The sequence below is a fragment of the Neopsephotus bourkii genome, unplaced genomic scaffold, assembly GCF_033783945.1.
Source record: "Neopsephotus bourkii isolate Nb327-2 ecotype Australia unplaced genomic scaffold, CSIRO-AGI_Nbou_v1 NB_1624, whole genome shotgun sequence".
In the NCBI taxonomy this organism is placed as follows: domain Eukaryota; kingdom Metazoa; phylum Chordata; class Aves; order Psittaciformes; family Psittacidae; genus Neopsephotus; species Neopsephotus bourkii.
Genome location: NW_026902099.1, coordinates 10,018,550 through 10,306,907, shown reverse-complemented (window position 1 = coordinate 10,306,907; position 288,358 = coordinate 10,018,550). Strand labels below are relative to the sequence as shown.

Below are 288,358 nucleotides of genomic sequence, written 5' to 3'. Positions count from 1 at the left end.
TATAGTTTAAAAGCATATCTCACTAAATATCATTGCTCTAAACATAACCATTCTGAGCAGTTCCCAGGCACTCCATGCCTCTTGAGTGACAGGAAATGGTCCATGGATTGAAGTCATGATGGTGAGTAGTCAGTGAAAATACGCACAGAACACACTTCTGTCCCCGAAAGAAAAGAATTTCATACCTGTCTACATTTAACGTGTGAATCTTAGAGCAAAGGTCTTTGACATTTTTTCTGATAAGTGTTTCCTTCTCTGTTCACACAAATTCACCCTTATTAAAAATAAGTTACCCATGCTGGTATGGTGAAACCAGGCACAGCTCTCACAGAAGGAAAAAGAAGGATGGAACCATGCAATCTTGGTCTCATCAAACATTGCAAAGGGGAGCTGACTTCGTAATCCCCATTCAGGCTGAGAAGCTGTGGAAGATGTCACCCATTCCTTCTTCCTCAATAGTAATGAAGAAGGGGAAAATGTCACTCCTGGTGATGAATGGAGAAGGGCTAGTCTACTACTTACAGATGCAGTAGCGAGGTACCTGGCAGTGAGTGTGTCATATCACAGAGACTGTCCTGTACTTGCATAGGGGAGGCGTAGGGCTCTTCTTTTTCTTCTGTCCCTGAATAACCAGGGCTTGTGTTAAGTTCTCCAACTGTCACCAACACAGCAGGAGGAATCTGAATGTGGAGTGGACAGGGCCCTGTCCATTCTGTATGCTCCCTTCCCCTCTAGGGGGTGGCGCATTGATTCAAGCATCTTCCACACCAGCTGGTAGGTGCTGCTGTGGCACTGCTTGCACTGCTGAAGTTGGCACAAATCCATGCAGGTTCATGTTTATCTTCCTTTTGGAAATGTAAAGTAGAGAAAAGCATTTAAATCACACAGCTGAATTCACCCCAGATAAAGTATTCATTGAGTGCCCACACTGATGTAAGGGCTTTCACATAAGCAGGAAAGCGACACAGCAATCTGTGTCTGTGAAAAGTAATGTGAAAGTGACAGAGAGAACATGGGTAGCAGAGAGCACAGTTTTTGGACAGTCACTACTGTACCAACAGCACCCCAAGCAAAGAAAGAACTTGATCCTGTGGGACTCTGCAAAGACCCTGCTTTGCCAAATGTTGGCTACAGCCGTTTGTGTGACGCTGAAGCTCACTAGCTGCTGTTACAGAGAAATAACATGACACTTTTGTCGTATCCTGCTTCAGGTTAGCTTGCTTGTAGACTTTCTTTTTGGTTTGGGTTTGTTTTTTTTTTCTCCTGTGAAAACATCAGTTTGTGATAAAACCTCCTATGAAGAGGTCCGCTGGAACACAGCCAGCAGTCTCCTGGTGGGATCACAGTTCACGTTGCATGTGCTTCCACCCCCATGGCCAGGGAATTCAGTGAGCACAAAAGGACAATTTTCCTCCCTTTCTGATTCAACCCTAAAACTGTCCACAAAATCATAATTTTTCAAGTGTAAAGAGTATGTACAGGCTGGAAAATGGTTTTCTAAATAGAACCTTACATTGAATAATGACTTTGGAGCACTGAACTGAGAGAGGACAGGTAGAATTTTTTGAGAAAGTCATTTGTTTTTGACACTGAAGTTATCTCAAAGTTACAAGCAAGATATTTCTCAGGAGATGTTCTCTCTTTCTTTCCTTTTTTTACTGTATCATCCCTGTGGAGAGCTTTGTGAAATCATACAGTACAAAATTAGTCAAAGTGTCTGTTATATAACCTCTCAGTTCTCTAAAAATAATGGGAGCATCACTTTCACCTGAGCTTCTCCCTTCTCAAAATTTATGTACAGAACACACAAAGTGGGGTCAGGAAACAGTGGAGATCATATAATGAAATATAAAGATCCTTTTAGAGCCATGCATTGAAATTTGCATAATTATTATCTCATTCTGACTTTTTAACTTTAGAGAATCTATGTGGGTCAGTTTTCCCTGTTTTAATTAGCAAAATCAAAATAACAAAAAATGGCAATTTCCTTCTTTCAAGCTCAAGTGGACTACTCAGCCTGTAGCAATAATTATATTTTTCAAATGTGAGGTGCCTAATTTAAAATATGAGATTCCCAGTAGTTGCAGAAGTTTTAAGGACAAGTGAAGCAAGTGAGCCTTTTGTTCTTATTGCTTCCCAGCCAAAAGTCCTCTCAGCATCTAAACTTCATAGGAGTTGTGTCACCCATGCAAATAGATTTCTGTGTCAATATTATTTATTGTAAAATATTTTGCCCACTGGGGTAAATGAAAAGCAAGGGTTTACTAATCAGATTACTAGCACGCTTATTCTAATTTATACCTTCCACGGTTAGCCTTTAAGCCACAGTTGACCTCTTATTTTTTATATTAACTGGAAACAATTCATCAAGTGAGTTACCCCTCTCCTTTCAAATCCACTTGTATTACTAAAAGGTTGAGTAAAGACCTCTGGGGAACAAGGGCAATTTTTGACATGGATCTCAACAGATTAAACTATGCAGGGACAATATAGAATACATTGGAGCAATAACATTATCACATCATAGCTTGATTGAGAGGCATTTCCTTGCATTTTTGTCCTTTTACCATAAGCCAATAGTAGCCACAGGCATTTGACTGGAGAGCCCGGAGGATTGACAGGCCTGGCAGTCATTACACGCTGGATTGAATACTAGATTACTCCAAAGTGGCTCAGGGTCAAGGATCAGTGTGTTCCCTTTTGGCACTAAATGACTTTAATATCCTTACTGTATTAGTCAATTACTTTAAAGCTGCTGTTCTCTGAGCTCTCTCTGCCCCCCTGCAGTTTACTATGGACATTTGAATTGCTCCCATACTTAACCCACACATCTGCTTTTAGCTGTCAAAAGAATAGTGCTACCACTGGAGCTATTGACAATGCAAAATGAACAGAGATACTTGCTGTCAATGTCAAGTGGCACTTTCTTTCCACTGTTTGTTTTAAACAACTCCTAAATAACTCCACAGTGAAACTCCACAGTGAAACTGCTCCTAATTCAAGAATTGTCCAATGGAGTTTTGCAGCCTACCTTTAATCTGATCTCAACCTGATCAAAATAAGCAGCAATAAGATATCCTGTCCTCACACTTAATTGTTGTGGGGAAAAAAATAAATATTCGAAGTACTGAAGTACTGTGTTAAGACACAAAAAGAAGGGTTGCTTTAAACTGTTTCTTAAATTGCACCACAGTCACTGTGACTATAGCAAATTACACTGCACTCCTGAATTTATTGGTGCAACACGGTGAGGAATTTTATATCATGGCCACTGAACATTAAAAGGTCTGGCTTGGCTTGGTGTTAAACCAACATGTCTAGATTAAATATGAGCAGAACTGATCTGAATTTTAAAACTGCTTGAAAGTCATGCCTTTAGTGTTTTAGTGAAAGTGATATCACTGCACATGAAAGCACATCTGTGCTGTGGGGCCCAACTTGTGTGTGTGGTGATGTCATTGGGCTAAAAAAGCAGCTCAGGACTTCACAGCTAGATACATGCAGAAATAATTTTCTCTTACGAATATACCTGTTTTCATCTGCATGAGGACAAATGGGCACTGCATTTTACTGAAGAGCTGTCAAATTTGTAGTTGGGTGAGACCATGTGTATATCACATGCATGTAAGCAGTGATATATGAGAAGGAAAACCTTTTTATTCTTTTTCTATTAACCTGTAGTGCGGGTGTAAAGAACTGGTTGTTTTGCTATTCTTCTAAAAAATACAACAGTGTTCTGCAAGGAATAGCACCATGAATTTTGCTGCTTGCATTAAATTGATCTTTGTGGACAATCCAGTAAGGATCTGTCATGTCAATGTTACCTTCCTTAGTCTTCAGAGAACTGTTAAATATCTTAATGAGCAAGGACTTAAGACTCTTCATTTACTGCATGAAGAAAAGCAAATTTTGACATACATGGTAGATGTAGCACAGGTCATTATTAATGGGAGTTTAAAAAGTTCTGATATCTAGGCTGCCCAATACATTTAGCAGATAAGTGTCCACTCAGACGTGTTTCCTGATGACAGGGTCAAAGGAAAAAAAAATCCACTGTGCATCGTAAGCTTCTGGGAGGCTTAGGCAGTACTAGACACATTCTGATTCCTGGCTTCAGCAGTCTTTTTATTTCACTTGAAATTAAAAATGCTGTGTTAAGGAGTAGTTTAATCAACATTTTCAATAAAATAGTCAGTCTTTAAGTGCGTATCTATATTATTCAGGGTCTTTGAGGATAATAAATACATTTTACGTAACAGAGGGCTAATAAAAACACAGTAATATCATCAGTGCTACAATACATGCACATTTATATGCCTTTCAATGCACAAAAACATTTTATATGATGAGCTCTGAGCTTTCCCATTTCAAGTAGATATTACATGTGTTCTTACTCCAGGAATGCAGACAGACGTGTGGACAGTAATATATATTTCGTTTGCAGTGTGCCTCAGCTCAGCGGCTAAGCATAATGAATGGAGCCTTGGGGAATGCTCTGAATAATTGTGCTAATTTAAAATTTAGTCAGCAAAGGACCTTAAAAAACTTGATACCTCTTGGTAATGATGCATCATTAGCACTTTTCATTCATTTATATTTTGTTGTGTTTAGGGATTTGGGTATTCAGGAGAAGAAAGGTAGCCTGACAAGAGAGTGATTGAATCAGCCCCCTTGATACCTGGGAGTGACAGAAGGTGAAGTACTATAGCTGCAGTTGACAACTACTTTAATATGAGCCACTTATAAATATTTACAATTCATAAGTCAATGATGAGCTTGTGTATAGCACATAAATAATACCATAAGTATCTGGCATATTTATTTGGAGCCTGATCATTAGTTTGGAGAGAGCTTAGTGTTAAAGAGTTATAGAAACATTTTCAATTAAAAGAGCTTAATTTGGAGACTGCAGCACATAGCTTCATATAAAACAATATACATGAAACAGGTGAGTTCACACTTCTAGGAAACTGGCACTCTGAAGCACCATTCTCACCTTAATCATGGGAGTAAAACATCCAACTTCAGCACGATAACATACTTGAGTAAGATTAATGGGAACTGGCTCTCAATGATTTATTTGGCACAGATACCACAGCACTTAACATATGGCCTTTTTGCAGTACAACAGTAAGCATATCAGAATCTAGTCATAAAACAGTGAGTCCTATTTACTGCATAGGACATAATTTTGTTGGGGACATAATTCCTCTTGTTAAGGAATCCTACTAATAAGTTGATTTTGTAGGTTAAATGAGACACCTCAGGTGCATGATTTTGATCTGACTGCAGTAAAAGATCAAGCTCTCACCAGGCTGACAGGTTGAAAATGAAGCACCTACTGACTGACAGATTTCAATATTTTTTGTTCAAGGAGACAATTATTTGCAAACATTTTTCTGTTTCTCATATTAAATGCTGTACACTGTTCATGGGGAAGGGCAAGGAGGGAAAGAAATAAAACCAAAACCACAACAGGCACAAGCTCTATAAAAAGAAATACCAAATATACTGAAAAAGCTTACAGAGAATGCATTCTTTTTTTTTGGAAAGCTAAAATATCTGTACTTCCTGAACTACTTTAGGCACAGTAATTACCTGTAGCTTCTGCCTTTTAAATATGAGAGCAAGGTGCAATGATGAGTGCTAAATACATTAATCAGGACTGAAAACTAAATAGGAACGTTCTGGAGCCCATACATGAATACATAAAAAGATAAGCTAATCCTTTACAGGTAAAACATGTAACGTTTGTGTATCTCATTTTAATGTTTTCTGGATTTTGTCTTCACTACTATTTTTAATACAACAATGAGGTTTTAAATGACCACTGGGGATGGATACTCCTTTCTTTCCACCCTGGTGGGTAATGAGAGAGACAACACCTCCAGCCATTATCCCTTTGAGTGCTGAGTGGGAGTGTAGTTAACTTTGATGGCATAGAAGTAAGTACATTTTTTATTGCATGGAAAAAAAAATGTCGAGAATAACCTATTCAGTTTAACATTTTCACAGAGTAATTACACATAAAATTAGCTAACCATCAAACTTTTTAGCTACTTTTCCCCATCAGATTAACTGAATACATACACATTTCATCTTTAAGCGGAGAAAAATTATTTTAGCCTGGCAATATCCACAGAAACAATATAGCGGGTGTTTTTTTTCTGTCATTTTTCACTTGTTGATAATTTTAGGTTTACCTCTCAAACTATAATTAATTTTCCAGATACTAGTGTAGGAAATCAATCTGCAATGTCTTTCTCATGTTTGTACACTGCAATCATTCATTAATGCAGTTTCAAATATCAAAAAGTGTCTGTAATTTGTATGCTCTTTTGTAATAGGATTGTCAGAGAGTTCTTGTCATGGATCATCCTCCAGTACGTAAACAACATACGAACTTAACTTTGAATGATAGACAATCTCATAATTTTCTCTCATAAAATGACATATACAAATTAAGGAGCTAAAGCATGGAAAGTAACATATTTTGGTCTTGTGACTAATGGTAACCTAGTGCTATTGAATTACTGAACTGTGTCTGAGAACTAATGAGAAAAATTTCCCAGGGGAATCTTTATCCAATGCACTTGGAGAGCACCTTGGGGACTCATTCCGTGTCTGTCACCTTTCCCGTCTCATTGACACTCAGCTTCTTTACCACCATTACACTGTGCAACCATTTCACTTTACACCTCACGATTAGAATATTAAAAGGAGAGAATACTACACTACTTGCTCCAGATAGCAGAGTTGTTTTTTGACACTTAAAATAGAAATTGTCACTGAAATATCACAAGGACATGACTGTCTCCAGCTCCAGAGCTCCAGCAGAACATTTTAAAGCTTAGAGCTGTATTGTTTTTGCAGCTAATTATATCTTTTATCATATTCTTTTAATGGCTTGTTTCTTAATTTCTTACTTAACAATGAAACACTTAAAGATATGTCATGTCATATAGACTACCCAAATTATTTCTCTCAAAATTTGAGGTAAAATTTGCTCCTGTCATAGTAGCAAGGACTGAGTCACTGGTATTGATTATATAGTGATGAGTTCTTAAATAAAGGAATAGAAATGTAATTAGCAAAAATGTAGCATTGCATATGTGATAAATATTTGGTGAAGACTTGTGAAATCTAAAAAAAAAAGGAGGAAAAATATTCATTGTCTGTAAATGGCTTTAGCTTCCTTGACTTAAGAACACTGTCCATTTCCCTCAGTGAGGATTCGTCTCACGTATCTTATGTGCATATTTAGAAGAGGCTTGGTACATCCCGTTAGGGTCAAAGATTGCCTTCCTCTGAAAAGCTTCCTCACTGAAGTGTACAGAACTACTCTCGTGAGTAACAGCAGAGGGCATTTGGCCTCAGGGAATAAAGCTCAACTAAAATAAATTAAAAAAAAAAAAAGAAAAAATTTTAAGAGATCCACCTATATATTTTTAAACTTAAAATGTGCTCTAATTTCACCTGGTAGGTGATTCCAGAAAGAAGTTAATTGAAGGCTATGGAGAATTTAAAAAATGAAGAAAAATCCCAAACAAATTAGGCCAGCAGGCGGAAAATAAGTTTTGTAATTATATATAATGAGGATATCTTCTGCATAGTGTAGCAAATGTTCACCTTTGCTGTAATATTGAGAGTATGATGATTTCTGCCATGTGGCCCGGGGTGCTACGCATACAGCTACACATCCATTGCACAAGTATTTGATTTTATTAAATATAATAAAATTATATTTTATTTAACCAAATGTCTGTGGAGGTCACGCAATTGTGTTTTCTAGAGACTGAGAACTACTGAATGTATTCAGCTGTTTATTATATTACCAACACTTATTGCCTTCATTGGCTGGTTTTGTCTCTTTTTTTTCCTTGACAGATCCTTAAGCTTACGTGTGGAAAATGTGGAAAGGGGAGATTGCTTTGGCAGGTTTTAGGAAGAAGTAAGGCTACCTGATGATTATGGTTTCATCTTCTACCAAAGATCTTTCCAGGGAATTGGAAAACATATGCTCTCATCTCATCCTTCTTCTAAAGACAGTGGAATTTCTGCTACAGACTCCCTGAGGACAAGGTGAATGTAGTGCTTTTATTCAGTAGGCAGTGGCAGCCTTCTGGTAAGTTAGGGTACTACTATTTCTTGAAAATATTTGAATGCACACGTTCCAGCCTTGTGCTACCAACAGTTCAGTCTTTCATTGTTGACTCAGAAAATATACTTTGCTTTAAAGAAAATAAAGATGCACTCCTGGAGCTGCAGATTTTCTAGAGGATTCTGTTCCATCCCCATGAATCCTGAGTTTCAGAGAAGAAGTAAGGGACAATTGGAAGACTAACTTAAAGTATCACAATGTTACGGATAGTGTTTAGGGAAACAAAAAGACCTGAAAAACAAACTGACAGGAATTATCAGTCCTCTGATGTTTGATGTAAGCCATTGATGCTATGAGAAATACAGTGAAGATGATGAATAGAGAAATAAGGTTTTGATGTTCTCTTCTACATTTTGAACCTACTGAAATCACAAATGTTTCAAGTCTCATTTGTTTTACAGGACTGAGTTTAATTAATTAGAATTAGGAATAGTCATGCATGTCTGTGCAAAGTGAGGATGAAGCATTTCAGCTCAGATGATCTCCTTTATCTCCACTCTGCATCCATTGTGCACAGGGAGAAATAAATGAATAAAAAGCAAGGTTGTGAGGATAAGATCTATATTACCAGCTATAGCCTGTTCACTTTTACCTTTCTTGTTTGAATTTCAAGTCACTATACTTTATCCCAGGTTCAGACCAAAATTCCTTTATCTATGCTGTTGCTTTAGCTGGTCTGAGATCCACCATGCATGAATAGAATGTCAAAAAGGAAGCTAGTTTATGATTACTTTAGAAAAGTTTTGGATTTTCCTTTCAGCACACATATTACAAAATAAAAGTCTGTGGATTGGTCTATTTAAGCTTCCTCTATTTTTTCAATGTGTTGTTTTTAGTAAAGAGCTAAGGTGATTTAAAAAAACCCCAACATTAATATATAGTATACACATTTCTGTCTCCTGTTTTCAGCGATAAAATAAAATTCTTTTGAAAATGTATAAGGGAAACAATACTGACAATATCAGGAGATAGGTTGTGGATGGTATTTCTTTGTCTTTCTCAGAAAGATTATTATGAATGTGACAGAGAAAGAAATCCTTAGACTTGGTTTTCCAGGAGCTGCATGGAGCAGGTACTTGATTCAGTATCATGCTATTGCTGCTACAAGCAGCAAGCCATTTTAGTAGAAGTTGGGATTTTAATATATATGTTAAAACTTCTTTTCTGTGAACTTCCCCCTACCCATTAAATTTCTAACAGCTTGCTCTTATCAGCTTCTCAGGGACAGTTTTTGATTGGGAATAGATGAGGCTAAATTAAATCTTCCTGATGCTTTGGATACCCAAATCCATGGCTTTCTTATGTAGCAGAACATGATAACTAAAACCTGAGAGCAAATAACATGTATGTAAACACCACAAATTTAACGAATCTTTACTAGTACAATAACATAGGCTTGCAGAGACAATAAGTGAAATTAGACAAATTTAATCATTTATCATTTTACTTTCTTACCTTAGACTTATGCAAGCATCAACTCTATATAATTTCTATGCAATTGTATAAATGCAATAGTGAAAGGTGCTCTTCAGAATGGGTCTCTTAAGCCCAAGAAAGGCCAAATGTAATCCTCCCACTGCCACAGATCTGTAGAGGTGCATAAATAGAAGCAGCAGAGCATCTGACCCATCACTCATATTTAGGGTGGTTTCTCTGTTTCATATGTTTTTTGCTGAAGCTACTCAGCTTTGAGCAAATCACATTTTCTTTTGAGAAACCGTGAAGGTGTAAACATATGAAGACCTGCATTATATGAATGTCCATAGGGAAAGGAAAAAAAATTCATGCAGAGCCACTTTCAACATCTCGATGTCCACCTTGAAAACTATTGTTATGGTGGACAGCTGAGACAAGAATACATGCTGTGTATTGATGTGACAAAAAAGCTCACCCTAAACTTTTGCAGACTTATGAAAGAAAAAAATACTTTATTTATAAACAGCTTTTCTTGGGAGGAGTAATTCTGTGGTGGGGGTGTCATGTATCTGCTTTTACCTCAACTATGTGGAGTATTATGAAGGAAGTAAATCACGTATATCTAATCCAAACTCGTGTCTCTCAAAATCTTCTTCTGGGGACCCCCAGGTAATATCTGAACATCTGCTTATTCCTTAATATACAATTGAGAATGTGCAGTGAAACACTAATGTAACTGCTTTATAGAGCCCTGAGAGGGCAGGTCAAGAAATGCCAGCCAACAGGGTAAATAAAATTAATATGGTATTGTTCATATGATTAGCACTATTCATCTGTCACTTCCTTTCAGTTTTGGAGCTTTCATTGCACTGAGATTGGAGCTTGACATTTAGTGTTTGGATTATTCATCCTGGCCTAGTGTGTCACAAACATCTGAAAGTTCTGCTCCAAATGACTTTGATGGTGTCAGCTCCGTCAGTGCCAAAGCAAACGCGGATATATGTTTGCAGTCTCCTTTTTATATATGTCTGGGGCAGAACAGCTATTGAAGCGAATTACTTCTCACCCACAAAGAGGGTATTCCTTCAATGTCACAGTGGAGGTCATTGACAGGGCAACACAGAAAAGACAGCTTCCAAAGAGCGTGGTTAAGTTTTCCATAATGACTATCCAACTTTTCTCAAACACTCTTAAGAAAAAGATATTTAACCCTTCTATAATTAAGAAATGCAAATGCAGAAATATGTCTTTAAAACTTCTAGTATCTGTGACATACGAAGTTTGCAGGAATAACCGTTGCATGACATAGCAGTTCCACAGTTACGTTAACAGCCAGAACCATACATGATTTTTGAGTTTTAACAATAAATGTTTGTGACTGCTAATCTATTCAGCAAAGCTATATAATTTCTTGTTGATGTTGCTATACTGACCTCTGCAGGCTTTGGAAGTTTGGAACATTGTTTACCACGGTGACTGCTGTGACCCACGTGCAGATAAAGGAGCCTGTCACACCAAAACACTGGAAGGCAAACATGCTTATCTGAGAGCTTTATTTCTTTTTAGGTCTAAATAACAAAATCTAAAAGAATTTAAAGCAATGATTTGAAAGTAAGCGTCCATGATGTTAAAAAATTTTATTTTAAGTAAAGGTAAATAAAGTGAAAAATCAGTGTTTAAACGAGTATTTTACAGATTTTTGGGTTTATGATGTGACCTGGTTATTAAGAAATACATCCATTTTAGATGAAAAATATTATTCCTGTTAATGACTGTGCAAAGCTTGTCTGTTAAAAAAAAGATTATTCCATATCTTTGATCCAATTTAATGCAGTCTGCTATTCTGCTCCTAGATCTCGTTAAATTAAAAGTTGCATATGTTCAGTGTAAGTTTTATAACTATAAGCCTTCTCAGCTAGGGCATACACACCATTAGGAATAGTGATACCTAAATGATGCAAACTTCCCCAGCTTCTGCGTTTCAATAAATTGAATAATTTCACAGATACAGTATAATGTATGCATTAATTTAGTCTGAGTTATTTTCTGTGAAATACTTACCGCCCTTCTAGAGCTAAGTGTGTTCCTTATATTTATCCACGTCCAAATACAATTTTTCAATTAGGGTTTGACACTTCTTTTATACATATATATCATTTTTGTAACTTACAGTCATGTTTGGCTGACATACAGAGCTATGCCCTATACCTTGTTTATGTTAGAAACAAAGACTCTCTGAACTGCAGCTCTGTTTATAACTATTTGTGGTTTAACAAATGACAAAATACAGAAGACTTAAAAATCTTGGTCTGGAAAAAATATCTCAGTCTGGTTTATGTTTTCATCTACTTTCCCCACATTTATTGATTTTGTTAACTGTTTCACCTATTCACTGTACACTTCTCTGGCCACATCGTATTTATGTTGTATGCAGGTAACTGACATCTGAAGAAAAACAAAACATACAGGATGAAGTCCTGGTTTCTCTGAAAGCTCCCATTGACTTGAGGAGAGCCAAGAATTTTCCTGCTGCATTTTTTGTCTCTCTTGATTCATCTTCAGAATTAAATGTTTTCCTGGACAAATTCAAACTTTATCTAATTAATCTTATGCTTTAATAGACTGATTGGTTATATTCTGGGACATTCAGACATATGGATATTCCCATCTTCATTATTTTTTGGAAAAAAAAAGGGCATTTTTGGAATGGATTATCTCTCATATTGGATTAAATTTTCCATAATCCAATACTGGTAACTGAGAGTTTCCAAAAGCTGGCTAAATCTTCTTTGGAGAAGAAAATACACATGGGAAGGTGCAAGATCCTTCTTTAAATATTTGATTTAGCATTCACTGCCTCTGTTTTATTTTTTCCCAGGTTCTAGTGCTGTCAAAACAAATGGTCTGAGATAGCTGGAGATTGTGTCTAGAGAAGAAATATTTTGAGATTATTTTTCCATTTATCTGCTGTCATTTGGATTACCAAAGTCTCTGATTCATAATCTTCTGACTAGTCGAAGTGCTAGTCACCCTTTTGTGCTGATCCTGATGTTCCCCATGGTGCTCAAGAGTCATGGCTGAAAGGATAATGTTTTCTGCATTTATAGACTGCCTAACCCAGTGGTTTATACAAAATTCTGGGTACCTCACCGTTCATATGAGCTACTTCAAAAAATATATAGGTTTACATGGCACCCTGAAATACATCTAAGAGCACACCCAATGTCATCCAGCCATAAAAGAGCAGTCAATTCATGTGACCAAATTAGGGCTAATCTGAAGCAAAAAAAGACACAGGTGTATAATAAAGAATTTAGGTCTTAAGAATCAGTTATTTTAGTCTAGAGATCTGCTCCTTTTTCTTCACACAATTTTCTAATATTAGCATAGCCACATTGTCTTCCTTAGTCACATAGAAAATATTGACCAAGTTTAAGACAAAATCCCCCCATGTCTTAACCATCAGGGGTTAGCCAGTGAGAATGAGCAAAGGGAGACTCATTTCTGGTTATCAGCGAGTTTTTATAGGCTGGCAAAATAGGGAAGGGCACTTGCAATGTCATTCCCCCCTTGCCCTTCCCAAAAGGAAGCACTAGGTAATTGCAGGCAGAGGTGAGATATTAGCAATGATGGTAATTGTCAGTCCATTCCCAGACCCAACCACACTGTCTACACTGTAAACTGTGCTGAGGAACTTGAAATACCTTTATGGACTTGTTTATGTTGTCATATAGTGTAGTGCAGAGAGGAAAGCTCTAGGCTTTGATTTAGGAAGTTGTGTTCTGGCTCTAGCACCTTATGCTTGCATAATACTTTCGCATCAATTCAGGGCATGTGCCTGGCCCAGGCATACTGTGCATGTGCAGGAATAAAAATGCTGGAGGGCCTTGCAAGGCTTCCTCTGTGGTTTCACCAAGAGGGAAACTGTTCAGAGTCTACCAGCAGCATCTCTAGTGCGTACTGCAAATCTCCAGGTATAAGAACAAAGCAAACCAGAACCAGGAAAACTCTCCACAGGGCACTAAATTAAAAACCTGGATGTGCCCTAAGCAGAGGTGATAGAACAGTTTAGCTATAGCAGCATCAATAACCAGAAGAGTTATGGTGTGGCTTTTATTCAGGGACATTTCAGGACTGTTAAGACATTCAGTATAGAACTGACAATTTAACTTGGAATAGAGGCTGGAGGACCCCTGAAAGTGAAGACATAAAGGTAGCTTTTTTTTAAACTGTCAGTTACATCTAGATCACATAGTAAATTTCAAAGCTGCATAGAAACACAGCTGATATTATCTGAAGTACAGCTCCTTGTGTCCTGATCCCAGATTAGAGTACCCGGACAAATGATCTGAGCAGCCAGTGAACCCTTCTCCTGACCATCAGTCTGGATTGCTTAGTGTTCATTTCAGTCCTATACTGTAATGTGAATAATCATTCAGCGTTACATTACCACACATATCTGTTTTGATGGAAATTTGGGGCAGGATCATGGCCTGATTCTGTCAGTGTAAAGACCATAGTTTTGCTTTTGTCCTAGAAGTTTCTAGCTTGTGTTCGTGTCTCTATTGGATCTCTGTGAAAGCAGTTAAGCAGGATGTCATCTCCTTTTTATTTTTCTAAGTGCAAACCTTGTTATGTTTTTCTTAATCTTCCATCCGTATGGTGACATGTAAAACTGAAGCTTGACCATTTAAGAGTTCAGGAATACCCAGCCTCCCAGCAGGCCCCCCCAGGGCACCATGTCAGATGGTATTAGCAGAAGAACCAAAGCTAGTGTCCCTGCTGCACTGCTTGGACATGTGTAACTGGAGCACTCTGGAATCACAGAGCACTGCGTGTACAACAAGCTATAAGCTAACTGTAGACATTATAGCTTTCCACACATGCCCGTAGAACTAAACTGTACTACAGCAGTGCCAAGGAGTAGCAGTAAAGCAGGAAAACAGCATCTTTACTTATTTTCCCTATTAAATTATATTTTCTGATGGGGGTCTAAAGCTGTTAGTGTAGTGCCAGATACACATTGTGTACTACTACTCCTACACAGAGGTGCTTTAAGTTTCTTTATGCTGTTGAGGTGGTGGCACAAAGTGGATGCAATAAGGACTGTGCTGTGCCCCTTTTTGAAGCATATGTGGTGCTATTTATGCAATAGACTATATCCGGCACCTCACTACTGACATAAGCAGAAGCATCACCCATCAATTGTGAAGAGATTTTCCACTGCATACCTCAAAGGCTGAACTTGATCCAGTACTTTTGAGACATTTGGCATAAAGTGTTTTTCCATTGATGTTCTTTGATTTGCAAAAAAAACCTACTATAGGATGTGTAGTGTGCAAATAGACTTTGCACTCTACTGTAACTATCAGTAATGGTATGCAGGCTACAATTTAAGGAGAACTATTAGCTTTCTGGGATGTTAAATTACTGCAGAGCATGCAATAATAATAATATGGGAAAAGACAGCACCCTAGTGGGTTGAAACAAAGAACACTGTGCAGCCCGATCGTATGCAGCCTTGGTAACAACACTTCTTTTTTCACAGACAAAAGTTTCTTCCTGGGGAGCATGGTTGTTATACACTGACACTGTATTCTTCTTACATGATGTCCTTGATTTGGTGAAGTACCTTATTCACACATGACTCTCCAAGAAATTGAGTAGTCACCTGAGTTAATACCACTGTTCACAAGCTCAGTTAGGCCCATCCTTAAGACTTTAACTGAGTACAGCCCTACAATTTAGTTGACTTTCACATATTCTGACACAAGGAGTTGGATCTACTTCAATTTAATTTATCAGTTTTGACTTGGGTTTTTTTATTATTTTTTGTTTTACTTTTTAACTGGTCTTGCTTACGTTTTACATCTTCAAAGTAAAGCATTTTATGCTTTTTTTTTTTTTTTTTTTTTTTAAGCTTAGTGCTATCAGTGCCAGGACTTTTATTTTTTTTTTAGCACAGCTTACAACCAAGCTGACCGTTAAGCATTCCATTGTTTGACAAGTGGCTGAAAGGTAGAGTAACAAGAAACCTACATTATGTGAATTTTCTGCTGTGTTTATTTAGACCAGGCAAAAACATTGAGCCCATATTAAAACCAAGTTCAAAATTTAACATTTTAACCACAAAAGGAGAGACAAATGACATAACTTGGAAATATACTTCCAGGGTGGCAGGATGGTTTGACCCATTGGTACATAATGACTTGAAGTCTTGGCCATGTAAAACTTCTTCATTTGAATACTTCTGGGGTGCTGACATATTTCCTTGAATTCCTTGTACGATACTAACATAAAAGGAGTGAATGCAAAAAAAAAAAAAAAAAGAAAAAAAAAAAAAGAAAAAGAAGGATCTTTAGGAATCGGCCAAGCAACTTGATTTTCTTTTTGTGCCTTAAGAACCATTTATGGACAAAATAAACCCAACAAATCCCACATATTTATGAAATATATTTTGCAGATTAGAAGTGAGAACTTCAGGTGTCGCCCGCTGCAGTAAAAGTCTTTGTCCACAAGGTTAGAGAGACAGATAATTTCTTCTGGCTCCTGGATGAAAAGTAAATTGAAGGCCTACTGCCATTAAGGAAAAGATTATCCGTGTGTTTTTATCCCTGTAGGGCAACAGAGATACTTTTATAATGTCAACCGTAACAATATGGAACAAGTTGTGTCTTTCAAATGAATGGTGTTCAATTTGTTTACAATTTTCATCTTGTTTGCACAGAAATAAATAGTGTCCAGCTTTATATTGCAATACATAGACAACAACAGTGTGGCTTTCAGGGGAGTGTATTATAGCACTGGTTTTGCTTATTTCTGTTCTCTTTCTTCTATATCCTGAAAAAACAGTTTGTTAACTGCACTCTCAAATATTGGTGAATTCTCAACTGATGTTGCCAAGTGGTCAGTGCTTTTGGTTTTGTTATAAAATCATTGCTCCTAGTCTGCACAAAGTAGTTGAAAGAAAATTCTGGATTTTTATTCTCTGATCTTTCTTACAATAGAGTTACATTTTATTAGTCAGGACATAGTATTGCAACCTTCACAGACATTTGTAATTAACCTTACCTCAAATCATACCAAAGTTTGAGTAAACATCTACAGATATCAATACATTTGTACTGTCATCTCTTATGTAGATCAATACTGAATTAGTACTAACTGCTAAAAGTTCTCTTCAGTGATATAAATCTTTCTTGGGTTTTGGCTATTCATTTGCTTTTCTTGATTTTATTTTTTCAGCAAACTGAATATTCTTTGTCTGCCTGTTTTGTTTCGGAGCTGATATAAATTTTGCCAAGGGACCTTGACCTTTACCATAGGAGGTGAATATTGTGTAGATGAGAATACCTGGAGAATATGGGGTTTGTAAAGTTGTGTGATTAGATGCATAATATGAGCATCACAACTGCCAATATATTGTACAGAGAAATAGCAGACTTCCATGATTTAACAAGAATTGTGTAAATATGCAGCCTTTAATACCATTTATGAATTAACCAATTGCACAAGCACCTCTTATGAGGGCTTCATAACTAGTAAGAAACTTGCCTAGGGATATAATACTGAAAGACCCCTACAAAACTCGTTAATAGAAAATACATCTCCAATTTTTAATTTAAATATATAATAGGAAAAGAAACAAGCTGTATCAACTTACCACTGTACTTGAATTAGAGATAATATAATGCAAGAATTACAAAAATTTAAAAAATGCTGAATGAATACATATTTTATATTTAGGTAGCACCATTACACCAAGACATCTGAAAAAGCAATTTTGACACTGATGCAAATATCATTTTGCCAGGCACTTATTTTGGGTACAAAAGGCTTCATTTTGTTGTCATTACTGACACATACTTTTCTCAGGAAGCACAATATGCTCCAATAAAACTGAGGGAATGGTTAAGTAGGACAGGTCCGTTGTGACTCAGCTGCCTGCACATCCAGTTCTCAGACAAGCAGGAAGGGGGGGGCTGAAAAAAGTTTAGCTTAACCTTTGAAACTGGAGCAAAATTAGGTAAAGTTTTGTGAAGTCACTATATTTTTACCTGGCTATTATGGAAGTACTTTTAAATGCTACCAGGCAGTTCAGATAATATAAAAAATCCAATACTGCCTTCGACTTGAGTCAAGGGTACACTTAAAGAGTTATTAGCACCCAGCAAAGTGTGTTAAGTCTGACATTCATGATGTCTCAGTTATTAAATAGATACTAGTACACGTACTGATTTTCTTATAAAACTTAATAATGATAATGACCTTTCCATTTAGAATCAGGCTTTCAATGCTGAAAACACCAGCAGATTTATAGAATTTAATGTTAGACGCAAATTACAGATCATTGTCAGTTTTTCACATATACAGAACTCGAAATGTATTTTTCACTTTTCATCTTGAACATTCATGTGTCATAATGACCATCAAATGTATATATTTCTATGCATAGCTAACATAATCGATGTTACACTCAATTTATCATTTGATTTAGTGCTCCTCTGCACCAGTGCATTATTCCACTGAGATGATCTGCACACTGTAGTGCCTCTTAATGTTAAAAAAGATTAATAAAAATTGTACCAGGGACTCTGCTGCTGTTACAAAACAACAGAGGAGATGTTTTGTAAGGCAAAACATCATCCTCAAACAGACTACTATATACATCGTTTTGGGCAAAAAGTGAAAGCAGACACTGAGGCTGTTGTTTTGCCACTCACTGTTATAACACTACTGCAGGGATTTTTCTTTCTAGGCATGCTGAATGGTGATAAGATGGACTCATAAAGAAAATGCCAGACATTGCTAAATACTGAAAATAATTTGGCCTGGAGCACTCAGCTTAGTCAAAATTACTGCATTTCAAGGACCAGGTTTTCATCTACTAAAAATCAACACATTTCCACTGACTTCAATATGGCTACGCCAGCTTATGTGAGCCCAGGATCTAGCCCACTTCAATAATGAATGAGAATAACTCCAATGGGGATTACAGCAGCTGAGAATTTGACCCCTGACACTCTGCTATACAGAAAAGAAAAGGAATAATTTTTAGAATACTTAATACATGTTCTTATGCACAAACCAGGGGTTATTTCTAAAACAAACAAGCGAGATTCTGCACATGGCAGAGTTGATTATAAGAAACAATGAATATGATAGACCAAAGGTTTGTTTTTTTCTTTTTCCCAACAAGGCCTTTTTCCAAAACCTCCGTGCTATGTTTCATATACATTAATAACTCCTGTGCTTCTGACCATATCCATGTCAGATATTGTCTCAGTCATCTGAGGGGGCCAAGTTATATAAGGAACTATTTTTGCATACTGGTACTGTTAAAGGGTGCGGTTATGGAACTTCAAATTTATTTAAATGAAAAATAGAAATTCTGTCAAAGTTTGCTTCTCTGTTAACTTCAGAAGTTCCTACTTAATGCTTGTGATTTTAGGGCAGACAATATAACTTGTTAGAAATTATCCACCTAAGTCAGGTGGGATCTGAATTAATCTGAACTCATCACAGGGGGTGATGGGAGGGTAGAATTGAGTTCACTTACTTGAGACCTCTACAAAAGGATGACATTAATTGCACCCCATAAGTGTGAGTTTCTCTCCACTGACCATAAAAGAAGCCAAACTGAATTTGCACAGATGCAGATGTCAATATTTGTCAAATTCCAACCTAATATCTGCCACTGACAATAAGAAATTTCCATCATATCCCCAGGGATGACCCTGTCTTAATGGACTGAATCCTACAGGATACTCTGTGATATTCTTTTTAACAGCATTTATTCTCAATTGCTTTAGGATCAAGAGTCAAAGATGAAAAATGCTTGCTATAGATTGGGCAAGACTTCTGAGAAAAGGGGTAAAGAGATGAAAAGAAGGGGTGAAAAATGTTGTCTCAGGAACTGGAGAATACCACGCCAGCTATTTCCTCTTGTGGAGAAGACAGAGATTGTCATTTGGTTCCCATAGGGAGTTCACAAAGCAAATTTTACTTGTTCTGCCCACAAATTTTCTGAACAATGAGTACCTACTCCAGGAATTAAAGCTTATACCTCATTCACATAATGCAATGTTAACAGGTGAAGAAAGAAAGGTTCCAAGAAAGTGATTCTGAAAGATCTGAGCTTTTTCTTCACAGACACAGGACCTCAGATGACTATTAAATCACCTAAGATCCGGCAGCGAAATAAATGGCATCCTTCCCCTTTTTGAAAACAACATGCTGGTGTGCTATGTTTAGCTATCATTATCCGATCCCGAAAATTAAACTCTTTAAATCATCCTAGTCTCAAAGCAACCAGTTCAGCTAAAAGCTTACAAAATTGCATTTCTTGAGAATGTTTATATAATAAAACCTTAACACACTAACACAGCGAATGTAAGAAGAGAAGCACAGTTAATACTTTGATTTAAAGTAACTGGAGAGTGTAAAAATACTGAATTTGTTATCTTTGAGAAGCCAATTTTTCTTTGGCTTTACAAAGAAATATGTGAGTTCTCTTTTTACAGACACTGGAAACTGCAGGAGTGGTTTACACAGTGATTGATATTAGCCAATTTTATAAAAATATGAGGGTATTACTTGTGCTGTATTCCTCTAATTATTTTTATTATTTTACCATGACTGTGGTGAAACTCAGACCCAAAATTCCAGATCTGGATTAACTGTTCCATGAAATTTATAAGGGAAACAATTTATAGTGGGCTTTTGGTTAGTTAAAACCAGAAATGTATTTAGAACAAAATCCTAGTTTTGAACACTGCTGGACAGGTGTGAAATTTGACTGTGGATGCCAGCTTATGGCCAGGATTTTTAATACATCATAATACAATACTGTGTGAAAGAACACTTCAGTGACTTTATTGTCACTTTTTTTGTGGAACATATTAATTTTGAAAACACTACACTTAAATACTAACCGTCTCTGAGGAAATGTTTATAATCAATGGCTTTGTATAACTAAAGCAGTCTTTAATATTAAAGAAGCTGGCCTAAACTTAGAAATTCAAAGTTAAAGATGATATTCTGCATTCAATTCATCCTATGGTGCCTTGTTATCGAAGAACATATAATGCTAACATCACACACAGATCTGAGGCTTCACCATTACCTAAGCACAACAGGGTAAGCTAACGACAGTGTGTCAGCCTTTTGTTGGTCCGTGTCACAACCTTAACATTACTTTGTGAGGAGAACTGCTGTCAGGGCATTTCAAGTTGCTTTTGAAATAGTGCCAAGAATGAGGAGACCCCACTGTCCAATTGCCTTTCCAGTATTAACAAACTATATAGGGGAAAAAATGAAGAAATTTCTCAGTTTGCATCTCAGTGCATGAAAAATCCTCAAGTGTTGCAGGGACAATTGATTATCCAGAGGCCACCACACCATCTCTGACTGAAAAAGGCCCTTTCTGGCATCCTACTGGTTATCTATATGAACATTTCTTTTGTATTTTTCTTTCAACAACTGAGAAAAGAAGAAGGGTAGAAAAAGAGGTTATGGGAAAAAAAGCAGGAGAAAACAGTGTTTGTAAGATTATTAAGGGTTTTAGACCCTCGTCTAGGAATAACAATTTTGTCTCCTCACCAATACTCATCATATTACCTACACCAAATATTTGAATATTTCTTCATTTGTTCTTTAAGGACCTTGTTGCAGTAGACCATACTTCCTATAATAAAAGTGTATCACCTGAATGAGAGCAAAACGGCCTTAAACGTAGCAGAGATGTTTTTTGCCAGGTGTTAATTATCCAGCAAAAGTTCCACCCTCTCTATTGTGATTCACAAGTCTTTGTCACAATGAAACTTTAGCATTTTCAGAATAGTTTGTTTCCATGATGGGACTATTCACATGATTCAAGAGCAGTTCATTCTTATGTGATGTGTTCATCTGAATATTTCAATATACCAGTATTTATGCAGATGATATAGACCTTAGCACTTAATGATTCAAAATTATCAGTGATTTCTAAACTGTAAAAAGACTGAAGTAGTCTTTTTTATTGCACAGGACAAGCAATTTAAATATGGGTAGAGGTTTCTTTACCTTGATAACTCATAGCATATATTTAAATAAAGAAAATAATAGAAATCAGCCAGTCAAACCACATGAAGATTATTCTTTAGAGCATGGAATGTACAGAATTATATCTATAGAATTACATATTATGGAATTCCATGATATATAATACATGAATATCCCCATTGCCCAGCCTCTTTTCAGAAGTGTTCAAGCCATGACTTGACCAGGCAAGGTAGTCTCCTGTCTCTTAACACAGGTTAGAGTTGTGGAAGAAGAATCTGGGATACTGGGGAATTAAAATGGTCTTTAAAACTCTGGAAACTTTATTTTATAATTTGCTTAATAAAAACTGTATTAGAGAGTATAACCTAAAAGTTAAAATTTCAGTTCCCAGTGTATGAAGAAATTGGTGTCTATGGAACTGTCCATATATCTAAAACAAGAGCAATTTTAAGTACAAGCAGCATTTAGCTTATATTTTTGCAATTAGCAGTGTGCTCATATGGACATTTGGAAGTGCCTCATTCTGGGTGTTAGCACTTCACTCTAAATTATTCTGTATCACAACGAAGACAATAACAAATATGTTTTATACTTCCTATTTCCTAGATGAGTAAACAGTCAAGAGTATATTCCTTTATATAGGTATGCATATGTAAACATAAATATACACATAGATGTACATACATGCATGAGAGGAAGGCAAAAGTATGGAGGAGACAGCACTATATCTTATTTTCCATGGTTTCTGAGGATAAGAGGATGTGTAATTCAAAACAGTGCCACAAATCCTAGAATTCAATTCCTAAATAACCCCCTTACCCTCAAAAATGCATAAAACAGATTGTCCCTATTGGATAGAATAAAAGATTGATTGTCATGTGTGACTAATCTGGAAATTTGAAAAAGTTTCATATGATAATCCTACAGTTTAGTTTGAATTAAGGTTAGATCATTCTAAAATCATCACAAAGTATATTCAGTTTTCAGGGCCCAAATATGGCAGTGAGTTGCAAGTCAGTTTAATTCTGTGCTGCAGAACAAAGGGCAATTTCTGCTGAACACTTCTCAATGGATATGTAGATGAGAGATGAGATGCAATGTTGCTGAAATATTCAGAAGCTGATACCCATGCCAAGAGAAATTCTGTAATGTAAAACATATCACTGCCTTATTTTATTTTTTTTTAATTTCTTGCTCTGGGGTTTCTCCCTCAATAAATTGCATCCTTGACTGCCAGCTTGTGGAAAATCTTTGGGTCTGCCTGGCTTCCCAGCTGCATAGACTATTCCCAGTCTCTTAGCCATAAATAGAAAGAGTTGCCTGTAGCTCTACCTAGGCTGATTGGCACATATGGCAATTGATTAACTACAAGTGATGTTGGGGGACTGCCATTGAATACGGCCTTTTTTCCAAGTTCCTAATGAAACGGTGGACTCTCCCCTTCAGGGCAGAAACATCCATTAAGCCCATGTGGTCTGAGCTGAAGGCTGCATAGGTTCCCACATAGCAATGTAATAACCTTAAGGTTCTTACAAAGCAGTGACAGAGACTTCTCTGTGAGAAGAATGATTTAAAGAAATGACCTGCTTTGTCTTACTTAGAATTGCAATTTGGAAGTGGTTGTGTTGGCATCTGTCTACCTCCTTTCTGATACCTCTGTTCTTCCCCTCAGATTTCCCAGTGAACTATTGTTCTACCCACCAAAACTGATATTGCCAAGAGATCGCTTTCATTTCTGTAGTATCTTCTCTCAGAATAACTTCATGAGATGCTTTACAAAATGTGGTGAATTTAGCATTGCATGTGCTTGTACGCTCCTCTATGAGAGCAGCAGGGACAAAGAGAAGTTCAGTGACTGGCTGTGCAGGCAGGAAACCTGCATATGGCCTGGTAATTGCAAGATACTGACTTAAATATTTCAAAAGTGACTGCTGGAAATTTCCACATATCTGCTGGGATCTAATTGTTATTTCCCTAAGCACTCCTAGTCTCTTGCAATGTGGATAAAATAGGTTATGCTAAACCTGGGGGTCAATGCCAAACACAGTCAATAGATACATGACAAAAACTTTAAGGTATGGATGAAAGTAAGGTTCAGGAGGCTTCATACACCAGTACATGGACTGAGAACTTCTGCTGGTGTGCATCCTGTGAGAATGACAACCATCTTCCTTGTAAACAACAGAGTAATTTCTCAAAAACATTCAGGAAGCCACATATGGTAAAGCAGCCCGGTAATAATGTCAGCTGATGCTGTGTTTATTTGGGGGGACTTTTATTCTGAAGACCCAGAAAAAGCTTTGTGTATTTGAAACTTCTCAGGTTTTTTCCAGCAATAAGTGTGATAAAATTTCTGTTTGCTAAGTTTGGTTGTTTAAAAATAAGCACGTGGCTGTGGGCTGTTGAAATAGTCTGCTCTTTTCCCCATATGTGCTACCTGGGTGACCAGTGTATTGAGACCATGTTTCATCTCTATACAGGGATTTCTCAAGCTTGATGAAGTTGATGGACAAAATAGTTAGAGGTTGTCCAAGTTTCAGGTTTTTCATCAGCATCACTACAAGTACTGATGGCAGGATGGATTTGCCTCCCACATCTCTGCATAAGTTTCTGTAAAGAGCAAAAGGAGTAAGATAAATGATTGTTACCATCTCCATTATGGGAGGCCTGTAGAATTGTGATTATACTCTTGCCTGTAGAATCGTGATTATACTCTTTTTGTGGTAACAACAGATCTTCTAAACTGGGTCTGAGAATAGGTGAAAATATTTGTTGGGCAATGATACTTCACTCTTGAGAATGCAGGTCACTATTCTCTGAGTTATTGAGAACTTCTAATGTTTTGCAGAGTATGTCTAACAAAGAACAGGTGAATTAATTTTTCCTGGCTCTACCTGAGCCTGCTTTCTATAACCTATGTTTTCCTAAAAAAAAACACACAAAAACAACCCAAAATGTCATTTGAGTACCAGAAGTACATTTGCATTAGATAATTCTAAATGTAGTAAAGGCAGTTATCCTTCCACATTCTATCTTGGGATTCTACTGTTTCTGTCAACATAACAGCTTCTTCAATCCACTCATCACCCTTTTTTTCTTGTTTGAAGACAACCTCAAATGAAATTTATCTGAAATAACCCTGGCTGTATAAAAGTTAGGCATGTAGCCTAAGCCATTCAACACTGACATAAATGTCTTGTGTGCTTTGATTCTTAGTCAGACATTTAACTTCCAGCCTGATTTTAGTCACTTATGCATAATCAAGGGCTTCTGTCATCATTAAATCCTTAAAAATGTATCGTTTCCTTGACCCACTTATTCTTAAATGCCAGAGGTCAAGGCCCATGAAACCAGTCCTGTCCCTCAGCACATATACATGTGCACAAATTGGATCAAGTCTTTACCCTCTAATAGTCCAAGTTCACCTTCAAGTTCAAGCTGAGCATAGAAAAAAGCCAAGGCTTTGCTTCAAAATCCAGATGCTGGATATTGTCCTGTTCATTGACTGCATGGAGGAAGATGCAAGGAGGAGTCTGACTTGGTCCTGCCCTCTTCACTTCTCATCCTAGGTTTCCCACTGACAAGAATGGGAAATATACCCCTAGAGCATTCATATGATTTTGTTAGGCTGTCCCTAGATGGATGCTGGGTGTATAACTCAGTGCCTGTTTGAATAGCAGCTTGTAAGCACATTCTGAACTTTCCTGTTTGCTGTGCAATTAAGACAAAATCTCCTCAATGACTGGGTGGGATAAGATGAAAATAGAAAAAGTCTTGGAGGACATTTCACAGAAGAGAGCTGCTTTGCTGGAAATTAGAAAGCTGGGGCAGAAGGCCATGCTGAAGGAAACAAAAATATCAGTGGGAAAATTTCCATTTCAGTGGAGTCAAGATTTTCAAGTAAACACATATTGCAAAAGCCAGACTTAGAGAGATTATCACTAGTCTGGATACATTAATTTTCCTCCTAACAAGGACACACATCTCTTTCAAGAATCCTAATTGTTCCCACTCAGAAGCCATCAAAAATTATATATTGTATTACACCGAGAGTTCATCTAATTTAAAAGCTAAAATTTTGTAAACATCAGTATTATATTATGTTCCATTCATTCGATTCTCTAGTACATTACAGGAAGAAAATATACATGCATTGCATTTTGAAGATTTTATTTTAAGGATTGCTTTAATGAATTCTTAATTACATTATTCAAAAGATCCATTATTCAGCATTCATCTCACTTCTAAATGAAAGTCTTTACCTGACATGTGAATGAAATGAGTCTAAATGCTTTCCATGCCACCTAGGGATTCGTAATAGACTTCTTGCTGAATTGCAGCAGCAGGTTTTCTTTCTGTTTCAAATTTTTGTGGATTGTTTGTAGAGATAGATGGGTATGAAATACTCAGCTGTCCTAGGCATCAGTGAACCCTCTAGGTGAACTCAGTCCCACCTGATGTAAGGCAGCCACAGTGCTTGAGTCAGGTGAAAAAGATAAAAGCTAAAGAGAAAGACATTAACAATATTTAAAAAGGTTTTCACGTGTATTGTATGTCACCCAACAATTTTTTGGTTTTGGGGAGGGAATTTTTGTTATTTTGGGAGGAAAAAGTGTATAACCCCTTGTTAAAGATTTTTTTTTTATGGTTCACCATGTAACATTATAAAAGGAATTGAGATATGTTTCTTGAAAAGGATAACAATAATTTTTCTCATTCCACATTCATTTCACAGAATCACAGTATCATAGCACCAGAGAATCAGCTAAGTTGGAAAAGATCTTTAAGATCAAGTCTAGCCATTACCGCAGGGCTGCCAAGACCACCACTAAACCACATCACTGAGGGCCTCTACACAGTGTCTGAACACTTCCAGGGATGGCGATTCAACCACTTCCCTGGGCAGCCTGTTCCAATGCTTGAGCACCCTCTCTGTGAAGAAATTTTTCTAATATTTAATCTAAACCTCCCCTGGTGCAGCTTGAGGCTTTTACCTCTTGTCCTATTGCTTGTTACCTGGGAGAAGAGGCCAACACCCACCACACTACAACTTTCTTTCAACTAAGTGTAGAAAGTGATAAGGTCCTGCCTGAGCCTCCTCTTCTCTGGGATAAACAATCCCAGTTCCCTCAACTGCCCCTTATAGGAATTGTGCTCCAGACCCTCACCAGCTCTGTTGCCCTTCTCTGGACCCACTCCAGCAGCTCAATGTCTTTCTTGTAGTGAGTGGCCCAGAACTGGACGCAGGATTCAAGGTGCGGCTTCACCAGTGCTGAGTACTTCCATGTCCCTGCTGGCTACGCTGCTTCTGATACGGGCCAGGATGCCACTGGTCTTCTTGGCTGCCTGGACACAAGCTGCTCATGTTCAACTCTGTCAATCAGCTGTCCCAGGTCCTTTTCTCCTGCACCACCTTCCAGCCACTCTGCCCAAAGCCTGTAGCATTGCATGGGGTTGTAGTGGCCCAATTACATGTCCCGGCATTGAGCCTTGTTGAACCTCTTAGCATTGGCCACAGTCCATCACAGAATCATTAGGGCTGGAAGCGACCTCTGGAGATCATTTAGTCCAACCCCTCTGCCAAGGCAGGGTCACCTAGAACAGGTTACACAGGAAGGTTTTTTAATGTCTCCAGAGAGGGAGACTCCATGTCTGGTATTAAATCTGTAATAGCCCAAAATACTATACTGAATTTCAGCAGTGTAGTCAGCAACTTGGAATGAGTACATATTTGGCTGATCATTACATAAATTGGGACAAATTCCCCCATGACTCTGTCCATTTCTGATCTTGGTCAGCAACTGGATTGTATGTAAGGGGTACTTGCTCCAGATTGAGTTCATATAACAGAACACTACTCATCTCCCAGAAGGCCTGAAGTGATTTTTATCACTATGATTTTAGGTGATATAAAGTTACATAGTTATATTTAAAATCCTGGTATATCTTTCCTAAAAACACATTTATTGTTTTCACTGAGAGTTTTACCTACAAAAGGACTTTAGAGTTACCATCACAGAAATTACCTGAAAATATCTTAATTACCAAAAAAAATCCTACTACTGTTTTGTCAGTAAATTATAAACATAACATTAATAACAGGGAAGTGTGCATACCGCATGTCTGTAATTGATTATTTGCCCACCTGTTCATTCTAAATAGAAAAGTATTTTTAATGGAAAGAACATTATTTAGAGCATTGAAGTTATCACTGATTATATACCACAGTATAATCTCAATTCCTTGTGAAAGGATTGACATTCATCTCCAATAGATTAAAATTCTTTGTTTCGTTTGCTTTAAAAAGATTAAAAACTTTCTCGTTTCAGATTAACATGACATAGATAAATTATTATATGTATTCTGCTCTTATCTATCTATGTTTTATAGAACCAGCTTTGCAAAAGAATGCATATTAAAAGACTTTTGAGTGCTTTTACAGTCCTTAGATTAATTTTTTAAAGTACATTTCTTAAACTACATTTTGTTGCTTTTCATACATATAGATGAAGCTTTGCGACTGTCAAGGCATTGGTGGATATATCATGACCTTTGCCCCTACCTGATTATGAAGACAACTGTGAAATTTAATATGCTGCTTTAATTCCAGACCATTATTTAGGACTCGGCGCTGGAAGGTGCTGAGCACGTCTCGTGAAGTTCCCAGCATTACCAATTCCCACTGGTTGTCTTGCTTAGCACCATGCAAGACTGCGTTAATAATACAAAACCCACACCACTTGTGTGATGTAGTCAGGCATTTGTTAACGAAGCAGCCGCAATGCCAAGCAGGCTCAACCACCTACTGATAAGAAAGCAATACTTTGGAATGACTAAGAAACCTCAGATGAAAAATCACATTATCCACTCCTCTGATGGGCAAAATTTATTAGTTTTGCTCACAGGGACTCCCATTCACCCAGCCTAAAACTCCCCTCTCTAGGAGTGATTGAAGTGCACCCTTGAGGAGCCACATCCCATTGTGCATCCTTCACAGAGATCCTTCAGCATGGACCAACAACTGACCAAGGCGTTGTAGCTGAATTCTCAATACATGAAGTGCTCTCTTTGTTGTGGTGAAACTGAAAAACACATAAATAATGATGCGTAAATTAATGATGAAATTAATCAAATATAGCCAGTGGCACTTATGACGCATTAAGCTATGTATATTAAGTCACCACTTCCTGATTTGTCCACCCAGACAGTTTTATTTGTCTTTTATGTTGTTTTCCCCATACACCCCATTTTCCCAGCTATCAACTCAGTCTATGTTTGTGCACATTATTAAGAAAAAATGAAACCTCAGATTCCCTTTAGAGGTTCTAGAAAGAGACACTTCTAATTATCAAAAAATGTAAAATATTAGTAACTTCTCCAGGGTAAAACATAGCTCTCAAAAAGCAGGCCCCAAGGAGCATACTCTACACTTCAATGCAAACAAGTACACTTCAAAATGAAAAGGTGTCAGTCCAGCAAAGTGTCAGACCAGGCAAAAGTCTGCCTAATCTCACTGAACTGTATCCTCTGTTAGTTCTATGGATATCATCCAGGGCTGCTGTTTGCCCATAGTACTTAGGCTGCAAATCATTGTGTCTAACAGCCTTCAGTGTATTTGTTTCAGTAAACTACAGAAAACTTGGGAGCAATGAAAGACTAAAAGCAAAAATCCACAAAGGCACCTTAAGCATCGAGATATTAAGAAGACACTAAAGTAAAAAATACAAGATTCATAGAGTGAGGGAACAAATAAAACAGAGCATGACTTTGCAAGTCTAACTGCAAGAAGATATTTAATATAAATATTGGAAACATCTTTTATGCAATTCTGTCAAAGCTGTTTCAGATATGTATCTCTAATCACATTTTTGGAGCCATAGCACAGTACAAAACTACTTTTTCTAAGCAGGAACATGAAAACTTTCTTTCTCCTTCTGAGTATGCAATTTTTGTAGCAGTTAAAGGGTAGCTATGGGTGTTTAAAAGAAAGAAAAGCTGCATTTCTAATGAAATTATCATTTAAAGTTTTATTTGAATTATTATATGGTCATAGTTCTCAGTCAAATATCTATTAGCTTTTCACTAACACACGTCAATAAGACAGTCAGTGCCCCGACAGCTTATATGTACAAAGCAAACAAAAAAACCAACATGGTTCCATTCTTTTTTGATGGCTAAGGAAAGCTGGTGATATATTCCATATTCCATCAGATATTTTTAATATTCAGATTTTTAAAAGCATAGCTCCCATTTTTCAGAAATGTTTTTCACTATTTCTTGCATATAAGATTATAAAGAAAGTTTCTGATACTGACAAAAGCAGGATGGAGTGGTGTCTAAGACATTCCAAGAGAATTTTTTCCTGTGTTCAGTAATTTCTCAAAGTCGCCATAGCAGAATTGACTCATTTCCCACCCCTTTAAATTAAGTCCATTTTTATTATATCCTGCTGGGTAGACAGAAGATATGGGTGGTCCTTCTATCAATCAAAATTGTAATTACCTTTCCCAATTTTATCTTATATTTTATTTAGGCAAAAAGTATTATGAATCCTAGGCATTGCATTAATATGATTATGGTTGCTTTTATATTTAATAATAATACTAATGGGATTTTTCATTTGGTGTATGAAGTTCTATATGGTCTTTTCTTCACCTCTTCATTCCTTTCTAGGGAACAAAATTTTAGGGGTAGTTTGGTAGGCTAATGTTAATATAGGCAATATAAAACTCACAATAAATTGTCAGCCATTCTTTGGGAATTCACAGCACATGTGTTACCCTGACTCCTTTGCAGAAGATTTGAGGTACAACCAGATAATGCAGAAGTAATTCTTTATTAACCAGGCTCTCTGACTGCACTAATAATGGCAAATGTGAACAAAAAGAACTTAAGAAGAACCACTTGATATGATAAAGGATAGTTCTTTTACTATTATGATGTATAATTTCCTGTCTTCCCCTGTAAAAAGAAGAAATTTATAGCCATTTCCTGCATGTACCTTTTTCATTTTAGTTTGACAATCCTCAGCTTTTTTACTTCAGCAGTACCTTTGTCACTGGGACTGAGCATTTGAAACTTCTTTCTAATTTGATAAAATATACATATGGCATTAGCATGCTAGAGGTAAAAGGTACTAACATCAAAGTCTGCACAGCTCACATTAGAATGAGTTTAAATGGGCATTATATATTTATTTAGCAAGGAAAGAAAGAAGTCTCTTAGAAGCAGTTTAAAGGATCTTAATTTTACTGACTGTTTCAGTAAAGCATTTTAATTAATCTTCTTAACAATAACTTCCCTTCAGTAAAGCAATTTAAAAACAGTTGTCACTTATTTAGCAGTTTGGGTGTGGTTACAAAACAGGTGCACTATTGTGCAGCAACCCATCAGGAGTTAAAGGATGTACATGCATACGATATCTTTAAACTTTCAACTTAGAATTATTGATGGATGTAAAGCTACTCACTCAAAATCATCTAACCTTCTTAACTGGTTAAAAAAGTATAATCCTCTCAGTTATTAGGAGACCTTTGAAGTGAAACAGTGAAACTCACTCCTTCTGACTGTTTCGAAAATTCTCATTGACTGTAGACTAAATCACAGGGAAGTTTGGGCTGCAGCACTTTGTCTGCAGAGTGAGCTGTGGATTACTTAGTTGAACTTTGCTCCAGTCAAGACTTTGTAGTGCTTATAAATCTTGAATCCATCTAAGTTCACCTTAAATTAGCCTTGCAAAAACAATCTCTAAACTTCAGCTGTCTGCTTGGTGGCTTCTGGCTTGGTGCCATGCAGAAGCTGAGATGCTGATTAATTGTCTTCATTTCTTAAAAATACCTCAAATTTATTAAAAATAAAACATTATGGAATACATACTCTTGCTTTTCACTTCATAAAACAACAGTGCTGCCTGGTTCTGTGCAGATCATTGGCAGATACATTGCATTTTAGAAATTAAATGGAAGAGAAACTTGAAAGCTTTACAAGTCCTGAAAGCCTTATTGCACAATAATGCTACTACTGCATGAACAGCCTGGGACAGTGCCAAACAAGCATGCCAAGATACAACAGATTTTTCAATTTTCCAGCAAATAGAAACAAATTCTGGTTTCAGAAGGTGTACTTGACAAACACTTCTCAATGTGTTTCTGATTTGTGGTAAGAATGTTTTTACTGCTATTGCCCTGTACTTTTGAGACATTTATTTCCTAAAAGAAAGATTCCTTTCTATAAACCTCAACTGTCTGTTTTTCAAAGCAATTTAAAATCAAACACACAAATAAATTTTTAAACATATGGAAACCTTCATATAGAGACTTACGTATTCCAAGTTAAAATTGTTTTATAAACCGTAATGCTTTGCAGATGAAAACACCGAGAAGATGACTGTTTTTAGCAGTAATGTTTTTTGACAGCGTTAAACCTTGTTTTAGTAATTGACATCAAAATGTTTGGTGGCTTTAAAATGGACCATTAATAAAAATGGCATGTTTTAAGTTTTTAAAATTTTACTTAATACTGTGAAGTTGTATAGAATTACAAATATGATATAGTGCTTTTAAAAAGAAAATAATCCTTTATGTCTCTATGTTAAAAACAGTGCAGATGCATCTTTAAAGTATTATGTTGGCTCTTTGTTCTAATAAGTATCCTAGGGATTGAAGTCTGAGTTTGAGTTTTTTCTATCTGTATCACATATATGTTTTTTATCTTTTTCAAATCATTACTTATCTTCTCCACTGGCTGACATTTCTAATCAGCTTTTACCTTCTTTGTTTCATATGAGGCTTAATCTGAAGATTGCTGTATATAAAGTAGAAAAAATTGTTGTTTAAGCGTAAGCAGTCTATTAGCTTGCACACTGAGTATTTTTAAGATATGTACATTCACAGCTCCAAAGTATTTCTAGAATAGTAAACATAGATGTAGAAGAACTTTGCAATCTTTAAAAATGCCCTTAAAGATATATTTTTAACTTTTTCTGGTTAAAGAGGCTGTATAGTATTTAATTCCCACACTTTAAAAATAGACAGTATTTCTGCAGGAAATTTGGTTCCTAATCTACTGTAGTTCATTAAGTTTGAGGCAAGTTTTGGTATCACATTTTGTATAGGCAAGATCTGAAAGAACTAAAATTTTGATGCACTAGTGCTGAATAAACAATGGGCATTAGTGCTTTTTAACAATATCCTGTTTACAAAGGAATGAAGTGGATGCTTACTTTCAAGCACGTTTAAAACTCATCGACTTCTGCTCTAAAAGTCCTGTATATCTTTCCAAATGCTCCACTGCAATGTCATAAATTAATTTGCATCTTCTTACGGACTCATTATGTTGGTATGGACAATTAGTCCCTTTTAGAAGCCAAAGGAAATAATGAAAATGAACTGATGACACAATGATCTTGTTTACATGGAAGATAGAAGCTGATTTCATCCCTGTGCTGACATCTTACAATGTGGAGTTCCCATGCAACAGCTACCTTAAACACCAACTGTACAAAAAAAAAAAAAAAGATGGCAAAGAATAACAACAGCAAACCCCCAACATATGCCAAATAGAGAGCATTAACTGGCTCTTTTTTGGAGGAATTCCAATGACAGTTTTTTATTGCTGCCAGAGTAATGGTACTGCTCAGGCACTGACCATGAGAAAAAACAGAAGCAGAAATGCAGGAAGCAAACACAGGTGCCAAGTGACTGATCTGCCTCAGTAGGTAAACAGGCAAAAGGAAAGTTTCAAAAGGAAATCATTTAGAGCAGAGGCATGATCAGAGAGCTGCTGAGGCTGTGCTTACACATGCAGCGGCAGGGGTGTTTAAGCCTGCTTAGACTTGGTTCCTGCTGTCCACCATTCATTCACTCCCTCCTCCCCTTCTCCATGCTGGCACCACTGTTTGTACAGCTGCATGGTGAACAGAGCCAGGGACCTGGACCAAGTGAAAAATGACCCACCAGAAATGGATCGGTTCCCTTTCTCATTTACTTCAGAGCCTCACGACTGGTTGTGCTGACATAGCAGAGGGTATCACGTGGGAATGAGACTGCAGCTGAGGGGAGAAGCTGCTGAAGGATACCCTGTCAGCGACAAAGGGAAGGCCGCACCCCAGAGCTCAGAAGGATGTGCCTGGCTATACCTCCAGCACACCGCCCTCTCCACCTGATAGTATGTCTTTGCTACTGGGAGTCTTACTCTTTTTGAGATGAGGACACCTAAATCAGCATTCAGTGCTTACAGCATAGAAGGTAGGTTTCCATGTTGCCATCATAATCAACAGAAATGTAGTTTCAGTTGCATAAATACAGACCTTAGTGCCATCTGAAAGTGCTTGAAGTAACATGCATCTCTGTTTATGCAAGTTAATTAAGCTCCCAAGATGGCACCAAAATACCTAAACAAAGCTATTTAATGTAGGCATCTGGAGGTGGAAACTCCCATGAGTTAATAGCACCATTCGGTTGCCTAAATATAGGGATCAGCCGCTTTTTGAGGTGCCTTGAAACATTTTTATGGCAAAATTCTCCACAGGACTTACAGAATACATGTGCCATTTTGAACACTGGAGGTCAGGCAGAAAGTCCTAAGACATCTCATCTGGCGTGAGGCCAAGTCAGCTGGACTCCACCCTGACTCTGTTTAAGATTTTATTGCTAGTAGGTTAGGATCAGTTTCATTTACTCCTCCTCCAAACACTGTCAGGTCTTATCAACATCTCACTATTTATTTATGGTTACTGCAGATGATCAACCTTACAGCAGGCATTGCATGGGCTGGCTCATGGGATTTGACTAGATGGCTTCCTCCTGTTCCAACAGTGCACGAGTTTTAATAACCTTCCTCAGTATTTTATGCATTTCATTGAAAGAGCAGTGAAAAATTCCTCTCGGACTTGCTGCACTTTAAAGCATGAGGAAGAAAATGGGTATAATCAGTTTCACCAAGTTTTTTACCATTAAATTAAGAGGATTGTCACTTCTTTGTAATCTGAAAAAGCACTTAGAGAAGAAAGCAGCATACCTTGAGGAGCAGATTTGTCTGCTAGTAAAAACAAAGAAGTCTGCTAGTAAAAACAAAAAGCACAGATGTTAAGTCACCTGTATGACTATGTTTAGTCACCTAACCTTTGCATATTTAACAAAGAGTTTCAGAAATCTATGGATTATGACCTCCTTGTAATGAGAACTCTGCTACCTAAAATAGCTGCAAAAAAAGGGTAACCACTGATGTGCCTTCCTGAGGACCCACTGTATGGATTGTAAGAAAACCATCTGTACTGATCCTCTTGAAAAGACATTAGATACCTAAGGGTATTTAATTTAGGTGTCTCAGACATGTTTAACTAGAGACTATAAAGGGAGCCAGCATTTTCATTCATTGGATAATGTCTATTTTGACTCATTTTTTGTTTTCCTGAATTTATAGATCACATCATCTCAAAACCTAAATTAAATATCCATAGTATGCAACCTAAGCATTAATCCTATCATACTGAGCTTTCATCCCACCTAGTTTTCACTCCTCACCCCTTCCAATAAACTTTTTATTGAGGAATCCAAATTTTACCTTTTTATCTCAAGAGCTGATTCTTCCACTGCTTTAAAAGTACACACAGACAAAACAATATATAGCAGAAAAATAAGAAAATGGATATAAAGTAAGATGAAGACTATCAGCTTTGGGGAATCATGGCAAAAGATGTTTTCTGCTACAATTTAAGCAGTTTTTAATGAGGGTCTTCTGAAACAGCTCATTCAAAGATCAGCATGGGCAAGGCTACTGCAGCTTTCAGCTACTTGCAGGGTGTTCAGGGGCACATTGTCTCTTTTCAACCTTTAGTAACAAAATTCAAGTGATCTAAAAGAGATTAGTTTAATTCTGCATTTAAATGTAATTGTAATTTTATTTTATTTGTTTTTACCTTTTCAAAAGCACTCTAAGAGGTCCTAAAGAAAGGTGTTACACAATTGCAAGTGCTGGAGTGATTGACAGAGTATTTTACAACTGGCACTTATTATTCCTTTTATTAAGAATAAAATGGCTTTTAGACTAAAAACAATAGGGTGAAAAGGGGTCTTTTATGCACTCATTATAAGTAGAAAATTGGAAGGAAAAAGTTGTAATAAAAGCTAAATGATTTTGGCACGATGTATGTTTCTTGCATTATATGTTAAGTGGTATCTACGTCGAAATCACTGGACATACAATAGGCCACTAGATATGGAAGAAAAAATGGAAAGCGTAGATTAAAATTACTAAAGTAATACATGTAATAGCCATCTTATTTTTGTTATGAGTAGAAAGAATAACATTTTTATATTTTACCTTTTAATTTAAATTCGAGGGAAGTGACAGAGGTCTTGAAGCAGATTGTCTATTATACGCCCTGTTCTAAGATGACAGGTGATTGTTTCACAAGTTGCTGTAAGGTTTTAATTTCTGTTTTATTCAGAACAATCATCTTTTCCCTAAAAGATCTGTGTGTGCTAAATGCCTATGTGTCTTCAGTCATTTTTGTAAATAGGATGCAGTTTCACAGAGACAATTGCAAAATTTCAGAGCATCACAGGCTAAGACAGCAGGACCCAGAATGTCCTGGATGAAACCTGTATTGCATAGCAGTGCCTCAATTCTGGATCACACTATATACTAGTAAAAGCAACAGAATTTTTGTTAAGCTCCTGAACACAGTAACAAAGTCACAATCCCTAGTTTGCAACTGGCTTATTTATAGCCCTCTGTTTTTTCCATAAGAGTTGCCTCTTGTGCTTTGTGGCTCTGTGTCAGGTGCAGAACCTCTCTTTAGCTCTTTCTAAAGCCACTGTACCTACAAAACTGGAAGGCTCTTCTCACTCCAAGTCAGAGTCCTACAGTCACTTATTCTGCAGCAATTTGACCAATTCAAGCACTGTAAGGTTCTTTCAAATCAAAAGAACCAAGCCTGGATAAACATCCTGGTAAGAACATGAGCGCTTCTAAGACATGCTGAGGTATGCATCTGTCACTGAAATCAGTGGACATCTCAGTGTTTTGTGTATGTGAAATGAGCATACATATCAAGCAAAGGTGAAAAAGGAGCTTTGGTGCCAAATAAGGAGTCCCTGAGCATCAACCAGCTTAAAATAATTTCCCATTTTATCTCATAAATATTATTTGTCATGCAAAATAAGCATATTAATCAGCCAGATCTCAAGCAGTTTCAACACCAAAGTTGTTCAGACCCAGAGAGCTAAATTTGCTAACAATTCCTTGGTGTTGTGCTGTGTTTAAGATACAGCACAGGAGATCAGGTGCAGAGCTTCTTATGGTGGGCCTGGATTCTGCTTTCTCAGCAGCTGGTTGGTTTCACCCTCTGACAAAATATAGGGAGTAATGAGGGAAAGGCTACTAACGTATTAAGCAAAACCAACAGCAGATACCAGAGATCAGTGCATATCATGATTTATTCTGCTTGTCCTGAGGAAATTGTTGAACGTGTCCAAGGACCCTGTTTTTAGTGAAATAAGGATGATGATTCTTCCATCTCTTAAACTCTGTCTTTTTGTTTTTAGAGTATAACATGATAATAGACCTTATGAAATATGTACACAATGAGTAAGAAAACACCCATCATTACTGTAATACTGATAGCATATCATGTGAGAACATATTTCTCAAATCAAGATTCAGCTCTTTTAACTCATTAACTAAATTTAATATAATAATGCATATTTTCTGAAAATTCAAATGTGCAATTTTTGTACTTAAAGAGGGCAGGCTTCTCTCCCATGTCACACTTCTATTTAGTCACACTGGAGACAGAACTGACAAGTTGCTTTATTAAAAAAGTATTCCTATATACTTAAAATCCATACTATCCCTCAGAGATAGACCTCATGGGAAGATACGAAATCACATAATAGATAGTTATTGTGCAGTGCTACATGACACAGAAGACCTAGGAGGAAGGAATAACCCAAGTGGACGTTTAAAAGCCTATGATGGTTCTGATATATTAGTTAAAAGCATTGGGTAATATTTTCAAAAGCATCTAAATAATGAGAAGTGCAAGTGCTGTTTCTATAATTTTGGAAATTTTTGTATGGTCTATTGAAATATTTAGACACTTGTATACCTTTAAATACATGGCCTCTCAAAAAAAATCATAGACTCATAGTATTGTTTAAGTTGGAAAAGACCTTTAAGATAATTGAGTCCAACTGTTAACCTAGCACTGCCAAGACCATCACTAAACCATGTTCCTGAGTGCCACATCTACACATCTTTTAAATGCTTCCAAGGATGGTGACTCAACCACTTCTCTGGGCAACCTGTTCCAAGGCTTGACAACCCTATCTGTGAAGAAATTTTTTCCTAATGTCTGATGTAAACCTCCCCTGGTGCAGCTTGAGGCTGTTTCCTCTCATCTTGTCACTTGTTACTTGAGAGTAAAGACTGACCCCCACCTCACTACAGCGTCCCGTCAGGTTGTTGTAGGGAGCGATAAGGTCTGCCCTGAGACTTCTCTTCTCAGGCTAAACCATCTCAGTTCACTCAGCTGCTCCTCATAGGATTTGTGTTGTAGGTCCTTCACCAGCTCAATTACCCTTCTTCAGACACACTCCAGCACCTCAATGTCTGTTTTGTAGTGAGGTTGTGAGCTGAACACAGTATTCAAGTTTATCTTACACCTTAACATAAATGGCATCTTACCACGCAGTTCACTCTAGTTTTTCGTGCCAGCAGGAAGGCTCAGCAAATGAAAAGTGAGCAATTAGGTGAAGAAGCAAAGTATTTATAATATTTAACTTGTATCTTTTGCAATATCTCTTCCAAGAACAGTGGAATGGTCTGAAGGGAGAAAAAATACAGGGGGAGAGGGAAGGGAGGGAAGTAAATTCTGTGTCTTAAAACACAGTGAAAAAGTCCTTTTCCCAAACTTTCTTTGAAATAGTCTGTTGTTTGGGGGAGGTTCTATATCTTGAATTGAAACTACAAGAAGAACACCATTAAACCTCAAATATAGTCTCTGTGAAGAAGAGCAGGGAAAGGAGAAAGAAAGTAAAAGAAAGAGCCAAAGAAAAGGAGAATGAAAAAAAAGGGGAGGAAAGTGAAGAAGACTGAAAGGATAAAAGAACGAAAGAACAACGTATGAGAAGGAAGAAAGCAAAACAAAGGATCAACAGAAGTTTAAAAGTCAAGCCAATCTATCCATTCATCTATCTATCTATCTATCTATCTATCTACTTATCTATCTCTACCTACCTGCCTACCTACCTACCTATCTACCTACCTACTTTTCAGGAGCATCAGGAACCCTAATTCATAAGAAAAAGAAATGAATGATTACTGTGTATATAAGTCCTCTCAGCTTGAAAAGATAGCATTTGTTTTTTTCTCTTCCAGGAATCTTAATGACTTGAACTTAAACACTCTAAAATTTTTCTTGCCTGTGTGAATCTGAGAATTTTTTTCATCCTCTGATGACAGATCAACAGGCACAGAATGTTCATTAAAATGAATAACAGAAAACCAGCCCTTATAACTAACTATTTTGTTTAAACAGTCAAGGGCATTTTTGTTGGACAAGTTGCATAGGGAAGAGATTACTCTAAAAATAAATACTACAGAAAGCAAATTATTTTCCACAGGGGTTTGTTCTTCTTATTCTTCATATCTACAACTTCCTTGTTATAGAGTGTCTTTAGGAATATGAACTTCCCTTCTTTAAATGTGATGTCATGTCTTAGCAGCATACACAAGATAACCTTTGAAAAATTCAAAGGCTGCAGATAGCCCAGTAACATCTGCTCTATTAGTCTCTTCTATGAGTATATCACATTTATTTCCTAAGTGTTGGCAGACCAAGAGGTTGACACTGTCATTGGCTGAGTTTTCATATCACTTCTCACTATCCTTTCAGTTACTTTTGACAATGTTTCACGATTTACTCCTAGGCAGTGAGAAATGTGTTGAGGGGATAAAGGTCATTCCCTCAATGTAATACGCCACAATAATAAAAATAATTAATAGAAATCATATTAAAAGAATCTCTCTATAAGGCAGCTCAGTTTTCCTGCAGCATAATGAAATCATCTAAATTGTAATAAAAACATTGCAAATTCTAAACACTCTCTTAAAATTTGAACAAGTAAAGCAAATTGACATTTGATTCTCAAAAGCTTTTGGATAAAGTACCTCATAAGAGTCAGTTAAGAAACTTGATAACCACAGGTTTAGAAATATAGTACTGCCATGTATTAAAAACTGCTTTCAAAATGGGAAGGCAAAAGTAGGAATAAATGTTCTCAGTGAAATGAGGCTATTCATTAGTGGTACTTCAGAGTTCAGAACTAGAACCAGCATTTTTCAGTGCAGTTGTGAATAATCTGGAGGGCAAAATGAATACCGAGACAAATTTTTGCCCATTCTTGTTATCATCCTTTTTAACACCGCAAAACTTTGGACTCTTTTTGAAGTGAAAGCACTGCTTGTTCTCTTTTCTCCTCTGCTAAGACCACCTTTGGCAGGCAGGGGCTATCAGCATCAGTTGTGCATCACAACTGGATTAATTCTTATTGTGCACAACTCCAAATTGCAGCATTAATGAGAAATATTAGAAGGACAGACTACAGTACTTGGGAGGAGTAATTCTTCTGATTTTTTGATGAAAATATGATAGAACAAACTAATAAAAAACATAGAGTAGAAAAATATAAAGATACAATACACAAATTAGTGGTAAAACATGTCTGACTTATAAAATTAGTCTCAGTACTATCAGGTCTAATGGAAATGACAGTAACCAGCCAGATGGAGAATTTCTTAGGTCAGAGTAGACCCAACTATGTTAAAGTTTCTGTGGTCCAACCAACAGGGAACATTAGAACAACACCTTTGGAAACAGTAACAGAAAAGCTGATTTTGTATTCTGGACCAATATGGACAGAACCCAGAAGGTAACGGTTTTAAACTAGGAGAGATTCAGGATATATATGAAAAAAAAATAATACAAACACCTGAATAAAAAACAATGAAGGTGGTAAACACTGGCACAGGCTATCCAGAGAAGTGGTGGATGCTCCATCCTTAGAGGCACTCAAGGCCAGGCTGGATGTGGTTCTGAGCAACCTGATCTAGTTGAAGATGTCCCTGATTATTGCAGAGGGGCTGGACTAGATGACCTTTGAAGGTCCCTTTCAACCCACACTATTCTGTGATTCTGTGATTCTATGATAATTCCTCTTATTAACACATGTATCTTAATGATACATCTTCACACACTGTTATGATATCATGACGTCTTCAAGGAAAGTAAGGAGAAAAACCTCTAATAGATAAAGCTTATCAATGTATCTCATCTTGTCATATATATAACAAAAGCTATTCCTAGAAGTGATGATTAAGGTCAGCACAGGAGTCTAGGATAAAAAAATGTTCAACTTTGGACATTCCAAAATTCAGATCCATCAAATAATATAAAATATTCACAAATTTATAATTGAATTTTCTCCTGTTAAACCTGATAATGATTTCCATCAGTTTCATCTCAACAGGGTTTCATAGGAATGTAGTTGGTTTTGAGTCTATGGAAAAGCTCTGTCTATATTTGGGTGCTAAAGTAGGCATTCTTAAACTGGGCTATGCACCCAGTAACGAGCTTCACATGCAGATGGGCAGTGTTGTGCCAGTCACTCCAAGTTATTTTTCACCACCAGATTCTTATGGTTTTATTTTGTTTGCATGATTTCTATAAAATTGTTGTATCATGCTAACAAAATATGTCCATCAGTTTATCATTGTGTCTGCTTTTGTATGAAAACCGGAGTGTTCTGAAATGTGTATAGTACTGCCACCAGCAGCTGGAGGTGTGGTTTGCTTTCACCTGTGAACAAGAGACAAAGAGGACTGCGTATGTGATTGATGTTTAACAATTAAGTTGAATGCGAAGAAGCTGGAAAGAGAAGCTCAGGTTCTCAAGAGGGTAAATGATTGTAAGAGATATATCAATGAAACATCGTTAATCCTAAATGGAGAAAATGAGAAGTGGCAAGGAGGTCAGTGAGAGAAAGCTGAGAATGGCCTTTAGAGAGGAAGAAGAGGAAGAGGAAAAAGAGATAATTGAGATATGTAAAGAGAAAGAGTTTAAGTGAATTGCGAGCAAAAGGAAATGTGCAGCATGAACAGGACTTTGCAGAGCCTGTGGTAAACCTTGGCTAACAGAGCACATCAAATCACAGAATGGTCAGTGGACATCAGTGATGGCAGTGAGGACAAACAGACCAGCAAATGGAGACTCATTAGAAAACATTTTTTTAGATGTGCTTTTCTTACCCTGACTTTTCTGCCAGGAATAAAGTTAACTGTGACAGAACAGACGCATATATGTAGAATGCGCTGTAAAAAAAGTATCATCGCTGTTGGTAGATGTCAGTGGCATAAAAAAGGAAAGACTCTTGGTTTGCACAATAACAAATTGCTGGGGCATTTATAATAGCAAGTATAGGATGACAAACTAATCATGATTTTGGGGGAAGGGATGAGAAAATTCATCAGTGTAGCTAGGTGTGCGTGTGTAACCTGTGGGCAACAAATAACTTGCAACTAATAAAAAGCTCTAGATTACTTGTAGTAAAATAGAAGATGGGACTTCATATAAGAAAGCATTGAATAAGTGTGTGGTTGGTACAGAAATAGTAACAACATCATGCTACCATAAAGATTTCAGTTTCCTGAAAACAGTTTTATTTTAATGAATTTCTCATATTTTTAAGTCAAACAATTCATTTGGGAAATGTTTAGGACTACACAGGGAATTGTTTTGCAATGCTTTTCACTATTCTTTAGGGAATTCTTTCTTTACATATCCTTTTATCTCTCTGGGATGATCACTACAATGCTTTCTTCGCAGGATGGTATAAAGAAGCCTACAGATCCTGGCTTGGATTCTACTACAGGGCAGACCACCCATCCCTCTGACATGAGTTGTTTTTGTACAGATATATCTAGACAAGATAGGATTTATTTAGTTGCAAATATTCTTAGTAGTTTTATATGACAAATACCTTTCTGTGTTCTTGGAGATAAGCCTATTTACTGTAGCATAAAAATTGGTCCATTAGATAGTAGGAATACAAGAACACAACACTGAAGCTAATAAAAAGCATCCCATATTAGGGAGTCACACAAAACATCAATGCCAATACTATTGCTTATTCAGGCCATTATCTACAACAGTATCTCAAAGAGACAGTTGAACCAGTAGAACAACAATATACACAGTAGTACACTGTTAACTGGTCAACGGCTTACTGAATTTGTACTGAAACATTTTCTAGGGATCTGAGGAAGACATTTAAAGAACAGTTTTGTTCATCTCCCATAAATATGAAAACAATAAAGAGTTTATGAATATATATAATGTTCGAGTTCAGTCCTCCAAGGCCACCCAACCTTTTCAGTTTTCTAAAGAAATGTGGGTCAATGAAGGGTTTTGAAAAATAATCATTTTACTTTATATTTTAGAAAATGGTGATTAGCATAAGTGTTTTTAAAATCTTTAAAAAAAATTTAACTTAGGAAAAAATTGTGAATAAACATTTTTAAATGTGCTTTCTACTTTGGGACAGAATTATAGCATGTGTGGTTATTTAAAGTGAAATTCTTATATTTATATTTGACAAATAAGAAACATGTAAGTGTGTCACTGTGCTAAGAGATTCAGTCCCTGTCACTGGTGACGTACTCAATGCAGTAAAATAAGGATGGCTGTGAGCAAGTCTAAGCCTCACAGATAGAAAGAGAGAAAAAAAGGAAAAAAAACAAAATGTGCTTATTGGAAAAGGTACTGGTTTTGCTTACTGAGAGAGAAGAATTTGAGTCATTGCAGTGACTAAAGCCAGGTTTGAACACAACCATTTGTCTCTATAGCTAAGGTGAAATGCACTGGACTACCAGGATGGGGTACAGACAGTGCCAAGCTCTAGAACTGCACTAATTCTGTGGTTTTGTAATTTGGACACTTTCTTTTTTTCTGTGACCCACTGAAGGGTTGGGAAGGGCAGATAAACCCTTAGTATCATGTGCAATTGGGTCATAACTTTTTTCTTCTCTAATTTGTCCTTCCTTTCCCTTGCTATATCATCTTTCTAGCAACAAAGTGTTTCTCCCCCCTCATTTTACCTATTATGCTGAAGAAATAATTTTTAATCATTTTTCATCCCATTATGTAGGTGAAATTAAAAATATAGCAAATTGAACTGGAATTTGAATAGGGATGGAAGAGGAATTTCCATTTAAATCAAAAGAATTTGAATTATTCCTATTTAAGAATAATTTTTACTTTTCAGACCCTCACCTTGAGTATTTTATACAGTGCTGGCCAATATATCTTTGTAAAGGTTTAATTGCTCTTCAGGGGAGCAGTGTAGAGCAATTATACAAATGATACCAGATATCAACGATTTAAGTTATGAGGAAAGACTGAGAAAGTTGAGCATATTCTCAGTGGAAAAGAAGAGACTTCATGTAACCCAATTGAAGTTCTAAAAATTATGAAGAGGACTGATAAAATTGATCCAAGCAAGCTCTTTACACTTGCAAGACCATAGAAGTTAGACGACATGATCTAAAAATTAGAAAGTTGGGAACAAGAAAAGAAATGCTACAGCAAAACTATTTTACACAGAAGAATTAGAAGTGTATGGAATAAATTACTATAAAGGGCCCCTGAAGCTAGAAGCATCGTTGAATTCAAGAGGGAATGAGATGAATTTCTGAACAAAAAGAAGAGATAGAGGGAGAAAGAAGAAGAGGGGGGCAGAGAAAATAGTCATATGGAAATAAGGGAAACAATAAGGAACAAGCAAGAAGAGCATGAGAGCTTCTTCCTCTTGTATCTTTGGTTCTTGTTAGTACCGTTCTTTGAATGTTGATTTACAAATACCTAAAGAAATGCAGCAGCCCCATAGCGCAGGTCAGTCAGTTTTTAATTCAGAGATGATTTAGAGCATTTTTAATAGCAAGTTTATGTAATTAAGTAGTTCCTGGATTTTGGCCCAAGTTCATCTTTGGCAAAATCTTGAAAATGAACCTGTTACTGATCCTAGCCTAGTTGTTCATATGGGACAACTATGTGTCTAGGAATTCCCCTTTGTACATCATGGTATGAAGTGATCAGGTCTTCTCTCTCTCACAACTCCAGCTACTGCTGGCAAGTACAAGCTGTTAGAACACCCTGAGAATCCTGCTTTGGGGATATCTCTCTGCTTAGGAGATGGAGTTTTCAGAGCTTGCTTTTACTAATAGACCCAAAGGATGTAGTTACAGGAAGATTATCTCTAGTGAGAAAACCAATTTATGAAGTTCCAGCTTCCAACCACAGCTACTCATTCCAGTCCCCACACCATAATTTACTGTATTCCCAAGAAGGGGCACAAGAAATCTGAGGTGATTTTTACAGAATCTGACTATATATGTTGTTTTAATTTTCCTGTGGCTGTACAAACCAATAAGAAACAGCAAGGGCTCTGAAGCTGTGCATACTCAGGAATCCAAGATTTCACTGATTTTTATTTTTTTTTCCAGACATGTGTATTCAGAATGACAGCTTTAATTACATAGGAATGAATGGCTGAAAAGCTCACGTGCACCTGAGAAAGCTCCTTGGGTTTCATTGTTGACTGCTACCAATGTCCATTTATTTAAAACTTCATTATTTTGCAATAATATTAAATATTTAAAACCTAATTATTGCTCACTTTCTGCATTCTCTTCTAGTCCCCCCACCTGTTGTAGTTTTAACGTATTAGGCACATGTTTTGTCAAAAAGCAGCATATGGTCAATATATATCAAAATCACAGTCCTTCCTAATTAATTGCCTTATAGCTTTCAAAAATGCACCAAAATTAATAAAAAGCTTGGTGTATATGGTAAATAGTAATAATATCATCTGTTTTGTTTTCTTGGGAAGTGGGGGACATTTGAAAGGATTATGCAGTGTCTTTCAACTTAAAGCTTGATTTTTTTTTCTTGAAGAAAATGTACGATTTTTTTTTTTCTCTGCATTTTAAACATTAATTTCCAAGGTATCAACGGCTAATTATTCAGCAGTTACTTTAATGTTTCAGATAGGGAATACGTAGCCTTGGGGAGAACAGATCATGCTTTTAAAGTAAGTCTAGCTACAGTAAAGGATTATTACTGGAAGACATCCACTGCATATAGTCACCACTATTTCTTTCTCCGTTCAAAGATGGAAACAGTGTGGTAAAATTTCATCTCATCTGAAAAAACCTCACAAATCTAGATGCTGCTTAATAGCCCTATGTCCATAACCGGGGCTCTGAAAGATGAGCTCTGGAGTACAGAAGGATTTACTGCCATTTGCTGTCGGCTCCATCTTATGCTGGACACAGTGGAAAGGGAAATTAATTTGTCCTTTCCTATCTATTTCACACTTCAGTCTTTCTGTGACCCCTTCTTGGTCTTTGGAGAAACCCTGGTCTATGAAATGGACAACTGAAAGTAGCATAGTTTAGCCTCTTTAGGGAAAGCCCTCAAAGATCATCAGTCACAACCCCAATACCAGAGCTACTCAGCCTTGTCTGCTGCAAGTTCTCCAGGGCCAGGAGTATCAGAGTGGATTGAAAGTAAAGAAGATAATTGAAATAATATCTCAAAGGAAAATTAACACTTTCATGTGCTTATATCTTTGGTGACATCCTTTGGGAACTCCCTCCCACAACGGTAATCCAGCCAGGTGGTCCTGAACCTAACATGTGCCTGTTGCAAAACTGTTAAATGAGAAGTAACTCGCACTTCAACACTGTCCAACAACCCTATCTGTTTGTTTCCATATGAGAAAGGATATGTCAAGTGACGGGGACAGCAATCCTCACGAGGAACTGGAGTAATTTTTCACAGCCTTTGTAACGGATAGATCATATCCTGTCCTCTCCATGTCTCAGTCAGAAAGAGAAAACAGCATGGATGAGGGCCTGGCCACAGGTCTTTGCATCAAACGGTGCCCACTGACTCCACTTCCAATACATAGCTTCTAGGTCTCCCCCAGGGTTACTGAATGTCACAGCCATATGACATGGTGGTTATTTGGAGAGTGTTTTCCTCACTTAAAGTTCATTAAATAATGCAAGTTTTTCTCTGTAGCTTGTCTGACTGGTGGGTTGTTAGCCCCAAATTGATGATTTCTCTGCACAGCTTAATGTGCTGGATTAGAACATGAAGCAGTTTGAAGAGTACAAAGTTCATGAGTGGTCTCTGACCTATGCTCTTGCCTAGGTAGTATCTGGAGATATCTGGGAAAGTGCTAGGTGGTATAAAGTGCCAAAAGCATACTCAGTGCTGTGAGTGATAACAAGACACAACTTAAACCCGTGACCTGAACCTAATATAGCAGTTACTGCCATAAAACCAAGTTTACTTAACTCTTTTCCTGGAATATTTCTACATATTCCACTTTGATATATGGTTTCCAGCTTACCTCAGTATATAGTATTGGACTATCACAAATTTGCTTGAGATATTTTGATTAAATATCTGTGAAATGAAGCAAGCATTGCAAGTTTTACCAATGAAATATTTTATAGTAAATGTGTTCCTTACATTTACCTACCAGCCTCTGAGTTTGGGATGGGAGTCTCAACTGAGCCAAAATCTCTGTTCAGTGCTCTGGTTATTCTGACCAGAAATTTGTCCAAATTTGCCCAGGAAACGTTAGGTCAAGGCCAGAGTCTGCTTTTACCTCCTGCTAGACTTTATGACATGTTGATCATAGAATTGTTTAAGTTAGAAAAAATCTTTAAGCTCATGAAGTCTAACAGTTAACCTAGCACTGCCAAATCGATTACTAGACCGTGGTCCTAAATGCCACACTTACAGATCTTTTAAATGCTTCCAGGGATGGTGACTCAACCACTTCTCTGGGCAGTCTGTTCCAAGGCTTGACAACCCTATCTGTGAAGGAATTTTTCCTAATATCCATCTAAACCTCTGTCGTGGTTTAACCCCAACCAAGACAGCTTGTGCACTTACTCCCAGTGAGTGGTGCCAGGCTGGAAGCAATCAAGGCCCACGTTAGTCCGTCCCCCCCCTTTCCCAGGGGCTGCCCCCCCCCCCCCTTTCCCCGCTCCCAGAGGGATGGGGAGGAGAATCGAAGGAATGCAATTCCCAAGGGCTGAGATAAGATCAGTCTAGCAACTAATGTACAATACGAATCACCACCGCTACCACCACCAACAACATTGATAAGAGAAAATAGCAAAGGAAAGGAGTACAATACCACGCACCGAACCACCAGTCCGACCCGGCCGACCCCCTGTCCTTCCGGGTACCTCCCAGTTCCCCCCTGGGCATGACGTGCTGTGGTATGGAATACCTCTTTGGTCAGTTTGGGTCAGGTGTCCTGTCTCTGCTTCCTCCCGGCTTCCCCTCCTCCCTGGCAGAGCATGAGAGTAACAAAGTCCTTGGCCAAACCAAAACATCATTTTTATCAGCTTTGTTCCCAGCCCGAAAGTCAAAACACAGCACTGCACCAGCTACCAAGAAGGAGAAAAAATGACTGCTGCTGCTAAACCCAGGACAACCTCCCCTGGTGCAACTTGAGGCTGTTTCCTCTCATCCTATAACTTGTTACTTGGGAGAAGAGACCAGCTGTCTCCTCTCTCCATCCTCCTTTCAGGTAGTTGCAGAGAGCAACAAGGTCCCCCTGAGCCTTCTCTTCTCCAGGCTAAACAACCCCAGTTCCCTCAGCCACTCCTTACAGGACTTGTGCTCAAGGACCATTAACCTTCATTGCTCTCTGGACCTGCTCCAGCACCTCAATGTCTCTCATGTAGTGAGGGGTCCAGAACTGAGTGCAGGATTCAAGGTGTGGCCTCACCAGTGCCCAGTACAGGGGTATGATCACTGTCCTGGCCCTGCTGTCACACGATTGCTGGTAAAGTCCAGGATGCCATTGGCCTTCTTGGATGCCTGGGCACAAGCTGGCTCATATTCAGCAGCCATCAACCAGCAGCACCCAAAGGTCCTTTACCACCAGGCAGCTTTCAGACCACTCTTCCCAAAGCCTGTAGCATTGCATGGGGTGGCTGTGATGCAACAGTGATCCAGCACTGATCATTGCTGAACTTCTTACAACTGGCCCTAGCCAGATCTCTCTGTTGAGCCTTTCTTCCCTCAGGCAGATCAACACTCCTGTCCAACTTAGTATTGTCTGAAGGTGCACTTGATGCCCTCATCCAGACTACTGATAAAGTTATTAAAGAGAACTGGCCCCAACACTGAGCCCTGGGGAACACCACTTGTGATCAGCCAAGCCACCAACTGGATTTAGCTTTACTGATCAGAACTCTTCGGGCATTTTAATAGATAGGTGTTTTTAGCTCATCTTTGATATCTAAAGGATTACAGAAAGTGGGGCTGTTGAAGTCTCTTTTCATTGGAACAGGTTTTGCAGAGGAAACAGGAGGGTAGCAAGATCTCTGTAACCCTTCTGTGAACCACAGGCAGCAGAAGCAGCTTGCATTGGGTCACTGAAGTAAGCATAGGTAAGAGCAGCAACAAGAGTCTTACACCTGACATCAGGAAACAGGCTAAGACTGCTTCTCTAGTTCTCCCTCAGCTCAATCTGCCCACAGTTGGGTAGATTCATAGATCTTGCCCTAAAATTTTAATAGAAACTATGGGCTTTTTTAGGTTTCTTTTTCCTGTTTTCACATGCATTCCTTCTTCCCTTATAACCACTTATTATACTGTAGATCTGTTCAGATAACAATAATTTAATCAGCAGAGTAGCATTTTAGTATGAGAGTTAACATACTGATACACGTTAGTTTATTTCTCTTTAATTACCTGAGAAAGAGGAAAAAAAAGATACTATAAATATAGAAGATGTTGAATTTTTGGGAGTACCAGTTCTCCAACCTATTGTTAAGCAGCACATACAAATGTTTTGTGTATGCTGAGATTAATTTTCAATACGCAGTTTCCCTTGGGATATTTATATTCTTCCAATCAGCATAGAACTGTCCATCACAAGTAACTTTATAAATATATATATACCCACACACCACACACACAGAGTCACTGCCACAAACTTTCGGCTGTTGCTTCTTTAAAGAGCTGTAAATGTGAGTAACATTTTCTCTGCACAATGACCTGTTCAGGTAGGTGGGTGCTCATTTTAACAGACAATTGGAACAGAAGAACTTGGTTTATTTCTTTTTTTTTTTTTCTTCCCTCCCTTCCACTTCTACAAACAATTAAGTTAAAAATTCTCTTGTCTGAGAGGTAGAAATTATTAGTGCAAAAGGGGAAATATAATTTCATACGAGATGCTTTGGAGTCCAGCCTATTTTGGTTTTCTTACTCAAATCATTTACTTCTAATTAGATAAGAGAACAAAAACAAAACAAAACCAAAAAAGCAAAAAAAAAAAATCCAAAGGGGAAAATACATTTTTTTCCACAAATTGCTTCCATCATTTCTGAACTCTGTTAAGCATTTTTAATAGATATGTGCCCTTAGCTCATCTTCTGCATGCTAACAATTTAATCTGAATACCAATATAGACACAAAATAAACGATTGTTTCCTGCCAGAGGTATCTGCAGAAGAAATCTTGGAGTAAAACATTGTCTTTGCAGCTCATTGTGTCTCTAATTAGACTGGAAGGAGGCAGAAGCTTGCTGGTGTCAGTCTGTGTTTAGCATGCCCTGGAGCTTCAAGCTCCTGTGGGTATCAAAGTGCACTAATTAAATGAGGGGTCCACAATACTGCACTAAACATCAGAGTGAGAGAAAGAGTCCAGTGTCCTCAGTGCCTTTGAGAATCCATGGCCCACGCTAATTACCCATTGTTGAATTGACTTCCCATTCTACAAGGAATGAATGGTGTCTCTCTCCCCCACTTCCCCCAGCCTCCTCCCCCTCCTTAGATTTTACCATCTTTGCTTTGGCCGCCTAATTAATCTTATGGAAATCTCCCGAAGCCAGATTCCAGCAAGGTTGCCCCGATGTTTATAATTTGATTTGTGATGATAAAAGTGAAGACACCCGGTGATGGAACAGTGTCATTTTCAACACTCTTGAGAATCGAAGAGGCTATCAATCTTTCCCACGTGCATGGCAAACTGATATCCTAGAAAATTAACTTCAATTAATAACAGAAATCCCCAGACGCTCAGGGAAGTAGAGATGCTTTGAAAGAGAACCTTCAAAGATGTCTCTGGATTGTCTTTTATATGCAGACTCTTCTTTTATATAGAAGAGATTCTCAATAAGGGAATGTGTGGCAATGGGGGGAGTTCCTCCTTTCCCCTTTTAATCTGAGCAAGATGAGGTAACATTTTATATTTAGTTTAGGAAGAAGTTAACCAAAGGTCTGTAGGTTAAATCTGTTTTTATTTCTTCTCTGTAGGTAGTACTATTTAAAGGACCATGCTACACCTTGCACTGAGGAAAAGAAATTTAAGATAAAACCATTTTTCACCATAACGCTCCCCTCCCCAAAATGCAGGAAAATTAAGGGTTGTGGTGCTTGTCGTTGTCAGCCTTGGCAAGATTTGTGTTCTAAAGCTGGATGCTCTATCAGGAAAAAAGACTTGTTAAGATTTTACATGTTCTAATAACTGCGGTGACACAGATACTAAAGACTCCTATAAAAGCAAGTCACATTCCTGTGAAACCTTGCAACACATGAATTTTACTCTGCAAAAAATCTGCCATGTCTAAGTTTATAAATGGCATTGTTGCTATTGTATAGGGTAGCTAGTTAAACAACACAACTCGCAGTTACTACTATCAAAACAGAAACAGATATAACATTTCTCCACTTGTGATATCAAGAAATCCCTTGATGAACAAAAAAGCAACATGTAAAAGATCACTCTAGTAGCAATGTCTGGTTTGGGTTACTGTCACACTTTAACCCCAGCTGGCAAGTATGTACCACTCATCCAGGACAGTTGGGTTGGGTTATTTTTTAACATAATATATGATAGATAACAAATTCAAAATTAACAATTAATTTGAGTTGGTGTATAAACAAAACTTACTATCCAGTATCTTGATGTTAACTTCCATGTAGTTTTTGAGGTAGCTTGAAACAAACCTAAGTAACGGTTTTAGCTTGGCAACAAGAATGGGTTAAGTTTATTGCATTTCAGGTTCTTGTTATAATCACTGTCACGTGAATGAATTCATGTTGTGCCATTTCTTTCTCTCATTACAACCTTTGTTACGAGAATGAGGTATTAGGATTTTAATGCCTCATATATTCTGTGAATTATGTTAGTGTGCTGTACTACTTTGACCTTTTAAGCATTCTGTAATTTGATTGGCTGGTAATTCTAGTACTTTTCTTGTTGACAGCCTCAATAACCTTTCAGACAAAGGTGGAATGGCAATCCAATCAAAATACAGAATATTTAAGAGTTCAAAATATGTAGCGTAAAGGATGACTGTAATTCATTGGGTTAAAGCAAAATTTTAGTTCTTCAAGTGCTTAAAAATTGAGAACATATATAAAAAAAAAAAAAGGGGGGAAGAAAGAATACATTCCAAAGATAAAGCTTAAGATAACAAATGAAAGTTTGAATGAAAATAGGGATTTATTTTTTTTTTGCTTTACTTTGTTATAACTTGTGATATTCTTTTGGCTAACTCTACTTGACACATATAAGAACATATTTTTTTACCATCTTTTTTAATATTGTCATATCATATGAAATTTTATTAAATTATATTTTTATTTTATACCTTGGGTACCTAGACCTATTTTTTTAAATTTTATAAATTCTTGAATAGAATAAATATGTATACATTAAGAGGTAGCATGTGAACATCTTTGTGAGGGTTATTAGCAGCAAAAGTAATCCATATAGCATATTCTGGGTGTAAAAGTATCAGAAAAGTAGTTGACTATTATTATTTGGTACTTTCATATGCACATTCACATGTAATAATTAGACAAGGATGCTTATTTATCAGAAGCTGACATTTGGGTTGTTTTTTTGAATAATACAGTTTGTTTAAAAGTAACTTTCAGTGACAAAAGATACGAATTATAACGAATGCAATCTTACTATAATTTCACTGTATATAGAATACAAAGCAAACAGATTTTACAGAAGCTAGTAAACTTTAAACTAATTTGATTCTTCACATGAATTCTTACTCTGAGATATCTGCTTATTAAAAAATAATGGGATTTTTAAAGTTTTCTGTAATAATATTTCTATTTTTTTTTAATATTTCACACAAATAGTAGAAAATCTTCAGGAAGATTTCTGATCAAATATCATTAGAAATCTCTGGATGCTGAGCCAAACCCAGCTTGATATAATTTGGGGCTGAATTGCTGTAACTGAACCTATAGGTAGGTGTAGTTTACCCTTTTTTGTTTTGTTATTTCAAGTACAGGGTTTTTTTTAATTAGAGACTCTAGCTGGCCTATAGTTTTGTCCATGGACTCCATATGAGGATTGAAGTAAATCGGTGCAATTCCAGGCACAACTACAGGTTGGGCAGAGAAGAGATTCAGAGCAGCCCTGCGGAGAAGGACTTGGGGGTGTTTGTCAATGAGAAAATTAACATGAGCCAAGACTGAGTGCTAGCAGCCCAGAAAGCCAACAGTATCCTGAGCTGCATCAAAAGGAGCTTGACCAGCAGGTTGGAGGAGGTGATCCTGCCCCTCTACTCTGCTGTCAAAGGACTTCACTTGGAGTAATGTGTGCAGTTAGCATCATAGAATCATAGAACAGTTAGGGTTGGAAAAGACCTTAAGATCACCTAGTTCCAAACCCACTGCCATGGGCAGGGACACCTCACACTAAATCATCTCACCCAAGGCTCTGTCCAACCTGGCCTTGAACACTTCCTGGGATGGAGCATTCACAAATTCCTTGGGCAACCCATTCCAGTGCCTCACCACCCTAACAGGAAAGAACTTCCTCCTTATACCCAGTCTAAACTTCCCCTGTGTAAGATTTAACCCGTTACAACTTGTCCTGTCACTACAGTCCCTAATGAAGAGTTCCTTCCCACCATCCATATAGGCCCCCTTCAGATACTCCATGCACCCTTCTCTTCTCCAGGCTCAACAGCCCCAACTTTCTCAGCCTGTCTTTATACGGGAGGTGCTCCAGTCCCCTGATCATCCTCATGGCCCTCCTCTGGACTTGTTCCAACAGTTCCATGTCCTTTTTATGTTGAGGACACCAGAATTGCACACAATACTCCAAGTGAGGTCTCACGAGAGCAGAGGAGCAGGATCACCTGCTTGGACCTGCTGGTCACACTCCTTTTGATGGCGCCTAGGGTACGGTTGGCTTTCTGGGCTGCGAGCACACACTGCTGGCTTATGTTCATTTTCTCATCAACCAACACTCCCTAAGTCCTTCTCTGTGTAGCTGTGCCTGGAATTGCACCGACCCAGGTGTAGGACCTTACACTTGGCATGGTTAAACTTCATGAGGTTGGCATCAGCCCACCTCACAAGTGTGGCAAGGTCCCTCTGGATGGCATTCCTTCCCTTCAGTGTATCAGCCGAACCACACAGCTTGGTGTCATCGGCAAACTTGCTGAGGGCGCACTCAATCCCACTGTTGTCACCGACAAAGATGTTGAGCAAGACCTGTCTCAACACCAGTCCCTGAGGGACACCACTCATTACTGGTCTTCAGCTGGACATTGAGTCACTGACCAGAACTCTTTGTGTGCAGCCACCCAGCCAGTTCTTTATCCACTAAGTGGTCCACCTATCAAACTGATGTCTCTTCAATTTAGAAACAAGGATGTTGTGTGGGACAGTGTCAAACGCTTTGCACAAGTCCAGGTACATGACATCAGCTGCTCTACCATAACCCCATCATAAAAGGCCACCAGATTGGTCAGACAGGATTTCCCTTTAGTGAAGCCACGCTGGCTGTCACCAAGCACCTTGTTGTTTTTCATGTTCCTTAGCATGCCTTCCAGGAGAATCTGCTCCAAGATTTTGCCAGGCACAGTGGTGAGACTGACTGATCTGTAATTCCCTGGGTCATCCATTTTCCCCTTCTTGAAAATGGGGGTTATATTTCCCTTTTTCCAGTCGTTGGGAACTTCACCTGACTGCCATGATTTTTCAAGAATGATGGACAGTAGCTTAGCAATTTCATTTGCCAGCTCCTTCAGGACGCATGGATGGATTTCATCAGGTTCCATGGACTTGTGCACATTCAGGTTCTTAATATGATCTCAAACCAGATCCTCTCCTACAGTGGGCCTTGGGTCATCATTCTCACAGTCCCTGTGTCTGCTTTCCAAGACTTGGGTGGTGTGGCCAGAACGTTTGCCAGTGAAGACCGAGGCAAAGAAGTCATTCAGAACCTCAGGCTTCTCCAAATCTGGGGTAGCCAGTTCACCTGATAGCTTCCAGAGAGGGCCCACATTGTCCCTAGTCTGTCTTTTATATGCAATGTAACTATAGAATCCCTTCCTGTTATCTTTCACATCCCTAGCCAAGTTTAATTCTAACTGGGCATCATCTTTCCTAACCTGGTCCCTAGCTTCCTGGACAACATCCCTGTATTCTTCCCAGGCCACCTGTCCTTGCTTCTACCTTTTATAAGCCTTTTTTTTCCCTGGAAGTTTCCTCAGGAGCTCCTTATCCATCCAAGGAGGTCTCCTGGCCCTCCTGCTGCACTTCCTTCTAGTTGGGATGCAACACTCCTGAGCTTCTAGCAGGTGATCCTTGAATATAAACCAACAGTCTTGGGCCCCCCCGCCCTCTAGGACTATATCCCATGGTACCTTACTAAGCAGGTTCCTGAAGAAGACAAAGTCTTCTTTCCTGAAGTCCAGGGCAGTGAGCTTACTGCACGCTCTTCTCACTGTCCTGAGGATCTCGAACTCGACCATCTCGTGATAGCTGCATCCAAGGCTGCCCTGAAGTGTCACACTTCTGACCAGTCCTTCCCTGTTGGTGAGCATGAGGTCATGCATGGCACCGCTCCTTGTCGGTTCCTCTATTACTTGCAGAAGGAAGTTGTCTTACACACTATCAAGGAACCTCTTGGATTGCTTGTGCCCTGCCATACCTTCTCTCCAACAGATATCACGTGATTGAAGTCCCCCATGAGAACAAGGGCCTGTGAGCGTGAGGCTGTTTCGATCTGTCTATAGAGTGCTTCATCCACAGAGTGCTCTTGATCAGGTGGTCTGTAACAGATCCGCACAGTAATGTCTTCCATCACTGTTGTCCCTTTAACCCTGACCCACAAACTCTCTGTTAACTGCTCATCTGTCCCCAGACAGAGTTCCATACTCTCCAGCTTATCCCTAACATAAATAGCAACTCCTCCTCCCCGCCTGCCGGGCCTGGTTTTTTTAAAGAGCCTGTAACCTTCATTCCAACACTCCAGTCATAGGAGCCATCCCACCATGTTTCTGCGATGCCTATTATATCATACCCCTGTAGACGTGACACACCTCCAATTCCTCTTGTTTGTTCCCCATGCTACAGGCATTTGCATAGAGGAGTCCGAGCCGAGCTCCAAATGAAGCCAGCTCATTGGTTGGAGAGGCTGGAATATCTCTATATTGCTCCTAGCATTTATTATAGGTGCTGGCAACTGACCGGGTGTGTTGGGAGGGAATGATGCTCCCCTCCCCAACACATCTAGTTTAAAGCATCCTCCTCAACATAAAAAGGACATGGAACTGTTGGAACAAGTCCAGAGGAGGGTAACGAGGATGATCAGGGGACTGGCGCCCCCCGTATAAAGACAGGCTGAGAAAGTTGTGGCAGTTGAGCCTGAAGAAGAGAAGGTGTTGTTGGAAAACCTCTTTATCATGAGCAGAAATGTCAGTAATAGAAAGAAGATTACAGTAACATACAATATCCTAAGTCTGTAAATGATAATTTCTAAGAGCCACTGGAACCTGGTCAATATTTTTATGGCATGCTGGTGTCCTTGAGAGGTAGCAGAAATCATATTCTTCTATTGCCAGATGATGCAAACACCTGTCCCAAGGTATACCTGGGTCTATAGAGGGCCTGGAAACTGTCTGTAAATGACCAAGTGAAAAGATCTTGTGTTTATCAGTTGAAGCTGCAATTACAAGAGTGTAATGGATTCCTGTGTAAGTCTATACATCTTTCTCACTGATGTAGGTGTCTCTTTGGTAAGACTTATCATAGTTGCCACCATACATGTGTCTATGTTGTTTGAAATGCCCAGGGTTACCTGAGACATTCAAAGCTAGTAAAAGTCACACTAGAGCTATTCTTCTCTAGATCGCAAAAGTATCAGATATGATTTTATGAAAATACCAACGTCTTCAATTAATGTGTTTTTTAGTATTGATGGAAGTGGTTCTTTCTTCTAATCTAAACGCTTAATTTTCATGTCCAAAACCAGTGATTTCACTATTTTGCCCTGAGTAGGTCACCTCCACTGGAATTAAGGCTGTTTAACACACTGAAAATTAAATAAAAAGGAAGAATATGTTGTAGTAAAAGGCTTTATATTCATTAAGGTAATCACTGTAGTTCATGTGCTCCTTCTTAAAGTGCTTGCTCCTCTCCTTTGGAGGTGACCTGCAAGTAAGCTAGCAATATGACTTTCAGCTTCATGCATTGATCACTTACTAAAACATTTAATTTACTTATTTTTCTGTTCTGGTATGTAATAGAGCAAATCAATTCCATGAAAGTTGAGGGACCTTGGCAAGCAAATCTGGATAGATCTTTCTTCTCAAAGCCATGACAGTTGAAAGAAGGACTTAGAATAAAGCCAAGCAGCTTAGAAGTCAGTGAAGGCAAGGTCTTCAGAACAGAGAAAATGGCTAACAAGCTGGGTAATTCCAATCTATTTCTTCTAGCAGAACTCTTAACTTCATTCCTTTCTCATTTAAATTAGGAACCACTCTGCTAGAGTCATCAAAGTTATACTAAGAAAACAAAACAAAAAATCAAAATCAGATTTGACCTTTTAATTGGTCTCAAATTGGGCCCCAAATGAGGTCCAGGGAAATGATCACTGGTCTTTGCACTGACCCATCTGAAAAATAAGTAATACCTCATTACAGTCCCCATGAGGAAAGAAAAAAACTGCAAAACCATTCTACATTTAATGGGCACTGGGACTGCAGTTCTGCTCTTAGTTTTAGATAATAATATGGAGCTCAGAGGAGTGCCTTTAAATTAAAATAGTTGAAATGAAAAATTAAATTCCTAGATATACAAACAAGTTACCAAAGGGTAACAAATTCCTATGTGTCCACTAACCTATGGTAACTACAAAAGTTCATGCCACTGGCCCATTCATGCACCATTACTTCCTTCAATTCCTTTTTTGAAGGTCTGATTTGCTAACATGCATCATTCACAGCTGTGCTGTGGAGCAAAAACAGGATCCAAAATATGGGAATGCTCCATCCCTGGCAGTGTTCAAGGCCAGGTTGGACAAAGCCTTGGGTGGCATGGTCTAGTTGTGGGGTGTCTCTGCTCATGGCAGGTGGGTTGGAACTAGATGATCTTTAGGTCCTTTCCGACCCTAACTATTCTATGATTCCATGAACAGTCAGGAATACCTGGTTCAGTGAGCCTCTGTGCTTTCTCAAGGCATTTTCCTTTATGTAAAGAAAGCACTTTTATATTTTAAAAGGGGATATATCCAGAAAAGATACACAACATCTCCATACATAACACATGCTTCCCTGCCTTTCAGCAGTTAGTGAAAAACCTGGGGCTATGGTATTGAGAGCACTTGCCCCAACCTTTTCCACTGCTGTCATCTGAAGACTATCCCTGCATGCAGGAACTGCTCCAATGGGAACAGCTGTGTTTTACTTTGCTGTAGGACTATGAACAAATCAAAGCCAATTGGTGAGATTTCTCAGTTGTCCCTGCATTCACAATGCAAAAAGTGTCTCATCAAAAGTTAACAGCTAAAACTCAGTAAAGGTAGTTAAACTTCTCTCCCGCCTACCTGCTCACAGAAGCACACAAGTGCCACAATGTCAGAAGTCACACACCATTTTAAAAATAATGGAGTACATGAGTCATGACAGCTGTGACAGGCAGTTGCACTGATGAGGAATTAAAAGGCTGAAAATATGCTTTTGTGAGTGTTTAATTAAAAGCCTTCCCCCCCCCCCCCCAGTGCTTTTCAGACTATTTAAGACTTAGGAAAAGCATTGCTCCCAGAGTACACAGCACCTATGGATGCCTCAAAAATAACTGCGTTCTTGACAGGATCCATAAAGAAATTCTCAGAAGTAATGTCTGTGGAAGGAGAAATAAACAGAAATTTGTCAAAGAAACAATCAGTCATTTTGATTAGAAGTTCTGATGTCAGTTCTTGAAGTATCACTTCTGAGGAAAATATTCCAAAATCAAAGATCACAGCACCTACAAGTTCAAGTGCTTCTCATGGACTCCAGGCATATTCATTCCTGCTCTTATCTCAGTATCTATGACCCTAAGCTCCAGTGCATGCAGACAAATACAATTGTTTTCAGAATCAGATAATTCAGTGACCTCATTTTGATCATTACTTTCATAGACTCCTTTATATGAAACAGCTTGACATTTTTTATTGCTGACCCGATTTCTACTTCTCCATTGTGGGCCCAAATAGATCATATTGAAGGGAAGTATTCACTTCTTCTTGTGTCAGGAAAATATCTCATGTGTCTGCAGCTGTAAATTAGATCAGGTCTGGCAAAACTAAACCAGTTGACAAGACCATTTTCCCTGTTAAGATTCAAATTAAAATAATAAATTCTAATTAACAAATCCGTACTATAAGGTCATCTCTAAGATTTGTTAGATAATATACAGAGACTACAGAAGGATCATGCAGGGCTGGCTGTATATTGTTCCTTATATTCAAAGCACCAAAATAATAAGGTTAAAACAATCTGCTTTATGCTGATTCAGACTGGACTTTAGAAAGTGATAAACTAGCACTTTTTTTTCGTTAGACTTTTATTGCATAAGCAAACAAAGCAGTTAAAAACTCTCAGAAGACCAATATATGTACATACTCTCAGGAAGAACAATGATACATGTTTTATTCCTTCCCTTACGTAGAATACCAAAAAGTTCCTCTTTAGTGAAAAATCTTAGGTTTTAATTGGGATAGAACAAAACACTCAATAAGAGGCAGTGACTTTGCACACACAACAGGGCAAATAAGGGTTTTCTTTTATCAAAAAAGTTTCACTGTAAAATGTTTTGGATACTTTTTACCATCGTGCCACATTGTGAGTTCAACCAGTTTGCTGTACTACCTCACAGTAGGTCCTTGTGATCCAGCAGCATTTCAAGTATTACCCTCCTGGTGAATAACTCTGTTTCATATTATCTTCATCTCGCAATAGCTATTTTGTGTTTTTCTGCATTGATTCTCACCTATGTGAACTTATTTTCGCTGCATATTTCCGACCTCCACAGACCCCATATTATTTTTCTGCCCTCATAGTCACTTGCAACACCTCTTAATTTTGTATATTTTCCAAATATGAACCGTTTTTAATGCCTTTTAGAAGAAAAGAATTAGACAGAATTAAATAGCCTGTGTCTATAAAATAAAGATCCAGGTTGCTCAAATGACTCCATAGTTATGATAATGAGATTGAAGAGCAGAACAAAACCTCCTGAGTCCCAAATCAGACATATAGATGATGACAGGTTCAGAACAAGCAAAGCAAATTCAGAACCAGCCGCACTGTACCTTGAGCAATGAACTTTTAATATCCACCACTACTACCTCTTCACTACCTCTTGGTGAAACAGTCATTTAATTGCCCAAGCACCAACCTGTAAAGACTTTTACCTTCAGCCCAGCCAAGCTGAAAAAGTAGTGAGGTATCCAAAGTGGGCAGCTTCAGACAGCTGGTTTCACAGACACAGCACTCAGCTATCATCCATGTTCCAAACAAAGCAGCCCACAACTGAAGAAAGAGCTAAACATGTGACTCATTTTGAGCTTAGTTACATTAATAGTACATTGTCACACTAGTAATTTTCAGCATTTGCTTTTCAGAAAACAATGTTATTACAAATGGTTTTGCAAAGAATTTAAAAGAGGAAAAAAGGATATTTCACTCTGAGACTGTAAATTGATTGCAAAATATTCAGGCAATAGTCAGTCTTTACATGCTGTGGTTGTTTTACTTAACATACTGTGATAATAAATATCTTTAGCTCAACTTTATACAAATATGTCTTTCCCTTTGGAAACCAAAAAAAATGAAGCAAGTGAAAACTATCCCACAGAAGCACAGTAGTGTTTGAACATCAAATTGACAGGTACTATAATTTCCCTATTAAGGAGCTCGGAATATCATACAGGAGTATATTCCTGGAACACTATAAGAATTCTTCACAGAAGTCATCTGAAAAAGCAAAGTTTTAGTACAAGTCAGAGAAGATATTGGAAGATGGACTTAGGCTGATTAATTTCACTGATGCTCCAAACCCATGACATTGTCTTATTTCCATTTAATGCACATTTATTTTTACTAAACCACTAACAACTAGAACTTAAATCAGGATGAGACAATAAAGTTAATTCTGTAACAGATTTACTCTAAGCAGTGCTGTGTCATCCACGTACATTTGTATGCAAGCGACAAGAATTGAAGCATGTTCAGTTCTAATCTATGCCTTCCTTACTATTTTATGTCTAGGGAAAAGATTACAGAGGAGTGTGCTACAGTCTTTCCAGGGCCCCCTGTAATAGAAGCCATGAATGCAAAAGATGACACACTTTTTATTAATCTTCTTTCAGCACCTTCTTTTATAATGTATTCACAGCTCTGCTTTTCCATATTTAAATAGGAAAAAATGATTTGGACAGTGAAGAAGGGTGTGTATGTGTGGAAACAGCTTTTAGTTCTTTACACAAAGATTTTTTTTCTTGTACCTGAAAATGTTACCAAGAGAGAAACTCACAGAAAGACACAAGCATTTGCTTCTTCTGTAGCATATCTCACTACCGGAGGAATATGCTTTTGAGTTAATCTTCATCCTCAGAATACTCACCACTGGTGACTTAACATTTTTGTAGTATTATATATACATACATGTATGCCATTTATTATTACCAGAAATTTGAACTCCACGTTAAACCTAGAGTTTGAACCTGCCATAGAACGGGACACACAGTAACTCCATAGGCTTTGCTATTCTAACACTTAAGAGCCAGGCAGAAAATGGCAGGGTTTCTCCATAAATGGTCTCTTACTAAAGAAGACAGCAGCCCATCTTTTAGTCAAGGCAGTTCCCTGTGAAGACAACTGGTGATCCACTCTACATACTGGCACTCCCTATCCTAAGACAAAATAAGTCCCCATCCTGACAGTCACAGACTCCTCCAGAAATCTGGCAATAGATTTCTGAGTGATTATGCTTCTCCTTTGGAAGAGAGGTTATAAGCACTGGAAACTGAGCTCTTAAGTTAACATGAAAGACCCTGTGATCACAGGATTCACAGTAATCATGGAAACAGATATTAGTTTTAGAAGAAATTGCACATACTTTTCCAGTTCAACTGTCCTTGATGAACCCATTATTTTACACAACTATACATCCATAGCTGAATAATGCGCACAGACACACAAACTCATCAACCACTTCAGGATTGGGAAAAAAAGGACAAAAGAAACTGGGTCTTTTTATTTCTTTTTAGATAGCTAAAAGGGATGCTCAGAGACATATGAGCCATAAGTGCCTAAATCGATCAACAGAAGTTTTACAGAATCTAGGAGGTAGACTCACCTAGTTAGATAATAAACCTGGTGCTTTCTCTTCCTCTTACAAGAATGGGACAAAAGCACCATTTAAAATGATACCAAACTTAAGTGAAACGTAGAATATGATGGTAGTTGCAGCTGATCATGCTTCTACTTGCTTTTAAAAATATAGGTCCTGGAAAGAAAAAGGAAATGTTGGCTCTGATGAGAAATAACAGTTTAGGGGGTTCCCCTGTAAATTGTCTTTCTGAAACTGGATAAATGTTGCTGAGGACTGAAAGTTTTTAAAAATTCAGTTTTTTTGCATGGCTGTGGGAATGAGTTACCATTCACAATCACGTTTCTTTATGAAGTAGGCACTTGGTAAAATTAATATGATGCAAATGAAATCTGGCAATGTTTAGATTACATTTTAAGGGAAACAAAAAGTGAATTAGCATGGAAATCAGATTCTAGTGTCCCAATCCGTTGCAAATTAAGACTGAAAAATGCATTTGGAAGATTATCTGAAAAGTGTGCTCTTCTGCATGAACTTCACCTAACTTTAAGAGTCTCTGTCAAGCACCTTTCAAAGTCCCTAACCATAGACATGAAGGGGAATATCCCTTTAAGCCACTGGAATACTGTTCAGATTGTTTTTGTTTGTGTCATTTATAATAATATGGATTTTTAGACTAACAATCACAGAAGAGAATCTGCAGAATCTATTCAATCTTTTCCCAGTAGTTCAAAGAGCAGAAGTATTGTGAAATGACTTCCTTCCCTCCCTCCCTCCCTCCCCCCCTTTTCCTTCCTTTTCCTTTCCCTTTCCTTTCCTTTTCCTTCCTTTTCCTTTCCCTTTCCTTTCCTTTCCTTTCCTTTCCTTTCCTTTCCTTTCCTTTCCTTTCCTTTCCTTTCCTTTCCTTTCCTTTCCTTTCCTTTCCTTTCCTTTCCTTTCCTTTCCTTTCCTTTCCTTTCCTTTCCTTTCCTTTCCTTTCCTTTCCTTTCCTTTCCTTTCCTTTCCTTTCCTTTCCTTTCCTTTCCTTTCCTTCTTTCTTCAATTTGAATGTACAGAAAGATGTTTTAGCCTTGAGATGAAAGATTGACGTTCAAATGAGAATCCTGGCTCCACTTTGACAGGCACGTTTACATCAGTCTGGAACACCTTGCTCTAGCACAACTTGGATTCCTGAATAAGAGAATTGATGACTCTGAGATATGGTTTAAAAATATTCCATTTTCAAGCATCAGGAAGGACCAGAATACAAAGCTGATCACACATCATAGAATCATAGCATAATAGAATCATAGAATCATAGCATAATAGAATGGCTTGGGTTGGAAAGAACATGTTGCCCAAGGCTCTGTTCAGCGTGGCCTTGAACACTGACAGGGGTGGAGCATTAATCACTTCCTTGGGCAACCTGTTCCAGTGCCTCATCACCCTTACAGTAAAGAACTTTCTTCCTCATATTCAGCCTGAACTTCCCCTAAGTTTGAACCCATTACTTCTTGTCTTTTCACTACAATCCCTGATGAAGAGTCCCTCTCCAGCATCCTTGAAGGCCCCCTTCAGATATTGGAAGGCTGCTATGTCCGCTAGATAGATGCAATATATATTTACACTCTTTTTTATTTTTTTCTTACTGTGCTTTTATTTTAGGACATAGAAGTCAGAGAAGAAATTCCTTTTCCCTGGGGCATTCAGATGTCAGGACAGCTTCTGAGCACACTGTCACTCAACCACGAGTTTCCTGATAGAAACACCATGCCAAGCTCCTTGCAGACAGTTTCTAGGTTCTTTAACTGATTAGGGAGAAAAACTAGGCTTTCGAGTTTAGGTTTGTGAGACTTTTCCTAAAGTAATAATTTCCCTGGAATTAGGATAAGCCATTACACAGACATATCCCAATAGATACACAGAAAATTTATGCCACAAATAATTAGACTTGTATCATAGAATCACAGAATCACAGAAGAGTTAGGATTGGAAAGGATCTTAAGATCATCAAGTTCCAACCCCCCTGCCACGGGCAGGGACACCTCACTCTAAACCATCTCACCCAAGGCCTTGTCCAACCTGGCCTTGAACACTGCCAGGGATGGGGCATTCACAACTTCCTTGGGCAAGCCCTTCCAGTGCCTCACCACCCTAACAGGAAAGATTTTCCTCCTCATATCCAATCTAAACTTCCCCTGTTTAAGTTTTAACCCACTACCCCTTGTCCTATCACTACAGTCCCTAATGAAGAGTCCCTCCCCAGCATCCCTATAGGCCCCCTTCAGATACTGGAAGGCTGCTATGAGGTCTCCACGCAGCCTTCTCTTCATGCACCTAATAACTCACTGTTTAGAAGCAGTACAGAGCAAGACTAATTACCTTATAATACTTAAGAGTTGATATAAATACTGTTGCACTACATCAAAGGTGAATTCATACAGCAGTTAAGTACACAAATGACTTCTAATAAAGTTGTAATTTTTCTGTACTGTATGAATGTAATCATATTAAACTCAAATCAGTGAAACGCTAATTCACTTTTTAATGAGCTCCTTGCTAATTTCTGATTTTTTAAGCAATTTTCAACTGGGTTGGTTAAATATAGTTAATAAGATTAAAAGAGTGTTTTTTAATTAACTCAAACAAAATATTCCATTGTATATATGTGAGTTTTAAGGCACTATGAGAGAAGATGAGAATTCGGGTCTACACTACTTCATCTCCTTTTGAGCTCTGAACTTTGAACACAGATACCTAGGGTGTGGAGGAGAGATATTATATCCTCCTTTATGAACCTTGTGTTTCTGAGGAAAGTTCTTAGTTTTCCTTTTGGATATGACTGCAGTATTATTGACCAGGAGATGTTCTTTTTGATCCATGAGAAAACAGAATTATTGCAATCCTTAAACCTGGTTATCCTATAAAATCTAAATGGGTCATTATGGGTTTCTGCATTGCCTCTGACATTGTGCAATTGGACAGAAAATTATTTTTGAGGCCCCTTTAAGGCCTGTGTCCTAATTCAGAGACACTCTGAATAAAATTGATTTCCCAAAGCTTAGGAAAAGTAACTTTTACTCTACTCATCTCTGCCTGTTTGCTGTCTGCAAACCTGCCTGAAAGCTGGCCAGAATCATTGAAAATCTTGAAGATGATTTCAGTGGAATATGCAATCAGGTCCTTGAAAATGTGACTATATGACCATTATCAATCTAGCAATGAAAAAACCATACTTGTTAATTCCTGTTCAACAGACACAAAAATGCCTTTTCCTATATGCTGTTCAGATCAGGCCTCAGAAGAATATTTACTCTTGACTTGTTCTGGTATAATTGAGCTCTTGACCTGGTCCACTATAGAAATTGCATTGTGCAAGGGAGCTGTAGCTCACTCTTTGTTGTTGTAAGGTTACTGCTGTTGCCAAACATCTGAGGGTTCATTAGAGAATAAAATCAGCGTATCAGAGAGACCTGACAGTGTGCTATCTTTTATCCAGTACAACTCAGATGAAGAAATATTAAAAATAAAATGTAATACATTAGAGAAACAACTTATTTTTCCACATACCCGATTTTCTCATGCCCTTTTTGTATTAAGATTTATAATCATTGATTCAATTAAGCTATAGCTTTTATTCATATTTTGCAGCTGTTGGACCTCAATCTGAAGCCCTCCCTGGTCACCAGTTAGAGAACTTTAATGATTGGAAATTTGAATGAAGGCCATTATATCATATCCCATGTTACATTCAGGTAATAAAATTCTTTTCCTGCTTTGATTTTAATTGAATACAATCTTTCAAGTGAAACATGATATCAGAAAGACTTGCTTTGTCTACATAGTAAAGTAAATGTGACCTATTATTTGTTAATTTTACTGTCATTAAATGCTTTGTTACAGAAACTCAACATTGTTTCATTTTCATGCTCTCCAGAAACAGGTCAAAATATTTTGGAAACTCTTCAAAACTTGAAACAGTTTGCCTGCAAGATGAGAGTCAGGATTCATGGTTTCTTTATACAGCAACTTAACTTTGCAAGCCAGGAAACTTCAGTATTTTCACTGAGTCTCAGCTTCCCTCCCGCCTTCAATCTTCATAAAACACTTTGGCTTAAAAACTACCTTTCAGTCCAAAATGTTAGTATTCATTTGTTTCAGATTCTTGCCTAATTCTGAGCAGAGGGATATTTCATGACACTGGCAGTGTACTGATACCACTATCTGTAGAAAGACCAACAACTGTGATAAGAAGCTCTTCAGAGACGACTCTTCAAAGTAGCTCTTTCTGCTCCCACAGCCAGTTCACCCTTAGCATCTGTTCCCCAGAAGCACCCTGGCTGAGTGTTTGGGTGGCACTCTTGAGCAGGGAAGCAGGTGGGATAACATGCTCCCCAAGCATCTGTAAAGTATTTGTCAATCAGATCTTTTGTTACCTAATACTTTTAGCTAAACCTCAAGGATTGACAGCTCTGAACCTAAGCCTACGACTTCGGTAATTCCACATCTACTTGATCAATAATGATGCAGAGGTACTTGTTTATTTGCTTATTCTGAAATCAGATCTTGCTTATTCTGTGCCCCTTTCTAGTCCTGATATATAACTAATCGTTGGCAGATGTGGCAAGTATCTAGGGCCAAGATATATTTGTTTGCACAGTCTGATTTTCAAGTCTTAACCAGTATCAGGCAATTGCAGCTGGTTTTTATCAAGACTCTGTACACTGCAGACAGTCCACCTGGCAAAACAAGATTTGCCCATGTGACCTTCACATAAAAGCTTTAAATACAGGAGTTCTACCGAAACAATATTGAAAATTTCTGAAAATACCTAATTAAATTAACAAATTGAAGTGAAATGCTAATCAGTGTTTATAAATGTAAAAATTGCCCTGTGGTTCATATACAATAGCATGACAGTCTTATTTGTTAACTCTTATTTAAAATCTGAACCATATAATAAGGGTGCTAATTCTCAGAGACAATCTTTCCTTTCTGCAAGCTAGGCAGCATCTATATTTAATCATTTTTCTTGAAACAAAGCAGAAAGCTAACATGTGTCTCATGTTTGGAAGCAAAGGAAAAACAGCGGCAGGATAAGCAGAAAAAAGCATGAATCCAGCTTAGCTGGCTAATATCACCACTTCTCTCTTTTCTGATGAGGATCTCACACTTTCTATACACCCAGATTCTAAATTCTTCTGAGTTATGACTTTCTTCAATTTTAAAAAACAAATAAAGGATTAACATTGGAACTAAATGTTTACTTTAAGCTGTAAGTTCTCTGAGCCACAGTAGTACTTGTGTTTTCAACTTCTTGTGCTCTTCAAGAGTGGATGAATGTAGCTGAATTGTTTCATCCATCCAAAAATATTTTAGGGAAGTGTCACTGTGGAAGATTGTTTATTTGAAGTGGTAGTGAATAGTCTGCAAACTCTGGGACTACATGGTACTCTTCCTTAATAAAGTAGAAAACCCGTATTCATTTGTTTTCTGTATTTAGTCTGTCACTGTCAAAAGCAAATCTGAGAAGGAATACAAGTTGTTTAAGATTACATCAGTTCACATAGTGTAAATCCTTCAAGCTAACCTGACTCAAAATATGAAATTTCTCCTGATTTTAATAAAACACATATACGGAATTCAGAAAGTATTTTCTTTTTTTGTCTTGTACCTTTGGCTTAGAGAACAGTCAATATTTCTAATTTCACTCTGGAAAAATTCCCTTCCCTTCCATTCTCTTCCCTTCCTTTCCTCTCCCTTTCTTTCCCTTTCCTTCCATTCCTCTTTCCCTTCCCCTTTCTCCTCCCCTTTCCCTTTCCTTTCCCCTTCCCTTTCTCTATTTGGAGTGGGAAAAAAAAATGGAATACGTTGAAATCAGAAAACACATCTTTGCCAGTATATCCCATACTTTTCATAACATCACAGTGTGAAAATAGTGTTATGGAGATTTCACAGGGTGGAGATCAGGTAGAAAATCAATTAAAACCAGGCTAACAATTTAGACTTTTTCAGTTCACCACTCTTTTTCACTGATTACACCTGCCTTATTTTTTCTCAACATTAAAGCACCACATAAAAGTTGTATTACTTTAGACTTGAGTAACTTCCTACACATCCTACTAGGTAGGCCTAGAGTGCATTAGGGAATTGTGATTTTGGGGATGAGCTAAATCCCTGTAGACTAGTACTCAGTGCCAGAAAAGGAGGAGTCTTGTAGCATGTCCTAACACACGGGTGTTTCCCATCTGCACACTGGAAAGTACAACCAAGACAGTCAAAAGTCCACAGTCCCAAAACATTACAGAATTTGCCTTTGGGATGTTTCCATGAGATCATTCCCCAGGTAAACGAGGTATCTCCTCTCTCCTCTACAGGGAGAGCAGTGGGCTTTCCCAGTGACTGCCCAGAGCCAGCTGGCAGCATGAACCTTTCTGCAAAAACAGGATACTCCATCATTGCTGCAGGACACCTGCAGCAACTCTGCTTGACAAACTTGTTTCCTCTGCCTCTGTATTGCTCTGCACTTCAGCAGAGCAGCTCTGTGCAACGTGCTCTTTGTCCCTTATGTCTCTTTCCCTTGTAGAACATCCCGTCCTCCCTGAAACTGCAATAAGCAATGCTGAGCTGTGGACTGAATCTTTCTTCTGTTGCACACTTAATGGCAAGAAGTCTGATCTGGCATGATCTGCCATGATCTGCTTGGTGGCAAGCCCAGTGTAAGGGAAGAAATATTCTGAAATATGTGCTTCTAAGGGAGCATGTTTGTGAATACGATTCCAATATGACATACAAGAAACTCCTGGACAAACTCAAGCTCAGAAAAGAAGCTCACAGAAGGTGGAAGCAAGGACTGGTAGCCTGGAAGGAATGCAGAGAAATTGCCCAAGCAGACAGGGATCAGTTTAGGAAAGCTAAAGCCCTGATAGAATTTAATCTGACCAGGGACATCAAGGCCAACAAGGAAAGCTTCTATAGGTACATCAGTGATAAAAGAAAGAGTAGGGAAAATGTGGGCCCTCTTTGGAAAGAAACTGGAGATGTAGTTACCCAGGGTATGGAGAAGTCTGAGTTACTCAATAAATATTTTGCCTTATTCTTCACCAATAAGTGGTCCAGCCACACTGCTCAAGTTGCAAAGGCAAAGGCAGGGACTGGGAGAATAAATAACCACTTGCTGTAGGAGAAGATGAGGTTCAAGACCATTTAGATTAGATGTTAGGAACAAATTCTTTACTGTGAGGGTGGCTGGGGACTGGGACAGGTTGCCCCGAGAAACTGTGGATGCCCCATCACTGAAAGTGTTCAAGGCCAGTTTGGACAGGGCTTTGAACAACCTGGTCTATTTAAAGGTGTCCCTGTCCATGGCAGAGTGTTGGAACTAGTGGTCATTCAGATCCTTACCAATTATTCTATGATTCTATTGTATACTTTGCTCCTAATTTGATATATCCGAGGAAAGGGGGAGAAGTGAGCTTCTCCTGGAGGCCTGAACACATCTGGGATATTTATGTGCACATAACTCAGTTTACTCCTGAGTGGATTAGCATGTCTGCCCAGGAGTACTTGTTACTAGACCATAACACTAGTCTCTGTTGCTAAACCATTGAGTATGATTGTAATACCAAAGCATGTGTCTTCACTTTTAATGTATATGTCCCATATATTTCAGCATGGTTTAGAAAATTTCCTTCTTCTTTGTGAATGAAAAATAATTTTGGTTCACTCTTTTGCTGGAAAAAAATAATACAAGACCTCAGTAATTAGGTGTCTGACCTAGTGAATTCCTTTTTCTTTTGTGTTTTGTCCACAGTCCATGAAAAATTGATGCTCTCTCAGGTAACATGCTCCTTTTTATCTACATGCAACACATTGATCCCCTTCTAATTTTGAGTTAGCTTGTTCATTCCACTATCATTCCCGAGATAACAAATGATATTTTCATAAGCATGGTCAGTAATCAATATACACAAGCTACTGCCATTGATCTGAGTAAGACCCTTGATCTAGAAAATCACCAATTACAGCTATTTAAAACAGATTCAGCTGGATCAGCTGTAACACAGAGAAAGAATGTCTGGGCATTTTGCATAATGGTGTTAAAACTAAGGTGAGATAATATAATTAGATGGCATTAACAGAGTGAACTTTAGGTTTTTACTATCTTTAAAAAAAAGCTCTCTGAAGAGTATGACATATGTCTCAAAATTTTACTTCTGTAATTGTGCTTACTATTGTAGCCAGGTACAGAAACCTAAATAGAATGAGGCCTAAACTTGCTATGAACATTTTTTATTTTTACTTACTACAAATAATTTAATTTAAACATTGATATAATTTGATATTGCAACCTCATATACCAAGAAGTGTGAGCTTTTCTGTCAGGATTGAGCCCTCTACATCATGCTACGTTCTGTGTATTCCAGCTGCAGCTATGCTGCAAACACACAAGTTCCTTAGACCCTCACAGCTCAGGAAAGTAGGACTAGACAACATATATTTCCATAACCTTATACAGCAACACAAGTTATGATAAATCAGCTGCAAGTATTTAACCATATAATTCACACTCACTTTAAAGACCCTTTGCCCTGCCAAAGATGTTTAAAGTGGCTTTAATATAGCAGTGAATCAAGCCCGGTGACCAGCTGTTGCTTGGTATTTCCAAGCTTTTATCAGTTTTCACCACAACTTTCATGTTATTTTTAGAAGCTGGCTGGAATCACAACTCAAGCCTGAAGTAGTCTGGGTTTGCAGTGACTGATTTTGGCTCCATTTTCATCATGGTTGCAACTAAATAAATGCCTCCGATTCTGCTCAGGCATCAATCCTGTCTTTCTCATATCCAGTGTGCTGCACACATTCTGCGCCTATGGACTTTGTTCCAGGAGGGTTAATACTCTCCATTTCATTCACCATTTACAGAATCCACTTTCTCTTGTTTAGACAATAAAGTCTACAAGTTTGGCTGACACCTCCAGCTGTATAGAGTTACACAGCTGGAACATCCAGACACAGTATCTCTTATCTGTATTTCAGTACAAAAGAAAGATGCTTTTGGATTTCAGGGATATAAAGGGACCACATAAAACCCACAGCATCTTGTAAGACAAAGAAGGACCTTTCTGCAAAGAAGGAGAAGGGAGTTGCAGGGGAACAGGCCAGTAGTTTTGCAGACTTAACCACAGGAAAGAAAATGGTTTAATTTCTCAGCATTGAAACAAAAATTCCTGCACAAAATCCAGCAACAGGGCCTTTTTGTAAATAGGGAAATTTACATATTCTCTCCCTTGAGCATTGTACTAATTCATTACTAGGGAGTGACCACTGCTGACCATGAGAGTCTGGCTGTGAAGCATGACCGGGGAACAAGGAGGGTGTAAGAGTCTGGAACTACTGTTCCCATGAGTCACTTAAATATAAAACAGATTGATATTGCCCAAAACAAACTTTGTTTCCAGCTGACAAACTAGAAACAGTATTTCAGATCAAAAATGTCAAAATACTTCAGTCAAAAAGCTGCTAATTTAGTCAAATTTTTTTTTCTGCTGATTTTTTTTATAAATCCATGAGTTTTTTTCCAGAAAACAGAAAGCAATTAAAACCAGCAGAAATTATTCTACACCATCTTTCAACTGTCTTAGAGTCTTTGATAACAGATGCTGCCTCTCCGGTTTTATCTGCCTCTCTTATACTATTAAGCTATTAGAGATACAACTGAGAGAAAGTCAAACTCAACTTCTTGACTTAGGCACAGGCACAAAATTTAAACTGGGCTGAACAAGGCCTACAGGTTTCCATCCCGAAGCATGCTAAGGGGCTGAGAGAAAAACAAAAGGTATGCTTAGACTGCTTATGGAAACAACATGCACATCATGGGGACAATGCTCAATGTTCACGCAGGGCAAAAAGTTTTTTCTAGGTAAATCTGCTTGAACATTATCCCAAGTATTTTTACTAATTTAGTCTTACCATATCTGAATGAATTATATGCAACCACCAATTAATTCAAAATTCATGAGTTAACCTACCTCTAGAGATTTTCTGCAGCATGTCAGACTTAATTGTTTAGGGACATTGCTACCCAAACAGCCCCGTCTACAAGATGTTGAATTTCACTTTCTTTATTTCAAAGCTGTTGATAGGTACATTTGTTCTACTAAAAGTCACCATCATGTGTTTGACCTGACTATGCTACTAGTGAGTTTATTAACATGTCTTGTTGTTTCATTGCCACCAATACACTTCCATTAGCAACAGGCAAGAAGTGTGAGAGGGGCAGATCAGCATCCCTTTCTATCAGGACTTGATCATGCTGAGGATATAGCAATAAGTTGAAGCACACTGATGCTCACAATTGCTAGTTAGCTTGCTTGAGGTTTCACTGCTATGAGTGGGTAATTAAAAGAAATTTTAGAAGGCAATTTTAGCAAAAATGCCAGTGTACAAAAGGCCTTGGCCTCTGGCTCTGAAGGAGGGTATTAGCATTACCAATCAAGATCTCCAAAGTTTTACTACATTGCAGTCTGCTTAGGCAGAAGATCTAATCTCTGAGTTTCCTTGACCTTTACCTCAAGTGAAAGTCTGTGTTCCATTTTAGAAATGTAAACATTATTAGTGCATATATGAAAGACCACCTCTGCTCTACAATGGAAGATAAATAAATATAGAAGAAAAGACCAAGGCCTAGGCTAAAACAGCTGCATGTGGTGTGAGCAATCAGGTTACCAGAAAAAAAGTTGTCTCTATTGGATTATATGAATACAAAGGAAGGAGAAAGTTAAACTTAGAACCTTGAATAGCTCAAGAATACTTTATAAAATGTAACCTAGGTACCAGTTTCAAAAAACTCAACTGCAGACTTCACATATTATGTGGAATAATATATATAAGTATATGTTTGAAACTACATATATATATATGTTTGGCACTATATATATATGTTTGGCCTGTCCTACATTAATAAGTTTATTGATATATCTTACTGCTTCGCTGACACTAATACAGGTGAGCAGTACATATATGTGTATGCGCATCTATTTAGCCATCTAGCTGTCCATTTACTGTAATACAAATCTAATGACTGTTCTATGTTTCTAATGTTTTTTATTTCTTTACTCCTAAATGCATAACAACATACACGTTCTGCTCATCCCCCCACAAATGAAAATGAAAAAATCCCAAATGAAAAAAAAATTCTTAAATGAGAAATGAGAATATCTGGTCTCCCAAGCAAGGAGAAACCACAGTCTGTCAGAGAAGATGCATTGTCAGGGAACAAGGTCCTCAGAAATCCCATTCACAGAGAACACCTCCCCCCCGCCAGCATCCTACACCTAGAAGATGTTTAAAGAGAAAAACAAAGGTGTCCCTCTCTCTTCACATCCATGCTGGCATCACGGTTCCATCTGTGCAGCGCAGACATGTCAGCACTGCATTGCTGCTTTCCACTCATCCTCATGTAATTCCCATCCTTAGAAATCTAAAGTAGTTGACATGAGATGGTGAAACAGACCCTTGGCCAGAGAACTTCCTATGCTGGCTATGCCCCCTTTGATCATGGTGAGGAGCCCTCAGTATGCACATCACTGCAGCTCTTGGGCTGGTAGTGACTAAGTCATCACTCAGCTCAGCTCAGCTTTGCCAGTCAGATAAGTAGCCTAGACTTAGGCCAGAGAGAAAACAGTGATGGATATACCCATGATTCTTCACATGTAACAACTTTTCCTATGGACTTTTTAATCCTCATTTTGCTGATACTGATTTCCAGTTGCATTGCACTTACAATGCTCATTGGCTTTTGAGTAGTGTTGTAATGACTCCTAGCCATTAAATTAAAAAATGCCTGTATTTTTATACCATGCTTATCATTGTAACTACATGGTGATGGTATCCCAAATCATAGCCTATTGCACCAGTCTGGCCAAACATCTCAGCCTGGATTTGTGGAACCAGTTTGAAATGGTTTACAGGGTCCTTTTTTCAGTTATGTTGGGAAACACTGGGAAACATGTAAAATACTGTAAATACTAAGGACACACTAAGCATCTTAGGTGACTGACCCACTCCAGATAGTATTTATAATGTACACACCTTGCTCCTTGCCACTTAATACATTCCTGAATGTATCATCCTGATGTTATCACAATTTCTGAAAGAATTGTTTAGGTTGAAGTAGCGTTTGTATATTTAATTATGTCACATATCCTTGGTGTTTTTAGATTCAAAACTAATTAGGCAACATATTTCACCAGGGTACCTTTCCTCTACCATACAAATCTCTGCTAATAAAAGGCATCAGCTTGGGAACCTGAGAATGGAAAAATTGTTTTGGATTGAGTTTCTAACTTTTTTCACTTGAGAAATGTTAGGAAATTGCCAGCTGAAGTATGGCTTTAAAGAGCAGGAAAACTAACACAGTGGCCATTCTAACTTATTTACTACCTCCAGCACTTTTGTGGAAGAGAGAAAAATAACAGTGTCACACTCTAAATGCAAAAGACTGCCAGCCAGGTAAATCCACAGCATTCCTGTTAAAGGGTTGATTTCACAAAATGTTTTACTCTTTCAAGCACTTTTTGGTCACTGGCAAGAACCAGAAATGTTGCATCTCTTGCATTTCATGTTAATGAAGCCTAATTCTTTGTGTGTAGAGCAGTATGTGCTTTGAAATAGTTTGTAAGCTTAGCCCTGATACCCTGTGGTGCCAATTGAAACTTGGGGGGAGGAAAGGCAGGCTGCCTTCCAATTTTAAGACCTGGAAATGTTTTCCTGAAGTAATGTGTGGAATAAACTACTTACAATAAATGAGTGCAATACTGCAGGAGTTTTCACTGAAAGAGGAATGTGTGTAAGACACGCTGGCATAAAAAATAAATCAGCTTTGGCTTCAATTATTAAGTGCTAAAAGTAACATTCTCAGAGAGAAAAGGGTGGGCTTCCTGCTTTTTAATGATAAATATGTATGAAAAAGGGAAGTGTCACCATGGAAACCAAAGTCTTGCCATAGTTTTTCATACAGACAAATGTTATAATGGAAACTTGTGTTCATTGCAAAAACAAACAGCTCAGTTCTGAGTCAAAGGTAGTACCACATCATTGTCATCTTCGTCAGCTTGAGCCCCTTTGCAGTTCATTTTCTTTTACCCAAGTCTTCCTGTGTTTCCCATCTGGATTACACCGTCATACTTCAACCTGCTGTCTAAGGTGAAAAGTTTAATATTTTTCCAGTTCAATAAAAGAAAAGCTTTAATAAAGATGAAAGGAAGATAAGTATCCAAAAATGCTTCTCTTCACCTGTATTTAATCATAATGACAAAAACTACTTAAATCAATTTTAAATATTAAGCAAACAAAAAAAAAAAGGACATGTAATTAAAGCACTAATCCTACAGGCAGAGCTCTTCATGAAAATCTCATTAATAACTACTGGTGTGACTAGTCCCTTTATGATCAAAATGTTTGTGTGAGTTTGCATCAGCAAGATCAGGACTTGAATGCACAGAGAAGCTCACTGATGTCATTAAATAACATAATATACCAAGGTTAAAATACAAAAAATGCATCTCAAAATGCTGGCAAGGAACATGACCTCTTTTTTGATATATTTGTCCTACTGAAGACAGTCTTTTTGGTAAACAGAGATGATAAAGCATGTGCTGCTTTGGAAGTGGTGTACTGGAGTGGATGCCTTTCGGCATGTCCCATTTGCCAAGACTATATGCCAGTTTGCCAAAACACTTTACCACAGCTGGGCAGCACAGTGTTGCTACATCTCATTTGCTTGGAGTCAAATCAAGACTTGGAGTCAAATCAAGATCCATTACCCACAGGCAAGAAATGCTGTTCTCCTGAGGAGTCCCTTTGGTTTTAATAGGACTCATTGTGTGAATGAATAACCACAGAGGAATGTGAGCAAGGGGCTCAAAATCTGGCTGCTGAATCACCTCTCTGCAAGCCAAGTGGATAGCCTGGGTAAGTAAGGACCACTGTTGTCCATGGCATCATTCCCTACCCTATGAACCCCCATGCTACAGGGCCCTCCAAATATCTTTATGATAACCTGGTTGACTTGCTAGTATCAACTATTCTATTTCTTCCATACAGCATAGGAGTTCTTTGAATTATTATGGGCTATTATTTAAATGCATATTTAAATTCCTGTAGACAGGATATTTTTAACCCCAACAGACTACAACTGCTCCATTAAATCTGTTTCAGCATTTCATGTCTATTTGGCTGCTGCACATACAGAACAATCTGTGAGCAGTTATGAAATTTATTATTTTTAAAATTAGGTTGTGGATGTATGTGTGTATGAATGACCGGTTAGAAAAAATATTAGTTATCTGGCATTTTCAAAATAGCCCTCAACACTTTTCTGCTTTTTAAAGACTAATGACCTGCAAAATTTAATTTAAAAATATTTTTTTAGTTTCATATGATAAAAAGGCATCTAATATCACACCAGTCCTATATCTTTCATTTATGTGACATAATAACAGCTGAAACAATTTGCTTTCTTTTTTTTTTTTCCTTAAGATCAGCTGCAGTTGGACTAAAATCCCACCATTTCATCCACAGAAAACTTCAGCCTTGAACCTACACAGTATGCCCAGCCCTAATTCTATGCACTGAGTTGTTCCATTGCAGCTAGCAGGGTTACTGAAACAGAGAAAGTCACAGTACTGCATGTGCAGCCACACTTAATTTCACTACCAGTACTACTCTCATCAGTCAAGCATATATATATATGTGTATATATATACATGTGTGTGTATATATATATATATGTGTGTGTGTGTGTGTGTTTTTCCAGGACATGGGTATAGGATTGTTTTACAGGACTGGACTCCCAATAGTTTTGTCATAAAAATATGAATCAAGAAGTTGTAAAGTAAAAATATGACACAAATGTACCGGTAGTGGCACAAATGGCATCGTCAGAGTAATCATACTAGAGACTTTCAGGGAGCAAAACAATCTAAAATAATTCAAATCTTTCTACAGAGGAAAGAAAAAAAAAGAGTTAATTGAATAAAGTCCTTGAGAGGATTGTAGCTGACTTATGTTTTCATTTAAATGCACATTAAGATTTTTCTTAAAAGGCCAAAACCAGTTTTTGTAACACCACATATGGATGTCAGCAGCGTATGTAAAATGGAGAGAGAACAGTTCATTCTCGTTAGATTTAGTGCCATGTTTTTCTAGGTAAGATCAGCTGTAATTGTGGTATTTCATTATGATTTTGAACCATTAATTTGCTCAATAAAAAGTGCTGGACTTTTAATAAATGGAAAGCTCAGAATACATGCATGTTCATGGTCAAGTGCCAAGCATGATTTAAAGAAGGCTATTGTAAGTCTACTTTTATTGTTCTTCGTAGACCACCAGGATCATATAGTGTGTGGCCTGCAAAGCAATTAGACATTGACAAAGGATTCTCTGCTTGAACAGCATGCTCAGAAACAAAAGAAAATCTGATTTGTAAACAGCAAATACTCAAAGCAGGAATCTGTACTACAATTCTATGCTCTTAATAGTCCATAAAGATTTATCATATGAAAATGAGAGTGGTTATTTCAATTTTCTTCAGGTCACATAGGAATGGAAATTGTGTGCTTCAGTATATTATTTTGTTTAGTGATGAATTCCTGGTCTTTGTGCCAGCTGATGACAGCAGGAAAGTTTTCATCTCCCTCACTTGCACTTCTCTGCAAGCTCCAACACCAAGAAGATGAACCTGAAGCCCAAATGCTCCTTTCTTCTGGTTGACCTGGGTGGCTGTAAAGAGGAACATATGCTGCTCTTCCAAAGGCTGAACTACTGCATACCATTCATCCTGTCACTCCTGGATTTGATGGTCTTGGCACTCCCTGTTCAGCAGTTGTTGCTTGGCCAGAGCAGGCATTGTGGACATCTCTTGCCCATTTTCCCTGCGTAGCTTTACAAGTGGCTGGGCTGCAGCCTCACTGTGCCTCTCAAGAGAACAGCCCCTTCCTGAACCAAAGGCCTTATTCTTCTGATGATACAGGCAGCAAATAAGGCATTTAATGTAGACCCTGAAAGGTCATCAAAACCTAATGCAGACACACTTTGCCTCAGGCATTGCTGATAGTACCACCCTTATTCATTACCACTGTCCTCACTCATGATAGAGACACAATCTTGTCCTGCTGGAGTAATTTCACTATAAAATATTCCCATCAACAGCAATGCAAGGGGCATCCAGGTAAATTCATGTACTACTTATGCCTTGTCAGGGACAGTCTTTAAGGTAAGGGATGTACAGAGAGAAACAAGCCTTCATGAAAACTTGGGGAGCCTGTGATTCCCGTTACTCTCAGTTAAATAAAGAAATTTACTGTTTCTTGTAAGCAGAGACTTGGAAATACAAACTGAAGAAACAGTAATTCAAATCAAACATCCAGTCCACCCAGTTGAGAATATGCTCCAGCATACTTAAAGTCTATAACCACATGCAGGCTGAAAGGACTGTTAGGGTCAGAATAAATATTCTTAAGGTGCCATAGTACGATAAATGGAATCAAGCTAAAATATACATATGGCTTTAAATTATTTGTTTATATTCCTCTGAATTTAACAGAAAGTAAAAATTTAACAGGGAAAATTATAGCTGGAATAAATCTGAACAGTTTCAATGGCTGTTCTGATTTATATCAACTGGGGATCTGACCCACACTACTGTATCGTCAAGAAAAACGTGTTTGTTTGATTACTATACCCAACATACAACTCATTATTTAATAACATTTTTTTTCCTCTCCTCTCCTCTCCTCTCCTCTCCTCTCCTCTCCTCTCCTCTCCTCTCCTCTCCTCTCCTCTCCTCTCCTCTCCTCTCCTCTCCTCTCCTCTCCTCTCCTCTCCTCTCCTCTCCTCTCCTCTCCTCTCCTCTCTCCTCAAATCTTTGTTGAAAATTTCCAGAAACACAAAATGCAACTTGTAAATAATTTTTGGCTTGGCAAGATGTCATGTGCACTAACGGTTTACATATTGTTCTGATTAGGCAAGCTAAACGTGGTACTAAATATGCAGACGTGTTTCAACTCATGATGACAGCTTGTGTATGATTTACAGCACTGGCTGCTAAAGGCAATTGTTCTGGTTCAATATTCCTATTTATTTATGCCAGCATTTTGCTGTAAACAAAGCCATTTATGTATCAGATGGCTACTGACAAAGAGGTTTTAGAATGCTCAGTCCCAACAAATGCACAGACGTACAACCACATTTTGAATAAGTGTGCTGGCATTCTTTATATTTTTTGAGGTTGAAATCAGACCAAAAAGAGATGTTTCTATAGCAATTCAGAGGTTGTTTTTGTCTGATTCTCTTTCCTCATAAACTGAAATTTAAGGTCAACCCAACAGACTGGTAATATCCCAAACATGAAAACAATGCAAATGTGATGGCTAAGGAGTCTCCGTAGTACACTTCATACTGGGAAAGTAGCCATTTCCAAATATTTCCTTTAAGACAGAATTACTATTATCATGAGAATTTTGTTGCTTTAAACTCACAGTGAAACTCAGTTGTAGTACTATCCTGAGCTACCTGTGCTGACCTATACATAAACTGATAGATAGTTGGTATGTCCTGGCCAAGTAGGGTTACAGACAAAGTTCAAAAGCCTTATAAACTACTGCAATATCTGTAACTGTGACCAGAAGGCAATACTCCAGTTTGCATAGGCAGAAGGGGTAGCTTCCATTAATGAATGACAATGGAAAATCTACCTTAGTGAAAAAAATTGTGATACTTTCAGCAAATGGGATGACAATAGACACTCTCTCAAGTTCTCAAGCTTTCCGTGGGCATTGGATCCTGGACCTGTGGTGGTTACACGGACCTATTTCAACTATTATTTCCCAGGCAGAGGAGTCGCTATATACATAGCCTTTCTCTTTTTGAGGCTGGCAAATGTAAAGCTTAACCCATATCTCAATAAGCCATTGACAGATAACTGATCTGACCCTGCCAAATCAGTGCAAGACCAGCAACTCTATCAGTCTGTGCAGCAGTGAGTAGGCTACCAGCTTGGATCAGAAAGCACCAAGCTTTCCCCAGAAATCTCCAGCAAAGCCATTGTGAGGTCCTACATGCAGAGAAACATCTCCCTAAAGAAGTCACATAGGATAACAATTTGTCTAGCACTGCTGCTAAAGAACATCACCTGTAAACTTCCCACACTCACCATGTATTTTTTGTCCTACATGGATGTAAAAATAAAAAAAGCCCCAACCAATTCCCTCCCCCCCAAAAATCACAGGAGTAGTCTAACTGAAATCTGTAGCTACTACTACACCAGGTGAGGGGTCTGCAGAACAAGGACACTTGCAGATGTAATGCAGTCCTTTCTCATTTTCCTAATTTATAGCAATAGCCAAGCCAGAGTCCAGGAAAAGATGAACTAAAAATATTGGGGTCATGGGTCTATTTAATGCAGCAGTTAGCAGCAATGGATTTACGGGAGAAACTAAGGAGCATGTACTCTGGGTCACGAGCTGAAGAAAATGCTGCTCTGTATCACCATTACAACTGTATCCAGCTCTGGCTAAGGATGCAGCAGCCCTTCCCCATCGTTTACTAGTCTGGGATGCTTTCCCAGACAGGCAAGGCAAGGGCTTTCAGCTTTAGCTGTCACTTTGCAGTCCCTACTCCAAAGCAGTACTGGGGCTGCCCTGCCCCAGGAGATGGGTAGGAGCTACAAAGCTTATTGGGCAGACACGTGTACTTAATGCATTTCTTACCTCTGGCACATGCCAAAGGCAGCATAGCCCAGTGTACACACTGCAAATCGGGAAAACTGGGTACTGCATGTGACCACTCTGTCTCTCTGGACTCATTCCCTCTCCCTTCAGTGCAAATGAATAATGAAGCTGGTCTTTCTTTCCCCTTCTGTAAGCCCTAGCAGTAATGACAGCCCTCAGGCTACAACAATCTGTGTGGAACTGCTGTAAAGGATGGAAAAATTAACTGTATTGAACGTCTACCAGGATTTTGAAATAAAAATGGCCTCCTCATGCAGAAGGAGAGGATGAAGAAACCTTATTACCCCATGTTCCTCCTACATAATGGAAAGACATTTGCAGCTACTGAGCTTAGAGGACTTCTTGGTCTCCCAGGATTTACACTAGTTACGGAAGGAGGGACTTACCTCTTCACTCTGAGTCAAGAAGATGCTTATTGCTTGCCAGAAAGCTCTTTGATTGGGGATTTCACTATCCTGTGAGCTACTGGTTTTACCCTCAGCATTGTCCTCTCTGCCTTCAAAAAGCTACATCTTTCTTTCTTTGAACAGCAGAATTTGAACACACAAGTTGGCAACAGCACAATTGCCATTCCTCTCTGCAGAGGTTAAACAACGGTGTCTCAGCAGGTTCCAGCAGCTTCCTTGAAGTAGGCCAGTAGATGCACAATACGTACCAGTCTATCTGACGTAGTCAGGGTGTCGGGCTCTCTGTAAGCCAAGTAGTAGGAGTATCATGGTTCAAGGTTTGGCCTATTAAACTTTTAAATAACATAATTATACTAAGAAATATGACTGTGTGATTTTCTACTACCTAGCACCTTCATAGCTTTATGTGTTTAGGCAAACTGAGTGACAAGATGCAAAATTATACTTACTCTGGAATGGTGGGAAGAGTCAGGGAGCTGGAAATGGAAAATCAGGCCCTGTAAAATCTTTAGGAGAAAAATTTTTCCTTACTGAACAAGTAATTTGGAATCATAAAAGGAATACCGAGAACATCTTTGCTTTTTAAGATACTGAGTGTTATCTCACAGGACTGTGAAGAAGTGGTAACTCCACTGAGATTTCCAGCTGCACTACCATGAAAGTAGTGTAAGTGAAATCAGAACCTAGACCTACAGTAGCATTTTAACAATCCCAGTAAGATATTGTGGGGAGTATGTATTCATGCTGTAACTCCAGAGTTTGTTAGTAGGAAATAGGCTTCAGCTTGAATTCTTTCAGGCTTCAGCTTGAATTCTTTCAGGCTTCAGCTTGAATTCTTCCAGCACAAGCTGTTTGATACGATTATGGCCCCATACATTTCCTTACAGTGCTTTCTTGCTCAATTGACAATGATTTTTGCTATGGTATCTTTTTCCATAACTTTCTGTCTTTTTTTTTCATCTTCTAATTTTGGACAGGTTGTATCACCCTCCTAATACGAATCCAAATCCCTTTGTTTTGCCTTAGTGTTGCACAGTGCCTACTTCTCTGTTTAACAGGGGGATCTCCTCCTTTATTCTGACTTCCTTCAGCATGATATCGGCATTGATTTGCAGCAGTATGTTTTTCTTTACCTCTTACATGCAGCTCCCTGGGCTAGGAAGATGCTCTCCACCTGTTTTCCTGAACCGTCCTTGGAAACTGGAAGACTCTTTCTACCTCACAGATATTCAGATTGACATCTAGCTGATATCAGTGTTCTTTGCTGTACTTTATTCAGACATGTTTGCCTTGTTTATGGGGATGGCATTCTGTTTGCATTTTGTTCAATTTTCTTCACATCCTTTGCTTTTATTAATTAGAAGAACATAACTTGACATAAGTTGGATGATGTGTTTCATCTGTGTAGCAAGTATAAGAGAAGCAACATCCTAAAGGAGTTGAAAACAGTAAGATTATGGTAAACAAAGAAGTTTGATGTGTTTGGTTTTGGTTTTTTTTTTTAATAACAACATTATATAAAAAGATGACTACCACAGTTAATATTGCATTTTTAATTAAAAGAAAATTGCATGACAAAGTGAAGGTAGTTATATACTACAACTTTGCTGTCAAGTCAGGTAGGAAAATATGCCTTTTCTTCTTTTTTTCTTTTTTTTTTATTCTAAAAAGAAATAGAAATGAATATAAAAGTGTTCACATTTGCAATTACGGGATCTAAGTATACACGAGATCCTAGGTGTCCTCAGGAGAGTTTGAAGTATCGTGCTGTCTGTCTCTCGACAGCAAGGCACTTTTTATGATAGCATATTGTTTTATCTGGTCAAATTTTCAACCTTTGGGAAGCCAAGGTGAAAGCTCAAACTTCTTTGCTAAAGTATATCCATTGTGTATTAAAATATCCAGGATGATTCATTCAGTCAACCCAACATCTACTCATCAGCAGGAGAACAACCTAAGGAGGCATTATATCTTTCTCTAGCACACCACTTAAAGTGAGGCATTCCAATCTAAAAGGCAGAATTGTTCCTTTGAGTAAAATAATTAACGAGCCCAGGAGCGGAAACCTGTAACGAGAGAGACCTCTAGTGGCCGGAACACCGGACCCTGCCCTGGAGCGGCGTTATTGTCCTCGCCCAGCGCCTCCCGTCGCTGCTGCTCGCTCCCAGCTCCCCGCCGAGGAGGGCTCCGGGCGCGGCGGGACCGGGGCCGCAGCGAGGAGGGCTGCACTTCGCTGCCCTGATCACCGGCGCCTTGCTCCTGCCAGGGGACGGTGCGGATAAACGGGCAGAGCCGCCTCTCTCTCGATTTCAGGCTTTAATTTACTGCGCTGTGCAGCAGCGCGCTGGGGGACACGGTGTTACAAATTAAATTGTTGCGCTAAATCCCAGGAGACTTCGTCGTTGTTGTTGTTTTTCCTTAATAAATATAAAATATTTCAAGGTACATAATATCGGTTTTGTTTAACTGCACCTTTTGGTTGAGCTGGCGTATTAGACTTTACTTAGGTGAGTTACTGGGAAAAAACACAGGATTCAGTGACATTATTTATGTTGTTACTAAGAAAAGTCTACCCTTTGCTGTCACACCTTAATAATTCGGTATATGAACATCCCCTTACTTCCTTATGGGAAGTATCTTGTTTATTTTTTCTATTTCTATTTCATCTTAGCAGCCCAAACGGCAACTATTTGTCTCGAGTCATTTGCAGCTACAATCACTATTCAAAGCCTCATCTCACAAAGTCTTCTTTCTTCCTGGATGTAATGTTACTGCAAGTGGTCCCGTTGGTATCATGGTTGTTAGCACAGAGTCATGGCTATGGGACAGCTCAACCATCGTGACCAGTGCTAAGAGTTTTCACAATTAGGCCCAAAGTGCATAAAATCTACCAAAAAAAAAAAAAAATCAGAGTTATGTTTTTGTCTTAATAAGCAGATTCAAAATATGCAGGGGCAGAAAGAGGGGAGACATGCAGTGTGTATTAAGTGCAGGTTATCAAAAAGAAACTGTCTCTGGATTATGTACAGTTTCACTTGACTGAAGCTTCATGGAAGATTATGGTCCTTTTGTTCTCTGTGCTGTTTCACATAGATCAGTTGATGATGTGCAGAATAATTTTAACCACATATTAAACAGTGGTTAATCTAAGATAAGGAGATGAGCAAATATGAATAGCAAATAGTGTTTTTAGTGTTAATGCTAATTACAGATGGAGCAAGCAGTTCATCAGAAATTTAAACTCTTTGTGCAGGGTTCTCAAAAATATATGTAGAAAGGGAAGTCCTGTTTACTATCACTGTGTTTACCAGCAGCCTTCTGTATGGTACACATAATTTATAAAGGAATCAATCATTCCCTTCTGATTTATGGAGAATAATAGCACTAAGAGGTTTGACTTTCGGAACTGCTGCAGACATGGAAAATAAAATAGGCAGAAAGTCTTAAAATCCAGGACACTGTGTCAAAGAGTTGTGAGTATTAACCTACTTGGGTAGCATTTTTAACAGGAGAGGGAGGTGCAGTTGTGGTGTTCTGCAGCATATAAAAATAACACATTGTATTCTCCTTAAATTATGGCATTTCCAAAATATTACACTGCAGACTTTTGCTAGCCACACAGGAGACCTTTTCAGTGCCTTTTTTGCTTGTAAAGATTTAATTGATCTCTTTTGAGGATAGGACAGACCTAACATTTTGCAGATCTATTTTTATTTTCAGCTTTTGCCTTAATCCCCTTCATACACCTTTAATTTCTTCATTTGAATTAATTAAGCTCTTCTCAGATATATGAAGATGATGATATTTCTTGACCCCATTCATCATGCAAGTTATTCACAATTCTGTCAGGAATTTTACCAACGGTTCTCAGCAATTTGTTGAGGAAAGCTGTTTGTTACTTGTGTGTTAGTATTTCAGCATGCCCATGAATTGGACAACTGGAATTTTGCTGGGATAAATGCTGGGAGAGCATTTACCTTTTTCGATAGACTCTAATAGCATAAAATTTGTTCATGTAGCTTTGTTTTCTAGGTGACAATATTACATCACTAGCGAAAGAAGTACAAAGTAGTTTAAGTTAGCAATGACATTGGAAAGGGAGAAAAAGCTTAATTCCTTCTTTCTGAATTCACCTTTCTTCTTTGTTTGTTTTTTCTTTAATTGCTTCTTTTTGGAAGACAAAAACCAAGTTAATGGTACAGTTTAAATGTTTTATCTCTCTCTGGTGTTGTGCTCCAATCACATTTACTTATGCACAGTGCATCTCCCTTTATCTTTCCTCATCCTTTAGACTTTCATTGCATGAAAACAAGCCTTATCAATCAGTTCCTTGAATATATTGCTCATGGCAGAAGAACTGTGGAGGCTACTTTAGTGAATAACTTCATCTTTGCCTCATCATCTCTGATCAGATAGGTGTCTGAGCTCCTTTTCCCCTGTAGGTGGACTCCTCTCTAAATATTATTTCGACTATTGCTGGAGGTGGTCTGCTGCAGAAATGTGTTTGGCACTGTGATCTTTGTGCATAAAAATATGTTCTGATCTTTTAAACATGAAAAGATTCATTGCCAGTCCTGCAAAGAGGTAAGAAATTTGAAGAAGAGCACCATATTAGAAATGATAGGAAGAAAATGGTTAACTGAATGTAATTTACCAATCATTCCTATGAAGAGAGACACATGGTTTCAATTTTCTCATTGAAATTGAATTATTGGTTTAGGAAAGGTTGGTGGAGTAAAACCATTTGATATGTAGCCATCCAATACTCCCTCCCTTTCTTTTTATCTCCAGATATATCTGGCAAGTCAAAAGATTGATTTCTAGAGTCAAGGGATCCCAAACTACAGGATGCTCTCACTATGATATTTTTTCTCACTTTTTATTTTTCATTTTCTGATAATACAAACAGATAGGACTTTGTGAATTCAAGATATCAGAGAAGCCTTTTCCCTACTTTCTGAGTATACTTTTCTTAAACATCTGTAGAGGCAGAGAAACTGTTCCTATATCCTCCACAGGAGAGGAATATGTTTGGGAGTATACTTTATGTTGGGAATTAGTTTAACCATCATCATTACTTGAATTGTCAGGGAAAGCACCTAGGAAACATTTTGATCCCTTTTGCCACAATTACAAACCACCAGACACAAATATTCCAGTGTAAATGTGAAAGAGTATCTCAGCAACAATTGAATATATGTTGGTGTTGCTGGGCACATAAATTCCTCTCCAAATATCTTGGAAGCATTTCATGGCGTTCACAAACCTCTGCTCATCTATCTCCCACTTACATGCTTCACCTACTTGCAACATAGTAGTGAGATATTTGCTTGCAAGGTATCTGTAGCTGCTATTTCTGAGGCTCTTGCTGTTCACCTTCACTACAGCCTCTTCAGCACTTGACTCAAATGAACCTGTTTTTCTAGCATTGGAGTCCACTATCAGAGGGAGCTGCTATGAAACCCAAAGGGTGACAACAAACAACTAAGTCATAAATGCATCTCACATTCCTATAGCTACTTTGTAAAAAAGACTACACCTACACACACATTTTCATGAACATATAACTACCAAAGTCGTGGTGGTCCTTAGACATTCAGAGCATCAGACCCTGTCAAAACCATTCCTCTCTCCACTTAGCCCACCAGTGCCAATTTAGCATGTATCTTTTAGTGAACATCTAAGTTAGCCAGGTGAGCTTGACAAGAAGACTGTACACAGTAATTCAAAGAGCAGTGCTCTGGGGGTTCTTCTGGGATGTCTGAAACCCTCGTGGCAGTTGATCTGAAAGAGAAGCCTGATCTAGGGTCTTTTGCTGTCAAAGAAGCTAGGCTGCTCTTACCACTAGGCTATTATCCAGTGTTGAATTTCTTAAATAATATCTCCTGACTGATACATTTTCATGTTCTATTAGAAACAAAACCTATTTTTTATAAAAAAAACAAACCCACAAAAAACAAACAAACCAAACCAAAACAAAACAAACCTAAACCAAAACAAAAAACCCAAACAAACCAAAACCCCACACAACTAACCAAAAAAAAAAAAAAACAACCCCAAACAAACCCCAAAACAACAAAACAGTCATCAATTGGGAAAAGATAGATGCGTTATTTAAAGGGTCCATCAGTGGCACAGATTGAAAAAGTGCTAAGCCTGACATTAAACAAGGGAAATCAAGTATCGCAAAGCTAGGTCTTTTCCCTTGATTGACTGAGCCACTCTTCCTGGGGAAGGCTTGGTGGTTAAATCTTGTTTTGTATTTTCATCTAAATGTCACTAATGTCTTATGCCAAGGAAAAACTAATCGCTGCAAGAAGAACAAAATAAAGTGCAGTGCTCATGCACACACAGAAATGTAGAAGTTCTGCCCTTTTTCTGCCGGGTTTCTCCACTGTTGATCGGTTGGTTCTCGGTTCCCTACCCTGAGGTGCTTAATTCCCCTATGTCTTGTTACAGTGATTTTGAGCTAGAGTCCTGTGCACCCTGTTGCAAAGCCCTGTGCTGGGTGCCAAGCACAGAGGTGCCCCAGGTGCTGGGAGGGAGAGACTGACAGCTGCAGGGCACCTCATGATAAGGGAATGTGGGGCTGTAGAGAGAAAAATTTGCTTCAATTGATAACTATGTCTTGCAATAAATTATGTGTGGAAGTAAGCTGAAAGGTCCCAGAGGAAAAGGAGGAAAAGCATTCAGTGAGAATGAACAAATAGTGAAGCTGATAAAGACTTCCCAATTTGGGTCAACCTATCCCATAAAAGGAAAAGATGTGGCAAATTTATTACTGCGCAGGGGTGCAGTGAACACCATGGCTTTATTCCCTGACTTTCTTGACTTATTGTGGCAAATGACATTACAGAGCTGGTGGTTGAGCTCCAGAATACAAAAAAAAAAAAAGACTTTCTTACGAAAATTAAAAAAAAAAAAAAAAAAAGGTAAGAGGAAAAGAGCGTGGCTCACAAACATTAGATCAAGAACTGAAGAGCTCTTTTTTTACAGGGATTTCTTTAGCAATGCCATTCCTTAATATCCACATGAACAGCTTTTTGTTCATAAACTAGGGAGTGACTGATGAGTAACTTTCACTAATTCAGGCTGTGAGCAGAAACAACATCCTTATATCTTGGTAAACAACCATTGCCAGGAAAGAAATTCTGTACAGGTGAGGCAAAACGTATGTGAACAGACAATTGGTTGAAATATGTTTTCATAATCAATATAAAGCTTGGGAATTACAAATGCCTTTGGAGAAACCAGGACTGTGAAATAATTCCCAAATGAACAAAAACTGGGAACACATTTGTGACCAATTAAGCTATGCGGTTGGTTCTAATATATATTATCATTTTCCCAGGTAGCTTTAAAAATATGAAAAGATGAACAAAATGACCATTTCGTAATAACACACTTTCTTAGCATGATGGATAGCATTTGTTTTTTATTTCATCAAATACTTTATTAACTCAATGAATGCTTCCAAGTTCCAAAAATAACATTTCTCAGGGTAAAAATCTTTTAGACAAACGGTCTGAGAACAAAAGTGAAAGCAAGCACATTGAAAGTAGGTACAGAAAATTAAAGAAGAGGGGGGCGGTGAACACATGCAGGATGCTCTCCCACAGCAGGTCCTGCCAGTTCTATGAGCTGTTCCCATCACCCTAATGCTTTCCCAACCAGAGAGTCCCTGCAGGGGTTTCTGAGTGCAGATATGCCTTGAGGTGTGGTCCTTTTTATTTTTAGTATTAGAAAACACTTTTTGCCTTAGCTAGAAGAATGTATTTCTACGCAACCCTATAAAAATCTGTCATTTCTCTTGATTTCTGTGGGCTTTTGGAAACCTTGAATATTTCGTAGACAGCTTATACAGGTATGTTAAAAAAAAATGTATATTTTCCTGAATTATAAAGTAGAGTAGCAGAAACCAAAATTATTTGTGAATGCAAGTTACAGTGCCTATTTTCAGTGAAACCTAGAAACATCATATATACTTGCAAAATCTTGAAAAGGATATTTTCAATAAATATCAAAAAAGTATTTCTTATTTTAACCAAATGTATTTTTGGTAGCATTTTCTAAATTGAAATACACTTTATAATCCATTTGAACTGTGACTAGTGTAAGTCTAAGTAGAATTTGATCTCATAAACAATTGTTTGATTCATAAACTATCTTGCTCATGGGCAGGACGATACAGACAAATAAAATGCTGTATCAAAGCATGAAAAATTAAAAATCTGCCTTCCAGACTGACCCACAGAAACAAAGTTCTGCTCTGAGGCCTTTAAAGGGAAAGTGGCTGCTTGTCATATAACAATCATGAGTATTTCTTATTTTCCATCTGTTACTGAACATGTTTAAGATACTCATGAGCTGTTTTGGCAGATACTTATTGATGCATTTTAAGTCTTTTGTTAGCTATACTCTTTAGTCATTTTAGAACATTGAGAACTAATCTCCAAGTCTGTCAGTCCCATTTTGCATTACAAATCATTTGTAGTTTTATAACTGTCATTTCCAAGGACATCTGGAAAAGATGGATTTATGAAAGGTTATCGTGCATTCTAAGGAGGCCAGGAATTAGCATGACTTTGTAAAGGTTCTTGTAAATTGAGCAGCAGCCATCACTGGCAATAAGCTGTTTTCTGCTCTAGTCAAGTATCTTTATTTAAATATTAAGGAAGAGGTGTGACCTTTGGCCTCAAAGATGACTATGATACAGCAATAGCACAATCTATTAGCTGTCAATGAAGTATTATGGCCCCGGCTCTCTCAAGACACCTATTTGTGGACAGTGTTATAATAACCCTTCCATTAGGCATCCCCAAGGCAAATAACCTTGGCTTTAACAGAGTCAGTTTAAAATTCCTTGGAGTAACATTAAGAGAATATCTGGTTTGTGTCAGTTTAGGATCAACTACCAGCATTAGTCCCATTCTGTAAATTGTAAGTAGCTGTGGATTTATTAGAATTCTTTTATACATGCCCATAGGTAAATATTAAATACAAAGGATGTGAAAACTTATATTGTTTTCTACTTCCTACATGAAGTATATGTAGATTAATGGATACCTGACAGGTCTGAGTGTTTTAAAACAGGATCAATTTTCTACTGTATACATCTCATTTCTTTTGTTGATGGAAATTACACAGTGACACTAGAATTAAATTGCATGCACAAAAAAAAACCCAAAACATTAAAGAAATAAAACAATAAACATGATAAAAAAAAGTAGTATAGATAACATTCCTATGAGTTGGTATGCTGTTCTATATAAATAGTTAGGTTCAACTATAAGATTAGAGGACTATCTAAAAAGCTGAGAAATCTTCACACGCTATTTCCTGCTCTTCAGATATCAGTAGATTTAATACTCCGAGTTAAGTCCAAGACCAAGTGCTTACAAACTTGTGGGATGTTCAGAACAAGCCTTTTCTTCAGGTCTCCTCTGAGCTGCTTTGAAAACTGCAAGTTTCCCTACACATATAATCCCAGCAAAGTTAGTTTTTGCACTTTTTGCAAGAGAACATCTCTAACCCCACCTTTCATCAGAGGTAACAATCAAGGTCAAACTCTATTTAAATAACTTTGAAAAAAAAATCAGAGGTACCCACAAGTATTAAAAATAACCTACTAAAAATTCCTATTAACATTTGAAATGTTTTGGCCAGTGTACTAATTATATTGTTTCTTCTGAATCCAGCTTTGATGTCTAATACAAATGGCTCTTGTTGCTGAAACACAGCAACCAACTGAATGTGCTTGCTCTTGTGAAATCAGAAGTTTGGCTGTTTCTGCAAGTACAACTTCATTTCTGTTTCTTTTTAGCAGTAATAGGCAGGAATAAAAATATTTCTGTGACAGGAAACTACATGAGCTGTCCCTCAGCGAGGTTCAGTGCCTCCACACCGACTCCCTGTCCCCAGAAGGGCTTTGATGGAGCCAAGGCAGTGATGGATCCCCTCCAGCCACTGCCCCCAGGAGTCCTCTGCTCAAGGAAGGTTTTCACATTGCAGAGGAAGAAAGCACCTGAATTAAAATAACTCAGTGCTAAATTGGCCAGTTCTCTCTGCTTAGTTTTGAAGAGTTCCTGTTCCTCCCCCTCACTACCTGCAGTTCTTGTCCTCCTTAGAGGGTTTTATAGGAGGAAGACAAATAAAGGGAGAAAAAGCTGTGGCAATAGTCTACCATGCTGTCATTCACTTCCTAATGGGTGTATTGGGATTAATCCTTTTGCCTAACAAAGGGCAGAAGAGACAACTCCTATCTGGCTCAGGACTGGAAATACTCAAAACTGCTGGTGCAAACTCACTCTACAGCCAAGAGTATTTGGCTCCTGTACAAATGCCATCACTACCCCAGTCAATGAGAGCTTCAGGACCAATCTTTTCATCCAGGGAGCTCTGCTCTGTCATGGCAGCAAAAGGAAGGAGCTCCTGAGTCAGATTAGACAACACCAAAATTTTGCAGCAGTTATTTTGAGCCCTGATGTTCTCACAGTTAGAAGCTGTGGGTCCAAAAAGTACAGCATACTGAAAGGTGGCCTCACCTTTCTTGTGACTCTGACAAGCTTATTTCAAATCAGAGCTAGGAAACTCCACGTCGTTTCAAAGCAAACAATTAAGTTGAGGATTACAGTAATTGTTTTCAAGTGTTCAGTTCCACATACTGCACACTGTAAAGACACTATTCACTCTCAACAAAGGGCACTTGACTTTTGGTTCATTCTCCCTTTAGTACTCCTCTTACAGTGATATTGGATACAAAGCCATTTTCTTTCATAAGGCAATACATGGCAGAATCTAGGATGTAATTTAAGGGGCTCTATTCATATCATAAATTACAAGAAGTCTGCTGAAGCAGTTTATGAATGGCAGTAAAAACCTGAAACTGAATTACATCATTAGAATCATGAACCACATACATGTATTATTATTTATAATACAGACCGAAGTATCCCTGTATTTTATAGACAAGAAAGATACCCTAGGACCTTGTGCTAAATAAGAACAGAACTTCCACAGCCTTCTGCTAGCAGATATGCTCCAATAATGGAATAGAAAACTGATGTTTATGAAGTTATTTTAGAAAGGGAAAAAAAACCAAACCAGGTCCCTAAGCTTTGGAAAGCACAGTACAACTGCAGTGCTTTCTACAAGGTCAGTTCCTCATGCCACTCTCTGAGTAACACCTTAGTTCCACATACCAGCAGAATGAATTTGAGGAGGACACTGAGGATCTCAATTATTTCGGTACATAGAATGTGAGTCCATATTTCAGAGTATATACATAAATCTGATTTGGGCAATAGCTGTCAATTAGATCACTATCCCTCTGCTTTTAAATTCTCTGGCTAGTACCAGCAACTAGCACAAGCACTTTAACAATACAGTTAAGAAAAGACAGAAAGAATAAGAAAGTTATAGTCTCACAGAAACTGTCTGTGAATGGTCCCAAATCACTTGCTCTCCATTCACTTAAGGATTTAATTTCCCAAAACAAAGTAAAGCATGCCCTTTATTGAGACTCTAGACATCTGCTTCAGGAAATGGGCTTTGAAAAGGCCAATTAGGTGCATTTTTGCAAATATTTTTGTGTGAAATCTACTCATTTTGCCTTTCTACACTGCGAAAATAGGACATAAGGCTGATAGGTGCAGTAATAACCATATATTTATTGGCCTATGAAAAGGATAATTTTGGAAGCTCAAGCATAAGCTTCCTTGTTTAGAAGAAAGTCCTCAGGAAAGCAAACTTGGTCCCACAAGTAAGATTATCAGGAGCAAGCCATATGCAACCTCCTGGTAACACTGAAAGTGCTTGGAGACAACAGCTATCTAGTTGTTGGGAGGCCTAAGGGAACCAAACATCTATTTCTTACTGTATTTCAGTACCCTGAGCATCAAAACTAAGTTAGTTCTTCTGAAACTGTAAGTCTTAAAGGGCAAATAAGTTTATTTTATTCCCACATTAACTAAGTAATAGAGTCAAGATATGTAGAAAATTATTTCTGGCCTTTTAAATAATCACATACTTACTTGTCATCAGTAATGCACTGGCATTGCCAGTGGCATAACCAGCCTGTTGAGCCACCGACTGGTCTGCTAGGTTCAGCTGAGGCTGCATCTGATTTCTGATAAGCAGGAGGAGGTGATGCTCCTCACACATGCACCAGCCTCTGGAAGAGGGAGAGCAGGAAGGAAGGAAGGGAAGAATATCTGTGGTTTATACTCCAGAATTTGGCATACTTTAAAAAGGAAGACAATTACATGAGGGAGGTGGGTGAGGGGAGGTAGTCATGACTTACTGCATTGGAAGCTGAAAATATCTTGAAATTAGCTCCTTTTCCTGCAGGAAGGGACAGAGTCTGCCAGAGCCCAGTCTAGTACCCACTACTTTTGCCCTTGAGCAGAGTTTTTCCTTTAGATGTGTGTCCTGGGTTTAGCAGCAGCAGTGACACTATCTGTGACATTTTGAGACAAAAATGTATGTTCTTTTGCTGTCCATGCTCCTTAAACTCAGTTCTCAGACTTTGCTTTCTCTTGCCCAATGGATGCTCTACCCAGTGCAAAATAGCAAGTCAAATTTAGTATAATTTAGAGTGTAAATTCCCAAGTGAAGGCAATGCCTCTTGAGTGTTCATTGCAGAAGTCACTTCTGCAGTCCACAGTTATGGTTGACCATGCTTACTTTTCAGGAAGGCTAAATTGCTTTGTGTCAGTTTGTTTTTATAGCAAGCTGGCTGTTTATGTTAGCTGTGCTGCAGTAGAAACAGTTTTCCAGTAGAAATGATGGAATGCTATTTCTGCAGTGACTTTTGGTATTCACTTTACTTTCTAAATGGCCCTGTAGCATGCAGAACTTTTTCTTGGTGAGGTTCTTCCCCTAATAATGAGGAAAGGTATCCATGCCACAGATCAACTAATTAATAAAAGACATTATATTAAGAATTTTTAATGATACCTTATTAAAAAAAATAAACACCAAACAAACAAAACCCCATCATATTTCCTTTAACTCAGCCTGCTCCTGGAGAGTATGTAAAGCACTTAGCTAGCAAATTTTTTTTCCAAAATCTGTGTATTAAACAGTTGGAATCATTTGGTAACTGAAAGCAAGTCCATTACAAGTAAATACAATGTACAAATGCACGTATGTGTAAAATGCTTTTAAAAAAAACCAAACAAACCTTTTGTTAATCATCATTTACTAAATTAATGTACTAACAGGGTTTGAAGTAGAGATTGCTTGGCCTGAACTGAGCTTTGGCTGCACTCTTCTTTAAATACCCTCAGGATCAGTGGGAGGACGCCTGGGAGGTCTGCAGAGGAGCTCAAGCACATTGCCAAACCCTTGCTCGCTATAGCAGGCAACTGGGTTGTGTAATGTCAGTTTTGTACTTGAAGATTTTGAACCTGGTAGGAGTTACAAAGGGAGCACGTTCTGAATTTGAGGCAGGAAGAGTAGGAGACCTTCCATCCATCCATGGAAGAAATCCATGTGGAAAGTGTGACTGGGGATAGGTGGAGAGTCTTTGTTATTTGACTCCACTGGTGGTGGGACTGGGTGCAGAAAAGGGCGATTGCCATCACTGTCATATGTGTTGCACTGGCACGTGGTCTTGGGACATCCCTGGGGTACCATCGGGGGTGACATAGGACACATAAATATAACATGCTTGAATTCCAGAGGCCTAAAAGGGAAGGTAGATTTCTAATTCAGGGAGTAATTATTTTTTTTTTAAATGTAAAACCACTTTGGGGGAGCCATTTTTTTTTTATATTTCCTCTTTTGAAAACACACCTGTCTAGGAATGTTTGTATTTTGAATGTGTTAGCCGTGATCTTAACACTTGAGTACGTATACTTAGGTACAGGGATCTTATCTGGGGGGAAAATGCAGTTTGAAAAGTAACCAATATGACATATCTCAAAGACATTTGAAAAAAATGTCATTTCTTCTGATTTGGGGCATTTCCCCTCCTTATACAAATTGTTGCCTATCAAACTCATAAGCATATGAATTTCTTTGACTACACTATTGTTCAATCTGCCTGTTCATAACTCAGCTTCTTATTCCATTACAATGCTTGAATGATTCACACAGAGTGTTTCCAATCCACTTTTCCTATCTTGTGAAACTTTTTAACGAAATGTTAGCATTTGCAGGCACCAGATGTTTTGACATAAGGAGAAGCAATATGTAAATTTTAATCCATGCTAGGAACAATAGCCTGGAGGCACCTTTTTCTTATTACATGAATCATATACTTAACCACAATGTGGTGGATTATATCAAAATCATCACCACCCTGTATATAGAACACTTGTCTTGTGGTTGCCAATTAATGAAACTGATATATATTTATCTTGATGGGTACCAGTGATTTAACCAATAAGCCTTAGCATACTTCTCTGCTGCAGCCTCCTTTATAATTAGACTTTTGGTCTGATTATTAGCACAATTTCATACATTTTCCTCTAATCTCCCATTGGTTGACAGTACAAATGATGCTGACATTAAATCTGTCTGCCGATTGCAAATATCACTACTTTTAATCAAGCAGTGTATCACATAGTGCTTATTTAAATCCCTGAAATAACTTTTGATTTTATTTTCTGATGCTGTTTATTTAATCATTAAGTGTCTGAGTCTGCAACAGGCTTAGCATTGCCTTTCTTCAAAGTGAACTGAGGGCCCTTAGTCCCTCACAAAGAAGCTGAGTACCTTTTATGATCAAATCCTAAGTGCATAATAAATATGTAAAAAAGCAAAGCTTCTTTCCATAGTTAATCACTGAACTTTAAATAATATTTATAATAAAATTCTGTTTTGATACTGATAGGGGTGTCTTAATGATTTCATGAAATAAAGAGCCGGGAGAACATCTTTGTTACAAATAGAATGTTTATCTGATATACACAAACAATGAGCAGTACTTTACATGAAAAAATGAACTATTACAAAACTATAGCTGAAAAATATATATTACTACTCAACTACTTTTGAATTATTTCATGCACAGAAAGCACCAAATGTCTTCTAAAGAAAGCAGCACTTTTTATATTAGGAATTAAAAATTTAATCCAAATCCTTACTTATTTCATTAAGTAAGAGTATCTTTTAGTGCCAAGTGCCACCTAATTATCAGCTTTAGAAAATGTTTTACATCTTAAAATACAATATTCTGTTTATCCTAGATTGTCTGGGGAACATCTAGTACATTAAAAGGTTTTTGTACAGCATCTTAGTGATTTAACTGATATCATCATGCCTGCTAGCAATTTTGCAACATTCTGAAAACACTTTCTATAAATCAAAGCATTAGCAGCAGGAATAAGCAGATGGCAGGAGACCATATTAAAGAATGTATCAATTATTTTTATTAATGGGAGACTACTGGATCATGATGTATCATAATGGACTAAATGTTTAGCAGTTGTGAAGTGTTTTGCCTGTTAGGTATCTCAGATGTTCTTAGTGGATGTTATTATATTGTCTTGTGATGGCATTCTTTGAGGAATCAGATAGTGAAGTATCACAAGGGACAGATAAAGAGATGTTTTAATTTCAGTCCTTTAATTGTATTCATATAATAGATATAAAATACTAGTATGTAGAAAATGCAATTTTAAAAAGATTGCATATACAGTACATAATAAAGTACATTCTGTCTGCATACAATGACTTAGAAAACAAGATACTATATGGTTAACAATGAAAAATAGCAATTATTATAAAAATATTCTACAGTCTCATAATAGCAATGTAAATGCTTTTACTTATCTAAGAGACTTAACATAATTTTAAATTACAATAATTTTACATCCTCCATTCATATATACAGCCTTATTAAAGTCAAAAGGTATTATAATAACAATGTTCTTATTAAGATTAAGTGACTGAATTATAGTTATTTTACTATATAAAGCAACTGTGTTCCTGTTTGTTAAAACTGTTTGCATTTACTGTAGCTTTTCACGCTATTCACGCCATGCACAATGAAATAATTTAGTTTTCTGTTCTTAGTATAACATCTATATCCATTTCATGAATTAAACAGAATATTAAAACTTCAGCTCCCTTTCCTTTTGTATAAGTATCAGTCCACTGGTTTGTGTATTCTGTAAGAGTATGTCCACCAGCTTTGAAACAGCTTTTACTGAAAACAAGCAAGAACTCCTCATTTAATACATCTTGACAAAAATAGCCTGTTCCCCTCACCCTGTGCCCTTCTTGAGGTCAGACTCTGTTAAGTCTTTAAATTCTTGTCCAGGCCCAGAGCTACAGACATATTATGCATCTCTTTCATGAGATTTCATTAAATGGATTTCTGTAGGAAACAGCTAAAAAGTATGTTTTGCTTGCACCACATTTCAATAAAGCCCTCATGGACAGCAAAGAAATTCTGCATGAGGAAGGATGTCAGGATTTGGCCCTGTAGCCATGAAACCACTTTCCTCTGTGCAAACTGACAGGACTGGGCTTTGCTCTGCTCTGCCCTAACAGTCCTCTCACCTTAACAGCAGCCTTACCAAACCTGGGATGGGAAAGTGCTTACTCCAAGAAGTCCAGGATACGGTTACCAGCACACATATCTAAATACCTTTAATACTACCTATTCACACCTTGAATGTTCTAGATTACTGTTTCTTACACCCTGTACCACCATTTAATTTCAAGGGTGATGCTGTAATACAGGTTATGGTTAAAATACTAATTTATGATGGCTTCCTACTAGAAAAATCATAATGGTAGTGAAACAACATTGCCATAATACACACCCACAGGTATGAATAAATTTAGTATTTTGGGCAAGGGGGTGGGAAGCTTTGTATAAATGAAGACAGCTTGAATATGTTTAGTTGCAATACATGTTAATACAACATATTGCAAAAGGAGCATTCACTGTCTTCTGTTAAGTTTCTCATGCAGGAAAAGAAAAGTCTGGTGCTTCAGACTGAAGCAATTGTCAGAAGAATGAAAATCAACTTTAAAAAATTTAATGGATGTACTATAATGTTTTTTTAGAACAGTGCTTATAAAAGTGATGAAATTCAGGATGTTATTTAAAGTCAATATAGTTCAGAAGTATGGTCTAACTCCCATGTAAAAGTTCAATGGGAAAATCATGTAATACATTCATATTTAATTTCTTTTTCTCCATTATGAGCAATCCACACTGGTGTATTTAAAACTAATGTAGTAGAAACTGCAGTACGAGGACAAATGGCATTTGATATCAACCAAGTATCCCTTCTTTTCATCAGCTGAAATGGACAACACATATCCTACACTAGACATAATGTGAGCATAAATGTTACTTTTAACTCATCATATCTTATATTCAAATGTCAATATTAAATAGTCATTGGTAAAACTAAGTGGTTCCTCTTTTAATGACTCTAATTTACAGAAGCAGCCAATTAAAATGCTGATCAATCTTATGTTCAGTTACCTTTGGTTAATACCCATTAGTTTTTCCACCCATTTCCTCCATGCTACTAAAGAAGATAAAATTACAAGAACCCTGTTTGTTGTTATTATTTTTAACCATGCAATGGAACCATATCATAGCCTGTTCTGAGGGTCAGGTGCTGGCCTGTCTGTGAAGCAACATAATCATAAACAACAAGAAGATTGGTACTGGTCTGTCTGAGGTGTAAAGGGTAGGGCCAGTTCTGTGCAAGCTGCGCCTCACCTAAAAAATCCACTGCGCAGGCTGGAAGGGCTTACTCTCACTTGTCTGTAATGGACAGGTGAGGGTTGAAACAGTAGGTGACAAGGTGCATGGGAAGCTGCAGATCCAACCTTGCATGCAGGCGGACCAGCGCACGGGTAGCTCGAGATCACTCAGGAGATGACAGTCCTGGTCGGACATTTCCTGATTGCCTTAGCACCCTTTTTTTCAGCCAGATTTGCATATCCCACATGCCCTTGGTCATCCTGCTTGTAGTAAGCGTGGTTAAAGCCCTTCCCAAATCTTTGCTCATGAAGCCAAGCCATCAATCAAACACCTGAGTAACATGCACAGGCTTATAGAAATCCTTGATTTTCGTAAAAAACATATATTCTTGTGAAATTGCATACTCCATCATCTTTCATAGCCATCCAGATGTAATTTATTATCCCACTGTTAAATTGCCAATTAAGAAACTATCATGACACTAGCATGGTTGGTCAAGAATGGGCTATGGCCCTGGCGTAACACAAACCTCACAAGGACTGTGAGGAGGAGGTACCAATAACAGAAGAGGCAAAAGGAAGAAACAATTGTTGTGCTCTTGGATAATATGTTTAAATACATTTAAAATGTTCATGAAAACAACAGTCCACTTTAATCTCTTCTTACTATTTCCAATCCCATGACACTTCAGAGGTGTGAGGCAAGCTCAGTGTCAGCAAAATTAATGCACATTTTTTAAATATATTTTGAATTGTTAAAGAACTCCCTAATGTGATCTTTTGGCTTTGGTTGAGGAAGAGCTATGAAGAACCCGTGCCAGCTTATTTTCCCATGTCTTAATATTACAATTAGAATGAATGCACTTAGTGTCCTCCAGGAACATGTATCACTGTCCAGAATTTCACTATGCATAGAAATGATATGCCTTCTATCTGCCTTCTAACTGCCAAGCCTTTACTGAGTCATCAAAACACATTTTCTGAACGCCCCCTCCCAGCAAGCTAGTTATGAGAAGCAGTGCATCACATCAGCACTTCTGAATATCTCCTTCAGTTTGAAAAGTCAAATCTGAAATTACATTCTCTTTGTTTCAAGTGTATGCGATGGGAATCTTGTAATTCCTGTCCATTTTCATACGGATAAAAGGCATATGTATAGATAAAATAGAGTCCCTTTGGATAAACCTTACTGTACTACCAAAGGACACTGAGAGCATTGCCTAGAAGCACAGTGCTGTGACTCTGAATTCTGATCTCTTCCACACAAAAAGGGACACAGTTTTAATATTCTTGGAATAAGCAGCTGACATAGCACTGTGACCAGCAGTGCTTGTTTTAAATTGTGTTAATTGTAACCCAGAGTATCTTTGTGGAGTCTTGTGCATCCACGCAGTCTTTCTGCTGAAATGTCATGTCCTTTGCTGTCTTAGTTCGTTTTAGTCTCTGTCATTATGTTACTTTCCTTTTTTCTTCTGTATTATTAATATATATATTACAAGTCTGTTTTTTTTTTTACAAATGAAATTTAAAAAAAATGGAATACCATGGAAAGCTTAATAGATTTTCTGATTTTAAAGAGAAGCCTACACAGTTTAAATTTCATGCTCACTTCACTTGTGTGAAAGCATTACCATCTGTTTCTTTCAGATTTTAAAACCTGTAAAATCTCTACAGTTCCCAGCTTAAATAGTTCCCTGTTGCTTCATGTTTTGTAGAATTTTTAGTTATACAGAAAAAAGAATTAAGCAAATTACTAAAACTCATCTTTATATCAGAGAAATGTGAACAGAGATTGAAGAGAGAGTTTGAATACACTTTCGTAACATGGGTATTCCTTTTGTGGCAACCATTTTCATAGTGCTGTAAAACGTCCTGGAATGACAGTAAAAACGTTCCCAGTGAAGAAAGATTTGTGCAAATGTCATCTGTGAACAGAGGGTGTAAATTTGGAGCAAAGTGATGTGAGTTCATGTCCATCTCATTTTCCTGTGAAGTAAGGGCTGATTTAACACCCTTGTCATGTAGTAACTTATCTTCACAGTGGCTCTCATTCATATATGAAATAAGCACAAACACCATGCTTAAGTACAACTCAGTCTTTTAGAGAAGTATGAGGACCTTTCTGATTTTATAAATCATCTCCATCATCTGTGCTAAAGCTGCTTCTCCTGCTGCTCTCTTTTGATGCAGCTGGGGATGTGGAGGACAAGAGTGGGTCTGTTCCAAATGGAGACACCGTATCATCCAGTAAAATTTCTTCTAGTCGTTGCTCTTCTTTTAAAGCTGCACTGAAGGATAGATCTGTGAAATGTGAAAGCGGATCGGAAAAGGTTGTAGATCCATCACAAACATCAGAATTTTGCTCATGTGCTAGAGGCATTTGTTGAGAGTAATCTACAGAGTTCTCCTCTGGATAAGACTGTTGCTTGATGACCTGTGCAGCTAAATCAACAGCACTGAGTGAAGATATGACTGGAAGGCCATGTGCACGTGCCTGGATTTCCAGTTCCTAATTTTTCAAACAAAAACGATTAGAAAATTAATTTAAAAGACAAAGCAGTGTCATTAGAACTACTGCAATAAGCATACATATCATACATGCAATTTCATGATATTTTGTTCCAGTTGTGAGGCTCTTTTTAAATATGAAATTGCTAATCTATGAAAATTTGCTACTAAAAAGTGTTTGTATTTCTCCTCCGGTTGTTAAGCAACTGTCCTATGGGAATATTAAGGATAAGACAGTCTCTCTAAAAGTATTGCATACTGAGCCCAATAAAGGTGACAGAAAAATGTTGCAATTTTCTAATTAGTTATTCACAGTCATCCAGAGAAACAGAAGATATTTTATTTGATGATGCTTATTATATACACATATATATGTAAAACATCACTTATAAGAAGATTGATTTTATGTCTGTCTATCCATTTCATCTTCAAATGTGTCTATAATCAAATGTTATATTTCAAGCCACGCAGGGCTATATTCTGCTGTTTCATGTCACAGGCAGATATAACAAGGCACACTATACCCAAGGAAGTATAACAACTGAAATGATTACAGAGGGAAAATGAAAATACTGAAGGGAATTTTGTGTCCAGTATTGATTTTATTTATTTTTTTTCTGCATGGAGGTATTTTTTTTGCTTCCTTTTTTGTCTTTCTTTGGCTGTAATGCATAAGAAACCAGAACAATAAGGAACTTGTTTCTACAAACACTTTATTAACGTCATTAACTTTCAAGGTATTCCTTTATATAAGGTCCAATTATCAAACGAATTTCCTAGAAATCTAAAAAGTGCCCCCTCCCCAGTATACACAGCAATAAGTAGGGAAAGTCAGTTTATTTTTAATAAATGCCATTTGGTGGAAAAGGATATAGGTTAATAAAATTTGATGACGGATAAGTACTGAGGAAGCTTTGTAAGTCATGGCAACGCTCTTATACAAACCTGAATTCGGAGTAGAAGTCTTCTGTTAGCATGCTCTAATTTCTTTTGCCTGTGTTCTAATTCTCTGGCTCTCTGTTGTTCTTTTTGTAGCCACTTGATGTACTCCACTGATGCTTTTAAAATAGTTCCTTTGTTCCAGCGCATATCACTGCAGAATGTAGAGATAACCTTTTCACAATTGTGCATGTCAGCAGAATTCATAAGAACTTACAAAATCTTTTACATTAATATGAAATAATGATTTACATGACTATTATTCACTCTTAGATATTATTGCTTCTGAATGGAAATTTTAATAGAATAGTTAAGAAGCCCTTATATAGTAAAATTAATCCCAGAATGAAAATAAGTGTCAAAAGAAAGTAATAAAGTGACTTTTTGTGGGAGAGCTAAATGCAATATCATGATTCTACCATTACAGTTTTTATATTTTTAGTGAAAATTGCTTTTATTATTAACTCTAAGATTAAAATCTATGTGCAGTATTTCTGCATTAATGAACTAGGAAATATACATCACTGAGGACTTAAGCCTAAATTTTTAAAGATCATTTTGAATATACTACTCCTTTTACCTGACTTGCTAATGAGGTTGCTTTTATGCTTGTGGAAAAAAAAATGGTCTGTGTTGAATGTGATTCCTCACTGATGACAAATCACACTTGCATAACTATAATGTCTATGGAGTGACAGAAATCCCATTCAAAAAACTTGAAACAATATAAACCAAGTTAAACCCCACAGCTACATGCAGACCCTGACTCCATAGAAAAGCCTTGTAAAAAAAAAAAAAGATTACACCTGTCCATCATTCAGGAAATCATGGTTTAATTCCACTGTACAAGCAGTCTTACTAACAACAATACACTTGTTCAAATGGATCTGTTTCAAGGACTTTCATGTACACATTTATTAACTTTCCATTGTATTCCTTTATGTAAGGTCTTGGAGACCTTTGAACAAGGATGAAATTTGTTGAAAATATTTAATTTCTAATAAAGAATAGTATTTTGTGATACAGGATGAGCCTGCTGTGTTAAATATACAGACGGAAGAGTTTATCTGAACTATCCACTTCACTGCAAGATAGCTTAGATCGAGTGATACTAGTGATAAAACTTTATGGATCTGATAGCTTTAAAGATGCTCAGAAGAATATGCAAAATTATTTGTGATAAAACATTACAGTGTTAAACCACATCCTAGAATTTAAAACATTTGCTAGAGATTTGGGAGAACCAGCTTTTTGATCAGAGAAGGCTCAGATTTGCATCTCTGTCCTCTTTGGGCAGCACACTGGGACCTCCCCTTGTCTCAGTGGTATAAGCCAGCAGTGCACAGCTTTTGTGATTAGAAGGTAAGGAGGTCAGAGAGAAAATAATTATTGTCTCAGACCCTGCTGTCTGCAAAGCCAAAACATCAGAGGCTGCTTGCTGAAGTGGCCTCATGTAGACATTCCCTGGTCAAAAACCATTAATGATGAGGTGGGTCTGGGAACCAAGAGCAGAACTTGTCTCCCTCATGACAGCTGCATCATCTCTTGGCAGTCTCTCTGCCTTCTCCCCCTCCCTGTACTTCTTGTCCAGGTGAGAAGACAGAACATTTTCCTGACAGCATCCATGAATTCTCTTCTAGGAGAGGACTTTCTCCTTATATGTGGGAAACCTATATTCAAACTGTAAAGGTTAAGGAAGTTTTAAGAACACATGTTTATTTTCTGGACAAATCTTTGACTGCCATCACATTATAATCTCGATTTCTTCAGACATCTTTGGAAAGTTAGGTATAATAATGAAAGGTCCATATTTACACTTTCATTGCAGTGGAGTTTGAAGGCAGTGAGCTGCCTGTCTACAACAGAGTAGTCCCGAACAAATAGAACCAGCTTAATTTTGGAGAACAACAACATTTCAAACTGGGAATCTCCACTGCCATCTCAGGTATGACCTATGTATGCTAGATATTGCTCAGAATTACAGTAGGGTTTCGTTTGATTTCAAGTGAAAACGACTGATTTAGGACATTTACATGGCTACTTTGAAAAGTGCTACAGTAAGAAGAATACTTTTAGCATAAACTTCAGAGAAACACAGTCTGCCTAGGCAAGGGGGTCAGCTCCTCCTAGCATGTAATTAAGACAAAACTAAGCAAGTTTTGGACTGATTTTCTGAACATAAAAATATATTACTATGAAATTAAAAATTAAGCCATAGCTGGCAAAATGGAAATAATTAAGGCATATAACAGCAGCAGAAAAATATGCATATATCACTTATTTGGCAAATATTTAAGTTATTTCACAAAAAAAATCATGTCAGTTACAAAATGTTATGAATTCAAAATCAAATTCAAAGATATTTTTTGTTATTTTTTCTCATTTACATATGAATAAGCCATATATTGATGACTTTGTATTCATGAATATTCATTCTGTATTTGGAATCTTTTTGTGATGGAATTCATTCACGTTATACATAATTGACAAACTTTCTGATATTGCTTACTTTTAGATCCTGTTACCTTGATATTTTTATTCTTTACATATATGGTAATGGTTTGTTTTTCTCACAGGTTCAAATTAGTTTCCACTGGGGGGCTAATTCCTGGATTCAAATTGCCACAGGGATGGGTCTCAGCAGCTTCTGCATGAGGTATATATGGATAGACATCCCTTGTAGTAATATTTACAAATTTGAGAGGCAATACTATCATGGAGCTCTAAGGTGCTGTGGCTACTATTATAATTTAAGAGACTGTTATGTGTGTGTACATGTGCATATGCATGTATCCTGCATATTTTCTAAATCTCTAATTATATATACATATACTGGTTGTTGTCTTATTAAATGAGGAATATTGGAGTTAAGTCTTTCAGTATCTAAAGGCAACACAGCAAAAGATCAGATGGTGACCTTAGAAGCCAACATCTTTTTCACTCTGCATCTCTCATTTATACAAGGATTAAAAGAAAATACTGAAGATGTCTGTGCTGGTTCTGCACTGCAGACACTCTCTACCCATTCTGTCCCAGAGCAACTACAGCAGTCACTGAACAGTGCTGCGGAGAAACAGAGGCTCTGTGCAGGTGTGCAGGGTTGGAAGAGTAGCAGTATAACTAGCGAGAATGAAGGCAAATGGGGGGAATTGTCTGTATATCAATAGTCTGCAATGTATACAGCTCTGCTTAGCAAGGAGGCAGACAAGCAGATTCATCTAATGTGGGATGAAATAACTAACTCAGCATCTGAAGATGGATTAAATACAAGCAGAGCAAGTGCATAGGAAGAATTCAAAAATTCTCTGATCAGTTGACGGTTATTTCTCTGAAAATGCTGAATTCTAAATTGGAAGTAAATAAAATTATCCAAAAAGTTATAAAAGTGGTACGATGAAATCGTGGGGTTTTATTTTTAAAGGTTCATATTGTGTGCTTGCTCAGTATATAATAGAGACAAAATTTGAAAAGACAAGGTATACAAACCCATCTGAGAACATTTAAAACCTGAGCAACCACTGGCAGTTGCTAGCCTTTTGACAGGAAACTACATTATAAAACCAGACAAACAGTTGCATTCATAACTGTTATGAACCTACAAAGTTAGATATAGACCTCTCTCTTTGGAGACAGAAGGAATCCTTTTTTTCATTTTACTGTTTTACTATCTGTTAATTCCTTTCTTGTTTTTGGGGGGGGGGGGGGGGGGGAAGGGGTTTGTTTCTTTGTTTGCTTGGGGTTTTTAATATGAGGCTCCATCCTGTAAACACTGAAACACATCGGAAACTCTACATGGGAAGCAATAGTATGAGAGCAGTAAGAAGCTTTGCAAGTCTAGTCATCAGCAATGATCTCTGCAAATGAAGACTGTATCTCTGTGTGTGAATGTGATACAACATTTTGAAATGTTTAGCAAGCTATGTATGTGAAATCTGGGTTAATTAGGAAAGGTCTACCACACATAACATGATTTTGCATGGAAAAGGAGCAAATAAGTATAAACCCCAAACATTGTGGTTTATTGGTCTCTGAACCCTGGCTCCTCCAAATTTCACCAGTTAAATCTCTCTACAAATCTCAAATGCCCAGACAAAAACATTACTCTCACCTAGGGGAGTTTCTCATTTAGGAGAAAAGAAGCATAGCCATAAGACTGATCTACAACTCATTTCCATTGCTTAACTTTGCTGAAGACAAAGGAACTTCACTGATTTACACAAGTTGAACTCCAGTAGACAAGAGCACCTGATCATCCAAGACTGAAACTAAACAAAAACAGTTTGGGAAAGGGTGATAGTCACTGAGCTTTCCAGCCACAGGGCAGTTACTGATAACAAATACATTTGTGAAGTTGAAGCTACATTTGTAGACCGTTTCCCTATTTTTGAGAAATTAGCTATAAGCTAAGCTTGAAGGACTTTGCACTTGTTATGACCTGCACAATTACAAAGTGATTCTCTGGAAAGAGGCATCAAGTTCCTCTTTATAATAGCTATATATATATATATACACGCAAGCTTTTCCTCTGCAAGAAATATGGGTTGTGCTGGCCACTAACAGATCTGTCCACAAACAATAGAGAGAAGGTCAGGCACTGGCAGATGCAGAGAGCAGAGAAGAGAGAGTGAGAGCAGCCCTCTACTTCTGCCCAAATCCTCAGTGGTTCTCTTAACATCCCAGTTCTGTACAATGATTGGAAATCTTAAAGGAAATATTTTTTCTTCTCAGTATTTCTGACAATTCTAGTCATAAGACAGCTCTTGTGTAGGCATTTCCAGACTCCATCACAACGTGAAGTCCAGTTAACCACTTAAAAGGTGGATTCTGAAGGGCTGAACACAAAGGAACAATGAATGGAAAGGTAGATATATTTAAAGGAGCAGGTTATACGCTTTTCAGCAAAATATGACTACGTATTTTAAGTCCTTTTTTTATTCTATTTTTGAATTATTCTGTATAACTGTTTTGCATTTCTGAATCATCTACCACTTGGATATCTAAGCATTGAAAATTAAACAAAAGAGTCAAAGTTCTTTGCAACTTATACTTATCTCCATTTTCTAATGCTGATGAAGTGAACTTGAAACACCCATTCATTTAAGCAATGTAATCCACACTTTTCATCATTAAATTAAAAAAAAAAAAAAAAGAAGAAAAAAAAGTGAGAAGAATAGGGGCTTAAGCCAGTCAAAAGAAAGTCCCTGTGGAAGCTCTGCAGGAGCCAAACAAGTTCACTATATAACTAACAAAACAGAAGTGAAATAAAAACCCCACACACCACTTCTAAGAAATATAAATCATAAAAGCTTTCCAAATAGCATCAAAAATGTCCTTTTCTGTTCCTGAGTCTGAATGTAATCTTCTTGAAGCAAGCCATCTGGGACAGGCATGCTAACCACAATGGCTTAGTTATAGTAGTATTTGCTCTTCAATACAAAAGCTGATTTGCTTCACTGTCATTAGTCCAAGCATCAGTAAGGTTTCTCCTTTTACAGTTAAGTTCTCACTAAAAGAAGAATCTTCTAAAATCAATATATAAGGTGAAAATGCTATGTGTGGTAAAATGTTACAGATAAAGTATTGTAAGAGATGATACATCTCTTTCTTTCAAAGAAGAAGGGGGCAGATTGGGGGCACAGTAAGGTGTTATGAAGGAAAAAGCAAGAGCTGAAAGAGAGGGTAAGGACACTGAGTTACGATTTGGCAACACAGGACCATACCAGAAAGAAATAATAATATTGATCTGTTCAGCCAGCAAAACAACATAACAAATTAATGTACTTCAACCTACTAATATATATTTTTTAAAAAGTGTTTACACTTCTTTGGATTAATGTAACCTGACACCAAGATACAGAAAAGTTATGTTATGAACTACTTCTTCAAAAGGGTCCTGCATCTTTTGATGCCTCTTTTTTTTTTTTTTTCAACACCAACTTGAAAGCTTCTAAATAAACCTATTTTCAAAAGGAGCACTGATTACCAGCCTTTTGAAGACAGCAGTCCTCAGAACATGAGATACTTAAGTTCACCTCCTGCTTTTGTAAACATGAGTCACTTTGGGGCTGTCACGCTGATTATTTCAGTCATGGGTTTTCAGACTAAAACAAGAAAAGGTGGTGTTTTCAGGTTCTATACCTGAAGCTTTTTCATCAACACCACCATCAAAATCTGGGGGTAAAATCCATCATACACTTACTGGGGCAAAATTATATGTCTGGATCATTCATTTTAAGAACTTAAGTGATTGCTGTAGGTATTAATGTCTTGAGTAAGTTCACAACCTAAAGCTGAATCCAGACCAAAGCATGGAACTGACACACCTCTGTAGGCAATCATAAATCACAACTGGAATTTATAGCTCATGTCCATTTCTAATTGCAGTATAACTTGCTTTCAGTATTGCTTTATAGCTGCAAACCAACAGTGCCATCCACTGTTTTTCTGAGAAATCTTTCAATCACTTGCCCAAATGGTCTTGAATACTGAAAGATGCACCAGCAAAATTAAGTCTTCTACCACTCTGTGTTTGCAATGGATCACATGTGGCCAAAAATTTATTTAGGTACTTAAAGCCCTTTTTATTTTAACTCAGCAGCAATACCTAATTCTATACTGATAACAAGAACATGCCCATTTATCTAAGCTTGGGTGGATGCTGTAGAAGGAGCCAAATTTGAGAGTTCTCAAAAATGGATTTGTTATGTTAACTTTCTCTCTGATGATTTCACTCCAGTGGCTTGTTATTCCATCCAACTTGCACTTATGTAAGTCTCACACAGCTTTATATTGTTGTAGAAATCCTTAATACAATCAGAAGTTTCTTAGTCCCAAGAAAAAGAAAAAAAATCCACAAAGGTTGAAATATCAATAGATTTTTCATTTAAAGTATCATGCAAGTCTGTATTCACATGCAAATGATAGAAATAAAATCTGTATAACCAATTTTATTCGAGTTAGAGTCATGATAGTGCATGGTTTTAAGATTTCCCTGAGTAACATGAGAAATATAAGGCTAAGGATCAGCATTAAATATCACGCTGAAGTGGTATTGCTAATCCTGCAATAGGCTTTTTTCATATTGATGACAAATATAAGCTTTAAGGGAATGCAGGTATCTCTTAAGCAATGCATTTTATATTACTGTTAAGCATTACTATAAAATTATAATATTCTAGCAATTATATCAATTATTATTTTTATCCTTGCATCTTAGGAATGGTGTTTTCCCTGCGCTGAGTGGAGGGCTTCTGAAAAATTCTCAGTCTACAGGCTCAAGCTGTTTTGTTGTGGGTTTTTTTGCTTAGGCAAAGGGCATACAGTGACAACACGCATTTTGTTTTATCCCACTAGAGGGCCCATGTCAAGGGCTGAAAGCATCGCTCCTTCCCTCGGCCGAGACACCACACAATTGCTCCTAGCGAAAGAGAGATGGACTTTCTGTTGTTTGGCTTATCTTATTTTTTTTCCTATTTTTGGTTTTGTTTGGATTTTGTTTTTTTCGGGCTTGTTGGTGGTGGGTTTTTTTTCCTGGTGTGAGAAACACCTGGAGCTACTTTCATTTTATTATCCTTTCACATAAGTTTTCCCAATAGGACCCAGAAATCCGTCAGAGGCTTGTTGCTTTAACAGCCTGATCTGAGCCAGTGACCCAGCATGGAAGTCTTTGATTCCCATTACTCAGTCCTACAGTTAGTGTATGCAACTGTCTTTCCCCCATTCTTCCTATTTCCCCTCCTTCCCTCCTTGCCCCTCCACCACCCCTATATTTAAACTATAAACATTATTATAGGAAAAGCTGTTGAACTCACGGATCATTAGACTTGGGGATGAGTGTGCCAAGCTCCTTGATTCGGTAATTAATATTATACCTTCTTCTCCTCTCAACTGTTAAAAAGAAACAGTTACTATTTTTATGGTGAAATATTCTTGGAGAAATTGAACATAAAACATTTTAATTAGATAAAAACAAGTCAGTCGATGCACAGAAAAAATCTTCCTCTAATAAAAGTTCCAACATGATCTCTTACCTGCCTCTGACTTACTCACAGGACAAACTCCATGATTAGTAGTATCTTTTTATTTTACCCTACCTAAAGGTTTCTCCCCCATTTACAGCTAGACTCCTAGAAAATGAAATAGTCACAGATTGTCTAAACATGAACTAAAGCTTCTTTTTTTTTCTGATGTTTACATATCCTTTTTCCACTCTGTTTCCACACAAGGGAGTTTCACCTTAGTGGAATTTGCAGATGACTTCAACAGTGATCATTTTCAATATTTAGACACTGGACTATGAATTTCACTATGTTCTACGCCTAAAGTTCAGGAAACTATTCCTCTAGAACTGCAGTGTCTAATATGTGTGCATGTCTGCACTGTTCTTCATAAAGGAAAGAGAAGTATATCCCAGCCTACAGCAGCTGGGGGCTTGTGTATCAGAGCAAAGTCAGAGCACTGTGAGTCCTGCCCTGATCTCCTTTGGTGACATACAATTTCCCCAAGTGTAAGTGCTTAACTAAGTGTCTAGAGATTGCCCAATATCCTCTGCAAATATTTTTGCTTCCCATCACCCATAGAGAGATACAGCCTCTCACTTGGGTGCTTCAGCAAATAAGGTGTGAAGACTGGATTTTCACTGTTGTTTTTTTCGCCATCTGCCTCCTTTCTTGTCTGTTTTGCACTGTAATCCTTAGAGACAACATAAAGTAGAGTATGCAAGTTACATGTACAACTTTAGAATAAAAACTAGTAGCAGGAGATGATACGTAAAGAAATTAATTACAATAAGCAAGTATTTTGAAAGTCAAAAGTTGCAAAAATTAATTTCAAGGAAGAAATCTCTGTGCTTGGCTGTGTTTGCAGACAGAGTTCAATTTGATTACCCTGGTACGTTGATGATCTCGAAGAAGAGCAGAGACATGGTAGCTAATGTATTTTATTTTTGTATTCCTCATACATTCAATTTAATTAGGTGGAAGATGAACATATACTTACTGAGATTATGGTTATCCTTTTTTTGTCTCTCCTTTGCCATTGCTCGTGTATCTGCTTCTGACAGAAAGTAACATCTATTAAAGAAGTTCTGAAGTTGCACTTTCAGTACTTTCACATTTTCAAAATGGCCTCTTGTCAGAAAGAGCAGCTTTCTAGTCTTTTTACTTCATTACTCTTTTTGTTATTATACAAGATCATAAGTTAATCTATATTCTACCAGTACTAAATTTTGAGTGAGTCTGGCAGGTTAAGGATTTTCTACTGCACATTTTTTATTTAAGAATATAGAAATGACATGGTGGGGTACTTTTCTCCAATTTACTGTATTTTACATCAGGATAACTTACAAAACACTAATGTGAGTATGAATTTGCATATCCCATAATGCAAGAGTTAATCAGATTTGTAAGACATTGAACAAACTCACTGTTTCCACTGAGCGACACTAATAAACTGTACATGGTTGTTAGCATTCTTTGGATTAATTGAATGTAACTTTTAAAGTTGTTAATCCATTAATATAGATTTACCTTGAATAGCCGTATTGTAAGGTTTTAAAAGAACCATTTGTTCTACCCTGGAACAAATTTCATGGATGATAATTTATTTATACCATTGATCAGGAGCCAAATGTGGAAGAATCCACTATGTTTCCCAAAATAATTAGGTTTATTAGAAGCATGAAGTTCATAAAAATCAGGGAACAAACATGTTTTCTGAATTGCTAAAGAGAACAGAATAAATCGTTTCTCTTTGGTCTTTGTTCTTTTCCTTAAATGAAACTACAAACTGCAAAATTCTCAGGAATTCAGTTATGGACATCTATTTCATAGGTAAGATTTATTCAACTTTTAAGAGACACATCATCTCTTCTGCAGTTATAAAATACTAAAATCTCAGAGTTCTTTTACCTGTGAGTTCCCTTTTTACTGGTAGATTAGCTGAGCAAGCATTTGTGAGACCCATATTAGCAGGTGCCATTCCCTGGTCACTGTTATATATATCCAAAATGCTGCTAGATAGCTTGAGGAGTAAGGGGAGGAAAGAAAAAAATATTAAAATAAGTTAAGAAATTTAAAGATTTAAAAAACATAAATACACAGAGCAAACTTCTTTGAATATGAGTCGTGTTATTTAGAAGGAACTGTGTCTATCTGTCAAAAGGGGAAGCTTATCTAGTATTAAGTAAAATTGAAAATGAAGGGTCATAGCCTGCCACTGTTACATAAACAGCTTTCTAAGTGCCATTTCTGTGGGTTTCAGATGCAAAGTGATGGCAGGATATGGCCCCTAGTGTCTGGTTTTCGATTACTTCTATACCTTATTTTCCAATAACAGGATTAGCACAAAGGCACTTCAAACATCAATTAGGATGAAAGTGAAAATAACCTTGCTGGTTTTGACCTACTCACCAGTGAATTTTTAACCACAACACTAAACTCTGAATTGCTACTTCACACTGCACCTGGTTTAGCAGTATGAAGATTCAGTGACCCAGTTAGATGTAATAGTTAAAATTAGAGTGGACAGAATATCAAAGAGACTGCTTTAAGGAAAGAAATCGTGCTGTTATTAGGATAGACCAGATAACCTAATAGTTTTATGATCTGTAACATGTATGATCATGCATACTACTACAGTCCCAAATGTAATATAACATTATTTAAATAAAACTATAGAATGTGTTTAAAGATAAGTAAGGCTGAAGTATGTTTCTATTGATTCCAGATAATTATCCAAATATTACTTTTACTTGAATAACTTTACATATCTGAAATAACTGTAACATTCATGAAAGTTCAGTAAAGAACAACAGTTCAGGCTTTGCACAGTTTCTATGATGATATAATCAAACTTTCAGCATTGACCATTGTCTTACATATTTCTGTAATTTCACGTGCAAACAGCTGTATAATGGAGTCCAAATGAAGATTCACACAAAAAGTTTTTGCATTCTTATTGCCTTCTAAGGCAATAAAAGCAACACATCTTTTTCATTTTATCATGCATATAATGTTTGTGCTGAAAATTTTTCTTTTGCAGCCACCACACAAGGGCAGAGAAAGTGAGTTTGGTGCCACTGGGCCAAGAAAAAAAGGAAAAATAAAAAGGAAGAAAAAGTGATAAAAATTGTGGGTAAGAATACTGATATGAAACAGCATTTTCTTTAAGAAAATTGTTTTTCGTAGACAAGAAAACATGATTTACAGATGTGCTCTGCACACATAGATCCTCAAATACCCCATAATTTTTCAGACAGGTCACTGAGACACCACCCATAGTTCTGCTGGGAACCAGCTTTTCTTAGGCTCTAATCATAATTTTACTAAATTTTCTGAGAACCCAGATTGTTTTAAATTCTTCGAGTTGTATAAACTACAATGTACTGAAGCAATCAGGATTCTTTTTTTCATACATATAAGTAACATTAATTTTTAAGGCAGAGTTTTATTACTTAGGAGAGCTGTCAATTCTTAAATACCTTTAGAAATCACAACACCAAGTCAATTTTGAAAACCTGCTTACATATTTGATCTCTCAATGAAAATACTTTTTAAAAGAATGTTTGGAATTCAGTTGAGTATTACTCAAGAACAAGCAACGTTTAATATGTAGGATTTGAATTCTAAGCGCATTCTCACATTAAGCACCTTAGTTTCATTCCAGAGTGGTAAACTGACAAGTAATACTGAATTCACCGCAGCTTTACCTTTTCATTTTCTTTCCTCCAAGCATAGTACAACTACATTCCAAGACTGAAGTCATTTTAGCTCTAGACACATATTTAATTATTTTCTACATTCATGTAAATGAATGTGGCTTATTGAAATGACATGAAAACAGGGTAATATAAAAAATGGAGAGTCAGTGTGATCCTACACTTATTCCAGTGGACCTTGTGTAAGGTTGTTATATGGCTTAGGCTATTGGTTTTGAGAAATGCCAGAAAACATCAATAATGATAACGAGAATAATATAACCTACTAAATAATCTAATGAATATAAAATGCATATTTGCCATATTTTACATATTTTACTCAGCTGTGTACATGAGTTTAATAACTTGCATGTAACTGGTGGCAATCTCTTTAATGTATAAGAATTTCAATGCCAATAATAAAAAAAAATCAGAATTTTAAACTACCATTTGACAAACACAAGATACATCAATGATTACCTCTAATTTTCAAGCAGTAATTCATTCACAGAACATCCATAGAATGGTTAGAGTTGAAAAGGACCTTAAGATCATCTAGTTCCAACCCAAATGCGATGGGCAGGGACGCCTCACACTGGACCTTGTCATACAAGACTCTGTCTAGCCTGGCCTTGAACATTGTCAGGGATGGAGAATTTACCACTTATTTGGGCAACCTGTTCCAGTGCCTCACCACCATCACAGTAAAGAGCTTCTTCCTTATATATAACTTGAAATTCATCTTTCTCCTTGAAATATTGTTAGATTTCTATTGTCTATTAATGTAGGTGTGAATTCAAATGATAAGGCCCAAATCCAGTAGGAAAGGTCATGAAAAAATAATACCAACACATCTGAAAGTTCAGAAGTGTATAAAGGCTCAAAGGAGGGTGAGTAAACTCAAAACCACAGGTAGACATTTCAGCTGAATTTGTTTCACAGCTAATGAATTTACTTTTAACTCATATGTGATTGCCTGTAGTGATAAGATTTCAGAAGCCTCCTTCCATCAGCAAAACTGCTGTGGCAGTGTTATCCAGAGCTGCAAGAGTCTCTCCATGGTCTATGTCTGACTGTGCTAATACTTCCATTGAACATCAAAAGACATGAAATATTTTCCTGTTTATGAATGACAATCAAGGAGAAGGCCAAAAAGACAGATATTATGATGAAGTCTGTTACAGACCATGCAACCAGCATGAAAAAGCAGACAAAATATTCTATAAGCAGCTGAAAGAAGTTTCCTGGAGTGTGTGGAAGATAACTTCCTGACAGAACTATTGATGGATCCAACTAAGGAAGGACCTGTTATTTATGAACAGAGAAAGAATTGTGGGTGATGTGGTGTTTGGAGGCTGTCTTGGGCACAGTGATCATGAGATGACAGCTTTTTCAACTCTTGGAGAAGTAAGGAAGGGGATCAGCAGAACTGTTATCTTGAACTTCTGGAGGGCAGATTTTGGCTTGTTTAGGAGACCGGTTGACAGAGTCCCTTGGGAGGCAATGTTGAAAGGCAAAGGAGTCCAGGATTCTAATCACTAAGAGTATCAAAACCAGCATCATTCTGTCATGCCATGAAGGGGAAATTTGGTCTAATGTCAACTGTCCTAAATTATTCTTCAGAACTTGGACATCAGAGAATAACCCTATGCAACAGCTCTGTCACAGACTGCCTGCAAAATTCTCACTCATTTCCCTATCTTGAAAGCATTAATTTCTAAGTGTCGGGATCACAGGTATGACTAGTAGAACTGGTAATAATCCATAGTTAAGATACTTTGGGGGAACAGCAAATGGTTTGACTCTTCTTAAGCCTGCCATCATCTCAGTCATTGTGCTGAAGGACTGGAAAACAGATTAAACAGTTTACTCAGCTGGCCATAAAAAGGACACACACACAAAATGTTTCTATTATTGATACCTTTATACCTTCCAGGTCTCGGTTTGCTGTCTCCCTTCAGCATTTGTCTGGATGATTCTGCTCAAAGAAGTTGTGCTAATCACACTATCAAGTACTTTATTCTGTGTATTTAGCAGAAATCTCAGGTATATTGTAGTGGCCACTATGATGGATAAATGGCTTCTTTATGGATAGAGCAGAGCCACTGGTGATCTCCATTTGACACACTCTCCTCATTCTCAGCTAGCATAGCATTTTCACACTTACAGTAGGGCAGAGTGGGTATAAAGCACCAGTAAATTAGACTACCTTGACAGTCACTTCTTTCCTACAGCCATGGTGACACATTGAAATATCTGCTATGAATTAGTGCACAAGGAATAACTGTCAATGTCAGGATTCAGGATGAGAAGAAGAAATAGGAGGTGATTAATCTGATCTGTCTTGGACACTTAGAGTGAAGTGAAGTTAATCACCTGCATCTTCTTAACTCTAAAGAAAGCCTGGTGTGACTGTTGCAGGGTTTCTCCTGCATGTACCTCCTCATGACACCTCAGTGTGCTCTGAATGTGAAAATTTGCAAATACACTCTCATTTTAAAAATCACATAAAAGCAAAGCAAACCAGACTGGATTATTCTTGAAAAATATTCACATTTCTAATTATGGGGGAGTACATTGACATAATCGTACAAAAGTCTGATGCGATCTTACTAAAAGTACAATTTATTTGCAGTTTGGGGTTATATCATATGTGTACAATGATGATATTACAAGTATACAGAAGTGTCACATCTGATGAAACCCAAAGCATATTAAACTCCATCCAGATGATTACACTATGTCAAAAGCATGTTCTTGATTTTGATTTAGAGATATGAGAACATTTAGGTATGAAAAGTTCTGGGAAATAATCTATTTATCCTGCAGGTGTCATGAGCTGTATTAGTTCACACTTGTGTTGTTCTGAGAAGTCCTGGTAAGTCACATAATTTCCAGCCTTTCCGTTCATGATACTCATATTTATGTATGTGTGTCTGAGAATGTAGATACAAGTGGCTCAGAAGGGGTGAGGACACACATATTAAAAATAGCAGTATATAATTAGCCTTTTTTTTCTAGTTCTAAAATACAGCTAGCTTTGGACAAAAGATTAACAACCTTTAACACAGTGAATGGTTAAATGGGAATAACCAGTGACAATGTGGTACAGGAAGAGAATAATACCATATCTAATTAAAACTGCAGGAGAATTAAAGAAAGCAGACTGTAATTAACAAAGTTAGCATTTGGCAAGGACACTGGGGTTAACATCCCTCCTTTTGTGTAAACTGTCAAGAGATCTTCAATGCCTGTGTGCAGAGACTGGAACATGAGAATTTCCATTCATGGGGCTCAGTCCGGAAAGATGCTCAACTTAGACCAATTATAAATGACAACTTCAGCTGAAGAACCTAAGTACCTGGCTTGAGATCAGCAGCATCTCACAAGAACCTGTGACCATGTGCTTGCTGGCAGTTTCCAAGACAAGTACTATAAAGGTCTCATACAGAGAAGCTTTTTATATTCAATACTTGTGTCTGAACTGCTATGCAGGCAGAATTGTCTGGAAAATATTAAGGGTTCATTACCTGCATGGATGTTTAGTGATGGACAGCTGTGATCACATAGCATGGCAGCTATTGGTAAATATGTAATTTCAAGGAAGACTTAAATCAAACAGCATTTCTATATCTTCCAGTAATGAAAGGGAAAGATTCTTAATATGGTAATAAAATATTTGGATATAGGTTGTCTGTGCCTGGTCACTTATAGTTCCTAGACATCTCTATGTCACAATAGTGTCACTTACATGATCACATACTATATTTTTCCATTTTGGCTAATCTTCTCATGACATGTTTGTCTTATAGTAACATTCAAGCCTGTATCACTGTCAATGTTACACAGCTAGAAAATAACACCCTACCCCTCTTCCTAAGTCAGCTAGATTTTATTTATTTTAAAAACTTTGCTGAATGTGGAAATATGCCCAGTCTGGAAAACAGTTCCTGGATATTGTTTTCATTTAAAATATCATCGCATAATCCACTTCATAAACCAATAATACTGTGTCTAAAACCAGTTAGATTTCATATCTCCAATATTTTTATTTGGAGTATGTTCCAAAAGTGGAATGATTGCAACTTATTGTTAAAAAACTTTCTTTTTATTGCCATTCCCAGACAAATTCTATTTTATATAGCTCATTGTTTAACATCCCTATGTGACTATTTTGAGTGACCATAGCTCTCTTAAGGCCTTGGTTTGCAAGCTGAACTGGCAATGACTCTTTAGCCAGACTTTCCATGCTATGATGTGTCCTAATGGGCCTCTCTATCTTTCCTGCTTCGAGTTAGTTTTACTGAAGAGTGAACACCTTTATTTGTCTACAGCATTCTAAAAGTTTTGTATCCAGTAAATTCTGCAGGGTATATTTCCTTCTGACTCTTGGAAATCTCTCTCTTGATGGATCCTAGGACGATATTTATCTCCTTTTTGTAGTCCCATCATTTTGACGGCTTATAGTCATCCTCTGAGCAACTAATGTAATCAGATCTTTCTCTGTCATTTCCAGTTAATGAGCTCTCAGCTTACTGCAGACATTCCTGTTATTAGTATTTAAATGAATGACCTTGCACTCAGTACTATTACATTCCTTCCATTTATACTATTATGTCATCACAGCCATTCTTCCTCTATGATATCCTCCTTTGTATTGGCAATAGTTTCTATTTTGCTACCTCTGTAAATTTCATGAGCATAAATGTATTTTTTTTTATCAAGGTCACTAATGAAAATATTAAATAAACTGAGTCTGATTGACTCTCAGAGCATTTCATTAATAACTTCATTTTTAACAAATTCTTTATCATCTCTTTATCTTGCCCCTTAAACTGAAAAGAGCCTTGTTCAGCTCTTTCTGTGTAATCTGCATTGCATTTTACTAATACACATTCATAAAAGAAGGCCACAACCAACAAACCCTGGATATGCAGGACGAGCACAATTACACATGGTCAGATTGTCTGGACTGCACCTACAGACTTGGCAAACTGAAATAGCAGGGAAGCATAAAGCATGCTGCTCTATTTATCACAAGAAGAAACTATGTAGTTACCTAACCTGAAAGGCTGAGCACTATATCTGCAAGAGAAAATTTGTTTCGGTGCTTGGTAAAAATTAGTACCTGCTCAGATTGCATCTAGAATGAAGTGTTCTCATGTGAGTTTTTAAGCAATACTTTATCCTTTCCCACCCATAAATATATCCCACTTAAATCATGTCCTCATGAAACTAACTGATAGCATCACTTCCAACAGCAGTTTTGTAAAATTAGGGTGCTTCTCCTTCTTCGCCACAAAAAATGTTAGCATGCATCCTTTTCAATATAGTTCTTGTTCAATCGTTTTACTTAAAAATTCAAAGCAGAGATTTTACAAAGTTTTACACTATTATTGCACAGATTTCCAAATGTAGAAATCTAAATTTGGAACTGTGTCCACAGTGCCTTTTAAAAATCAACTAAAACCTTGCTCAGCATTTGTATCACTGGGATACAAAACATAGAAAACACATACTTAATGTCTTGTCATTCCTTTTCTGCTTGTTCATGACAGGTTAAAAAACACCTTTTTTTCAGTCTCTGAAGTTTGCAGATTAACTTCAAAATGGGAACCAAATTTGGCCAAATAGTGAGTTCATAAATAAGTGCATGATATCCCAGTCACTGTAAATCATTTTCTAAATAGTAATATCTGATATACTGTGTGTTTCCATTCTTTGACAATGGGAAAACAGGCATAATTCTTGTATCTTCAATGTGTGCTTCAATAATTGGTGACTTTTCATCTAATTCAAAGGTATTGCAGGCAAGATGCATAATCTTGTGGCTCAATACTAGTTGTACTCAGAAGACTGGGGTTCAATCTCTGGCTTTCCTTTGCAACTGCTATGTTGCTTTAAGAAAGTTGAGCATAAGCTATGATATCCTTTTTCTTTGCAAGTGTGTGTTTACACTGTCAACTGCCAAAAAAGTCGTAGTATACTGGTTTTAGAGATGAACAGGAAGATTCCATTTGCAACTAAATGTTTTAGGTCTTTTTCTCGTTGCAATACACAATGCTTCTATTTGAAAATAAGTGTTCTTTAGTAATAACCAATACCCAAATGTTCCAGTTCCTCTTTTTATTATCTAAAGAGAAGAGCAGAAAAGCAAATGCTTCCCTTTTCAGACTTGTTTTCATTTGAACAAATTGTATCTCTTTCTATATTTATCTTTAACATGGTTTATAACTACACATTCCTCAACCAAAGACTTAATGTTCAAATATATTATATTACATAGTATATATTATGCATGAAAATGGTTCATTTTTCAACTTCAAATAATGATCATCAAGCTGGTTCATTATTCATCAGAGAAAAATGAACTCTGTCCATATTCCCAGTTAAAGTACATGCCTCCCCTGATCATATACACAGAATTCCATTGTCCAGATAAATGTCTGATTGAATATGACCAAGCAAAGGAATCTTCTAGAGAATCAGCCTTTTGCAGGACAGTTCTGTTCCTTCAGTTATCTTCTCTTACTTACATGTTTTAACTGTTCTTGGCTTTGCTAGCTACAAAACTAACAACGGGCATGAACCAGAAGTGATGCTGTGATACTGTCATCCAACTTGCAGATGGAAATCAAACATCACAAGAGTACTGCCCTACTAAACTTCAGGGTCTGAAACCCAAAGATGACAATTAAACTACAGCTCTGATAGCTGTTTTACTAAGATTATTTCACTAGTAGCACCAGCTAATGCACTAATTTGTGGTTCCATCCAACTTATTTCTATTTCTCTGGCTACCATATGTAAATACATATATCAAATCATTCAAATTCTTCTTATAAAAACAATGAACAAACATCAGTATAAAACCACAAGAAAATAAAAAATAGAGGCTGAGGGGCAAATGAAAAACGGGGGGGGGGGGTTGGGTTGCAAGATTAGAATATGGATCATTTTCTCTGAAATATAGATGATAACATCTCTATTACCAGTATTTAGATCATATCTTCATACATTTCACGTATCACCTAAGCATCTGAATGCACTGTAGTAAGGTTTTTCCTGATTTCTGTGATGTAATGTGTTCAGGTAGATTAACTTGCACCATGCAGAGTTTCATTTTGGCTGGAATTCCTTTCTCTAGGGGTTGATTTTAGATATATTCCCAAGTTTTTATCTCTAGTGTAACTATAAATGCATAATTAACTACTCCATAAACTACTGTACACATATAATGAAAGTCATAAAAGGCTTTGGTTAATAAAGAGGGGTTAAAAAAAAAAATATTTTTCAGGAGGTCTTTTTTTCTCAAAATGGTCATTAAGAAATCTTTGTATTTTCTGCAAGTTAACTTTATGTTGGAGTAAGAAGCTTGACTGTGCCTGAAGAATGATGTAAGTACCACTGTTGTTGCCCTGAGCAAGGTCTCACCCTAGGTAAATGCCACTGACAGAAATTCGTCAAGTTTAGCTCCAGAAGCAATCATAACCTGTACTCTACAGACCCCAAGAAGTTTAATGTACCCTTCTTTGTTATCTGCCATCTACTAAGGACTTCAGGTCTTGTATTGCATTATTGTATGCAGACAAGAGGAGACATGAAGCAAAGGCTGTGCAGCATGGCTTTATGTTAAGACTGCCTGATGGCCCCAAACAGTAGGAATGGGCTTGCAGATCCTGCTGCATAGGGACTTAGAATTAATGAGAAGTACATATTAGGAGAATTAGAAACTTTGTTTATGTATCTTTTTCTCTTACCTCCATTCAATGTGTGTTCAGCTCTAAGATAAAGATCTTGTTTTCAAGAGGTGCTTACATACAAACAACTGTAAACTAATACTTCCATTTATGTCTATTTACCTTTCCAAAAGAGAAAACTGAAGAGGAATAAGGAACTTTTTCTTAATTTCATAGTTATGAGAAAATTTACTTCAGTTGCTTGAAGCTTGAGTCTTAGGCTCCCTTCAGCCACAGAGGTTTACCCCCAAAACAGAGAAAAGTTATTAGACATAGTGCTTTTGCAGTGTTAGAGCTGAGCTAGTTGAGCATTCTGCACAGCTTCTGAGTGCTGCAGCAATGTAAAAGTGGACCAGTTATTCTGACCCAAAGTATTGTATTCTCTATTCTGTAAAGACCTTTTCTACAGAAGGAGGTAAATTGCAAACACTCACACCTAATCTATTTGGAGTACTTAGAGCACACAAGATATCTGTACTCTGCCCCTTTCATCCTCAAACTATTGTATTGTGTGAAACACTGAAAACAAACCCTCATCTAGCATCTGCATGACATTCAAAACAGCAGTGGCAGTGATAGCAAAAGACACCTCCAGCTGCAGAAAACATGCCTGAGAAGTTCTCAGTTTGTGCATTTCATTTTTAGTTCTCTCTAACTGGAAGACACAATCTCCTATCTAGCACCTTTATACTATTGGAGAAAGACAAAGGAAAATTTTGCTCACCAGTTTTATTTTTGAGGAGTCTATTATTTCCTCAATAGCTACCGACTGTTCCTTCTCCTTCATTTTTCTTTTTCATTAAACTTAGAAAGGATACAAGGGAGTGCTAGGCAGAAGTTATATACTTAGGTGAACTTTGATTCTTCCTTGGACTTTAAGACTAATCTAGTGTAGAATGTGATTGACAAAGCATTTTCATTGATGTTGTGCAGTCTTTTCAAGTTACCCAACCTAAGCAAATGAGGTTGTTAATGTTTACTCTAGCCGTTTCTCTAAAATGGTTTTGAACTTTAGCAGATTTTATAAACTTATAAAGCTTGCCAAATGACATCAGTGTTTACTAAATAAAAAATACTCATGTTTATGCAACAGTGGGCTGCCTAGATCAGCAATGCTATATCCACCTCTAATAGAAACCTGGGTTTACTTCATGATCGAATAATCACAGCAGTTACTGAACAGAATACATTGAAGGATCCTACTTAAGTTTCTTTTTTCTGTATGATATCTGGGAATGGGTCGGACAGCAGTTTTTGTCATGCACCAGATACTAACCATCAGTATTTGACAAATAATTAGTACAAATGTGAATTATTAATGCCATGATGAGAAACTGTGACCTCAAAGACCTTGTAATAGCAGTGAGACTTCGCAGGCAGAGTGCACTGTGCTTTTATCAATAAACAGATTCTCCATAAAATCAAATGTGGAGTTAACAGATTTAATCAGGACTTTATACACCAGCTGTAGTTAACAAAATCATGAAATTTAGAAAAGGAAAGCATCTACCCTGTCCTGTCCTGATCTAACCTCGCATTCATTCCTGTACAACACAAGATTTCTTCAAATGCCAAAGGAGCTCAGCAAATACAAGTAAGCCACAGGGCAAGTGAGGATTTTCTCCATAAACTGTTTTCCTGAAAGAGTGACAGAAGTGGAGCAATCCCAACTGACTAGACTCCAAAGCAGACTGGAAGCAGACCATAGCTCCCAATTTAATGAAATAGGGAGCTATGAATGTATAAAATGAAGTAATGAAAATGCAGCAGTGAAGCCTCACAGGATCCTTTAACAGGTGACTTACTGCAAGGCAATGTCTTCACAGAGCACTGCTCTGCCCACTCTGCCACCATTCCTCATGCTTGGCTGCAACCCCGGCTCAGCCCTGCTGCCTAAGGCTAGAAAAACCCCTGCCTTTCAGCATGCCAAGGTGCTTTTGCTTCTCCTCCCTGTTAGTGATGTAGTTCTTCTTTTCCCAGAATATAAATACTATGTACATCAAGTCAGATTCAAAGGAGGACTGAAGAAATTTGGTTAGTTTCACAATAGGAGAAGTTTTCAACAACAGATTCATTGCTTGTGGCAGTTCTAAATCTCTGAGGTGATGTGAACCTCAAAACACCAATGATACCATAATGATTTCAGTATGCAGTTTGAGCTGGAACTGTTTGAGGAATTAATGCCGTTTCAAATTTTTAGGTATTTTTTACTCTTAAAGGAAAGAACCATTTTGGAAACCATTCTGGAGAATTTTTCAAAAACTAACTTGCTTTAACAGATATTTGCTTCAGCTTTGTCTAGGACTACCAAGGGTATTCTATTCCCTGAGTAAGAATAATTATTCATATATAAAAATAAAATCTGCGTTTTCTATTGGACAGAAGCCACTGCTTTCAGGAAACATTCCCATCATCAACCTCATTCACCAGGATAATCAAATCAAGTATTTCTTAAATATAACAAATAAATCAACATAGAAACATTCTTTCCTCAGCTCTGTTTAGTGCTTCACATATTAAAAACTCAATAAAAAGGTTCTCCTTGGAGAAGCTTTCAATTTTCCCCCAAGCAATCTGAAAGGAACTGCTCCATTTTGTTTAGTCATTCAGTACCTAGTACTCCAGCAACAGTGAGCCCAACTGGCTCACGAGTTGGACCACTGCTGGTGACCTGAAGTCCAGTTTTGTAGTAGTGCTCTGCCACAAGCACTACTCTGCACTCACTACTTATTAGGTCTTACCACCAGCCATCTAATTGCTACAGAGCAATCTCTCCAGGCTTATTCAAGAATACTTTGGAAAGTTCTTGTTTTCTGGTGTACCAGAAAAAAAAAGGCCCAGAAAACTTAGAATTCTTGGAAACGTCCTCAAAATTAAATTATTTTCTTTCTGGTCCTGCCCAGCATGGTTCCAGAGAAGCCTCTCCCTTGCAGAACATTAATATCTTCTCATGTTATTCTCATTCCAAGCCAGTCAATCTCCTAAGGCTTTTGATGTTTTAGTGGACTGCATGTCAAGTAGAGGACGTTATCCCAGCAGCTGTACAGTGATAATCTGGGTTACCACAGTTATTTCTGAATGAATGTACTGGTAAAATGCCAAAAGTTTTCATAGAGATTACTGTTGTGTTTGCAAAATTACTAGGTTTTCTAGTGACTCCTAGGCTGATACATATATTAGCAAAACACACCAATGTTTAGTAACAGGTAAAGGCTCAGTAGGTCACACACTGTCAAATCACACCCTGAAAAACACAGATAACCTATTTTTCAATTCTGCTCTTTTCTGGCTCTCTTTGCTGTGGCTAATGCTCTCCATATCTGCCTTAATACAACATTTCTTAAACTTTCCTTTTTCAGATACTAAAAAGAATGTAGATCATAGCTTTCTAGAACTTGCTTTTAACTTTTAATGATGGTGTCATATGTGCTTTACATTAACAGACCTGTACATATTTCCTATGTTCTGAACACTGGGAAGTTAATAAACTTTAAATTCACTACAGAATGTTGAATAGACTGTGAGGATTTTGAATAAGAATGAAAATCTGATAAAAACTAAAAATATTTACTTTTTAAATGTCTGTCACATACACGACATTGACTCACTTCTAAAACTCACATATCTTCTTTGTTTCATTTTTTTAATTATTCCTATATGAGGTCAGGAAGAAACCTGACCTCATATATGATAATATAGAAAGAAACATTGCTGTCTGTTAGTAAACAGTTTAATAAAACTAAATTATTATAACAAGGAAAAGTGACTTTAACTTGATGTCATCTTCAAGAAGGTTTTTTTATTAATCTTGCCTTTTCCATGTTGACATCAAATGATAGTTCATAAGAATTTTTACAATTTTATTTCAGCTACATTTTTCTGGACAAAGATATAACTGGGTTTATAAACATTTTCAGAAGAATTAAGACATCTTGTATAAAGGGAGGAACAACTCATATTTTAACTGAACTTCTAAGCAATTATTATAAAAAGAAGGTTTCTACTACTAGAGTGCTGTTTAAAGCAATAGAAACACAGCCAGATGACTCCCTACTTTGAGCAATTTTTAAGTAGCCAACCCATAGCTAGAAAGTTTTATGAAATTATGAATCTGCAACCAAACACAATAAAAGACAGATAATCTACTCTTCAGAAGCTCTAATTATTTTAATGAGAGATGGAGGAATGTTCTGGCTTTCACTTCTCTGATTCTACTAATACATGTAATTCATTAATTCAGGGTCAGACAATGAGCCTCTGAGCAATTATTCACATGAGTGGTCTCACAGAATTCAATGTCTTCATTTAATGTGCCATTAAAATGGTATACGAGTGCATCTAGCTAAAGCAAACATTAATCCACTGCAAGACACAACAGGTAGCAGTGCAAAGTCCCCTACCTCAGCCACTATCTATTGAGAAAAGAAAATGTCTTCATGAGTTTGACTTGTTGAAGAAAAGATTTTGCTGAAAAAGCACCCAAACCTTGTAACGCATTCTGAAAGAGAAGGGAATCAGATTTTTTTCAGATTTTGTTTGGTTTTTCTTTTTTGTTCATTTTGTGTGTGTGTGTGTGTGTGTGTGTGCTTGGGCAAATCCAAGACAATGCTGAGGAGGGAAAGATCACTGGAGAACTGTAAAGAGAATGCAAACACTGCATCAGCCAAGTACACAAGCAGCTCAGTCTCACTTGTAGATTCAGTCTCACTTGTGCAGAAGTACCTAAGAGGTATTATGAGTCTTTTGAGTACAGCACAAACCCAGTTCCTCTTCTCATTCCTGATGTTTCCTCATCCAACACTGTTGTAACATACACAGTTTTAACTCAGACAAAGAAAATGTTATTACACTTAGTGTGATAATGAAAAACTGGATCTAAAAAGCTTATTTTCTACTGCCTCTCTATCTTTCTCTATAGCACTGATTATGATCAAAATTTTACAGGCAGATTTAGGATGCTGCCTGAAAGATGCCATAAAACTGTGAGTCATGACCTAAATGCCAAGCATCACCTCCTTTGCCTATTTCTTTCAGACATATTTGAATACGTATTGCCAAAAGAGAAGACAGTAGAGGCAAAGACACTTCTTGATTGCTTCCACACCAGTGCACCAGTGCAGTTTGCATGACTTTTTGAAGGGTTTAGTTTGCAGTGTTGCACAGAGAGATTTGGAAATACGCACCCTGACTTACCTAACAGCCTGGTGATTTCCTCAGCACAAACAAAAATATAAATATCTGGCCCACAGGCATTGCAAGAGGGTCAAATCTTTGCAAATAAGATACCAGCTAGGCCTAAAAGTCATTGTATATTTCCTTGCTTGTCAAGAGTAGGGTATTCAATACATTTCAGAGAGATATGTCCTTCACGGCTGAACATAAAGGCTAATGAGGCTTGAATTAGCATAGATTAACATCATCCAGTTTTAAACGGTGTTGAGGGAGTATGAGTCCAATCCAAAACCCAGAATTCAGGCCTCTCATCACCATCCCACAGTAGCCCACCTGAAAGGATCCTCCCCTGCCTCATGTTAATTTGAGCCAAAATATTAATTCACTCCCCAGGGACCATTTCTTTGCTATGTTCTGTACTGAGATACGTATAAATCAGTCTGACTGTATTAGTTCTGTAACTGGCATAAAATGCCAGGCATTCATGGAATTATTAATTGCCATTAATGCTGGACTGTGTAGTGGACAACACAGAGGTGTAGAGATCTTATCTCGTAAGGTATTTTTGTAGCCAGTGATGTTCTGTAGCCAGAAAAAGATGTTCCTCCAGAGGGTGATTAAAAGCAAGCATCTGACTCTGTATTCTGAAATTAATTTTGTAGACTGTCAAAGCCTTTGAAAATCCTGCCTTCACCAGAGTGAAGTTTCACTTTATCAGTAACCATTTTAAGGTCCTGAGTACAAAATATGTGGAAAAATGGTTCTGATGATAAATTAAGGTTGAGAGGACAAAAACCATCCCTTTCATAAAGTTCATTACAGTTCAGTACATTATTTTCACAAACAATAATCTCTATGTGTTGAGTCCAGAAAAGGTCCATTCTTCCTCTGCAAATGTGTAACATATATGGAAATGTAAATAATCTTGTAATAATTCTGTAATGTCTTTTTGTAATGACAGAGGATTAACAATTTGTTATATTTATTGCTAGATAGCATTTAATCTGAAAAATTACATTTCTCTTCTTAGTCCCTGAAATTGTTCACCTAAGTGCAATTTGCCTTTATGAAATTAAGAAATGGAGCCCACCCTTGCTTCAGTGTAGGGCACTGGAAAAATTACTGTACTGTAAGAACTATTACACGGCGAAGCTTTGATTTTTTTTTAGCTAAAGTAGAAAGATGCTTAAGCAAGACTTTAAACAACCTTCTAGGGTTCAGAGACTTCTCTTACCCATAGTCCTGCATTGGAATTAGTACTTCCAATGGGTTATGCACCACCTGGTGCTGTGCTAGAAACCCAAATGCTAATCAGACCACTTAAAACAGTTGTGTCCCACCACACTTGAACCCTTTCCTGTAATATTTCCTGAAGACAAGCAACCAAAGAGAAAGGAGAAAAGTCCACTGACAGTACTGCTTTAGTTTCTGAAGTGTGGCATGTGCTTAAATCACTCAATGAAATTCTCTATCATAAATAGCAAGATGAAATTCCACTGAATACTTACAGTTCTTTGCATTAGTAGAGGAGTTTCAGAACAACCTATCCCTTCATCATTAAAACTTGATTCCATATTGATTATGTCTTCAATCACCTCTTCCATCTGATAAAATAGAATTTTAAGACCAATCATTACAAATAGAATGGAAAAATGTTACTTTGAAAATGAAGAAGAAATCACCTCTTCCATCTGATAAAATAGAATTTTAAGACCAATCATTACAAATAGAATGGAAAAATGTTACTTTGAAAATGAAGAAGAATTAATCTTGATTATTTATTACATCAGTAAAACTGAATTTCAGTAGTTTACATCTTAAAATTCAAATATTTCAGGTACTTTTACACAATATTCACATTTTCTACTTCTTGTGGAAAGAGTTCTTGTGGTTTAGCAAATCACTTCTTTCCTCCCAAACACCAGCCCATTCCCCTTTTTTAAGCCTTTATTACAACACCAAGATCAGATGACAAGGAGGGCATTGCTAAGTTGTAGCTGTGATCCGTCACCTTCATCAAATGTGTCAAACCCACAGGAATTGTTGCACTGGTGCAGGAAGGCTGAAAGGAACCTGTGGTTCTGCAACAGCATGAGTCACTCAAGATGTGGTGTTACACACCTCTCTCAAGATTCAGGAGGCAGGGGTTTGTGTTGATTTGGCAATACGCTGGGTACTTCTCCAGAGGGACTTCTAGTCCCACTTGTGTTCTAAATTGAATCAAAAACTACTGAAGCAGATGGAACAGGTTGGATGAAACAGTGAATAATTTGCTCCCGTATGAAAATAGGCTGAGAAAGTTGGGGCTATTCAATCTGGAGAAGAGAAGGCTGCATGGAGACCTCATAGCAGCCTTCCAGTATCTGAAGGGGGCCTATAGGGATGCTGGGGAGGGACTCTTCATTAGGGAATGTAGTGGCAGAACAAGGGGAAACGGGTTAAAACTTAAACAGGGGAAGTTTAGATTGGATATAAGGAGGAAATTCTTTCCTGTTAGGCTGGTGAGGCACTGGAATGGGCTGTCCAAGAAGGTTGTGAATGCTGCATTCCTGGCAGTGTTCAAGGCCAGGCTGGACGAGGCCTTGGGTGATATGGTCTAGTGTGAGGCATCTCTGCCTATGGCAGGGGGGTTGGAACTTGATAATCTTAAGGTCCTTTCCAACCCTAACTATTCTATGATTCTATTCTATGATTCTATATATAATTTGGACAAGGTACAGCATGAGTTCTCAGTGATAATTTTAGTCTGGTTCCATTCACAAAATAACTTTGGGAAAGAACCCTCAATGAATGTGTCACTGTTAACTCTACCGTGTGCAGGAGCAGTTGGCTTGTGCTCTGAGGCTTTTCAAGAGGGTCCTATGCAATTAAAGACTTTTCAACACAGGATTTTAAGCCACGTTGCTCAGCACAGCTTATACATGTACTCCTCTCCCTTTCTAAAAACAAGATGTGCTGTCCTAGCAATTGTGCCCAGACTTACCCAGCACAGTGTTGTCAGGACCAAAAAAGACACCAAGAAATTCCCATCAATTAGTCAACATGAACGACTACAGTTCACTGCAGTAACCTGTGTGTTGCTTCTACATTATTTACTAATATAACTATAGCCTATGCTGAGCCAGAGGGCACATCTGCCCTAGGAAATTACAGCGTGTCAGTTATTTCCTGAGGCTCTGGGATGGGATTATTCAAATCACTGGTAAAATGCCTGTGAGGATTTTGGCCGGTACCAACTATAACTCTCCCAGTGGTCACCAGGCACAGTTCAGGAGGATGGTGTAGAAGCAGCCATCTTGCTCTCCAGGTGATAGAATGGTACAAGGGCAAGCACCAATTATTCCTGGCATGGTTCCCAAAATCAGCCTGAGAATGGTTCCAGCACAGTGCACCGAGCTGATCACAGAGGCCTACACAAAGGCCATCTATTATAATAATCTGTGCAGACTAGTGGCTTCGGTAATCCATAAACCTGACATAAAATGTCAGTTGTCAATACAGAAGGAATGGAGGGGCCCCAGATGAGCTCTCCAGGAAGTATCAGGCTTATTTTTTCCAGTTCCCTCATGCTTAGCTGCATAACATCCAAATGTTCAAATGGGTCACAGTGTATTTGTAAGATTTTTCTGTTCTGTTAAAGCCCGAGGTGTGATACAGCATAACCATTTCTCATTTCTATAGGAATTCCCCTTTTACCTAATAAGCAGTCTCTTTTGAAATCTATTGAAGTATTAAAGGCCATAATGATCTACATCTCACACTGGCTGAGAATCTGACATCGTATAATAGCTCTATCTCTATTAAAATCAATGGTGGTACTAAAGTTAGCATATCTATGTCAAGTTACCCAAGATAACCCATATATAAATGTATCAGCTAACTGAAAAATGAATGAGTGATTCTTTCAGTTACATCTTTAAGGTAATTAGCATTTAACTTTGTTATGCAGCTAGGATAATGCTTTCAGACAGAAATAACTCTCATTTAAAAAAAGAAAAAAAAGGAAAAGTTTTGCATTGTAAAGTACATATTAAAAAAAAACGTACAGCAATATATGACACATAGATAAAAAGATGCAATAGTACATTTTAACTGGCAGAAATTCAGAAGCCTGATCATGTAAAAAGCTATTAACAGGGATTCAAGGGAATCATTCATGTAATCCTAAAGGATTAAGGGAACATGTGCTGCAACCAAAGGCCTTATGAAAGTAAAGAAAGTCAGCCTCATCCCTGGCAGTATTCAAGATCAGGTTGAATGTGGCTTTGAGCAACCTGGTCTAGTGAAAAGTGTGCCTGCCCATGATGGGAAGGCTGGAAGTCGATGGTCTTTAAGGCTGCTCCCAGCCCAGATCATTTCATGATTCCACAATCTCTTGCTCACTGCCAATGCAAGGTGGTCATATAACGTTCTTGTAGAAGAACCCAAAACCCATTTCCCCATTCCTTTCACCAGCCCTGCCCTACCGCATTTTCATGCTCTCCGCCAAGGGCCAGCAGCTTGGTAACAGGGCTTTCTGGTGTGCCAATGTCGCTGATGGGAGGCATGTGTCCACTTCTTAAAATGGAGGTCACTCCCACAGGCTGGATTGTGTGGGAGTGTGACAGGGAGAGCGTCTGGCTGGACAGCTTGGTATCGAGGGTCAGGTACTGCTTCACCTGGTGCCTCTGGCTTTGCTGTATGTGGTACCTAGACTGATTTTCCAAGTGTGTTTGTACCTGGGAAGGAATGGAAATAATTGCAGAAGTTTCAAGTTACTAGTGCCAGTATTTACATGTATGATCACTTAAACATCAAAACAATAGATTCAGCTTTAATAACACTTGAATTATTATTAACCTTTAATCTTACTTTACTTTTCAGGTCTGCACCTTACACATTTCTTATATGTGTATTGTTTACCCGTAACACAGCTGAACAAACCTGAATAATTATCAAAGAAAAATAGAATTAGAAAAGATAAACAATCCTGAGGAAAGACCAGAAGTATGCTACATCTTTTTCTCTTCTTGTTAAAGTATGATCTCTGTAAAATTACTGATCATTATAATCAATCTACAGGCATACATGTACTCAAATATTAATATCACCATGTAGTAACTCTTTTTTTACTTCAAAGAGTAAACAAAGGCATAAAGAAAAACATAATCCAACCAATTTAAGTAATAGCAGCAGCAGCAGACACCCGCTCATACCTAAATCCACACTTGGCTCACCTTGTAATAAGTACAGTCAGTCAAATGAGGCATTGCTCTACTTTTGGAATAACTCCCCAAACAATAAAATAAAGAGTCCAAGCTGTAGCCTTGGATGACTGTTAACTATTATCATACCACAAAGTCTTCTTGAAGTGCCTCTCGAGGACAGGTCACTTTTTGAGTTGGTAGGACTTTATAGACTGAGTGGTCATGCTAAAATGGCTAATTGAGTATGACTTTCGGCTATCTTTTGAATACAGAGATTGACAGTTGCTACTTCAAACAGCTCCCGTTTCAGATCAATGTCACGTTCCTGCAATTTAACTACCAGAGGAGCACTGCATACACAAACCTTACTGTCATTTCAGCCTTGTGGCTTTCTTCTCTTCCTATGGCATGACTGGTCACAAATTTCTCATAATAAATTTTTCTCAAGTGGCCTCTGTGTGAGCATGATTAATATTAGTTAAATAATAGCAAAACTCATTTTGCAGACCTTTTTTCAACCCCCAAAAAATATAAAATTCAGTCATTTATACAAACTTCTTTTTAATTCCCCTAACATACATAAGCAGAGACAAACAACCCATAAAAGGGGCTTGCATTTAAATTAGCTATATTTTTTTACAATATTGCAGCACCTACTTTATTTTTAATCATATTATGGTGGCATGTCTAGGATTATTTTAATTATGTTTCTTTAAACTAATTTTCTAGTCATACAAAAAAGATTAAGTCATGCAGTAATGAATATATATTAATTACTTTGATGTAAGCCTTAAAGTTATTAAATAATATTCCATTAAAATATTGATATAAAAATCTTAGTAACACTGTTTACATTTTTCAATTTTATATTAGAAAGATATGCATCCTATGTAAGGTTTTACAAACTACATGTGCATTTAGGATTTACTTAAATCATGATATTACTTGTTTTAACTGAAATCTTTGTATTAGTTTTAGAAAGTGATTAATGTACTCTTAATTTAAACCTTGATTTATCATGTGTAAAGATATATGTAAAACTGTCCCAAATCATTCACATACTTATGCATTTATTTACTCCTTCAGACTTCAGCTCATACTGAAGTCCAGAGGAGGGATTTGCCATGCACCCTTGTTTTCTGCTCTGTTTCAGAAGCACTCTGTGCTTGTGCTCTCCTCCAGAGTTACTGAACGAATCTACACAAAATGAACTGTTGTCTTAGACACTCTACATGCCTACCTGAAGCATGAAATCCAGAATATCATGTCTTCAAATTAAATGGGAAACATGAGAAATCTGTTGTGTCCAAAGTCTATACAATCTTGGTTTAAAATTTTGTTTCAATGAATTTTAGTAAGGAAGTGGGTTCTGTCACAGAATTTTGTTGAAAAGTCAGTGGTTTGCTTCCTGTTTTCTCTGCACTTCAGATTGCTAGGGGCAGAGGGAAATCTCTGTGCAGCCTGATTTTGTAGTAAACCACTGAAAGACCATCCCACCAGGCAAAGGGAGGATCTGTGAAAGCTAATCAGCTCACTGCTGGCTAAGTCAAAAATCAATTTGATCAGAAGTGCTATCTTTCAGTGACGTTCTCTAAGTGCTTATATCCTATCTTGAACCTCCACAAACAGGAAAAGAATCTTGTATTTTACTGATGGGATCTGTTGCTATGATTTTACAAACCTTTCCACTCCTTTACTGTGCCAGTTGCAGTCATTACAAAGCAGAACCACTGATGTTGTCTATGGCCTGATTTTCAAAAAGTACTTAAGTTGCAATCCCTGATCCTTTATATATATATAAATAAGTCTCAGAAGTCAATGCTAATAGTAAATAAAGTGCTTTTGGAAGTCAAACCACTTTGTAAAGACAAAGCAGAGCTGGAATCCTTTTTTTATAATAATCCTGATAACGTATGGGGCAGGGAAAGACCTGCTATGCTAAAGGAATACTAATATTGCAAGTCAAACTCTCAAAACCTAGAAATTACTGTTAAAACTATTAATGTAACATGAAATAGTAGCAGAAATTAATTAAATAATTAATTAATTGAAGACTTAGTAATTCTATGAAACCAGATAATGCAGTGAATACCAAGCACAATCTGTTTAACTTCCATTTGAATGCTGGATTACTTCTATCATCTTATCCCAGTAGTATCAAACTAAGTTTCATCTTAGGTTTTCAGAAAATTTTAGATGAAATAAACTCTTATAAATAATTATTGCCATAGTTACAAACATTAAATATTGACTTGATTTTCAGCTTCTTTTTAATGGTATAAAAAGAGTGGATAGACACTGGCACAGGTTGCCTAGAGATTGTGGAATCTCCATTTCAAAACTTGACTGAACAAGGCCCTGAGCATCTGGGGAAGGAAAAGAAATCTAGAAATAGTCAGGAGGAGAAATTAAAAGCATCCTTATTTTGCCCAGTAATCCCAGCTTGGTAACCTCCAGCAGGCTTTGGAGACTAATTTTCTAGCTCCTCACCTTTTGAGGACTCCTCATAATCTGTAAGAAAATTTTGTTAGAGACTATGTGAAATTTTAAGATAAAGGCCTCTGTAAATGTCCAATCTGAGTCCTCCTATATATAAAATAATTAAATGTTCTTTGGACCAAGAACCTGCAATGTTAACGCTGACACACCTTTTACTGCCACAACAGTCTGAATATAGAATCGTAGAACCATAGAATAGTTAGGGCTGGAAAGGACCTTAAGATCATCAAGTTCGAACCCCCCTGCCATGGGCAGGGACACCTCGCTCTAAACCATCTCACCCAAGGCCTCATCCAACCTGGCCTTGAACACTGCCAGGGATGGAGCATTCACAACCTCCCTGGGCAACCTATTCCAGTGCCTCACCAGCCTAACAGGAAAGAATTTCCTCCTTATATCCAATCTATTCAATATATAGTTACCTTCTGTTTTTTTCCTCTCTCAGGGCCAATGAATTAAAACACATTTAATCATGTGTTTAAAACACAGCAGCTGTAAAGGAATACCCTGACATAGCTTTCAGGGTAGAGCATCCAAAAAGCAGGAGCCTCTGTGGAACCTGGGTTCTCATCTCTGACTCAGATTGAGCTGTGTGATTTGACAAAGCATATCTCCTATTCTCAGCAGACTCCTTTCTACTAAATATCTCCATGACTTTCTTTTTGTTTGTTGGTTTGGTTTGGTTTTGGTGGGTTTTCCTGGGGGGGGAGGAGAGGGTTGTGAGTTGGATGACCTTGCTTGTTGACGTTCCCGGTTTCTGGGAAATGGGCACCCAGTGACCACCCGACAATCCAGATGCTGACACAGCCCAGGACTTAGTGTTGTCCTCCTGGCCCATCTCCTCTAGGTCTCAGTATAGTCACTGACATGACCCCTCCTGCCATGTGCTCCTGAAGTTATGCAGGCTCTTTTGACAGTTGTGTATTTAGGATGTAACAAGGTGACAAATTTGCACAGATTAAAGGCTGGTTCTCCTCCCAGGCATTCTTTTGCAGTGGCTGTGGTCCTGTACTTTGAATGTTAAATATTTCAGATTATTTGAGGAGTGAATGGGAGTATAAAGCTCAATGGTAAATACATTATCCATTCCCTCCTAGCACTGCTTTTGTCTATTATCTGGCTTTCTTAATAATGGTTAAATTAAAGCCTATTCAGAACCAGAAGCATCAAGTATGCAGGGAGCGAAAAGTATCCAGCCCAAACTCAAACATTATAATTCCATCAGAACAAAGCTAGAATAAAAACTAATCTGTCCTTTGAGATGGATTTTGTAATCCAAAAGTATCCCAATGTACATGTAACTGACTGTACCTTTTTCTATTTTATAACTCACTGACGAACCAGTTGTGCAAACAAGAACAACCTTTCAGAATTACACATGTATACTCAAACATCTTCTACTGCTTTTTCTAATTTGAGCACACATCATCATGTTGCAAAACTGTGGTAGAGTTGTGTAACATCTTTTCCCACATTCACACTCATTTTACTTTCATTTCTAACATATTGCACAATGGCATAACTAGACCATCTAGTTTATTTACATAAACTCTTTTACTTCCACATTTGCTCATGAGATTTATATATATTTTTTTTTTCCATTAGTAAAAGAATACCTAGCATTCCAGAAGTATGAAAGAAGGAGTACTGTCCTGGGTTCAGCAGTAGCAGTCATTTTTCTCCTTCTCTTTAGCTGGTGCAGCGCTGTGTTTTTTACTTTCTGCCTGGGAACAGAGCTGATAATGCTCAAATGTTTGGTCTAGCCAAGGACTTTTCTGAGCCTCATGCTCTGCCAGGGAAGAGGGGGAAGCCGGGAGGAAGCAGAGACAGGACACTTGACCCAAACTAGCCTAGTGGTACAGTGGTACTAGTGGTATTCCATACCACAGCACGTCATGTCCAGGATGTAACTGAGAGTTACCCGGAAGGGCTGGTAGACTGCAGGGTTGGACGAGGTATGGGCTGGTGCTTGGTCGGGCTGGGAGTGCTAGTTGCCAGTTGGCTGGTGCTGAGGTGTTGTATTCTCTTCCCATGTTATTTCTCTTACCATTATTATTATTGATGGTAGCAGTAGTGATTTGTGTTATACCTTAGTTACTAAACTGTTCTTATCTCAACCCATGGGAGTTGCATTCTTTTGATTCTCCTTTCCATCCCTCCAGGAGCAGGGGGAGGCCAAAAACGGGGGGGGGGGGGGGGGGGAGTGAGAGAGCGACTGTGTGATTTATGCCTGACTGGTTTTAAACCACGACACATACTTAGGGGAGGCATGAACAATGCCAGTGATATTCCAGTAAATAGCAGTGCTACATCTTGTATTGGTATTACACTAAGGGCAAGTAGGTGATACCTGTACTCCCAAGCTGCATAGCCGAGCAACAGCCTTGGTAGAAATAATTGGAAAACTAAAAAGATATTCAATTAATTAATTATTAAAAGGTAGGAATATAATTAATGCTAGTCAACATAGTTCTGTGCAAAATAAGCCTTGTCAAACAAATCTGCTTCTGCTCTTTGATGAGATTTCAAGTTAGGTTGCCAAAGGTAATGATCTAGGTATAATAGACTCCAACTTTTGCATGCCTTTTGACTTAGTATCATTCAATATTCTAATTAAAAATATAGCACTACACAATATCAACAAAGTGTGTTTTAACTGGATTAAGAATTGCCTAACGAACATGCATAAGAAAGTAGTCAGCAAAGGCTCAGCATCAGAAAGAGGGGCTCTTCAGTCTTGTACTACTCAATATTTCCATCAGTGATTTGGGACTAATGAAAAATTAAATCAACTAAAGAGGATACATATTTCTTAGAGTAGTGATCCCACTGAAATGTGTTCTTATCCAGCCAAATACACATCTGCATATGCTGTAGAAAGAAATGAAGAATGCAGCACTGGAGAAGACTGAATGGAGAAAACACTAGAAGCAATGATTCTGTAAAGAATTTGTAACAAACTATCAACTCAACAGGAGTGTCCAGGTGATGCTATAGCAAGAAAGAGAAAATAGCATAAAGAAAGTAATGAATAGGAGCCTGGCTTTGCTCTGCTTTTATTTACGGCTCAAGAGAGATCAATAATGGAATCCTAAAAATATTTCTACCCTAAACATTTTTAAAACACTATTGAAAGATTTGAAAGGATGCAGAAAAGAACCATGGAAGTAATTGAAGACCAAGAAAAGGGTGCTTCAGTGGAAGTTTAAAGAAACTCAGCTATATTCTTGTTGTCAAATTGAAAACTGTGAAATTTCTGTGAGATGCTGAATGTGGCAGGGTCTTTCAGCTAGCACAGAAAGCATGGCGAGAACCACTGGCCACAGGATAATGTTAGACAAGCTCACACAGGAAATGATGTGAATAAACAGTGAAATACTAAAAAGGAAATGGTCTAACTGCTGTTTTCTTCAAACTAAGGGTCGATGACTTGCTGAAAGAGATGTAAGAGAGCCAAATCCAAGATACACTTTTATCACACATATTCTTGGACTCAAAGCTGAGTACTAGAATAAAAAGCAAATGGAATACAAAGTCTGTGATTTCAGAGGAATTTGAATTAGCAGTCTAATAACACTTTCTGTGTTTCAATTTTAAGGATTTTTGGATCTGAAAACTGACTATTATAATTACAACTTTTTCTTTGATGAAAATTCATTCCGTATTTAATAAATATTTAAATCTCTGCTATAAAATAATGTGCTTAAATATAGTCATAGTATACTGGACAAACTCAATAGACTTCATTACAGTTTGCCATTTATACAGGATGCCAATTTGTTCCAGTGTTTTCAGTAACTTCTGAAGTAAAATTTCTCACTCTGATGGGATCACATCATTCATCATTAGTCCTGAACAAAACATATCTTTGAAACTGTTTAAGTTATGGGGCTTCATGTTCTTTTCAGCCACTGTACCAGAAAATAAGCATCTAATTATGAACATTTTAATTATTAAAATGTTCTGTAAGTTCCAAAAAAACCTATTTCCATTTTAAGATAAGAAACACAGTGGCAACACAGATTATTTTAGCTCTATTTCCAAGGACTTTCAAATAGATTTTAAGGGTTAGGAAAAAAGGCATTTTTTTCTGATGAATTAATCCTTTTTAACTTCTATTACAAATGAACATCAGTTGTTTGTTTGCCCTGCTTTTTCTATGAAACTCTGAGAAAAGCACGTTTGTGAAATTATTTAATAATAAAATAAAATTTCAATTTAATTTAGCAATTATATACTTCTGTTCTATCTTAAAAACTATCACCAAATAATGTAGCTATTCACTTTAATGTTTAGGTTATGAAAGAGTGTGTGATTATGTCAATTAATTACTTAAACCAAACACAGTAATTAATTTTTAAATGCGAATATTTTTCTTATTGGAACTTTGATCTGATTAGATGAGACCTTCTCCATTAATATGCATGGAGAAAGAATACAAAGCAAAAGACATCCAGTCTGGCAACTCACAGCTGTGTTTAGTAGATGCCTTACAGTAGCTTTCAAGTTAAGAAAAAATTCTCATGTGACTCTAATGCACTATTTTTCATCTTATTTAACCTTTGACATCATATTCATCAGGAACTTCTGAATGTTCTTTCATGGGTGAAGAGACTGAAGAAGAAACATTTTAAAGTCCTTTGACAAAGGCCATGTCTTCAACAATGACTGCTGCTTCTGTATTTTGATACCTCAGTGTCTAAAAATAGCTGATAATTGTTAAGTGTGGGGTAGGATGGGAGCAATTTGAAATTCTCCATCACACTGCCAAACATTATGAAAAGCAAGAGGAATGTGGGAGCAAAAAAATGCAGAACAGACTGCAGAAACCGGCGCTGGGTGAGAAAACTTTCTCTGCACAGAATAGGCAGCAGAACAGAGTTTCTCTCAGGGAGAAAAAGGCAGCAGAGCTCTCAGGGCTGTGGCTGTCAGAGGCTAGATCTTACAGCTAGCCATTTCCTGTCAATTCCCCATGCAGACACAGGAATTTTGATAGCGTTTCCCCATTGTGGCATTTTCTAGCAGTCACTGAACACTGATGGAGCTCAGTCCTTTCAGGTATTCCTCTGTGCTAACCTCCTTGTGCAATCAGAAATGAGTTGGGGGAAGCCAACTACCTGCACTGAGCAGCTACAGAGACGTTATCAAAAGCAAGCACTTCTATTTGTGCCGCTATACCTGAGACACTCTTGGCTTCTTAATTGAACTCCTGCAGTTAAGATACACACAGCTCTGATGGCTCCTTATCCATCACCAGCTTGACTTCTGAAGAAAGGATCCCTAAGGTCTTAAGGCCAGCTTGTCATGTTTTAAAATAACAATGAATCTCAATGACTTTGTGGTCTTCACTGGCAGGAAAGACTCAAGTTTTAAACATTGCACTATAAAAACAGCCTATAAAGTTAAGCAAAGCAAACTACAGGAAGTATTTTCACAAAAACTATCCCTTTGATTTAAGTTCAAGTTTAAGCTGAAAATCTAAACTGAATAAAACCAACCACTACAGTTAATAGGCCACACAAGCATAAGAATGGACCACAATCAAATTATCAAACCCTAGCTAATATCCTCACTTTGACTCCACACAGTGACCTTGTCCACTCTCTCACTGATTCATGACACCTCTGAATACAATAAATCTTCAATGTTCCAGTTCCTCTTTATTGTTAGTGTTATTACAGGACAGTGAATGTGACTCCTGCATCTGAAGAATGGAAAGAAACTTTTCTGTATGCCTAGCTATGCTTAAAGAGCTAGGTCCTGATAGATTTACTTAGCTACCTGTCTCTATCTCCAGAAGTTATTCAAATTAGGTCAGTTAATAAGATGCTATTAAATGCAGAAGAGGGTATCACAAAGGTATTCAAATCAGGTTTGAGTATGGCAAGCACAATAATCTGGGTTTTAGTTAAAAATCTTCTGTTAATGAACTTCCATCAGTACAGTTTGTTCGGTCCTAGTAGAAAAAAAAAACCTGCAGCATTAAAAGTTCCTCTGTACTTGTCAACTGCAACAACTAGCCCAGATTCGTACAAATTACCGTTATAGCAACATGGGAAATCCATAACTAGAATTATGTATTTTATTCAGAGATTCAAGAATTTCTAACAAATATCATGCATCAGAAAGAAATCTACTCCAAAATATAGAATTCATATAATACAGGCTGATGCAGTGATTGGGAATGCTTTGCAGACATGATACAGGTATTGGGAATAACGAAAATGCTTGCAGCCATGAAAGTTTTTATTTTAATATCAACATTTTTAACTATTTAAGTCAGACAATAGTGCTTAGAAGAGACAATATGTGACTGCAATATGAAGATCAATATAGTCTATTTTGTTATCTATAGGTAAAGTTTGGAATATAGATCGAACATTGGGGAGAAACAATAGGTAGTGTACTACCTGTATGCATGGATGAGAAAAGTCAAGGGGGTGAAAGCCAGAATGAATGAACCAAGAGAAGAATGAACCAAGAGAAGAAAGAACACTCATGTGATGGCTACTTTAGTAAAACCCTGAACAGTTTCAAAAAAAAATTGGTTTGTTCTTTGATTTCTAATTGTTTCATGTGACAATATAATGTTCTCACTTGTATCTCACTTTGAGGGTTAAGAGAACTCAGAGAGGTCAGCCTTAAAAAGTATGAAGAGGAAGCGTGAAGTAAAAAGTTTCTCATTGCTTCCTACACATTTTTTTCTGGTTTCCCAGGGGAGCAGGCACTGTATAATTTCAGATGCAATGAAGACAGTAATATTCCTCCTGTTCAGTTACAGACAGCAAAACAACCCTGGAAGGTAGATCTAAAAAGTATATTTTCCTTGTATGTAAGGATATGGACATCAAATATCATGTGGAAAAAAGTACTTGTGGCAAAATTATAAAAGGGCAAAATAGTACTTTGGCGTTTGAGTATACTGATATTTCTGAGGGATGGGTATTTCTTTTTGTCCTAACTTCTTCATTGCACTGGACAAGTAGCATATGCACACAAATGATATTTATAACATGCTTTCCAACAACTTTTTCATGTTTTGGCATCACAAGCTAAAGAAGAAAAAGATCTGAACATAGTAAGCTGATGAGCCTGTCTCTGGTGTGTTATTCTTCTTCAAAAAAATAGAGTTCAAAAGGCTTAGCAATTTTGGATAAAACCAATGGTTTTGCTTATCTCTATATGAAAGATTTGTATCTCTGTGCCAAGGGGACTACATCAACTTCCTCAAAAAAGTGAAAGCCGTTGGTTGAAAAGCACAATGTTTGTTTAAAGTGGTAATAATTTCACCACCAGATGACAGCACTGCTTATTCCTAACCTCTTTTTGTGTGTTTCAATCCTCCCTCATTTTGAAAACAAACTGTACCAAGGTATGCACCCCCTAGCCCATATACTGCAAGAACAGAGGAAACAAAGACGGTGGCATAAGGTGGTTTGGTGAGGTAGTCACATCAGGGAGGCTAATCTGTTGGACAAGTTATTTTAAGTCTGTGAAGGGTTATAGCTTCTGTAAAGACACGTACAAAACCAGATTCAGCCTAAGAAATGTGCTTTCTATTGCTTCCCTCAGTCTCAGAATGATAAAGAGGGCAAGGGGGGAAGATTTCAAAGTAGGCATCTCGGGCTCAGCTTCACAACACGATTTTTGTGAAATCAAGGCAGCAACATCATTTTGAGCCAGCTTAGGATCTGGCCACAAAGTATGCTTTCATACAAGGGGAGCAGATTGGGTTAGCTGACAGCAGTAGGTGACGTTTCCATCAGAAACAAGAATGGCACATCAAGGATAACTATATGAGAAAAAAGTAACAAAAAATATTTCACACCAGTTGTTAAGAGAAGTTTTTTAAAGTCACCATATCCATTTTGCGCTCAAATATGTTTCAATGACTGTAAGCAGCAGTAAGCCTGACCATGTTCTTGCTTTGGGATGCTGTTGGCATGCTGTTCATGGGGTTAACAAATGTTACCTTCAGTAAAACACACACAACAATTCAGTATATTCTTTTGGCAATACATTCCTACTTTTGCTTTGAGCGTAGGAAGAGTGGATTTCCAGTGCAGTAATTATGTGGCCTTTGAAATATTTCAATAATTTCATAAGATTCATATTTCTCACTACTCTTACAAATATGAGTTAAACAGAGAGCATTGCTGCTAGTGAAAAAAAGAAAAAAAAACCAAAACCAAAAACAAACCACATTACCAAAAATTCGAATGAATATAATTTTTTACTTAAAATTGGATAATTTATTTTGAGAAGTCTTTTCTGAATTATAGCTTTGCATGTTTGAGTCTGAAAAGATATTTTTCAGCCTAACACTGACAAATATCTGCTAAAGAGGAGAAGGGAAGCTGGGAATTCTTTCAGAGAACACTTTTAGAGTGCAAGGCTCCAAACACTTATGTTTTGCCATATTCGGCAGTTAACTGGAAACCTCAGAAAAATAGCGTATTTGGCATTTTCAGTACTGAAATGAGCAAGCAGTCTTGCCTTTTGATGTGTATTCAAACTAATCTTATTTCACAACATGTCACATTCAGCAGTAACGAAATAAGTTAAAAAAATAAAATTAATACCATATCTAACATACAACGGGTCAAAATTCAGTTCCTTTTATAATTACTTAAATTCTGATATCAGCCTTTAAAAACCATTAGAACAGGAACTGAAGTAAAACCACCATAAATAGAACCAAAAGGCAGCCTAACAGAAGCAAGTGCATGTCCTTCAGAGACAGAGATGTGCTTTCCAGCATTTCCATTTCAATTTAGGTACAACAAACATTGTGCACTTAGTAGACGCTACAGAAAAGGAGCTGGAAGAGTGATATTAGGGTAAGCCCAAACTACTCAGCAGTTTTCAGCAAATATACACTAAATAAAAACATATCAATTAACAAACAATGACTGATTCTAGTGGGATAAATGAAGAGAAACTCACATTTATCTTAAATGAGAGTTCTGGGTGAATATGGAATTAAAGATTATTACTAGTAAGTCATTATTAATAGCATTAATATAAGCTGTATTGTACAGAGCAAGTCTTTCAAAAGCAATGGTCCTAATGTGGAAAGGAATGTACAAGTTAAAAATAAGAAGGTTAGAATTGCCTAGAAAAATAATTGTCACACCTATGTATCTATGTGTAATTTGCCTGCCTTCAAAATTAATTTTTTAGTTGAAAGTAAGAATATTCAGTAACGATAACAGCATTTTAAAGTCTTCAGTGTGTTGCCACATAACTTTCAGCAGGAAAACGTCACAGTGTTTGTACCTCAGCAAAGTGGTGGGCTATGAATAGTAACACTAAGATTTTGTGAGTTTATTATCATTAACAAATTTATTTCATTATCTAGTGAGTTAATTAGTATTTATGAGCATAATCAGTAGGTCATATTAGAGAAAGAAGGCAAATGGTAGTCTTTTTGGTCTGTCTTAAGAAGATGAGAGATAAAACTGTAATTCTGTCACACATGCAAAATAAAAACTGATTAGCCTGATTTTCATCACACAGTTAAATTCAGTAATATTCATTTGCCAGTATAGTTACCTACCAGCAGTGGCTGGATATCTATCAGTTTGATCAACTCTACACAACAGCATTGCCCCAGAGCTCACGTACCTGAACACAACAGGGCAAACAAGAAAAGACTAGTACAAATCTGGTCATGAATTATATATGTAGCTGTTTGTTTATATCCAATTGGTTTGAGGGAGAGAAAGGAGAAGTGGTTCATAAGGGTAGTTCCTTAACTCTGGCTGGAATTTCAGTTAAAGAAGAAGAAATGATACAGCACTTTTAAGGAAGGAAACTTCCTATTTGTATCTTAAATGCAATATTAACTGAAGAATAGATGCTGAAGGAAATCAATAACAGTATGGCCATGCTAGCAGTTTCCTACAATAATTCTTTTGTCATCACTCTTGCCATTCAAATAGCCACAAAGCACAGAGGCAGAATTATTCCTGTTACAGTCTTTTATTATAATCTACAGTAAGCTACCTTCAACATCAAACACTAGGGTTATTCTCAACCCAGTTCACAGTCCCAGTTTATTCAGTGCTGTTTCAAAGTTGTTTAACAACAGAATCTACTGAGAATTTCTTGTGCTCATCACCTTTTCCTTAGCTGTTTGCAGGGCATATGTATAAGACAGTTATATTTTGGTAACATCTTTTTTTTGCTCAGTCAAGTCCAGACTGTATCCTTATGTTGGTGGCTTTTAGTACCATCCCACTGAATTAATGGATGCATAAATGCTTGCCTAAGTGGGGAGGGATTTCTTACTTACTTACTTACAGAAAACTGACAGAAAGAACAGCATAGGTAAAAGTGGCATCAGAATATAGCTGTGCTGGTTTCTGAGCTGTTCATTTGCCTTGTCCCTCCTTCTTTGACCACAGCTGCATGAGTGCACAGCTCACTGTTACAGTCAGGATGGTAGCTAAAATGGGCAATAATATTCTTCGTTAAAGATTACAAAATCTTACTACTGGAAGTGCAGAATTCCTGCTGTCCCTCTCCACAGCTGGATCTCCAGTGTAAGAATTTCGGTTATACATAAATCTATGAGTCTCCAGCCTAACTAAATTGAACCTGCAGTTTCAGTTCCTGAAGCAAAATTTGCATGTCAGCTACTGAAATTTCATTTTCACTTCCAAAGGTACACTTTACATTATTATAGATTTACTCTCTACAAAAACATTTATAATGCAGTTGAGTTGAAATTTACATTTGACAAGGTAAGTAAAAATGTCCTTTTCAATTATATTACCAACTCTCTTTGCATCTTCACAAAGGTTTCTTTAAAGCTTGAATAAGAGACTGATCATAGCAGTATCAATGGAGAATATCCAAGTCACCTGAGGTCTGCAGATGGCATTATCCTCCTATTTCCTACAAAGTTTTGAGTAATGTTCAGAGTAGTTGAGAGAGCAGGAAATAAGTACTCAAGATGAATAGGTAGAAAACGGGAACTAGCTTTAACATGATTATGAAAGAAGAAAACACTATGATTAAGAAAAATTAGAAAAATCAGATCAAATGTCTAGATCAGGCTGATAATGCAAGTAGAAAATAGAGCTCAATCAAAAGCTGTCAGAAGACTAAGCATTGCAAAGAACATCAAGTTCAGTTGCTACTTAGAAGATTTTTTGAGTATCCCTCTATTTCTAGCCACAATATGTGAAAGCAAAACCAAAGAACATCACCAAGAAAATAGGTAGAATAAAGCTCTGAAGGAAAAGAAGGGTGAGTTTGTCATTATAAGGAAAACTAAACAACCTTAAAAAAGGAAAACCAAGATAAGGCAATAAGATTAGCTCAGTAGACAAAACAATAACAACCAGACAACACTGGAACATAATAATAAGCAAAAAATTTAGACTATATTCCAGTTTTCTAAAGGATAGTTTACTTAGGCAACAAATCTAAAACTGGCCCTGGCAGTAGTGCTGCCATAATAAACATAAACATGAAAATGTCCTGGGTGGTTATATAGAAGAAATGTTTAACTATTAAACAAAACAAAGGAATAGAATTTGTTCAACATGAAAACAAGCTTGGATGCAGAAAATCCTGTTTAGCTCACTTTTCTATATTTGCACAGAATAAAGGGTCCTGGTTGTTATACCTGAAGCTGAACAGAAGTACATCAGCCGGGATAGCCTTTGCTCATGTGGGCTGGGAATGATACAAAAGACTACCAGCAAAACAAGAAACAGCAATACTCCCAGCAGGGGTTTTGATCATTTAATGGATCCAAAGTAGATCTGGTTGCTTTGTTGCTAGTGTTTTCTTCAAGACAGTAAATTCTGAACCACACAGTGAATAGGCAGGCAAATAACTTAAAACTTTAACTGTTTAACTGAAGCAAAACCCAGTCTATCCTCCCTCATAGAGAAGAAGGCAATACCAGCAGCAGAGTTTCAGTGTTTCAAGGATGTATACAGAAAACTATTTAAAGTAGATTTTATGTCAAAACGTACAAGGGGTGTATCCACTGTGCAAAATCTGGCATGGATAGGAGGGAAAAGTGTGTCATGGAAGAGCAGCCATGGGCCACAGCTGATTTTGATTACTAATCATACTTCAAACACTGAGAAGTGAAGGACCTGGGATTTTTTTGGTTTCGGTATTCAGAGGATTCAGTAAAAGCTACAGAAAACCCCATAGTGAGCATTTATTTTCTGAATCCCAGTATACAGATCTCAATTTCAGTGTATAGAATGTGTAATGGTTCCAGGATATAGAAGATATTTTAGAATAGGAGATGAATGTGGATATTAGTTTCCTAAACCTACCTTTTAAACTCACCATCTGGAAGATCTGGTATAAGACACTTCTCAAGAATCATTTGATTCCTTGCAATTTTCTATTCCTCCAGAAATTTTTATGGCTGCATAGTTTTTGATTCCACAGTTAAACAATTTTTATTTAACCTACTAATTTCCAAATCCCAAATTTTCATTAAGTAGGAGCTTACTGTGTGCCTACTTACTTCCATCTCATGAAGGGGAGGGCAGGGTGGAAGTGGGAGAACTGTTGGTTTTTGTTTAATCTCTGCTTATTCGTACAAGAATGCCGTTATCTTTGCTGATGTCTTTCTAGGCCCTGATCCTGCAACTACCTACAGTTTTCTCATGTTATCTTACAAAGGGCTTTCACGAATTTCAGGAAAATGTTTACATGGACAATTTCTTTTAGGACTGAAGCTTTAAGCACTATTTGTCAAGGGCATCCTGCAATGAAAAAAGTCCTTAAGAAGTGAACCATAGTTTGGTTGTGCAACAAAGAAGTAATATTTTATGCCTATTTACATTACTGAGAATTGATAAGAAAATTTTCACTAACCTAAGGATACGTATGTCTTGGAAGAAACAAGATGACAAGCTGGCATTTCTTGGCGTAACATTCTTTAATCGCCAGACCATGTTGTGGCTCCACTACACCGGGTTCTTCCTGAATGCAGTCATGACCTTCATAGGAAAATCACTCTTTCCTCACAGCTTGACAGTAATTTAAATTACAGTGGATTGGCACTCAGAAGTTGTGTGTATTCAGTCCCTGCCCTTGCTACATTTTTGCTATATGGGCTTGAGCAAAGTATTTAATCTATTTTTCTTGATAATTGTGAATAACATTTATTTATCAATATTATTCTATATTTTTCATTCTGGAAATCTGGGGCAAGGATTATTTCAGTCCCATTAGGACAATGGCACTACCTTTTCATTGAGACCTTTTGTTGAAACAACTCTTCTTCTATACTACTCTTCTTCTACTACTACTACTAGTAATCATCATCTTCATCATCCTTTATTTATTTCCAGTAAAAAACAGACTACACAATTTTACCTTTCAAGATAAGCAATACAGCTTTGAAGCTAAATATGAAAACTCAGTCTTTTCTCTTGTATGATAACCAATTAATCCCTGTTAGTAGACTGGCAGAATAAATATACAAGTATTTTCTTACCAGCCTAGGATTTATTGTCCCAGAGTTCCTACAACAGCTTATTGAAAAATGAATTGTTGCATCACAAGAATATTCATGGCAGCCTAGGTTGTGGTGTTTTTTTAAGCTAGTGAAGCATGTTTGCTCTAGTATATTTACAATGAGAACACACAGGCTATTTCTTTATCTATAAGGGCTTAACAAGAATATAAAGAAGTCTGTCTATACCTTCTCATTTTGTCCTTTTATTGATAGAACTTGATGTTTCTATCTTTAACTAGAAATATCTTGGCTGCTCATGTTTATGCAAAACAGATTTTTTGGAAGAGAAGAAAAAGAAGAGGTACTGTAACATCAGAAAGAAACATCAAAGACTAGTGGCAACATCTTAAGGCTTTTATCAAAGTAGTGAGGGAATGCATTAAAGCAACAATATATGTAGCTTACAAATGACGGGGCTATCAAATTCAACAGTATGTCTGATGAACATAGAGGACACGCTTTTACATGCATTCTTTGTTTTAAAAGAAAGACTGAAACAGCAGGCTTGCTTTCAAAACTAGGAGAGAAATAAAAAAATAAATCAAAATTCAGACTCAGGTCTTTAGGTTGTGTCAGTCAATGCAGCTGCACTGCAGTCAAAGCAGCCAAGCTCACTTACAGCTGATGGACAACTTACACTTTTATATTTTTTAAAGTCAGTGTCTTCAGCACCAACAAAATATATATGTATTTTGGGCTTTTTATTCCTCTCCACTTTTGTACCTACATGAAAGTTGAAGAGCAGAGTGCTGGGGTCTGGCCTAATGAATAAGAAGTGTAGATAGTTTGAGTAGCTCAGAAAAAAGTCTGTTATGAAGGGGTGAACAACATCCACAAAATATCTTTCTGAAGGAGAATATTATTTGTGGTTTCCTATTTAACCCTAAAACTTTTAAAAAGCTTTGTTTATACAAGTAGCAGAACAACTACCATGCGAAAAAGTCCACAGCTGAATGAATTATACACAGCCTTACCTCGACCCTGACCCCAACCCCTGTGTGGAGCACAGCTGCCTGTTCTGTTCAAATTTATGGCTTTTGCAGCCTGCCATAGGAAAAACTACAGACTATGAATCTACCAGAAGACATCGCTCCTCTCTCAGTCCCAGCTAACCCCAGACCCAGAAAATGAGACTTGTGATCCCAGCAAGTCCACCAACTGCTCCCAATATTTCACTTGTGCTCACTACCATTAATATGTAAAAGGCTTCATACGCTGGAGGATAAGAACTATTCACCAGTTTTACAACTATAATAATTGGGAGTTCATATAAAGCTAGTTCAGCTACAGCTGGGATTAAAATTTAGGCCTGTGCCTATTTTAAAATGTATGTGTATATATATTTAAAAAACCTAGTCTCAGCCACAATGTCACACAGAACTCAGAAGTAACCCTGCCCCTTATAGCATCAAGACAATGTACAGAGAGGAACAATTAATGTCCATAATAAGAGATCTGGTCATTCAGTTCCTGCAAACAGTACATGTAAAAAATTCTGGGCCTACATCATACAAATTATTCCTGCTGGCAGCAGGAATTTTCTGGAACTGCTAAACCCTGGTCAAGGACAAGGAAGAAAGAACAAATGTTCACCATCGCTATGTTCCCTCTGCACGTCTGCCTCACCCCTCAGTGACGCACTGTATGTTGCTCTGTATAGGGTGATGTAGGGGCGCTAAGCTTTCTATTTGCAGCTCCTATGTCGATCTGCAGGCTGTATGTTCAAAGGCAGCTACTAATTCATGTGAAAGTGAAAAGCTATGGATAAAAATTAGCATTGGAACTTGGAAATAATGAACAGAATCACAAGCCTCAACAGTTTTATTGAATAGCACAGAATTTAGGGAAAAATGTGATGGTTGATCTTTACTGAGTCATTTTTATTTGCTTTAGAATACAGGCGCTCTCCTTTTCATTATAGGATGTGACAGAATGTAGGGTGTATTTGAGGCTGACAACAACGCCTGTATGGCCAGAGAGCAGAAGACTTTCAGGTCAGGAGGCCAAAATTCAGAAAGCAGTTATTATTCTTGAAAGCATAACTCTGAAGCTCATGTGAAAACCAAGACATCTGCCTATATGCCTCAGGTCCCCAGACTGATTAATGCTCACTACAGTGACATTTATGGATTTTTCTTTCTAATAGCTCTTCCATGAGACAAATACATGATGATTTTTGCACATCTTAACTCTCTCATCATAAGCTCTCCACTCATTTACACTAAAAGTCACCAGGCCAAAGCTGTCCATTAAATCTTATTGTTATTTGTTTATTGCATTATAACAGCACAAAGAAGTAGTAGTAGAGCACAAGCGACAAATGAAACGGGGTTCCAGCTCATAATCACCATTTATATCTACCTCCGTTTATCTTGGCAGCCCAGCACCTGCAACCTGCTTGATCCATGCAGCCGCACTGCACGGACACTCAATAGCCATGCCGTTCGTAAGAGCCTGTGGTATCTCAGAAACCCCTCACACTGTACATTTCACAAGCTCAGAACAAAATTTCAGGCTCTGCCCGCTTTGCAAGTTGCTCAGGAGGCACAATCAGCCAATATTTATAACCACCAGCATTACAATGTGGCAGATTTCTCTCTTTTTGAACATGACTAGAAATTTTTGAGCTCCTGGAGTGCAACTCTGATTTTGGAATAAACTCTGAAAGCCTAGTTTCTGTAACACTGGTAAAAATCCAATATATACAAACACCTCTTTGTTTAAACTGAGGCAAAAGGACTGAGAAATTTTACAAACACCCATTTCTGTCTGTCTATTGGAGTGCTTGATTAGGATCTCACAGATTTATGAAAGAAGTAATAATAAATACAGCTCTGCTCTAACAAGAAAGGGAGCAGGAATGAGAGACTGGGAATACACATTCAGTGCCTGTTAATTGCCTTGCTATATGGTCCCCTGTGCTTGTGGGAAACCATGTTTTAGAAACATTCATGGAGATATCCAGCAGAGAGCATGATACTCCCTCGGTTCTGTAGGCTTACTCCTTCCTACACCTGCAACAGCTAATGAAATAACGTCAACTTTTTACGAATATTTAGAATCTTTTGATCATAAAAAAGAAGTCATTATAATAGCCAGCATTATGTAGGCTGGCACCAACTGTTCAACTTTTCAAAAGGTAAAAGTAATTGTGTGTGTGAATTGTTTTGCTCATGAAAGTGAAACGGCTGTGGGAAGAGCGCAGGCAGATACAGCAAACAGTTGCTTACCACCTGGAACACCAGTTATTCAATTACCAGGGCTTACCTCTACAACCTTATGCAGCATTTGCACAATAGGACTACATGGCTAAAGGACTAGTTAATACATGCAGCCAATTTTTCAAAAATACAGCACATTTGTAGACCTGAATCTCTCATTGTAGGAATTCTGAAACAGCAGCAGTCTGGAAGATCAAGACCAGAAATAAATAATGTTGTTCATTCATGGGCTACTTTAGATCCAGAATGTTATGTAAAGTTTTACATTCCCACAAGTATATCAACAGGGATAGAGTTCCTAAAAGTATCAAGTAGGTATGGTAAACATGCAAAGGCACGGTGACTCCTAATTCAGTGTGGCTCCTATCTCAAAACTATCCATGCACTTGAGTTGTTATTATACTACTCAAATTTATTATCTTCAACGTGTATTTTTTATACCCTGAAATGAAAAAGTGATGAAAATCAGTGTGATGACTGCTGATATTCCTACATCACGTTTCTCCTTAAACTGAGACAAAAGTCTGCCTTCTTTATGTGCTTTAAATTATGAGCTTGGTTGCCTGTTCACTCTCACCATTGTGAATATCCCATTTTCCACCATTGTGAATATCTGTTTTAATCCTGTCTTATTAATTAAATATATATATAGAAACATCTCTAATCAGAATTTGGTTTGGTATTTAACCCCGAGTTCCTATGTTATAGATAAATCAAGCTTAGTTTAGGCAGCTTAAGCTAACATAACAATGAGAAAAAGTAGTCCAACTTATATACTTGCCTCAAACTGTGTCAATTTTCAGGTATTCAGGAAAGGGAGGAGAAATTACGTGATTGTGAGAACAACCATACAGACAATCCAAATAATGATGAGATTCACTGAGCTGAAAGTCAGTGACTAGCAATTTCAAGCTGAAAGTTAGTGTTGTTTAAACTCAGTCAACCACACAGCCCTTCTGGGTAATTCTGTTACATCCCGGGCAAGGTGTGCTATGGTAGGGAATACCTCTTTGGCTAGTTTGTGTCGGGTGTCCTGTCTCTGCTTCCTCCCAGCTTCCCCTCCTCCCTGGCAGAGCATGAGACTCACAAAGTCCTTGGTTAGACTAAACATGACTTAGCAACAACTGAAAACATCGGTATTATCAGCGCTGGTCCCAGGCTGAAAGTCAAAAACACTGCACTGCACCAGCTAATGAGAAGGAGAGAAATGACTGCTACTGCTGAACTGAGGACAGTTAGTGATGGTGAAATAGAAAGTTCTGAATAGAAGCTCTCTGAAGACATTTACTTCAGTGTTCCATAACATTCAATTATGAATAAACCTCACTTGCACAAAGTCTGCACATCTGTACTGATGAATCCCACAGGCATATAAAATTATGTTCAAAAATCTTAAATAACAACGTTTATACAATATTTTAATTTCCTTGACAAATTTCCTTGCACCTGTTTGATGAAAAGGAGCAAAAAAGCAATGGTATTCCCAGCCTTTCAGTAGCTGCTGAATATGTATGTTTTTGGAGCTATCTTATTTAATTTCATTTAATAAAGTTGTTGATATTTTCCAAATATGAAATCTTGATTGTCCTCATTGTCACACACTTTTGCCACAGCTCCCTAATATACATACTTAATATAACTTCTCCACCTAAAATTTAAAATAAAATCTAATTGAAATTGTATGAATTCAGAAAAAGCAATGTAGAAAAAATTATGAAGTTAATACAACTAACATGAAAGAAGATCTTTAAAATTAAAGTCCCATAAAAAAAAACTGAGAGAAAAATGTTTGCTCATAAAAATAGTCAACTTTTAACAACATTTAAACAAACAGAAAATCAATCGTTTCAATCATTTTCTGGTATAAATAATTATGGTAATTCCAAAAATTGAATTTACAAGAATTAAATTTTATTATTATGTATGAGGTTACCTTATTAAATGTAACAGGAAACCTACAGTTTGGAGCTGACCCTGTTAATTTTTTTTAACCTTTTGTCATTTAAATATGATTTGAAGGAGGGAGAGATCCTCCTTCCTGTTACTACGTTAAAGTCCATCTTTAACCCTTTCAGCATTTTGCAGAATTAACAGGAGCCAGGAGTACCAAAGTAAAAGATAAATATTATTAATTAAGTTTGATTAAACAGTAGTATTTTAACTTGCTATCATATCAGTAAATATGAAGATAAACTAAAATTCCTGTTGCTGTTTATAATTAGTTGGACATGTTTTTTCAAGGACTTCATTAGAAAGCACAGAAGCTGCAGACCTAATCAAACATCTGTTGATACTAAGGTAACACATGCATTCCCTTTATCTGTGGAAGCCACAGACATTTCCAAAATGACTTACTCCTCAAGGAAGATGATAATGGATGAAAATACTGGAAGAGCCAATATTTAGGTTCTGTTTTTTCTCAGGGATTCTTTTAAGAAAGAGTTACTTTCCAGCTGCTGAACAGATCATGGGCTCTCTGAGCAGCAGCCCCACCACCATCCACTGTGAGAGAGAGCAGAAAACACCACAGGGGCATTCGGCACACATGTGGCAAAGCCATTCCCAGTTGCCTGTAGCTACCTAGGTAAATAGACTAAAACAGCATCTCTTGCTGTGGCCAGCCTCACAGCTATCACCACCTACTTCAAGGCACCCCTCTTTGAATGGGGTCTCAAGCACCCAGATACCAGCAGCAGGAATTATGCTACCCTAAAGGTCCTGCAACATTTATGAAACCAGAACTTGAAAATTTCCTATGCTGCAATGGTAAGGCTTTATCATCATTAAATATATTAATGCTAATAAGCTACAGATGCAGTCAATTATGTTGTTTTGGAGTTCTCTTAGATGAGTAAGGTAAACAATGTTCCTTATCTTTGTATGCTGGTCACCGTGGCTGTGATCATGACTTACTATAATTAATTTCATTAAATCCTGAGATATAGTAGCTAAGTATCTGGATCTCTTAAATTAAACTTTATAATGTATCATAATTTATACAACAAAAATTTGAGCAGTCCTTACCAAAGTTCTGCAAGAAAAATAGCCTAGCATTAGCAATTAAAACTGAACAGAGGCCACCCTTAGTCTGAGTTGACAGTGGATTCTAAGAAAAAGTAGTCTGAGTCATGCCATTATTGCTCAAAGTCATTATATTTCACAGCCCTATTTTTAGACTTTTTTTTAAACAGATGTCAAGCCCAGAGACTGAAGAGTAGAGAAAGTTAAGATGAAAAAGAACATTCATGGTTTTCATTAGAAAACTCACATTAGAACAGAGAGGGAAAATCTGCTTGATTCACAGGTTAAATTTTGTTTAAGTAAAGATCTGGATATTTTTAAAAACTGATGTTTCTATATTTTAGCAGCATTTTTCATTTCATTCTACAAATAATTCCTATCTCTCATCTTTTGAGTCTGCCACATCTCAGCCATGTTTCAGTTGGTTAGTGAATTGCCTGATTTTGAAACTATTTTGTTTTTTTTTTCTGCTTTCCTTCCTTTTTTCTCAGTGTGGGACACATCTAATGTTGACAACTGTCATCATAGTCCACTGACATCTTGTGTCTACGTTCACATAACATCTATGATGCTGCTAAAGCGATTAAACTTCTGAAAAAATACCCCAAAACTAGACAAGTATTTCATGCTTATCAGGCGTATTTATTACATTTAGCCAATAGAAATTTAGAAAAGAAATACTGAAAAGTGATCTGAAAGGTATTTCCATATTTCCAACCCAAAACACATATGCTACAAATTGTGAATTTCCACTTATAGCATTGTCATAATCAATTAATATATTAATCAGTAAAAATAAAGTTTTTTTTGTTTATTTGGCTATTTTAAAATCATTACAAGTGAGAGCAGCTGCAATAAAGTCCATTGCTGAACTGTTTCGCAATGGAATTGTGTTTGGCTCACTGCATCTATTAAACGGGCTCTGAAACTGGCTGTAAAACAGATTGGACTTTTTTTTGAGGGTCTGATTATCTTGCAAAACTTTCAGCACTTCCTTTTTCAGATTAGGCTGTAAAGTGTGAGAAGTCTCTCACCCTTCCTTCCCTGCTTCCCCACCCCACCCTCGCCTTCAGCTGTTGCTTAAGACTGACTTAACCAGGAAGTTCAGAGGAGCATGACAAAATTACTAATATACACTAGAAGTGGTGAAGAACTTTGTCCTGGGACAGCAAGGGTGTATTCCCATGGAATGACCAAGGGACTGGGTTGCTTTGGCTCATTCCTGCCACCTCTCTGCTGCCCTTTTGCCTGCCTTTCCCAGATAAATGATAAATTCTTCAAGGCAAGCCCTATTTCTTGCCATGCATTTTTGCCTGTCAGAATTCATCTTGCTCAAGTTTATACATTTCCAAGTTTGACACGTCTACCTGAAAAAATTCCAGGATGTGGTTTTGACTAGCCATAGACTAAGTAGCTGAGAACTTCACATAGGTCTCTAGAGTCCTTTCCTCTGCTCCATTTGTTACAAAGGCAAGCTGGCATTAGTAACTCAGGCTAAGACATCCAGCTTCTGGACACAGACATGAGAGCTGACAAAATCTCTCTAATGCAGCCTTTGTGGCCATTTAGATACTTAATGCAAGCCTAAGTAAATTTTTATCTGAATTTGGTCGGATTTGTTTTAGTTGAGCAGAATTACTTTTCATTTCAAAGTCACAATTCATTAAACACACAAACAGGGAAAATTTTTTTCCAGCTGCAATATCTCATTTCACCCCCTAAAGCCTTTGCAGCACATCCAGCCATGCAGGGAGATGAAGAGGAGGGTTCCATTTATACATTTATGTTCAGGTGGATAACTCAACACCCTCTGAAGTAGGGAGGCTGTGAAACATCATGTGAAACTTAGGAAAAAAAGTATTGCCTATAACAAGTGTAGCCCGAGACTTGAAAAGCAACTTCTCCTTAGCCTACACTTAATTTTTCCCTGAAAGAAACATCAAACACACCTATATAGTCTCTGCTGAAACAAAAAGTTAGTAGATCTCAATGGGTTCGGCCGTTTGATCAGAAAGGTTATTTTGTGCTTGGCTGTGCCTGGTTTTGCAAGTGCTCCTTTACTGAACCATAGTATGATTATTGCTTGTAGGAAAGAGTTTTTGTTCAGTTCCCAGCCTTGTGCTGCTTACCCTGCTTGCATGACTCAGCAGAATTTGTGCCCTTAGAATAAGGCCAGTTACATACAGATGTGACCACATTACCCAGCCCAGATTACCTATCTTCTAGATGGGCAACATACTGGTACAGTCTCAAGAAGCCTCCAAAACTAACAGTATGACTGTGAAACAAATCCTAGTCCTCTGACCACTTGCTCACCACTTACTGCTTCAAGGTGGCTTCCAGCACTCTACTAGACAACACTTTGATGCCTGTGTGCAAAAGGATCCTCACAGAGATGTTCCCTTTCTCATCTGGTGCAGGCAAAACAACTGAAAATTTAGTCTTGTACAGTGGCAGTACAATTCTATAAAGGTGAAGCAACTTAGAGTGATGGATTAAAACACAGCACACCTGGGCAAATCACAGCCCAAAGATAGCCTTGCTTTTTTACTGACCTGGCTTAGAAACTTCCAGTTTTCATTTTCTTAAATGCATTATATTTACAATTATTTACACCCTCACATCTGCATTCATCCAACAGAGTTATCCTGGAGTGTACTACATAAGTGCATATTTAGTAGGCGTGTTATTTCCCAAGACTGATGGTCACATTTGTCTTCTCCCACTCAGCAAAAATGTTAGGCACTATTGAGATTGCGGAGTATTTAGTAGGTTTGCAAATCTAACTTTGTTACCATTTTCTCTCTTTTTTTTTTTTTTTTTTTTTTTGCTGTTTCTTCTGTACAAATGCATGGTGATTCCAGAATACAAGTTTTGGATGAAACTGGGGAGTTGTGTCCTGATTATATCTAAAACAGGTGGGTCAATGGTGTTATGTTAGGTCTTGCTTCTGCGCAATGATAACTGGCTTAGCCCAGATGTCAAACTTTCAGAACAACCTACAAAAGATAAACTAACTACAAACAGCTTGTCCTGGGTTCAGCTTTATAATACACAGCATTATAGTACAATCTGGGATATAAAAGCATGGCTTTTTTTTCATTAACCCTGATTTAAAATTAGACATCTAAATTAGTACTCAATCCTGTCAGTTGCCACAGTACTACAAGGATACCTTTGTGTGTTGCTTTCCAAAACTCAGTTGCTCCCCTCAGCATTGCAGGAAGCATATTGACTTTGATGTGAAATTATACATTCAGGATATTCTTGTGAGAACCATGAAAGTGACTCAAGAATGCCAGTCCCCACTGATGTTATTGTGGACCATGCTTTTAAATCACTTTCAGGCTTTGAAATTTCATCTACATTTTTGACATTCAGATTTGAGAGATTTTTCCATGACTGTGGAGGCAAAGAAACAAGTATGATTAAATTCTTTAGATACCAAATAGCAATTATAGGTTCAGGGGACAGAGGGACATTATTGGTTTTTACCTTAGATCATTTGGTTTTATTTTCCTTTCTCCTCGGCATAAATTGTCTACATCAATCAAGATTTTTTCTGGTGTAGAGTTTAATTGTGAATGAATATAGATGCCTATACATGGACATAACATCTGTACATACATGATTGCTAAAATCCCCATAGTTCTTTCCATACTTTCATAATTAAATATAAAATGGAGGAAGAGAAGGCCTAAGCTGCATAATTGACAAATGCGGTGTGATGTGAATATTATTTGAATACAGTCTTGCTCTGAATTTGTTAACAAAACTTCCACTGAACACAACAGAAGCTTTGTGTAAATAAGCTGTAAAGAATACATAGTTTTTACATAGTACAACAAATTTAATCTTATATAGCAGGGAAATTAAATCTTATCTCCTCAGAAAGCAGTTTATTAATTTAATGGTCTAACTTAAACCCTATCAGCTATGCTGCAATGATATGGCTATATAAGTACAATAGTTTAATTGTAATGGAGTCCAAATCCAGATGGCATTGAAAATATCTTTTTAGCCAACCAGTTCCTGACACAAAAATATACTGCAAATTCCATGGCAGTTAAAACAAGAGCATTAAAATCAATTATTAGTGACTACACAATTAAGGCTTGTTGTGCAGTTGCTGCTCTCACACGCCCCTGCTGGGAAGTGGAGTTTTGCCTTCCAAGCAGGAATGGGCCCTCTGGCTCTTGCCAGGGCTGCTACCACCAGTGCAAGGTCCTGAACCCTCTCCTGTTGTCCCTGAACCCAGGTTAGATCCTAACACCTAGTTGTCCCCACTACTAAGGAGCAGAATAATCCCTGGAGGCAGGTCCTTGCCTATCCCTGTACTTACCTTTGCTCCTTACTCATACTGAGGGTGGCAGACATGACTGGCTGGCTGGAGATCAGTAATGCTGAGGGAAGCAAGCACCCAGGGTTTTCACAGATCCTGCTTTCCTTCCCATGAAGGGTGGGGACAAGGTTCTCTTCTCTCCTCTTAAGGAACTACTAGAAATGTGGTTCTATATTTGACTTTCGATGGCTGTCAAAGACAATTGCTCAGGGCAAAGTTTGTGTAACACCACTTTCCTCTCACAAATGAAACCTGGTTTTTTGGTAGCGAGGTGGAATTTTGAGCTATTACTTTAACATCTTTAAAATTCTCTGCAATATATGAGAAAACCTTCCCCAAAAGCTATAGCATAATAAGATTCTGTGTACTGAGACAAAATTAATATGAGATGAGATGACACTTTCATCACAGCAGGGAGACTCGAGAAAAGAAGCCCTGAATATGGATCAAGGTTTAGGGTATTTAAAAGGGCAACTCAGGTGTATGTGATGTTGAAGACATGTTTATCTTAGACTGAGATTAAAAAGTTCTGTAATCAGGATAGTCTTTTGTAATGTAATAGTTTCCTCCAAATTATGAATAACTTGAAATCACACTAAGTCCCCTAAGCCTTTTTTAATTTCTTAAAGTGGTGACTATATGTTAAAGCCTTCAGGGAGGAAATTTTGTCTCTTTTAAACCCAGGTTTTATAACTGTTGTAAGTGCTATGGGCATATTTGAATCTTCACATCAAATATTTTCAAAGGTGGGAGTTACATCCCTGAGTCCTGTTTGGGAAACACCCTTTTTATTTCACACTGTATCATTCTCTGTATAAGGTCAGAGAAAAAGGTTCATCTAACCCTTCACAAGAAGCAAGAATCAGGATCCATGAGCAATGACAGATGACCTACAGCTAGCATGGTATTTTCCTGTTTTAATTATTCTTCACTTGAAAGAAGCTAAAATATTTGTGCATTGCACAAAACCAAAACCAAAACAGGCTGAAGTTCAAAAAGCAGCTCACAATTCTTAGTAATAATGCTGAAAAAAAGAGTTAATAGTTCCTCTGATCTCGCTAAGCAAGAGGTCCAGTATATCAAAATGTTATAGACGGACAAAAACCATCAGACAGAGATAAAACATTTGGACTTTGTCCACCCCAGATGCTGAAACAGAGCTGCTTTCTCTTAAAATTGCCGAAGAAGTCATTGCTATTCTCACAGCATTGCAAAACTTAAAAAAAAAAAAAACAATTTTCAGACCTGCATTTGATTTCACCTGAGCTCTGCTGTAGACAGGGACAGCCCAGATCCCCACGGGACACTTGGAAAGCTGAGATGGATTCAGGGCTCCATAAACAAGATAATGATCATAGAAATGGGGGGGGGGGGGGGTTGGGAATTTCATCAGAAAATCTATTTGGACCTCCAGCCAGAGAAAATTCTATCAAGTGATGCAAAAACATCATGGAGGTCAGGATGGCCAAGGGGATGGAAACTGAAAGCTTGGTCTTAGCGGAGAGGTGGAATAGTCATGCTCTTCTTGGCTGGCCAGTGACACGTTGGCAGATAGAATATCTAATACATTCTCCTGGGGTGTTCCCTGTTGCTTCTGGCTTCCACCTCACTGAAATCCATCAGAAATAGCTGATCAGAGCTATTTGTTCAGCATCCCTGTGCTCTCCAGCATCCTGCCACGTATTTCCCTGGGTTCCAGAGGTAATTCCTTATTCTTTTTAAGAAATGCACTTTCTCCAAAGTACAAACATCCATAGCAGAGGTTAGCTCCCTCCCCTCCTCAAGCTATGGACATTTGCTTTTTTCACTGTTAGAGAAATCATTACATTAAAATGTCATTATTGTAATATTTCCATGCTACATAAACCTTTCACCTAAGAATCTCAAAAGGCTTTGCCCTTGTAAATATCATCATCTTTGAGAGGCTTGGTGATAAAGTTAGTATATGACACACTTTAGGAATAAAACTCAGAAACACAGATTGCACTCCTTCAGTCTGATTCTTGCTATGCTATGCTTGTCCCTTTCTGACAACTAAAAATTTTAGAAATATATTATTTTCTTTCCCAAACCCAATTAGGCCACTTTTTACTGATAGTCCTGTTAAGGCAGTGTGCAGTGGATAACAGGCCAAGTGAAACCACACCAAATGAAGATAAAAATTTATGTCTAAAAGGAGTCTGGATTTTGCCAAGTTTAGTCTTTGAGATATTCAAGCACATAAAATCAGCCAAATGAAGACCCTATGCTTTACAAAGCACATGGTGTTTAATCAAAGACACCTAAGGGTATGCTGAAATGCCTTTTTTTTCAGGTAACGCTGATTTGAATGGAAGCTCAGCACTTCCCTGACTGAAGGCCAGCATGGATCCAACCCCTTGCTCCCTTCCTATGGGAACACTAGGCAGTGAGACCTCTTTTCAAAGGAGGTCAGCCTTTGAAACAGGAACTGACCTTCAGCAGCCAAGGCTCCCCTCTCCTTTGAAGCCTTCATGCACTTTTTATCAGAAAGCAATGCAATTGGGTATATTCTAATTCTCATCTGTTAAACGTCCTTAAAAGCCTGGAGTTGTTCCTGTTCTCACTAAAGACAGGAACTGAGTGCATTTGAGAGGCAAGTCTGGCCATCAGCTTCTCTTCCTCTGCCTTTCCCATATATGGTAGTTCTGTTATCAAACCTAAACCATTTTTTAGTGTATAAGGGTAATTTTGATCACCATGGGTAGAAAGTATGTGTTTCCCGTGTGTTTCTGGAAAAACTTATTTGGAGTAATAAGGTCCAAGCAACTGCCCAGGCATGTTGAGCTTGCAGCTGTTTCTCTGGAGAGGAGTGTGTGCCAAGGCACAGCTGCTTGCAGAAGAGAGAGAGCAGGGAATACAATTTCTACCTCTCTACCACTGTCACTTCCAGGAGAGAGGAGAAAAGCAAGGGGTACCTGCTGGAAAAGATGACCTCAAGGGAGTCCAGATCCCAAATAGCAGCCTGGGATCCAGGTTTGTATCCAGCTGCTACAGTCAGAACTCCAACCCTAAATGAATACAGGCTTTCTTTCCCATTCATATGAAGGGGAGCTGTTTAGATAAGCCCTACATCATAAATGCATTGTGATACCCAAAGTGAGAATACAGCTTTTCCCTGCAAAAGCAGCTGCTCTTTTGTGGAGGTTGAAAGGTGAGAAAATGGAAAAGTTTTACATTTCATTTAAAATTGAACCACAGAGCTTTCTAAATCAATATTAGTGCCCTCAAATCTCAGACCAAAAAATACCTGTCAAAGGAAGAGAATGACTGTTCTCACCATTCTAGCCATCAAAGTTATTTTGATCAAGTCTGAGTGTATTTTTAATAATGATTTTCCTTCTCCCCCAAAGTCTCCTTATTCACTTGAAGGTAAAATTATACAAAGAGAGGAGGAACTTTCTGAAAAAATGTGAGAACCTCAGGGACCAATATTCTGTTAACTCAGGATCTTGAATAATACGTGTGTCAGAAGGCACTGGGAGTATGGCTCTTCAAAAACAAATAGTTTTTAAATATTTATTTTAACAACATAAAACGGTGGCAAGACTAAAATAAAACGTAGTTTACTGTTTGCTTGATGTATTTAACATTAATTACTATGAAGATGATGTATTTATGACACCCATGCCCCAATGTGAACAATTGGAAAGACTTCCTCAGTGCTATATAAAGCCTCTATAAGTACTTGAAATTCAAATTTAAAAGAACAACAATCCTGATACTGTCTCAAAGCATTTCATATATTTTCTAAGTCATGCTGAGATATACACTAAAAACCTCTACTAAAACCAGCTGGAATCAGGGAAAGAGGAAAGAAAATGTTCTGATTAACAGCTTTGTCACACTAGGCTTGTAGCACTGTTCCCAGTGCCAAGCAGTGTCCTACTACAAATATTTAAAAGTTTTAGCAAATTCTAAGAAGTGTTACTTAGACTTTATAAAAAACAACTATTCAACTAAGAATATATGTTAATAAAGCTTGCTTTTCCAGAACCTGAATACTTTTTGTCCATGGCATAGAAAAAATTATAGGTAAAGCATGTTTTAATAGAGGAATCTACATGACAGAAGATAATGACAAAGCACACAGATCTGTGACAATAGTATTTCAAACAGTATGAGTGCTTTTAAAGGCAGGGGGAAGACTGCTGGGTACGTATCATATTTATAGCTGTATTTACACACTGGTAAATCATACCTTTATTTGACTATTTCATACATAATTCTTATTCTTAGAAACGTGGCTCAGATCAAAATGAAATTCCACAAGTTGTGTCAAAACTTTTTATCTAACTCAATTATTTAAGATTTTATTTTATGATTTCATAATTAAAAAATACAGTCCTCTTGGAATGAAATTAGACATAAATTTTTTTCAAGCTATTTCAAAAAGGCACTCATATAATGGAGATCAGAATCTGACCTGTAAGACTTAGACAGCCAATAATTGCACTTGCAGCTACCTCCTAACAGACTTATCAAAGGTAATGGGAAGTTTTCAGCTTGGTTTCCATAATATGGAGCATGCTTTGGTGTTTTAAATGGTTACACCATTTTGTGTTTTTGCTGTAAGCCCAAATTCCAAACATCTCTTAACTTCAAAAAAAAAAAATTTTATACACATTTGTGCTCATAAACATGTTTTTAAAATTTGAAATAATTCTCAAGTTTCTCAAATACTAAACAAAAAGAGTTTCTAACTGTAAATGCAATTGTATTTCATGTGATGGTAATAAAATAACAAACAACATATGCTATAACCCGCAAACAGGGAGAAACAATCACGGCAAAATTAGCAGAACGAACATACACATCATTCAGTCATTGAAGATGACTGCTCTATTATTCAGCTCTTCTTCTATTCTTTCTGAAAAGCTATCCTAATTAACTAAATGCCTCCTCATCAGCTAAATCAACATCTTACAACAGGAAAACAGAAGAGTGGAGATTTAATTTCTGATTTTGGCAAAAAAAAAAAAAAATATCACCCCTCACAAGGAAAATTGTAAAATCCTACAAATCAGGAAGATATTTTTATAGATTAAAAAGAATAAGTTTTCTTTTTACTTCAATGCCACCAAAATTGGGGGGGGGGGGGGGGCAGGAAAGCCTCTAAACTGTCTCCATTAGTATGCAGATAATGTCACATACATGTGACATATGATGTCAAGAATTCTATTTCAGTCTTACAGCTGAAGAAACAGAATATAGATAGTACTACTACAATAGGGTTTGAAGCAGTCATACATACCTGCCCATACCAACTGTATTCCAGCATTGTAACCTCAGTGAACACCAAGTCTTAGAAAGCTCAGAGCAAATTCTTGAATACGAAGTGTTTCATGTAAGACAAAGCCTATAACTATGCTGCTACTTTCCTTTTCAAGGGAGTGTGCTACAGTCTACAACTCTTTACTTAGCCACCAGCACTGCTACAATCATAGCTTTGTTGAAGTGTTGTGCTCTTGCAGCTAAAACCTGTTGATAATGAACCTGAACCCATTATTTTGAGTCAATGAATTGAAAGAAATAGGGCAAAGAATGAAAGCCACAGGGCCAATTACCAGCATTCTTTGATGTATTACTTGCTAGCACCCACCAAATCACTTTGTGTCTTTGTCTTGATCCCCTCTGTTATTCATTAATTATTCTGGAAGGGTTAGAGTTCAGATAGCTAATTGCACAGACAGTCTTACTTGGTGGGGATTCTCCCTACACTGACACTTTCCCCAACTGTGCCCAGCCACCTTGTATTATGCCAATTAATCCAATTCTTGGCATTTTTGTACAGTCCTCCAGGTTCTTTTAAAGCTTTGCCTAAAATGTTTTCGCTCAAGCTTGTACAAGAGAGCCTGAAGAATATTTGTGAACTGGAAAGATAATATTTTACAATTGTCTTCTTCATTCTTTGTGGAGGTCAGTGGTCTTGGCGACCCCACATGCTTGTGTCTTTATTTACAAGCATAGTGTTTAATACTTCTATTGCATATGTGTAAACAAGAAATATTTTGTCATGTGTCATTTTTCCTCTCCCTGTCTCTCCCCACCATTCATTTTTGTCAGAAAGGATCTTTCTTGAAATGAGAGGTAGGTATCACTTTCTATCTTAAGGGACAATTTCTAGGATTAGTTTTGTAGTTGACAAAAAGAAAATACCACATTTTTTGTCAATATTAGTGCAAGGAATACTTCCATGTCAAAAATTTCATAATAGAAAAGGAAAAAATTGTAATCATGTGAATACAAAGAAAAAAGGAGGAAATAAAGACTTTCTCTTCTGTAAGGTCAAAGCCCAAGCTCCTGTCTGCAAAATCAGTAAGTGTTCAAGGGCTTCCATTTCCAGAAAATACACACTTAAGGCTCTCTTCATTTTCACCCAGAATTAGAAAGATGTCTGCTTCCTGGGTTTGGGCACTAATTCTATGTTTGTTAATCTGCTACCACAGATACCCACATTCCTGCTCCAACAACCCTCAAAAATTAGGAATTTGGAACAATAGTCTGGTGCCACAAATCAGAAAGGACACAGTTAGGACCATGCCTATTCACACTTAGGTATACCCTACTTCTTAAGTAGTTCCACTGTAGGCAATGTCAGTAATTTTAGGTCCTCATAGTCACTGCCATGTGGCTGGGTACTGTGAAATCAATGACTCTTCCTGAAAAGATGGAAGCTAAAGAAAAGATGTAAAACTGGGTCCTTGGAGAATGCTCTGAGTTTCAGTATACACAGACAGGATGCCCTTTAAGAAAGTAGTTACTGAAATAACCAGAAATCAGCAGCCACAGACAACTTAAATTATTATATTAGGTACATAAGTAATTATTTTTTTAGAGATACGAGTTAGTTTATAACATCATACTGCAGACACTAAAGTGCTAAGTAAAATTTTACTGAGGGAATGTCATCCTCAAACTGCACCAAACAGATATTGCAATGAGTTATAAGTGAATACTGAAGTCCAAGGTGGGGGAGAAAGGGGGGGGAGTGAGGGAGGAGATTTTGTCATAAATCTGTTTAAAAAAAATTAGCAGTGTTTTAGCACTTCAGGTGATCTGACTGCTAATCTCCATTTGCAGATAACAGAAATCCAATATCCTTCAAGCAACCAGGTCAAAAGAACAGCTCAATAATTACAGGAGTCTTATATAAGAATTTGTAAAACACCCAGGAGCATAGGGCAGTTGAGGAAGATCAAAGAAAGAAAGTTTGTTTATAGATTTCATTTTTCTGCAACAAGAATCTAAATAAGCTTAAGATGGTGCTTCTTTCCGTATACAAAGTCCAAACAGAAAGTTATTAATCACTGTTCTGTGAAATGAGTTATACTTTGCATATGAATTCAGAATCACCCAAGGTCCATCTTCAAGTGAATAGTGTGCAAAATATTTCTGTTAGTCTAAACAAATTACGATCTCTGGCCTCACTTAGACTGACCCTTTGACTGGACTAATACAAAGCTCATCACCCATGAATTCATACTTATTAAGCGTTCCATTTCAAATTTGGTCTCATAAGCTACATTAGTATCAAAACTAAAACCCAAAGAGTTCTATAAGTAATATATTTTTGCATAGTTGTGTCCATGCATAAAATATGGATCTTTTGCACTCCATGACTTGACTTTTTTTCTAATTAAATAGACCAAACATAAGGTTTATGTCTCATTAATATGTAATTAAGATAAACCAGATATCAACTCATTTCTTTTCAAGGAATATTTTGTAGAAATAGGAGAATGTTATCTAACCCTTAAGCAGAAAAGTACCTTGAGTGAATGGCACAGAGTTGGTCCTGTTCTACTATAAAGTTAAAAATTCAAAAGAATCAAATACTACTAAAGAGTTATTCCTTAGAGAGACAGAGATTTAAGTCAAATCCATAAACCAGCTTCTAATTTCTGCATCCCTTGATAATGCCCACATAAGAGGGGAAGCTACCACATATTGTGTGATCGGTCACTGTGCTGAGGACCTTCACCAGGCAGAGGAGGCTAGGAGGACCTCTGGTCCTCAAAGATTTAACCTCAGAGAGCTGCTCACAGAAGACTATGCAGCTCAGCAGGTGGCGGCTTTATCCCACTGCTTTCTCCTCTCTTACTTGAGAAGCAGGTGGCATGACTACTTATACTGCTGTTGATTTAAGGCACCATCATACAATGTCCAGTTGTGGGCACATGTGACCACACATATTGATGCCTCACCCTCCTGAATCACATCATATCATTTCAAGCAGGGATGAAATAACCCACCTGGGGCAAAACAGGAGAACTTGAAGACTGTGCACCAGATAATTTCTATACATCAGTTACCCAAATTTCTAAATACTGTTTTTCTATACTGAAGGAAAAAATATTTTGCATAGAGTCCTATTTTTTAAGGAGAATTTAATTGTTACAGAAATATTTCAGGATTTTCCATAACCCCTGTCCCCATTTCTTTAAGTGAGCCCCAGAGCTGAGAACAGCTCTTTATTTCAGGGAACAGTTCTTTATTTTGGATATAGCACCAACTACTTTTTTAGAGTAGAAAAATAAGGCATTGCCAACAGCACTTAAAAAAACATACAGTTTAAGTATCTGTATTGAATGATTACCACTGTCATCTCCACATTTGTCTGTATTCCTGGATTTGACATTGAGACTTCAGAAGTCTAAGATGTGCTTTCTGTCAATAAAGTCCTTTTTAGCTGTAAGGCCCTTAAGGAAGTCGTTCACTATGTCTGTATAATGCTTTGCACACTGGGGCACTGATCTGGTTGAAGAAACCAGAATTGTCCAATAACTTCCGACTACAAGCTCTTTCAGTCACGGCTGAGGCTTCTGAAAGTGCTCCACTGCTGAGATCAATAGTTATTCCTCACGACTTCCACAGGAGCAGCCCAGTGCACAGGTCTTTCAGAAGTCTCATCTCCTGTTTGGTAGCTAAGTATGGATATTTTCTAGGCTTCTTTCTCTATAAATAAAGTGGTATGAAAAGTAAATTATTTCCCCCCCTGAGTAATAAGGAAGAACAGAAATTCATATGTGAATAGGCTTATTACAGCTTACAGATTAACATTTAACTTCTAAATCAGAACACTTTACTAAAGGACCTCCAAGAGCCATGACGTAAATTAAACTTGCACTAGATATGGAGTACAGCAGAAAACAGAAATAGGGGTTAATTCCCTACAATAGCAATTGATTTGAACTTGAAGAAAAGTGCAAACAGCAACAAACTTGCTTGAGAAAATTCTTAACTGTACATAAATTATATTGCCCCAGTGGACTTCAGCCTGAGTAACTGAACCTTGTATGAATTGAGCATCATTAGTCTAAAACCACCTGGTTTTCCAAACTGGAAACAAATTAAATATCTTCTCAGTAATAAAATAAATAAGATACATTAAGGATTATATCAACCTTTTTCTCAAATACATTTAAAATGCTGCTGTCCAAATTTAGCTGTCTGCTAAATACAGCGAGGATATTGATTCTGAATCTAGTCACATTAATGCATCTCTTTCCTTTCAGTAGCGCAATTCAGAAATTGAGCTTTTCCCCAGGCAAGTGTGTCTTATTTGTAGATCCTCTCCCTTAGCTAATTAGCAGTTTATTTTATTTAACAGTGGCAAAAGCCTACTATTCTGCTTTTAATTTATTGGCACTGATTAGGAACTTTGCCTGAATAATATTTACAGGAACTATTATTATTATTACTATTATTATTGTTATTGCTATGTATTTTCCATGCACTTTCTTCATTGCACAGGACTCTGATGAAGTAAATGAGGCACTTCAAGTATTCAGAGGAAAAGGTTGTCTATTTTCATATGTGGAACACTGTAAGTATCGCAACTAAATACAAAACCTGGTTTAAAACAACTCACCAGACAAAAGCACTGATTTGTTACACTATGTTAACAACCTGCAGTACAAAACCAGACACAATCAGCCTCAAAGTGAGTGTGAGCTGAAGAAGTATGGTAAATATAATGTAGCGGCTGTCCCTTTTCTCAGGACAATGCTACATATATGCAAATAATTTGAATGGTTTATACTGACAAGCTAGTCCATGAATACTGAAATCGATACAGTGCTGTTTCCTATGGATTCCTATTGTATTTCCCTTCAAACTTTCTTTCACGGGGTTCTCAGTTACCCTGTTTTGGATTCTCATGGTCATTACATCACACCTTCCAAGGGCTGATCCCATCTGCTGCCTGGGAAGGGAGATTGCAGCACACTAGCTCCTGAGCCAGAGCCCCATGTAAGTCCAAGAGCCCATATACACCAGCTGCCTTTGTTCATGACTGCAGAGCCGTTAAGAGCTTTCCTTCTCTGTGGTATGATTTATGCTTTTTTTCCCTACCTGTGGATTTCCATGCCACCTCAAGGCATGTCTGTTGAAATTAGCCTGCAAGTTCAAAAACTATTGAGGTGGAAGGAAGGAAAGTTTGATGATGAGCAAACAGATGGCAACTGTCATCAAAAATTATCACATTTCTTCAGGAAGCTATGTTGAAAATGATCAGATATTGATGACTTGGGATTGATGACACTTTGAAACTCAGCCTCCCCGTAAACTGCTTTACTATAAGGCATATTCAAAAGTTTCTTATTTATTTGATAAAACACAACCTGAAGAACCACCACAGACTTTATCCCCATGGGAGATAACAGAAGGAATATACTATAATATACTTCCTTACAGAAATCAAAATCAAACATAGTTTTTGAATCTAATTTGTTAGAAAATTAAGGTTTATTTTACCCAAAATACAAAACTCATAACTGACTTCAGAGAAGTTACAAAGTCACCATGGTACCCTTTGAATCCCAGGAAAGCTACAATACCACATTGTTACAATGATATGAAGATGAGATAATGCAGAAGTAATAATACTTTTTAAGCAAATATTATTATTTTGAAAAAACACTGCATTTTTTCATAATGTGAAAAATTATTGTGGAACAACTCCCAAATGTTAATGTTAACTGAAAGGTGAGAATTGATATGATTGAGAATATGATTTCAGTGGTTTTAATGTGTAGTAAATAGCAGCCAGAAAATTTAAAAAGGTTTTAGGCAAGGTCATGTATAGGAATAAAAAACTGTTGCAATAAAAGACTGACATTAAAAATACTGGAGGAAAAAAAGGAAAAAAACTTGAAAATCAGGTATGAATCACTCTACACTAAAATGGAATTCAAGTTGGTGAAGAGATCAAATCCTTTTAAGTTTCTGAAGTATTAGGATTTGTTCAAACATACTGCCAGTGTCTTGTATGATCTAGCTGCTGACTGATATCTAATAATAGGAATTATACTAACTTGCTTACTGAAACACATTGAATTAAAGATGTATATCATGTCTGTTGCAGTCTTGAAGGGCACCATATATTACTTCACTGGGGAAAATTCTCTCTTCAGTGAGTATTTCAGAAATACTTTCTGAAACAACATGCACGATGAACTTAAAAGCTGCAAAGAAAGCCAGGGAACTGAACAGCTGCATACAGCCAACAATGGTAGCAAGGAAACTGCAAAAGAGACTAATACTATATTTAAAGGAAAGTCATAGAATTATAGAGAAAATCCACTTTCATCTTCCAACTGTGAGAGAAATAAATGTAGAAAAAATAATTGGTAGTGGAGTTCAGGTTTACTACATGAATGTTGTTGACACAGGAGAGAGATCTATGTATTGTCGAATGAATAAAATTATATATTTGTCTGTTTCCAGCATACTTTGGCATTCATTAATATTTTGATGTCATGGGGACTACATTTCTAAGTCCTTTAGGCCTTTTTGAGAATCTCAGCTTAATGTGGCTCATGTAAGCATCTGATCTAGACATATGTGATACAGCTTAATTTTGGATGTCTGCCTTCTGCAACAATAACCAACGTGTCAATTCTAGCAACTAGCTTTCTTGTTTTAAATAAAGGTGTGAATGTGATGAATTCTGTATCACAATACATTAACAGCCATCATATGCTCTTTGATGACTACCAGGTGCTATGTGTGAAGGGATCATTCTTTTCTGTAATGAAAGTTACTGATCCATTAAGAATAGCCAGATTAGACCCTTAGGTAGCACACATTGACTCCTCGTGTGCATATTTACTGTGTCTTTCACAATGGAGTGATGATGGGCTACCCCTCACAGCTTTTGACTTTTCTATACACTTCCATACATCCACATATACATATACAAGATAATTTAGGCAGATGTATGTATACATGAAGCGGGATGATATATATATATTTAATAAGTTATACAAAATAATGAGAAAAAATGATAGGCAAGAACCTACCTCTTCAAGTAGATTATTCTTTTGCCATTTTTGAGAATAAATTCCAGTTAAGACTCATTTCTTTCAAATCCATGTTCCACAGAGAAGTGTTTTACTATTGTTTTTTGAATCAATGGGCATAATGCAGAGAAAGAGGTTTCTATCTCTAGAGGGTCAGCACATTTTTAGAAGTAATACTGCTGTTATCACAAGAGTGGCCGATTAACTGTAGTGCAGCAGTGAGGGAATCACTTCTGATATGCCATCAGCATTTCTTTCAGTAGAAAGTGTGCTTAAAATAGGCCTGTACACATGGAGTCCTCTCTTTGTATAAAGATTTCAAATAAGAGTACAAAGCATTTTTTGTAGATTTGTTTGGATTTTTTTTTCTATGTGTTCAATTTTCTTAACATAGACATGGGGCTTTAAAGAGCTAGACTCCCCTTAAATTTTCTTATCTATGATCCAAAATAATACCTTCCATGGCATGTTTTTTTAATAATGATTTAAATACAAGTCAGCAGAATGTCTGACCAGCACCAGTCTCTTGGAAGTATCACTATCTGGAATGGTTTCAAAATATTTTCAGAGTTTGGGTTTATTTTTAACAGAATGATGCTTCTTGTAACCCTAAAAATGCTGCTTTTGTAGACTGAAAGTAAAACTCAGTAAAGTAAAATTGTTTTCAGTGGACTTTGGAATTAGTCCCAGATCTTTCAGTTTGCAGATGGTAATCCTTAGCCAGTCTGCAGGGAAGCTGCAATTGTTTTATTGCAAAGCTACTGTAGAAAAGCTTTTTATATTCTGAATACTCCAGATAATTATAACACAGCATCTAACATGAAATACTTTGTATTAGATACTGGAAAACATCAAATTTACCAGTTCATCTTGTCCTACCAAAGGACAGTGCCCAGAGAAGCAAGAAGAATAGCCCAGTGGTTACCTGCTACTCAAAGACTTCCAAGAGCCTGGTGCAATTTCCTACATGAACATGGGTCACTGGCTAATTTTGAGCATTCATCACAAATGGTATTCATCTCTAAGAGATAGTGTTATATTTCAAGTTAAGAAAAATTTGTCTTTTGGACAACAGTAAGAGAACCTCAACATAAAAAGGATATGGAACTGTTGGAACAAGTCCGGAGGAGGGCCACGAGGATGATCAGGGGACTGCAGCACCTCCCGTATGAAGATAGGCTGAGAAAGTTGGGGCTGTTCAGCCTGGAGAAGAGAAAGCTGCGTGGATTCCTCATAGCAGCCTTCCAGTATCTGAAGGGGGCTATAGGAATGCTGGGGATGGACTCTTCATTAGGGACTGTGGTGACAGGACAAGGGGTAATGGGTTCAAACTTAAACAGGGGAAGTTTAGATTGGATATAAGGAGGAAATTTTTTCCTGTTAGGGTGGTGAGGCACTGGAATGGGTTGCCCAGGGAGGTTGTGAATGCTGCATTCCTGGCAGTGTTCAAGGCCAGGTTGGACGAGGCCTTGTGTGGCACGGTTTAGTGTGAGGTGTCCCTGCCCATGGCAAGGGGGATGGAACCAGATGATCCTTTCTAGCCCTAACTGTTCTATGATTCTATGAAAGGGCCTCCAGAAAGTCCATCGTTATATAAAGGCAGGATTTTTATTTTTTTTTTTTTATCCCTGTGGAGGTGCCTATCTAATCATTCATCAAAGAGGGAGACTTGGGCAACTAACTTTAATTAAGCACAGACTACTTACATGACTATAAAGCTGGATCTATTTAGGTATTTGTGGAAGCTAAGCCTTATGCTGTGAGGAGTTTAATTTGTGTCTCTACATCTTAAATTTTCACCTGTTAAATGTGCCAGCTTCCTCACTGTGAGACTGTGGGGGCTGAAACTTTAAAATCCATATGATGTTGTCCAAATATCAGTGGGGGCCAAAAGATTGCTTATCATATATACACAGAAAAAGATGCTGGAGGCAATGAACCCCAGCCCCCAAAAGGTATGAACTGAATGCTTGTATTCTAATGTTGGTATTTTTACTAATAAAAGGAAAAATCTAGAGACAGGACTAAGTTTGGAGTTTGAATAAAGTGGATGACAATACAAGCACTCTGCATGAAATATCTTTAACTGTTATTACCACTTAAGCCACAAAAACCTTATTTTCAGTAATGGATGACATTGCTTATTTGTATTCAGTCCCACTGAATTTTAAAAGGCAAAATTCTCACTAAGTCAATTGGAGTTTGTTGTAGTAACATTCAAATTTTTTTTATTCTCTATGTGCTAGATGCCACAGCTTATCTCGAGATCCAATGTAATCAGTTTTTAACTATTCACACCCTTTGGCCTGTAACTGTGATCTGCCTCTTTTGATGTTAAAAAGGCAGAACACAGTGCAATTATTTCTGGTTTAAATATGAAGAAAATGTGGAGTCCATTCTTTAGAAATACATCCATGATTTGTAACAGAACTAATGAAAGATACAAGCTTATATTTATCATGTGGTTCCAATCCATTTTTAGTTTCATAATCTTTTCTAAAAAGAAAATTCTTTAAAAAAAATGAAAACAAACCACCAAAAACTAAAAAAAACCAACATACCTTCTTATTTACTTTAGAAAGCAATTGAGATCAGTCCTTCATTCTTCATAAGAAGTTACTTATGACTGTAGTTGTATTAATGCACCTCACAAAGTTACTAAGACCCCAGGTTTAGTCCAACCTCACAAAGTATTTCAATTCAACAAATTGCAGTTAATTAAAACTAAAGTAAAATAAAACCTGAAAAAAATTATGTATAAATAGACAAAACTTTGGTTATCTGTACCTTGGTCTGAAAACACAGTGCACAGAACAATATTTGCTACCACTGCATTTTGGTCAAATAAGTTGTTTGGACTATCTGCAAAATTCATGTGGTGGACAACATTTTCAACAGAAAAATCTAACAACTATTAGCACATTTTATCATATCTAATGTAAGGTGAATGCTGGAGATACAGTATTTTCACCTGTGTCCTTTATTTCTCTGTTACTTTCAGTGTTTTCCTCTCTGCCTAGTATTTCATCTTTTCTTCCTTTCTATGTTTTGTTCTCTTTGATTGTTTACTCTGACTTCCAGCATTACTTCTTATCATTTTTCTTCCTCTCAAGCACCTTTTTTATTATTATTATTTTATTTTGTATTTGTGATATTTCAGCAAGATGCAGTTCTTAGAAACGTAGTTGCTACTACTATGCTGCTGGAATGATTCCTGTGTTTTAGTCTTTATCAAGTTTGATCCCTAATCATTGACTGCAGTAGTCCCAAGGGAACAATGGTGAATATGCACTATGGGTATGATTACAGCAAAAGCGTCTAATTCCCAGTGAAAAAAAATCAGGCTAATAGAGAAAACAAAACTTCTATAAATTCTTTGTTAACCAATTTTCCAACTATTCTTTATCCAGGGGGTAAAGACTATTTCCAAAGCCACAAAGTCAATGGTTCTTTTTCTTATAATTTCTGTGACCTTTGAACAAATTAAGCATTTTTGTCTCTGAACAACTGTACAAACAAATGTACTTATTTAGGGATCTGAAATCAAAAGGGCGGTCTTTGTCCTGGGTGGTCTTTGTCCTTATTTGCAGTCATAAGCAATTAATCCACCACTGTGTGCATATTTTATGAGACAATCTCCTTTAAAATCACAGTAACTGAGAAAGTACTTAAATCCAAAACATCATACAAAACTGGTATGCTTTCCAGTTATCTGCAGAAGACTAAATGGAAGATTTGAAACAGCATAGTTCCTGGGTTAGAATCTTGTATGCTATATTAGCCTTGAGCAAAATTTTACAGTGTAGCTACTTAACCTACAGGCAAAATTTCATAGTGGGAATACTGAGAGACCTGTAGCTAAAACCAGTGCTACTGGGCACCAGTATAATATTTCATTTACACTTCTTAAAAAGCAATTTTTGTTAACCTTGCTGCATGAATGAAAAATCTCATCCTATATCCAATTCACTACCTTCATGAACTCATAAAAAGGTCTTTAACCACTGCAGTGATTTTCAAGTGGAAATAATAAAATGGCAAGAGTTAAATATTAATATTCAGTTCCTGCATTGTGCCATTCTTTGATACCAATTACAACTTGAACTTCACCTAACTCAAAAAGACTGCAGACTTCACTCAATTAGCAGTAATAGGATTAAAACATAGCTTTGGAACTGAAGATTTAAATAGGAAAAAAACCTTGGCAAATGTACACTACATGTACCAAATTAATCTCAAAATAAATATGCAGCCCTGGGTGAAATAAGTGGAATGTGGAATGCTAGAGGTGTGGGGATTATTGTGGGTTTTTTTTCCTTTCTTGACAACATCTGCATGTGTCATTGCTTTGAAAACTACCATGGCTGTAGAATAACAGTGCTTTTTCTTCATTTAGGTTTATGAACACTACAAAAAGTTGCTGCCATTCACAACGGGTATTCTTCTTTAAAGAGCACCAACCATTTCTTTCTGTTACACTTTTCCCCATTACCAAGTTTGTATGGTTCTTAGCTTTGTGAAATTTAAGCACTCCCACAGATGCAAATTCTTGCATTCAAATAGCTGTCTACTGAGAAAAGATAAACATGCCCATTTACAGATGAAGTGTAATGGAGACCAAAGCTATGGTTCTATACTACAGCTTTGTACAGCAGGCAACTGAATTTGTGGAAGAGAGTTCTTGTCTTTACTTATGATGATTTGTAAGTGGTTTACTTTCTGTTTACATTTGATAGGCAATTAATCACTTCATTTCCACTACATTATTAGCATCTGCCTCTACATTGTATGATACAACACCTCAAACTGAAGATGCTTTCCATTTTAGGGAGTACATTTGACTTCCGGGATAAAATTGGAATGTCCTAAAGTTCCTTTCCAAATCAAAAATTGTTTTACCTCAGTTATAAAGATCTGTCTGTATTCTTTCCTCAGAGGCAAATATTAAATATTTACATCACGTTTTACTCATCAAAAACTCATATAGCAGGACCTCTGAAATATAGCTTGAGATCCAGAAACATTTGTGAGTCAGGACATATGAAAGTGACACACTTTGCATTTTTTTATTTCCTTCAAACTAGTGGACATATCAACCCCAAGATTTGCCACATGTTTCTGTTGACAATAACCATGTGCTTCACTTCTGGAAAAAATACCAGAGAATTAGTAAATGCCCTTTTTCAAAAATGGTACCAGAAGATGCTACATAGATTTGGAAATGAGCATCAATGGTTGTCTATTTCCAAAATCTGGCCCTAATATTATGAAAGATAAAAGCTACACAAAAGAAAGAGTAGTACTTTTGTGGGTAAAGCTGATTACTCAGAAGAGTTGTTAAAGATTCCTTTTGTATTTAAGTTCACTAATAAAAGAATTTCATGGGAGTTGGTAAAGCAGCAATCTGTATGAGCAAAGACAGTGTAATCAAGGTCACAACATGCCAGAAACTAAAAAGGATTTAGGAGAAAGAGGGTTGGCAATAAAAGGAGCTGAAACACCATGATGAAGATACAGAGAGATGCCTCAACTCATATGGGTTATCAATTGCAGCACCCCAGAGTATTGCAGCACCCCAGAGTACCAAGAAAATGGTCTGTTCAGCTCCAAACCTCCAAAATAAGGGAAAACTGTGTGATCTCTTGAAGCAGATTGGCTTCAGCCTCTGTTGTTTTGCTGGACTGCAGGTAATCACAGATAAATCATGACATCTTGACACTATTTCAATTGTATTTCAGTTTGATTTCAGCTACCTGTAGAGGCAATCTGGATTTTCCATTCATTTCAATCTCTTTGCCTCTCACTCCAACAAAAGAAGTTAACCTGAAATCAATTGATCTATAAATTGCAAGGATTTGGTCTGGGTTTTGTAGCAGATATTTTTAATATCCTATCTCTGAAAAAGTATTACTTTCCCGAGTTTTGAAGTGCTGGCTTCCACAGGTCCTAGATCTTTGCTCAGAAAATAATGTACAGAAGCTAATTAAATTGCAGTATAGCTTTAAATGAACCTAACCCTGTCTAACCCTGCTCAGAAAGTAGATAGGTCACTTAATTAAACTGGATCATCTGCCTTATGACATACATAAACATACTGAACTTGAAACATGTGAAACAGTTCAAGTTTTTTCATATGTTTTCTATGAAAAATACTTAAACATACTGAACTTTTGAGGGATCGTTGAAAATTGATTTAGGAATTGATTGAGGAATGCCTGAGGGAACTTGACATGCTTGTGAGGGGGGCCGATGCCAACCTCATGAAGTTTAACCATGCCAAGTGCAAGGTACTCCACCTGGGTCAGAGCAATCCCAGGCACAGCTACAGACTGGGCAAAGAAGAGATTCAGAGCAGCCCTGCGGAGAAGGACTTGGGGGTGCTGGTCAATGAGAAAATGAACATGAGCCGGCTTCAGTGTGCGCTTGCAGCCCAGAAAGCCAACTGTATCCTGGGCTGCATCAAAAGGAGTGTGACCAGCAGGTCGAAGGAGGTGACCCTGCCCCTTTATTCTGCTCTCGTGAGATCTCACTTGGAGTATTGTGTGCAGTTCTGGTGTCCTCAACATAAAAAGGACATGAAACTGTTGGAACAAGTCCAGAGGAGGGCCCCGAGGATGATCAGGGGACTGGAGCACCTCCCATGCAAAGGTAGGCTGAGAAAGTTGGGACTGTTCAGCCTGGAGAAGAGAAGGCTGCGTGGAGACCTCACAGCAGCCTTCCAGTATCTGAAGGGGGCCTATAGGAATGCTGGGGATGGACTCTTCATTAGGGACTGTAGTGATAGGACAAGGGTTAATTTGTTCAAACTTAAACAGGGGAAGTTTAGATTGGATATAAGGAGGAAATTTTTTCCTGTTAGGGTGGTGAGGCACTGGAATGGGTTGCCCAGGGAGGTTGTGAATGCTCCATCCCTGGCAGTGTTCAAGACCACGTTGGATAAAGCCTTGGGTGTCACAGTTTAGTGTGAAGTGTCCCTGCCCATGTCAGGGGGGTTGGAACTAGATGATCTTAAGGTCCTTTCCAACCCTAATTATTCTATGATTCTATGATTTGAATGAATGTATAAGATTCATTACCTCATTGCAGGGCTAGTAAATGGCAGCTGGTTTAGCAAAATTCCCCTTCACAATATAGCCCAGAGGTTTCTGGTATTTTCAAAACAAAACCTCACTATCTTCTTTCCGGAGTTTAATTTAAAACTCCCCATTATAAACAGACAATCATCTAATCACCTGCTCCAATCTGTCCAGCTACAGAAGTGACCAACACACAAAAAAGGCTGTAGAGGTTGATCTGGACAGATTTGGAACCAATAAATCCTACCTTGGTGAGGAGGGGAAAAGGATGGGATGAGCACACAACACAGAGACTACAGCCATTAGAGGTGGTTGTCATTCTTCATGAAGATTAAGGCACTTGTAGATCTGCATTCCTATATTAATCCAAACACCAGCTATTGTCTAAGCTGCCAAAATAGAAGCTTCGAAACTGCACTTTTGATCAGAGCCTTGAGCTAAATGGACTCCCATTTCTATGCTGGATTTTTTCTGGCTCTGCTATGTCAACTTTACATTGCAGATAAATAACATGGATTGAAAAACTCTTTAGAAAACCTTTGAGAAGAAAAAGAGCAATTAATGAGGGCTTTTGAAGAGGAGCAAACTGCAATGGCTAATTTACTTAGGTATTAGAAGAATGTAACCAGATTAATATTTTTCAAAATAAGAAAGCTCTTATAATAAGAGATAAGAGTCAAGCTGTCAGACAACTTGTACATCTGATTTGCTTGAGGATATCTATGCAAACTGCAGGATAAATGAACTAAGTCTCACAGAATAATGCATGAGGACACAAGTTGTATTTTTTTTTTTTTGCTTTTAATATATTAATGCAGTTGAAAAGGAAACAAATAATCCTGAATTTTCTAGGAAGGTAAGGGAACCATAAACACTACAGGGACTTTGCCCCTAGCATCCAGTGATTTACATACTTTTTATAAAAGTCAGAGTTGGTTTAAACTCAGAAGTAGTAGACCAACCACTGTTAAAATGATTACTTTTTCCCTGTTATGTCTGAGTCAGGTCTATACCATCAGATTCTCACTTTTATGAGCAATATAAAATTCAGGCACAATTTCCAGTTAAAAAGAAAACCATTTTTGTGGGCCTTCATAACAACTAACAGTTTCTTCCCCCACACCCCCCCCCTTTCTTTTTTTATTTTATTTTTAATTCAGTAACAATTCTGATATCCAAAGCGACAAGTAAATGCACTGGTAATTAAAGAGTATTGCCACAGCACAGCCTTTATGCATTTGTCCTAATAAGTGTAAGATGAAACTCAACTGCTCACTTCAGCAGATGCTAATTTAAGCTGAATACCACCACCTATTCAGGGAGAGAATTTTTGCTTTAAATAAGATTAATTTTGCAAATGAATTCTGGGTTTCCTTCCTATAAGAAAGGCCATTGGTTATTCATTAAATCTGAATTATAGGTTTAATAAACACTTGCATAAGAATCATTAATATCATCTGTTACGTAATTACTAATGCAGTGTATAATACTTAATATCTCTGACAGTCAGGTCTCTTCAAAATTCAATTACTATAGCCCTCGTTATAGAGACTACCACTGCCGTTTCAAAGCTCTCTTTTCCCTAGTGACCCTTCAGCTCGACTATTTCTTGCTTGGCTGCCATTTGTCAGTTCAAGAATAGTACGACTGTCAAGTCAGGTCTACACTTCTATCGGACTCCTAACTCCCATCATGTTTCCTACCTTTCCACTGAAGTCAAGAGGGATCTGGGAGTCCTGTTTTGCTTTTCATTCTGGGTCAACATTTTAAAAAAATGCCCATCTGCTTTGCAAGTCTGTGGAGCTGATTCATTTTCTCTGTTGAAGTTGACAATAAGCTGAGACTCCTTCCATTAACACTAGAAAAGCCTGAACACCCTCAAGGTAGGGCCAGCAGTGTTTGCACTATTCTCTACAATTTCAAAACCTTTGTTAATTCCAGTTGGGAGATAATAATATTCCCCAAGGAAAAAAGAAAAAAATACATTTGCTTATCTCCTGTAAATTGCTCTTATTTGCACCACCCATGTTGAAATTTACACTGAACAGCATATGACTGTCAAAAGAGCAATTTTATAAGATGCTCTCAAGCTATAATTTTATTCATAAAATTTAGATGTTTGGGAATGCAGGGGGCACTAAGCTCCAAAGTCATGGAAGTGACAATATCTGTGTCAGTAAATTGTTTACTAACTACAAGAACACAACTATTTGGAAAATGCCAATTATGAACTGTCCATTACCTTGTAACTTCCAAACCTCAGTGAGGGTGAGGACTAGTTGGCATAGGCCAATACAGTGCCAAAAACTTTTCTAAGAGTGGCTGAGAGGATGGCTGCTTGGACATATTCCGGACATACTTAAATGTACAAGTGTGGACAGACAGCTCACTGCTGCTCAGGGTTCTGAGCTGAGAATACATGGGAAGAAATCAGGACATCCTGTGATTAAAGCATGATTATTTTTCTTCTTAGACATGTCTTCCACACTTGCTGGTCTCCTTCATACAAAGAATCACAATGCACTTTAGGCTGAACCATCCTAACAGTAGACAGCTTCGAGTCCTTAAAGAATTGTTAACTGTGATTCTAATTTTGAGTCAAAAATCAAATTTTGACCCAGCATTAATGTTTTCTTCATCTGATGAAGGTGACAGACCTGCTGAACTTACTCAGTAGCAGCGACATCAGTGATTTCCACGCTACGGGAGTTATCGCACAGAAGTAGGTCAACAGCTGTGCTCAGATGTGAAGAGGTGTGTGAAAGAATAGACACAGCAAAAATAAAAAGGTCTAAAAAACCGACAAAAATTACCAGGTATATGGGAGGAAGAATGGAGACTGTGGACTTTGCACACTGTAAGGTTAAAAAGATGAAGTCTGTGAAGTTAGAAAAGGAGAAGAAAAGAAGAGATATTATAAAAGTCTACAAAATAATGAGTGAGCCTAAGGATCCTACACAGATCTCTCTATTTATTTCCCACTTACCCGTATATTTTGGTCTCTATTCTGCTCCTCCTCTTTCCAGATCTTCCAAAACGTATTTTGCTTTCCTTCCCATTTCCCTTTTCCCTCTTATTTCTGAACCCCTTCACCTCATTTCCGCCTTTTTCTACTCTATATGTTCTTTTTCATGATACAAATATTAATACCCAATATAAGAATACATTACATTAAAAAGCTAACATTATAGTCCATAGAAATTAAAAGCAATGTATTTCAAATGACTGCTATGAAAAAAATCTATATGAATGCAGTAAACACACAGACAGATATGTTTCTAGAAGCTGCTTCAGCAAACAGTTCAGGAAGATGTAAAAAGCGCAATAACTGCAATTACTTGTGATAGTTTGACAGAAAATTAAATTTTAACCCTCAAGCATCAGCTCATGAGCTAATTCTAAAGCAAAATACATAGAGGTGGAATTCATTTGACTGTAGGAGGAATTATTTTGTGTGTGAGAAAATGAAGATGCCTACATCCAAGATAATCATCTAGACATTTTTTTCAATCAACAGGGAGAAATAAGATACTTGAAGAGTGCAATCCATCTTCCTTGAAAGTAAACACCTAAGATAAACCAGATAAATTGTGGTAGCAGTAAAGCAGTTGATGTCATCTACCTGGATTTGTGTAAATCGTTCGACACTGTCCAGCACGACATTCTTGTCTCTAAATTGGAGAGACATCAATTTGAAGAATGGACCACTCGGTAGATAAAGAACTGGCTGGATGGCCGCACACAAAGGGTTGTGGTCAATGGCTCAATGTCCAGCTGGAGACCTGTAGCGAGTGGTGTCCCTCAGGGATCGGTGCTGGGACCAATCTTGTTTAACATCTTTGTCGCTGACATGGACAGTGGGATTGAGTTTGCCCTCAGCAAGTTTGCCAATGGTACCAAGCTGTGTGGTTCGGTTGATACGCTGGAGGGAAGGAATGCCATCCAGAGGGACCTTGACACGCTTGTGAGGTGGGCTGATGCCAACCTCATGAAGTTTAACCATGCCAACTGCAAGGTACTCCACCTGGGTCAGAGCAATCCCAGGGGCTAGGCAGAGAAGAGATTCAGAGCAGCCCTGTGGAGAAGGACTTGGAGGTGCTGGTCAATGAGAAAATGAACATGAGCCGACAGTGTGCGCTTGCAGCCCAGAAAGCCAACTGTATCCTGGGCTGCATCAAAAGGAGTGTGACCAGCAGGTCTAAGGAGGTGATTCTGCCCCTTTATTCTGCTCTCGTGAGACCTCACCTGGAGTACTGTGTGCAGTTCTGGTGTCCTCAACATAAAAAGGACATGGATCTGTTGGAACAAGTCCAGAGGAGGGCCCCGAGGATGATCAGGCAACTGGAGCACCTCCCATGCAAAGATCGGCTGAGAAAGTTGGGACTGTTCAGCCTGGAGAAGAGAAGGCTGCATGAAGACCTTACAGAAGCCTTCCAGTATCGGAAGGGGGCATATAGGGATGCTGGAGAGGGACTCTTCATTAGGGACTGTAGTGATAGGACAAAGGGTAATGGGTTCAAACTTAAACAGGGGAAGTTTAGATTGGATATAAGGAGGAAATTTTTTCCTGTTAGGGTGGTGAGGCACTGGAATGGGTTGCCCAGGGAGGTTGTGAATGCTCCATCCCTGGCAGTGCTCAAGACCAGGTTGGAGGAGGCCTTGGGTGATATGGTTTAGTGTGAGGTGTCCCTGCCCATGGCAGGGGGGTTGGAACTTGATGATCTTAAGGTCCTTTCCAACCCTAACTATTCTATGTTTCTATGATTCTGTGAAATTGGATCTTAAAAGGGCCTGCTTGCCCCACTGCCTACAAAAGCTCAGTATGACATCTAGTTCAGATTTAGACACTTGTTTCAGAGGGAGGGATATCCCAAGGAAGGCATTCTGAAACAGATTATTGAGCAGATCTATTCTGTCTTAAGTATAAACAGATGTACAGCAGATCTATTCTGTCTTAAGTATTCTTATATTCCTGTGTGCTGCTAATGTCATTAACACAGAAGTTGTGGTCTGGAACAAAGCCTTAAGATAGTGTTACAGAGGATACAGAGGCAGAGGAGAAAAATTCCTGGATCCAGAAAGGGTCTTCTTGCATATATCATGCTTCTTCATGCTTTCCAATAATATATTTTTCTGGGAGTAGTAAGACACTGCTATTCTGTTCTCCTTTTCTTACTGTTTTCAAATCTGTCAAATATCTGTCAAATTATGTGCCGATCCACCAAAAAAAAACCAAACATTTTAGGAACTGTTTGCATTGCTGTATAATGTGTGGGAGTCACTGCAATCAACAGAGGGCACTGGAAAAGGAACTGGAAAGAATCAGTGTGGCAGACACTGGGAAAATGAGACTCCCTACATGGGAGGCAAGGCAAGACTTAGTGGGACAAATATTTTTGTCTTTCAGAATACTTTAAAGTATTCTGAAATACATGACTTCACTCTAGCAATGTCTTCACTGGACCTGTCCTGTTTTTAAATATAGAATTTGCCTGCAAAAAGTTCTAAAATATTAAGTATTAAAATTAAGCCCCAGCAGCTTTAAAACACCTATTTCACAAAGAAATTTATAGACATGTTTGTTAGAAGCTTACCTCCAAGCTTCCTCAGTGTCCCAGGTCACTGCAACGGTATTATTCTTCCTAGCTACTCATACAGAATATTGTATTAGGATGGAGATTTTAAACTGGTTAAAAGGCAGACCATTATGCAGAGCTTTTCCCATTATATGCAGACAAGCATCACACTGCCCTCACTGCAAGCTATGGGAAAATATTTATCAAATACTTACCTTGTAGGTACCTGAAATCAGGCAAAAGGATTCTTATCCAGGGACTCCAGCTTCAGCTTTCCAGACACCGTCCCCTGCATACCTCCCTTGTGTATACTGCAGAGCCTGTTCTCAGAATTTTGGTACCTCTACAGCTGTTGGTAGATTTTCTGCAGGTTGTCTTTAAACTATTTTATATTAGTTAAACAGACAGTGTTCCCCAATTTTTTCATTCTGATTTAGATCTTTTTATGTTTTTGTAATTTGCTGTGTCTAGTCCTTACCTTCTTACTAGTTTTCTACTGGATCCATAGAGATCTGAATGGACATAGCATCCAGTAATGGTCAGAACAGCCCCAAATACGCAGGTAAAGCCAGTATCCCTTGTCCTAGTCAAGGACTATTTATTTAATTCATATAAATGTTTAGATATATAAATTTGATTAATTATTTTGCTACAGTTCTGCTCTGGCAGCTCATTTTCCATTTGATCAACATCTCTGACTTCAAAGTCCTTGACAAAATTGCAGGTTTCCAGGACAAAGGGAAGTCCAAAAGGACAAGAGGAAATGGCCTCAAGTTATGCCGGGAAGGTTCAGATTGGATATTAGGAAAATTTTCTTCACTGAAAGTGGTGTCAGTTTGGAAAGCACGCGTTATTCTGTTCTACTGACATTCTTCTGCATGCTTTTCCACTTCAGCAGAGAAGGGACATGAAAACTGTTTTCAGTACTGGATAATATGTATCAGAATATATTCAATATAGTTGATAATGTATTTATGTAGCACTGGGCCAAGAACTCATTCTTGTGCTACTCCAAAAGACTACGCTGCAATTGGCATTTCCAAATCCATTTTCACATTTGTCATTTATTTAGTTTATTAATCCAGTTTTTGCATGGAAAGTTAATTTGCCATGGGTACTAATCAAACACCTTCAAGAAGTCTAACTATATTATATTAACAACCTTACCTCTATCAAACAAACTTGAAATAAGATCAGAACAAAGTTTTGACAAAATTCATTTTCTATAAGCTACATTAACTTCCTTTCATTCTTTGTTAAGTAAGTCCCTTATCAGCCATTATTTTTCTACTTGTGATGAATAATCTGTTAACTCTTTTAAAATGCTGCCATAACAACAGAGTTCTTCCAGTCATAACACCTTTTCACCAGGGAATATATCTTGCTTTGAATATTTGTATTATTATTTCTGGGTTTAGAAATGATAATCACTATAATACTATATTGCCCTTTTTTGCCTAAAAGTTGCCAATGGTCTGTAACAAAGGACATGCACAGTTCTGAACTTTCAAATGCACAGTCTATCACTGACAACAGAGAGGCATGACATGTTGAAGGGAGAGACTGGAGAAGAAATATATATGAATTACGTAACTTAACCTCCACTCAAATGTACCCATTAAAGGATGAGAGAGGGAACAAGATAAGTGGCAAATTGAAATGCCAAATAACCAATTTCCTTTAATTGTTTGAAGAATAAAAGACACTTAAATTTCCACCAAAACTAAAACTTGATAAAACTCACTCCTACAGAAAATATATTTTTCTTCAAAGGGTGTCCTTAGGCATTATCTAAGCTGAACTTTAACTAAGATACTGGAAAACCCCTGAGAAAAGGGCAGCAAGCAGAGTGCAAACATGGAGAGCAGGAACCTGACCTTTGCCCACTGAAGGATGGCATTACCCTACACCTCATCAAGCATTTATTCAAGAGCAGAAGTCACACCTTTTAAGTTACAAATGGCACCCTATTTTACTCTGGATTTTCTCTCAAAATCTTCAATCCAGATGTTTGCTAAAGCCAAAGTTTCTTAGCTTATGGGGTTTACAAATGTGGTAGGAGAAAATCTGGTAGCTCTTTTACTGTATCTGGCATTTCTGTAGTTTAATCTGCCTTCCTAAAAGTGTAGGTGACTGTCCTTGATCAACATAGATATTAATTTGAATCCAGGTTTTGTGTCACAAAAAGGACACAGCATGAGGCCTTAGACTTTGAACTCGCTTTCTTAGGCTTTTGCTTCTGTTTTTCTAAAATACCAAACTAACCCTTTCTTGCTATATTTCCAAATCCTTGACCTCAAGGATGGTTTTCTTAATGGTATTTTACGGTAAGTCTTCACTCAAGATGGATTCCTCGTTAGTACTCTCTCTAGTCAATAAAAACTGCTTTAAGATTTTGACCATTTCATTGCCATGCAAACGTGCTACACCTACCAACACCAGAACTTTTGTTCATGCAAAGAAAATGTGGGACTTTCAGAAAGGTCTGTCCATACATGCTGTTAACGCCAAGTTCCCACCTTATACTTTATAACCCCTCAGAGTTTTATAATTCTTCTGTTCTTCCCAACAAATTCCTTTTCTCCTTCCAGACAGCCAACAAAGGACAGATTGGATTCATTGTGAAGCCTCCGGTAGAAAACTTACTCAATCATAAGCCTTGCTACAGAGCAAGGACAGTCAGTGCTTAATGGTGTGCTAGCAGCCCACCGTTATGGGTGAAAAGAAATCATGTCTAGGAGCCAACCTGTCTATAGGAATATAACTTAAAACACTGCTGTGTAATTATGGATTTGGTGTGATTTCTTGTCTAAGATCTGAAACCTGCCTTTGAAAAATACCTCTGATGACCTGATCTTCTTTGAGACCTTTTGGAGATGTGGCTTCCTGTCTTCCCTGACTTTTGCACAGGATTATTTTTCATTTTCTCTATTTTTTTTTCTACATCTATTATTTCACTCTGTAATTTATGACTTTCCAGTCTTTTCTGTCGTTACCTTCTGGGTTTTTTTTCACTCCTCTTATTTAGTTTCTCACCATTTTTCCTCAGTCTTTCCTGTTCCTCCATCTCATTTCTTTCCCCATTTCTTCCTCCTGTCCTCGCCTTGCTCTACTTTTCCTCAGCCCCCTCCTTACTTTTCCTCCATGATTTCCTACTTCTCTTTTCCTTGTGACTTCCAACCTGCTAAGAAGTGCTATCCCCACAGGCTCTTCAGCACCATTCGATCACCTGCTAACCTCTGTAAGCCAGCTCCTCCAGCAGCTCCAACTGCCCCCCACAGGGGCTGAGAGAGACCTGCCTTCCGGCAGGAGTGAAAATAGGATTGGCACTGCCCTGAAAGCTGAAGCAGAGAGGGTCAGTTCGCCAAGCAGGGAGATAGGCAAGAAGACATGGTGCCAGTCACACACTGCTTCATTTATGTTCCCCCAATTAAAGCAGCCTGTAGGGAAAGTAGTGTGCCACTGTAGTGCACTGGTGTACTGACCACTCTGAATGCTTGTTACCGCTCACTGTACTCAGTATTGCTTCTCACTGATTGATAGGATAATAAGTGTGTGTACAGCAGAGTGCAGATTCATTACAGCACATTAGCCAGACTGAAAGACAAATGCCCACAGGGGCAGAAAAACTGTAAGGAATAAATAAAATCTTTACTATTTTTCTTAAACTTCTTTTCCCCAGGCTACAGTGAGGAATACTGGAGGGGCAGGAGAGGGAAAGGAGATGAGAAGAGAAAGGGAGTGGCAAGAACTGGAGGGAAAGTTTGTTAGCAGTCAAGGAAAGCTTTATTCGTTTTTGGATTTGGAGTTTGGACAGTAGCTGAATCTCTACTTCTCTTTTTATTTTCCTTTGCCAGTGCTAAATGAGAAACAAAGGGTCAGTGCATCAGATACCAAGATAGAAAAACATTCCTGATGCAACATCTCTGAAATGGCTACGTGGCTTCTCCACTCACTGAAATTAATCATTCCTGAGTTTTGAAAGTGAAAACCAAACTAGTATCACCCTTTATCAACAGCTGCCACCATGTGGTGTCTGAAATACCATAGTTACTTCCCATTTGAACAGAGAGAAATATGGTGGAGTCGTCTGATCCATCAAGCGATGGGTTTTAAGCATCCATTCTTACAATGTGCTGCAGCTCTGCACCCCTCCACACACCCTGCTGAGGCTAAGGAATGAGCAGCCTCTGAGATATTGACCCTGACACTGTGGTCACTCTATCAAACCACTTCCCTATCACTTATCCTTGGAGCTGGGACACTAGGTCAAAGCCCAGGACTGGCCCAGGCTGTCAAGAGCCATGCAGGGAAAAAGTGTTCCCAAATGGCTGATGCTAGAACCACATCTGCTGGATGCAGATTTACCAGGAGGCAGCATCCTCTCTACCCATCCCCAGGATGAGGGAGGAAACACGTTGCTCCTGGGTCCTGTTCCTGCTCCCCCAAGCTTCACTGGACCTCAGCCTGTCTGCTGCCTGGAAATGCAGCATGGTGTGGAAAGATAACTTCAGAGACATTCCATTATCCAAAACGATGATGGAATGTAAGTTGTCTGACCTAGAACATTAGAGTTGATCTTAAGATTAAAGACTCAAGGAGTGATTTTTGGGGCAGCATGGGGACAAGACCTGGTTAGTTAATGCCCCAGCATTTGCTTGCCTGAGCCCTACATATTTTTTAGATATTTTAGATGTTAATTCCATCAGCTTCACCCCTCACCTCCCTCCTGGATTTCATTTACATGCACTTTGAAATGACTTAATTATGCTACAATTAAGAATACCTTTCTGCAGATAGCATAGCATTCAGAAATCTGCTTTGTAAATATCTGTTGGTAATATAGGTACCTCTGAGATTGCTGGAGCTTTGTCTGATGAAAAGTGTGTTCCCACTGGAAAAAATCCATTGAACCCAGGATACTGTGAAACTGGCATATGACACTGTGAATAATGTGCATGGGCTTCTTCTCGAGGGTGCTTGTCTGTCCACTTTTGATCCTGTAGCTTTCCTCTGAGCTGAAACTGTAGTCCAGTCAGTGCCTGCAGCATTGCTTTATTTCTTCCCTTTCCACTATTAGCAGAGCTGAAAAAATCACTATAAAACACACACACAAAACAGAAGCAGCAATTTAATTTCTTGTACAATGTACCTTTACTACTGAAAAAAATAAAAATCCTTATATATAAACCCAAATTAACGTTATGGTTACAGGGCACCCATAAGGACACAATCCCTAACATACTGCTGGGGGAAAAAAAAAAAAAAAAAAAGGATGAAAAGAAACAGTTGGCATTCAGTTAACAATCATGTTTGGAGGTTTGCAACTGACTTTGTTATTCCAAGGGAAGCCAGGTACCAGTCTCTTGGGATTAGGTACAAAGGCGAGAAAAAAGTGGACATGTATGAATCTCAAAGGTGACTGCTGGGTTAATAAAACAGTCTGTTTTCTGTTCACCCACTCGTCCTCTCAGTGTGCAAGTACATTAAAATATGTCAAAAGGAAAGCCATTTTCTGGGGAAAAATAATTCAGCTGAAAGTCAAAATTTCCAGCTGGTGTATTGCCTTGGTGTGTGCAAGTGCACTAACAAAGTGACCCATACATCTCACTGGATGAAAGTTGGTATCCTCATTAAAGTAGAAACAAACACTTGAAAATAGGAACAACTGCCAGTTAAAAAAAAAAAAAGAAAAGGGACCACAGCTGATATCAGAAGCCTTCATTTTTCCACATTCTGTTTCCTATTTGCTCTATAGCAAATACGATATATATTTAAGTAACCTCTTAAAAAGTAATGAAGGTAAAACTGATTCTGTATGCAGTAACCATTCCCATTTGCTGGAGGATTTGTGTTGCTAACAACCATCCACATTATCATACTATCTTAAGAAGAAGAAATATTTTCACAGTCCAGTTTCTAAACTGCCACATGCAATGCAAGGATTGGCTCCTGCAAAAAGTAACCCTTTCAAAAGTGAATAGCTCTGGGGAAGAAAACTTTATATCAGAATTACTCCTGCTAGAAAGGGTTTGTAAAATTAACCTTCAACCCTTTAAAATAAAAGCACTGGTGTATACTGCCTTTGCCCCCAGGAAATACAATGAGGCTTGAACACCATCACTAATTCACTGCAGTGTGAGCATTTTTTGTCATATGAACAGCATGAGGTATTAGATCTTATTTTCTTAGCAGAGGCCCTGGCAGAAAGCGATATCAGATAAACAGAAAGGGAATGGAAGGAAGTGGTACACTGTCTGTGAGCCACCCTTTGTTTATGAATGGCACAATTTCCTATGGGGAAATAATAAAAAAAAAAAAAAGAGAAGAAAGGAAAAAAAAAAAAAAAGAAAAAAAAAGGAGTAAAGAAGTTTTCAAGAGTATCTAATGACCACAGCAGAGTATATTGCAATGAACTGTCTGAACCACAGAATGCCACCATGGGTGAGGCTGGAAAAGACCTCTGGGGATCATGCTCAAAGCAGAGTCAGCCACAGAGTGCTGCTCAGAGCCATGTTGAGTTTTTAATATCTTCAAGGATGGAGATTCCACAACCTTTTTAAGCAACCTATGCTAGTGGTTGATCAGCCTCACAGTAAAAAATGTTTTTTCTTACAGGGGAACTGAAATTTTCCCCATTTCAGTTTGTGTCTATTGCCTTTTGGTTTGTCATTTGGTACCACTTTGGCTCTACCTTTTTTACTCACCCTTGTACACATGAAGAATTTACTCCTGAGCCTTCTCTTCTCCAGGCTGAGCAATGCTACCTGTCTCATCCTCCCTACATAACTCACATGATCCAAACCCTTCAGCATCTTTGTAGCTCTTTGCTGGACTCTTTCCAGTACCTCCATGCCTCCCCTCATACCAGGCAGGGCCGAGGACTGGGCTCACCACTCCAGCTGTGCCCTCCCCAGCTGCTGAGAAGAGGGGAAGGATCACACCCTTAACTTGCAGGTGTTACAGTACTGCTCCTGATGCACCCAAGGAGAAAATATTGGGCCTTCTTGTTGAAAGGGTGTGTTGCTGGCTCATGGTCTACCATAATGTGATTGTAGAAGCCTGTCAGATTGGTGAAGCGTGATTTTGCTTTTTTCCTAAGTCTACATTTTGTTGTTGATCTATCTCTAGAAATCCTGCATGATGCCATTCATGTCGCTTTCCAAATTCAGTGCCATAAAAATCCAAACAGCCTTCAGTCCTGAAGCAGTTAGACAGTTGGACTAGATGATCGTCCTAGGTGTCTTGCAACTGAAGAAAGAATTATGTTCCATTTCATGCTATTCCATTCCATTCCATTCCATTCTGCTCTATTCTAATAAAATGAAATTTATTAATTTAGCCAGTGTTTCAATGTATAACAACAGGAACTTTTAAATTTTTTAAATGTGTGTTATGTTTTTGATGCTTAGAGTTTCTTCCCTATTACGCAAATGCCTGTTTATGGTCTTTGTAAAATGCATTTTACAAGCCTGCTTAAGTATAATAGCCATTAAGTAGCTGTTATGAGCTAAGATGTCAATACATAATCCAAGAACGCAACAAAAATTTTACAGTGTTTTGGTAGTGCCAGCAGCAGCAGTGGAGAAGAAGAAAGCCTTGTAGATTTTTCCTTTTGATCAAGGTTTTTTTCAATGTTTTTCTTACTGCCTAATATGCACTAAAGAGGGAATAACTGTAAGTAAATAAAAATACAAGTTTTAACAGTCCAGTATCATCTCTTCTTTTTTGCTTACAAAATAAGCATCGCTCTGAAAATTTATTCCAGTAATGATGATCCCTGAAATTCTGCACAGAGCACTGCTTGAGTGTCCAGACCAAATGTTAGGAGAAGGATCTGAAGAACATCTTCAGCTGAGGCTCTGATGTAAATACATCACAAAAACTACAGCAGTTTCTCACAGCAACCTTTTCTAATAGACACAAGCAAGAGGGAAAGCTGAGGAACAGTTCAGCTAACTTATCTCTGCTGATACAAAAATAAAGACCAGAAATGTGCTACATCTCCTAATTGCAAGTACTGCTCCTTAACCATAAAGAGTAAAAGGTTAGTCCTTTTGTACAGCCTTTGATCCATTATGCCCGTATTAATTACCTGATTTACAGTACTTGCATAGTCAGCTCCATAGTAAAGCTCAGCAAAAAACAAAGTCTTTCCATGCTCCTGAAAGGTCACCTTGTACTTGTGTCTGAGCACAGGGCTACCTCAACCATGGGACCATATGTTGCTTCCTAGCTGATCTGCAGAATGAACTCTTCCTTCCCTCCCTGGCCAAACAGCTCCAATGTGAATACCTGCAAAATTCTGAAATATGAAAACTGAGAAGAGGGCTGTAACTGCCCCTTCCTGGTCACTTCAGTCTTATCATCCTCATTTGGTGGCTACACTTGCATACTAAGAACCTAATCTTACAGTCCTTTTGAAAACAAAACTCCCCATTGACTGGTATGTCTGTACTAAAAAAATTACTGGATATGCAAAGCAGCAGTTCTGAAAAAAAAGGAATTTAGTAATTTTTCTTTTAGTTTTCCCCTTCAGAAATGCCCTAAGGCAGTCATCCATTTCAGTCAATGGAAGGCTGAAAATGTTCAATCAAAAAGAAAAATCTATTTTTGAGCAATAGAAACATAAAAGACATCTAAAATCACAAATATTATTTTTTTGTACACATTGAAGACCAGATTTCTTCACATATCATTGATCTTTTTGTTAACTCTTTCCTTGTCACTTTTTTGCTGAGAGCAACTTTTGACAGTGAAGGCATCTGTGTTTATAAAGGAATTCATACTTATGATCCCTTAGTTATAATACTGGGGAAAGGAGGACAGTCACGTACACAAATGTTATGTATAAAAGACATACAGAAAGGTCAAGTATATTTCCATTTAGAAAAGCTTCATATATGTCAGAAATTTTACAACTAAAAAAGTAGAGTAAAACAATATTTTTAAAATGAAATCCAATTTAACTTACAGAATCATAGAATCATAGAATGGTTTGGGTTAGAAGTGACCTTGAAGATCATCTAGTTCCAACCCCCATGCCAGAAGAAGGAACACATTCCACTAGACCAGGTTGCTTCAAGCCCTATCCTACCTGGCCTTGAACACTTCCAGGGCTGGGGATCTGCAGCTTCTCTGTGCAACTTCTCCAGTGTTTCACTACCCTCACAGTAAATAATTTCTTCCTTATATCTAATCTAAATACACTCCCTTTCAGTTTAAAGCCATTTTCTCTCGGCCTATCCCTGCAGGCTCTAGTAAAAAGGGCCCTGTACAGATTTCTTGTAGACCCCCTTCAAGGACTGGAAGACTCCTAGAACGTTTCCCTGGAGCCTTCTTTTCCCCAGGCTGAAGAAGCCCAACTTCTTCATCCTGTCTTCATAAAAGAGGTGCTGTATCTCTCTGAGCATCTTCATAGCCCTCCTCTGTACTCATTCCAACAGGTCCACATCCTTACGTTGACAGCCCTGAGCTAAATGCAGTACCCAGGTGGGGTCTCACCAGAGCAGAGCAGAGGAGGAGAGTCACCTCCCTTGACCTGCTGGTCGAGCTCCTTTTGATGCAGCCCAGGATATGATTGGTTTCTGGGCTGCAAGCACACACTGCTGGATCATGTTGAGTCTCATCAACCAACACCCCCAAGTCTTCCTGCTAAGGAGGATTACCCTGACCCAGGTGTAGGACCTTGCACTTGACCTTGTCAAACTTCATGAGGTTTGCATTGGCTCACCTATTAAATGTGTCAGGGTCCCTCTGGATGACATCCCTTCCCTACACTGTGTCAACTGAATCACACAGCTTGGTGTCATTGGCAGACTTGCTGAGGGCACATCAATCCCACTGTTCATGTCACTGACAAACAGTGCTGGTCCTAATACTGAGCCTTGTGGTATGCCACTTGCCACTTGTTTCCAATTGGACATTGAGCTGTTGACTACAACTCTTTGAGTGTGACCATCCAGCCAATTCATTTTCCACAAAGTTCTCCATTCATCAAAAGGTAATGTTGAAATAAAAGGTAAATATATACTGGTTTGGAAATATCCAAAGAGCTTATTCAAAGAACTTTAACTCTGATCTGTGCCAATGACAAGCAATAAATGTATATTTATGTTGATAGCAGTTTAGACTTTGCAGCTTCAGAAAAGATTACAATTGATTTTTTTTAATTCAATACAGTTTATGTAACTCAAAGTCCAGCTTTTTTATTATTATTATTAATTCAAAAAAAGAAAAAATATTACAGTTTTACATTTTACAAAAAGGCATATGGAAGTAAGTAGAATGAGTTAGAATACTAAATGATGAAGATAATGAACACATGGGCTTACTGGAGAATTGGAAGGATGATTCACTAAAATACAATTTCAGTAGTGTGTAGAAGGTATATTGGTACAATAAAAAACAAAAATGAGAACTGGTCAGAGAGCTTCATTAAGCTATAAAGGCCGACGCCCAGGAGATTTGGAATTTCATATCCAGGCGCATCACATTATGATGCAGATAAAAGCCTTGCTGTAGAACATCAACACCTGAAGTTCAGACTTAGAATAGTTTAATGAGAAATACATACCTTTTTGAGCACCCTATACCAGCAAGATGAAAAAAGTGGAAAGAAATTAAATGAAGGTAAACAGGAAACATTGATAAGGGACTTAGGAGCTGAGTTATGGAGAATGCTGGAAAGAGTTGCATGCAAAATACAGCACTTTTAACATGATGTATATGAAAAATATGAACACCAAGAAAAAAACAATTATTACAAGAAGCAAATAAGTTATCCTTGTAATTATGGTGATATCAGGAATATTAAGTAGAATAGCATAACAATTCTCCATAGAGAATATGAAGCAGCAGGGATATATTGTCCCAAAGAAAGTGGTATAATCCCCATAGAATCATAGAATCATAGAATAGTTAGGTTTGGAAAGGACCTTAAGACCATCTAGTTCCAACTCCCCTGCCATGGGCAGGGACACCTCACACTAACATGATTCATTTAAATTGAGACTTGGCAAAACATTAGTGGAGTTATTGTACAGTAGGTTATGATCCTGTATTGGCAGGGGATGGACAAAATGACCTAGCAGGCCTATTCCTTCTCAATCTTCTTTGATTCTGAAAGTCTCTATCTCAGATGTTTCTATTATTTGTCTTCAAGATCAGCAGAGCCCAGAGCTACCAGAGGGAGACCTGTAAGGGTGAGGGTGAATGTAGACTTGGCTAATAAAATATCAGAAGCCCATAACAACCAAGAAATTCTTTCTCCTTTATTGTTATAAATATATATATCTTATTTTCAGGGTTCAGTGTGAATGACTGCAGAGAAAACTAAATTTTAAGACATTGAAAGGCAAAGTAAGTGTAGAGGTCATTACTGCAGAGGGATCAGGCTAGAGCAGCAGCAAAAGAAAAACTACAGTCCCCTGTCATCAACCTTTTGAAAATGCAGGTCTCAAAGGTAAGGTGGTAGCAGGATTTCATGTATAAACTTTTTTTTTCTTGATTACCATTCACACAGAAAGAAGTTTTTTAAGGAAAACTCCTACAAAAAAACTTCATTGCTGACTATCTATGCTGTTTCCAGGCTTTCTTTGACTGCACTAGAAAGTAATGTTCAAGAAATATGAAACCCTCAAACCAAAGAAAACTATTTGATTTGAAGGTTCTCAAAAATTCAATACCCTGATGATAATTAGGGCTTCTTGTTAAGGAGGCAGGAAGGAGGTGGTGTAGGACATTCCTTCCAGCCCTTTCACCTGTTTTGTTGCCCTCCTCTGGACACATTCAAGGACCTTCACATCTTAAATTATGTGCCAGCTCCAGAGCGGCACACGTACGGAAGTGCTCAAGGTGAGGCTCCACCAATGCACCAATGCAGAATACAGCAGGATAATCACTTCTTTTAACAAACCAGTGTTTGATGCACGCCAGGATGTGGTTTTCTCTCTTGGCTGCCGGGGCACATTGCTGCTGACTGCTATTGAGCCTGCTGCTGACCAGTACCTCCAGATTCCTTTCTGCAGGGCTGCTCTCCAGCCACTCCTTTCCCAGTCTATACTTGTGCCCAGCATTACTTCATGCTAGTTGTAGAATCTGTCATTTCAACTTGTTAAATTTCACCCCACTGATGACTGCTCATTGTTCCAATCTTCCTAGATCCCTTTTTGCCATTAGAAAAATCACATAGGTATCACTGGATTTTCCAAAAGTTCAGAAATAGTCTCTAAAAACTGTAAAGAGGAAAGTAGCAAAATTTGCTGGTTATTGAAGGTAATATAACTGAAGGGTCACATGACATTGAACAGTTAAAAAACAGCAGATGAAATTCACTGTCAGCAAAAATTATGTCATATACTTGGGAGAACACATTTTAAACTTTATACATGGCAGAGGCTCTAATGGAACTAGTTGTATCACTTAGGGAAGGGCTTTCAAGCTGAAAAGTTCTCTAAAATGGCAAATGCAATGATCACTGTCAGTCAAACTAGCAGAAGCAATACCACAAACAAACTACAGAGAAAACAGGGTAAAATGGATTAAATTCAGTGAATTCATACCTCAAATACGGTGTCCTTCTTGTCTATCTGTGTAAAAACAATACTGCATAAATGGACAGGTGCTAAAAAAGAACAGCAACTGCAGTTGAAGATATACCATGACTTCACGAAGATCAAGGAAAGACAAAATTCTCCATCCTGGATAAAAGATACCTAAGACAAGATTTGATACAGGTATGTGTAAAACATGCATGGAGTGAAGAAGGTGAAAGTACTTCAAACTTTTCATTAGTTGAGAAGTAGGACTGCCATGTCCATGATGAAATGACCACAGGACAAGCTCAGAACAAACAGAAGGAAAATGTTCTCACTATTGTCTGAACTGTGGCATCTTTTGTGAGAAAGATACAGAGAGGAAAAAGTTACATTGCTTTGAAAAGTCACAGGGCCTACTAATGGAAAAACATCAAGGGCTGTAAAGTACGAAGACACCCTATTTCTGGCTCAGGAACTACCTGAGCTACAGATTGCTTGAAGCTAGGATTTTTTTCCTGAGGGAGTATGCTTGCTTTCTAGAGATGTCCTTTGACTCTTATCTATGCTTCTACTACTACTAGCTGCTGGAGATAGGGTACTGAGCCAGAAAGATGCCTGGTGTGATCACTATGGTCAATCATTACATTCTTAGGAGAGAAGAACATCTCTGGGGAGATGGGATTGCTTCCTGTGCAGTGTACATCATCAATACCTTTAATGATCAGTCAGCTGTATAAGGCCTCACTGATTCAGAACAGCACCAGCCTTACAAAAGGTATTAATATAACCTGACAGCTCCTGAAAATCCTTCAGGTACCCAGTTGCCATAAATTTCATTCAGCTTTAATGGTCACATTAAAGGTAGGACAAGAAAATCATTTGGCTTCTATTCCAGAATGTTTTTGTCAGCCCTGAAGATCCTTAGCAAGCTATCCAGGTCTCACGTTCTCTGTGCCATGAAAAGAGAGAATAGGTTTTCACAGAGCTTTCAAAGACCAGAAAAATTGTTGCACAACAGTGATTGAAGCACAGACAGGCTAAAAACATATGTTTTCCGACTTGTGGCATTAATGGTTAGCAGCAAACAACAAACACATCAGAAGACTAATAGGCATTTCAGCTCAAGAAGACTTTTTTAAATTCTTCCAAAATCATTTATTTTGGGGAATACAGTAAGGGTGGCTTTTATTGAGGATAATGGAATCTACCCCCACCAGAATTTAATAACCTCACAGAAATCTTTCTTTGACCTTCTGTCATAGCTATTGCATGTCACTATAATCCAAAGGAAATAGCATGCAAGAGAGAGGTAACAAGAAACAATGAAGGCAGCTGATAACAAGTTATAACATGGTGCAATACACAGCAGGTTTTGTTGGTTGTTTTTTTATTTGTTCAGTTGGTTGGTTTGAAATATATTTTTAATAACATTTAAAGACATTGCAAAGCTCTTATATTTTGCAAACATGCAGTGTAGACTTCAGGGCATTTTACTAACCCCAACCTTGCAGAGACAAAGATGTAGCAGCTTGGACTGAACATGGAAATTACTACATAGGATAAAACCACAAAATCTTTTGCAAGGTAACAGCTACTTTTTCTGATGTATAGCAACGAGATATTGTTGCCTTATTAGCATTACCTAAATAAGGAATAACCCATATGCACTTGTATTCTATGGTATTGTTGTCTTTGATTTTGGTTGCATTTTTTGGATGTGTACACACACACCCATGCAAATACATGCAAGTTTTCCTACCAGTGTCACATCAGTACTTTTTCCTGCCTTCATCAACAATGACAGACTCAGGATTACAGGACATAAAATCCCAATAATTCGTTCAAAAGAATATTTTAACACAATAACAAACATCAGAGACTATAAAATGATTAAGAGGGAACCAGCTCTGGATGCCCCCAGCTGACACCGCACTTGCCATTTTAGAAGGTGCTCAGAACCTCACAGGAGTTTTAGTTTCCTATTTTTCCCTCCCCGACTCCTTGATATTAACCCATTCTCCGAGATATTAAAAAAAAAAAAAAAGTAGTATTTATTTTCTGGGGGTTTTTTTAAATCAAAGACTATCTAATCTCTTAGCCCGAAAAACATGCTAAAATGTCAGCATTTTTTCTTAATGTATTTTGTCTGTTTTCTTCAATTGTGCATCTATTTATATGGTGGTTTTGCAATAATTTCATTAGTCGCTCCTTGATATTTTAAAGACTAACAACAACCCACCGTTCATCACTGAGAAACAGTGCCTTACAGTACTCAAAGTAGAAATTAAGACAGCACATGGCCAATTAGTTTATTAAAATGTTGATTAGTATTGTCAATTTTGTTAATGAAAACCTTAGGGACCCTGAATATTATGTATAGGTAGCTCTTTAAAAATATTACAGCTGTTGTAAATGGTCAGTCTGAATATTGACATTGTAGTTTGAATTGAAAAGTTTCTATTCAGCTTGTGAGGGGTCTATTTGTATTCTTAGATTTATGTTTCCAGCCCACAGATACAAAACCAAAAGAACTGGTAATTACCAGTAGAATGGCAACTCTTCTGTGTGAGGGCTGTGAGATCCCACTGTGCTGGGAAGGGGCTCTTCAGAGCTATTTGCAGGAAACAAATTTCACCAGCAAGCTAAAGTCCAGAGATGAATAATGTAGCTCTTCAATTTAGTTTATTATTTTTGTCTATTTATATAACTCACTAATCGATACATTTATGTTTGAAAATATAAAAACGTGAACATTAATAATACAGCCTATAAGGATACAGGTTTAAAGAACTGTATAACTCCTTAAAAGAAACTAATGCTCTCCACCAACAACAATAAAGATATAAACTAAACACACAATTCTTTGACTGAAACACAATACTGTTAAGAGAAGATTCTTCTGTCCAACCCAAACAAATAGAAGAAGTAATTTGTGGCACCACTTTATAAAGTCCCTGATTTATAAAGATTTGTGGCACCACTTTATGAAGTCCCTGATTCAGCATAGCAGCAGGATTAGTTTATGTTAAATGCCTGTGGCTTTATATGGACTAGAGATGGTGAGAAAAGCTCCACACGGCCCTCTCCATTCTCAGAGTTTACCTCACAGTATTGTCCACCTTTGCTGCCAGTCAAACTGAACCCTGATCAAAGTTAGGTGTATTGCCAGAAAACCTGTTTCTGGATCCCTCTGGCAGTTGCTTCACTGCCCTAGCCAACTATGTACGACCTTCCCAGTCCTCCCACAATGGACACCACTGCACTGCAAGAAGAGTGATGCATTTGCAAGCAGAGTGATGCACAGAAGCATCTCACTAAAATAAAAATGTGTGATGTGGTACCTTCTGGAGTTTCCATTTCCACCTAGAAGCAGTCACCCTTATGCAGGTGTGGATGTCTCAACACCACAGGGACAGGGACAGGGACAGCTGCTTCCTTGTCCAAACTGCTGTCCCTTGAGTGTCCCTTCAATATGGGCCTCAGGACCTAATAGACAATAAAATGCAATGTTCTCCATGATCTGTGTTAGAATAAAGGTCTTTTTTAATGAAGAACAAATTCAAGTTTCGCAGAGGATCTAATGAAAATATACTGTATCCAATACAGAGTATGCTTTCCAATCAGGTGAGTTTGACAGCATCTCCATATGCAAAGTATATCTAAAACAGAGTTATGAATCCATTGAGTTCAAAAACTTTACCAAAAAAAAACAAACAAACAAAAAAAACCCCAACCATGCTATTTCATTAAATATTTTTTTTAATCATAGTTGAGTTTTAAGCTTCTTAACTCTTCAATTCTTTTTCAGTCTCAGAAGAGGCCGAAGCTCTTATTTGGAAGATATTTGTATTCACACAACTTGAGTGAGCAAAGCATCAAGAAAAACAGCAAAGAGCATAACAGTAAAAAATACTTTAGGTGTATGTACAGTTACACTACTTGTTAGGGGCTGCATCTCTGAAGAATACATCTGGTTGTGGTTTTGCACCCAGTATTAAATTCTTAAGGCCAAATAATGGGGGGGGGGGGGAAGGGAAGTAACACATTCAATAAACATGCATATACAGTTGATGAAAACTGCCAATGACATGAATAGTTATGACATGGTGTCCTAAAGACAACTCTAATATAGTAAAAGTGGCCTTTATATAGGAAAAAAAATAACAGGACATCAGGCTCTAGACCATGGGCTAGCCTGGCAGCAATGAACCACAGAAATCGAGAGCAATGCAGAATCCAGTTATTCTTGCAGTTCCACTGAGAAATCTGTAACAAGGTGTGTAGGTGTATAGCAGACCTGCTACCAGAAGTACAGTTGCTACATACTAAATGAGATGAAGAGCAAAAAAATTCCTCCAGCAAACAGCTAAACTACATTGTGAGTAACTGCTGGCCAGTTTTAAGTTCCTGACATTTCTCAACTTCTCAACATCTGACTTTCCTGCTTCTGTGTTCTCCATCTCCCTCTCTCCGTACCAAGGGGAGTCCTGAAAATGAAGCTGGAGCATCTTTGATCTTATTGTGACCTGCAGCAAGCAAAAGATCAGCTGTACAAAAGTTGTTCCTTAGTCTATGCAACTACATGCTGGAGCAATGTTCAAAGGGATACAAGGATTTTATTACTATAGTTTAACAAAATTCAAGAGATCACATGCAATCTACAACTATTGATCGAATAATCTGGGTTTTTTATTTTTTTGTTATTATGGGTATTTTACTTGTATAAAAGCTTTCTGATCCTCAATAGCCTGCCAGGCAAATGTAAAATACCATCCCCACCTCATGGTAGCAAAATTGCTTATCAGATAGAGAGCTTTAAGAGGTTTTAACCTGATGGATTTTTTTTTCCATAACCCTCCTCTCAGAAATGATAGTGCTTTTACTACAGAAACATGCACACAGATGTTTGCCGGGGGCAATGTCCAGGAATGAGAACCCCTCAACTCAAAGAGTTAATAGTTCAGAAACAATCAAATGGTTAACAATTTTAGACAATCTAAAACTAGATGCTGCTGTCAGGTTCACCAGAACACATGGATATTTAAAAAAACCCCAAACTTTTAATGCAGCCCAAGTATTTCCTCCTGTAAATCTCAGGATAATTTGTATTCTAACATAACAACTTCAGGCACTGAGAATAGTATCTGTCTCTAAGAGTGCCCTATCCTGACAAATACACTTATTTGTGATATCTTGCTTACTTGCTCAAGATCTCTTTTCCCCCACGGTAGGTGCTGGTAAGACAAAGGAGGCAGATGAGTAGACAATGCTGAAATATGTTATGGAGTAAAGGCTGATATATACTTTGGCATTCAAAGTTCACTTCCCAGGACACTTGATCTCTCGTAGTTCTACTCTGATCAATAATGCTATAAAAATGATATATGCGATTCTGCAGCTTCCTTGCTAGAAACTTAGAACGTTCGTAAAAACTGTCAAAATTTAACCTGGACAAGATTATAAATATCATTTTGTGAATAGAGCAAACTGCTTCAAAGAAAAAAAAAATAAATAAAGAAAGAAAAACCGTAATGATTTCACCCTCCTCTTGTTACACATGCTTCATTTTTGCTTTCTTAAGTCCAAACAGTCATGGCATATGAAGCAAAAAGCACCTCCCCAGGTATCTGAAAAGACTTAAGAACTGTGGATTTTATATACAGTTTCTTATTACCCATTTTCAAAGCTTAGAGAGTGAACAAGAGCTTACATGCAAGGCACACATCTCAATTTTAAAACTAAGATGTGTCTGTAAGTCTGAGGAAAAGAGAAACAGAAAAATGTCTGAAACTTCAATACAGGTAGGACAAGTGTTCTGAAGTTGATTGGAAAGAAGTATAAGCAAATGCCATCTAACTTCTCATACTGGGTTGTATTGATATGATGTGTGCATGGCATCAGAACTTCTCTCTCAACCAGCCAGCAATCACATATGGAGTGAGACTTAAAATTACTAGAGAAGAGGATCAAAGCCTCTGCCTACCCATAGTTACAACCATTTAAATGAGTTCTAAGACCAGGATTTTAAATCTTAGTGATGAGGCTTTAATAAATTCCACTACTGATTCACAGTTACTACATTTAAGCTATCGGTTTGAGTATGAAATTGGAAGCATCAGACTAATAACATCAGTTATAAGAATCTTGTACATTCTTTACATGTGTCACTATTTGCCTTCCCTCTGGGTCTCTCTCTTCTTTCTTATTATTCTCCGTTAGTAACATTCTTCTGCGCTGGACTGACAGAGATAACAGGCTGATACTTTTTGCTCAGTTTCCTCCTTGTTCTTCTTGTGGGATACAGTTTATTTTTCCCATGACTGCCAAAAAATGGAAGTTTGGCCTCCTAAATTACTGTACCTTACAACAGACAAGAAGGCCATTTACCTTCCTGTATCAGGGTCCCTTCAAGCACTCTACTGCCCTTGCTTCGCTGCACTTTGACTGTCTATTAGGTTACTTCTGTTACATTTCTGAAAGATTTTCTCCTCTTCTCTTTCACCTTTCAGTCTTTGAGAATGAACCTACAGGGCTGCATGGAAGGAATGCAGAGGGTCCCAAGGACAGGAATTATACTTGAGAAGACTAAATGGCACCCAACTGCTCACTGCTGATGGAAGCTGAGAGCAGTGCTCTTGTCTTGGCATTCTAGAGACCTTGGACCTAATTAGGTGATTGATTACACATACACTGTTGTACTATAAATAAACATCAAGGTTTAAATACATATATATGCATATACAAAAATAAACATCACTAGAAGAAACATCAGTTACTGAAGTCCTGAGATTAATTTGTATTAATTACAGCTGCAACCTACAGAATGCTATGATTTAGGATCCTTCGGGTTCACCTGTCTCAACATAGCCGTCACTAATGGATTCTTTATTGACACATTTTAGAAATGGTCTTTCCCATATATGTACAAAGTTCTGCCTTCTAAGAGGGTTGCAAACTTTGACACATAACAGCTTGTCACAGAGAATAGCAGCACTGTGCAATAGGTTATGAAATGAGAAACTCCATGGATGTAATTTCTTGAAATAGTAAAGTCTAACCAATTCATCTGGAATTTGGTTAAGATACAGGGCTCAGCATTCTTATTCCTGCTAAATTGCCATGTAATCTGTAGTGACTGCAATGAAACTGAACCTTAAGTTTATGTTTCATACAAATAGTAACTCAGCAATGCATAATGTCTCACAGCTCAGTATGGTAACACTGGTACTTTCTTAACATAACGAACTAAACATTCACCAAATAACTTTCCATAGCAGCATACAGCACATAGACTGTATGTCTCATGTTCATAAAAATACCTTACTTAAGTCTTGACAAGATCATAAATCATGCACAGCATGATAACACAGTATGTAGTTCAATGTAGTACATGATAATATATATAGGTATATTTATACATCTGCTTGCTAAGCACCACTCAGATGTACTTCAGTGGAATTCACTGTTTTCACTGAGTTAAAATTTTAAGGTACAATTGAACAAGATGTGGGGTATATGAGATATAATCCATCAATATTAAAACATGGGTTACTTTATATCAACATACTTTATAAGTTACTTTATATCAAAGGGCATTTCCTTTAGTACCAGTAGAAATTTAAAGTGGTATCTTCATAGAAAATGCTGTGTTTAAAACATCATGTTCTAGAATAGGAAGGTCACAAGAAACTTGTTTGGTTTTATAGGGATTGACTTTCCTTTTTCAAGGTCTGTTGTAACGCTTTGCCTAAAATGGCACATAAATCTGTTTCAGATTTTGCTTACTGAAAATAAAAAAGACATTCAATGAGAACCAAAACCGCATGAAATGAAGCTGCAGAAATAATTTTGATACGACTAACAAGTTTTTTTTCTGTACACTTGATATTTGACAAAATTGGAGAACTACATGAAGATATGAATTTTACAAAATATTTATAAAACTTTTAAATAAACTGCTTATGTAAGCACATCTTAAATCACTTGTCAAATGAAAGAATATCCAGTAGTTCTGTAGACACTCTGAAATCAAACTACAGTTCATGTTTTGATTAAAAAGATAGCACACATGCATGAAAACCATAAACTTATTTATAGATGGCAAATCACTAATTGGAATACACAGAAATGCTCAACCAATAAAGATATACATTAATTATATGCATATGTCACGATGTTTATACAATTTTACAGATAGTTTGTGTACTACTATGTGTCATTCTACTTTAAGGATATGTTTGCCATTTAGTGAAGAACATAGTTTCATGTTGATGAAAATTTTAAAATAATGGGTTTGGATGTTGTTATGCATTTTGTTTGTTTCCTTTACCCAACAGCAATTTTGACAGAAGGCTGGTATTTTAAACTCTGATTACAGCAAATACATATATTTTCCTATATTATACCCATTTCTTTTGTAACTGTAATTCTGGGGTTTTTTTCAAATCTTAAATCTTTATGTATCAAGGAGCAGCTTTTGATTTTGTTTACATCAGTAGAAATCTGTTGCAGTCAGGGAAGTTATTCATTGGATTTAATGGCATTTAATTCAGCAACATTCTGTAATGTCTTGTTTTATGATAGCTATATAAAATTTTCCAAGAGTTACCCACATTTGCCATCAAAGGACCCTACAACATTTTTACTTTAGAGAGAGAAACATTGATACTCTAATTATAAAAGCATACTTACTAGTAAAACTGCTACAGGATTTCTACACCACAGCTTATCCACCGAATCAAAGATTCTTTTCTCCTAGCATGTTGATCCTCCAAAATTACATTCTTCGTTACTGCCTGTAGATGTATTTTGGGATAATTGAAAGCAAAATTCAGAATTTCAGAATCTCCTTTCCCTTCCTCTTTTTTAACATTTACTTTTCAATGCTTTGCTTACAGTAATGTAACAAATACTGCTACCATGCTGGCTAAAAACTCTATGCATAACAGCTAATTGGCTATCTAAGACATCTTCTTTCAGCAAGCAATGGTTATTGAATAGAATACAGTGGTATTCTTGGAAAGGAAAAAGAAAATAGAGAAGAATAATGGGCACTAGAATGACAATACAAGAAGAGGAGAAATCTCAGATTAGCCCAAACTCCCAGGCCCTAATCACTGACAGAAGAATCTGGCAAATCAAGGAAAAAGACATCAAACCATTCAAACAGGATTAAAGGTTTAAACTGAAAACCAACAAACTTGTTAGCCTTTGTGGGAAAAATTTGCATTGGGACTTTTTTCAGAGGTGAAGCAGACAACTGAAATATTTCCAAATGCCTAGTTAGTACCTCATATGAAAGAGAAGAAAACTATGCCACAGAAAATAACTTCAGTGTAAATGCTTAAGTAAACTGACTCATGGGAGAATGTTGCAGGGTGCAATGACCTGGTTATCATTAATATTTAAAGTTGTAAGACTAATGACATAAAATAAGTATTTCTTACTAAAAATATGTTTGTTAATGAGACAAATACATATTTATTTTGTAGACTTTGAATATTGAGGTTAGAATTACATACATCAGATGGCAGCATGTTGCCAGTGCTCTTTACACCTGAATAAAGCTGAGTGAAACCAGCATGACAAAGATTTCCTTTCTGATTATAGAAGACAGTCACCAAATTAATTTCCTCCTTTTATTTAGTAGAAAAGGAAAAGTGTCATATGATAGAGTTTATGTTACCCTTTCTTCTCTTAACATAGTGATTATAATTTCAAAGAATATGCAATTAAAGAATTGCGATAGAATTTCTGTGGCATAGGCAGTAGTTCATTTATACAACCATTTTTGTTGTTGAGGCTTTTCCAAATGAAATTTCATTACTTCTATTATAAAAGAAAAAGGTCAGTTTGTAATACAGCTCTTTCATTTTTAATAACTAGGTAAGCACGACAATTTTAACCCAAATTAGTAACTATAGGACTTAATTCATGAACAGTAGTTGTGATCTATTTACATTCTTTCTATTTTAAATCTTTGAAAATGAGGTTTAGAAAAATTATTTTGATAGCCGTTTCTTTCACAGAAACAATTGTTTGTCAGAAGCAAAAATGACTGTCAACTACTAGTTATTTGTATTTTTATAATTATTGGTAATACTGAAGCCATTCCTGTTGTGACATTTCTGCTAATGATGCGCAACTTAGAATAATTATTTAATTTACTACTATCTTCTCTCTGCTAATAGTCTTTCTAAATATTAGGGAAGCCTTTTTCCAATTACTGCACTGTAGTACACATTTTATTTATTGAATTTACAGTGTACATCTTCAATCCCTGTCAGCATAGACAGTATGCCACAAATTTAAATAATGACATTCTGTGTGGGACTTGTTATTGGGCTGGGGATGTTTGACCTGGAATGCCATTAACTTAACTTAAACATTTTTAAATCACATTTGAAATGCTGCAAAGCTAAGATTGTAGTGAATTTAATTTCAAAGTCATTTTGGATATCCTTTCAAACTGTATGTGGTAATCCTTGATTTCTGCACTGATGCTAAATGTTAATGAACAGAGCCACAGTGTACCATTTCACCTAGAGCAATGAAAACATTAAAATCTCTTTAGAAGACTGAATAAAACTTTATTTTATAAATATAATCCTTGTTGAAGCTCTACCATTTCACTGTACTTTTGAAATAAGGGCACATGGAAAATATGGAAGAGTTCCTTTGAGATAGCTAACTAAAGCTACAAAATGAGCACGGTACAGTATTTCCAAGGAACACGGTTCAAAAGTTGTACGATTACTACTAAGGTTGTTTTATTCTTTACCACATTTGGAACAGGAAGTCTGTGTTGTTCTTGAAGAATTCTGAAAAGCAATGTCACAGTCTGATGACCTCTTCTCCTCATTAAAACGTTCCCAAAGACAGCTCTCTGCATGATGTTTTGTAGCTTCAGCCGCCATGAACTAATTTGTACCTCTTATTTTGATCATGCACTGGTGAAAGAACCAAACAATATTTTTCTTTAAACACAGAGAGGTCTTTCAACAGCTCAGCATGCACTTCTACCCTCTTTTTAATCTTGGAGCACCTATTTATTTGCTCTTTTCACCACTAAATCTTCTTTGCTCCTTTCTGCCCCCCTGCAAAGCTGCTAGTTAAAATCTTTAGTGTTTTTTCTTCATAGGCTTAAACCATTAGAAGGGTATTACCATAAAAAGGGAGACAAGGACTGAGAGACATGGTGCACCAGAATTTGCATTTCTAATTTTTAATCCAATTAAACTAAAATAATATTTATTTAGCTACAAGCTTTCTGTAAAGGGTATAAATTCACTAAAGCTAATGGAAAATTTTCTTCCTGGAGGAAATTAGTTATAGGTGCTCACTGCAATAACTGATTGGTTCTGCATACTGAGTGTCTCCAGATTTTGCTTACAGGTGATTAGTATTCAGCAAGTTGATGTGTTTATTTTGCATACATTCTTTTTTGTGTATGTGCAATTCATTATGCAACTCATTTTTTGCTCTATTTGGTGGGTTCAGTATATGCAAATTGTTAGAAGGTACTGTAAGGGCCTTAGCTTCTAATACTTAAGGTATATACCTTTAAAGTCAGTATGGGTTGACATATTTGCATCACAACCGAGTGTGGATTTTTCAGACAGCTACTGAATAAAAAATGTAATATTATTACTTGTATTTCATTTTCAAGCAATTCATTTTAATCAGCAATGTATTCTTTGTATACAAAGTATACATGCTGTAAATCCACACTTGTCTAAACCCACAGACAGCCTGGCTCTGCTCTCATTGACTTTGGTCCAAGTAATGAAGTCAGCACTTCTTTTACCCTCTCAGGCTTTTCTAATAAGGAGAGAGGGCAGACAGGTATCTCTTGGAAAGAAAATACCAAGTCTTGCCTTTTAAGGCGTGAAAAACTCAGTGTTCTGACTCATGAGCCCAGGGATAGCTGTAAGATGGGAAACTCCTTCTCCAGCCAAAGGCTGCTCTGTGCTCCTGTGCTTTCTGTGGGCACACATCTGGCAGGAGCCACACCATTCTTGAGCAGACACCTTGCCCATGGCAACTGGCAGCATGCTGCTATTGGAACACTACATATGGGCATCTGAAAAGATATCCACCAGTCTTGGGGAAGGCTGCTATAAATTTCCATTTTTGCTCTACCCTCCTGGTTATCTCTGTTTCCAGAATTCTACTTCCAAACTATTCAGGGTAGTCATGGCGGGGGTCTGGGAATGACAGAAAGATCTGAAATGACACAGAAGCAACAATCCCTGTATCCACAGATCCCAGCAACATCTATTTTCCCACAGAAGAAGGTGGGAAAATTAAGAATGAGGAAGTGTCTCACTCATTTGTTTAAAATTGTACTGGATATTCTCCAGAAGTATGAACCAATCCGTTATCTGGAGAAAATGAAGCTACAGCCATTTAAGCATTTCTGGTTGCTTCTGTATATTCTACAAAGGGAGAAAATTCCTGCATCCAGTACATGATGTCCAAATCTAGAAGATTCTTTTGAAGTTTCATTGGAATTTATTGGGCTGCAAAGAGCTTATTAAAAAAGCAAAGTAAAATAAAACAAAAAAAAAAAAGTTTCCAGACAACTATTGCATTACCCTTGGGTAAATTTTCAAAATCAGATAATAAATTCATAAGAAAGCTTTCTACCTAGAATTATAAGAACAGACATGCAAATACAAACTATATTTGCTATTCAAAATAAGTAGGCAGATTTATATTCACAACATCACTACTGTTTTTAAAATATCCTGTGTACATGTACAGATCAGTGAATGGTCATCAAGTACTGTCTTGTTAATATGTCTTCTTCTGTATTTCTACACAAAGAATGAAGTTTATTAAGTCCTGTTCAGAATGAAGTGAATGTTTTTCTACCATATTACTCAGGAGACAATTTCATAATATAACATGACTTCTCCTTTCTTTGTATGAGTAAACAAGCTTTGTTAGATAGTATAATTTATGCATTAACTTTGACTAGGCTTATGATTTTCATAAGAAAGAGAAAGATCGTAGGACTGGATTTTGTGGTGGGGTACTTATGTTTGATTTTTAAAATTAAGGCTGAAATGAATAATATAGCTTACATTAAAGTGAACTCCAGCCAAAGAAGAAAGAAAAAGAGGCTGTTTTGTGAACACACCTCCAACTGAAAATGGGCTGTTTACAATCAGACTGGTCACCCCATAGCACTCTAGCAACTCTTGTTACAGCATTTTCCTGGAGCTACAAGACTTACCCTTGTTGGACAATGATCATATTAGGGAACAGTTGAAAAAGCTGTACATAAATAAGTGCATGACACTTCATAGCATGTAATTGTGAGACCACTCTTGATTATCTTTCCTGATAATGTCACTACTACCTTCAAGATGGGGTCAGAAGGAGGATCTGGGGAAAAACTAACCAGTCAACCTGCCCTCGATCCCTGTGAAGATGAGGGAGACATTTACAAAGAAGGTAAGCACAAGAATGTGACTGGGAATAGTCATCATGGATTTACAAAGAGGAAATTAAGCCTGACCAACCTCATAGGCCTCTATAGTGACACAATTACTCTTGGTGAGCAAGGGGAGACCAGTGTATGCCAATCTCAACTTCAGTAAGGCTTCCAAAAGTGTCTGCCATAGCATACTCATAGACAAAAGGATGAAGTTCAGATTAGACAAGTGCACAGTGAGGTGTCTGAGCTGTCTGAAATGTTGGACTCAAAGTGGCACAGAGGCCAGCTGAAGGCCAGTGGTTAGCAGTGTCCCACAGGGGTTCAAATACGGTTCAGTACTGACCTAGATGGTGGGACATCTCGCTAAGGCTGTACCCTTAGCAAGGCTGAGATAAATAAGGCTGAGGAGAAAATAGTATCCACTAGTATAGGCTGAGGGATGACAGGGAAGGCTCTGGCAGTCCTAATAGAGAATAAGGTAGCAATGAGCCTTTCCAGCAAGGAAGGCTAACAGACTTTCCTAGGCTGCATCACAGGAACAGTATTACAGTTGCTTGCAAGTTGAGGATGCGATTTGATCAATGGGAAGGCCACAGCTGGAGTGCTGGGTCAAGTGTACTTCTCCTCAGTGCACAGGAGGCCATGAAGATGATGAGGGGACTGGAGCATATGAGCTATGTGAAAAAGAGAAAAGGGCTGGGACTGACCACCCTGGAGAAGACTAAATGCCTGATAATGGGAAGTAAAGAAGATAGAGCCAGCCTCTTCTCAGCAGTGCCCAGAGAGAGATCCAAGGTACACTGGGCACAAAATCATATACAGGAAATTCCAATTAAACATAGGAAAAAATATCTTACTCTTCAAACACTGGAGTGAGTTGCCTGAGGTGGTTGTGGAAACATCATCCTTGGGGGTGTTCAAAAGTCAGCTAGACATGATCATGGGCAATGTGCTATAGCTGACCTTTTTCTGAACAGTGAAGTGAGGCCTATAGGGATGCTGGGGATGGACTCTTCATTAGGGACTGTAGTGGTAGGACAAGGGGTAATGGGTTAAAACTTAAACAGGGGAAGTTTAGATTGGATATAAGGAGGAAATTCTTTCCTGTTAGGGTGGTGAGGCACTGGAATGGGTTGTCCAGGGAGGTTGCGAATGCTTCATCCCTGGCAGTGTTCAAGGCCAGGTTGGACGAGGCCTTGGGTAATATGGTTTAGAGTGAGGTGTCCCTGCCCATGGCAGGGGGGTTGGAACTAGATGATCTTAAGGTCCTTTCCAACCCTAACTATTCTATGATTCTATGACTAGTTGATCCCCAGAGCTCCTTCAAGTTTATTCAGTGATTTTCTGGGTTTTTTTGTCACAGGTGAATCAAAGACACAAAAAACAACTTCTGGGACAATGAGAAATGTTCTGAATCATTTTCCATAATCACGGAAAAATCCCAGGGGAACCGTGTAGCTGGCACCGCTTCCTGTTTGGACTAAAACTATGAGACAGGAAGAGGCTGTGTTTTCCATCATGAAAACCTAAAAAACTGTTTCAGTGTTGGGAAGGGGGATGTCAGTGGATAGGTATGTCTTGTTCATAGTCCAGGGAGTCCAAATAATGTTACGTTAGAGGACAGAGATATATCAATTTTATGAAGATTTCTGTAGCTCTGCAAATAAATTTACTCAGAGCTGAAGAGAGCTTACTGCAGTAGGAATAGGCTGGAATTTGAAAGGGGAAAAAAATCATCTCTGCTGTGGTGGAAAATTACCCCGTCTCACTCCTCTAAGATCTGGTGTTTATATTAATATCCCCATTTTTACACGATCTTCTGGACAGTTAATATAGAGTTAAGTCTAGATTTAAGGTAGGAATTCTCACCACAACTGTGCATGGTGTAAATTGTTAAAGGTATTTTCTCAATAAATTGATTTTCCAATTTAATAAGCCTCAAACTTGCTGATACCTTTTATTCGGATGAAAAATCGCAGACAAAACTAGGTTTCTGAAGTCTTCTGACTTCCTGTAACTAAGGTGATTATTGAATGTGAGGCAAAACTAGTTCCTGTTGGACTAAACAGCTGTCTATGACTGCTGTGCAACAGTCGTGCCTCCATGCTATTTTCTCTAACTGCTGCTATAAAGGAATACACTTTGTTTATGAAAGACTGGCTCTGGGGAAAAAGAAGATGCCACACTGTACATCAAAAATGTAGATCTTTGCTCAACTGCCAGAAGAGGTAAGAGGTGCATAGAGCACCTCAATGAAAAGGTAAAAGGGAAAAAAAATAAAAGCGGTCATAATAGGGACCTGCTAGAAATAACCTCATCAGAAGTACATTGAAGAGTGAGAGCTGGTGCTTTTTTGGATGTTTTTTTATTTTGCAAATAATAGAAAAATCCAAAGGGTGCCCTCTCACTTGTAATGGGAGACTTGAATTATACACAGATATGTGCTGGAACATAATGTCAGGATGAAGAAAGTCCATTAGTCTTTAAGGACATGTTGAGGAGAACTTTCTTTTAGGGAGATGGAAGAAGGTACTGAGAAGCTTGCAGCTGTTTTAGAACTGATTCTGACTAATAGGGAGGATCTGGTTGAGAAGCTGGAGGTAGAAGGTAATTTCGGTTAAAGTGATTACAAAACTATAGAGTTCACAAATCTAAAGAAAGGGAGGAATGAGAGCAGCAGAATAAGGACAATGGAGTTCAAAAAAGCAGACTTCATCAAACTGAGGGAACTGGAAGGTAGAGTCTCTTGGGAAGATATTCTAAGGAAAAAAGGACTGCAAGAGAGTTTGCAGTTACTGAAAGGGACTATATGAAAGATACAATGACAGACTGTCGTGATGCAAAGGAAACACGAGGAGCATAGTAAGAGACCAACATGGCTCCATCAAAAGGTCTTTCAGGGCCAGGAAAAGAAAAATGAAAGCAGAAAAACACAAATACAAATACAAAAGCAGGAACAAGGCTCTACAGGTATAGATGTAAAAGATACTATAAAGGAATAAGATAAGGCATAGATCAAAGTGAATATGCATTTCATCTCACAAGAAGCATAAAATGCAACAAGAAAAATATTTTATAAATGGGATGAAGCAAGGAAAAGGATGTCTATTGCTTAACAAGGAAGGAAAGAGAACAGCAGATAGAAAAGGCTGAAAAGTTAGTATTGTCTTTGCTTCAGCATTCACACAGGATGTGATTTGATCAGATATTTAACATACACTGCACTTAGTAAGGTCACTGACACTATTTTAAATATAATTCTTGTTTTAAATATATAGAGTACATACAGATAAACATAATGAAACAGGTGAAAGCACTGATGAAGAGGAAAAAGAAAGCACTTATAAGGTATTTATCAAAAAAATTCTGCCTGACTGTCAGATATCAAGTGACAGGCTGCAGACATCCATTGCAGGCTGCATTCAGTATGTTCCTCAATACCTTGGATGACTTACTAGAGAACATACTTATAACATTTGCAGAGAAGTTCAAACTGGAAAAGGTTGCTCATGCTCAGCAGAATAGGATTTAAATTTTAAGTAAAGTAATATATGAAAAGCATGGCTTGAAATCAACATGATGAAACTTAATAAAAGCTAGGTGAAGTGCTTAGTAAGGAACATTCAAATGCATAAATACAACAAGGGAATAGCTGACTAGTCAGCGATATTGAAAAAAAGAGTCTCTGGGTTTTCAGTGAATCAGACATTTAATTTAAGTCAAGAATGAAATACTATTTTAAAAGGACATTCCGGGTCATATTTTGAGGAACATCATTTACACAACATGAGAGCTTTTCAGCACAGGAGACACATGACCTAGAGTGCAGTGTTCAGTTTGGGGCACTTCAATGTAATACAAAGATTACTTCTACATTTGGGAGACAGTCCAGCAGTAAGTAAGAATGCAAGAGATTTAGAAAATATGATCTGCAAGGTATGCTAAAAGAAATGTTAAAAAAGAAAAGAGGAGAGGAGAGGAGAGGAGAGGAGAGGAGAGGAGAGGAGAGGAGAGGAGAGGAGAGGAGAGGAGAGGAGAGGAGAGGAGAGGAGAGGAGAGGAGAGGAGAGGAGAGGGAGAAGAAGAGAAGAGAGAGAGAGAAGAGAAGAAGAGAAGAAAGAAAGAAAGAGAAAGAAAGAGAAGAAGAGAAAGAGAGAAGAGAAGAAGAAGAGAAGAGAAAGAGAGAGAGAGAAAGAAAGAAAGGGAAAGAAAGAAAGAAAGAAAAGAAGAGAAGAGAAGAGAAGAGAAGAGAAGAGAAGAGAAGAGAAGAGAAGAGAAGAGAAGAGAAGAGAAGAGAAGAGAAGAGAAGAGAAGAGAAGAGAAGAGAAGAGAAGAGAGAAGAAACAAAACATTTAGAGGAAACTTGGGAATATCTTTTCAATGCATGAAAAGGTCTTATAGCTAGTATGACCACCACTGCTCCTTGTGACTTCTGGAAATTTCCTGAAATTTGAAAGGATTAAGGTTTGCCACAACAATCATGCCATAAAGGATGAAGATAGTTAAGTATATGAACAGGCTACTTGGAAAATTTCATTGGAGGTTTTCAAGAGCAGGTTTGATAAACAAAATGACAGGGCTGATAAATTCCCAGCACACTTCCTGGTCAATCTCCCCAGTATTGTCCTGTACTAATTACCCTACCTTGACTCTATTACAGCAAGATATCACAGGACTACGGTTTAATTTATTCTTAAAAAAAACAACAACTTTTCAGCATCTTCAAAACCACTTTATGACATGAGAAACATGAAGAAATTTGTAGCTTTTTTCAAATCCAGCAGATAAAGTACTAGAAGGGTTTCAAACAGAACAGAGGGCAAAAGACTAGTATATATCTGAAGAACGCTCCAAAAATATTGTTTGCATCATTTAGCTACTTAGAGACCCTAATGGACTGGTTCTCACTGGATTAAGAGTCGGACTGTGTAATTTAGTTATATGCTGCATAATCCTGTCAAATTTTACATTTCTCTTAAGTTTAAAATTTTACATAAATAACTGTCAGACTTTCAATACTGATTCTTCCTCCAAAGAGGCTTTTACTCTCCCCTCAGTCCTTATAAAATGCAGAATGCAGAAGGGGAGATTTCTGAGGGCAAATCCTGTACACAAGCAGCAGATAAAGTTATATTTTATCACAATCACATAGATCTGAATACCTGAAAAATTTAAGCTTATATTGAATGTCTTCCTTTGCTGATCTTACAGTAGAACTCCATAATCATAGCACTTGATCACACATTTTTCTCATAAGTCTCTGAAAAACAGCAGTCAGAACAAGTGAGAACCTGGCTAGTGTAACCCATTTTGTGGGAAAGAGATATACCATGGCATTTATCTGGAGAGACAAAGGTCACTGTTTTAGGGAATTAAGGCAACAAATTTTATCAGTGCTTATGGGTAACTCTTCCTCAACCTACCTGCCTTCCTGATTACTGCTTCTTATAGTAACTCCCAATGGGAAAGTCTCCTGGCTCATGTACATTTATTTGACTTTCGCCTTTTAACAGTAATTGCAGATTTTGCCATTCTGAAGAACTACTTCAAAGCCTCTATGCTAAAATAAAAAGGCATGGCAATGTTTTCTTTATCCAAAGATCTCTTGATGCCCTGAGAATAATATAGAATAGACTGAGTACAATAGCTTGAACAATATCTCTGAGGAAATGCTGTTTCCTGGTTCTCTCAAGTTTCAGATCCAAAGTAACCAGTTCCTCCTTAAGATGTCTGTTACACAAGCTATGCTTCTCTGCTACTTTACAGAGGCAATACCTGATGTCCCTGTCTGAAACCACTGCTGCTGTTGGCCCAAAAATGAAACTGTCTTTCATCAAGCAAAATGTAAATTAGCACATACCCATGGTGTCCTAATTCTCTATGTTGCTTTGGCATAGCTCCATTTAGCTACACTCCAGCATCGTGTCCCTTCCCACAGCAGGGGAGTTGGAACAAGACAATCTTAAAAAGTCCCTTGAACCCAAACCATTCTGTGATTCTATGATTATATTGTAACACCTGCCTTCCCATGCTTTCTAGTCTGAAGCAAAGCTTCAGTCATTTCTAGTCTGAAGCAAAGCTGAAGCAAAGCTGAAGCAAAGCTTCAGGCTCGGTGGTATTTTTGGCTGTGACTCCCAAAACCAGTATCAGGCTGCTCCCATAGGCTGTGATTTGGCATATTATAAGCCTTCATGTACATACCTGTGTGGGTTTGTTTGTAAGTGAATTGGGAATGTAAGTAAGTGAAATGAAATAGATGGGAAGGTGGTTACGTGTGTATTAAATATTATTTTGTCCATCTGTAGTCATAGGGGCAGGTCAGTAATTGTTTCATGCTGCTTCCGAGTAGTTTTTAAAACCTGTATGCTCCTTCAATTGACCAGTCTCACTGAAGCCCATGAAAATCAAAATTCCACTTCCTGGAGATTTGTAATTATTCTTTACATGGGATCAGGGTTCTGAATCTGGGCTGAGGGTAGTCAAAGTAAGCATTTTGCTTCCTAACATGACAGTTGAACTCCAAAACCAAGTTGAGTTGTAAGGTTACATATAAAATGTCAAATATGAAAGGTAATAAAACTGGCAATACCAGTGGTACAAATCAACTTTATTGACAGCTTTAGTTCTGACAAGAAAGGAATATGTGAGCTATCTGTACATACCTCTTTTAACATCTTCCACCCATACATCTCAAAATTGATAAAATATTTGGCAAGCATTATTTCATAAGTATTATCTTCGTTTTATTGCAAGCAGGGAATCTGAAATAAATCTATACAATTTACTTGACAAATAAAACTGTAGAAATAATATAAAATAAACTCCCACACCCTAAATTAAATTAAATTAATTATAACACATTGTTTAAAGGCAACTACAAAGACATAGTTGGCTCTACTAGAAATAGAAACCAGGTTTATCTTGTTCATAAATATTTAATTTAGGGTTTAAATAGAACCTTTGTTCAGTCGTGTGAGTCTCGATTTTGATTTTACTCTAAGAGCTGGGAATGTTCCCGTTTCGTGTTTTTAGTATTTTACTTTTTTCCCCACTAGATGTCCCCAGCATGTCACATTACGTTTTGCGTTCACTGATGGTATTTTAGTAATCTGAAAGGACATATACTTCTTTTGAAGCGATGCTAGTGAGATATCATGATTAATGACTTTCACACCAGTGTTCATTTTATCTGGAAGATTAGCACGACACAGATCCTGAAGAAGAGCATAATAATTTAATTCTCTGCTTAAGATATAGCAGCTTCCCAATTAAGGAAGCAATTAAGAATCATGTATGCTTTCTTCTCTGAAAATATTTAAGCAATCAAAGCCTTAAAACAAATGAAAATCCTTGCAGTTAAAATCGTTCCATATCAAAATGGAAACCTTAGCAGATTGGGGTTTTTTTCCTGTTACTCCACTGCTGTCAAAGGATGCTTAGCAGTTACACAGACCCATTCATAGCTGACTAAGCTAACAGCAGGAGTCTTGCTTAATTTGAGCTTTAATGGATCTTTAAAGTAAGTAGAGAGAAAAATCTGGAATGATCACAAATATAATTTTAAGTCTTTCCCACCTCTCCAAAATGGCCCCTGCAACAAAGCATAGGAGGCTAGAAATAGAACTGTCATATTAGACAATTAAAGCGGGTAAGCTGAGCTAGAACTAATCCTGCAATATTTGGCTTTTCTGAAAATGCACTAAGCTTCATGAAGCTTTCGGGTTTCTCACTCACTCAGCTGTACGTGTCACCACAGCAGAGCAGTGGAGGGCTGTGTGTCTCTTGCTTTCTGGGCTGCAATAAGGATTTCTAAAAGGTGCCAGTGGGTCTCCATCTGGAAACACTCTAGCAGCAAGTTTCAGGCTCTCAGGGCACCAGGTAAAATGTTGGTACTGTGTAGATGAGCAGTTCCTGTCCCAGAGAGAAAAAAATAGACAAAGCACGCACTTGAGTGACCTTTCACTCTGCAGCTCCCACACATCCCTGCAGCAATGGTAAACACTGGCTGGGGGTCCACAGCACTCCAGTGGTTTCACAGCACATTAGCAGAGCCACCAGGACTTGGTATGACTATAAAAGGCACAATTCCACCAATACTAACAAAGACTAGAGGTAAGAAGCAGTGAAACAAAGCCATGTGTTCTGGTTGCCATGCATTTGCTATAGATACTTAGCTATTTCAGCTTCCAGAACTTGTGAGATATTATTTGCTACCAGAAACAGACTTTTTTGTGTATCTTTTTATTTTTTTCCTTTTGTGGTAAAGGCTCTACAGAGTTTCACAGTGGAAAACCAGCAGTGTTAAATGTGAGCTGGCTGGGCAGGTTGATGATAGGCTTTTTCTCTTTGTTTGGTTTTGGGTTTTTTTTTATGACAGGAATCTTGGAGGGTTTGAGCAGGGTTTGTTTTTGGAAAGACAATTATGTGTCTAATTTTCAGCTTGTTCCTCTCAAAATAACATCCTCTATAACCAGATGATTAATGCCATCTGAAAAAACAGTGAAAAAACAGTGAAAAAAAAACAGCATTACAGTATTCACTGAAGTGAAAACTGAGCAATTAAAAGTAGGGTAAAAAAGAACAGAGTGAAGTGTTTATAAAACTTTCTGTTGTTTGTTTTCATTAACATGTAAGCAACAAAGCGATTCCCCTGTGCCAGGTCGTCATCAACTTCATTACAGCAGCTTTCCAGTCCCCTTAAGTATCAGTGGGAGTTGAGCATCTGGCCCACAAGAAGGTCCCAGTTGCTGCAGCTTGTGCTGCCCGGGGTTTGGTACTAAGCCCTCATGGATAAGCCTGAGTTTTCACAGTTCTAAAACTTTTCCACACCTTCCCAGTTACACAGCCCCACCACTGGGGTTGCACATGGGCTGCACATGGGCTGTTGAGCTGAGGGCTGGGGCTGGGATGGGTTTGGTGTCTTGAGGACAACACAGAGTTGCCCTGGGAGTAACACAGGGCCACCATGAAGGCCTGTGTGTGGCCCTGGGAGAGAACACTGGTGCTGCTGTACCCCTTCCAAATGCAGGGGCTGTACTGGGCACCTGGGACTATGATGTCCTCTGCTCCCCTGACATGGAGTGGGCCAGGCTCTGGTCCTCTTGATGGGCTGGAGACAGCCACCAGGGGAGGGTGTGCCACCATAGGGCAGTCAGCGTGTGAGAGACAAGAGTGGCAAGATGATGCAAGGACAGTGACAGCAGAGATGTGCCTGCTCTGCTCGACCAGTCTCACAATACACGGTGGTTTCATTCACCCACAGTAACCCACAGCCCCAGTTGCCTTTTGCTTAGGCAGAGAAATCAAACAGAAGAACATCAATATCACAAATATGTTAAAAATAAATAGCTATTCTGGCTAAACACAGGCCAGAAAAAAAAAAAAAACCTAGTTTTATTTGTTTCATCTGTTTTTTAACTTAGCCAGCTGGAGCAGTGTGTATCCTCTTCTACATACAACTAGCTGGAGGCAGCACCTTGTGGAAGGTCTATGTGAAGTAAAACTAGTATCGTACTTCTTCACTCGGGCCTCAAGCAAATTAAGACAAACAAATTGCAGTAAGTGGGTACAGCATTAGACCGAAAGTCACAAGGGCTTACAGCACAGTTTTACTGCTGGCTCCCGTGTCACCTTCAAGTCCCTGAAGAGCTGCCTGCCTGAAGAGCTTGCATGTCAATCTGCAAAGCAGAGATAATACTTAACAGTCCCAACTCTGCAGGAGTCTGTGAGAGCATATCAGCTTTTAGGAACTAATCTTTTTTATACATTCTGCATTCTCATTGCATCTTATAATGACTAACGTTAGTCACTAACAAGGTGAGTTATTGCAGAGTTAAAGGTTCCCCAAATAATGTGCAGAGGTTTTCTTTTACCTTTTCTTGTACCCTGAAATTCACAAAAGCCTTCCAATACCTCCAAAACTGAGAGCTGAGGAGGTCTGTGATTGGCTGGATTTTCTGCAAATCTAGGACAGAGTATCTGAATTGATACAGTGCAAAATTTCTCAGGCTTTTTTTGTGGTAGAAATAGTGTTCAGAGTGCTCAAAATGTAACTTGCTCACAAGGGGTGTTTGACAATGTAAAAGAACATTTTCTCCCTAAAGTTCACGTGGTGGGATGATTAAAGACCTCTGGGGGTTCCCCTTCTGCAGACTTCAAGCAGGGGAAATATTGCCAAATCTATCAGATCATCTGTTTTCTACTACTCTTTCCTGTCTGTAGAGAGAACTCCCCTTTGATACCCCATAGAGTTCATCTGGTGGACAACGCAAAAACCTCAGCTTTTCTTTCTGTCATATGCTGCACTCAGAATTTTTTCCCTCCTCCTTCCTGACTTCTCTGCTTTGTCCTGCCCCTATTAGAAAACCATATGCGTTCTCTGTGCCTCAAGTGTCCTGATGCCATAAAGCAGGGAAAGTTCATTGACTACATAAGCCCACTCATTATCCTCTTCTACAGAGTTGAGCTCTGCCTTATTTATCCTTCTCATCTTTTTCCAGACTACATTCATCTTGCTGAAAGTTCATGTGTGGTCTAAGCTCGCCATCTAGGCTTCTTAATGGAGACATAGAAAATGATTCATTTCATGTCTGTTTAAAAACTTCAGAGGATAAAATTACTCACCTTAGGAGGAGTATTTCTACTGCTTCCCTTCTCTCTCTCTCTCTCTAGAGGAGGTCTAGACAACAAGTTTAGACTGAATACTTACAATTTCTTTGATGAAAATTAGACAGGATAACTTTTAGCTCCACTTCACCAAAAGCTTCCCCCTCAGTAGCCATTCAGCTCCTCCACTCTCTAGTGGAAATTGCAGAGGCTTCTCAAGGAACCTCAAAAGGAAGGAGGCATGCTGAGATTTGGAAGGCTTGCTAAGCAGTTAATCCACTGAGCCAAAAAAAGACCAGAAACAATGTATGTAGTCTTCTGTCCTGGAAAAGATTAGTGTTGCCTGCCATGTCTATGCCTTTGCAAAATATGGGATGCTAGGAAAAAGGGGATACATTGCTTCCAAGAACCTCTGTCATCTCAGCACTTTACTGCTCAACAATTACAAATTAGAAACCAAAGAAACACTAAGTTAAATTGCACTCTCAGAAAGGACATCCAAATCACCATAACTCAAGACTCCATACACAGGTCAAATATCTAACACTGTAATGAGTTAGTTTTGCACACATTGACATTCATATAAAGCTCACGGATCCTGAATGAGGAACTACCAATATGAATACTATTTTGTATGCATATGTGGCACCTAGTTGCTCAAGGGCCCAAGATGTGCTAAACATTTCCTGTAGAAGGCTCATAAAATGTGTTATTGGATCTAGACCTTAGGGAAAGGGAGCTGGTGGTCTCTCCTTACAATTGGCTGTACCAGAAGAATGTTTTCTTCTATAGAGGGTGCTTCAAAAATCCCCAACTGTACTCATAAATTGTATATTATAATGAAGCTGTCTAACTACACAAGACTAGTTTGTAGTGCTCTAGTGGTTAGAAACACTATCACTTCATGACATTAAGGGTTATTTTCTCTCTGAACTCCATAGTTCTTGAAAGATAAAACTCAGAAAAACTTGCTGTGGCTTTAGGATTTTAATGAAGTGTTCAGAAAAAAACTGGTATTACCACAACCTAAGCAACACCTTTTCTCATGTCAAATGTAATACTTTTTCCAGAACAAACTGTCTTCCTATTATAAGAATAATAAGCTCAGATTCAGAAAGATTCTTTGTCGGTTGTCAAAAATAAACTTTGTAAAGTTATTGTGTTACTTGCACTCTCCCTCTTAAGTATGTGTTTAAGTGCTGGGGAAGCTGAAGCATTCTGAATTTTATTTTCCGGATAAAGTACTAATTTTACTTATTTTAGCTTAAAAACCCTTAATTTCCCTTAAAAGTTCAAATTTAACAGCTCAGTTAGCTACCTCACTAGGAATTCCTTCTGGATGTAATTATCTTTTCTAACAGAGAAACTGCCAGATCAGTCAGATGTTCTGCTAGACCCCAGGCAGGCCTCAGACCATGTATTAAACAATTACAGTCTAGAACACCTTTAAAGGTTTGCTTGGTTTACACTTTTTTGTTATTATTATTATTTTTGATAGACCTAAAATATTCCCAAGAATTAATAGCAGTGAAAAGCAATTGCCAGTAACTCTCTAGGAGTCCCTAAAAATTGTTCTCAAAGACAATATAACTGATTTTTTGAAAGGCATAGCACTGGGCAGAGAAGATTCTTATGATCCTTTAGGATCATAATTACACATTTTGAGGAATGCAACACAAATTCCACAAGAATATTGATAAAATCTGTAAAGTATAATAATGACAATCATCATCACCTTCATCATCATCATAAATTGAGAGATGTATAAAATCAAACTGGGTAAGGATGGTGTTGACACTGAGGAAGCAAGCCCACATATTTTCTATTTGTTGTTGTCTAAACCAACAAAGCAGATAGAGCTCCAGGTTTTCCTAACTATCAAAGAACAGGAATACAGAATAATAGCAATCCCATATCTCAGCACTGAAATACAGATCTACCCGATTATTATCACATAACATCAGCACCTCTCAGAGAACTGCTGGGAGAGTGGAATAGTAAAATTCTCATCATTAAGCCTCTTAGCACACACAGAGTTATACTCAGTACTGGAAAATCTCTGCTGAACTCTGAAGAGTATAAAGTACCCAGAGTTATTATCATAAAATAAAATGTTAAAATCAGCATTCATTTACTTTTACAACAGACTATATAGATTAAAATGCACTGCTACAGAAGTATTTCAGCTAGTGACTATTCAAAAACTGTCTGTATCAAGGGGACTCCAGCTGAAGTTCAGCACAAAACTAACTGACACCAGCTTCAGTTCCTATATGTAGAAATACTCACTTTGTTAAGTACCTAAGTTTCCATTACAGTCAGTGGATGTCAAGAAGGCAATCAAAGAGCAATTCAGTACACCTTGGAGCTGGTCAGTTGAATCACTCTCCAGGCAGCTCTGACCATATTAAGCAGGTCTCCCTTGAGTTTAAGGGAGTTTAGATAGCTAGCTCACAGGTAGACACACAGGTGTATGAATACCAAAACAAACCCTATCTTTAAAGGACTTAAAGCATGATATTATGGCACTTTCTGACTACAGCAGAGTTTCATGCTATTCCAACTTGTTTCCGCTAAGATTCAGATTGGTTTCTGGCTTGGAAGAACAATTTAAATGGTGTATGCCAATTAGGGTATGCAATTGTTGTTCTTCTACCCTTTGTGTATGTGGCATGATATATTTCCTAATTGGCAGATCATATACTGTTATTATTAATCTCAAGGCCCTGTTTCATTCAGTACAGAAGCCTGAAGGCACATGTAATAGAAGGAGAATTTCAGGCAGAGAACAAGGGGACACTGCACACCTGTTTGAGATCTCCCTTCACAGTTCTCATATGATTTACAGAATCTTGTCCTGGAGTATTTGTCATAAATTAAATCATGTTATTTGCCATTGTATTCCTCAAGGATTACTTCTCTCTCTCTGTATATCTCTCTCCGCTTCTTATCATTCTTTGCAGGCAAAGGATTTCCCCCTCAATCCAGCCAAAACACTGTCAAAAATACATAGGAAGGAACTGATCCGTGATGCATTCTCAGACTACACTTAATGTGCTTAAGAAATCACAGACTTCAATGAAAAATTACAGTAGTTACATGACAAGAAGCACAAAAAAAGATCTAGCAGTGATTTCGTATATTAAGAAATCAGTAGAGAGCTCCAAGAATTGTGAAACCAAACTTTTGGGGACCTCCTCAGTCTGCTGAGGCTGAAACCTACAATCCACAACTTCCCAGGAGGTTGCCCTAACCACACCACAGGTTTTCATCCCATGTCTTAAAACTAGGCCACATCTCAGCCAAGAGTTCCTGGTATATAGGGTGAGAAATGGGTAGTTTGATCTCATACCCAGTGATGAGCACCATGAAAGGAAGAGGTCAAGGTCTTGGGACCCAACTCAACGTCCTGTTTTATGCATTGTGGATTAAAATATCGGCACAGAAAATGTACAACTGACTTGAATAGCAGGTACTAGGTGCCGCTGTTGCAGCCAGGAAAACAAACCAGTCCTCTGAAGCCTGGTCCTAGCCACTGCCTTTCCATCATTTACAAATGAATTTGACTCTTACCCTAAAGAACTTGAGTAGCTCCTGCTGCATTAAAATGATTTCATAGAGTATTTTTAATCCCTTTTTCAAACAAATGAACACAAAGACCTATAAATAGGTTTTAAATTACTGTCTCTATCACACACAGTTGTGGAGGACATGAAATCTCCTGGGAGTTTGATCTGTGTTAATTAAATCCAAAAAAAATCTCCGTAAGGTCTGAAGCATGCTTAATGAATTAACATAGAGGCCCCATTGAGCAAAAGCCTTTTAAACTCCAGTGAAACAAATCAACTCACATTTTATTATTATCCACTTAACAAATTTAATCTGTCGCTTTATATCATGTGAAACCACAGTTTTTCATAAATGCTAATTAAAACCATTAAAAATGGAAATCTTCTTCTAAGGGGCTTATGCAAAGTGTGAATACTGATGCAAAGAGATAGGCCTGTTTGTCCTTATGAATGAAAGATGGCACTTCTGCTATAACAACCTGCACTTGAGAAATCTGCTGGAAGTAAGCATAGATGCCTAAATAAATTTCACACTGTTCAGGGAGCACCACTTAGAGGAAACCATTTCACTGACAGGGTGCCACCAGTTTCGAGGATGCCATCACACTTGAACCACAAAAAAATGGAGAAAGGAAAACAAACTAAAATGAAAAATAAAGTACCTCCTCATTTGAATTCTTAGAACCCATACATATTGAAGCCAATTTAGTGATCATCTATAACCTTACCCTTGAATTGTTAATGTATGGAAATAGTGATGCTTATAGCAAAACAGCAGAACTTAGTCTGGTAGGATGCTCAGAGCACCCGACTGAGTAACCTTTCAACGAACGCAGGAAGTTAGGAAATTAACATGCACTACATCCCCTTTTTAGCAATTGGTTTTATCCTGCCAATTTTTTTCCAAGCATGCACGAGGAGCACGTGTGCATGACTGCTGCCAGATTTTCTGCTGTTAGATCCTAAACAGGATGACAGGTCAGTAGGAAGAAACATGAACATTTCAGTTTAAAAACTGGCTTAAAGTCCATGTAAGCAGCCCTTGTACCTGGCTTTCTTTACATATTCATCTGACCTTTTCTGTTTATCTTGCGTATACAGTCAATTTTTTTTTTCCCTAAGCTCTTCAGACTAATACATTTCCCAACACTTCAGCATAAATCAGAAAAAACATTAAAGCCTCCCGCACAAAATTATAGAATATAACAACTTAAAAGCTCATTGGGAAATATTTCATCCATTAACATTCTTGATGGATGTTCATATAACATGATTTTTAAAAGATCCAGTGGTAGAGATTCCTTTACATAAAACCAGAAAATTCTCAGTAGCAGGAAATGTAGGCCAGACATATACTCTTTTTTTCATTATTACTTGTTCACTACTATGTGCTAAATCAGAAATCACTTACTTTTACTTTACTGTTATATTTATATAATGTTTATATTGTAAATTAAATTATATGCATATACATAAATATAATTGTATAGTTATATTTATATTTTTTTTATATTTATAATATGAAATTTATCCTGGCTATTTAATTTTATTAGACAAATGTGTCTTACAATTGGAAAAAGTGTTATTAGAAGCTGCACATCATGTTTCTATCACAATGACTATTTTCTTTTAATCTCATCTATCCTAATTATCAGGACCTGCAGACCTGCAAACAATACTGTTCATCTATAAATCACACTTGTGGTGTAACAAGAATTTATATTAACACATGCCACAACTTATTAAAAATAAGCTAAGCTCACCAAAAAGGGATGGCACCTATTGCTGGTAAATGTGATGGTATTTTGTTCAGCTGAGGAAATTCAAGACAGCTCTGAGTCACTATCACTCACATGATGTTCAAGTGCCCACACACAAAAAATAATACACACAACTTTTTACTCCAGACTTTATACCTCAAATGTCTTAGACCAGTGCTTTCACTCTAGTTTCACTTTCTGTCAAATAACACTCTGAAAAGTAAATTTTGCCAAGATAGGGTAGTATCGTCAGACCTGTTTCAGGTGACATTAAGTTGGCTCAGCCATTCCAACTGGGGATTTTTCCTCCATCAGGGGATTCCTTACATACTCTTGTGACAGGATACTGTCTTTACCCCTTTCCCTAAAATAGAATCTGCATTTACAATAATACCTTCCAACAAATTGGTCAGAACCAGGACACTGAATAAGTGAGAAAAAGCCACCTTTGTCACCTCTCTCTGATTCTGTGTCATAAACAGGTGAACTATTTGAGAAGACATAAAAAAATAGTAGCAGTAGAACAGATGTATTTAGGAAGGGAGAAAACCGAGTCATTTCTGAAAAGCCAGTAGTTGATCTCCCTCTTATTTTCAGTAGGAACTGCTCAGAAGAAGAAGAAAAAAGTAAAAAACAAAAGAGAAAAACAGCCATAAATCAACATATTGGGTGGCAGCAGAAATAATGTGATAAGAAGTAAAAAAAAGCAAAATAGTCAAGCTAGAGAAAACAAAAGGGCCTTTCCGACCCTAGAAATTTAACTATGGGCATATAATTTTCAGAAAAGCCCATGGGAGTATCTAGGCAAGAACAAGATGGGTATTTCTAAAATGGCAGAATGTGAAAGTGGCAAACTGAAAAAAAATCCAGAAGTTGGCGCAAACACAGACACTGCACTTAAGCTCTAGTGATAAAAGAGAAGGGGATGGGTAATTTCACAGTACGCTACTAACAAAAGAGTGATAGCTGATCAGCAAGTAGCTGCTCTGTTGGATATAAAGCATTTACAGCATTGAAAAACCACCACCATTGGGTAAGAGGCACATGCAACATGCTCAGGACCTGGCAAACAGTTTCCAACAATCTTGAGAACAATTCAACAAAACACATAAAAACAAAGAAAAACTTACATTCCATCAGGAAACAGAATGACATGCAAGACACAGGCTAAATGCTTTACATAAAGAAATTATTCACATCTTTATTTATGAAAACTGAGTGTAAAATGAAAACAAAGCAAAATGGTAACATTAAAATCTATAACATATAAACCTGTCTTGTGTGTATGCTCATAGCTTATCGTGATACTATTTTATTGTGTCAGGCAGCAGCTTTGCATTTCGTAAAGACTTTTTTTCTTCTAGCTACTGCCGCTCTTTATGTCTTTCTGTTTTCTACCTTGTCCTTTTATTACCTTACCACCCAACTGTCTTATTAAGACCTAGTCTTATTAAGAACATACCAACTTGGTTTTTTACATATTGCTGCATAGCTGAGGCAGGAGAAGCTTCCTGTGTTAGACAGTGTAAGGTAGAAGGAAAAGGGTCACAAAGATCCCAAAATTATAGTGAGTCGTTTGGACATGATATAGAGACCATCTTATGGAAAAAGGTATTGATAAAAACATGGCCAAGACATGAGAAATTAGTCAGAACAAGGAAAAAAAACCTCACAATTTTGGAATTCAAATACATGAAATTAGAAGAGTGCTTAACGCTATGGCAAATTTAATTTTTAAATTAGCTGCTTCACACCCAGTGCTACCTCTTCTACTAAGAGGACAGGTTTTAGGTTTTTTTCAGGTATATGCATAAACCTCCTTCCTTCTTAGACCATGAGGAGAAAGCTCCTGATCATTGAGGGTAAGCAGAGAAAAAGGATTTATAATACTTTCCACTCAATGTTACTTTCAAAGTCTTAAGGAGCTAAGCATCCTGCATTGTATACATATATGTAGATATGTAGATGTATTCTGTGTGTCTACACATATGTGTTGCCTATATGTGCCTGTGCAGTTCCAATCAACATCACAAGTCGTGTGACGCTGGACTTAGCGCTTACAGAAAGTGTTCGCACACAGAACAAGTGTGCGCAAAACTGCTTCAGTGCAGGCTGCTCCTCTGGAGCTATGGCATGCACAGTTAAGGGCATCTCCTCCATGGGAAGGCCAAGCCCTCAGATCTAGGCATTTCCTTTATGAAGGCCAAGTTATCCCTCTAGACTCCAGGAGGAGTCATTTCCACAGAAGGAACTGGTGGTGAAGTATAACTACATTCAAGATCAATTAAAAAAGAACATGGGTGGTCTCCTGTTTAAGCATCACGTGTTTTGCAGTATGCTGAAAGAATATAGATCCCTCTTTCTTTAGACCTAAAAATACATAATGACATTTGAAATAAGGAAGTATGGTACAAATATAGATGTGGGAGATTTCAGCATTGTCATCGTCTGCTGCTAAAAATCACGATAAAATAACTAACCAACCATTGTCCTATATACACAGAGCCACTATCAGAATCTGAACAATTACAGGATAATGCATATTTTCCATACATTTTTATGTCTTTGCTCATACTTAATAGTGCTTTACTTCTTGAGTAGCTCCACGTATATCAGTGGTATAACTCACACAATCAGTATAAATATATTCTAAAATTTTATTATTTTTTAATGTTTCTTCATTGTTCTTCTAAAATGTGAGTAAACATAAATACATCCTTCTATTTTTGTGGGTTTGTTTTAGGATAATATTTTTTTAAAGATAAATGGACCAGAACAATCACTGATATATTTTTAATAGAGTTATTTTAAATCTTAAGTATGCCATGAAAAGATAATGTTTTGCAGAATCAAGAAAACAAGATTTTTTTTCTAGTAATTATGGCTATTAATTAGCAAAAAAATTTCTAAGTGCTTTTGAAAGTATGAGGAAAGTGATTGCTGTTAGGTAAAAACAAAATCTAGTATTTCTAGAATTTTGTGATAAATTACTGCACATACCTATTTTTATATGACATCCAGGCATTCTACAGACACTCTGGGGGCAGTAGTACATGAATAGACTTCTTCATCAAGTCTGTAGAATCTGAATGCCAATAAAACATGAGTTGGGATCTTTGGGTTTGATGTTTTTTTTGGTTGGTGTGGTTTATTTTTTTTTTTCTCTTTTTTTTTTCCGTTTTTTTTTTTTTATTCTTCTTCTTGTTTTATTTTTCTTTTTTTTTTTCATATAATCAGCTTTAAATACAGACTGACCAAAGAAGAGACAGAAAAATCAGAACCTGGTTCCCTCATCAGTGTCAAAAGTTTGGGGTTTTTTTCTCTCTTTTATTTAGCTTCCTTTTTCTTGTCTTGAGAAGTCCATCAGAGAGATTACTTTCCTACTGTCGTACACCCAGTCCAGCTATTTCACTTAGAAAATAAAGCTCTGGATCTGTCACTGTGTCTTTCTAAAACTTCTCACCGAAATCAGCAATGATAAAGCAACTTTACACCCAATGCCATTTAGATCTACTTCTTGTAATCGAGAGGTGAACAGAAGTAAATGCGCAGGAGTCTAACTGAGTGTGAAACCATTACATTACACCAGAGCCTACATCTTTCAAAATCCCACACTAGAGTTGTTGCTCTGGTTTTCATCAAAAGCACAGCAAAACCCAAAAAGAGGGATCAGGGACAGTAAATTATTCTTTCCTCCACACATTGGGTTTTATGTGGCTGGAAATCTTTCCACCAGAAAAACTTGACTGGACAAGTGTGGCCCCAAGGAGGACACCAGAGCTTGCCATCAGGACCAAGCCATCAACCTTGACCCAGCTGCAGGATGCACTGGACAACAGGACAGGAATAGTTGCCACTTCTTCCCCTGGTGCTCTTCCTTTTGCATTCCCCAGCACAAACAGGGATGTGCAGCTGGAGCACTGACAAGAAGCTGACTCAGGCCAGAGCATCAGCCATCACCAACAGCTATTGAGCACTGCACCTGCATACAGTGCTGTAACAGTGATTTTTACCAGCATACATCGAAGAATATGATTCAACCAAGAACACCAGACCCATGTCTAAACATCTTAGCACTGACCTTGCGAAGCACTGCGATATCAGTGTAATAATAACCTGGTACATCACATGAAAATTTTACACATAGTAATGAACTTCTCAGCATCTTTGTGAAACAACTAGATAAACACACTGGCATTAGTGTTACCCTTTCCCTTAACACATTAGTTCTCTCATTTAATTAGCCCTTCAAACTACAATACAAAGCATTTAATGCAATGAGATGTCCTGTCCTATTTCTCCAATACAATGACCCCCATCCTGTCCATAACATCTCTGGTCATCACTATAATACAAACATATAATTAAAAAATATTTTAACTCTCACAGCTTGCAGCAGTGAAGTTATGTCTTTGGATTATTTTTTAAATAAGTAATACATTTCAATCAGTAGTATCTGCTTTTTACCTTCTATTTCCTGAAGAAATATTCTGAAAAAAATTACCTTCAGTAAAGCTGCAGGCACATTATTTGCTGTATGTGTTTTCTGCACTGGCTTTTCAGACACAGAACATGTTCTCCTTCTGTTCTAAATGAGCGACTGTGTCTCCCCTTAGACAAAGTCATGCTATATAAACCAAAGTCGCTTCCTCTTTTTCGCAGAATACTCATTTCCCATTTATTAAGCAGAAATGTTAAGCTGTGACTATCATAAAAGCATAACTATTTTGATTACTGTCAGCCTCTCAGGGAAATTTCAGCGTTTTACTTTAAAATTAGAAGCAATAGGTGTTTCTAAAATGTTGCTCCTCTAACATGATTCTACTAAAGAGGTCATGAAAAGTAACATGGTATCATTTAGCAAGTGTTGTACACTGCATATAATAAAAAATCAAATGTACATTTTTAGTCTAATGAATGACATAACTTCAACACCAAGAGCTAAAAGGAAAAGAGTACAACTGATGATGATTTCCTTATAAGATCCAATGATTTAGAAAAAATCATATATGTGAATATTCTAACATTATCTTAAATTACGGGTATGATTTTTCTCCTTATCCACTTTAAGTGTTCCAGCAAATCAATACGCAATTTGTGTTATTACATTTTGCAGACTATAATATTTATAGATTTTTCAGTGGTGTGTATACTTAGAAAGCATTGTGATGATTAGTTTCAGAAAATAGCATGTGGCATTTTATCATTAATACTCTGGATGTAAAGCATTTTCCCTGCTCTGAAAATAGCTCTCAATGCATTTTTTTCTTCTATTGCCTTTGGTGTTGAAGTATATTTTTTCTTTATATGAGTTTTAGATATTTTCATGACTGATTCGAGAGCTTTCAGGAAATAAACTCTTTGTGTCAAATCTCATTTCTTCATTAATGTTGTTTTAACTGTCCACACAAATGGCATCTCTGAATAGAAAAAGTACTGTTCGCTGCATAGCGGTTTACAAATAATTTTTCTGAGTTTAAGGAAGTCTTTTCTGAAGTTGCCATACATACGGTTTTGCCCTGGGTGTGTTCTTTTTTAACTTCCATAAGAATTTTTTTCCAGGCAAAATTGTTAAGATTTTTTTTTGCCTTTGCTTAGAATTTTAACATGCACTTCAACATATTCAAGATGCAGTCAGCTCTGGATATTCCTGAAGTAAATGGGCTTCTTAGAAATACCAGATGCAGTATGGTCACGGCTAATTCATAGATGTGAAGTATGTCACCACATTAGAATATTTCTGGATATGTAGACGTAGGAGCCTACCACCTGCAGGTAAGTCAGTGCTCTCTAGGACCTCTGGCTTTGCAACTTCAGAGCTTCTTAGCTCATGCTCGTAAGAAGTGACAAACCTGTCCAGGAAATCCTCTGCTTAGGTGCTCCTACTCTTCCCCTAAACAAGGATCAATATTTAGGTTTTGACATTCCTAATACCTGACCAGCAACTTCCACATTCAAAGGCCAGCAGTACATAACCACAAAGATTAGCAATCATCTCCACACATTTGGTTTCTTTATTACAAGTTAGATTGCTGTTTTTGAGTTTTGCCATTGAAATGCAAGCAAACAATGAACACACTGACAGTTTATGAGGTTTTCACACTGCTGTCAGGCAGGCCCAAACCACAGCCCTCCTGCTGGCCACTGAGGAGCCAGGCTGTTACCCCACCAGTGTATGGGAACCACTTGGGTTCCTCCACTCCTGCTGAGAGTGCACTGAAGGCCACATTCCCATCTCAATGTTAGACAAAACAAAATCCGATCAAATGAGTGTTGTCAACCCTCAGGATGCCATTTTAGCTTATTTCCACCCACACTACCCTTCTCTATACTCCCACGGTTTCATTATATTACTTCACCTGAAATTCCCTGAGTAGATACCCTCTCCCCACCCACACATACAAACGTTGTGCCTCAAAATGCCATTTGATTCCACACTCTTGTGAAGGAACCTTAAAGGAAAGCATCCCCCCAGAAAAAAATCTACCTTTTCCATTGTTTAACATTATTGCAACGTAACCCTCATACCATAACAGCTATCATGGAAAGCTGAAAATTAGTAACAGCAAATGGCAGGAACTGTTAATAGTGCTTAATAAATTTCTTCTTTGTAATAAATACATCCATTCTTTGTACACAAGCCTTCATTCAGCATCAGCAGCAAAATATCCTAACTCTTTAGAGATGAACCAGTCCTTCTATCATGTAATATTGCATAGAGTCTGTTGTGATAGGCCACTCTGGAGCATCATCTAAAGGCGAAGCTTCTGATCACTTTGTCTCTTTCTCCAAAATTTTTATTGTCTCAACAGTCATGCTGAAGTAAGTAAAAGGAAATATTACTAGCATTTTAGTAATTGTCTATTTCTTTATAGGAAGTTTTTCTATGCTTCCCTACTCTACTTACTGGTGACTTCCTCTTCATTCAATATGACTAATTTATAAACCGACAGCAACCTAGTTCTTTTTAGAAACTCCCAGGAGGTGCAGTTGCTGCACACACAGAAGTTTAACTGCTGAATCATTATGTATCTGATCATATCAAAACCAACTTCTAAATGTACAGGTTTATACAAAAATTAAATCAAAATCACTAGATGATAGTAAAAATTTTTATTCTGGATCTATGTTTGTATATAAGTAGTACAAAGCACTGAGGATTAAGAAAATTTACTGCAGATCTTGATAGTGGCATGTTCAGTAGGACAGTGTCTGAGCTTCCTACCCACCTCTCAGTGGGACTGCATGTCTCTGTCACAGTGGAAGAGTTCTTATGCTAAGAGATAGTGTTCTTAAACTTAAGAAATAAAACTCCGAATATACAACCTCAGCTGACAGTTCTTAATGTAGAGAACCATCATAAGTGGTGTAATATTTTTAACACTGATTTCATTAGCAATTTATGGAGAGAGAGATTTGTTTAATTTTAAAAGCTAAATCAAATGTATAATAATGTTAAAATAAATAAAAGAAAAATAATAGGTAGGGAATAAAGAGAGGCAGGAATATAACCTGTGGCATCTGGGAACTGCCAGTACTACCTACCAGTCCATGCTGATCATGTGCTTGCCTTAGGCAAACTAGCTGTCCCACTTTTCACTCAAAACTGAAAACCTAATTTCAACAATGAAATTCTGAGTTCAGTGTTCCATCTAGGTTCCCTTGACTAATATATGCCTCGTATGTACCCCTTCCTATAAAAGACAGCTATGTACTCTCTCCTGATTGCCTGCTATCTGAATGCATGAATTATCCAAGTCTAGAAGAAAAAGAAATAAACTATGAGGGAAGAATTGGTCAGGTTTTTTTTTTACTCAGATGATCTTTAGTCATGTATTAACAATGAAATGTTTAGTGACAAATGCTAAATTGTATCACCAATACAAAGTTTTTTCTTTGTGGTAAATAACTGCATGTCATGGTAGAACAGGAACAATAATTATTTCTTTAAGTGAAAAGGAGAAATTGTTGGAGTAAGAGGTATACAGAGATACATGTTGTCCTATTCTGGCTTGCAATTTTATTCATGAGGCTTATTATATGAGATACATACTTTAACATTCCCTGAAAAACAAACAAACAAACAAACAAAACCAGAAACATAGAACAAAACAAACAAAAGAAAAACCACACACACACAAAAAAGAAAACCTAAACCACAAACCCTAAGAAACTGATTCCACAAATTCATACAACTGAAGTATAGCTGCATACAAAACACTCACTCTGCTGCACCTTCCTTTAAACAAGTATCCCATTAAAGACATGGAAAAGCATTAGATAGGAGAATATGTTACTGTAACTAGCATGAGGTCCAGGGTCCTTCCATCTGCCTGGGTGGATTTATAGGGGCCTTACTCAGAGTTTGGCAGCTTTGCCCCAAGACAACCTTCACTGCTGCCTAGCATACTGTCCTCAACAGATGCAACCTGCTGCAATGGAGGGTAAAATGCTGAGTTAAAAGGTGCAAGGTGGGGCCTCCACACAGGGAGTGAGGTTTTAGGTACTGAAAGATATTCAGGAAGAAATCACTGCAGTGTGCACTGGTCCAAGCACCATGAGCAACCATCCCTAACCCACTGGAGGAAACACATACATGCTGCAATTACTAACACGGGAAAACCAGATGTTTGCAATTTCTTAATTGATTACATTAGCTTTGGAATTCTTTTACCAAAACTGTCACCTACATAATGTCTCTGAAAAGTGCTTCACTGAGCCATTTCAAGTACTACATTAAAGCTTAAGTGAAAGTAAATATTTTTACTTGAAAAATTGTTACCTTGGTTCAAATTTCTGCAACCCAACTTGCCCCATTTTCTTTCAGATTTGCAGAAAATCCCACCAATAACACTCAGCTGTTTGTGAGTAAATCTGAATGAGGACTTTTCAAAGAAAATAACCAACAGAAAAAGCTGAGTCACTAAAGAATCCCATTTTGCAGAAATTAAAATCGTATTGAAATTCCATAAGTTCTAAGTTGCAACTTCCATGAAATTTCCAGGCAGATAAAAAGTGAATTGCAGTACAACAGAAGCAGTTCTGCTCTCCTTGCATCCCAGGTAAGAGACACAACCAAGGAGCTCTTGAGTGACATTGAGCTGGTCATTTTTTCAGAAGCTGTTTAAGTTTGCATAAAGGATGAGAAAACATACTGAAGCAGGATTTCTTTCCTTTCCTGATGAGGTGAATGCACTAACTAGAAACATATTTACTATTCTGAAACCTCTTTCTCTTAAGAAATGTGTGGGTTAGGATTTATTGTAAGACAACACAGGACTTCTTAAAGTCAGAAACTTCTATACAACACAAAATCTTTGCCTCATTTAGATCAACACTTTCTTGTAGTTGTCCCCAGAAATACCATGTTTTGGGTTTGGAGTTTTGCTTTCTTGATGGTAAGCATGCTTTCAGAAATACCAGAACTCAAATTCTGCATGGTCTTTCTCTCCTTGTACTTAAAAACTTCACAATTTTAAGTCTGAGCTTGTCTGACTTCCGAATTCATCTGGACCAGTTCCTTGAATGTCAAAATGTGCAGAAAACCATTACTATTTCATACAAATATTTGCTGTTAATATTAAAAAAGTTTTACACAGTCATGATCCCTAACCAGAGAAAAGGGTATTCCCTACGTATGGCACTTCAGAGTACATGACAACTCCAGCATATCTTCAGTAGACAGAGAAATTCCTTCAGACATCAACAAATAAGCGTACCAATGTAAAGCAGTATAGCGTGTAGAGAGTTAAACGTCTGTCATCCAGGCTGTTAGTTAAAATTAAAATGTAGTCAAGATATAAGCTTGGGTCTCACAAGATCATTTTACATTAAGGAAGAGAATTTTAAGAGCTATTTATGATTTGTGATAGTGTTGTATTAGTTCTAGGAGAAGAAATACTTCATAAACCCATAAGATGGCAGCAAACCCCTTTTCAGTTGAGAGCAGTAACCTTGTCCTCTGTTTTGCACAAAGTCAATGATTTTGATTTGCTTTAACACCGACCCCCTCATCATCCAATTAACACCAAAAAAGTTAGTTAGCACACCAGTAGCATATGTATTCCTCAAATTTAAGAAGTATACTATTTCTCACCAGGAACATCAGATGTTTTCATAAAGTAAAACCAAAACGTCACTTAGATCCTCAGGGAAAAAAAAAAAAAATACTACCACAGTGAAAAGATAGAACATGCCCCACTGTGAGCTGACTGGTAACTTCTTTTCATGAAAATCAGCTGATCTCAGTGCTCTGACTATTGAATGAGCATCAATAGCAGCATGGCTTATGCAACAGCTTGCTGTGACAAAATCCCCTTCTCCAGGTTTTCATGTCACTCAGATCCTTGTTAGTTTAGTGCTGTCTCCTGAAACAATATATTTGCAAGCAGCATGGAAAATATGCTACTTTTCCCGGTCATGTTTACAGCTAAGAAATCTCTCCATCCGTGCACTAGAGAGGTTCATTGTCAGGAATGGACAAGCTGTATTCTGTACTAAATATTCTTATTGCTTCTACAACTGTGTGGCTGCAACATATTATCTGTGGTGCTGACAAGTCTGTAAGTCTCTTCTACAACCCCTGTCCTTTTTTTTCCAAATCTGCTTGATGCTGGAAACAACTTACATGTGGTTGGGCTTCCCCAAATATATTTAAACTTTTTTTGCATGGAAAATGTGTCCAGGCAGAGTGAGTTGTACTGTATATCTATAAAGAATTGCAAGGCACAGAGTTATGGCTAGGCTCCTGACCATACAGAAATCCCAGACATGGATACTCTGCATATGCATTCCTTATTATCTCAGTACACTTGTAGATAACTTGGTAGGATTCACTGAATCTATATTGCACAAATAGTCCCATACTTCCATCATACTTTCTGATTCTGTACAAATGCTACCCTATAGCATCCGCTGTACAGAGGCCACACTAACAAACACAGATCACAGTTGAGTGTACATTTTAATTTTGTTTAAAAAATAACCACATTACTGGAGCCTATATTTAACAGCAAGAGCTTGTTTCATCAGTTCCCAAATAAAGACTGCTTTTATGCCTGCTACCCTGGCAATCTCAGCCTGGACTTTTGCAATTCAAGCTATTTTAAAAACTGTTCAGCTTGTAAAACATAGCAAGAATGAAGACTTTCATTTCTGAGTTGTCAGATCCTTCCTAGACTTCATCAGCAAAGTAGCGAATGAGTGACTTGTAGTGATCCATAACAGCAGCCTGTGGAAGTAAACCTGAACTGGACCATGCTGTCTCACAGTCTGCAGGATTTGTAGCTGCAACTTTAACAACTGTCACCCTTTCCTTGCCTGTGAAGGAGTGAGGAGGGTTGAATTTGCTGTTTCCTGACTTTCTCACAGGTGTTTCCTATTCCCAGGCCTCTTCTTAGTTCTTGTACAGTTCAGTAGACACTGTTCCTTGTTTCTGCTTCCATAAACAGTTACTGAATGTTGCATTTTGTCAGCTGAAACAAAAGAAGTCAGTGCACATTGTGCTGTTATAGAAAAACCCAGTGTCAGGATATTCCCCTGACCTTCAAAAATTACATCCTTTTTTACCTGTGTTTCATGCATTACTGTGAGTCGTCTGTTTTTATGCTTTCCTGATTCCATAAAATCATACATCACTTTGTCATAACTAATGCACCAATATTAATTACTATACATTATACATTAAATCTAAAGACAGAAAAGGAAAAAGAATTAAACAAGCTCCACATCTGCTCATTAAATTTATACAATATCAGCTGTGAGCTAAACCTGTCAAAAAACTGAGCTGGTTTAGTCAAGAAGATTTATCAATGAAGCTTTTACATGGAAGAACTGTGATATTTAATTAGCACTAAATTTTCTTCTTTGGACTTTGTTCAAAAGCTAAACTAACTTCCACTCTTGGAGCAAAGCAAAATAAGTTATAAAACATCTTGTCTGTGTAACCAAGAATAATTCTTCCAGCGGCTGGAAGACATTCCTGCTTTAACACACACATAGTTTGGGAATGGTTTAATGAAACCACAAAAAATACAGTGGTTAAATCTGAATGTTTTATATATTGGATACACTAATATTTATACATGGAATAAAATCATGGCATGGGAAAGTCATCTTCATTCAGCACTTACTTAAAGATATATGAATTAATAACAGGAATAAATCCTCTGATGTCATACAGTTATTCAGTTCCTTCAGAGCTAGAATCTGCTCTCAGGATTGCCTTCTTGGGCAATGGAAAACATGGGACATTCATACTGCTACTTATGATACCAGGGATTCCCTTATACCTCTCCTGTTTTTCCATGTGAGCTGTAACAGCCTCAAGACTACTTACATAAACGGAACTCTTAAGCTGAAAATTGAGCTTTTTAAGCAAGACATATCTTGGAGTTTTTATTTGTGTGTAGCTGAAATGCTTGGTCTGCTTTTGAAACAGAGAACAGCACTGCCGGAGCTGAATTTTTCACCATTGTAAGAAGTTATCAGCCTTGCCCTTTCAATCCGCTATGCTTTTTGAGATGCCTGCTCAGTTGTGCCAATTAAACTGTTTTCAGAGCCACATAATAAATGAGGCTGCTGTGATCTACACACACCAAAGTGGGCACAGAAATATGCACATGAACATAGTTCAGAGTGAAGGGGACTACTTTGGAGGAGTCCACGGTAATTTAGACGCATCTCAAACTGCAACCTGAGGATGCTGTTTTGACAGCTTTAGCTTACCTAAAGCAAAGGTGTCACACTTCCCTCCGGTCACTTGTTTCCTGCCATCCCTTGATACAAACACTGGCAGAGTGAACTAATTCAGTCAGGTAAACTGGCTAGAATACGTCTAGCTTTCCTGCTGGCTTAGGAAGGAATGTTCAGTACAGGATGAGACCAGCAGAAGAGAGGTGGTAAAATCCAGAAACTAGGAGCTGGAAGGTGTGGGGCAGCCTCCTGCTAGCATCAAGCTTGATCAGCTCAAACTGATGTGGAAAGGGAAGTGCAAAGGGGCAGCTTTTCATTGGAAATAAGACTACAGCTTTCAAAAGGAAGTAAATGCTGGGTGGGGGTGAGGGGAACCATAAGTTGTTACCTTACAAAAGGTAAACTGATGAGCTGTGGAGTTGTGGAGACCAGCAATTAATTGTAAATCAGTAACTGACACCTATGATGTTATTTGCTTGGTTTTTCTGATTCACATGAAAGTAATTAAATGTTAAGTTTACTCCATTACCTTGTCAAAGTCGAATGCAACTTCAGTCCCTCAATATTATAAAAGGACAAAAGACAGCAGTATTACTGATTCAAGCATTGATCAAAATTTGGCATGGGGGAGGGGTTAAGGAGGATGGATTGGAGGAAGAAGAGGCAAAGAAATTAGTCATCCATGTAAGATGAAACCTGCTGGCTAAAGTCCTTTGTATTATGCCCACAGCTAGATAAATCAAAATACTACTGACTCAGCACCCGGATTATCCTTGGGCCCTATGAGTAATTTGTTTGAACTATTTGGTTTGGTTTCCACAGCACAAAGGATCTTTCAAAGTTACTTTCTTCTGAGTTTCTACAAATAGTCTTGCTTTTGATAAAGAACTCTAAGAGAAAGTTGTATGCCTAATAATATCTGAAATAGCCAAACTAAGCAACATTACTTGGAACCTTACTTAATGGTTACTCACAGTGATGATGTTAATTCTTACAGTCTTTTTGTTTCATTTGTTTGGGTCTAATGGATGTCAAAGGACCTTCCAAGCTCAGCTGTTCTGTGATTCTGTGGCTGTGTGATTCTGTTAAACTACTCTGGTCTCAAGGCTGCAAACACCCACCACAGCTAGCGGTGATCTGACAAGAAAGAGTGTGGTTAACTAAACATTAAAGATAAAAAGAAATTGCTGTCTCTAAAGGATGACTCATATCACCCTAAGACTAGTGTCTAAATAAGCCAGATGAATCACACACTAGTGGTACTTCTTTCCACAGACTATAAAGGGAGCTCAGAGTGACTAGCTGTGATTCATGTATTTTGTTCCTACACATCTAATATTGAATGATGAAAAGCCCTTGCTTAATAATGAGAGACAACTCTATCTGTCTTCAGAGGGAATACAAGAAGCTATAGACTCCCCTACTATCTGCGTTTATACCAGGGCAGTAGCGATGATTGGACAGATTTCTACTGAGCAATGATCTGTGGTAGAAAGTAGGTGCTGTTATCAGCAGCTCTGCTGTTAACACAGCATACACCTCCCATTTGTAGATCTCCCCAGCAGCTGAGGTTTGTTCTTTTATTTACTTATTCTGGTTTAGTGTTTGGTAACTTCTACTTGTAGCTTTTAGGAACATCCACAGATAACAGTGTATGGCTGACTGAGGCTTTTTTAGGCTGGTTCATGATTAAAAGTCTGCCTCTTTAATCATTACCTTCCTACTGATTAGGGAGCTGTTCATACATGGTAAGGTCACCTATGTAGCTGCTAAATAGAAATATCACAAACAGAGTCTGGTAGTTAGTAGGGAAGCTTGTTTAGAGAAGGCTTAAAAAAAAGCTTCTCCATGTGGTGTGGGAGTGTGCAGCAATGGTGATGATGCGCTGTGCAGCGCAGTCTCTGTCGCCAGCTGGTGAAAGCACCCTGGCACATAAAAGACCTCAACCCTGATGGCAGCCTGGAGGGCAGCTGGCCATTGTGGCTGTGGGGACTCTAGGCTGGGGTGTAAAAGGTGTGCTCTGTTGAGGCTTCTAGGTAAAGGGGACTGACTGCATGTGATCATGGAGAAGGAATAAGAGATCAGCAGGTTTTCACAGGCACCTTGCAGAGACAAAAGACTGAGCCACACAGTCAAGCAAGTAAACATGGCACAAGGCTATGCTTGAACCCATGGGGAATGGAGACTTCCACAGTGGGGGAAACTGGAAGTTTATGACTTCCGACACCAACAGAATGGGTCTTCCTCTGCCTTCAGATCTTAGGTTAGCATCCTGAGAGCCAACAAAGGGACACAAGCTCCACTGGGGAGACTCTGGAGCCTGAAATGTGTGTTAGTACTAAGATGATGTGGTGACTGATAATGGTTGGAGATCCTCTTATGTAGGGGATGGAGCTGCTGTCACAGGAAAGTTGCTTTTTGCTGTGAACCTGATCAAAGACATTATGGAAAAACTGCTGAGGGTCATGATGCCCTCGCTGCTCATCCGCACAGGCACCAAAACATACCTGGATATAGTCTAGGTGATCTACAGAGCTCAAGAGGCAAAGGTGAAAAACATAGGAATCCCAGGAGAATCTTCTTCAATCCCTCACGAATGGGAAGGGACTGGCAGGAATGAGCATCATTTGAGTTACCAACTAGCAACCAGTTGCATGGCTCGTATCACAAGCAGTACTTTGGCTTTTATGACTGTTTTGTAAATTCCTTTTTCCTTGATTAAGACTAAGGGAGATGTAAGTCAGCCAACATTTATTAGAGCATTTATTAATTAAGCTGTTGTTATTAATAGAAGGTAACTATTTGCACAGTATGCTTCCCTCACCCACTTGACTTGAACACATGTATATACTTGGAATAACAGTTAAAAGGCCAACCTCAGCTGCTTACTTAGAAGCAAAGTCATATTGATGAACCAGTGGCTTGTACATATTTGATGAGTATAGTCCCTCCAATGGTCCTTTGTTTCACCAGCTGTATACGCAATCCTGTAGTATTCATCTGCACACAGCAGCCACCACTGCTTCTTGTGGTCTGGGTGAGCTACACAACCCACTGCTGATGTTAGTGTAAACTAGTGATCGAGTACAAATTCAGCAAACTCTTCATGTCCTGATTTCATCAGTTCTTGTGGATTCAAAAAGGCAACTAGTCTGTGGGGATCCTGGAAGCTGGGATGACCTGACCTCATACAAGGAAAACATTTTCCACTGTTAGTATAATTAAGCACTGGAGCAGGTTGCCCAGAAAGGCTGCATAAACTCTATCCTTGGAGGTTTTGATGACCCAAGAGGACAAAGCCTGGAGCAATGCAGTCTCAGTGTTGATCCTGCTCTGATCAGGAGGCGGGAATAGATGAGCACTCTTACAACTTGAATGATGCTGTGAAATTCAGTTCTTACTTTTTCTTTATAAGTGGTAACCCTAAAAATGCTTACAAAAATTAGTACTTTGAGAAGAGTATCACTCTCCCTTCACTGATCCGTGAAGTACAGCAAGGTTGCAGTCCGTGGTATACTAAAATCTCACTATAGTTTGGTCATCTACTGCCCACTGGACTCAACTTTCCTTCAAAAAAGAAAATAAAATAATGAATTATAAAAAAAAAAAAAAGAAATAATTGCTTGCAGCCATGGCAGAATTTCTCCCTTAGTTGTATTAGAATTTTAAAGCACAAGGTATATTCATGCTCTACTATACTAAAATGGGGTTAACAATTCAAATCACAATTACATCTGAAAGCTAATTCAAAATCACTGGCATTTTATAATGATCATCCAGAGATGTGAAAGTCTGTAAAGCAAATAGAGTATCCTCAGACTTCACAACAAGATTTTTTATGTAATTACAGCAATTAATATCCCTCTGTTAATGACTTTTCAGATTAACAAATCACGTAGTACAATATAAAGAGGCTTCTAATTACAGAGACAACATTGTGATTTTTGAAAACTGTTTAATACTGCACAATAACTGACTGCCAACTTGCATCAAGATGTTTTAGGAATCCCTCATAGACCTGATGTTTGATAATCCTGTTTTGAAGACATGATTTAAATTGCAAATTTAATTAAAAGGAAAATGCAGCATTCTTCTGACAGAAGGAGTAGAATCTTTACTTGCAGCGCTAAGCAAATCCTTAAAAGTGTAGCAGCACTTGACAAGTCTGTAATTTGTTGTTACTTGATGTAGCTGACCATCTGATGCAAAGCACACTGGTGACAGAATAACTTCTTTTAATAATCTGACTGGATCAAAACCTTAAATGAATTATCCGATTTAAACAAGGCACCCCCCCCTGCAGGAAAGAAAAGCTGGTCTGAAAGAAATAAATAGATATATGTTGTTTGACTTAACTGACATCAGAAAATTGTAAAGTGTTGGAACTGAGTCTTCATTTGATTGGTCCAGAGCAATGTATCTATTTTAAGTATTTATGAAGATGCTTACTCCCTTGCTGCATATGAAGCTCTTGGATTCTTGACTAATTTTTTATTTTGTTTCTCAAATGTCATATGGGTTTACAGAAGAATTATTGTTTATATTTTATACATGAATACTGGGATACAGAATCATCAGGTTCTTCAAAAAAACAAACCAGTAAGATTTAAAGAATGTTAGCTGACTTTCTTTGTGAAGATTTTTCTCCAGCACAATATTCAAAGCCACGTAACCTTTTCAAGTTGCTGATCCCAGGATGAATAATTGCTAAGCTACCTGGTAATGACAGGTTCCAAACTGAGCTACCAAAACGTGGCAAGTTTTTGTGAATACAATCTGTCAGAGGTTTATAAGATGGCAAGGTTAGGATCAAATTCACCTCTTCTTTACAAGCCCTGAAAAGAAAAAACACAGGCTTACTTTATGCAAAAAAAAATTGAGCATTCAGTGCACAACTTAGAAATATTAGACTTACAGTTTTAGAGGCACTTTTAGAGGGAATAACTGACTTAACAAAAAAAAAAAACTGGCAATTTACAAAACCAGGAAGAAGCGGTATATTTTTTTCCCAAACCGTATCTCCTAGTGCATAATAAAGTTGCCAGGGTTTGTAGAAATTGGCCAGTTTATGGATTCTAAGTAACACTACACTCTCAACTATCCCACATTAAATGGAATGGATAATTATCCAGAAACAGGGACTTCTTCTTCACAGCAGCGATACTGAAAAAAAACCAACGAAATGCTTCTTGTCAAAGCTGTTCTGCTCAGTACAAAATATTTTATGTACGTACTTGGTAAGACAGAATGTTTCCTTACCTTAGAGATTACAGGATTTGTCAGGGAGATTCAGTATAAAAGGGCAAAATATCAGATGAGGAGCCTCCATACTTCTGTAGCTGAGGACCTTAATCGCAAGATGGTCCAAGTGGCGATTGCTACATCCACCGAACATCTTTGCTGAATGTAGCCATTAACTTCTATTCAAAATGTCTGCAAAATGACCCTCTGGCTGTCAGTAAAATTTTCACTGAGACGGGCATAAAAGTTATTAACTCTGACAAAAGAAGGCAGAATTTTCTCCACAATTCATGTTCTAGGAAACACCTTAATTATCTGGCTTTAACAACAAATCAACTTCTTTTTCTCCTCTATTTTTCACCTCTACAAAGAAATAACACAAAAAAGAGACAACAAAAAAACAAATTTTTAAAACAGAATTATGCACGGTAGGGTGTGAACAGCGAAGTTTTCATCTCAAATGTTTGATGTTTGACAAAGTTATAACAAACTGAAAATAGACCCTGTACTGGGAAGTGGTGGATGGCCTTGGTTATTGGTACTACAGTTTGTCATTAATGGAAAATAAGCACAGAAAGAAATGAAAGAAAAAGGAGAGGTAGACATGTACGTGGGCACACTGCCTGCTGACTTTCTTTTCTTGTGTACCTTACTGTGTATATTCACTTAGTAACAGATAAATACAAGATGTTATCAGGCTATATTAAATACCTTTTTTGAGAAAGGAAGGCAAAACATGGATGAGAAAAGTAAACTAAGACTTCAGTCATTCCATATAAGGTAAGGGGAAGAAGATGGAAACCAACTAACAGAACAGCAAAGGGTAAGAAAAAGCGTATGTAGAAAAGAAAAAAGGAAAATACATTAAAAGCTCTTATCTGATGAACCAAGTTTCCTTTTATTAATGTCTTGTGAATCCTTTAGTCTTTACCAGTAAAGGAGTTACAGCTGTTGCATTTATCAAAAAACTGTCAGAAATTCTGCTCTAATTTTTCATGCCAAATACATAGAGAAAAGAAAAAATACATTATATGGGTAATGAAGACATGAGAACACAAAATATGATTTCAACAGCTTCTATTTTCTTCTCATTCATGCATCGTATGTCATCCAACAGCTTTGAGACAGCAATATATCCACTGTTGATTAGAACTAGACACTTGACCACTTCACAATTTGAGTTTCAGCCCTTAGCTTAAATACTGTAACTGTTTTACAGCAGCCCATTGAACAAGCCAGAATCTCAACAGTACTGTACTTCAAGGTGTGCAAACACACTGATAATCTTTGGGATTCACAGATTTGTTTCTTCCTTTGTGATATGTACAACAGTCAGTTTCCAGTGATACACTATAGAAGACATGAAATCTGGAATGCCTCCTGAACAACCAGCCACCCATGCTTGCCTCTGACAGTGCCATCTTCAAGGCCCAACCCCTAATCCTCTCTGGACATTATTTCGTAGTAACGTGAATTGCATGCCTCAGGTATAAATAACACCTTTTCCATTAAATGAAGGTACAAATATAAGGAAATTCTCTCCATGGATCACTTGCAAATCTCAGCTGGCATTCCCATCTGCTGGATTAGGGTCTAAACTTTAAAAGAGGCACCAAGTGCTAGACTTGTAGCAAAGTTGTATCATGACATATGACCACTTAAGTCTGAAGAAGGATTAGAGTGCAGTAGAAAATCTTCCAGGACTGAAAAAAAGAGAAGTGACAAGCCCAACCAGGGAGTTTGCTTACTGTAATTTAGGTATTTGGACTAATTTTAATTTTTCTTACTGTACACCATACATAACACCAGAAACTATAAATCATTCCCACTGAGACTAGTCCTTTGACAAGCTGTAAGCTACTGGGGAGGATTTCAAATGGGCACCTTTCTGGTTGGGCTAAGAGTGGATTTGATCAGTGAGAGAAAAAGCAAGAACATCTGACCTATCAAAGCAGCAGCTTGGAGATGTATGACCCTAACATACAATCAATCCACTTGAGAAAAAAATTCTGCTGGCAGAGCCAAGCCAGAAGATTTTTCAACGTCTATAAAAGAAGTCTGGTATACAGGAAAGCTGATGATCACTTCCTGTTTCCTAAGACTTAACAGGCTTTCTTTTCTCAGATGTGGGTGGCAAATACCATAAAAGTCTGTAATTACGAACGGACACATAAAGAATTCAATTACCTATTAATGTTCTTTGGCATTTGCTGTCATAAAAGCATGATCTCATATACTGTAACTACTTTCAATAGTGTAGACATCATCTCTGCAAGCCTTTGCTGAAGTTATTAAATATACATTATAGCAAAAGAATCACTATGATTCTATCCATCTGGTACTTACGTTATGCCTTTTTAGACATTATATACAATCTTTATCTAAATTATTGCTAATGGAAAATCTGAGAGCCGCAGAACATTTGCTAGAGCTCTCCTGCATGGGAAAGAAGCCAAACAAGTGCTCATAACATTATATTGTTAACAGAGCTGTACAGGAAATTATTTCCCATCCCATAGTTTTTTTGAGAGATCAAAATTGTCTTGCATTGTGTTGAAATGAAACCAAGAATGCTCAAAGTAAGAAACCTGACAGAAACACCCTTTGCCCTTTACTGAACAGCATACTCCCATAGTGAAAGCATTCACCATAGTTACATTTTTCTGGTCTGATCCAGGCAAAGCAGGATTGGATATTAGTCTTCTGCAACTCATGTTAGTGCTTTAATCTTAGGTGAGATAGAAACATTTTCTTGTTTTCTCTCACTGTGATCAGAAATTCCACTTCTGATTTATGCACCCAAGTTCCCCTCTGCATTTTTTATTTCACCCACCCCAAAACATTCCATGTAACATTCCCTTGTTTTATCCAAATGGATACAAAAAGGCCAATATTATTTTTTTCTGAAACTGAAATGTTTTTTGATAACCAGATTAGTGTATTAAGCCACTTTCAGGCAAGACAGACTCCTACATTTATATTACACTTAGGATTCTACTTACAAAAAAACTTAAAAGCAGACAGTGTCATCCATTATAACGTATGAAGCACTGAGCAAACAGCACAACTGTAATAATTTATCTGGAAGCTAGTCTGAAGTATTTGCTTCAAAGTTTAAACAAAAGAGCTGTATATCAAATAACAGCTTTACTAGAAATACATTTCAGCATTGCTAAGTCGTTATGACACTATTCTTTCTCTCATTCAAGTATGGACATATAAACCATGTATATAATCTTGCATCTAATGTTTGGATAGTTACTCCAGATGCATTCATCGTTGTGGTATCCGAGTGCAAAGAAAATCATAAAACCAGGAAGACAAACTGACAGATCATGTATTTCCTGTGGGCTGTGGTCTCAGAAGTGAGTAAGGGAGAAGTATTAGGTTTTTCCCATCTTCTGTCTGTTGTCTCCATGAACATTGTTGTGAGAAAGTTAATGCCAGGGTGCATCTTGCCCCTTGTTCAAAAACTACTAAGATTTAAAACAGTTATTCAATATTTCCTAGACAACTATGAGAAGGACCAGCTGTATACCCCAGAACATTTCAATTCTGTGAGCCTGGCAACTTCAGAATCCATAAGTGAAAGAGCCATACAGGATCACATTCACAGAATAGAAAGTTATTTCTGCCAGACTAATTAAAGTTGTAGAAAACACAAAACCCAGAATCTTAAAATGCATTCTTTATTGATGTAGATCTCAGAGGAAGTGTGTTCCAACAGCAATCTGCTGGTTTGCAAAACAGAAGTCTTATGTTACTGTCTGCATTTTCCATTACATACATGAATTTGTAGGCTCCATATACAAATTCATAGATAGCAACACTGTTAAAGTTTACTATATTTTAGCACTAAATTACACAATTGCAAGATGCATAAATCACAACCAGAGCATCTCCAACTTAAGAGATTCAAGAAAAACATACGCAAACCAAATCATCGGTAACCTAGCAGTGTCATAGCTTAGTAGGAAAACAAAACAAAGCCAGAGCAATGTCTTGATCAAAACTATTATTATGCTATTATTTTCAAGGAGATAAAAATAAACAAAATACAGTTAAATCATACAAGATTTTGTTTCACATTTTTTAGCTTCCTAAAATGAAAGTATGCTACTATATCCACTCCCACATGAAAAGCGTGTAATGAGAACTATGATACTTTAATCTCTCTGCTTAGCACAGCCAAAGGTACCTAACAAGTCTTTGTAGTTGCTGGCATTTTTCATTATTACATTGTACCATTTGACAGCACATTCACTGAACAGGAATAATGTACCGCTTAGTCCTTTGATCTTAGTCAGAGACAGTTGTGAGCATGGAAGGAATTCTAACTGCATGGTCCCAGACATGCTAACATTTCAGACACTCTGACTTCCCCTTGTCTTTCACCCCCAAAAGCAGCAGGAAGGAACCACTAAACCAAACAAAACAATGAGAAGAAGAAACAAAAAACAAAACTTCAAATTGAAACAAACAAAATTCATGCAACAACCTTTATTATTCACCTCTCTTGGAAACAGACATTGAGCACAGCAGCATTACCTGATGGCCTATGTTCTCGCATTTTTTTCTAATGTTACATCCTGAAAACATCACTCTTAGCTTTGTAATTTACTCTTTGGCAAAGGCCTGCTGCTCAGATCCATTCGTAGGAGTGGCTGGCCCATGCCATATACCATGATGCCTGCCCCAGCAGAAAACTCAAACAGGAGTTTTGCTTCTACCTGTTAAAGACAACAAACAGAACTAGTCTCATTTTTGCTTTGTTGCAAAGAGCTTTCAACAAGTGATGGCAGACAAAAAAAATTGAACACTAAAAGAAAAGTGCATTTGGCCTCTGGGGAAGAAACAAAATGACCTAACAGTTACTTGAGAAAAGTTGGTATGTATGGAGAGAAAAGATAAGATCCTACAGATGAATGACAAAATAATCTACCAAATTATACACCACAACTGCATAGGGTAGCTGCAAAGTCTGTATGAATGATTGTTACTTTTTCCAAAGAAGAAAAGAAATATGAAAGAAGAAAATATTTATGGAAGTATTCCATCTTGTACATTCTTAATTATTTTCTCATTTTATACCACATATACCTTATATATAAAATATATTTTATATTATCAGTGACACCCCAGGACTGATAACGTGCATCTGAGTTCAAAGACTGGGACCAAAGTCTAAATTTTTTTTCCACAGTATTCATCCAGTGCCAACAGGAGAAAAATTTTTGTTCGGTTCAGTAAATAGCAAAAAAAACCAAACACTACTGTAAAATGTGTGGTAACACATGATGAGATCAGGTTCTGGAGTGTCAAAACTTCTTGAGTGGATTCAGGTGAAAGTAAATCCACTTGAACAAACCCAGTAATTTCCTCCAGATGTTATGGGGGTGAAAGGGAGAAGAATTAGGCCACAAAACTGGCTTCAAAGAGCAGTTTTACTCAGTCTCAGGGTTTGGGCTGGGCAGCACGGTCCTGCCTCAACCACCACAATGCCTGCCCCAGCTGTCATACCGCTGCCTGGGCCACCTTGCACAGCAGTCCCAGTCCCCAGCAGCCCCATTGCAAATGGGCAAAACCAGTGCTCCTCCACTGGCTCAATCAGAGCCCAGCCCTATAACGGTGACTTTGTAACTGGTTTTACTAGGATGCGCCCATCCAACGCCTAGCACAGCTCAAGCGCCAGGCAGCCTTCGGGGCTGCCAAAGGAAGCTGGAGGCTGGGACCCAGCCCTTGTAGACATGGCACTTCCTAGGGAGTCGCTGGGGGTGTGGGCACAATCTCGGCAAGACAAGGGCTCAGCCGCTCTCTTCCCTATAAACCATTAGAGTCTGACACGATCTACTCTGTTTTCCGCCCGAGGGAGGCACTCCGCCTCCAGGCGCCTGCACTCGGAGGTGAGCCGCTGCTCAGCAAACGCCTTCCCCATGACCCTATCACCCGGCGAAGATGACTCAAACCCCAGTCCGGCCCGCGCCCCACGGCCGGCACCGGGACGGGACGGGCAGGGCAGGGCGCGGCCGCTGATTGGCTGGCGGCCCGTCGGGGGCCGGGCGGGGATTGGCTGCCGCCCTGCCTTTGTTCGGCTGCAGCCACTGCTGCAGGGCAGCGGAAGTTTGAGAGCGGCGGCGGGTGCGGTGGTGCCGCTCTACCACCGTGTGCAGCACCGCGCTACGCCTGGTGAGCCGCCCCACGGCCCCCACAGCACCGCCCCGCTGGCAGCATGGACCTGGAGAGCAAGGTGAAAAAGGTAAGGTGGGGGCTGTCCGCCGAGTTACCTGCCGCGCCGGCCGGCACTCCCTCTGAGGGGAGTGGCTCTCCCCTGGCTCATGTCTGTGTCCCCCTCGTACCACCTTAGTGCGGAGCCGTGCGCTCCCCCTCCCTGCTCTCTGCTGTTCCGTCGCCCTATTTTAAGGGTAGGGGGTCGGTGCGGGAATGGGGAGCCACGACCGAAGCGATCTCTGGTGTGTTACCCTCAAGCGGAACAAAAGGCGTCTCCCCACTCCTGGCGTTAGTTGAGACGCCGCAGTTTTTCCGCAAGTAGCCAAGCGGGTACCTACCCCTGCCTTGTCATGCAAGTAAAAGCACGAATTCCTCCCTCAACCCCCCTGAGGTTTCCTAGTTGTGTTCAGGTATATGCTCTGTGTATTTAGGCGTGCGTGAAACCAAAATTGCCTGCTGCCAAAATGTTTGTGGATATCTGTGACCTTTCATGTGATTAGCTCATTACAAGCGTGTTGTCAGCATTTGTGGGGTTACTCTCCTGAGACTGAAATTTAGGTCTCGTTTTCCTTTTTCATGTTCATATTGACTAGTTTGGAGTCAAACTGGGAAGAAGTGAAGGATAAATAATAGAAAGTTATAGGTAATCTGACTGTATTAGCTCTCCTTCCAAAATTCACCATTTAAGATTTCATATGTAAAACTACTTCAAGTGGGAACATCTCTAAATCTTCTAGTTCTTTTGGAAATTAAATGTAGCACTTGAGTGATGACTTGTTTTAGCAAGAGCCTCTTTGTTGTATCTGTTATGGCACTGTTTGGTAAAGGCAGAAGGAGTTTTGTATGTGAATGTGGGTTAAGTGTGTACATAACCCTTCGTGATGTATAGAAACTAGTAATTTGAAATGCATATTGTATGGACATGTGTGGTTTGTGTTCCTGAATTGTAATATTTAAGGGTATTGTTTTAAAAGTATGCATTTGCGCTCCTCTATACCTGTATGCTTTTTTAACTTGCAGGCTAGAAACTGACTCATTTGTCAAGTGTGGAAGGCTACCTGTTAAGTCAGGCCTGAATCCTAGTGAAGCAGGACAGCTTTGAGTTGTAACTTTCCCCAAGTGATGTCGCCACATAAGATTATCTCGATGAGGGTCCTGGTTTGGAGAAAAACTATCTTTCTCATTCCTTAGTCAACATTAGGCCATCAGTGTAGAGAAGGATTTAGCTAAGTATTATCATTGTTTTTAGAAGGTGGTTGTGTGCACAGGGTTGTTGCCCTTGCATGACCGCTTGTATGTAATGAAAATAAGCTTTTCAATTATTTGTTTGTATTTTCCAAGCACAATTTAGAACTTAAGTTTTATGGTGTCATGGAGCTTGTTCACTGAGCATTTGTTAAACTCCAGAAGGAGAGAGTGTGTTCGCTATTAAATTCTTTCATTTTTGACTCCTGATATTTACTTCATCAAAACTTCTTCAAATTTTGTACCCTGGAATGAATGAAGAAATTATTTACTGGAATGGATTGGAATGGAATGGGCACTGGAGGAACTGGAATGGGTTGCCCAGGGAAGTTGTGAATGCTCCATCCCTGGTGGTGTTCAAGGCCAGGCTGGACAGAGCCTTGAGTGACATGGTTTAGTGTGAGGGGTCCCTGCCCATGGCAGGGGGGTGGAACTAGATGATCTTAAGGTCCTTTCCAACCCTAACTGTTCTATGATTCTACAAATCTGCAATAGCTGCATGTCTTCTGTTTCTATGCTTTAATTTCTGTCCTTAAGCAGCTTGTTTCCTTATCTTTTACTTCGCTCCTTTTTTTGCCAACTCCCTCTTTCTTTAAGGGTGGAAGAACATTCTGAGAAGTTTCCAATCAGTTCATCAAAACTAGTAATCTACTTGGCCTTTAAGAGAAACTTGCTTCAGGTGGAAATGTCCAAGTCAGACTTTTTAGTCCATCAGCAGTAATGAGTTATTTAACAACATGCTGTGGTTCTCACCCTTATCATTGTTTTGCAGCTGGGCTGAGATACTGTAAGTCCTTTTACAAAATCTGCTTGTTGCCTTTATGTTAGCTTTTTGTTTTGTAGTAATTTGCACATACTTACTGCCTGGCAAATGGAGGTAAATGTTAGTGACTAGTGAGTGGCTAACCTGCCTTTTAGATAGGAAGTCCCAGAAACACTGCGCAGGAGAAAGAGGGAATTGGCACAGTCCCCAGATAGGTTGCATTTACCATGTTCTACTGACCTCAAAGTCTGAGTTTAGAAGTTGGTAACTGGTGCTCAGCAGAGCAGGAGTAAGTGAAAGTCCAGTGGAGCAGTGTCTGGTGTGGAGGGTTATATGCTCAGCTAATACTGCAGGATTATTTTTTTTCCCCTGCCCAGAACTGCTAATGTATGACTGTGCAGGGTAATATAACGGGTTCTTTTCTGATTCTAGAAAACTTAAGGGATAAGGTTTCCTATGTGGCATTTCTAAGATTTCTCCAGTTGTCAGTAGCCCATGAGTCCATTCTTCTATTGTGAGCTTCTGCATTGTCTCTTTGGAAAGCTGCTGTTGGCTTTCAAGGAGCTGGTACTGTGTGGGCAAAAAACACGCATGTATATGTGAGCTGTACATTTCTATCTAGGTGTCCAGGTTTCTATGAAGAGAAAAATGCACCTCTGAAATGGCTCAGGTTTGGAGTTTTTCTCCAAAGCTTAACAATTCTCGCACAGTAAATCTGATGGGGATTGCTTCCTCTCCAGTACAAGTCAATTAAGATTCAAACAACCTACTTGTCCTTCATCAGGAAGAACTACTGCCCCACCTGCCACAGTTAATAGCCCATCCTTTCAGCACCAAACAGCTTATCTATTTTCTGTTGTGTGAGAGAAAAGTAGCAGTCTTATGCAACATACCCTTTAAGTGTTAATTCAGCTCACACTTTTGACATAACTTCTGTTTTGTTTCTTTTGTGTCATTGTCATGGTTTAAGCCCATGACAATGTTGTGGTTATCGGCATTGTTCTCAGGCTGAAGTAAAAAACACAGCAGGGCACTAGCTACTAAGAAAGAGAAAAATGACTGCTACTGCTGAACCCAGGACAGTCATGAAACTCATCCGGCCGTCTTCAGAAGTGGTTGGAAGAAGCAGGTCTACTTGTACAGCCAGATGTCTTTTGGTCTGAATCCTGGGTTCTTGACAACCACAGTCTGCAGCACAAACTTTGGGATGAGTTTTCAGCACTGAGAATATGTGCAGAACATATGCCTGTATGCGGAATAATGTGTAACTTTTTTGTGCTCAGGCTATCATCCTTCTTAGAGATATAAGAGGGGGGCAAACATCTAGCCAGCGAATAATGTGGAAAAACATAGTTGCAAGGCCGTCTTTTTAGCTACTATGTGAATACTAAGACTTTAATGTCTGTTAGCATTTCCCTTTAAAGGGGATGGGCAGTTTATTTTAAGACCATACAGTTTTCTCCCCCCCTTTTTTTTTTCTAAGAGGAATGTGATTTGCATTTGAGGATCATGAAGATATCTTTGTATATAAAGAGGTTGCATGACAGAGCTGAAGCCTGAAAACAGCAGCTCCAGCTTGAAAAGTACTTGTGCAACAAAACGGACCACTATTTCTCCCAAATACAATATACACTGTGTTCTCAAACCTTGCTTTGAGGGTATAGGGAAAATGAAGATTTAATGCTTTTTGTTGAAGACTGTTAGAACAAAGTCCTGCTAGTCTGGATTCCTGCCCTGTCTGTCACCTCTGTGAACTTGGTGAAATGAATCAGTAGGTCACAGTCCTGCTCCACAGTCCTGCTGGCAGCATGGTCTCATGCTTCACTAGAGGGAATAAAAGAATCTGGCAGTGAGTGTGTTATATATAAGCTTTCACAGTACAATACTTGCTTTATAAAAGGAACTTCGATTACAGTGGAGTTGGGCAGAGGATCTGGGGGGGAAGAGGTGCAACTTCTCCAATGTGGCATGCCCTCATGGTTCTTTTCCTATGGTGTGAGACTTGGTTTGATCTGTTAGGGTGGCAGCCAAACACCAGTGTTCTACGCATGGCTAAGTCAACAACTGTAATGCTCTTTGATAAATAAATAATGAATATAGTACATATAGGTGCAAAGTCAACTTTTCATGTGTTGCAAACCATGATTTTTACTATCTGCTGGCCTGTGCTTCCTGTTGAGGTCACTGTTTTGGTGTTGCTGCTATGGAAACCCACAACAGTAGAGCTTTCTTTCCCCCCTACCCCCCATGTATAGTAAGATCAAAAAAATGCAATTTTATTCATAGATGAGTTTTGCTTGCACAGAGAAGAATAAAGACAAGTGTGGTGATAAGAAGAGCTGCTTCAGTTTTGTTAACAAAGAAACTGAGTAATTGCTTCCTGCATAAGTTTTGGTGGGATATTTTGGGGTGTTTTTTTTTCCTCTTAAATGCCTTTAAAAAGCAAAATAATTCTTTCTGGAGCACCAAGCTGAATGTGTACCCTGCTGACATGCCTGGATATCAGCTTGGCAAAGACAGCAAAGCTAAATTAATTTTAATTTGGGGGGGGGGGGGGGGATGGGGATGGGGATTTTTTGGTTCTGTGGATTTTTTGTGATGTGGGGTTTTTTTACTGTGGAAAAAGTATTCCCTGGGTGTTTGACCATAAAATATCATGGAATGCCTGAATAGCAGGCCAGGAAACTCTTTGAATAACTTCTAAGCTCAGGTGAAACCTTCTTTGGTATGGTGTAATTATAAGCCAAGTATTAAACAATGAGATGGAAAATTAACTTAGCTTAACTTAGAGTATTCTGTTACTAAAGCCACGAAGATTTCATTCTGCAAGTGTTCCTAGAAAAAAAAAAGAAATGCTTTCCTCTAAAGAAAATAATAATATTGAACATCAATTGTGAATGAAATTTTATTGCTAACAGTTGCTTCAAAACACGTTTGTTGGGGGTTTTTTTCCTCATGAAAGTATGTGCATGTTCTGCAAATTAAAGGCTTCTTCCTAGCAAGTTTACAGGTATAATGGGGTAAATACTACAATTTTAACAGTACAATATATATTCTATTTTACAGTCTAGTTAGGTATGCATGTTTAGTTTACATAGATCTATAATATGTGTATAGGATTTGTGTGTGTGTATATATATGCTTTATGAAGGGTGTGTATGTAAAACCAAAAAACCAAACCAAACAAACAAGCCTCACCCAATATATACATTCTGCTAAAGTGCAGAGTCAGTGAGGCCTGTGGGAAGAGTAAGGCTGTGAAGATGAAAGCTTGTCACACCTCTTATCTGGTTTTAGACTTGGTCAAGTGAACAGGTCAAGGAAGCAAGGAGGCTTCTGTAATGACAGTTCCAGATTACACCAGATAATTCATTGTGTTTCTGGTCTGTTGTTGATTTATTTGTTTAAGTCTACCTAACCCTTCCATTGTGCCTTGTTTTCAGTCTGAGGCTGTCTAACTGTGGCTTCTGAAAGAATTGGCTAAAAAAACCCATGCACTTTCATGCATGTCTTAAGGTACTAATAAGTGAGTGTGTAGATTTCCAGGTCTGCTTCTGAAAACATATTGAAAGATGCAACTGGGCAAGAGCACAGATGTCAAAACAAAATATGGCAAGTATTGTGAAAACGCCTCTGCATCATTGGGTGATGGGTAGTGCTGTATTAGTTTTATAGATGGTTTTATAGTGGGTGTCAGCTGCACTCAAACTTAGCTAGTGCAAGACTGAACTTTGTGAATAAACACCACTTGTTTTATATCCCGTTGATGTATCTTTAATAGCTGTTGGTGTTTTGACAGTGGGCTGTGTAGCAGTGTCTGAAATATTTATATTCTGAGGTGTTTGGTATTTAGTTTAAGACTTCACAATAAAATAAATTCTGAGTACTTGTGTGCTATCATACACTGCTGCAGCTCCTTGATTTATTCTTCTGCCTATCCTGCCTGGATCATCTTTCAGATATTTTTCTTGGATGCAACTCCTTTTTGGCATCCTTTTCTTCCTTATCCAAACTTCTACATTGTAATTCCAGTCAAGTTTTTCCCTAAATTGAAATGTATATTTTAAAAAAGCTAGGACAGACTTGCCATCAATTTTAATAGACATGCTAAACAAAAACGTAGGTATTGATCTTCACTACAGATGAAACTTTTTCTGTCTTCTCATAACGTGCCTGTAGAAGTAGGATAGCATTGTCCAGATATAAACGCGTCTTTTTGTGTGCGTTTTGGTTGGGTTTTGTTGTTTTTTTGGGGGGGAGGAGTGGTGTATGGGGATGTTCTTGGGTTTTGTAGGGTTTTGGGGTTTTGTTGGTTTGGGTTTGGTGATTTTTTTTTTTTTGTTGGGTTTGTTTTGTTTTGTTGGTTGGTTGGGGTTTTTTTGTTTGTTTGTTTATTTTGGGTGTTTTTTTGGGGGGGAGGGTTGTTCATTTTTTTTTTAAATTCTGGGATCATAAGGCAGAACATAGTTCTTCTGCCCTTAAAGTTTAAGTGCTGTAACCGATTTTAATTTTCAGTTCGTGTTTCTCGTCAAGAGATGACTTCTGGTACAGAACATAGTGATACAAGATCAGGTCTTGGTAATAAGGCATGTGTAATGCATGAGATTTCTAACGCGTCTTGTTCTAATGTGTCTCTTTCATATTTTTTTTCATAATTGGTGTTACCTTCACGTTAGAAGTTCCTGAAGTACATTAGGATATGCTACAAATCTGTTCTGCTGTGTTGTATAGGTGCTTTTCTCAAGTTTATATTGGGAACGGGGAAAAGAAAATCACTTGTTGAGACTCTTCAAACATCGAAATGGATCAATAATTAAGTAATTCTGAAACCAGAAGATTCCTGGGATTTTGTTAAATCCAAGAATAGCTTTAGTCTCTTCAAATCTGCCCTTGGAGTGCTTAAGGGCACAGGAGGGAAAGATCTACAAAAAAGGACTGTGTAGAGGATTTAAGTCTGTTCTGGGTCTCACCGTTAATTATCACAGTCCACTAATGACAGCTTTCTTACTGTATACCCACAACTTTTCAAACTCTGGAGGTGTCTCAAACAGTGGAAAAACTTCTGATCTGCCGAGGCTAGGTAATGGTATTGTGTCTTGCTGTCTGTGGCATCATGAAAGATTAATACAGCTTGCCTTTGCAGTGCTGCATGATTCCCACCATGGGCAGGAAGAAAAGGCATCCAAGACCCAAGTTAGTCTCCCCAGTTGGCGGGACTGAGGAGGTGAAAGAAATCTTGTGGGAGGCAGACCTGGAAATGCCAAACAGCTTCTGCATTTTCTAACAGGGTCCTCTTACCTTCTTACTGCTGCACCCCAGGAGCTCCTTTGCAAGGGAGCAGGAAGGTCAGAGCAGCTAGCTTTATTTGAGGGCTGTATTTGTGCTTGGCCTGATGACTTTTAAATGGTAACTACTGAGACTTCCAGTGGTACTCTGTCAGGATACTCTTTGTATTGTTAGTGCCCAGCTGCTTAGTGTGAGAGAAAAGACCGAACTGGACTTCAGTTACTGCACAGTGATAATACTGAGAGACAGTGGACAGGAGTTGCCATGTGAGGAAATTCTGTTTAAACATTCAGATTTTCTTGGCAGCATTGTAATAGGCTGTTTTACCTGCATCTGGACAAGGCCCTGGATAGATAAGATTTCATTGCACTTGCTCTCTGTGGCCAATTGGGTGACCTCCAGAGCACTCTTTCTACTTAAAATAATCTATACTTTAAAAGCAAGTACAGACAAGCTTTAAAAACTACTGCTCTGTCTTATGCTTTAATTCATCCAAGATATCTTAGGGCTTATCTTTGTTTTTCTTATAACTGTCAACAATAATCTTGACTTCTGTGCCATTGCACTTTCTTAACTATTAAAAGAACTAATCCTCCATTCATCACATTAGGGTTTTTTTTTTTTTCCTACTAGCACTGTGAACTGTGGTACAGTTTGCTCCACACAGGGAGAAATTTGTCTGTTTTATCATGTTTTACCATGTAAGAGAAACTGTAGCTGACAAAATATAGTTGCATTTGTATCAGCCTGCAGACTAAACTGGCATCCATGATTTTATTCTTTTTTTATTCTTTTTTCATAGCATTCTGTGTGGGGAGATGTTTAGTGTCTGATGATCTCTGAATTCTGCTGTATTTATAGACAATACTAATTTCAGTATTTGTATTCAAAATTGCAATAAAGTAGGACTTCAACTGTAGGTTTAAATTAGTGTGATTGTTGGACTTTCATTCTTTGTCATGCTCAATAAACTTAAAAGTAAGCCTTTATAATAAGCCAGGTTTAAACAATTTCATCACAACTGCTGTGCCTCTCCTGAACAAGCCAATAGAAACTTGCATAGGACCATTTGGGTTTTTAAGGTGACAGTAGGCTTCTCTGCATGGCTCCGTAATGCAGAGACATTCACCTACTGACACTGGATTCCAGTCTGAACTGAAACAGGTCAGTCCTTCTTTCACTAATTCTTACCTGTAACAATTTGAAATACTTTGCCCTTGAAGTCTATTTAATTTTGAAAGCAGCACAGAATGGATGATTTCAGTCATATAATCTTCTGCACTCAAACTATTCAGATCCGTATTGGTTATGTTAGTAATATCAGATGGCTTTGGAAAGCTTTTGCTGTAAAATGAAAATTAATGGCAGTAGACAGGCAGGGACCTTCTTCTGGCAGTATTTCAGCTGACCTATCTGTCCCATTTCTCCCATAATTCCATTTATGGGGAAAGCTGAATTCCCTCCTGTCCTAAGGCATGCAATCCTGCTCAAGTGCGTGCTCAGCCTGCTCTGTATCTCTGGGTGCTCCAGCATGGAGTTGGCCATATCCTTCAGAAGGTACGGGGAGTAAATGTAGGCAGCTGCAATGAAGCACATTGCAGTTTTAGGCATTCTGAATATCCCTGATTACAGCAGAATTGGCTGCTGAAGAAGAAATAGTCACTTCTGAGGCTGATACTTCCTTATCACTGAAGGAGGTGCCATTACAGGCTCATGTAAGAATATTTGATGTGCACTGACTTTCAGGTAGAGTAGAACTCAGAAGCGCAGAGTGTGCTGTTGTTACTTATATCTGTGTTTTTGGGAAGCGACTATATAGTTTTTCTGTCAGAACAAAGGCAGGGGCTGTGCATCCATCTGGAATCACATCTAATTTGTTTCTCGATGTGCCCTTTAGTTTTCAGCTAAACTTTTTCCAGAAAAAGTCCAAAGGTCAAACCAGACCTTGTATATATTGAAAGGTCATCCCATTTCTGTTTCGCAGCAGGTTAGTTTGGTTTCTTACAGCAGTGCAAACACATTTTTAGTTTAAGAGCTTTTTAGCAAGGATGAACTTAAAAACCAGCCAAACAAAAAGAGGTGATTGTTTTGTGTTTGGTTTAGCTTCCTTTTTCTCTTTAGAGAACATCCTGGCCAACACTTCTTCAAGAGTGCTCTGTGGTTTTCTGATATACAGTGTGCGTATGGCAAGGCTCTTGATTAGAAGACCCCTGTAAATGCCTATCTTCAGTGGAGAAGAATCTATTAACCCACTAGCTTTATGTATCCAATATAGACAAAAATGTAATTTATGAAAGAGAATTGAATCTTTAAAGCTGTGTTTATTTTAGATGCCTACTGGTCTGGCTTCAGGTTAGCACCTATAGCATGTGAACTTCTTTTAAGCCCTTAGGCTCACAAAGGTATGGCCATGATCATAGCAGGATTGTATTTCTTCCAGATAAGAAGGGAAGAAATAAATTAATGTCCCTCTCTTCATCCCTGCAGATCCCAGAACCTTAGTAACTGCCAAAATACCTCTTCTCCCTGAATTGACCATAATCTGAAGGAAATGTTTTGTAATTTCCTTGCAGATGTCTAATGACTGTGGAGGCAATGATCCTTCAAACTGTAAAATACCTTTAAGCATAGTGTTCTCTGCATCTTACGTGTTTTGTGTTGAGCAAGTGGCTTATGAATAATCTTTTCCTTCAATTTGGACAAAACCATGGTGAAGGCCGAGCTGTTTAGAGCCTTGCACATACAACAGTAGTAGTATGACTTCTCTGAGTAAATTGCGAAGTTCTTAATAATAAAACTCTCACCACATCTACTTAACCCTGGCATTGTATTAGTGTTGCCAGAACTAAGATTAGTCAGTTCTAGTTCACATTCCATTCATGGTAAAAACTAAACTGCAGGTGAGCTGTTTCATTTGCGATGACCACCCTTCCTACTGTGCCTACCCACAGGTAACTGGGTGTGCTACTCACATTGCTGGAGTGCTGGGTACGGGTTCCCCTCTGCATGTTGGGCATGTGCCTGCATATCCAACCGTGGCCACAGTTCCAGAGTTATTCACCTGATTTAAGAGCAACATTCCCCAAAGGTTTAAAGAGCATATTCATATAACAGTAAATTTAATGCATAAGTCATAGTGTTTGGGGTCTATTTTTCACCTTCAACTTCCAGTGGCTATTAGTTAAATTTGCTGATGTGTCAATACATTGTGTGGATACCTGGCCTTTACTCTGTGCTGATTTTAATATTCTCTCATATTTCCTCTGCATTATGAATTTGTTGTCTGTCCTTTTAATCTTTTCACAGTTAAACCCTTTGAATATCCTTTATGGTCATTGCTTTTGCTAACTGTGCTGTTTCTCTTTCTCCTTAGAAAGTAAGCTGGTATTAGTCCAGCTGAAACATAGTTGTAAAAGGTATGTTCTGCCCTCGATCACTATCAAAGGAGTCTCAAATATACCCTGGAATATTAGACTAATCACTTACATGTTTTCTTTATTCCTATCAGATGGCCAGGTTAGTGCATATAAATGTGGGATCTGTTTACATCTGGATCTCCTGTGTTCTGCCAAGTCATACTACAAATCACTTTGTCCTGGCAGCTGGATTAAATGTGCTTTGACTTGAGGTATTATGGCCTGGCTTCCCATGTTTTCACAGCCACAGACCTAAAGAAGGACTGCAAAGAATCTGCTGCTTCCCTTGTGTGAAGCTTGCAGATCAAGCCAGGCTGGGAAGACAAATCACTGAAAGAATACTTGGTTTTGGCTAGCACTAACTTTATGCTTGCTAGTTCAACGCTTTCAACAGGCTTGTGCAAACACTGTCACTTATGTGGGTACAACAGAAAGGTGAGTGGACCCCAAAATATTGGTCTACCATAATAGCCAAATGCTTATTCTTTTACTTAGTTGTGGACTGTAGATTATAAAGACAGCAGTAAGATCTTTCATGCAGCATATTTCTTGAAGCTGACTGTAATCATCTTGCTCTGTACACAGATGGGCTTGGGCCATGAGCAAGGATTTGGTGCCCCCTGCTTAAAATGCAAGGATAAGTGTGAGGGATTTGAGCTTCATTTCTGGAGGTAAGTGACACCAGATGTCTCCTATGCTTTGACTCAGCACTGCAGATCTTGGCACATCTATGCAAATGTGTAAGTAACTGCTCTTGTTCGCTCTTTCAATTAATCTGTTCAGATGCTTTAAAGCTGTGTCTAGATTCAGGGCCAGGGCTTCTCAGCTGCATTATAAGAGTGTTTAAGTATGTAATCACTTAGGAGCATACATTTCATCTGCGCTGAAATTAATGGTAGTGCTTCTGCTGAAGCATTTGCTTTAGCTTAATAAACAGTTGAAGCAGGTTTGTAATAACATCTCTGTCCTTACAGTAAGAGAGATGACAGGGAAGAAGTGTGCTTTATTTCAGTAATAAAATGCTTTCTCGGCTCCTGATGAAGTAAGTAAGCTTTGATCTGAGATTTTGGGCAAAATTCTTATCTGTGTTGAAACTTTGTATACTTCTGCAAATGACTTGGGGAGACAGGGTGAAGAGGTGTCATAATTCAAGTAAGTTGGATAGTACTTGCCCTTGGACGATGCACTGCTCCTAAACCAACACCAGTTGGTAATAGTAGGACTAAATACTCTGCTGTGTTTGTTCTATGTTATTACTTCTGTAGAAACTTTGTTAAGACCTTTCTTTTTTTAGTAAAACAAGACGTATATATGTTATACAGTAATATATATAGCTAGCTAGCCCTGTTCACTGATTATACTTTAAGATGTATAAGGTGTATACTGTAAGATGTATACTGAAGGTGTGCTTTAAGGTCTAGCTTAGTGATTCCCATTGTTTAAAAAAAAAAAAAATTCCTCTCACAGGGAGCAGCCTGGAAAAGGACATAAAAGTAAATAAATAAATAATTGTTAATACTCTAGCACGTGCTAGCAATGAAAATGATTCCATTTCACCAGTGCTATTTAGGTAGTCATTACCGTATCTGCAGTAGGGTTTTATTTACGGGGCTCTGTGGGGTTTTTTTTATGGTAGTCTTCACGTTCTACTGGCAACAGGTGCAGGAGACACCTAGGAGATTTTGAATTTTTGCCCAAGTATTTGGCTGCATCTGTGACTCAACTTAGAAAATAAACAGGCAAACAGTCCACAGCAAAATCTTCTGTAAGTTGGTAAGGGTATAGCTTCTTGTTACGTATCTGTAATATGTAGGTACAGAAACAGCTTACAAATAACAGCATGAGGCAAGCAGTGCTAATACACTTCATAAGCATGATCATCTAAAGATAAAAGGACTCATTAATTTATGGAAAGATAGTAAAAAAAAAAAACCAACACAGTTAATGTGTATTGTAGGTATTTCAGTAAAATGTAATGTAGGTATTTCAATAAAACAGAGTTAAAAGAGCACAGGATTAAATAGTGTTTGTAATAGTAAATGTGGCACATACCTCAGAAACAATTGAAAAGTTAGCCATTGAGGCAGTTCAAGAATGGGTTAGAAAACAGCTGCTTCTTTAGCAGAGCTGCTTCTGGGGACAGTAAGGGTGTGAATCTGAAGTCTGAAATCTGTTTTTTATAAACCGTTCTAAAGGCAAATATATATTAATGTGCTTTGCATGATAGAGAGATTTTGGAGAATCTACAGCTTGAAGAGGAAGGGGTGGATTCCATCTGTTTACTTAGTCGTATTAGCCTTAAATCTGAAACTCTATTTTAATTAGAAGCAAACTATAGTACAAGTGGGCAGGGTGTTGTCTTTATCCTCTGAATTATCAAAATCAGTTAAGGTCTAAAAATCAGTTTCACTATTACTCATCTGTGAAAGGTAAGTGTTGAAATGGGGATTGTAGTTAGAGAAACTATTGTACATTATGGGGAAGATTAACTGGTGGGTTGACCCCAGCCGGCAGCCAGGCACCCACAAAGCTATTTGTTCCCTGTCCACTCAAAGCATGGTGGAAGAGAGGAAAGGAAGAACAAAAATGAGAAAACTCATGGATCAAAATGAAGTTGGTTCAATAGATGAAGGAAGGATAGGGAGCAAGTGATGCAAATGCAATCATTCACAACCTCCCACCAGCAGACTGATGGCTGGCCAGTCTTCACACACTGTCTAATCTGGAAATCAGAAACCCTGCCCTTCATTCTCTACCCCTGTATTATTGCTAGAGCTTGACATTAGATAATGTGGAGTACCCCTCTGGCCAAGTTGAGCCAGCTGTGCCCTGTCCCAGCTTCTTGACCACCCCCAGTTTACTTGCTGAAGCAGTGCCAGCATCAAAAAAAGAGGCAGCCTTGACACTGTGCCAGAAGTACTCCGTAATAGCAAGTGCCATCAATGCAGTTCTAGCCACAAATTCAGATGGATCCAGTACAGCGAGGCAGCAATTGTGTTTGCAGGCTGTGGTCTTGAGGGTGACACTGCCCTCTCCTGGCGGGAGCTAAGGAGCTTCAGCAGGTCACATAATTATTGTTTTGATATGTAGCAACTCTACTGCACCTCAAAGAGCTAAGATATTATTTATTTCTGTAGGAAGGAGCTTCAGTTGTGCCTTTGGAGAGTCAGACTGGAGAATGCACGTGGGGAAAGAAAATCAAGTATACCTATTTAGTAGCAGGGTTTTACATGGAGTTGCTGCACTGTTCTTTATACTGGGAGTGTTTGGAAAATACCTCTTCTGGGCCAACAAGTATGCTTTAAGCACTTCATGCTATGATTCTTGGCACAGTGTGTGGGATGGTTATATAGGTGCAGAACTGTTAATTTAGGCTAGTATAGAAATGGTGGTAAACAAGGCCTTTAGTAAAATTTATTCCTAAATTTTGAAGTTCTGAAAGCTGCAGTGTTGCGAGCTGAACACAAAATGAATACAGCAAAAGCTGCGGTCTACAGAAGCAGCTGATGAGTGATTACCTGCCTTATCTCCTTTCAGACTGCCTGATAGCCTCCACAGAATTAGCAGGACAGGCTGGCTGTAAGAGTCTGCTCCTCCAATACATGTTTGTTCTTTGGATACGTTTTTCCCACTAGAGGGAAGTGTGGGGCAGGAGTCAAAAGCTGCTAAAAGCAGGAGGGAAGATTCTGATTTATCTTTGTCATGCATATACCGGAAAGGAATAATTCTCTGATGTGGATGCCAAGATATTAAAAAGCTTCTGGAGGCAAGAATCTTGGGCTTGGGAATGACTTATCAGCATCTGGCTTCTCTGCACAAATACAATCCCTGGAAGGCAGGGAGAGTTTGAAGTTGGCTTTAGTATTTTCTAATAACACAGCTGACAGGCAAGTACCGAGGCACAGTTCAAAGTATTTGCAATTACCATAGCTGTATGAATAGAAAGAAAATGTAATAGAAGGAATCATATAAAGAGGTTAGTCTTCCTGTGTGAAAGACACAAGCCTCAGGACTTGCCAGGGATTTGTTGAGGGCTTCTCTGTGCTTGCAGCTGCCACCTCCTGTCACTAGGAGCCACTGCAAAGCCAGTGTAGGAAGGGTCATGATCCAGCTTAATTTTCCTCTCCATACAGCAAAATGTAAAAAAGCAGGAGTAGTAGCTGACATTTTGTTTTGGAGAAGGAGCTTGAAGTCTTTGATACCTGTTTTCAGTAGATGTCCAAGACAAAGGAATTCACCAGCCTGGGAGAGAAAGTAAAACCTCTTTACCTTCTTCCTCTTTCTACCCACCCAAGGTCTGGAAGCAAAGTACTGTCTACTAATTCTCTGAAACGCAACTTTTAATTCCACAAATTTTGAAGCTTCCTCATCTTCCATGTTTTCAATGGGAAAAGCTTGCCATATTGATGAGATTTGACTGGAGGAATATTTCTGTCCCCTACTGAAGTCCTGAGAGCTCTAAATACAGAAGCAGGGTCCCTAATACCTCTTTCAGTAGGTGTCTTGCTGAATGCCCTCAAGTGAAGGGAAAATCTTTTTGACAATGCAGATGGGGACAAGAATAAATTCTCACTACCTGTCTTCTTGATAGAGTCAAAGGAGATAGTTCAGTCTATGCATATACTTGTGTTTATATACACACATCTGTGTGTGTGTGTGTGTGTGTGTGTGTGTGTGTGAGTAATAGCAACTGATGCTCCTGGCACATGTGGAGTGTTTCAACCATAAGCTATCACACAGACTTGCGAAGTGTAAATGTGAGGTGATGGGACAGGGTCACTTCAGTAAGATAGCTGTATTGCTGTTAAAGAAATGACCAGCTGATCTATTCTAAGCAGAAGTAATTGGCCATATCCCTTCGGCAGAAAGGACAATGACTAATGAACAGGACTCTGATGTGGAAGCTTAGTGGAAGAATGTACGACTAAATTGTAAAAGGTACTATGTAGGAAAGGTTGTGTGTGTTTAAATGTCAAATGGGTACATTTTAGGGTTGGAGATTAGTCAGGAAAAGGGATTGTAAATCAGGACAGGAAACATTTTTTGGCTGGTAGCAATGCACAGACATTTTCATGTGGCTGAGATCCCGGGAAGCCTTGGGGAGCAGTGGAAAGGGCAACAGCTTAGCAGATTATTGCTACTGAGATATGCTGACATCAGTAGTGACTCAGCTTTCTGCACATTCTTCCTGGATTTTTTTCTCCTGCATTTGGAGATTTAATGATCCACAACCTCCAATGCCAGGGCCACTACACTTGCAGTTTTGTAACATGGTCCCTGTAACAGCTCCTTGCAAGGTCTATGTAGGCAAAAGGTCATTCACTTAATCTTGAAAGAGCAAAGAGATAACATCAAACTGAAAGGTACACACTCAAATTCTTATTTAAGTAAGTTTGGAGTGGGGGGAGATTAGTGATATCTCATTCTTTTCAATTATAAACAGTAGTTCCATGACAGCTTTCACAGTGGGACCCTAGAAGGACCTGAGGACAAATTCTATGCTTGTACTCTGTTGCAGCTATGCATTTATCTGTTAATCAGGATAACAAAAAAAAATCACAGACACTGGAATTAGTGAAAAATGTTAAGTCTTCAGTGAGACCGAGGATGATAAAAGCAAGTGCATCAGAGTGTTTTCCTAGTTGGAAACAGAAAAGGGATCTCAAAGCTGCTCTGCATTCTGAGAGAATACTAGTAGAAAATAGATAAGTCATTTCATGATGTAGCATAAGCAAAACCAAGGTGCCTTGTGGCTTTTCCAGCACGTGTGAAAGTCTTGGAAAGAATTCCAGCACAGCTTGTCGTGGGTGGTCTAATCTTAGCAGGCTGTCAATGCAGTTGGATGCTGTATAGAGCGGGGAGAGCTGCACAAACTGTTATGCTGCTCTTGACCACAACAACATGAATTGTTCTTACTGAGAACTGGTTTGCAAGTTCTGGACAGCTTGCATGAGTTTGAGCAGTTTACCTGAGAATGCTTGTTGACCCATATTATTAGATTACATCCTATCAAGAAACAATACTATTGCTAACAAATTAAACTGAAAAATGGTGAAAATATCTAGTAAGTTATTGTTCAAATGGACTGTCAGAATTCAAGATGCCTGTGTGCTATGAGGCATGTAGCGGCATGATAGTCATCATAGAACTGCATGATGACTGTGATATAATAATGAACTAAACCTGCAAAAATAAAGTCTGTTTCTGTCACCTCATTTTAAATCTCAAAGAAGACATCATGGAGAGTTGTTAACAAGGTATAATCATATGTGCACCTTAAAAGGTAAGCAGAGTGAATATAAATTGATTTATTACCGTATTAAATATTCTCTGAAGTATTAGGTAGGTAAAGGATTCATCTAGACTGATGCTGACGATTTAGCAAAGTTTGATGTTGTAATAGTTTGAGATGCATAGTACAGCATCTAGGCTTAATGGGCAATGTTAGTTCATGGTTGAATGTTTTCGTAAACTGTGAGATTGCAGAGTGCTTGGTGTTTACTGGGTATCCAGATCCAGTATGAGCTTTGAAATTCTATGTCTTTCCTGTCGCGGAAATGAGTTGGAAGTCATGCAAGCTGTCAGACAGCCCACGCTCCAGTTACTGAGCTCTTTAGGTTTGTGTGTCACAAAGCAGAGTCTGTTCTGCCTAACATTCTTATTTTGTTTGTTATTGTAGAGTGGCTTAGAGGGGCTTATATCTATAGCAGAGTTAGCTATTTTTGTTTGGGGTGGGCTTCATAACTTAGGTTACTATAACTTATGGTTGCTGTATAATCACATGACCAGAGCAGCATTCATCACACACACTGAAATGATAGTACCCCACACTGTACACACTACATATGTATACCAGTTTATCTTTGGGGCTGGCTGTGTGCTGCTTTCATGGTCAGGTATGTGCACGTCCTCTGTTCTTCCTTTACCATCACTTAACTTGCCTGCTATAGTCACAGCTTGTACTTGTCATGTACCCATTAGGTGTCTTAAGATAAGGTATGTCTTTTACCTTTAAGGCTTTAGAAAGCAACAGGTAGAACAATGTTAGAGTTCGATGGGCTTTGGCAAGCAGGGTTGAGAAGCAGTTTATAGGTATGTTTGTTATTTCATGTGTGTGAAGGATAAATAATGGGATAAAATATTACTCATTCCTCTTCAAACTCTAGAGATCCAGAAGGTTGATCTGTTTTGTTAGGCTATAATAAGAACCTTCAGTTATATCCAGCTTCACTAATTTGCATGTACTGTGTTTGACTGCTTTGAACTACAGTTCTGGGGAAGCCATTAAGAAATAGTAAACTAGCTTGTCTAATCCACCTTTCTGTTTATTATATGTGAATTGTTTAATTATGCTTAAGGTAATAAATTGCTATCTAATATCCCTTATTCAAATGAGTTCAAATGTGTTATATATGAAGAATAACATTTGTATCTAAGTAAGTAAAGCCTTCTACCTTTTAAGGATATTATCTGTGAGAATTCCTTCTATAGTGTGTGCCAGAGGAGCTTGACTTGGTTCAGAGCTGTTTGAAAGACTTTGTACAAATAAGCCTTCCATTTTTTTCATCTTCTTTATTAAATGCTGAACTTTGAACAGATCTTGGTGCAACTATACTATATATATGGCTGTATGGTGGGGTTTTTTTGTTTCTAGGAAATATTTGTTTCTACTTGATAGTAACCCTGTGGTAACCAATTATCATGCGTACAGTGAATATGAAGAAAATAATAGTGTGTGTAACTGAGCATATAAAGAGAATCTGAAAGAAGAAAAAAAGTCCAAATAAGTGATTGCTGGGGGAGGTGGTGTCATATTGATGCATTTAAGTTAACTCATGGGTGACTAACCATAGTAAATCTGGTAGGCAGATGATAACGGACATGTACGTATAGCATCATGTTCAAAATGCATTAGCATAGCTGACTGATAAATATCTGATTGCAGTCCCTGCGAACAGAGATGTAAATAACAGATCAGGAGACATAAGGAATATCATAGAATCATAGAATCATAGAATAGTTAGGGTTGGAAAGGACCTTAAGATCATCAAGTTCCAACCCCCCTGCCATGGGCAGGGACACCTCGCTCTAAACCATATTACCCAAGGCCTCGTCCAACCTGGCCTTGAACACTGCCAGGGATGAAGCATTCACGACCTCCCTGGACAACCTATTCCAGTGCCTCACCACCCTAACAGGAAAGAATTTCCTCCTTATATCCAGTCTAAACTTCCCCTGTTTAAGTTTGAACTCATTACCCCTTGTCCTACCACTACAGTCCCTAATGAAGAGTCCATCCCCAGCATCCCTGTATCTTGAAGATGTGTTTGACACATTGCAGAGTAACTTGTATGTTCTCTAATGAAAGCATTAAAAACAAGGCTTTGGGTTGCCAGTGATGTTACTACACCTGCAGCTAGTGTCAGATGTAATTTTCAGCTGAGACTGTAACTTTGTTGCTGTTCCCATAAATTTCAGGAAAATATGCCGCAACTGCAAATGTGGCCAGGAAGAGCATGATGTCCTCACGAGCAACGAGGAAGATCGGAAAGTGGGGAAACTCTTTGAAGATACGAAGTACACGACCCTTATTGCAAAGCTGAAGAGCGATGGCATTCCCATGTACAAACGCAATGTAATGATACTGACTAACCCAGTGCCAGCCAAGAAGAACATATCCATCAATACTGTGACTTATGAGTGGGCTCCTCCTGTTCAGAATCAGACACTTGTAAGTCAAAGTCACTACTTCATATTCAAGGCAGGAGTTGATGGGAGATAAAAAGAAGTAGAGCCTACTGGAAGGATAAGTTTGTCTGTTGTAGTTGTCTTCCTTGTAGATAGGATTATGTGTTATCTATTAAGCCCCTAGAGCCCAATTTCTCTAACCTGCTATTTGTTTGTTTTAGTGAAGTTGAAAAGTTTGCATGGAGTTTGGGCTTAAAAGAAGAAGCAAGGGGTAGGGGGGAGGAGGAACACACCACCCAACAAACTAACCACACAACAATTTATGTCATTGTTTAAAAGCTAAGGGAAACACTCGGTCTTGCATATAGCTTTTACTGTATATGGTAAGAGCAAGATCAGCGCTGACATCTAAAAGATCAACTGTCTTCCAGTATGTTTTCAGCTAAGTAGATGAGATGGTAGATAGCCTTCTGAGGATTTTGCTTCACTTTTCAAACTTTGATTGCTAATTTACTGTACTACAGTGTTGTGTGATCCATGCTGGACTTACATTATCTCTGACCTACATCTCAAAATATCATTTTTCAGTGAATTAATCAAACTTTGTTCATCTAACTCAATGATTACTTTAAAATTCAAAGTGGTAACTGAATGTTGTCCTTGCTTTACTAAAACTAGAGCTTTTTCTCTTTATTTAGGTAAAATTATTTCTTCAATGGGCTGTGTGCCCCAGGCAGACTATTTCAGCTCCACTTTTTTTAAAGCTATCCTGATGGTCGGTAGCTTTAGATAGCTTTGAAGAGGCAAGGTGCTGTGTAAATGTTATTTATTCTGAGAAGTAATAGCTCTGTTCTTCATGTTGTAAAATGTTTAAAAGAAAGCCTGTCTCTTACTCTGGGAAGAAGCCAGTTAATTCATCTGCATCTTCATCTACTGTGTTTTGGGAGCTAAATCTTTATGGAAAGAACCTTGTTTTTGACAAATTTGACTGTTGCTAACAACAGTAGAGATTTTAGTCACATGTTTGCCTAAAAGGATGGGTATGTAGTTGAAGTGGCATCTTAATGTCTAATTCCTTCTGGTTCAGGCTAGACAGTATATGCAGATGCTACCAAAGGAGAAGCAGCCTGTTGCTGGCTCAGAAGGCGCACAGTACAGGAAGAAGCAGTTGGCTAAGCAGCTGCCTGCTCATGATCAGGATCCTTCAAAATGCCACGAGCTCTCCCCCAATGAAGTTAAACAGATGGAACAATTTGTGAAGAAATACAAAAATGAGGCACTCGGTGTAGGAGACGTCAAGCTCCCTGGTGAGGTGGAAAGGAGAGCTGCTGACAAGAGCAATTTGAACAATGGTGACAGAGGTACCTCAGCTGCTGTAGGAGCAATGGAGGAGAAGTCCCCAGATCAGAAGACATCTCAGTATGTAAGTATGAAAAAGGAACGATAAAGCAAGAAGGTATATTACTATCACAGTGCTTTCTCTGGTCATTTAAGTCCAATTAACTTGTTTGTGAACTTAGAATACTGAAAATCCGGGGAGGGAAAGAAGGAACTGGAAATCCTGAATGCGTACAGAGAACCCTGGTCTCTAACTGTATTTAGTATATTGCAGAAAATAACTTCCTAGATGACCTTTTCATCTTCGTTGCAAAAGCATGCTTGCTTAGAGAGGTAGTACAGCAGGGTGTTTTTTGCAGAATAATAATCAAGAAACTTAGTTAGTCTTACAGACTAATTGCTACGCTTTCATCCTCTTGAAAAGTTTAGTTTAATTTTAGAAGCTCGTTTTCTCTCTTACTTGGAAGAGCACCAAAATTACCCACTTGACAAATCACTTAAACGAAACTAAGAAGTAATATAAAGTAACACCTCTCCATGTGCAACAAGCCAAGCCATACATCTGTTTCAACTAGCTGCTTTTTCATATTCATTTAATATTGTTATCTATGTTTGTCTTTGGCATCTGATTTCTGCCTTGTAATAGCTAAACAAAAAATAAGACATGTAAAATTATCCAGTCTTCATTGGTATTTCTAAAAAATTGATATTTCTATTGATATTTCTAAAAATGCCTTAAAGCATTTCTGACGTAACTTGCTAACTTCTGTAGTGCATGTCTCAGCTACCAATTATAAATAGAATATAGATGTAGGATACTGAAGTAACATTATATTAGTTTAGTGAAGGTAAACCTTCAATTTAGAGTGGCAAAATCTCCTATAACTTGATTTCCAGAAATGTTGCTATTATACATAGGAAAAATTATTTGTCTCCAGCTTACTTACAGAAAATTAATGTAGAAGTTTTAGACTGAGATAAAAATTTGCTTGTTAACATGATTGTAGAATAGGGTATTCATTGTTATTGGAGAGTGTGGAGTGATGGTTTTTGATACTTTTTTTTTTTTGGTGGTGTGTGTGGTTTTGGGGGTTTGGGTTTTTTGTGGGCTTTTTTTATGACACAGTGTATTATGGTGTCATTCATATGGGAATATAAAACTTTTACATTTTAGCTTTGAACATGCTCCTTTACCTCAGTCAGTGATGTGCTGTGCTGTTTGGTTATCAGTAGTTACTTTCTAAAATTAGTTACTCTGGTTTTGCTGCTACCTTGTCATGGAGATTCTAAGATACTAAATAGTTACTTTATCCTGGCTTGATTATGTTGCTGTCATTTTGTCTTAATGCATTCTCTCTTGCTGGATCACTTAGTTTCACCACAGCAATTCTTCGTTTACCTCCTTTAGAAGGTCCTACAGAAGTTCCCTGCACTGTACCCTGCTGGCCAGCTGTCTTGGACTACGTCAAGTCAAGGGCAGGAGGCATTCTGTCCCCTTGAGTAATTGTTTCAAAATGTGCTTCACTTCTACATTACACCTATTTATCACTTCCAGACTTTTCTTAATCAAGCACCTGAGTATGTGTCCTACTTTTTGGGCCAGGCATATCTCATCACTGTGATGAATTAGAGGCTTAGAAGTGTTTAATAGTGCAAGTGAACATCTGAGTTGTTTATCTGTTGTTAGCTATGAGTTTATGTTGGGCAAAAACAGGATTTAGGTATGTTAAAGCATGTGACTTAGTCTCAGCTATGTGCTGTAGCATTATCTCAACTTTTTTTTTTTCTTTAAACAGCTCAAAATAAACCAATATGGAGAAAAGCTCTTAAATATCTTGCAGAATAATTGCCATTCTTGTCTACACTTGTTTCTATCCATTAGTTCTGCATCTTTGTTCTCCAGATTTTCTTGTACATTGCCTTTTAGACTGAGTCTGAAACCTGTATTCCTGCAGCTGTGCTGAACAGTCTCTTGGAAAAAATATTTTTTGCTATAGGAATAGATTGCTATTCATTTAAACCTAGTTTTAAGCAGTCTCTTGGAAAAAATATTTTTTGCTATAGGAATAGATTGCTATTCATTTAAACCTAGTTTTAAAAACAAATAAAAAAAAACACCACCACAAATAACCAGGTCTCCACTAGTAATAATTGCTGCTGTGTTTAAAACAAACACAAATCTATTTTGCCATGACTGAAAGCTGAATAACAAATTTATATTCAGCATATTTCTTCTTATAAAGAAGCAAAGCTCTTTATACGCCTTTTAACCACCAAGGCTGAGGGTATTGCAAGTGGTAAATAAATGAATCAACTTGCCCTCATCTGGGTCTGTACAACTACTAAGTCTCCCAGCTGACTCCTCGTGGAGTGTGAGGTCTAAGTTACAAAGAGAAAAAAAAGCTTTCTGTACATATATATTTTCATTTTCCCTTTCATTAGTTCCCCTTTCATCTTGTTCCAAGATGTTCTTCCTCCCCTTTTGATGTCTTTGTGTGTACATTTTGAAATTGCTTGTCTGAAATGAGTGTGGCAATCTGATCAATACCCTTCTCAGCTGAGAACCTTTATATGTTTTTGGTTTTGTGGTGTGGTTTTTGGTGTTTTTTTTTTTCTTTTCTACATACTCACACAATTAAAAAAGCTATTTATGCTGGGCTTGAAGTGATGTGAATCATGGAGAGAACCTTCCCAGGGCATTCAACTGAGCCCACAGACCAACTGGAGTTCAGGAGATACCAAATTGGTGATTAAACTGTAAAGAAATTTTTTTTTCACCTGTGTTTTTTGGCTTGATGACAGGACCCTCTTTGTGAGCAGGAGTAGGGCAGAAGATTTGACTGTGGGCTTTTTGGAGCTATTTGTAGTGTAGCTATGTTCATAAACTTTATGGTCCCTTTTCCCTACTCACTGTTCCCATCCCAAGATCGTTACTCGCAGACTGTTGGATAACAGCCATGAGTGACTAGCATCCCTAAAACACAGCTTTACATAGAATGAGCTTGCAATACTCACTATACTTTTTGTCTTGCCAGTAATGCAGTTATGTTTTGATCTTCTTACCACCTACAAGTACAGCTGTTCTCTTGTCATGTGTTCTAGTCATAATCTAGTTGGTTATCTTTGATGGAGACTCCTTATTATTCTCTCCTTGCTCTTGAGTCTGTAAGGCTTATAGCACATAACATGAATTTTAATTGCCTGAGCTTTTTTAAGAACTGAATTCTACTTGCAGGAACATAAGTTTAGGGAACTACAGTAATCCATTTGAGAAGTACTAGTGCTGTGTCAATAGAATGTGCATTGTCTTGAATTGCTTAGATAAACCTGTAATGTGGCATCATGCCACACTACCCCCTGATCATGGAAGTAAATTAGTGCATCAATTTCAGCCTGGGAAGGTGAAATTATTAAATGTGTTGGTAATATATAACTGCTATAAATGTACCTTTTCAAAATTCTAACTTGGTAACATCTTTCCAGTCCTGCTATCGCTGCAAACTGATCATGAAAGAAGGTGACCCAGCTGTCTATGCAGAACGTGCTGGATATGACAAATTGTGGCACCCAGCTTGTTTTGTCTGTTGCACCTGCAGTGAACTTCTAGTAGACATGATTTATTTCTGGAAGAATGGTAATCTGTACTGTGGAAGACATTATTGCGATAGTGAAAAACCTCGCTGTGCTGGATGTGATGAGGTAGGAAATATCCTAGTCCTTTGTTTCAGCATACAAGTTTGCTCCCCTCAGAACTATGATTTCTAATAAAGCATTTCAGTGTAGGGAGATCATGTGCCTTTATCAGTTTTAGCTGATTGTACTTGCAAGGAACTGAAACTGATATAGACATGCCACATCCAGGAAGACCCAGTTTGTTTTGGCTTTCGTGCAGATTTTATGTGGCCCAGAAGGTAGCATGTAAGCGCAAATTCTTCCGTGCTCTGTTACGCAGTTTTTTTCCTCATAAAGGGCACTAGGGGGAGCACTTTACCAGATTACACCTTGTGCAGCATACACAGAACAGCCTGCCTGGAATCTTTGGCCATCTCCTTTCTCTCAGCAAATGAAACGTAGGCTTTTGGGAAACTGTCAAACAAGTGAACGCTTTTGGTTTTGTTATTGAAACAATTTGAGATGGTGGAATTTCCAGGAGTTCCCTGGAAATTATGAAGCATCCTGAGGGTAGCTTTATTAAAGGAATACCATTCAAATGCATGCATTAATACTTGTTTATATCTTCCTCATAGCTAATATTCAGCAATGAATATACACAAGCAGAAGGTCAGAACTGGCATCTGAAACACTTCTGCTGTTTTGATTGTGATTGTGTTTTGGCTGGGGAAATCTACGTAATGGTGAATGACAAGCCAGTCTGCAAGCCCTGCTATGTGAAGAACCATGCTGCGGTAAGATCTGTACAGACGTGTTGGTGCTGTGAAGGAAGAGGAATGTACCTCTATGGAGCTCGAAGCTCTTACTTGCCCCCAGTGTGGGAGTATCTGAAGAATGTAAATTGAATGCAAATTTAGGCTCAAGCCAATCATCTTTTTTCCCTTTGGAAGAAAAAAAAAAAAAACAAACAAAAACCTTAAAAGCAGACAAGTGTTTTGTCAATTCATAAACTTGAACAAAAGCCACTGGCAGGGTGGGTGAAGGGGAAGGCTGTTCTGAAAGTACCTTGAACTTCCCTAGCGGTGAAGCAGGATTTTGTAATGGGTCAGCTGGAAGGCTGTAGTGGCAACTGCAACCTAGGTACTTTGTTTCTTTGTTCTTAGAACTGTCTGAGTTATAAAGGAGAGTGACTGACAGAGTCAAGCTAGAAGTTTGGGTAAGGATGGCAGTTCTTGATTCCTAGTTATGTGAAGAATTTTGAGATGATGGTCCGTTCATATCTACCAGTTAACTACCTATCAGTCAGGAGTTCAGTATAATGTGCATCTAGACTGTTTATGTAGTTAATGGAGGGATAACCTATTGTCTCTAGCTGACAGTTAATAATTTTCTGAGGTAGGTATGAGGATTTATCTTTTGGAGAGGCTTTTTTTTTTCTTGAAACTTTAACTTAAATTTAACATTCTTTTAAAACATTGAGATCTAAATGATAATTTTTGACAACCAGATTTTAAAATTAATTATATCTAAGACTTTCTAGGAACATTTTTCTGGGATTGCTTTACAGCTGCCAGTGCACAGGAAGATTTGTTATCTCTTCAGATATACAGGTTATAATATGTGGAAGTCTGTGCTGTTTGGCGTGACAAGTTTCTATCATTATTTGGGCACTGGGAAAGCATAACCATGATATAACTGTTCACGTTTAGTCCCAGAAGCAACTAACTTCTTGTGTGCATTTTACTTTTTTTTTTTTTTTATATCCTTAGATGCATTCTGATCAGAAACTGCTTTAAAAATAAAATAAAATTAAAAAACTTATTTCAAAGTCTTCTTTTAAACACCTGTCTCTCTTCTCCAAAACCACTTAGGAATTCCAGCTTTTATGGGGCTCTAAAGAGTATGTGTATGCTTCATTTTGGTATTTTTTTCCTGAACAGATCTGCCAAGGCTGTCATAATGCTATAGATCCAGAAGTTCAGCGTGTGACATACAACAACTTCAACTGGCATGCTACGCAAGAATGCTTCTTGTGTTCCTGTTGCAGCAAGTGCCTAATTGGCCAGAAGTTCATGCCAGTGGAGGGGATGGTCTTTTGCTCTGTGGAATGTAAGAAAAAGATGATGTCTTAAGAGAAGACTTGCACAGAACCAAGCATTGCTGTGTTCCAAAGGCTCTTGTATTTCTACTGTAAAATATATAGTATCAGGGCATTTAAAGTTATTGAAAGTGTTAAATAACATTTTCCCAAAGATTTTTCTTTTTGAATGACTAAAACTTGCTATGTAATCTTAATTTTTTAAACATAATACTTTCTTTTTGGAATATTGTTCCTGAGTCTTATGTCAAATGACCTTGTATCCCAGAAATGTAAGAAAAAAATATTATGAACTATATACACTTTAAGGGAGCTCTTCACCGTGAAGAATCTTTTTGCTTTATCTTGTCTAATGGAAGAAGAAAATGTGAAAATGCTCCAATTCTTCTTGTATTATAAGTGTAACTCTTCCACTTTTGGTTTCACTAATTTATCATTTTCATAGTTTCTCTGGTTTCATCAAGCACTTTAGACAAAATGATCAGCTTTACAACCTCATACAGTTTTGCTCACTAGACTTCAAGTATGCAGGGAGAATGTAGCTTAAAAAAAAGTTCCCTGTAATTGTTTGCTTGTTGACACATAAGTTCTGAGGGATAGTAACCACTGTCACATCTAGTTTGTAAAGTAACTCTGTATCAGCAGAAAACTGCTGGTTCATGTTTCTCTTATAACCGCTCATTGAAAAGTTCTTATTTTACAAATATTGATGTCACTTTACAGATACTGGGCAGGAGGAGAGAAAATATAAGAGGAGGTGTTGCCCAGGTTTAAAAAAAAAAATAAAATCCACCAATGGTAGTGGGTGTCACTCTTATCCTTTCAGAAATGGCCTCTGGTTTCTTTCTTTTAATGAATGTTGTTCTTGTAAACTGTGCCTTCTATCAGAGGGACATGGCTCACAATAACATATGTATTTCCAAGAATGTAATTCTGCAAAAGGATCATACTTAAGCTTTTGATTTGTAAGCTCTTTACCAAAGCAAAATGAGTCTTTTCCAGAAGGCTTCCAGAACTTGAGTGGAAAAAAATCACAGCTGTGTATTAGATTTGTTTACTAGATAAGCCAAATGTGTGGTTCTCTTTCATTTACTTAAGAGTTACAGATCTACAGTGAAACTTGTTAGCTAACTTTGTGCCAAACAGTGAATGGAGAGTCTTTGGCCTAAAGAGGAAAAAAAAAAAGAAATTTAAAAAAATCTATGCAAATTTTATGTTCAGCTCTTAAGTTTTATGGTGGCTGTATTGTAACACTTTACAAATAAAAATTAGTGGTGTTCACTTGAGTTGTCTAGTGATTCTGTTCTTGTTGAATCTCCTTTAGGGGAGGTAAAGAGGAGGAGAAATGCTTCCAGAATTCTCTAGCTTTGATGCTATTTCCAAAAAAAACCTTAGGGCATGCATTACTATCAAGTGCTTACTGTCTTGTGTAATACTGTTGATGTGCTTATAGGTGCAAATCAATGGGCCTTGTTCCGACACATATGACTTCAGAACTTAGTGTGAATTTACTTTTGTTCACATAAACTATTGCATTAATTATATTTTAACATAGCATAGGAAGTTTTGAGTTCACATAGTAAAATGTGTGTTGTGACCCTTTGAATACGGCAAAAAATAAGACACTGTGTATGTTGTCTTGAGATTTAAATTTCATGTCCATGTTCTGAAGGCCTCTATGGCTTTTCCCAGGGATACTCAGGATGTACAACAAAGTGCATATCTTTCAACTCATACCAGTGGGATGGTATTCTTTTCAGACTTGCAGTATTAAACCAAGGAAAACCAGGATGCCTCAGTAAGAGAAGGTATTTGTTTGTTTCCATTGCTTCTTAATCTACAGCAGGACTTGCTGCGAGAATGCCATTTGAGGGTTGGCGTAGGGTCTTATTTAATGATTATCTCTAAGGATGGCTTAATAGAGTCTGGGTTTTACTTGTCTTGAGTGTATCTGTCCTCACCCACTCATTATCATCTATTCTAAAAGATGCAGATGATCTTTTTATAAAGAACTCTGAAAATCAATTGTACAGATTTCCCTGCCACTCCCCTACCATCCCATTTAACAGTACTGTATCTCTTTAATGTGATGACTTGCACCAATGGCAGTCTTACTTTTGACTTTAAATCTTGTTCTATGCAGTTTTGCTTCTTAAACTTCATTATTGTAACTTTTATTTAAAAGGATAAACAGGCACTATTTCAGGATTTACTCATTCTGTCAAGACTTAGTTGCTAAGGAAATTTATGTCAAACCAAACATCTTAACAGTTCATCATCTTCTGGGTTTGGCTTTTTCCATGCCTCTTCTGAAGCATGCTGTCTTGCTGTTTTTAGCTAGCTTTCTTGAGAATCCTCCCTTGCCTGCTTGATCCCTTCTGGCTCTCTTCTGTGGAACCTGATGTATCTAGGCGATTCTGCTGTGATGTAGCCAAAGCTTAATTTATGTCTGTGCAGTAATTGGAAAGGATCATGCCATGGGAAGGTCAAGTGTAATATGTAGCTGAGACAAAAGTATTGCTGTGTGACCACACAATAGATCAGAAGATAATTAGGAGTGATAAACAGCTCTTGTAATGAGCTAGGGAAGAATTTGTTCTTGAAGATAATGCTTTTTGTGTTAGTCAAAAGATATGTCAACATACTGGAGCTTAAAAACAAGCATTAGGGAGATTTCATTCTGTCACTGTCATAATGAAAATATTGGCAGTTAAGTGTCAGGGTGTTTTTTTTACTCTTGTATTTTTTGGCTATTTTATCATGGAGGTCCCTTCAGATCTATTTGTCTTAGTAAGTTAAGAATAGAAGATGGAAATTTTTTGCATGTTTCAGTGATAAAAGTACATACTTTGCAGATAAAATCTGAACCTAAAGTATGAAAGTTGAAGTTCTATGCTTAAGAGTAGAACTTTATTGGTAAAAAAAAGCCTTATAAGCACTCATTATAACAAGAAACAGCAAGAAGAGGTACTTAGCCAGCCGTAGTTATCATGCCACTGCCAGTGACAGATTTTAACTCTTCAAAGGTTAAGCAACAAATGAAGACAAAGATTCACAGCAGAATACAAGATTGGCCTTGTCACTGTCAGCATGTGTGAGAAGGAAAATCCCAAATTTTCCTTTGGGATATAACCTTTTGTTTGTCTTAGCTTTGCATTCTATGTTGCATTTTATGTGGCTACTTGACAATGTAAGTTGTTACAATTCAGTCTGATGCTTTTAGAGTTGTTTTTAGCAACTGGCTGTAAAGAACAAGTAGGGTTACACAGTAGAACAACTTAACAATAGGGATTAAACAAAAATGGGGTTTAGTTTAAGCACTAAAGGTGCATCTGAGAGCACCAAAGAGACCATCTTCTCACTGACTTGAGACATCTGGGAACTTGATTTTTGTTTTCCATATGGCAGTTAGCAGTCAGCGTTTTTAAAGAACCCCTACAAATCCCAGGTTTCTGTCCACTTCTACTGAGACTTTGGAATTTTCCCAGTGCCCCAAATTTACAGAGAAAGTGCAATACTGTTCAGATTATTAGTTAATCCTGTTTCACTTAATCTGTTGACTTGGCTGGATCATCTAGGTATGATCTATTGCAGAGCTCAGGTGCCCAGGACACCCATTGGACAAGCATTGCAACACAGCCTCCATCACGCTCCAAGAGCAAAGAAGGTCTGTAGCACTCTGACCAGGCATGACTCCTGCTGCTTTTCAGGAGATATATGTTTATGGATGTGACAAGCTTTTAGCATACTTGGGCTTTTATGGTTTTGTGTTTTGGTTTGGTTTGTTTTTTTTTTTTTTAACCACTTCATATACTAAAATTTGTGTATGCCATTCCAAATATTAGTGTATTAGAATCATTGAATCGACTAGGTTGGAAAAGACCTTTAAGATAATTAAGTCTAATTCACATCAATATATATTGAGTGCTTTTGTGTGTGGTAGAAAAGGATGTGACTGGCCAGTAGAAAATGTTTTGCTAGGCCCCCACAGCTCTTCATGTGTTAGGATTGTAGAGTGCCCTGTTTTATTCTGAACTAACAGGAGCCCAGCCCAGCTGCTGATATAAGGCCTGCTGCCCACGTACACACCATACTCCCCTGAGCACAAACATTTTTTTCCATGATAGCTTTCAGTGTGAAACACAGGGAAGTTACGTTCACCTTCTGTTGTGTCTCTGGATGAGTGAAGCGTTTACTTCCAGAAGTGTGCACTCTGGGCTTGATGTTCTCAAACATTTCTGCTCCAACTTCTGCCTCACACCTTCTGAAAGAAGGTCCCAACCATCTAGCTCTAGTGTCACCTATGAGCAGGCAATCTTCATACTAGCTGTCGGAGGGAGGCCATGGCAAGTAAGACTATCATAATCAGCTTGAACTACAGTTGAGGTAGCCAGTACCAAATTTTGAATGTTAGTTGAAATATGATATTAAAGTTGCATTGCTGTGTTGTTAACAGTCAGCAATGAGCAAGATCACACCATTAGATTTGGTGATATTGGTCTTGAAAATAGGTGCTTGCTAATGACATAAAGCTGAAGACTCTCTATACTTAAAGGCAGTATTGCATCTGCTATCCTATTGCTTCAAAGTGCCAAGGTTAAAAAAAGTCTATAGCCCAACACCTTGTAAGTCTACTCAATAATTTATAATATTGTAAATAATAAGTAAATTTAGGTTATTAAAGTATAAAGCTTAAGAATTTTACTAATGAAATTAAATGTACTGCAAAAGAGGTCCCAGAAGTAGGTGTTGAATGGAAAATAAATCAACAATCCAGGAGAAGTGGAGAGGAAAGCATTCAGTCAAAGTACCAAAAATAACATGCTGATTATTGCAACGTCTTCGTTAACAAAATGATGGATGAAAAAGCTTTAGGGAACAAAAGTCCAAAACAATGTGAGGCAGGACTAGGCTCAGATTGTACAGTGCCACACTGTGTTCACTGCATAAATCACAAATAATCAGCCGGACAGTTTTTTACCTTGCTCCCTGGTGACCACCTAGGCACCACCTACTTCACCGTGCCACTATCAGGACAGCAATGCTGAGTTTTACAGTTGCTATGAGCAATCACAACAAAATGTAACAGGTCAGAGTTTCCCCATTGCCTCCCCTCTAGCCAAGTGAAAAATGACCCAAATAAGAGGATGTTTCTGCTACAGATTAAGCCCAGCATTGTTCAGCTTTGGCTTCAAGCCTGGCATTGTTGTAGAAAACTTGCACCCAGTTCGTGAGACACTAGTCAAGCTTCATCTATTTGTAAACTTTTAATTTGTTAAAGAAAAAAAGTAATATCACAATAAAACATCAAGAGTATTTACTGGTTGCCCCAGATGAGTTGTTTGTGAGAATCAAGACTTGGTTTTTACGCTTGCTTATTGAAGTAAGTCAGAGAAGACACATGATGTTCTTGAGTTACCCAGCAGATGCCGTCTGTGCTACACTGAGCAGACTTGCTGCACATGCATGGCAAGGCCCTGGGAAGAGTTCAGCACGCAAAAAAAAAAAAAGGAGTTTTATTCTGACAGAGATGTTCTGAAAGTTCTGAGAAAGAAATAAGCTGAGAAGGGGTCTGTAAGCCCAGGTGTCTGTGCCAGAGTGGAAAGCATGGATTTGGAGAGGAGGAGGAGGCACAGGGGAGGTATTTTAGGATGAATATGGGTAGAGTCAAAAAAGGGGGAAAAGTGAAATAAACCAGGGGAGGTGATGCTGAATCATGGAGGCACTCTGGAATAATTTTGACTTGCTCTGAAAAGGTAGAAAAGGTGGCAAAGGACGATTGCTCTAAACAAGGGAAGTTGATGATACTGTTTAGTTACTATGGGTAGAAAACAGGTCACAAGCTAAGGGAACAGCCTGCAGTAATCAAGGTTGTGGGATAAGAAAAAGAGGCCATCAAGAGGATGGGTAGTGAGGAAAGGTTTTTCATTAGTAATCTATCCTCCTAATGCTGAATGCTTATATCTAAAATCTGATCAGTTACACCTGTATGTTGATTAATAGACATGCACCATTTAAATACTGAAAGCAAAATGGGGGGAATTTGTGATGATGGGATGATGGTCTGTGCTGAAATTTGCTGTGAGTTTAGCTTTATGACACTTCCTAGGAAGCAGGAGGAGTCAGATCAGGAGTGGATCACAGGAATAGCAAGAGAAGGCATTAGGAAAACTCAGAATCAATCCCTATGTTCCCAAACAAGCAGGACACTAATGCCCATTTAAATTTTCCAAAAGCTAAGGGCATCCAGGCCAAATGTTCATACACCATTAACAAGCAAAATAACAGCAAAACAATTTTAACTCTGAATTCAGGGTTTGAGGGCTCTAACATTGCAGAAAGGTTTAAGCTGAGGAGACCTCTTTGAGTCATCAAGTCCAATTCTCTGCTGAAAGCAGGGCAGACTTCATGGCTATATCAAGTTACCCAGGGCCTTGCCCTGCCAAATTATATTGGCCAACCTGCTTATTCCAACAACGGGTGCAATTTTTTTCTTGATATCTCATGGCATGATCTGCTTTTCACTATCGTGCATCACAAAAAGGTACCCCCAGATGCTCTTTGTCCTTCTAGCGGAGACCATTGCTCCATTGAGTCTTTCCTAATTAAACCCAGAGCTCCCAGTAAAGACATGCAGCTGGATCCTGGGACTGGGAACAAGCATTCCTGAGTATTTGAACCAATGCAGCTTAGCTCCCAGTGGTTTTGTGATTGACTGACAACCTAATTGTATTATACTAAGCTGCAGCAGGAGTTTATCCCTTACAGACTTAAGAGAATCTAATTGGGAAATCATACTTATAAGTGTATTTATGACTTCTATCCTCATTTGCATTTTACTAGGCAGCAGAGACTCCATACAGGTGAGAACTCCAGTCTGAGGTTTTTCTGCTGTTTAATATATAAACTCTGACTAAAGCATTTCCCATGGTTAGGAAATATATTAGATCTCATTTGCCCATGTGAAATTTCTCTTGTCTTTTAGATGCTGAGGCTGAGCATTAACAGACCAAACTTGTCTTGCAAGTTTCCCAGAAACTTGTAGGAACTTCCTATGTGTTAGATCTCCATCCTTTTGCCAAGTTTGTCTGAGGTTACAGGACAAGAGACTCCTCTGTCTGTCTGTCTCTCACACACACCTCCTACATGGAAAATGCATCCCCACATGACTCAGTCTGCAGTGTCCTTCCAAAAATTCTTTAGTGTGATCTGCACCCATTTCTATCTGACACAGAACAGGCTGAAAACTCCCTGTTCAGCATTTCCTAACAGTGTGTTTTGGTGGAGTGACTGCTCAGCATGCTGAACCTTTTCGGCATTTCAGGCTCTGGACCTAAAAATGACATTTGCTGTCACCTAGGTTTTAGGTACTGACACACTTATGTGGTCTCCAGGTGCAAAGAAAAGATTGTGTAGGAACCTGGCTTAATGGAAGGTACTGGGGCTTAATTTGTCTTAGTTGGACAGATTTCATCAAAGAAAATATGGAAAATAAGCAACAACATAGCTTAAATTTCCAGTTGAAACAAGCTGGGAGGCATTTTTAATGAAAAACTTTGAAAGTGTATTCAGGACAGAAATCAGAAATAATCAGTAAGAATAAAATCTGTAAACAGTTCATCAGTTCTTAGAAAACATTTTAATGACCTTCCAGAATAAGAAGCCAGAACATTGTGGGCAGAATGCAAACAGCATCTTTCTTATTCCAGAAATTCAATGCACGTTTTTCAGATCAAAAACTCTCTGTTATATGCATTCAGAAGCTTTTCAAGGCTGCCTTTATGGACTTGCATCTATTCCATTGCTTCTTTCTGTTTTCATATATTCTTTCTTGGTTTGTTTTTTTTTTTTTTTTTTTATATGTTTGGGGAATTATCTCTAAAACTGAACATTCCTGTACAAATTTCTTATTTACAGCAAAAAAAAAGGACTCTTGGCCTCTTCTAATTTAATCATAATGGATTGAGACTATCAGTATAAGCTGTTTGGAATCCTTTTTGGTAATACTTTTTAGTAATACTTTCTTCCTGTCTAAAGGCATAAAGAGTCAGCATAGTTTAGTAGACTGCAAGCTATGACTGCAAAGCAGAAACATCTGACATCTAATTTCAGTCTTCTGCTGAGTGCAATGGGACATTGTCTAAATTCCTTGGCCATTCTGTTACTCAGCTAACAAACATCCTATGTGAGAAGGGGGTAAGAGCAACACCATGGTGATATTTCAAGGCTTGATTCACTCTAAGTTGTGAAGTTTATTGAAACTGTAAACTGCGTAACTGCAGCCATTACAATTCAGAAATGGTCTCGATAGTCTTCACAATACTTTTTATTTTCTTCTTTTTGGCATTCCCATACAAAACTGCCTAACAGCATCTGAGGTTTATATTTATGAAGTCTGTAAGCATTCCATGAAGTTCAAGAAATCTGGCAGTGATCTGGAAATCTTAGGAGGTAATAAAAGGTTACCAGCAGGAATGCAGAGCTGCCTTGTATGGTAGTGGAGAGTAGAACCAGTACATGTTTTGCTGGTACAGCACAGCTCTTGTCTTTTGGGTGGGCCTTGATTGTATAGCTCTGCCTGCATCTGAAATGCATGGCAGTATAAACATTCTTCTAGTAACACAGAGGTTCTCTTAAACATTTGTAAATAGTTCAGTGATTTTGAGAAACGGGGTGGAGCCTGGGCAAGGCTAAAGAAAGGAGCATTATTTTCATGCTTGTTGAACTCACTGTCCCAAGCCTAGTTCTGCTCTTAATGTAAACTGCTGCAACTTGCCTTCAGGCACAGTTGTAGAACGTACATCTGGTCAGACTTGGAAGGCACATGCTGTTCCAGAGAAGGACGGGGCTGTGCTGCATCCAAAACTGACCCAAATTTTATACCTTAAACTGAGCATTTGTTTCTACTTAGCAGAAAAGGTGCAGTACTGGCTGTATTGTGAGTGGTTTGGAGGAAATACTATTGTTTTACAGGAAACTACTTATGGTAGAAGATGTAGAGGGAAAACCAAAATTTTAGGATCAAATTCAGTAACAGTTTTGACAGCTTTGATTATGTCAGGAAAGCAATTTTGAAGGGTAAGCATTTCTGTCCACAGAGGATAGAAAATTTTGAATTTCAAGTATGCTCATGTTAGTTAACTAGTTCATAAATTCATCCATTTCATTAGAATTACAGTAGTGCATTCCTGGGGAAAGATAATAATACACTTGCAGTGATAGTTACAAAATTAAGGGTGTTCATGAAGGACCAGAACTCCTGAGGTATTATTTTGGTGCTGGCTTCTCTTTCTTTCACTGCTAAGCGCTCATAGAAAACCATTATCTTTTCTAATTCTGTGGTCTCATTTTTTAATTGAGGACAGCACTAACATTTCTGGAATTTTCTGGAGTGAATTTATAATTTAGAATAACCTGAAGATGGGAGGTGATAAATATTCTGCTCCAGATCATTGCCTGCTTTTTGGTTTCACCAAACTCACTATGCAGGTTTTCTTGGCCAGCAGTACAGTGGGTCTTGAGGCTCTCAGCTCCCACACTCTGAATTTCAGTTCAAGGTGCAGTTTCTTGTATTTCAGAAATACCCTAATATTGTTACTGCAGGTAGCTTTCACTACTTAGTTCAACCTATTGGACTTGTACACTTGAACTTGTACTTGGATTAGCTCCAGCTGTCTATTTACTTACCATAAGACAGCATTTTTAAAAAAGAAAGAAATTAATAATAGGAGCCACCATAATTTAATCCAAAGTAATCGAAAATGATCTAATCATGATGGCCTGATTCTAAGTATTGTTTGCTATGGCAGCACTATTACTGCCAATCATTCAGAGAATATCTAAGGGGTGGGAGATCTCGTTAGTGCAGGAAAACATTGTATCTGCAAGTTCTTCATCTTTCAAACTGATAAGAACAGGTTCCCACTAACAGAAGTATGTGGGAATGGAATAGGGTGTGGAATTTAAGACTCCCGTCTAGATTAAGCCTGCCAGCATTCATCATATGTGGTGGCACAGAGGTCTCAGTTCCATTAGCAGAGGTAATAGGAAGATGGAGCTGTGCAGGAAGGGTCCCCCAGAGACTCCTGTAACAGGTCAGGAATTAGAAGTCATAGACTCATAGAATAGTTAGGGTTGGAAAGGACCTTAAGATCATCAAGTTCCAACCCCCCTGCCATGGGCAGGGACACCTCGCTCTAAACCATATTACCCAAGGCCTCGTCCAACCTCGCCTTGAACACTGCCAGGGATGGAGCATTCACAACCTCCCTGGCAACCCATTCCAGTGCCTCACCACCCTAACAGGAAAGATTTTCCTCCTTATATCCAATCTAAACTTCCCCTGTTTAAGTTTTAACCCATTACCCTTATCCTACCACTACACTCTCTAATGACGAGTCCATCCCCAGCATCCCTATATGCCCCCTTCAGATACTGGAAGGCTGCTATGAGGTCTCCACGCAGCCTTCTCTTCTTCAGGCTCAACAGCCCCAGCTTGCTCAGCCTATCTTCATATGGGAGGTGCTCCAGTCCCCTGATCATTCTCGTGACCCTCCTCTGGACTTGTTCCAATAGTTCCATGTCCTTTTTATGTTGAGGACACCAGAACTGCACACAATACTCCAGGTGAGGTCTCACAAGAGCAGAATAAAGGGGCAGGATCACCTCCTTTGACCTGCTGGTCGCAATCCTTTTGATGCAACGGTTGGCTTTCTGGGCTGTGAGCACACACTGAAGGTGGCTCATGTTCATGTTCTCATCAACCAACACCCCCAAGTCCTTCTCCGCAGAGCTGCTCTGAATCTCTTCTCTGCCCAGCCTGTAGCTGTGCCTGGGATTGCTCCGATGCAGGTGTAGGACCTTGCACTTGGCATGGTTAAACTTCATGAGGTTGGCATCAGCCCACCTCACAAGCACATCAAGATCCCTCCGGATGGCATTCCTTCCCTCCAGCGTATCAACCGAACCACACAGCTTGGTGTCATCGGCAAACTTGCTGAGGGCGCACTCAATCCCACTGTCCACGTCAGCGATGAAGGTGTTAAACAAGACCGGTCCCAACACCGATCCCTGAGGGACACCACTCATTACTGGTCTCCAGCCGGACATTGAATCATTGACCACAGCTCTTTGTGTGCAGCCTCCAGCCAGCTCTTTATCCACCGAGTGGTCCATTCATCAAATTCATGTTGCTCCAATTTAAAGACAAGAATGTCGTGTGGGACAGTGTCGAACGCTTTACACAAATCCAGGTAGATGACATCAACTGCTCTAACCCTGTCCATCAGTTCTGTAGCCCCATCATAGAAGGCCACCAAATTGGTCAGGCAGCATTTCCCCTTAGTGAAGCCACGCTGGCTGTCACCAAGCACCTTGTTGATTTTCATGTGCCTTAGCATGCCTTCCAGGAGAATCTGCTCCAAGATTTTGCCAGGCACAGAGGCTAGACTGACTGGTCTGTAATTGCCCGGGTCATCCATTTTCCCCTTCTTGAAAATGTCTCTGGGGAACGTCAAAGCTCCACCCCATTAGCTACCCCGTATCCTTCACTTTACATTCTTAGGAATAAGGCTGTCATCTATATATGAAGCAATCATATATCTGAGTAATCTAGCAGATTATTTTCACAGGATTCTCTACTTCACATGAAATGGACAAGAAATGTGAAGGTATAACTTTTGTTTTGAATACAGCTCTTTCTCACCAAGCCAATGCCATCACTTCTGCTATTCCTAATACTGATCCCTACAAAAACAACTGTCAGAAGGGGAGACACAGCAATGAGACCTCACCAGTTGCACACATGTACCAGTCTGCAGCC

The 288,358-nt window shown here is 37.9% G+C and overlaps 2 protein-coding genes across 4 annotated transcripts; one reads left to right on the top strand and one right to left on the bottom strand.

Moving 5' to 3' along the window:
• Positions 1 to 100,277: 100,277 nt before the first annotated feature.
• Positions 100,278 to 230,513, bottom strand: TFEC (transcription factor EC). Of its 3 annotated transcripts, XM_061373042.1 has the most exons (9): positions 230,434 to 230,513; positions 188,864 to 189,110; positions 131,732 to 131,983; positions 128,774 to 128,869; positions 112,568 to 112,679; positions 111,657 to 111,713; positions 110,471 to 110,546; positions 102,666 to 102,813; positions 100,278 to 101,721 (listed from the first exon to the last, which is right to left on the bottom strand). In XM_061373042.1, the coding sequence occupies exons 2-9, from the start codon at positions 189,062 to 189,064 to the stop codon at positions 101,341 to 101,343; spliced, it is 1,323 nt and encodes a 440-aa protein (XP_061229026.1). In that variant the 5' UTR covers positions 189,065 to 189,110; positions 230,434 to 230,513; the 3' UTR covers positions 100,278 to 101,340. The 3 variants fall into 3 exon arrangements, with proteins under 3 accessions (XP_061229026.1, XP_061229024.1, XP_061229025.1); XM_061373040.1 differs by lacking the exons at positions 188,864 to 189,110; positions 230,434 to 230,513 and adding an exon at positions 159,039 to 159,166; XM_061373041.1 differs by lacking the exons at positions 128,774 to 128,869; positions 131,732 to 131,983; positions 188,864 to 189,110; positions 230,434 to 230,513 and adding an exon at positions 122,818 to 122,931.
• Positions 230,514 to 249,975: 19,462 nt separating this feature from the next.
• On the top strand, positions 249,976 to 277,818 carry TES (testin LIM domain protein). Its single transcript, XM_061373039.1, has 7 exons — positions 249,976 to 250,119; positions 261,387 to 261,472; positions 269,280 to 269,532; positions 270,577 to 270,912; positions 274,311 to 274,526; positions 275,075 to 275,233; positions 276,380 to 277,818. Exons 1-7 carry the CDS (start codon positions 250,093 to 250,095, stop codon positions 276,569 to 276,571), a joined length of 1,269 nt encoding a protein of 422 aa, XP_061229023.1. The 5' UTR covers positions 249,976 to 250,092; the 3' UTR covers positions 276,572 to 277,818.
• Positions 277,819 to 288,358: the final 10,540 nt, after the last annotated feature.

What these genes read in the sequence shown, in the direction of transcription:
- TES (XM_061373039.1), top strand. Translation starts at nt 250,093, where the DNA reads ATGGACCTGGAGAGCAAGGTGAAAAAG. An exon ending in TGGAGAGCAAGGTGAAAAAG is followed by an intron (nt 250,120 to 261,386) that starts GTAAGGTGGGGG and finishes CTCTGTACACAG; the next exon opens with ATGGGCTTGGGCCATGAGCA. An exon ending in ATCAGAAGACATCTCAGTAT is followed by an intron (nt 270,913 to 274,310) that starts GTAAGTATGAAA and finishes ACATCTTTCCAG; the next exon opens with TCCTGCTATCGCTGCAAACT.
- TFEC (XM_061373042.1), bottom strand. Translation starts at nt 189,064, where the DNA reads ATGCTGCAGGCACTGACTGGACTACAGTTTCAGCTCAGAGGAAAGCTA. An exon ending in GCGGAGAGCATGAAAATGCG is followed by an intron (nt 128,870 to 131,731) that starts GTAGGGCAGGGC and finishes CTATTTTATCAG; the next exon opens with ATGGAAGAGGTGATTGAAGA. An exon ending in AGTAAAAAGGGAACTCACAG is followed by an intron (nt 111,714 to 112,567) that starts GTAAAAGAACTC and finishes ACTTTCTGTCAG; the next exon opens with AAGCAGATACACGAGCAATG.